Genomic DNA, 227500 nt, shown 5'->3' with positions numbered 1-227500 from the left:
AGTAAAGCTCACAATCTGTTTCCCTCTTTCAGCATTTGTCTCATGCTGTTTTCAGCCATTTACCTCCCTGCCTACGATCCACAGGTAACTATATATTTATATACTACACTAATATTAAAGACACGTGTCAATGACTGAGCACAAACGTTCACTTTCTAGTTTGACCTCAGCGGTTACATGTGGGCCCTCGCTCATCTCGTCTGTGTTGGTAAGTCTTCTTATGAGGTCACTTTAAAAAAGGACCCTCAGACGTGACCATGTTGCATTTTCCAGGCGCTTACGGGGCGTTTAAAGTCCGCAGCATACCCAGTAATTTGAGGTAAGCGTCAGCCAAATTTGGTCAGATTCAGGGGTGTCCAAACTCTTCCAATTGGCCCGCGAGATTGTCATGGGTTTTAATAACAGGCATGTGATTTGAACTTAATGAAAAAGACTGAAACTAAGCCAGGGTTCTGGGGGCCACAGGTCCCCAGCCAGGTCCAGGGCAGCGCCCTGGGTGGGGTGACAAGGGGGGCATTTTCCTTTTTGTTTCCGCTTTAGTGGATTCTGCCTTGGATTTCATAGTCAATTCCTGTCTTTTCGACTCCCTCTCCACTTCTAACTGCTCCAAATGCAAAAATCATAAAGAGTACAAATAATGTTTATTCTACAAAACCAGTGAAGTTGACACATCTTTTTAAATCGTAAATAAAAACAGAATACAATGATATTCAATTTAACACACTGAAAAAACAAGATACTTAACGTTCAAACTCCATCCATCCATCTTCTTCCGCTTATCCGAGATCGGGTCGCGGGGGCAGCAGCCTAAGCAGGGAAGCCCAGACTTCCCTCTCCCCAGCCACTTTGTCCAGCTCCTCCCGGGGGATCCCGAGGCGTTCCCAGGCCAGCCGGGAGAGATAGTCTTCCCAACGTGTCCTGGGTCTTCCCCATGGCCTCCTACCGGTCGGACGTGCCCGAAAAACCTCCCTCGGGAGGCGTTCGGGTGGCATCCTGACCAGATGCCCGAACCACCTCATCTGGCTCCTCTCCATGTGGAGGACCAACAGCTTTACTTTTAGCTCCTCCCGGATGGCAGAGCTTCTCACCCTATCTCTAAGGGAGAGCCCCGCCACCCGGCGGAGGAAACTTATTTCGGCCGCCTGTACCCATGATCTTGTCCTTTCGGTCATAACCCAAAGCTCATGACCATAGGTGACGATGGGAACGTAGATCGACCGGTAAATTGAGAGCTTTGCCTTCCGGCTCAGCTCCTTCTTCACCACAACGGATCGATACAGTGTCCGCATTACTGAAGACGCCGCACCGATCCGGCTGTCGATCTCACGATCCACTCTTCCCTCACTCGTGAACAAGACTCCGAGGTACTTGAAGTCCTCCACTTGGGGCAGGGTCTCCTCCCCAACCCGGAGATGGCACTCCACCCTTTTCCGGGCGAGAACCATGGACTCAAACTTGGAGGTGCTGATTCTCATCCCAGTCGCTTCACACTCGGCTGCGAACCGATCCAGTGAGAGCTGAAGATCCTGGCCAGATGAAGCCATCAGGACCACATCATCTGCAAAAAGCAGAGACCTAATCCTGCAGCCACCAAACCGGATCCCCTCAACGCCTTGACTGAGCCTAGAAATTCTGTCCATAAAAGTTATGAACAGAATGGGTGACAAAGGGCAGCCTTGGCGGAGTCCAACCCTCACTGGAAACGTGTCCGACTTACTGCCGGCAATGCGGACCAAGCTCTGACACTGATCGTACAGGGAGCGGACCGCCACAATCAGACAGTCCGATACCCCATACTCTCTGAGCACTCCCCACAGGACTTCCCGAGGGACACGGTCGAATGCCTTCTCCAAGTCCACAAAGCACATGTAGACTGGTTGGGCAAACTCCCAGGCACCCTCAAGGACCCTGCCGAGAGTATAGAGCTGGTCCACAGTTCCACGACCAGGACGAAAACTACACTGTTCGTCCTGAATCCGAGGTTCGACTATCCGGCGTAGCCTCCTCTCCAGTACACCTGAATAGACCTTACCGGGAAGGCTGAGGAGTGTGATTTCCCTTCCTGGTTCCATGACCCGCCCTATCTTGCCTCTGATTGGCCTGTCCGTAATGTTTTGCACTAATCTTAACCAATAGTGACTCATCATAGTAAACACCCAAACAATCACGGATGTTCCTATACGCAAACCAACCAATCGTCATTGATGTTTCCCGTATATTTTTAGTCCCCTGCCCGTGGAGTTGCTTCGCTACGTAGCTTCAATTTTTAAGTTGATAATTTTTAATGGAAAACTGTCGTTTTTACCACTGGATTATCAAAAACCGTACTCATTACGGGAAAACTGTAGTTGATGGCAGGTATGGCAAAGAGACGGATCAGGATTTTAACACACATTGTAGGTCAGAAAAAAGGAAAATATTTTTTTAATATTTTTACAGCGATAAAAAAGACAGATTTTCGACTATAGACGGAAAGATCACATGCCCTCATGGAGATTGCATTCATTTTAAGAGTTTAACGCCGCTAGTTTGTCACCATGTGATGGACAACAGTTTTTCCTGGTCAATGACCTTTTGTTATCCACTGAATCCACAGCATTTATTTATATGACCCAATGCAAACAACCTTCCCTAGTCATGGTATATAAAAAAAATCCAACCAACACAAAATGTCAACAGAAATGGTAACTGAACTTTGTGGATATTATATAAAAAAAAAGTTAATTCACTGTAAAAAAAAAAAATCTAAATTAAACCCATTACAAAGCATGATGGGAAAATGCAAAACACTGCATTTTCGCTGCTTGATAATTCTGATTGAATACAAAACTTTAACTTTTTTTTTAGCCCAATGCGGCCCCCCAAGTCAAAAAGTTTGGACACCCCTGGTCTAATTCGAGTAACATATCACCTAAAATGATCTTTTCTGTTGCAGCGACATTGAGCAGCAATGTGTTAACTACTTGTTCAGGTAAGAAAAAAATATTTTTAATACAACTTTTAATAACAACTAGAGACTAAAACAAGCATGTTTTAACAGCGTGCTGCTGCTGACAATGGCTGCTCACCCGACAGGTGAGAATAATCCTAAAGGGACCACACAGTAGGAATAAAACTTGGATCCACTTTAGATAGGAATGGGGCTTCGATATAGCCTAAAAAGTACATTGCGGTAAAAATTGCAGCCTTCTGCATTGACGATATATACCATGATGCATTTTTTGGCATATAAAAATTGATAGAACCATTTCAAAACAGGTTACAAAGGCTCCTAATTTGGCTGCTGACATACGCAGTAACATATTTTTCTGTTTTATTTGCTCAAAACTAATGTTAATGTACTTGCTGATTTACTGTTAATATTTCTGGTTCTGTCTACACTTCTGTTAAAAAGTAATAATCAATCCAACACCATGTAGTTACAGGCGCAGTATGTCATTCCAATGCTGATACTTTAAATGTTCAATGTCGAATGATTAAATCATAATTATAAATCAGACAAAAAGACAAGTATGGCCGTGTAAAAATATCAATAAAATATTTTAATTATTTGTTTTTTGTCCAGGGACTTTCTCCTGAGTTTGTAAACAACAACAAAAATTTTGATGATAAAAAAATATATCGACGTAAACACTGCAGTATCGACCATATACTGATCATTTAGATTGGTATCGTTACTGTCAATATTAGTATAATGTAATCAAATAGCTTGCGTTTAGCAGTTAGAATATCCTCCTACGGCAGACCTGGGCCAAATACGGCCCGGGGGCCACATGCGGCCCATTAAGATTTTCTATCCGGCCCAACGGACATTCCACAAAAAATGTTTCGACCATTAACATCAAAACTGTAGCCACCATTGTGATGTGCAGTGCTGTTTTTAAATGGCCGTAAGTCTTGAACTATAGAAAGTATTTCAATGGTTGAAATCTGCTCTTTTGGGTGTTATAGGAGTTATTAGGGTAATCTACGTCACAGCAGCTCAGATCAGGAACAAAGCAGAGTGGGCGGGGTTTGTTTTCAGAGCAGCCAGCCCCGAACGCTTGTGTCAGAAACAGATGCGGAAGCACATTTTTACGTGATAATATATCATATTGTAGGTGTTTATTACACTTTGCATTCATATTTTGCTGTTTGTTACATTTTTGTTGTGTTTTGCTTGATTGTAAAAGATACACAACAATGGAGGAGCTGGTCTGATGTTCATATGTTGTTAATATTCAGTCTTTTATTGTTCATACTTAATCTTGTAAATCCCACTTTATTTGAATGTACATTTTGGGTGTCCCATTCAGTAAAAAAACTGTTTAATTACATTCCGTTTTTTTGAGGTGGTCTGTGATAACTTTTTTTTAGAACTCTATCGGACATTGTGACTTTTGGTGTTAGTGTTCATGAAGAAAAGGGACCTCAACACACATACTGTACAGCAGATTTTTACAGCTAAATGTGTACATACCAAAGACTATAAAAAAAATAGCTGCTTGGCACTCAGCGTCAAGGGTTGGAATTGGGGGTTAAATCACCAAAAATGATTCCCGGGCGTGGCCACCGCTGCTGCTCACTGCTCCCCTTACCTCCCAGGGGGTGATCAAGGGTGATGGGTCAAATGCAGATAATCATTTCACCACACCTCGTGTGTGTGAGAGTCATTAGTACTTTATCTTTATATATCATTTATACACACATACACATTGGCCCCCCCCAGACATTTTTTCTCTCAATGTGGCCTCCCCGAGTCAAAATATTTGCCCAGCTCTGTCTTGCGGTGTGTCGTGTAGCATGTTTAGCTATTCCTAATCTTCTGCGGAATGACACTTGTAAGAAAATTACATTATTTGCCACTATGGAGACGAGGATTGGGGATTTAAAAGCGGCTTTACTGCACTCTGGAGGGACAGTCGCCGCATTGCGGTAAAGACGCGTTTGCTGGCTTGTTGCTGGCAAATTTGCAGGACACAGCTAGAATGTCATCAACATGCATTATATAGATATAGATAGTAGAGATGTCCGATAATGGCTTTTTTGTCGATATCCGATATTCCGATATTGCCCAACTCTTAATTATTGATTCCGATATCAACCGATACCGATATATACAGTCGTGGAATTAACACATTATTATGCCTAATTTTGCTGTGATGCCCCGCTGGATGCATTAAACAATGTAACAAGGTTTTCCAAAATAAATCAACTGAAGTTATGGAAAAAAAATGCCAACATGGCACTGCCATATTTATTATTGAAGTCACAAAGTGCATTATTTTTTTTAACATGTCTCAAAACAGCAGCTTGGAATTTGGGACATGCTCTCTTTGAGAGAGCATGAGGAGGTTGAGGTGGGGGGGGGGGGGGGGGGGGGTGTATATTGTAGCGTCCCGGAAGAGTTAGTGCTGCAAGGGGTTCTGGGTATTTGTTCTGTTGTGTTACGGTGCGGATGTTCTCCCGAAATGTGTTTGTCATTCTTGTTTGGTGTGGATTCACATTGTGGCGCATATTTGTAACAATGTTAAAGTTGTTTATACGGCCACCCTCAGTGTGACCTGTATGGATGTTGACCAAGTATGCATGGCATTCACTTGTGTGTTGTGTGAAAAGCTGTAGATATTATGTGACTGGGCCAGCACGCAAAGGCAGTGCCTTTAAGGTTTATTGGCGCTCTGTACTTCTCCCTACGTCCGTGTACACAGCGGCGTTTTAAAAAGTCATAAATTTTACTTTTTGAAACCGATACCGATAATTTTGAAACCGATACCGATAATTTCCGATATTACATTTTTAAAGCATTTATCGGCCGATAATATCGGCAATCCGATATTATCGGACATCCCTAATAGATAGTATTAAAAACTCTTATCGTCGGACAAATGTATATCATTTATATCATCTCTATCACGCAACCCTAACTTTAGAATAGATATAACAGTGTTTCCACACAGGACTGCAATCTTATTTTTGCATAGATTAGCAAAATATTTTTAAATAATATTTAAAAACAACTGTTTGGTAAAATGTTAGGACATCCTAACTTTTGTCAGGTATAGTTACATTGGCAATGTGAAGTTGTTTACTTTTACACTGACCGCACTGTTCCTCCATTAGGTGACCTCACAAGTGCCTTGGAGTTCCCCTCTCTTCAGTCCTATGCGTTCAGCTGTGGCTGCTGTGCCAGGTGAAGCACTAAGCACTATTTACACCTGCGATGTAATAGACACAAGAAGTTAGTGAAGTGACAGATTATTAGGAGAGTTAATGGTGCTTTTATAATGACTTGCTTATGTCACTCCGTAGTGCCTTGCTGGGCTTTATGCTGCTTTTAGCGACATTCAAACTCAAAAGTGGATTCTCGCTCCAGCACTTTGCACTGTGGATTTTTTTGTCCAAGGTAAATATTTCATTTGTACGCAGTGTAATAGTTCTGCACAACAGGTAATTATGTGCTGGTTTTCCCAACATGTCACAGATTACTGCCATGTTCGTTGCTCCTCTTATTTTCTACATGGACATGAACACTGCATCTATTATTTGGTGAGTGGACAATGTGTTTTTTATCATGTAATTAATATACAGCACAGGCCAAAAGTTTGGATACGCCTTCACATTTCAATGCGTTTTCTTTATTTTCATGACTATTTACATTGTAGATTGTCACTGAAGGCATTAAAACTATGAATGAACACATGTGGAGTTATGTGCTTAACAAAAAAAGGCGAAATAACTGAAAACATGTTTTATATTCTAGTTTTTTTCAAAATAGCCACCCTTTGCTCCGATTACTGCTTTGCACACTCTTGGCATTCTCTCAATGAGCTTCAAGAGGTAGTCACCTGAAAGGGTTTTCACTTCACAGGTGTTATAGTTTTGATGCCTTCAGTGACAATCTACAATGTAAATAGTCATGAAAATAAAGAAAACACATTGAAATGAGGTGTGTCCAAACTTTTGGCTTGCACTGTACCGGTATATGTTTTTTTATTTTTTTATTTTCCCCCTGTTTTTTAATTTGCCTACTAATTCTTGTCTGATTGCAGTGTGGCCGTCAGTCATGTGAGCGAAGCTGTGCTGGTGTATTCCGAGAGAGAAGCGCAGTAATACCAAAAAAAAAAAGACAACTCAACATATTGCACTTCCTAAACAAATGTACTAAATATGTATTTTCATTTTTTTTTTACATCAGAAACAGTGCTTTAATAGGCTACAGACCAAATAAAATGTGTACATGGGGTATATTTTGCACTTTTACTTATTCCAAATGATACAAGTTATGAATTAGCAAGCAGAAAACTTATTTCACTTATGTTTTATTTTGTCAGCATGATTCAATTCTATATGCAGAGTAAATGAGCAAAGGTGAAAAAAGTAGTGTGTATTTTCATATATTTTTTACTTCATAAACAGTGCTTTAATAAGCTACAGACCAAATAAAATGTTAACATGTGGCCTATTTTGCACCTTTAAAAGTTATGAATTCGCAGCAGAAAACTTAATTCACTTATGTTTTATTTTGTCAGCATGTCTCAATCTTATATGCAGAGTAAATGAGCAAAGGTGAAAAAAGTATTGTATTTTCATATTTTTTTACTTCATAAACAGTATTTAATAAGCTGAAGACCAATTAAAATATTTACATGTGGCCTATTTTGCACCTTTACTTATTCCAAATGGTACAAGTTAAGAATTAGCAACCAAAAAACTTAATTCACTTATGTTTTATTTTGTCAGCATGTCTCAATCTTACATGCAGAGTAATTGAGCAAAGGTGAAAAAAGTAGTGTGTATTTTCATATTTTTTTACTTCATAAACAGTGCTTTAATAAGCTACAGACCAAATAAAATGTTTACATGTGGCCTATTTTGCACCTTTACAAGTTATGAAGTAGCAAGCAGAAAACCTAATTCACTTATGTTTTATTTTATCAGCATGTCTCAATCTTATATGCAGAGTAATTGAGCAAAGGTGAAAAAAGTACTGTGTATTTTCACTTCTTTTTTTTTTTACATTATAAACAGTGCTTTAATAAGCTACAGAGCAAATACAATGTTTAACATGGGGCCTATTTTGCACCTTTACTTATTCTAAATGATACAATTTAAGAATTAGCAACCAGAAAAAACTTAATTCACTTATGTTTTATTTTATCAGCATGTCTCAATCTTATATGCAGAGTAAATGAGCAAAGGTGACAAAAGTAGTGTGTATTTTCATATTTTTTACTTCATAAACAGTGCTTTAATAAGCTACAGATAAAATAAAATGTGGCCTATTTTGCACCTTTACTTATACCTAATGATACAAGTTATGAATTAGCAACCAGAAAACTTAATTCACTTATGTTTTATTTATTGAGCACATCTCAATCTTATATGCCGAGTAAAGGAGCAAAGGTGAAAAAGTAGTGCGTGTACATAGAGTCAGTGCACAAAAAGAGCTTGATTGAGCTCCTTGGTGAACACACTAACTTGTTAGCTGTCCTTCTGGCTATTCTTTGGGGAGAAAAGCGCAGCAAAAGGTTGCTTTCTTCGTAAACGAGACGGCGGGATCTTCTCCTCCTTTATATAACCTACAACCAGATTTGTTATGGCAATGGGTTAGAATTTCACAGGAACAATAGATGGTCTCCAAAGTGTAAAGACAGAGTGACCTCTTTCAATGCACGTCTGAGTCGACGGGAATCCGACTTCCCAGAAATTTTCCGGAGTGTTGGGCGGAATAAAGCGATGGCGGTGCCGAGAGCATTCGGACAGCTTCTTCTGCTTCTCCTCCTCTGGGAGATGGGCGTAATACTGGAGGAGCGAGCATCTTGTTAGACTTGGATTGGCACACAAAAAAGCTGTGTGTGGAATATTGGACTTACAACTTCACATTCTTTGCAGGTGGTGCCCTTCAGCTTTCTTCTCTCGTCTTTCTTGCGCACCACTGCCACGTGTGCAAACGCCGGATGTCTAACCCACACAGAGAAACTTTGATTTAATAGGAGCTATTATACTGCTGTGGTCATAGCAGTGTTTGGGGTTAAATACATGTAACAGTGTTTCCCTTATATTTGTTGTGACCTCAGTTTACAATCCCTCATGTCAAAAATATACCTTCTCACTGAAAGTCCAAAGTCCTAATAAATACTCTACAAACACAACTAGTTCAATACCAGTGTTGGGTTAGTTACTGAAAACCAGTAACTAGTTACAGTTACTAGTTACTTTATTTCAAAAGTAGCTCAGTTACCAACTCAGTTACTTACACCAAAAAGTAATGCGTTACTGTGAAAAGTAACTAGTTACTTCTTTTTTTAAGGCTCCCATTAATGCCCTTTTAGCCTTCATTTCAGTACTGTTATTGCACTGGAGAATAATACAATCTGTTGATCAACTTGACATGCATTTGCACCACTGAACTCTGCTAAGCAATGTGGTCTACATACAACACACAAAAACAAAGATATGTTTCAAAGGGCCAATTTATTTTGGGCCAGAACAAATTGACAAAACTATTTTAAATAGCTGCAACATAACATACATAAGTAACAAACCGCATAATAACATGTCACAACATGTCACAACATAGCTGTAAACCTGGCTTCACCCAAGGAAGGCACACATGACATGATTATATGTCCTGTCACTATATACCGCACACACACTGCTATACACACGCCTCACCAGGCATTTTTTTCTCTCAAGGAATTGTGAAATAAAATCATGTCTTCAGTGAAGCCCAGAACACTCTACCCATTTCCCCAGTTTTAGTTTAGAGAAAAGGAAAGATTGGCCTGGCCCACTAGGATCCCTCTTTATGTTTGTGAACTTTATAGTCTATACATTTAGAGTGATGTGATAATCAAACACTCTAGAAGTCTAGAACGAAAGAGTATATAAGAGAATTGACAGAGTGTGTATCTTCAGTGCTGAATGATGAGCAGAGGCAGAGTTTGGAGCATCTTCTTTAGGTTGCTTTCCATGTTTATGTGCTCAGTGTCCACTATGTCCAGGAACTTGGAAAATGTTTTCGTGCCATTTTCCGTTTGACGCCGGTATCATGCTAATTAGCTGCCTGAAAGCGGGTGAATCTACTGTAGAAATAGCCTGCATGTGTTCTAGCACATACGCTGCAATGGCTCTATCAATGTTGTCCTGGCTAGCAGTCCCTCCGTTAAAATCCAGCCGCTGTGTGTCTCTCTTTACTAGCTTCGTCGAAGCATGTTGCTTTTGTAGCTGTTTCAGCAGATTTGAATTGCTGTTTTGGGCAGTAGATGGGATCAGTGATCCAAAACACAACTTACATTTAACTAAAATGTTCTTTTCTTCTTGCTCGACAAAAGAAAAGTAGTGAGAATTTCTCCATGTCAAGAAACTTGGCTTCGGCTCCGCCATGATGTCTTGTTAGTAAAAACACACGCACACGCACACGCACACACACACACACACACACACACACACACAGTTAGTCCAATACTGTTCAGAACCAATAGTGTTCGGAATATAATCATCCAAATATGATTAGCAGCAAGTAGACAGCCATATATGGTGTGGCTCGGAGAGCAAACGAAGGCAACAGCAAGTAAGCTCGCTAGATGGTTTGCAAACTAGCAAACTTGTTTTGGTGCTCTGAGATCATCTCCCCGTCCTGCAACTCAGTGCGGCGTTAAGGCACTGAGGCCAGCTTTCAACAAATTTTGTTAAGGTTGTATTTTTACTGATATTTCATTTAAAGAAGTGATATTTTGTTTTCGCAGACTTTTCACATGCCTGCATATTGTAGATGTGTGCTGCCTGTACAACAACACTGCAAAACAGCACAGGTTGGAGAGAATAACATTTATGTGGAAGAGAAATGAGTGTCTCCATGGGCACATAATGCCAGTAGTGCATGCAAAATCCTGTTATCTTGTTACTAGAGATGTCCGATAATATCGGACTGACGATACTATCGGCCGATAAATGCTTTTAAATGTAATATCGGAAATTATCGGTATCGGTTTGAAAAAGTAAAATGTACGACTTTTTTTAAAACGCCGCTGTACGGAGTGGTACACGGACGTAGAGAGAAGTGCAGAGCGCCAATAAACATTAAAGGCACTGCCTTTGCGTGCCGGCCCAATCACATAATATCTACGGCTTTTCACACACACAAGTGAATGCATGCATACTTGGTCAACAGCCATACAGGTCACACTGAGGGTGGCCGTATAAACAACTTTAACACTGTTACAAATATGCGCCACACTATGAACCCACACCAAACAAGAATGACAAACACATTTCGGAAGAAGATCCGCACCGTAACACAACATAAACACAACAGAACAAATACCCAGAACCCCTTGCAGCACTAACTCTTTCGGGACGCTACAGCCTCCTCTACCCCCTACCCCCCCACCTCAACCTCCTCATGCTCTCTCAGGTAGATCATGTCCCAAATTCCAAGCTGCTGTTTTGAGGCATGCTAAAAAAAAATAATGCACTTTGTGACTAATAATAAATATGGCAGTGCCATGTTGGCATTTTTTTCCATAACTTGAGTTGATTTATTTTGGAAAACCTTGTTACATTGTTTAATGCATCCAGCAATGCATCACAACAAAATTAGGCATTATAATGTGTTAATTCCACGACTGTATATATCAGTATCGGTTGATATCGGAATCGGTAATTAAGAGTTGGACAATATCGGAATATCGGATATCGGCAAAAAAGCCATCTCTACTTGCTACCAATTGTACACACAGTCTTATTAGATCACACACAACACGCCCACTAATAATACACACAATGTTATAACTTTGCTTACGCTATTTAGAATGTGTTGTTTGGATCGAAGTAGATCAGACTCTGAGTCCCTTAGATGTAACGATAGATGTATACAAACTCAGATTTTTTTGTACGCAGTCTTCAGTTTACTAAAGAGCCGTACCAAATTCTCACATAGTAAACAATAAAGTGAATGACAGGAAGTTGTTCTTGAGTCATGCATATACAAATACAAGCGGTCACAAAAGACAAACTATTCGTCGCGAGAGCGGAGATCCAGTAAGTAGAACAGGGAGTGTGCAAGACCTCCGTCGTGTAAGGCGAGGCGTGGAAGTTTGCCAAGTAACTCTACAAGCGTGCAGCTTAGCCTTTGACTAGCAGGAGCCATGACTAGCGATTGTGCTAAAAAGACAGCGCCTGGAGACACTTATTGTTTGTCTTTGGTACACTAATGTGTATAATTTAGGCCATTGGTTCTTTGTTTTATTTTTGCAAAAATATATATATCTATTGTTCTTTTTATCTAAACTCAAAGTTATTGGTTTTTTTGGTTCTTTGTTGTTGCTATTTTTGAATTACAACATTTTATTATTTGATCATGTTGTACTGCATTGTAATCTTTTGTTTTGGATTGTGTGATGTTTTTTGCCTGGACCCCAGGAAGAATAGTCTTCACTGCGGTGTAGACTAATGGGGATCCTTAATAAACTAAACTAAACTGTTCCGTTGTTTGGTAACACTTTGCTTTACCAGAGAAATGCATAAACCAGGTGTGTCTAAAGTGCGGCCTGGCGGCTATTTTCGTAACCTAGCTCATTTTTTGTGGGCCTGTGGCAGGCGTCAGGATTAAAAAACAAATAAATAAAAACCCAACAAAAATCCATAAAGAGCCAAAAGGCATAATGTAAGAAGAAAATAAAGATGCGTCTTTAAAAGTGTATAACATGTCATCTCGAGCATAATCACTTATACCTACTCAGTGGCCTAGTGGTTAGAGTGTCCACACTGAGATCGGTAGGTTGGGAGTTCAAACCCCGGCCGAGTCATACCAAAGACTATAAAAACGTGACCCATTACCTCCCTGCTTGGCACTCAGCATCAAGGGTTGGAATTGGGGGTTAAATCACCAAAAATTATTCCCGGGCGCAGCCACCGCTGCTGCTCACTGCTCCCCTCACCTCCCAAGGGGTGATCAAGGGTGATGGGTCAAATGCAGAGAATGATTTCGCCACACCTAGTGTGTGTGTGACAATCATTGGTACTTTAACTTTAACTTTAACTAATAGATTACAGTTCTGTTGCATTGTAAAGATATATCTATCACAGAGCTACTCTGTTGTACATTAAAAAGCACAATGTAATATGTCAAAGCAAAAACAAAAATGTAAGTAGGTTTACTCACTTTATTTTGTTCTTACGTGGGTAGTTTTCAGAAGACTCTTCTTCTTCTGGAAGGAGCAAAGACAATTTTAAATGTGTTGTCACGTACACAAACTGTGCACATTACCTGCAGAACTGAATCATAGAGGAGCTGTATAAACATTTGATATCAGTTTGAATCACATAATTGTAGTTCACTTTAGTACTACAATAATAATCCTATAAATCAAACCTTGGGCAAATTAAGGCCCGGGGGCCACATGCGGCCTGTTAAGCTTCCCAAATAATTTTTTTTAGATCTTTAAGATGGAAAGTGGGCAGCACGGTGGAAGAGGGGTTAGTGCGTCTGCCTCACAATACGAAGGTGCTGAGTAGTCTAGGGTTCAATCCCAGGCTCGGGATCTTTCTGTGTGGAGTTTGCATGTTCTCCCCGTGACTGCGTGGGTTCCCTCCGGGTACTTCCTCCCACCTCCAAAAACATGCACCTGGGGATAGGTTGATTGGCAACACTAAATTGGCCCTAGTGTGTGAATGTGAGCGTGATTGTTGTCTGTCTATCTGTGTTGGCCCTTCGATGAGGTGGCGACTTGTCCAGGGTGTACCCCGCCTTCCGCCCGATTGTAGCTGAGATAGGCTCCAGCGCCCCCCGCGACCCCGAAGGGAATAAGCGGTAGAAAATGGATGGACGGAAGATGGAAAGTGTAGCTGCCATTATGATGTGTAGTGACGTTTTCAAATGACCGTAAGTCTTCAACTATACAAAGTATTTCAATGGTTGGAATCTGCGCTTTTGCATGATGTACTAGTTTCGATGGTAATCCAATTAGTTACTATGGTAATCTAATTAGTTACTAAGGTAATCTAATGAGTTACTATGGTTTTTAAGTCACAGCAGCTCAGACGAGGCACCAAGCAGTGTGGGTGGGGAGCGTTTCCACAGAGTGTCAGCCTGAAATGTGGGTGTCAGGGACAGACGCGGAAGGAGATTTTTACAACAAAGTTCTAAAGCTTAGTGATGTATCAGATATATCAGATTGTAGGTGGGGTTTTTTTTTACCCTTCGCGTTCATATTTCGCTGTGTTTCTTGCATTTTTGTTGCGTTTCACTTGATTGTAAAATATGTCGATCGAGAGGGGGTGTGACGTTCATGTTGTCAATATTCAGTGTTTTATCCTTCGTAGATAATATTGTAAATCCCACATTCTTTATTTTCATGTACATTCTGGGTGTCTCATTCAGTAAAAAAAAAATTAAAGTTTCATTCTGTTTTTTAAGCCGATTTGTCATAACGTTTTTAGCATTCAGACATTATTGTGAGGCTTTGTATTAGTGTTTCTAAAAATAGATATACTGGCCCCGAGACACATTTTTTTCTCTAAATTTGGCCCCCCGAGGCAAAATAATTGCCCAGGCCTGCTATAAATAATGGTTCCACTTAAAACTTGACCTAATTAGATTGTCCAGGCATACTGAATATCCTCAAACAAATATACCATTGTCCTCCTCTTGCTCCATAGCCTCACATGGCTGACTGGCAACTTGTGAGCTGTTGTAAGATATGTACTCCTCATGGCCGGTGGCGTCAAACATTCCATCCAGACTGTCGTTGGCCTTTTCCCCGATTCCTTAGTATGCAAAAAAAAAAAAAGTCAGGTTTTAGCACAGCATGCTATCAATCAATCAATCAAACTTTATTTGACAGCAAACGTTGGAATGCGAGTGATTCACCGGAGACACTGTGTTCTTCTTCCTCGTCATTTGCACGTCGGCCTTGGAGCAAACTGTGACTGATCCAAGTGCAGTCACTGTCAGGCAGTTCTCCGTGTTCTTCATGCTTGAGTACAAACAAACGGCAAATGTATCATGTCATTGTAGCTACCAACAGCAACGAGCAAAATCGCACAGACTGGGTGAAATGGCCCGCAAACTAAGTCTAAGACATCAGGAACAAAAGACTGTACCTCAACGGCTCCTCGCTCACTGTCATACATTGAAAAGTTGAGCGCGGGGTCTATGCTCCACATGTTCTCCACTGTGTGCGTCTTCTCTGCTCAAAGAACAGATCCCATTAGAACAAACAGGTCACCCGGAGTCAAGAACAGCAAAGTGGTCTTACCTTGTCTGTGTGAAGAACCGTGGCCATGAAGGTGGTTTCGTCTCTGGTCCAGCAGTCTGGAATTAGGCTTCTTGAAAGCTGGACTCCCACAGTCAACACTTTGAACCTGTCAACATTGAGTCAAAAATAAACAGTTGAATTATGGAGAATTTGGGGGTAAAAATATATACTCTGAATTTTGTGGAGGGGTGGGGCATGGGCCAACAAAGATACAGATAAAAAGGGGCTTGTCCTTTCACATTTTCATTAATTTGTAGAAAAAGAACACTTGATGGCAAAGTTCCAGCACATGCAGGAAGTGGGTATTTTCAGTATACAAGTACCGGTAGCCCCTTTTATGCATAATTCTGTTCTACCCATGTTCCGTACAAACAGCACGTACACATAAAGGGTATTCACAAGCAAACAGTCGGGCGGGTCTAATCAGAGCTGTGAAACCAGTGGGACAAGGTTGATGATGCATATACTGTATGTTTTTTAAAACTGACTCCTTAACGTTACGAAATAGTTGTATATGTAAATTGGGACAACGTTGATGTCTAACGTTGGATCAACATTGTTGGTTTGGGAAATGACTAAAATTCAATGGTCAAATCAATGTCACAACCTGATTAAACGTTGACAAAAAGCATATTGTTTGAACGTTGTATTTGTGTTGTAGAATATTGGTTGGAAAAGGACTAATTTTAAATGGTCAAATCAACGTCATAACTTGACATTGAATAAAGCAGTATTTTTCAACCACTGTGCCGCGGCACACTAGTGTGCTGTGAGATACAGTCTGATGTGCCGTGGAAGATGATGTCATTTTACCTATTTGGGTTAAAAATATTATTTGCAAACCAGTAATTATAGTCTGCAAATTATGTGTTGTTGTTGAGTGTCGGTGCTGTCTAGAGCTCTGCAGAGTAACCGTGTAATACTCTTCCATATCAGTAGGTGGAAGCCGGAAAGCTAATTGCTTTGTAGATGTCTGAAACAGCGGGAGGCAGTGTGCAGGTAAAAAGATATCTAATGCTTAAACCAAAAGTTAACCAAAAGTGAGTGCCCCTACGAAAAGCCATTGAAGCTTAGGGAAGGTTATGTAAAACGAAACTAAAACTGAACTGGCTACAAAGTAAACAAAAACAGAATGCTGGACGACAGCAAAGACTTACTGTGGAGCAAAGATAGCGTCCACAAAGTACATCCGAACATGACATGACAATCAACAATGTCCACACAAAGAAGGATAAAAACAACTGAAATATTCTTGATTGCTAAAACAAAGTAGATGCGAGAAATATCGCTCAAAGGAAGACATGAAACTGCTACATGAAAATACCAAAAAAAGAGAAAAAGCCACCAAAATAGGAGCGTAAGACAAGAAGTAAAACACTACACAGGAAAACAGCAAAAAACTCTAAATAAGTCAGGGGGTGATGTGACAGGTGGTGACAGTACACCTACTTTGAGACAAGAGCTATATTGATGCATGCTTGGTTATGCTTTAAAGTCATACCCAACAATTGCGACAACGACTTTGTACTGTCAACTGAGTTTCGTTTTTGAATGATGTCTGCTGGTGGTGTGCCTCCGGATTTTTTCAACCCAAAAAATGTGCCTTGGCTCAAAAAAGGTTGCAAAACACTGGACTAAAAGGTGGTCAAAAGCATGTTGTTTCAACATTGTATTTGTGTTGTAGAATATTGGTTGGAAAATGACTAAATGTCAATGGTACAAACAGCACGTACACAGGAAGGGTGTTCACAGGCAACCGGTCGGGCGAGTCTAATTAGAGCTGTGACACAAGTGGGACAACGTTGAATATGCATGCACAGTACAGGCCAAAAGTTTAGACACACCTTATCATTTTAATGCTGTTTTAACATTTTTTTATGACTATTTACATTGTAGGCATCGAAACTATGACACCTGTGAAGTAAAAACCCTTTCAGGTGACTACATTTTGAAGCTCATTGAGAGAATGCCAGTGTGCAAAACAGTAATCAGAGCAAAGGGTGGCTATTTTGAAGAAACTAGAATATAAAACGGGCAGCACGGTGACAACAGGGGTTAATACTTTTGCCTCACAATATGAAGGTCCTGGGTTCGATCCTGGGCTCGGGATCTTTCTGTGTGGAGTTTGCATGTTCTCCCCGTGACTGCTCCGGGTACTCCGGCTTCCTCCCACCTCCAAAGACATGCCCCTGGGGATAGGTTGATTGGCAACACTAAATGGTCCCTAGTGTGTGAATGTGAGCGTGAATGTTGTCTGTCTATCTGTGTTGGCCCTGTGATGAGGTGGCGACTTGTCCAGGGTGTACCCCGCTTTCCTGTCCGAATGCAGCAGAGATAAGCTCCAGCACCCCCCCGTGACCCCGAAAGGGACAAGCGGTAGAAAATGGATGGATAGAATATAAAACATTGTTTTCAGTTATTTCACCTTTTTTTGTCAAGTACATAACTCCACATGTGTTCATTTGTAGTTTTGATGCCTTCAGTGACAATCTACAACATACTTGCCAACCCTCCCGGATTTTCCGGGAGACTCCCGAAATTCAGCGCCTCTCCCGAAAACCTCCCGGGACAAATTTTCTCCCGAAAATCTCCTGAAATTCAGGCGGAGCTGGACGCCACGTCCCCTCCAGCTCCATGCGGACCTGAGTGACGTGTTGACAGCCGGTTCACACGTCCGCTTTCCCACAATATAAACAGCTAATGATCGAGGGCGAGTTCTTGGTTTCTTATGTGGGTTTATTGTTAGGCAGTTTCATTAACGTCCTCCCAGCGCGGTAACAACACACAACAACAGCAGTCAAGTTTTCGTCTACCGTAAAGCAGTTCGTCTGCCGTAAACAGCAATGTTGTGACACTTTTAAACAGGACAATACTGCCATCTACTGTACATGCATATGTGACCCACCCATAATGTGTCACATTTTTGTGTTGATTTATTTATTTTATTTTGTGGTTTGAATTCGTTTTTGGAGCTGTCATTACACATTTATCAGTATTCACATTGGTCAGTAGGGGGCAGTAGGGCGTTTCTTCCTAATTGAATTCTATCACCTGCAGATCGGAAGTGTCTTGTCATTCTGATGAGAGTGACCAGTCTGTGAACAATTGAAACGTCCTGTGTGCTTTTTCCTCCTGTATAACAGGTTAGTTTTGGTTAATCAACTCACTGAATAATATCCATGTGATCTTTTATAAGTTTAAGTACACATTCTGATGGTGGAGCCTAACTCTAAAGTGTTTGTGAGTTGTAGTTTGTATTTGTGAATGAATCCAGTGCACAGCTGCAGTAATCAATACAAAAAGGCGACGTGAGTGCGCAATGTTTATATAGGAACTTCTGATCCTAATTCAGACTCCCAAATTAGAGCTCCCGTTTTCTTATTGATTTTATAATGTATATTTGTATAATGTGTGTGTTCTGAAATAGTGACAGAGAATAGAACAAGGATGGACAATTCAACCCTTAACTCAACAATGAGTAGATGAGTGTTATGTGTGTGTATATGTGTAAATAAATGAACACTGAAATTCAAGTATTTCTTTTATTTATATATATATATATATGTAATAAAATATATATATATATATATATATATATATATATAGCTAGAATTCACTGAAAGTCAAGTATTTCTTATATATATATCTTAACCACGCCCCCAACCGCGCCCCCCGCCCCACCCCCGACTACGCCCCCACCCCCCACCTCCCAAAATCGGAGGTCTCAAGGTTGGCAAGTATGATCTACAATGAAAATAGTCATGAAAATAAAGAAAACATATTGAATGAGAAGGTGTGTCCAAACTTTTGGCCTGTACTGTATGTTTTTTAAAACTGACTTAACGTTACGAAGTAGTTGTATTTGTAAATTGGGACGATGTTGATGTCTAACGTTGGATCCACATTGTTGGTTGGGAAGTGACCAAATTTCAATGATCAAATCAACGTCACAACCTGACATTGGATAAAAGTTGTCAAAAAGCACGTTGTTTCAACGTTGTATTTGTGTTGTAGAATATAGGTTGGAAAATGACTACATTTCAATGGTCAAATCAACATCACAAGCTGACATTGAATAAATGTCTCAGCTGAGTTTGCGGTAACAGCAGAAAAGGTAAGAAAGTAGTATTTTCATCTATTCTTTGTGTGCGCACAATAACACCGGCATACAACATACAGTGACAAAAACATTTTTTTTATGCAGCTCTGTATCCTAATGTTGTGGCCGGGTGACTCTATAGAATGTTTATGAAGTTTAGTAGGTGAAGTTTCTCTTCTGTACATAACTAGCAGTGTACATTTTCAGAAGATAAATGATGGTACTTTTGGAGGGGTGGGGCATGGTTTCATTTGCAATGTGGGAACGCCTCCACAAATATATTGCATACAGACTCAGAAAGCGGGTTATAATTGGGACTGTGGAGCCAAATGAAGTGAAGTGAAGTGAATTATATTTATAAAGCGCTTTTACATAGTGAAACCCAATATCTAAGTTACATTTAAACCAGTGTGGGTGGCACTGGGAGCAGGTGGGTAAAGTGTCTTGCCCAAGGACACAACGGCAGTGACTAGGATGGCAGAAGCGGGAATCGAACCTGGAACCCTCAAGTTGCTGGCACGGCCACTCTACCAACCGAGCTATGCCGCCCCAAAAGTACAACAAAGCATATCCAATACATAATATCTAGACCAGGGGTGTCAAAGTCAAGGCCCGTGGGCCGGATATGGCTGAATGAATGAATGATCTATGGACCCCTGGATGATATTTGATTACTATCAGAACCGGCCGGCAGATACATCCACGCACCAATACTCCATCAGTGTTGGCGCTAGGAATTTTCAAAATGGGGTCCCAGGGACTGCATTAAGTCAAAAAAATGGGGTCCCACAGTAAATTTTTGGAGTCCCACTTTTTTGTAAGCGTTTTGAAAACAAATGATAAATGTATGCATTATCCTGTTATATCTCACATCCTATATTGTGTTTTGGAAGAAGGCTGTCATAAATGTTACTTAATTCATTAAGAAAAAAATACAAAACAAAATATATAAATTTATTCAGTTATAAACATTCATTCACTTTCTTCTTTCTATGGCGTCACATTAGTGCCAAAAATCCGAGCGCATAAAAACTGTTATCGCGCGCTGATTACCCACTTCGTGCGCGCGGTACCTTTCTGCGCGCGCGTGGTGCCTTTCTGCGCGCGCGCCGTCTCGGTCTGTGCGCTGTCATGTTTCGTTTTGGCACTTTGGGGGCGGGTATGCTTAGACGGCCCCTTCTTTCTGATTGGTCAGGCGAAAAATGCTCAGAGCCAATCAGAAGTATAGCAGGGCGGGTCATCGTCAATATGTATCAAGATTTACGGAGGAAAAAGTGGATAAAAAAATGTCGCGCGCTCATGAAGGTTATTTCATACCACATAAACACAATACAGGGTAATACAAAATGTGACCCAAATAAATAATAAGACAACAAACACCATAATCACATCTTTCAGCCAGAACTGGTCCACCAGCAATAACATCCAACCATAACATTATTTTATATTTTCACTTCTTCTTGAACGTTTGTTTTCTAATTTATGGAATTTCTTTTGATTCAGCCATAAAATTAATGAAATAATCTTTGAATTTTGTTTTTAAAATGTTAAAAATAGCCTTTTAATAATGTGTCCTGAAACAGTTTAAAATAATCAGAGAACTGACTAACACTGACCCTACACAACTATGTTGCACAATTAAGTCACTTTTTTTTTTTAAAGCGAAAGAGGTAATTTCAACAGGTACAGCATCCTATGTCATATCTACATGTAATAAGATTTGTAACAAGGCAAACCGTTTGTAAATTGGTCGAAAATCGAGCAAGTTATGGTAATTTAATTAGTACATGTACCATTGACATCAATGTAATGATTGAGGCTAGATGTCCGAGGTAAGATGGCTACAACGTTGCTACGCTGGAGAATGATTGGTCATTTGAAAAATGCTCAGAGCCAATCAGAAAGGAGGGGCCGTCTAAGCATACCCGCCCCCAAAGTGCCAAAAAGAAACATGACAGCGCGAGGAGAGATGCCAGGAGTACACAGAGAGCGCACAGACCGAGAAAGGTACCGCGCGCGCGCGCAGAAAGGCACCACACACGCGCAAAAGGGTGTCGCGCGCACGAAGTGGAGAATCAGCGCGCGATAACAGTTTTTATGCGCTCGGATTTTTGGCACTAATGTGACACCATATCTTTCCTTCATGGATCTAAACTTTACCACTGCCGGTGTTCTTTTCTATATTTTTTTATTGTAATATTTTTAGAATGTGTTTGTTCTATTTTTGGCCAGAGTAAGACAAAAATCAATCTGAAGTTGTCTTTATTTTTTTAGTTTAGTTTAGTTATTTAGGATTTTTAATTGATGACCACTTGAGTTTTAAGGAGCACATTCAGTATGTTGTAAAAAAAAAAGAAACTTTTACTGGGATTTTATTATAGAAACAAGTCTTGCTTTTCTTTTACTGTGAAACAGAAATTGGTGGAAACAACCTTTTTACTATGGAGATGTGTTGTACATGAATGCTACTGCTGGTTGTCTCCACAAGCTGGATAGTGTGTACCACGGGGCCCTGAGGTTTATCACCAACTGCGCTCCCCCTACTCACCATTGTGTGTTATACTCAATGGTTAACTGGACATCTTTATGTGCTCGACGCCTCAATCATTGGTATGTTTTCATCTACAAAACCATCCTGGGTATCACTCCATCTTATCTGTCTTGTCTTTTAACAAAGAAACAAGGAAGTCACAATCTTCGTTCAATGAATGTTCTGCAATTTGTCGTCCCCAAAGTAAGAACTGAACTGGGCAAGAAAGCATTTAGGTTTTCAGCACCGAAGGCTTGGAATAACCTACAATCGAATATTAAACTTCAAACCTTTGTTACATTGAGTTTAAAGCTTCTGTGAAAGGACTGCAGTCTACCTTGTCTGTATGCACATGTGTCATGTGAGCAAGTTTTAATGTTGTAAATGTGATGTTTTATGTATTTGTTTACTGTTTTTAATGTAACCTTGCTGCTGCCCTCTTGGCCAGGTCTCCCTTGGAAAAGAGATCTTTGATCTCAATGGGATTTTACCTGGTTAAATAAAGGCTAATAAATAAATAAATAAATAAGTTTTAATGCCATGATTTCAATAGTCCGGCCTGCGTGTGCACAGATTTTCCTCAAGGCGGCCCCTGAGCTAAAATGAGTTTGACACCCCTCATCTAGACCAAGAGGAAGTATTTTAAATGTATATTCAATCATCATAGGCCCCTTTCCTATGTGCATCCCTAGGACCCCAAACCAGCATTACATGTGTTCCTTGCGTGATATGACCTGGACATTGCATTGCTGCAGTAACGACATAATCCCATCTGACTGTTTATACCGCCCCCATTCTCTTGTCCTACTTCAAAGCTATAAAAACTACTGTTATTGTACTGCCTGTATATGTACCAGGAAACTATTCAGTTGCAGTGACCAGCACCATCTCTGCACTTTTCTATGTGGCTGTATAATGTTCCAACAGAATTGTGTTGACATGTATAACTGATAATATGACAATGACGATAAAGGATTGATAGATTGAACGTTGAAGTAGTTTCCCCCCCGATGTCTAATAATCTGTTTAGTGAGGCTTGTACATTTGTGGTATGAAGGCAAACCTTGCTGTCAGGTGACTGCTTGAAGGTTTGAGTGTGAAAAGATCTGCAGGTTTGTTTCTTCTGCTCCACTTTGGGTATTCGCCCCTTTGGTTCATCATCTTCCTTTTTCTGTTTCTCTTTGCAGGTAAAGTCGTCAGTGGTCAACTTTTTACCAGGAGGGGAAAGAGATGACGACTTGTCCGTGGTGGAGTCTGGACTTTGGACGGATGTCGATGACGGGGAGATGCGACGAGGCCTTCACAAGGGGGCACATTATATTTTGAATTGTAAAAGTGGTTAAAAGGATGGTCTATGTGGTACAATGACGTCTGAATGTTTTGTCATCTTGTCCTTACTTCAGATGAACACCAGTCAACAGAGAAGATTTTGGGACATTTTGCTGTCCTGCGGCTTCCACAGTTTTCTAAGAAAAGAATATGAAAAACGTTAAATGTTAAAATATAAATGCTAACAGTTAGCATATTCACCAGATAGTGTCAAGTAACAAATATACAGTCACGATCAAAAGTTGACATACACTTGTAAAGAACACAATGTCATGGCTGTCTTGAGTTTGCAATACTTTCTACAACTCTTGTTTTTTTGTGATAGAGTGCTTGGAGCACATACTTGTTGGTCACAAAAAACATTCATGAAGTTTGGTTCTTTTATGAATTTATTATGGGTCTACTGAAAATGTGAGCAAATGTGCTGGGTCAAAAGTATACATACAGCAATGTAATATTTGCTTACATGTCCCTTGGCAAGTTTCAGTGCAATAAGGCGCTTTTGGTAGCCATCCACAAGCTTCTGCTTGAATTTTTGACCACTCCTCTTGACAAAATTGGTGCAGTTCAGCTAAATTTGTTGGTTTTCTGACATGGACTTGTTTTTTCAGCATTGTCCACACGTTTAAGTCAGGACTTTGGGAAGGCCATTTTAAAACCTTAATTCTAGCCTGATTTAGCCATTCCTTTACCACTTTTGATGTGTGTTTGGGGTCATTGTCCTGTTGCAACACCCAACTGTGCCCAAGACCCAACCTCCGGGCTGATGATTTTAGGTTGTCCTGAAGAATTTGGAGGTAATCCTTCTTTTTCATTGTCACATTTAAAGCACCAGTTCCATTGGCAGCAAAACAGGCCCAGAGCATAATACTACCACCACCATGCTTGACGGTAGGAATGGTGTTCCTGGGATTAAAGGCCTCACCTTTTCTCCTCCAAACATATTGCTGGGTATTGTGGCCGAACAACTCAATTTGTGTTTCATCTGACCACAGAACTTTCCTCCAGAAGGTCTTATCTTTGTCCATGTGATGTCAGATGAAACAAAAATTTAGCTGTTTGGCCACAATACCCAGTAATATGTTTGGAGGAGAAAAGGCGAGGCCTTTAATCCTAGGAACACCATGCCTACCGTCAAGCATGGTGGTGGTAATATTATGCTGTGGGCCTGTTTTGCTGCCAATGGAACTGGTGCCTTAAATGGGACAATGAAAAAGGAGGATTACCTCCAAATTCTTCAGGACAACCTAAAATCATCAGCCCGGAGGTTGGGTCTTGGGCACAGTTGGGTGTTCCAACAGGACAATGACCCCAAACACATGTCAAAAGTGGTAAAGGAATGGCTAAATCAGGCTAGAATGAAGGTTTTAGAATGGCCTTCCCAAAGTCCTGACTTAAATGTGTGGACAATGCTGAAAAAACAAGTCCATGTCAGAAAAGCAACAAATTTAGCTGAACTGCACCAATTTTGTCAAGAGGAGTGGTCAAAAATTCAAGCAGAAGCTTGTGGATGGCTACCAAAAGCACCTTATTGCAGTGAAACTTGCCAAGGGACATGTAACCAAATATTAACATTGCTGTATGTATACTTTTGACCCAGCAGATTTGCTCACATTTTCAGTAGACCCATAATAAATTCATAAAAGAACCAAACTTCATGAATGTTTTTTGTGACCAACAAGTATGTGCTCCAAGCACTCAATCACAAAAAAATAAGAGTTGTAGAAATTATTGAAAACTCAAGACAGCCATGACATTATGTTCTTTACAAGTGTATTTAAACTTTTGATCGCGACTGTATATGACTTTTAGGTGTTTATCTGCAAAATGAGTTTGAATTTGGAATTTTGCCTATCGTTCACAATCATTATGAAAGACATGACGACGGATGGATTTAAAAAAAAAAAAGCATTCTTACTTGTAAATAAAAGAAAAGTTCGCTCACAGCGGAGCCAATAGAAGCTCAATTTTTTGGCCCATTAAATCCAATAATTCAAAAACCGCCAACAATACTCTATTTACATTTTGTGATTTGACTATTAACCAGATATTAGTGATTTTGTTATTATAAGCTCTAACACAGACAAACTATTTATAGCAGCGCCGGAATCACTTTCGTGTGTCCCTATGTTTACATCATCGTGTGGTCCGCTGCTTCCTTGCTTCCCTGCTCCCTGTTAGTTTATCCTAGATCATAAATCATGCATCTCACCTGGACATGAGAGGTCTGAGAAGGTATTCCGACAAGTTGGTACACTTTGACAGCCATTTAGGACCCGGAACTGGCGAGGACGACATGAGAAGACGCTTGTCCCCCCTGCCCCCACACCACCCCCGTTTCTTCGCGAGGATTATCATTAAATCAAATCAAAATATAGAACTTGTTATGCACAAGCAAGTGGCAAACACAAAGTGCTGTACTAAACAAAACAAAACAAAAAAATTAAAATAGAGCAAGAGAAGAAAACACACACGCACATACACATACATACAGCACTATTGACAATAACAAAGCAAAAACTAAACATGGCATGGCACTGAGGATTTGAGGTAAAACGCCACACTGGAGAGTAACCAAAATTAACGCCATTTACAAAAAAATATATATACACAGTATAAAACATATGATAAAATATATGTAACATTTTTTATCTAAATATTAAATTAATAAGTTAATAAAAACATAATATTCAAAGGATAATGGTAGAAATATTAATGATTAAAAAAACAACAGTAAAATAAAGATGATTAATGACGTTCATCGAACTGGGAATATATGAACATCCTCGCATTCTGCATCCTAATGACAGCAGACCTTGTACAGTAAGTTATATTTTATTATGTTTGTTGGCCCTCACAAAGTCTGCAGTTAGTTATATTTAGTGATGAAGAAAAAAAAAAAAAAAGCAAAGGTGATGTGTTTTTAAAATTAATGCGCCGCGTATGCATAAAATTATCAAAATACGTAAATATTAAATGTTGTTATAAATGTGCCCGTTACTACATTACATATATATATATACTTACATCATATATAAAACCTCAATGGATGTTTTTTAAGGTTTCTGTAAGTGGAATTGCACGGCTCCCATAGGCTCCATTGTGAGCAAACTTTTGATCGCATTTATTCAATATTTAGAATGCAAAAAAAAACACAACATCCATCGTCGTGTCTCTTATAATGATTGTGAACGGTAGGCAAATTCCCCCAAAAAGTGCAGTTCCCCTTTAAATTGGATGGGATGAAAGGCGGACAAAAAAGGGCAAGACAATAATCTCTGTGAATGTTTTTCGGCATTCACGTGATGACTAAATAAAGGAGCATGAACTTATCTTACCACTTGACGTGTGTTGACAAGTTCAAGGACACAAGTTTCTGCTATCACTTCTCCCCCGTTCTCTTCCTCTGCTGACATCAGACAGACACCAGTTTCAGCATCGACACAGGTCACATTATTAAGTACATCCACGGTTTCAAATCAAAGCAAAACAAGGATCATCGTTTTCTGAGGGCAGACAATCCTTAGTGTCCTGCTCGGGGAATATCCCTTAAAACGAAACGAGTGTGTGATCAAATCTTAATTGCAATTACTTTTTGATTAATTAATAGCAGATTCAATCTTACCTAATAACTTCAGAGGAACGGCAAAGTATATACATGCTTTAGCACTTAGCACAAGGAAAAGTTTTTGTTTGGAACAGCCTGAGTGATGAGCTCAAACACTGTTCAAACATTGGGTATTTTAAGGAATTGTACAAATCTAATATTTTGGTTCGGTATAGTGAGGTCTAGGCTTGTTTTGAATGTGAGAATGAATGACTTATATGACTTACTTATGATGATATATTGAGGTAATTGTAAGCACATTGTTCTGGGCAAATCCAGTTCTGTGGATCCAGATAAATGTGATAAAATGTGGTTCAGAGGAAACTGGATATTATTTAAAGTTAACTATGTAAAAAAGGTGGGGAGGATTCAAAAAGCTCATACTTCTTCCTTGTTAGAATAATTGTATCAAAGTTATCACAAAAACTTTGTGTTTCAATGAGTTTGCGGCGAGAAGCCAAAACATGCCTTTGAACCTACCAAGAAGGCTTGTAAAACTCCACTGTGTAGGGGGGGAAGCAACATGAAGGTGTTCTGTTTCTTTCATGTATTGTAATCAACAGAAAGATATTGTCTTGACCCAGGAACTACAAAAGCGAAGATGAAGCCGGACCAGACCCCCTCCAGGCACCGCTTTTTTGAACTGTTTTACGAAACTCTTTTTTTAACTCTTTTACGACCTCTTTTTTGAACCGACCTTTTCTTTTGAACTGTTTTGTAATCAAAGGCGATGGCTGTTTACGACCCGTCCCTTTGGAAGCAGCTGTTGCCATGTGGTCATGGAAAGTCCAAATGAAAGAAGGAGGCGTACAATCTTTTGGCAGAGCGTGCTGAGGCACTGTGCAAGGGTACAGTGTCCAGGCGTCTCTCCTCAAATTGAGCCAAATTGAATTCTGTCTCTGTTTAATTCATTGCTTCTTGTCTCGTATAATAGATGTCATCGGTGTTTGAACCTGACATTCCCATTACCCTTTTGAGATGTGTTTAATTTAATTTTCTTTTTTTGTGAAATAATAATATTGCCATTGAGCACATGACTTTTCTCTGGAGATACATATGTATATTATGTACTACACGCATGATATGAAACTGACTATGACATACTCAAACAACACAAATCAGTACCTGCAATGTGGGATGTTTCCATTTCACACGTGTCAGGAACAAGTATGTCTGTTCTTTTGGCATTTTTTGGACCACCAACCAATTCGTTTATTGGATCTAAAAATGTAAAAAAAAAAAAAAAAAAAGGGGTCACAAATAAGATTTTACCTTATTTGTCCATCTCAGGTTCTTCAGAGACCATAGACATTATGATATATTGCAGTGTTTCCCATACCTTCATCTATTTATGGCGGCCAGCCAATAGTAACTTTGGACAGCTACAAACAGATTTGGCTCTCGCGAGTTAACACATCATCGTGGATCTTTAGAGTTGCATGGATTTCCGACTAAAAATTATGTATGCTCAAATCCATAAAACGTTGTACGCACAGTTTGAGATGCACTAAAGCAGGGGTCGGCAACCCAAAACGTTGAAAGAGCCATATTGCACCAAAAATACAAAAAACAAATCTGTCTGGAGCTGCAAAAAATGAAAAGCCGTATATAAGTCTTATACTGAATGCAACACATGACGTAAGTGTCTATATTAGCTATAATAGCCTACTATCAAAATGACTATGGCTAAAGCAATCTTCGTTGACTGAAATGTTGAAATTCAACATTTATTCTACACATTTTTACAACATTCGAAACCATTAGTAAATCACAGGCTACTCAAAAGGTGAGATAACTGGAAAGTACTGGCTTTTAATGCTCAAAGGTATAGATGTGTGTGTCCAAGTTAAAGAAAACGACAGGCTGTCTTCTTTTACTAGAGTTATTATTTTATCATCAGTTGTGTTAGAATAATTAAGTATAAGTTATCACACAACTCTTATGCTTAAAGGCTGTTGCTATGGTTATTATCTATTGTGCTCAAGTTGTACTTTTCTTTCTGTGCAAAGGCACATAACTTGTTATCTTCCACTGCAAGTTGCCTCGCAGCAGCAGTTTCTGTTTTCCAGCCTGCTAAATAGCCAAGGACCGACTTCAAGTACCTCAACGAAGATAAAACGACAACACGCAGACAAAGCAGAGCCAGGGCGAAATCTCGAGCTCAGCCCATTTGCATTCTGAATAATCACGTATTGTGTCTACTGGGGCTGCTTGCGTAATATGTGTCCCCTCCCTTTAGAAGCAGCCTCAGTGATGTTAACTAGGGAACTCCTGAATAAATAGAGGAGCGCGTGGGACTGTGCCTCAGAGCGTGGGGGGAGACTTTAACTGAGTGTGCAGCCCAATACGTTTCTCCTCATGAGCAAAATTTAACTCTGTCTCTGCCTGATTCCTTGCTTCTTGTCTTGTTTAATAGATAGTTTGGTATTTGAACCTGACAGTTATTAGGCCAAAATGCGTCCGTTCTCCCTTTTCTGTCCACAAACTGTTTCTGCTTGTAAATACTCTGTGATTGTGCGCTGCCGAACATGCTCCTCTGCTCGTAAAACCAGCAATGTCATGACGTGACGATGCGCCGCCATGCTCATTGGGACCCGGTACTTTTCAAACAGAGTATAGTACCGTTTTTTATTCATTATTACCGCAATACTAATAGTATATAGCAGTGGTTCTCAACCTTTTTTCAGTGATGATGAAAAATGTTCACCCCTTGTGAACATTTTTTTTTAATTCAAGTACCCCCTAATCAGAGCAAAGCATTTTTGGTTGAAAAAAAGAGATAAAAAGGTAAAATACAGCACTATGTCATCAGTTTCTGATTTATTAAATTGTATAACAGTGCAAAAATATTGCTCATTTGTTGTGGTCTTTCTTGAACTATTTGGAAAAAAAGATGTGAAAATAACTAAAAACTTGTTGAAAAATAAACAAGTGATTCAATTATAAATAAAGATTTCTACACATCAATTAAAGTGCCCTCTTTGGGGATTGTAATAGAGAGCCATCTGGATTCATGAACTTAATTCTAAACATTTCTTCACAAAAAAAGAAATCTTTAACATCAATATTTATGGAACATGTCCACAAAAAATCTAGCTGTCAACACTGAATATTGCATTGTTGCATTTCTTTTCACAGTTCTTTTTGACAGAGATTTAAAAAAAATCTCACGTACCCCTTGGCATACCTTCAAGTACCCCCATTTGAGAACCACTGGTATATAGTACCGGTATACCGGACAACCCTACACCCCACAAATAGATTGCAGTCATCTGGGGAAAAACTGTATTGAACTATACTGACCTTTGAAAAGTGACTTTAACTTGAATGAAGGCTCTTCTGCGTAGCGAACATGTCTTCTCTTCTCAGCGGTTTTACGTTTCTTCAGTTTGTTGGCCAAAGGAAGCGAGCTGGCCAGAACCGGTGAGTCTGGGATGATGCCATCTTCCTGTTCCTGGGGATCGGAGCTGATAATGGCATAAATATCACACATCTACCGTGTTTGATTAGAGAAGTGACAAGCCCAAAGGAGAACATGGCTTGGTCAACTAGGTTTGCCTACAAAATCATTCTCGTTGTCACTCACCAATTCTTAAACTTTTGCAGCTCAGTGTATAGTTTGCGATTTTCATCTTCAAGACATTTATTTTCATGCTCTGTACAGATACACAGAAATGTCATTAGTGTGAAAACAGCGTTAAAAATTTTTTTTATTAGTGACATATCCAGTATCCTACAAGTAATTTTACAATAATAGCAAGTACCGTATTTTTCGGACTATAAGGCGCACTTAAAATCCTTTCATTTTCTCAAAACTCGACAGTGCGCCTTATAATCTGGTGCGCCTAATTGGTACATGGTGAAATGATAAGTGTGACAAGTAGATGGCAGTAACACATAAGAGATACGTGTAGACTGCAATATGAGATACGTGTAGACTGCAATATGATTCAAGTAAACACCAAAACATTATGTTCCATTGAAAATGTAGAAAATTACACACGTCGCTCAAAAATCTATCAACATGTTTTAGTACGACTTTGGTAAGCTATGAAGCCACACCGCTTGATGGGTTGTACTGTGCGTCAACATACCAGTATTATTATTGTGTGTGTATAAGGTAAGACATTATCTGGCGTTTTGTTTTATGCAAAAGAGACTTTTCTTACCTTCTGGTACCTGCTGATGTGTATTTGGGATCTGCATAAGTCCTGAAAATTTGCGCGAGTCCGCCTTTGTAGTCCGTGCCGACTCTGTAGTCGAAAAGCTTCTACTTTTTCTCTATCTTCTTGTTATGGGACATTCATCCTCCACTGTTGCCATTTCTAATATAAAGTAGTGTAAAGTTCTTACTTATATCTGTCAGTAAACTCGCCATGAAAGCGCAAAAACATACCGGTGTAGTGAGTTTACATTATTCACCCAAGGAACTTTAGTTATTAGAGAGTTCTGGTCGGACGGTTTTTCACAGGACACATTTCCAGCCTTCTTGTTGTTTCCGGATGAGGAGATGCTGCTCCGTTATTGATTGAAGTAAAGTCTGAATGTCATTAAAACAGTTAGCTCCATCTTTTGACACTTCTTCCACGCTACACCGCTACAACAAAGATGACGGGGAGAAGACACTGTCGAAGGTGAGCCACATAAATAAGACCGCCCACTAAAAGGCGCATCCTGAAGCGACTGTCAGAAAGCGACTTGAAGATGATGTGTAAAACATCATCTATGCAACATTTTGACCAAAGAACCACCATTACATGTTATGTAGACCACAAGGGAAAAAAATGTTATAATATAACTCCTTTAAAGGGGAACATTATCACCAGACCTATGTAAGCGTCAATATATACCTTGATGTTGCAGAAAAAAGACCATATATTTTTTTAAACCGATTTCCGAACTCTAAATGGGTGAATTTTGGCGAATTAAACGCCTTTCTATTATTCGCTCTCGGAGCGATGACGTCACGTTGTGACGTCACATCGGGAAGCAATCCGCCATTTTCTCCGCACACTTTACCGACGAAAGCTATGCTACGACAGAGATGGCAAGAATGTGTGGATATCCTGCGACACTCAAAGCAGATGCATTTCCAACGATAAAGTCAAAGAAATCTGCCGCCAGACCCCCATTGAATCTTCCGGAGTGTGTGAGTTATTCAGGGACAAAGGACCTCGGTAGCACGGCAAGCAATGGCGGCAGTTTGTTCCCGCAGACGAGCGAGCTAAACCCCCTGGATGTCTTGGCTCACACCGCTTCTACGGTCCCTTATTCCACCGAAGATGATCAAGAGAAGAATATCGACCCTAGCTTCCCTGGCCTGCTGACATCAACTCCAAAACTGGACAGATCAGCTTTCAGGAAAAGAGAGCGGATGAGGGTATGTCTACAGAATATATTAATTGATGAAAACTTTATTCATTACTCGCGGTTTTACGTAAATTATTATACATAAACTGTGTTTACCAATAATTTAGCTTAAAAACATTTATTTTTTTCAATCAAAAACAGCACATTTAAAATGCTGAAATCGTGGAAAAATATATATTCTTAGCGCGCCTGAAATGGGCTGTCTGCACTCTCAAAGTGCATGTTGTTGCCAAATGTATTTCATATGCTGTAAACCTAGTTCATAGTTGTTAGTTTCCTTTAATGCCAAACAAACACATACCAATCGTTGGTTAGAAGGCGATCGCCGAATTCGTCCTCGCTTTCTCCCGTGTCGCTGGCTGTCGTGTCGTTTTCGTCGATTTCGCTTGCATACGGTTCAAACCGATATGACTCAATAGCTTCAGTTTCTTCTTCAATTTTGTTTTCGCTACCTGCCTCCACACTACAACCATCCGTTTCAATACATGCGTAATCTGTTGAATCGCTTAAGCCGCTGAAATCCGAGTCTGAATCCGAGCTAATGTCGCTATACCTTGCTGTTCTATCCGCCATGTTTGTTTGTATTGGCATTACTGTGTGACGTCACAGGAAAATGGACGGGTGTATATAACGATGGTTAAAATCAGGCACTTTGAAGCTTTTTTTAGGGATATTGCGTGATGGGTAAAGTTTTGAAAAAAACTTCGAAAAATAAAATAAGCCACTGGGAACTGATTTTTAATGGTTTTAACCCTTCTGAAGTTGTGATAATGTTCCCCTTTAATGCGCCCTATAATCCGGTGCGCCTTTTGAATGAAAATAAACCTGACCAGATCCGCTCATCGGCAGTACGCTTTATAATCCGGTGCATCTTATGATCCGGAAAATAGGCAACATTTTATGACTAATCCACACACTCACTCATCTTGGTGATAAGCCGCTCATTTTGCTCTTGACTACTCTTTAGGTTTCCCTCCAAGATTAAACAGCGATCACATTCTCCCGTTCGGAGTCTGAACACAGTAGAAAGAAAAAAGGCAAAAAATTATTATTGAGGTCAAGTGTCGATATCAGCATCTTTTAATATTCGTTACTGAGATAACTGTGGTGCAGTGCACTTATATACAGTATGTAACAACAGTGAATGCCACATTAAATCAAAAACGAAAAGTTTGTGTGTATTAAAACACATGCAAACTTGATAGAACATGCAAAGCTGATCAATTAATTTATTGAGTTAGAAATAAAAACATTAGACGTATCGTCTGTCTAGCACTTCCATTTTTGAGTTGATGACAGACTAAAGGGCTGATTTGGAGCTAGCAGAAAATGTGGTACACATCATATGTGTGTGCTTCATGTTTTACAAGCACACACATTGCAAAACGCAACAGGTTGGAGCATGAAAAAAAGTGGCTTATGCTTTTTTTTTTAAACTTGATTAATGGTCCTAACTTACTTAATGTTATGTGGAGGGCCCCAATGACTAGGTTTGCTTTAGGGCCCCAAATGACTAAATACGCACCTGGTTATCAATTGTGCATGCAGTCTTAGTAGATCACCCGCAACATGCTCACAAAGAGTACATGCAATTTTATAGTTTGTGCATGCTATTAAGCATTTGTTTTTTGCGATCTTATTAGTCTTTAGTTTGACTTTGTGGATTATTTTAAAGGTCACCAACCTGTGACTCAGCACTTTAAAAGAAAGCAAATTACCGGGTATAGCTTTTTGTGTTTCATTTATACAACTGGTAACATTTAAATTAGAGATGTCCGATAATATCGGCCTGCCAACATTATCGGCCGATAAATGCGTTAAAATGTAATATCGGAAATTATCGGTATCGTTTTTTTTATTATCGGTATCGTTGTTTTTTTTGTGTTTTTTTTAATTAAATCAACATAAAAAACACAAGATACATTTACAATTAGTGCACCATGTGACGATCTGTCACTTCATTTCGGTTTGTTTCCATGTTTTTGTATTTACTTCCTGTCAGTGCTCTTATTTTGTTATATTTCCTGTTTGTTCCGCTGAGCACTGTTTTCTCCTCACCTGCCGTTGATTGGCAGCCGGTCCACACCTGCTGCCAATCAGCATATGTCTATTTATGTTTTCTCTCGAGCACTCCTCAGTGCTCGATGATAGACTCTATGTTTGGAACTGTTGTATGCAAGAGTGCTACATTTCTCTGTTGTTTTATTATTAAAATCATCTTACCTGCTCATCCTCCTCCTGGTTCTTGCATCTTGGGGTCACACAAACGGCAGCCATGCGAGTTCCTCACACACCAACCCAAAAAGCCTTCCTCCCCCATTTACACTCATTCACACAAAAGGGTTGTTTCTTTCTGTTATTAATATTCTGGTTCCTACATTATATATCAATATATATCAATACAGTCTGCAAGGGATACAGTCCGTAAGCACACATGATTGTGCGTGCTGCTGGTCCACTAATAGTACTAACCTTTAACAGTTAACTTTACTAATTTTCATTAATTATTAGTTTCAATGTAACTGTTTTTATATTGTTTTACTTTTTTTTTTTTATTCAAGAAAATGTTTTTAATTTATTTATCTTATCTTATTTTTTTTTTTAAAGTACCTTATCTTCACCATACCTGGTTGTCCAAATTAGGCATAATAATGTGTTAATTCCACGACTGTATATATCGGTTGATATCGGTATCGGTAATTAAAGAGTTGGACAAAATCGGAATATCGGCAAAAAGCCATTATCGGACATCTCTAATTTAAATGGTACTTTATTTATGAAGCATGACCTCCACTCAAACAGTGTGAACACAATGCTATTTTGTGGGCATAATGTTTCAACTGAACAGTTATATAAATGCAAATATTATTTGGTCTAAATACGTAGTTACCTGTCCTCTAAAAGAATGATGGCATCCTGCAGAGTTTTGGTTTGCTCCTTCAGCTCCTGGTTACGAGTGTAAAACACCTCAAGTCTCTGTGCGTCTCTGTGACAAACAAATAGTCTGTTAGGGTGATATAAATTGGACGAGAGACTAATAAATCACACTTAGACATAGCTGGGGTGCAACGTTTATAGATTTTGACTCTACAATTATGGCCTGAGTAAAAATAACGGTTTCACAATAATCACAATTAGAGATGTCCGATAATATCGGACTGACGATAGTATCGGCCGATAAATGCTTTAAAATGTAATATCGGAAATTATCGGTATCAGTTTCAAAAAGTAAAATGTATGACTTTTTAAAACCCCGCTGGACGGAGTGGTACACGGACGTAGGGAGAAGTACAGAGCAGTTGCGTCTCCCAGTCATACTTGCCAACCCTCCCCATTTTCCCGGGAGACTCACGAATTTCAGTGCACCTCCTGAAAATCTACCGGGGCAACCATTCTCCCGAATTTCCACCCAGACAACAATATTGGGGGCGTGCCTTGAAGGCACTGCCTTTGCGTGCCGGCCCAGCCACACAATATCTACGGCTTTTCACACACACAAGTGAATGCCAGCATACTTGGTCAACAGCCATACAGGTCACACTGAGGGTGGCCGTATAAACAACTTTAACACTGTTACAAATATGCGCCACACTGTGAACCCACACCAAACAAGAATGACAAACACATTTCGGGAGAACATCCGCACCGTAACACAACATAATAAACACAGCAGAACAAATACCCAGAACCCCTTGCAGCACTAACTCTTCCGGGACGCTATAATATACACCCCCCGCTACCGCCTACCTCAACCCCGGCCCCTCCCCAACCCCGCCCACCTCAACCTCCTCATGCTCTCTCAGGGAGAGCATGTCCCAAATTCCAAGCTGCTGTTTTGAGGCATGTTAAAAAAAAAATTCACTTTTTGACAATATGGCAGTGCCATGTTGGCATTTTTTTCCATAACTTGAGTTGATTTATTTTAGAAAACCTTGTTACATTGTTTAATGCATCCAGCAGGGCATCACAACAAAATTAGGCATAATAATGTGTTATTTCCACGACTGTATATATCTGCATCGGTTGATATCGGAATCTGTAATTAAGAGTTGGACATTATCGGAATATCAGATATCGGCAAAAAAGCCATTATCGGACATCTCTAATCACAATTACTATGCTTTGATTATTTTCACGACAAAAAATGTATAGAATCAAATGTTCGTCATAGATTTATTAACTGTTTATTGAGGTCAGTAATAACTAATGAAATAAGATAATGATAACTGTACCAAATAATAAATATTACAAAAAGTATTAATAAATTAATTACTATACTATCCTTATAAGATTAAGATTAACTTTATTGATTCCCCCAGTGGGAAATGTTACTAATGTGGGTATTAAATTGTCATTAACTGTCATCCATGCCTATTTATTCATTTTACAATGACCTCAGGAATATCGTAGTACTTTGTGGTTCCTTGTCCTGAATTCACGTGATTTCTACAACCCCCCATTTCGCACAGAAATAACAATAGAGGCGTGCTTGGATAAAAGTGTTTGCATACACGCTTCGCTTAGTTTTGACATATAAGATGGCAGACGCCGTCATCGGAAACCTATCTATAGTTAATCGTTGCTAGATAGGAGCTCGACTACTCACAAGCACCGATCTTTTTTCAACTTGCTTACTTTCTCCTCCAGTTCTGCAAAAACAAACAAGTGCAAAATGATTAAGTGTCGAGCAGAACAAGCGTGATATGTATTGATCCTCATCCAGGTGTTTGTTAAATACAAACATGGCACAGTTGTCTTACCCTGCAGTGTTTTTTCATGGCACTCCCCAAGTTGTTTCCATAAAGTGTGAAAGAGGTCGGTGGGTTTGGGTGTGCTGGTGGGGCTGCTCATCCTGTCATTCAATGCCGGAGACGTCCTGCGTGCCAAAATGTTCCATCATTGGTGCAGGTACAGCCGGGGTCAAAGGTTTACGTACACTTGTAAAGAACATAATGTCATGGCTGTCTTGAGTTTCCAATCATTTCTACAACTCTTATTTTTTTGTGATAGAGTGATTGGAGCACATACTTGTTGGTCACAAAAAACATTCATGAAGTTTGGTTCTTTTATGAATTTATTATGGGTCTACTGAAAATGTGAGAAAATGTGCTGGGTCAAAAGTATACATACAGCAATGTTAATATTTGCTTACATGTCCCTTGGCAAGTTTCACTGCAATAAGGCGCTTTTGGTAGCCATCCACAAGCTTCTGCTTGAATTTTTGACCACACAAAATTGGCGCAGTTCAGCTACATTTGTTGGTTTTCTGACATGGACTTGTTTCTTCAGCATTGTCCACACGTTTAAGTCAAGACTTTGGGAAGGCCATTCTAAAACCTTCATTATAGCCTGATTTAGCCATTCCTTTACCACTTTTGACGTGTGTTTGGGGTAGAGATGTCCAATAACGTCTTTTTTACCGATATCCGACATTCCGATATTGTCCAACTCTTAATTATTGATACCGATATCAACCGATACCGATATATACAGTTGTGGAATTAACACACTATTATGCCTAATTTTGTTGTGATGCCCCGCTAGATGCATTTAACAATGTAACAAGGTTTTCCAAAATAAATCAACTCAAGTTATGGAAAAAAATGCCAACATGGCACTGCCATATTTATTATTGAAGTCACAAAGTGCATTATTTTTTTTACATGCCTCAAAATAGCAGCTTGGAATTTGGGACATGCTCTCCCTGAGTGAGCATGAGGAGGTTGAGGTGGGGTTGAGGTGGGGGTGTAGCGGGGGGTGTATATTGTAGTGTCCCGGAAGAGTTAGTGCTGCAAGGGGTTCTGGGTATTTGTTCTGTTGTGTTTATGTTGTATTACGGTGCGGATGTTCTCCCGGAATGTGTTTGTCATTCTTGTTTGGTGTGGGTTCACAGCGTGGCGCATATTTGTAACAGTGTTAAAGTTGTTTATACGGCCACCCTCAGTGTAACCTGTATGGCTGTTGACCAAGTATGTCTGCATTCACTTGTGTGTGTGTCAAAAGCGGTACATATTATGTGACTGGGCCGGCACGCAAAGGCAGTGCCTTCAAGGTTAATTAGCGCTCTGTACTTATCCCTACGTCCGTGTACACAGCGGCGTTTTAAAAAATCTTGAATTTTACTTTTTGAACCCGATACCGATCATTTTGAAACAGATACCGATAATTTCTGATATTACATTTTAAAGCATTTATCGACCCCAAACACACGTCAAAAGTGGTAAAGGAATGGCTAAATCAGGCTAGAATTAAGGTTTTTGACTGGCCTCCCTAAAGTCCTGACTTAAACGTGTGGACAATGCTGAAGAAACAAGTCCATGTCCGAAAACCAACACATGTAGCTGAACTGCACCAATTTTGTGAAGAGGAGTGGTCAAAAATTCAAGCAGAAGCTTGTGGATGGCTACCAAAAGCGCCTTATTGCAGTGAAACTTGCCAAGGGACATGTACGCAAATATTAACATTGCTGTATGTATACTTTTGACCCAGCACATTTGCTCACATTTTCAGTAGACCCATAATAAATTCATAAATGAACCAAACTTCATGAATGTTTTTTGTGACCAACAAGTATGTGCTCCAATCACTCTATCACAAAAAAATAAGAGTTGTAGAAATGATTGGAAACTCAAGACAGCCATGACATTATGTTCTTTACAAGTGTATGTACACTTTTGACCACGACTGTGTGTCAACAAAGGGACATGTTCGAAGTGGGCTTCTGCGCATGTCCGATTTTTCGAGGTCAAAGTTCGAGAAGGATAAACAAAGCCAAGCGACTGCATACTTTTCTTTTTTTTTTTAAGTAAACTTCGTCAGTTCGTGGTTTGTTTTTACTCTTTAGCGTGAATAGTAGTAAATGTATTTATGAATTATTGTTTATTCCTGCGTCGTGTATATTTGTCCGAAGACAACACTAAAATGAAACGTCCTTCCATAGCGTTCCTGTTTTAGAAAAGCACCGAGCTGCGACATTCAAATTGAATTATAAGCAAAATAAAATACTCACATAGACGACACAAAATGTTTTTTAAAATGTTCCGGCGTACAAAAACATGTTTGGAAGCAATGCTTCCTGGCGAGAAATAGACAGGAAAGAAGCGTAGAGGGAATTGCAAATTGCCGCGCCGCAATGCCTGCCGGGTAAATATTCTTCTTCGTATTTTAAACGTAGCTTATCTCGGGTTCATTAGCAGCATACTGCCATCTAGTGGAGGGAGTCGACCACCAGCTTTTTTACATGGTATAAGTATACTTTAGGCCAGCGTTTCTCAAAGTGTGGGGCGCGCCCCACTGGTGGGGAATAGAGACATGACAGGTGGGGCGCGAGGAACGGGAGGGAATTTCACTTTAATTTTTTATTTTATTTTATTTTTTTTAGATTATTTTTTTTTACTATGCTTTCATTTTCTATACACACTGTAAATCACTTTGTGATTCTGTCTGTGAAATCCGCTTTATAAATACATGTAAATTACTTATTTTTCCTGTAGGCTTTACATTTCTAGGTAGGAGCAAAAGTTTGACAGACATAGCAACAGTAACTAATGGGGGCGGGGCTAAGCGGAACAAACTTGACGAGACAAGCGCAGCAAAATGAAAAGCTGTCCCACTGTCAAACGACACAGTTGCGAGACGTATATGCGACATTGCAAGTGATCTTGAGGAACAACTCGGAGACAAATGAAAATAAAGTCGTTTTGCTTTACAAGTGGACGAAGCTACTGACAGCAATAAAGACTTCCTGTTCATCGCATACGTCCGCTTTGTGAATGGCGAGTCACTGTGCGAGGATTTGCTGTTTTGCAAATACATCAAAAATAGAGCCTCTGCTGATGAGCTGTTCAAGATAATGGACAGTTTCCTCAAAGAACACGACCTTAAATGGGAAAACTGTGTGGGCTTTTGCTCTGATGGCGCAATGACCATGGCAGGGTCAAGAAACAAGCTGCAGGCTCTAATAAAGAGGGTTGCGCCAAATGCGCATTGGACACACTGTGTCATTCACCGGGAAGCCCTCGCGTCAAGGCAGCTCAGCCCCGAACTCAATGAGGTTTTAACAGATGTGAGCGCGGTAAATTTGATCAAAACACGACCACTGAAAGCTCGACTATTCTCTGCACCGTGTGAGGAAATGGGAGCTGATCATACAGCCGTGCTGTTTCACCATACTTGCCAACCTTGAGACCTCCGATTTCGGGAGGTGGGGGTGGGGGGCGCGGTTGGGGGTGGGGGCGTGGTTAAGAGGGGAGGAGTATATTTACAGCTAGAATTCACCAAGTCAAGTATTTCACACACACACACACACACACATATATATATATATATATATATATATATATATATATATATATATATATATATATATATATATATATATATATATATATATAAAATAAATACTTGACTTTCAGTGAATTCTAGCTATATATATATATATATATATATATATATATATATATATATATATACATATATATATATATATATATATATATAAAATAAATACTTGACTTTCAGTGAATTCTAGCTATATATATATATATATATATATATGTATATATATATATATATATATATATATATATATATATATATATATATATATATATATATATATAAATAAGAGAAATACTTGAATTTCAGTGTTCATTTATTTACACATATACACACACATAACACTCATCTACTCATTGTTGAGTTAAGGGTTGAATTGTCCATCCTTGTTCTATTCTCTGTCATTATTTTTCTAACCATGCTGAACACCCTCTCTGATGATGAATTCTGCTTCGTCTCCTTGTTGTGTGCGCAGTTGTGCACTGCACTCTCTAAAAGCCCTAGATGTTAATGTCACATATGCATGTACATTAGATGGCAGTATTGCCCTGTTTAAGAGTGTCACAACATTGCTGTTTACGGCAGACGAACTGCTTTACGGTAGACGAAAACGTGACTGCTGTTGTTGTGTGTTGTTGCCGTGCTGGGAGGACGTTAATGAAACTGCCTAACAATAAACCCACATAAGAAACCAAGAACTCGCCCTCGATCATTCTACAGTTATAACGTGATTGGGCAGGCACGCTGTTTATATTGTGGGAAAGCGGACGTGAAAACATGTTGTCGACACGTCACTCAGGTACGCCTGAATTTCGGGAGATTTTCGGGAGAATATTTGTCCCGGGAGGTTTTCGGGAGAAGCGCTGAATTTCGGGAGTCTACCGGAAAATCCGGGAGGGTTGGCAAGTATGTGTTTCACAGTGAAGCAAGGTGGCTCTCCCGGGGCAAAGTGCTGTCACTTGCCCTGTCTTCCCAAATGCATAGCTCCTCCTTTTTTTTGCAAAGATTGCAAAGTGGCACTTTTATTTTATTTATTTTGAACTTGATGCAAGTTATATGATTTATTATTGAACTTGATACAAGTTATAACACTTTTATTTGATTTATTATTGAACTTGATGCAAGTTATAACACTTTTTTTGATTTATTATTGAACTTGATGCAAGTTATAACACTTTTGTTTTATTTATTATTGAACTTGATGCAAGTTATTTTATTTATTATTGAACTTGATGCAAGTTATACCAGGCAGCACGGTGGAAGAGGGGTTAGTGCATCTGCCTCACAATACGAAGGTCCTGAGTAGTCTTGGGTTCAATCCCGGGCTCGGGATCTTTCTGCGTGGAGTTTGTATGTTCTCCCCGTGACTGCGTGGGTTCCCTCCGGGTACTCCGGCTTCCTCCCACCTCCAAAGACATGCACCTGGGGATAAGTTGATTGGCAACACTAAATTGGCCCTCGTGTGTGGATGTGAGTGTGAATGTTGTCTGTCTATCTGTGTTGGCCCTGCGATGAGGTGGCGACTTGTCCAGGGTGTACCCCGCCTTCCGCCCGATTGTAGCTGAGATAGGCTCCAGCGCCCCCCGCGACCACAAAGGGAATAAGCGGTAGAAAATGGATGGATGGGCAAGTTATACCACAGCTGCACAGTTATTTTATTTATTATTGAACTTGATGTTATTTTATGTTATTGAGTTTGAATGTATACAACTTGATGTTACTTGATGTTCAATAAATTTGAAAATGTTAAGCTTGGCGTTAGCGTTCTGTTGGGGCGATGGGGGCAGGTGGGGCTTGAAAACTCGCCCTTGTCCAAAGTGGGGGATGACAAAAAAAGTTTGAGAACCACTGCTTTAGGCCAGTGGTCCCCAACCACCGGTCCGCGCAGAAACATTAATTACTTTATTTTATTTAATAATTTAATTGAATTAACGCATTTTTCTCCAACTTAACTTTCGCCTGTGCCACTAAACACAGCAATAAGCTTGTTTATAAATGTATATTACAACTCCTGACAGGAAGTCACCATTTGTATATATACAAATGATTATATATATATAATAGCCCATTAATGCACATTAATGAACATATAACATTTGAATGTGCCAGTTTGTAGCCAAAAGCTACAACTGCCGTTGTATATAGCAGGGGGTTCTTAACCTGTTTGACCTCAGGACCCAACTTTTCCACTACACAGGGTCCGGGGACCACTCCAATATTTACACTAAATTAGTAATCTTACTCTTGGTTTTAAACATATTCAATAAAAACTAAATATCTAACCTACTTAGAGTTTACTACCTTATAAAATGACATCATATCAAGATCATATAATTAATTTAACAAATAAACCTTAGGATTAGGTTAGGCTGATTGGACAAAATACATTTACAACATGTTGTGCTAAAATAAAAAAAATTAAATTAATAATAAATATGTTTCTTAAGTAAACTATCAATAAAATTAAAGTGCAAATGAAAATACAGCTCCACCACTTTAGTCGTAATTTTTGCGCTTGAGAATTTTCTCTATTACTTTAGCGCCATACTTTTTCTGTTTGTTTTATATTGTCATTGCTGCCACAAGTGGTGGAAAAGTGTATTACAACTGAGTCCCGCTGGAAAAAACAAGGTATATTACATTCTAGAGGGCGCTCGCGGGCCAACACTGGGACCCGGCCCTGTGGTTAAGAAACACTGGTATACAGTAAATGCCATCAACGTGTCTACTTTAGCGTTATAGTGAGTTGGATTTTCATGCTCATTTATTTTTATTTTTTGCTGTTTTTATCTGCCAGACGTGGAAAGCCGGTCCGTGAAAATAATTGCAGCTACTGTACACAACAGCTAAGCATACAATAGCTTACAAGCTAATCATACGTTATAAGTATCATTGATTGAACAATATTGCAGCCTGAAACATTTGTAAATAAATGTATTACTTACCTGTTAGAGTCTCCACGGCGAGAGGGCATTAGAAAGTATCCAGTAACAAACGTCGCCGCATAATTCTACTTACTGGGTCAAAATTTTTACGTGATTAATAATAATAATAATAATAATAATAGATTGTATTTGTAAAAAAAAAAAAAAAAAAAAAAAAAGCACTTTACATTGAGTAAACAACCTCAAAGTGCTACAGTGTATTAAATAAATAAATAAAAACTAGTATGGATATATCTAAAAAAATACAAAAATAAAACATTTAAAAAAATTAAAAAGGCTGATTAATTATTGTTTTGAGGAGGTGTTGCCAAAAAAAAAAAAAAAGACCACTCCACTTCAATTTAAAGAAAAATGTGGTTAATAAATGCGGTGTACGCCTACTTTAAGAAATGGGTGGTGCATTAGTGGCGTAATTGCGTCATATTTTGTCTTATTTGGTCAATATACGCTACTCAGTGTCATTTGTTAACATTTTCTGTAGTGGGATTAAAAAATAAATACAATAAAAGTGTCCTTGGCTCAAAAAGGTTGAAAAACACCGGTATAAGGCATTTTGGGGCGGTATAGCTCGGTCGGTAGAGGGGCCGTGCCAGCAACTTGAGGGTTCCAGGTTCGATCCCCGCTTCCGCCATCCTAGTCACTGTCGTTGTGTCCTTGGGCAAGACACTTTACCCACCTGCTCCCAGTGCCACCCACACTGGTTTAAATGTAACTTAGATATTGGGTTTCACTATGTAAAAGCGCTTTGAGTCACTAGAGAAAAGCGCTATATAAATATAATTCACTTTATGAATGCCATTAATATTGCGTTTAAAGGCTGCAAGCATCATTTTTTAATCAGGTTATTGCTGAACTTTTACTTTACTAACATTTAAAACTATTCTCGCGTTCTTAAATCTTATCATAATTGTATCTATTTTGTTTATCACCTCAAATGTGGCGTTTTTTCCTCCATCCTCAGTGCAAAGTTTTGTGTTATATTATGTTATGTTATGCCACTTGCCTGAGCATGAAAAGTACTATATTAATAAAAATAGATAGAAAATAACTATACATATTGTATAATATAGTATGCATGTTTTCCATAGCTTCTTTTGCTTTTAATACAGAAAAACCATAGGGTGTCAAACCCAAGGCCCGCGGGCCAGATCTGGCCCTCCACGTCATTTTATTTTATTTTTTTTATAAAAATGTTATTGACATACAGTATCAGACGTTCCTATTCATTACGTCATATTTGCATACATCATACATCTATTGTCTGCCCTAAATGTCAAAATATTTTTTTGTTTATATCCCAATGATGCCACCCGTCCCTCAAGACTATTTAAGTTGTGCGTACGCTATCCTCCTTTGTGTTGATTGTCATGTCATGTACGGATGTACTTTGTGGACGCCGTCTCCGCTCCACACGCTTGTAAGTTTTTGCTGTCGTCCAGCATTCTGTTTTGGTTTACTTTGTAGCCAGTTCAGTTTTACTTTTGTTTTGTATAGCCATCCCTATGTTTCAGTGCCTTTTCCGAGCGGGACTTGCCTTTTGTTCGTTTTTGGCGTTACATACCTTTTTACCTGCACGCTGTCTCCCGCTGTGCTCTGCATATTGGGATCACGACAAACCCTCCTCGACGCGTTCAGACTTCTACAAAGCAAGGAACTACCTGCCGCCACCTACTGCTATGGAGTATTACACGGTTACTCTGCCAAGCTCTACACAGCACAGGCACTAGACAACGGCACATTATTATGATTATTGATTTGCAAAAAAAAATTTTGGGCACCAATTAGGTGAAGTTGCATAATTTCCCTCGGCACACCAGACAATATCTCACGGCACAGTGGTTGAAAAACACTGCCTCAAACGTATCCTCGCTCATCCATGCGGACTGGACGCTGGCTGAGAGTTAGTGGGCGACCGAAGGAGGAGTCAGTTCTCTTGGTTGCTTTGTTGGGTCTGCTCCTGTCTCTGGCCGTGCTCCCCCCACCCCAGCAGACGATGGCGTGGAACACCGCAGAGACCACCACAGTGTATATGTTTTTTGTTGTTGTCTTTGTTTTACTTTTGTAGCTGTATGTAGAAATGGCTGGTTGCATCTTTTTAATGTCCTTTTGATGTTTTCCTCTTACACACATGTTTATGTGTGCTATGGCTATGAGGTTTTTTCCCCCTTGGCCTCAGTCTGGACCCCCCTCTCCAGGGGCCCAGTCTCAGACTGAATATTTTTTTTCTCACCTCCCCCGTCCCAGCGTTGACCTGTTTCTCACCTGTTTTGTAAGGGGCGCCGGAAGTCGCTAGACCCGTCAGCGATCCTGTTCTGTCTCCCTGTAATGTTTGATCCTGTTCTGTCTCCCTGTAATGTTTGATCCTGTTGTCTGCCTGTAATGTTTGATCCTGTTCTGTCTCCCTGTAATGTTTGATCCTGTTCCGTCTCCATGTAATGTTTGATCCTGTTCCGTCTCCCTGTAATGTTTGATCCTATTCTGTCTCCCTGTAATGTTTGATCCTGTTCGGTCTCCTTGTAATGTTTGATCCTATTCTGTCTCCCTGTAATGTTTGATCCTGTTCTGTCTCCCTGTAATGTTTAATCCTGTTCCGTCTCCGTGAAATGTTTGATCCTGTTCCGTCTCCCTGTAATGTTTGATCCTATTCTGTCTCCCTGTAATGTTTAATCTTGTTCTGTCTCCCTGTAATGTTTAATCCTGTTCTGTCTCCATGTAATGTTTGATCCTGTTCTGTCTCCCTGTAATGTTTGATCATGTTCTGTTTGATCATGTTGTCTGCCTGTAATGTTTGATCCTGTTCCGTCTCCATGTAATGTTTGATCCTATTCTGTCTCCCTGTAATGTTTAATCCTGTTCTGTCTCCCTGTAATGTTTAATCCTGTTCTGTCTCCCTGTAATGTTTGATCCTGTTCTGTCTCCCTGTAATGTTTGATCCTGTTCTGTTTGATCATGTTGTGTGCCTGTAATGTTTGATCCTGTTCTGTCTCCCTGTAATGTTTGATCCTGTTCCGTCTCCCTGTAATGTTTGATCCTATTCTGTCTCCCTGTAATGTTTAATCCGGTTCTGTCTCCCTGTAATGTTTGATCCTGTTCTGTCTCCCTGTAATGTTTGATCCTGTTCCGTCTCCCTGTAATGTTTGATCCTATTCTGTCTCCCTGTAATGTTTAATCCTGTTCTGTCTCCTTGTAATGTTTAATCCTGTTCTGTCTCCCTGTAATGTTTAATCCTGTTCCCTCTCCCTGTAATGTTTGATCCTATTCTGTCTCCCAGTAATGTTTAATCCTGTTCTGTCTCCCTGTAATGTTTGATCCTGTTCTGTCTCCCTGTAATGTTTGATCCTGTTCTGTCTCCCTGTAATGTTTGATCCTGTTCTGTCTCCCTGTAATGTTTGTCTGCTCTTGAATGGGATTGTGCTGAAAATCTTAAATTTCCCATCGGGGATTAATAAAATATTTCTGATTCTGATATGTTGAAAAATAATTCTAAAAAACGGCATAAAAACAGTGGTAAAATCCACAGATTTTTTTTTACTATAAGTACATTTTAAAAAATATATTTAAATTCATTATTTACTGCTACAAGCGGCCCTCTAATGACTGTGGTGTGGCCCTCAATGAAAACAAGTTTGACACCCCTCCCTGCCTTAGAACAATCATTGTGACTATTATTGATCACTATTTGGTATTTTACTTTCTTCTTTCATGTCCGTATGGTTCTTGTCAGTATACAACTATTAATTGTACAATTCAATTAAATGTATTTCTGCAAATATGAGAGAAAATGGCTTTGGGCTACAACAAAAAAAGCAACAACGGCGAATAATTTTTCGTCTTATATTTGTTTTTATTTTTGCTCTTTCTTTGAAATACAAAACAAGAACCAAAAAGCACAAAAAAATAACATGTACAAAACGGATTATTGTGACATCATCAAAGCAAGTCCGAGACGGTGATTCTGACGGGTCGGCCTAGAACCTGATGCTACAACTGCTGACAATGTCAACGCAAACGTTGCCGTAACTGCTTCCAATTAGTGCCTTGTCAGTAGTGCTTCAACACAAATAACATGAAACATTAAAGCAGTTCCCCTGCTCACTGCTTTAACGCGGTGCAGCCCACTGACTCCAGAACAAGGTCGATATTGAGACGATTACGACGTACTTTATGGCACCGTTCTTTATCTTTTCATAACTGGCTAAAACACATCAAGTCTGTTCCGAGCAGAAAAGCCAAAAATCTGCTCTTTTCCTTATTGATACTGAGCACTTTGAATTATTACGTGTTGGAATAGCCCCAATCTTTTCCTAAAATACGGGTAAAAACACTTGGCATACAATGGGCTTGCTGAGAGAAATAAAAGTCGAATGAACAAGCATCACTTGGTAAAACACAAAGCCTTGAAAACAGAACAGTTCTGCACGCCATGGTGCAGCTTTTTTTTTTTTCCTCCTTTTTTTTTTGCATGAACATCTTTCACAGTAGGTGAGTCAGCATTGGGAATTTTATTACTTTTGACTTCCTTTGGATGTGTTCGTTTAGAGATGGGCATTCCACTAAATTGACTTTTAAACGGTTAACTAATCAGATTTTTTTTTATAAGTATATTTAAAAAAATATAGATGTACAGCACTATCCAAAAGCCACCATTAGGAATACAGTCATCCTTCATTTATTAAGCGATAAATGGACTTCCACAATGTAGGAATTATTCATTATAAAGTAAATATTTTTAGAGTTAGAGCATACAAAAAACATGTTAGGACCTTAAGATAGCTCTCTAGAAATTAAATAACACAATTTCATTACTTATTTCAATATAAGGCTGAGCCAATCAGTGGCCACGATACTGAACAACGTGGTCTCCTCTAGTAGTGATATTTTAAGATTGTTTATTTAGCCATTTTTATGTTTAAAAATGCTTCATTTGGGACCCCCAAAAAAACAGTAACATATATTTTGTAGTTAGCAAATGTGTGTGTCTTAAACTGTAATACCTTTATTCAGATCCTCACCGATATGGATCTGCAACTTCCTTGGTGCGTGCGCCACCCCTCCGACTATTTTCTTTTACGGCGTCAAAATGATAGCTGTAAAAAAAGGGGATTTAAAACAAGAAAACTTGTGGCGGACTTTTGCATCGTGCTGCATATGGGTCAAAATAACGTTGCAAAGGAGTGGCTGTAGAGCAATATAGTCATATATATATATATATATATATATATATATATATATATATATATATATATATATATATATATATATATATATATAGTACAGGCAAATAGTTTGGACACACCTTCTCATTTCAATGAGTTTTCTTTATTTTCATGACTATTTACATTGTAGATTGTCACTGAAGGCATCAAAACTATGACAGTACATAACTCCACGTGTTCATTTATAAATCGATGCCTTCAATGACAATCTACAATGTAAATAAAAGAAAACGCATTGAATGAAGAGAAGGTGTTTAAACTATTTGCCTGTACTGTATATATATATATATATATATATATATATATATATATACACACACACACAGTACAAGCCAAAAGTTTGGACACACCTTCTCATTTCAATGCGTTTTCTTTATTTTCATGACTATTTACATTGTAGATTGTCACTGAAGGCATCAAAACTATGACACCTGTGAAATGAAAACCATTTCAGGTGAAGCTCTTGCAGCTCATCCAGAGAATGCCAAGAGTGTGCAAAGCAGTCATCAGAGCAAAGGGTGGCTATTTTGAAGAAACTAGAATATAAAACATGTTTTCCAGTTATTTCACCTTGTTTTGTTAAGTGCATAACTCCACATGTGTTCATTCATAGTTTTGATGTCTTCAGTGACAATCTACAATGTAAATAGTCATGAAAATAAATTTAACACATTGAAATGAGAAGGTGTGTCCAAACTTTTGGCCTGTACTGTATATATATATATATATGTATATGATCAATGGCTGTAGAGCCACGTTGTCGGAAATAGTGATCAACGGCGCCCCTGCTGGTTGCAGCCAAGTAGTGCAGCTGGTTAGTTCCAATGCCCATCTCTAGCTTATTTCGTAGGATTTTGCATCTATCGCAGCGAGTAGATTGAGATAGCATTACCTTCATATATCTACATATAGAACATGCATTCAACATCGGATGCGCCTCCAAAACGGAGAGGAGGGGAGGGGGGAAGGGGCGGTGAGGAAATAAACTAATCCGCACTCCGTTTTTCACCACGAGCTAGTTGAAGCTAGAAAAACCTGCATAAACAATTGCATGGAGGCCGAGGGCCGGTCAATGTGTGATACGCAGCAGGCATGTAGGGGAGCAGCGTGGAATGCGACCTAATTCCATCGAGACGTGGGGATGACTTCCCCCTCCTCCTCCCCCCCCGTCCAAATGGACCTACGTGGTTTGAGATTCACATTATGCTGGAAGAAGACAAACAGGCCGCTGGCAGAGCAGATCCACCACCGCGAGCAAGAAACACTGGAGTGTGAATGCATAACTATAGCGTCTCCCAACCGCGCCTGCAGGGGAGAAGAACAGAGAGGGTGAGGAAAGGGGGCGTGTGGGGATGTTGAGGCGTACTCACTGGGCCTGCTGTTCACCACTGCGAGGGCACGTAGCTGTAGCTGTGCGTGCCAGCTGGCCGGTATGTGGGCATGGTGACGGGGTGGGGGGCGAGGGCGGCTGGCGCTGGTGACGGAGTTGACAGCAAAGTTCCTGACAGGCAAATAAAACATTGACACTCAGTCTCTTGACTTTGCACAAAGCAGCCTATGGATATAAAACACTGTCCTTTCATACTTTTCACAGGTGGAGCAATCCATCGACCAGCGATCAATATGAATAGGCATGAGCCGATGTACTGTAGGTGGGCTGCAATCACGTGACCCAGGGGCAAGTGTCCAAACTTTTTGACTTGGGGGCCGCATTGTGCGAAAATATTTGGCTGGGGGCCGAAAGTCGACTGTATGTAATTTATATATATATATATATATCCTATATGTATATACTGTATATATACACACACACACAAACAACATACATCCATCCATTTTCTACCGCTTGTTGCATGCATGTGTGTGTGTGTGTGTGTGTGTAGCCAATATATACAAACCCCGTTTCCATATGAGTTGAGAAACTGTGTTAGATGTAAATATAAACGGAATACAATGATTTGCAAATCCTTTTCAACCCATATTCAGTTGAATATGCTACAAAGACAACATATTTGATGTTCAAACTCATAAACTTTTTTTTTTTTTTTTTTTGCAAATAATAATTAACTTAGAATTTCATGGCTGCAACATGTGCCAAAGTAGTTGGGAAAGGGCATGTTCACCACTGTGTTACATCACCTTTTCTTTTAACAACACTCAAACGATTGGGAACTGAGGAAACTAATTGTTGAAGCTTTGAAAGTGGGTTTCTTTCCCATTCTTGCTTGATGTACAGCTTAAGTTGTTCAACAGTCCGGGGGTCTTCGTTGTGGTATTTTAGGCTTCATAATGCGCCACACATTTTCAATTGGAGACAGGTCTGGACTATAGGCAGGCCAGTCTAGTACCCGCACTCTTTTACTATGAAGCCACGTTGATGTAACACGTGGCTTGGCATTGTATTGCTGAAATAAGCAGGGGCGTCCATGGTAACGTTGCTTGGATGGCAACATATGTTGCTCCAAAACCTTTATGTACCTTTCAGCATTAATGGCGCCTTCACAGATGTGTAAGTTACCCATGTCTTGGGCACTAATACACCCCCATACCATCACAGATGCTGGCTTTTCAACTTTGCGCCTAAAACAATCCGGATGGTTCTTTTCCTCTTTGGTCCGGAGGACACGACGTCCACAGTTTCCAAAAACAATTTGAAATGTGGACTCGTCAGACCACAGAACACTTTTCCACTTTGTATCAGTCCATCTTAGATGAGCTCAGGCCCAGCAAAGCCGACGGCGTTTCTGGGTGTTGTTGATAAACGGTTTTCGCCTTGCATAGGAGAGTTTTAACTTGCACTTACAGATGTAGCGACCAACTGTAGTTACTGACAGTGGGTTTCTGAAGTGTTCCTGAGCCCATGTGGTGATATCCTTTACACACTGATGTCACTTGTTGATGCAGTACAGCCTGAGGGATCGAAGGTCACAGGCTTACCTGCTTACCTGCAGTGATTTCTCCAGATTCTCTGAACCCTTTGATGATATTACGGACCGTAGATGGTAAAATCCCTAAATTCCTTGCAATAGCTGGTTGAGAAAGGTTCTTCTTAAACTGTTCAACAATTTGCTCACGTATTTGTTGACAAAGTGGTGACTCTTGCCCCATCCTTGTTTGTGAATGACTGAGCATTTCATGGAATCTACTTTTATACCCAATCATGGCACCCACCTGTTCCCAAGTTGCCTGTTCACCTGTGGGATGTTCCAAATAAGTGTTTGATGAGCATTCCTCAACTTTATCAGTATTTATTGCCACCTTTCCCAACTTCTTTGTCACGTGTTGCTGGCATCAAATTCTAAAGTTAATGATTATTTGCAAGTTTGCAAATAATGCACGTTATCAGTTTGAACATCAAATATGTTGTCTTTGTAGCATATTCAATTGAATATGGGTTGAAAAGGATTTGCAAATCATTGTATTCCGTTTATATTTACATCGAACACAATTTCCCAACTCATATGGAAACGGGGTTTGTACATACATATGTATATATATATATATACACATACATACATACATATGTATATATATATATATATATATATATATATATATATATATATATACACACACACACACACACACACACACATATACATATAAACACACGCACACACACACACATATATACATATAAACACACGCACGCGCACGCACACACACACACACACACACACACACACACACACACACTATTATTATTACTATTACTTATTAGGGGTGTAAAAAATAATTGGTACAAATAAACTGTAACTTTAGAGATATGATTACATCGTTTGGCGAGCAATCGATTTATATAAGATCGTGTCCGGGTGGTAAGTCATGACTGGAGATCTGTTATACAATATGGCCGTTCTAATCTTGCGAGACTTCTGTGATGACGTTTAACGAAAGTCACATCCTCTGTCCACGTCAACAGAGCGACATGGCAGCGAAAGAGTGTAACAATGCGGTATTTTAAATGCCACCTACCAGCTGACATGGCCATAGTGGTGCCGGCAACCATCCCCATGGCAACACCATTGTTGCGGGGAGCGGGAATGGGCGGAGCATACATGGCAGCGGGCATCCCGTTGGGCTGGACCACTGTTGTGTGATGGATCACGTGAGGCGGCGCTGCATACAGCGGCTGTGTGAAGTAAGTACCTTGCTGCTGTGACGGGATCAGCGCCTGCCAGCAAAACAAATACTTTTTTAATGATCAAAATATGTTGTTTTTTTAAATAAATGTCACTGACCTGTGCATAAGGGTTATGTTGGGGGTAGGTGCTCCTGACAGGGTAGACAGCAGCTTGGTATGGGTTGGTGGAGGAGGAGTATGGCGGTACAGTCCCCGTGTTGGGAGAACAGGACATTTTGAAGGGAGTCCCAGGAGCGTAACCTAGATCATACCAGAGAATGATGATACTACACTCCCTACATTCATGAATGATCACCATAAAGTTCAAGGAATTTTTCCTTCCCAGAAACAAAGAGCTACTCCTGTCGCTGACCAAACAGTCAAAGTCTGAGTCCATCAACGTGCTGTCTTGATAAGTCACCCACTAGATTTCTCAAGTCTGTGCTGAGCAGATTATCACAATTTTCTCACCCAGTTAACGTCGCACTTTAGACTTTAACATTTCCACAGGCCATTTTTGGCCAAAGTCCTACAAAAAGTTGTATACCAGAGATGTCCGATAGTATCGGACTGCCGATATTATCGGCCGATAAATGCTTTAAAACGTAATATCGGAAATTATCGGTATCGGTTTCAAAAAGTAAAATGCATGACTTTTTAAAACGCCGCTGTGTACACGGACGTAGGGAGAAGTACAGAGCGCCAATAAACCTTAAAGGCACGACCCAATCACATAATATCTACGGCTTTTCACACACACAAGTGAATGCAAGGCATACTTGATCAACAGCCATACAGGTCACACTGAGGGTGGCCGTGTAAACAACTTTAACACTGTTACAAATATGCGCCACACTGTGAACCCACACCAAACAAGAATGACAAACACATTTCGGGCCAACATCCGCACCGCAACACAACATAAACACAACAGAACAAATACCCAGAAGCCCTTGCAGCACCAACTCTTCCGGGACGCTACAATATACCCCCCCCCCCGCTGCCCCCCCAACTCAAACCTCCTCAAATTGAGCATCTCCCAAATTCCAAGCTGCTGTTTTGAGGCATGTTAAAAAAAATAATGCACATTGTGACTTCAATAATAAATATGGCAGTGCCATGTTGGCATTTTTTTTCCATAGCTTGAGTTGATTTATTTTGGAAAACCTTGTTACATTGTTTAATGCATCCAGCGGGGCATCACAAAAAATAACAAAATTAGGCATAATAATGTGTTCATTCCACAACTGTACATATCGGTATCGGTTGATATCGGAATCGGTAATTAAGAGTTGGACAATATCGGAATATCGGATATCGGCAAAAAATTCATAAACTATTTTACTTTCATTTATTGTCACAGAAAAAAAAATTCAATGTGGCGTCTGATTTTATTTTGTAGGAGTAGCAGCAATTTCCTTGTTCATTTAGGGAATGCAGGCAACTTCCTTTGTTTTCACTTTATCGAACTGCACATGCAGGTGACGTGGAGGCCACATTGGGGCCACAATGTGTGCGTTTACACTGTAGTCTGCTAAAGTTTACATTTTACTTGCACTTGTAAACAGTCAGCTGGGAAAAAATTGTATTTCACTGTTGGGGTTAACGCACTTTTTGTGTCTTTCAATTCGTTGAAATCAGAAAGGACACGCATTTCCGGAAGTCCGCGCGTCCGAGTAATAAATTAAATTTGTATAATTGTATCTAAGTTATCACAAAACTTTGTGTTTCAATGAGTTCCCGGCAAGCAGGCAAATGCTGTCTTTGATCTTACCAATCAAAAGGCTTGTAAAACTCCACTGTAGGATGGGAAGCGACATGAAGGTGTCGGTTTCTTTGATCTATTGTAATCCACAGGAAGATTTTGTCTTGCCCGAGATCTACAAAGCGGAGAGGAAGCAGGACCTGACTCCCCTCCAGGCACCTTTTCTTTGAACTGTTTTGTAACCAAAGGCGACGACTGTTTACGACCCCCCTTCCTTTAGAAACAGCTGTTGCCATGTAATCAGGGAAAGTCCAAATAAAAGAGGAGGCGTGCGACCTTTCGTCAGAGCGTGTTGGAAAACTATACGAAGAGTACAGCCCAGACGTTTCTCCTCAATGAGCTAAATTGAATTCTGACTCTGTTTAATTACTTGCTTCTAGTCTGATTAATAGATGTCATCAGTGTTTGAACCTGACAATGCACACGGTTATTATAATTTCATGACCTAAGCAAAAAACCTTTTACACTTTTATACTGAAATAAATAAAAATATAGAAAAAAATATTGGCAGCGGTAAAGTTTAGATCCATGAAGGAAAGAAGAAAGTGAATGAATGTTTATAACTGAATACATTTACATAAGCATTTTTTTTCATTTGTATTATTTTTTTTATGAATTAAGTAACGTTTATGACAACCTTTTTCCAAAACACAATATAGAATGTGAGATATAACAGGATAATGCATACATTTATCATTTGTTTTCAAAACTGTTACAAGAAAGTGGGACCCAAAAAATGGACCCCATTTTGAAAATTCCTAGGGCCAACACTGGATTTGGAAAAATTCGATTTGGGCCACTTTGGCCTGCGGTGTAATCATAGTCTTGTTGCAGTGAGTGGATGCTAAAACATTTTCTTCAGCGAAACTCGGGCTGAAAATCGTTGTCTGTGGCTCGCAGAAGCAAAGGGACATTTTATTAGGCACCTTCAGACCCTCTCTCTGAAACCTCATAATCCGGTTCAAAATATAGGAGTAATAATGGACTCAGACTTGACCTTTAACAGCCACATTAAATCAATAACATTTTAAACCTGCCTTGCCTTCCTTAGACGTAAAAATGCTGCCTCTACAAAGAAAGTAATGCGCAATTACAAATAAAACTCTCACAAATAATACATAATTTGCTATTATTACAGTAGGAGACCTTACCACTTGAGAAGGCTGGGTTGGCTCCTGTGTAAACACCCGGTGTGTATGCTGGGGCTGCTGCAGCGTAACCAACTGGGAATCCAGCTGACCAAATCAAATTCAAAATATTAATTCATACTTGCACAGGTTTTATTTTGCACCACCGACGCACACAAACATGCCTGGATAGCCGAGACCCTTCGTATTGGTGAAGGGGACCCCTGTTGGTGTAGGGCTGTAGACGGGATTCATTATGGCTGTCTGATCCCAAATGCTGCAATGACAGAAATCAGGGAAAATCCTGTCATTTTCCAGAAGTCTCAGGAGAAGAGATGTGAAGTATTAGTATAGCATATAATAATATCTATATTCACACACGTTAGGTCAGGAAAAAACAAAGGAAGCTATTTCATCCCTACAAGCCTGTTTCGCAGGTTTCCCTGCTCTTCACGGGAGGTTTTTTTGTACAAAAATGAACGACTATATTTACAGGTAATGTGTATATATATATATATATATATATATATATATATATATATATATGGAGTCAAGGTTTCTGTGGTTTATCCGTTATACAGTGCTCAATACCGGGGAGAGCGGAATATATGTTAGGTCAGGAAAAAACACTGAGGCTATTTCATCCCTACAAGCCTGTTTCGCAGGTTTCCCTGCTCTTCAGGGGAGGTTTTTTGCACTTTTTTGTACAAAAATGAACAATTTCCCTTGTTGATCAAAAAAGTTTGTCTAAGTAAATTTTTTTTCATAAAAAAAAAAAAAAACTCATCTGAAAAGCAGGGAAACCTGCGAAAAAGGCTTGTAGGGATGAAATAGCCTGTGTTTTTTCCTGACCTAACGTATATTCCGCTCGACCCCGGTATTGAGCACTGTATAACGGATAGACCACCAGTGTTTTAGTTCTTGTCTTGCGCTCCTATTCTGGTGGCTTTTCCTGTTTTGTTGGTATTTTCCTGTAGCAGTTTCATGTCTTCCCTGAGCGCTATTCCCCGCACCTGCTTTGTTTTAGCAATCAAGAATATTTAAGTTGTCACTATCCTTCTTTGCAGGGACATTGTTGATTGTCATGTCATGTTCGGATGTACTTTGTGGACGCCGTCTGCTCCACACACTGTAAGTCTTTGCTGTCGTCCAGCATTCTGTTTTTGTTTACTTTGCATCCAGTTCCGTTTTAGTTTCATTTTCCATAACCTTCCCTAAGCTTCGATGCTTTTTCTTAGCGGCACTCGCCTTTTGTTTATTTTTGGTTTAAGCATTAGACACCTTTTGACCTGCACGCCGTCGTCTGCAAATTGTGATCAGACAAACCAAGTTCCCGACATCTACAAAGCAATTAGCTACCGGCTGCCACCTACTGATATGGAAGAGTATTACACGGTTACTCTGCCGAGCTCTAAACAGCAACGACACATTTGCAGATTATTATTACTGGTTTGCAAAAAATATTTTTAACCCAAATAGTTAAAATTACATATTCACGGCACACTAGTGTGCCGCAGCAAAACACTGGTCTAAGGTATATCAAAATAAACATAATGGGAGGTGTAATGCCATTAAGTCAGGCTTCTGATTGGACAAAATGTGCATGATAGCAGGTGTATGTGTTTGTGTGTAGACATATGTAAGCGGTGTTCTTTTCCTCTGTGTTGTGTGGATTTTATGAAACACGACCGACACCATGGGTTGCTGCTCAGCTGCGCTTTACTGATAATACACAGAATACAATTGTTGTCAATAACTTTCTGCCATCGTCGAGCCCCCCTCTCCCGTTATCGTAGACAAAAGGGAAGTTGGAAGACAGGTGTCACAGTAGTTATTGCAGTAGGAGGGACAATGGTTCCAAAACATTGAACAACATTCAGGTATTTACATGTAACTTACACATTTTGTGTAATTATAACAATAATAAAACATTATAAAATACATTATTTACAAGACATAATTAACCCTGTTACACATAGACAGTATTGAAACTACACTTGTGTGGATGGAGATCGTTTTAACCCCAAATATGTGTTTTTGAAACTCTACGTGTTCGTGTGGACATGGCCTAAGTCGGGGGGGTCAGCAACCCGCGGCTGTAGAGCCGCATGCGGCTCTTTAGCGCCACCTAGTGGCTCCCTGGACCTCTTTCAGAGATGTGTGAAAATGGAAAAACATGACACAAACCTTCCTAATTGTTAGAAACCCCACTGTTTATATTAAACATGCTTCACTGATGAGAGTATTTGGCAAACACCATTTTGTCCTACTAATTTCAGCGATCCTTGAACTCATCGTAGTTTGTTTACCTGTACAACTTTCTCTGATGCTGCCACAGAAAGACGTGTTTTATGCCACTCCTCCTTTGTCTCATTTTGTCCACCAAACGTTTTATGCTGTGCGTGAATGCACAAAAAGGTGAGCTTTGTTGATGTTATTGACTTGTTGGAGTGCTAATCAGGCATATTTGGTCAATCCATGACTGCAAGCTAATCGATGCTAACATGCCTATTTAGGCTAGCTGTATGTACATACTGCATCATTTTGCCTCGTTTGTAGCTATATGTGAGCTCATTTAATTTCCTTTACTTATATCCTCTGTGTATTTAATTTATATTTGCATGCCTCATGAAACACTATCTGTATGTAATATTGGCTGCATTTCTCACAGTTGTTTGTGTGCCATGTTGTTCCAGACCACAGCTTGCAAAGATTGTATTCAATGCAATTAGAAGACAGCCTGCCGTTTCCTTAAACTTGGACACACACATCTATACCTTTGGTCATTTTGAGCCATTAATTTCCAGAAGTTATCTCATTCTGTAAGAAGCCTCCATTTTACTAATGATTTCCAATGTTGCAAATGTGTAGAATGACACTTAAAATATAGCATTTCTGTCAACAAAGATTTGCGTCAGCCTGCGACACAGTCATTTTGATTATTTGATTATTGTAGCTACTATAGACAATTACATCATGCGTTGCCTTTATTATAACACTTATATAAGGCTTTTAATTTTTTGCGGCTCCAGACAGATTTACTTTTGTATTTTTGGTCCTATATGGCTCTTTCAACATTTTGGGTTGCCGACCCCTGGCCTAAGTGAAACGTCAACGGTGTCGGCAATACGGTCCCCTGTATTTCATTGGTATCGGGTCGACACCAATCTTGGCAGTATCGCCTCAACCAACGAGAACGCGCTGACGTCACGTCCGCCCTCTAGCGGCAGCCGGGACACATTGCACACACCGTGTTGTCAGTCTAATTGTAAATAATGCAAACGAGGCGTGTTGGCTGAGTCCTCAACGTTTACTCACACAGCGTGCTCATAACCTCATCATTAACTGCCGGCATGGCGACATTTACCATGAATTGATTTACGTGGACCCCAACTTAAACAAGTTGAAAAACTTATTCAGATGTTTACCATTTCGTGGTCAATTGTACGGAATATGTACTGAACTGTGCAATCTACTAATAAAAGTTTCAATCAAATTCAATCAATCAAAACACATAACCACACTTCACAGGGCTACCGCGCATGCTCGTCACGACTGTTGCATGCTGGGTAGTGTAGTTCTTGTATCCCCATCTCATAACATCACACACACGGCTGAAACGGAAGATGGGCGTCCATCGTACGCAGCTGAAATGTACAAATGTACACTCTGTGCTATTTAAAATGACATTTTATGACTTGATTGATTTTTTTTTTTTTAACGCGGGTAGACATTTTACATCACGTCGACAGACTTGAAGACCATTTCTGAAAAGCGCTGTACCAATTAAAATGTATTATTATTGTGTGATTAAAATTATAGCAAGTTCATTTTTTTGCCCGGTCATTTCCGTGAAAGATGACGCGAGATTAAACGTGAAAAATGATATTATTATTATTATTATTATACATCAGATGCAAAGTGTTGCCTTCACGGAGTGGAGGAATGTTGGCGACGGCGCGCGAAGGTGAAACGACGAACGACGCTTTGTTATCATTAGCTAGCTCGAACCTATTTAGCTTGCTCGACAGGCAGCGTGTGAGTTTGCACGGAGTATATTCGAGCAGGTTCTAAGTCGCCATGTTTAAAAAAAAAAAGAGGAAGAAGAAGAAAAAAAAGAAAACAACAACCTCTGGACGTGATGGAGGCCGCAGCCTGGGAGACAGCTGTGTCCTCCCTTGCACCGACACCTTACAACACGGCTGACATCACAACACCGTCATAAACGTTGCAATTAAGCACAGTCACTCACCGCGAGGTGTTATTGCCTTCCGAAAGTCCGCTTGTCTGCTGAGAAAACGAAGCTAGCTGGTGTGTTTTTTTTTTTGGCTCCCAGATGCTGAACTCTTTTGAGTGCCGCGCGTCACTTCCGCATCACGTCACGTGACCGCCGACCGAATAATAAAAGACGAGGGGCTGGAAATCAACTTATTTAATTTTTAGTTTAATTTCCTTTTTTTAGTAGGAGGATACAAATGTGTTCTTATTTGTCTTATTAGTTTTTTGCGGCATAGTAATTTACAAACAGTCGCCATTTTAAATTAATAGTAAAGTAGTGCATACATGGACATGTTATAAGGGTACGCAGCATGGAGCGCTACTGCCTACTGGCGCTGACGAGACGCGGGGCCGCCATCTTGGAGTGGTGATCCGTGCGAATCATTTGGCAGGAGCAATGAACGGTCAGCGCATTTAATTCATTTTACCTCACCGAATACCACTGATTTTCACGCGCTTTTTTGTCATACGTATAGCTATGATAAAGGACACATGTTTTATCGTGTTTTATTATTCTTAGTTTGCTTAACAGTAATAGAATATTCTTATTTGCTATATATTTAATTTTTATTTTTTTATTATTGACATACAGCATCAGACATTCTATCCATTACATCATATTCACATAAATCATATTTTATGTGGGCTCTGTACCGAGGATGTCGTTGTGGCTTGTGCTGCCCTTTGAGACACTTGTGATTTAGGGCTAAATAAATAAACAATGATTGATTGATTGATTGATCTATTGTCTGCCCTAAATGTCAAAACATTTTTGTTTATATCCCATCCATACCACCCCCCCCTCCCAAAAAAAGAAAGAAAGAAAAACAAAAACAAAGTAATATCTACAAATACATCGATTAAATAAACAGACAAAATAAAAAATAAAAAAGGAAATAATAATACATTAATAATAATAATAATCAGAAATAAAATAAAATATAAACAGATACATATATACATATAAACACACACATACATACATATAAATATATATATACAGGTAAAAGCCAGTAAATTAGAATATTTTGAAAAACTTGATTTATTTCAGTAATTGCATTCAAAAGGTGTAACTTGTACATTATATTTATTCATTGCACACAGACTGATGCATTCAAATGTTTATTTCATTTAATTTTGATGATTTGAAGTGGCAACAAATGAAAATCCAAAATTCCGTGTGTCACAACATTAGAATATTACTTAAGGCTAATACAAAAAAGGGATTTTTAGAAATGTTGGCCAACTGAAAAGTATGAAAATGAAAAATATGAGCATGTACAATACTCAATACTTGGTTGAAGCTCCTTTTGCCTCAATTACTGCGTTAATGCGGCGTGGCATGGAGTCGATGAGTTTCTGGCACTGCTCAGGTGTTATGAGAGCCCAGGTTGCTCTGATAGTGGCCTTCAACTCTTCTGCGTTTTTGGGTCTGGCATTCTGCATCTTCCTTTTCACAATACCCCACAGATTTTCTATGGGGCTAAGGTCAGGGGAGTTGGCGGGCCAATTTAGAACAGAAATACCACGGTCCGTAAACCAGGCACGGGTAGATTTTGCGCTGTGTGCAGGCGCCAAGTCCTGTTGGAACTTGAAATCTCCATCTCCATAGAGCAGGTCAGCAGCAGGAAGCATGAAGTGCTCTAAAACTTGCTGGTAGACGGCTGCGTTGACCCTGGATCTCAGGAAACAGAGTGGACCAACACTAGCAGATGACATGGCACCCCAAACCATCACTGATGGTTTGGGTTGGTTTGGTTTGCATTTCCTTTGGAAATCGAGGTCCCAGAGTCTGGAGGAAGACAGGAGAGGCACAGGATCCACGTTGCCTGAAGTCTAGTGTAAAGTTTCCACCATCAGTGATGGTTTGGGGTGCCATGTCATCTGCTGGTGTCGGTCCACTCTGTTTCCTGAGATCCAGGGTCAACGCAGCCGTCTACCAGCAAGTTTTAGAGCACTTCATGCTTCCTGCTGCTGACCTCTCTATGGAGATGGAGATTTCAAGTTCCAACAGGACTTGGCGCCTGCACACAGCGCAAAATCTACCCGTGCCTGGTTTACGGACCGTGGTATTTCTGTTCTAAATTGGCCCGCCAACTCCCCTGACCTTAGCCCCATAGAAAATCTGTGGGGTATTGTGAAAAGGAAGATGCAGAATGCCAGACCCAAAAACGCAGAAGAGTTGAAGGCCACTATCAGAGCAACCTGGGCTCTCATAACACCTGAGCAGTGCCAGAAACTCATCGACTTCATGCCACGCCGCATTAACGCAGTAATTGAGGCAAAAGGAGCTCCAACCAAGTATTGAGTATTGTACATGCTCATATTTTTCATTTTCATACTTTTCAGTTGGCCAACATTTCTAAAAATCCCTTTTTTGTATAAGCCTTAAGTAATATTCTAATTTTGTGACACACGGAATTTTGGATTTTCATTTGTTGCCACTTCAAATCATCAAAATTAAATGAAATAAACATTTGAATGCATCAGTCTGTGTGCAATGAATAAATATAATGTACAAGTTACACCTTTTGAATGCAATTACTGAAATAAATCAAGTTTTTCAAAATATTCTAATTTACTGGCTTTTACCTGTACATACATACTAGGGCTGTGAATCTTTGGGTGTCCCACGATTCGATTGAATATCGATTCTCAAGGTCACGATTCGATTCAAAATTGATTTTTTTTTTCAGTTCAACACAATTCTCGATTCAAAAACGATTTTTTCCCGATTCAAAAGGATTCTCTATTCATTCAATACATAGATTTCAGCAGGATCTACCCCAGTCTGCTGACATGCAAGCAGAGTAGTAGATTTTTGTAAAAAGCTTTTATAATTGTAAAGGACAATGTTTTATCAACTGATGACAATAATGTAAATTTGTTTTAACTATTAAATGAACCAAAAATATGACTTATCTTTGTGAAAATATTGGACAGCTTATGAGATGCGATGCAAGTGTAAGCCACTGTGACACTATTGTTCATTTTTTTATATTTTTATAAATGTCTAATGATAATGTCAATGAGGGATTTTTAATCACTGCTATGTTGAAATTGTAACTAATATTGATACTGTGGTTGATAATATTCAGTTTTGTTTCACTTCTTTTGGTTTGTTCTGTGTCGTGTTTGTGTCTCCTCTCAATTGCTCTGTTTATTGCAGTTCTGAGTGTTGCTGGGTCGGGTTTGGTTTTGGAATTGGGTTGCATTGTTATGGTATTGCTGTGTATTGTTTTGTTGGATTGATTAATAAAAAAATAAAAATAAATAAATAAAAATAAATCGATTTTTTTTTAAATGAGAATTGATTCTGAATTGCACAACATGAGAATCGCGATTCAAATTCGAATCGATTTTTTCCCACACCCCTAATACATACATATACACATATAGGAAGTAATCTCTTTTTATTTATTTTTTATTTTTTTCAGTACAATCACTAATTCGAAAAATTAAAGTCAGGTTTATGGGGCGTGACATAGTTGACCCAATTTTCCCAGTATGAAGTACATTTCTCCAATTTCTAATTAATAAAGGCAGTTATCTTCTCCATTTTATATATGTGTGACGGTGTGGCGAAGTTGGTAGAGTGGCTGTGCCAGCAATCGGAGAGTTGCTGGTCCTGGGGTTCAATCCCCACCTTCTCCCATCCTAGTCACGTCCGTTGTGTCCTTGGGCAAGACACTTCACCCCTTGCTCCTGATGGCTGCTGGCTAGCGCCTTGCGTGGCAGCTCCCGCCATCAGTGTGTGTGAATGGGTGAATGTGGAAATACTGTCAAAGCACTTTGAGTACCTCGAAGGTAGAAAAGCGCCATACAAGTATAACCCATTTATCATTTATTTACGTCCGTTGTTGTTTCCATCCATTGCTTCAAAGTTGGGCTCCCCTGGGATATCCATTTCCTAGTAATGGTCTTTTTACAAGCCACCAGTAGGATATTCATTAAGTGTTTATTTTTCTTCAGCCAGTCCTGAGGTACACGTCCAAAAAACAAAGTTTTACTTTCGAGGGGTATTTCACATTTGAAAATATCCTGTAGAGCTTGATGTATCGCTTTCCAATAGTCCTTTATGGTGGAGCAGTCCCAGAAGACATGGTAGTGATTTGCATTTGAATTCCCACAATTTCTCCAGCAGGCAGGGGAGTTGTTATTATAGTGAGACTTCTGAGAAGGTGGAATAAAAGATCTGATCAAACTTTTCCAGCCAAACTCCCTCCACTTGGGTGAGCTGGTACAAGTCCATTGATATTTCCATATTATTGTCCATTCTTCCTCAGATATAGTTATCCCTCCTTCCTTCTCCCATTTTGTTTTAATATATAAAGTTGAATATGATTTCATATTCAACAGACCCTTATACAGGCATGAAACAGTTCTATCTATAATTTCTGAATTGTAGGCTTTTGTAAACAGTTCAATCAAACATATACTCGTCTCTGTGACATTTTTCACCTTCCTATTAACAAAATGCCGCAACTGCAAATATCAATAGAAGTCTTGGTTTTCTAATATGTCCTTTTAATAGTTTCAAAACTAGGCTTTTTTTTTCTTTCATTACACATTTCATTTTTTTTTAGTAGGAGGATACAAATGTGTTCTTATTTAACTTATTAGTTTTTTTGCGGCATAGTAATTTACAAACAGTCGCCATTTTAAATTAATAGTAAAGTAGTGCATACATAGACATGTTATAAGGGTACGCAGCATGGAGCGCTACTGCCTACTGGCGCTGACGAGACGCAGGGCCGCCATCTTGGAGTGGTGATCCGCTCCACTCGGTGCAATTCATTTGGCAGGAGCAATGAACTGTCAGCACATTTAATTCATTTTACCTCACTGAATACCACTGATTTTCACGCAATTTTTTGTCATACGTGTAGCTATGATAAAGGACACATGTTTTATTATTGATAGTTTGCTTAACAGTAATAGAATATTCTTATATGCTATAAGTGACCAGACGTCTGAGATCAAAACTGGGAATATAAACCAGAGAAGGGGGGAAAACATTTTTTTTTGGGAAATATTCGACATCGTGTCATCCGGACCAAAGGGGAAGCGAACCATCAAGACTGTCATCGACGCAAAGTTCAAAAGCCAGCGTCTGTGATGGTATGGGGGTGCATTAGTAACCAAGGCATGGGTAACTTACACATCTGTGAAGGCACCATTAATGCTGAAAGGTACATACAGGTTTTGGAGCAACATATGCTGCCATCTTTTTCATGGACGCACCTGCTTATTTCAGCAAGACAATGCCAAGCCACATTCAGCACGTGTTACAACAGCGTGGCTTCGTATAAAAAAAAGAGTGCGGGTACTTTCCTGGGTCCGCCTGCAGTCCAGACCTGTCTCCCATCGAAAATGTGTGGCGCATTATGAAGCGTAAAATACGACAGTGGAGACCCCGGACTGCTGAACGACTAAAGCTCTACATAAAACAAGAATGGGAAAGAATTCCACTTTTAAAGCTTCAACAATTAGTTTCCTCAGTTCCCAATCGTTTATCGAGTGTTGTTAAAAGAAAAGGCCATGTAACACAGTGGTGAACATGCCCTTTCCCAACTACTTTGGCACGTGTTGCAGCCATGAAATTCTAAGTTAATTATTATTTGCAAAAAATAAATAAAGTTTATGAGTTTGAACATCAAATATCTTGTCTTTGTAGTGCATTCAATTGAATATGGCTTGAAAAGGATTTGCAAATCATTGTATTCCGTTTATATTTACATCTAACACAGTTTCCCAACTCATATGGAAACGGGGTTTGTATATATCTTAGGGACCAATAGACTGTATCTCTGTTGCTGCAGCAGCAGAGAGTTTATTCTGTCTTGACACTTTTTATTGATATTTTGTATTACATTCTTCCCTTAAATGATCATGTTTACAGTGATTGTTTTATATATATTTTTTATGTATGTCGCTTTGGATAAAACGTCTGCCAAATACTTAAACATAAACATATATAAACACCTGAAAGTCTTTATATCAGCTAAAACCACTAATCTGTTTCACTGGATTCAGAATAAAACCAAATTCTGTCTTACAATCTTTATCTTCATCATTTATTTCAACTTTATGTTATTCAAGTATGACATTTTTAAATTTAATTAATTTAATTGACAAGCAATTCTATTATGGTCATACTCTTGTTTGCTAGTGGCTACGAGTTCAGTACTATTGAAGATCTTTGCTCCTTCTCAACTCTGTGGTAATATTATTTTCACAAAATACAACCAATAGTACGTTAATGTTAAATCTTACTTGTGAAAAGTAATCCCTTGATCCCTATTTTCAACAGTCCGCTCATTTGAGCAGGAAAACGCTGAACACCATCTTTGTTTTCTACCTGTCAACTGTCAGTTTAGGCTGCTCGCCGGCTCCTCATCACCACTTCAAGATGGCGGCCGAATTTCTCGCGTCACAGCAGCCAATGCTGCGTATAAGATGTCTATGAGAGCATAGGTCAGAGTAGTGCATGTTTTTTGTTTTGTTTGAATAGAGCTGGTCCTTTTTATTTACACTGTTATATATTATCATTAAAATTATTTAAAAAAAAAAAATGCATCATTAAGACCCTGATAACAGCAACATTGATTGTATTGTACCATATGTCCTGGCAAAAATCTGCGTTCAAAGAACTCCGCCTTATTAGTGATTCCCAGAGCCCCCAAAAAAGTATGTGGGCTATAGAGCGTTTTCTATTTGGGCTCCGGTACTATGGAATGTTCTACCGGTAACAGTTAGAGATGCTACCTCAGTAGAAGCATTTAAGTCCCATCTAAAAACTCATTTGTATACTCTAGCCTTTAAATAGACCCCCCTTTTAGACCAGTTGATCTGCTGTTTCTTTTCTGCTCTGCCCCCCTCTCCTTCGTGGGTACAGATTCGGTGACCACAGATGAGCCGCTAGCTGTCCAAAGTCGGGACCCAAGGTGGACCACTCATCTGTGCATCAGTTGGGGACGTCTTTGCTCTGCTGACCCGTCTCCACTCAAGATGATCTCCTGCTGGCCCCACTATGGACTTGACTCTCACTATTATGTTAGATCCACTATGGACTGGACTCTCTCACTATTATGTTAGATCCACTATGTACTGGACTCTCACACTATTATGTTAGACCCACTATGGACTGGACTCTCTCACTATTATGTTAGACCCACTATGGACTGGACTCCCACTATTATGTTAGATCCACTATGGACTGGACTCTCACTATTATGTTAGATCCACTATGGACTGGACTCTCACACTATTATGTTAGACCCACTATGGACTGGACTCTCACTATTATGTTAGATCCACTATGGACTGGACTCCCACTATTATGTTGGATCCAGTATGGACTGGACTCTCACTATTATGTTAGATCCACTATGGACTGGACTCTCACTATTATGTTAGATCCACTATGGACTGGACTCTCACTAATATGTTAGATCCACTATGGACTGGACTCTCACACTATGATGTTAGATCCACTATGGACTGGACTCTCACTATTATGTTAGATCCACTATGGACTGGACTCTCACACTATTATGTTAGATCCACTATGGACTGTCCATCCATCCATCCATCTTCTTTCGCTTATCCGAGGTCGGGTTGCGGGGGCAGCAGCCTAAGCAGGGAAGCCCAGACTTCCCTCTCCCCAGCCACTTCGTCCAGCTCTTCCCGAGGCGTTCCCAGGCCAGCCGGGAGACATAGTCTTCCCAACGTGTCCTGGGTCTTCCCCGTGGCCTCCTACCGGTTGGACGTGCCCTAAACACCTCCCTAGGGAGGCGTTCGGGTGGCATCCTGACCAGATGCCCAAACCACCTCATCTGGCTCCTCTCGATGTGGAGGAGCAGCGGCTTTACTTTGAGCTCCTCCCGGAAGACAGAGCTTCTCACCCTATCTCTAAGGGAGAGCCCCGCCACCCGGCGGAGGAAACTCATTTCGGCCGCTTGTACCCGTGATCTTATCCTTTCGGTCATAGCCCAAAGCGCATGACCATAGGTGAGGATGGGAACGTAGATCAACCGGTAAATTGAGAGCTTTGCCTTCCGGCTCAGCTCCTTCTTCACCACAACGGATCGATACAGCGTCCGCATTACTGAAGACGCCACACCGATCCGCCTGTCGATCTCACGATCCACTCTTCCCTCACTCGTGAACAAGACTCCGAGGTACTTGAACTCCTCCACTTGGGGCAAGATGTCCTCACCAACCCGGAGACGGCACTCCACCCTTTTCCGGGCGAGAACCATGGACTCTGACTTGGAGGTGCTGATTCTCATCCGAGTCGCTTCACACTCGGCTGCGAACCGATCCAGTGAGAGCTGAAGATCCTGGCCAGATGAAGCCATCAGGACCACATCATCTGCAAAAAGCAGAGACCTAATCCTGCAGCCACCAAACCGGATACCCTCAACGCCTTGACTGCGCCTAGAAATTCTGTCCGTAAAAGTTATGAACAGAATCGGTGACAAAGGGCAGCCTTGGCGGAGTCCAACCCTCACTGGAAACGTGTCCGACTTACTGCCGGCATTGCGGATCAAGCTCTGACACTGATCATACAGGGAGCGGACCGCCACAATAAGACAGTCCGATACCCCATACTCTCTGAGCACTCCCCACAGGACTTCCCGAGGGACACGGTCAAATGCCTTCTCCAAGTCCACAAAGCACATGTAGACTGGTTGGGCAAACTCCTATGCACCCTCAAGGACCCTGCTGAAAGTATAGAGCTGGTCCACAGTTCCACGACCAGGACGAAAACCACACTGTTCCTCCTGAATCCGAGGTTCGACTATCCGGCGTAGCCTCCTCTCCAGTACACCTGAATAGACCTTACCGGGAAGGCTGAGGAGTGTGATCCTACGATAGTTGAAACACACCCTCCGGTTTCCCTTCTTAAAGAGAGGAACCACCACCCCGGTCTGCCAATCCAGAGGTACCGCCCCCGATGTCCATGTGATGCTGCAGAGTCTATGGACTATCTACTACATCTACTACTACTGTACTCTCACTCTATTATGTTAGATCCACTATGGACTGGACTCTCACTATTATGTTAGATCCACTTTGGACTGGACTCTCACTATTATGTTAGATCCACTATGGACTGGACTCTCACAATATTATGTTAGATCCACTATGGACTGGACTCTCACTATTATGTTAGATCCACTATGGACTGGACTCTCACTATTATGTTAGATCCACTATGGACTGGACTCTCACTATTATGTTGGATCCACTATGGACTGGACTCTCACTATTATGTTAGATCCACTATGGACTGAACTCTCACTATTATGTTAGTTCCACTATGGACTGGAGTCTCACTATTATGTTAGATCCACTATGGACTGGACTCTCACTATTATGTTAGATCCACTATGGACTGGACTCTCACACTATTATGTTAGACCCACTATGGACTAGACTCTCACTATGATGTTAGATCCACTATGGACTGGACTCTCACAATATTATGCTAGATCCACTATGGACTGGACTCTCACTATTATGTTAGATCCACTATGGACTGGACTCTCACTATTATGTTAGATCCACTATTGACTGGACTCTCACTATTATGTTAGATCCACTATGGACTGAACTCTCACTATTATGTTAGATCCACTATGGACTGGACTCTCACTATTATGTTGGATCCACTATGGACTGGACTCTCACTATTATGTTAGATCCACTATGGACTGAACTCTCACTATTATGTTAGTTCCACTATGGACTGGAGTCTCACTATTATGTTAGATCCACTATGGACTGGACTCTCACTATTATGTTAGATCCACTATGGACTGGACTCTCACACTATTATGTTAGACCCACTATGGACTAGACTCTCACTATGATGTTAGATCTACTATGGACTGGACTCTCACAATATTATGCTAGATCCACTATGGACTGGACTCTCACTATTATGTTGGATCCACTATGGACTGGACTCTCACACTATTATGTTAGACCCACTATGGACTGGACCCTCACTATTATGTTAGATCCACTATGGACTGGACTCTCACTATTATGTTAGATCCACTATGGACTGGACTCTCACTATTATGTTAGATCCACTATTGACTGGACTCTCACTATTATGTAAGATCCACTATGGACTGAACTCTCACTATTATGTTAGATCCACTATGGACTGGACTCTCACTATTATGTTAGATCCACTATGGACTGGACTCTCACTATTATGTTGGATCCACTATGGACTGGACTCTCACTATTATGTTAGATCCACTATGGACTGAACTCTCACTATTATGTTAGTTCCACTATGGACTGGAGTCTCACTATTATGTTAGATCCACTATGGACTGGACTCTCACTATTATGTTAGATCCACTATGGACTGGACTCTCACACTATTATGTTAGACCCACTATGGACTAGACTCTCACTATGATGTTAGATCTACTATGGACTGGACTCTCACAATATTATGCTAGATCCACTATGGACTGGACTCTCACTATTATGTTGGATCCACTATGGACTGGACTCTCACACTATTATGTTAGACCCACTATGGACTGGACCCTCACTATTATGTTAGATCCACTATGGACTGGACTCTCACTATTATGTTAGATCCACTATGGACTGGACTCTCACTATTATGTTAGATCCACTATTGACTGGACTCTCACTATTATGTTAGATCCACTATGGACTGAACTCTCACTATTATGTTAGATCCACTATGGACTGGACTCTCACTATTATGTTAGATCCACTATGGACTGGACTCTCACTATTATGTTGGATCCACTATGGACTGGACTCTCACTATTATGTTAGATCCACTATGGACTGAACTCTCACTATTATGTTAGTTCCACTATGGACTGGAGTCTCACTATTATGTTAGATCCACTATGGACTGGACTCTCACTATTATGTTAGATCCACTATGGACTGGACTCTCACACTATTATGTTAGACCCACTATGGACTAGACTCTCACTATGATGTTAGATCTACTATGGACTGGACTCTCACAATATTATGCTAGATCCACTATGGACTGGACTCTCACTATTATGTTGGATCCACTATGGACTGGACTCTCACACTATTATGTTAGACCCACTATGGACTGGACCCTCACTATTATGTTAGATCCACTATGGACTGGACTCTCACTATTATGTTAGATCCACTATGGACTGGACTCTCACTATTATGTTAGATCCACTATTGACTGGACTCTCACTATTATGTTAGATCCACTATGGACTGGACTCTCACTATTATGTTAGATCCACTATGGACTGGACTCTCACTATTATGTTAGATCCACTATGGACTGGACTCTCACTATTATGTTAGATCCACTATGGACTGGACTCTCACACAATTTTTTTCTGTTACTCTTTTTGTTTTTTCTTTCTTTTTTTAGATATTTTACACTGTTGATTAGGTGGTTTCTACAATTGTGTGTAATAAAAGGTAGGTGTTGTATTTTTGTAGTCATCCATCCATCCATCCATTTTCTACTGCTTGTCCCTAATTACTTACACATTTTAGGTTACACAGTCTTGGGTCATTTTAAACAACAAATTGCATTAAAAATGCAAGAAAATACAAAAATTAATAAGGGAACTTAAACTTCAGTTGTTTTGCTGAAGAATTGTTTTGTTTTGTGGGGACAAAATTACAATGTGTCATTTGTTTCCATTTCGAATTCATGCGGCTTACTTCTATATGTTTGCATGTAAGGACAAAATGACAAAGAATCTTTAAAAAGTATCAGTCTAAAGTATAAATATAAGTCTAAAACGTATTTTAATATGGTTTAAAGATTTTGGCCAGGCTGCGCATAGATAGATAGATAGATAGATAGATAGATAGATAGATAGATAGATAGATAGATAGATAGATAGATAGATAGATAGATAGATAGATAGATAGATGGATAGATGGATAGATGGATAGATGGATAGATAGATAGTACTCTGATTCCTTCAGGAGAGTTCCCTCAGGAACATTTTAATTCCAGCAGCAGTGTACAAAATTGAGATAAAATTTAAAAAGTAAATAATGGAGGTATAAATGGAAATAAAATAGAAAATATAACAATAACAATGAAAAATAAAAAGTAACAGTAAGAATACAAATATAACAGTTAAAATAAGAATATAACAAGAGAAACTAGGCAGTCGTGACCATGTTGTGAAAATAAAAAAATAAAAAAATAAAGAAAAACGGCAATACTGTCGGTTAAATGAAATACGTGATGTGTATATTGCACTATTAAAATGTATTGCACTGTTATTGCTGTTTATTGCACTGTTAATTGCACAGTTTTCTTTTTAACTGTCATTTTAATTTTATTATTATAATTATCATCATTAAAACTATTTAAAAAAATACATGCATCGTTAACACTTGCAACACTTGACTGCGAAGGGCGGGCAGAGCAATCCAAACATCGATAATATCAATACTACGGTAGTAGCTATATAAATAAATAGAATCAATTTTTCTGTCTATTTTCACTCTTTTGCTTTTTTTATTTTATTTTATTTTTTTAGATATTTTACACTGTTGATTCGTTTTTTTGCTTAAACAATTGTGTGTAATAAAAGGTAGGTTTTGTATTTTTGTAGTTCAGTTACTTACAAATACAAATATTATTTTAGGTTACACAGTCTTGGGTCATTTTAAACAACAAATTGCATTAAAAATGTAAGAAAATACAAAAATCACAAAATGAATAAGGGAACTTGAACTTTAGTTGTTTTGCTGAAGAATTGTTTTGTTTTGTGGGGACAAATTATAATGTGTGATTTTTTTCCTTTTTGAATTCATGCGGCTCACTTCTATATGTTTGCATGTAAGGAAACAAACATTTACAAAGAATCTTTGAAAAGAATCAGTCCCGCATTAACTTAGTATCGTCTCGATACTACATTGTTTAGTATCGCCTACCCCATTGGCAGCGGTTGTTGTGACGTCACCCAAATGCTGAACTCTTTTTGAGTGCCGCGCGTCACTTCCGCATCACGTCACGTGACCGCCAACCGAAAAATAAAAGACTCGGCGCTGGAGATCAACTTATTTAATTTAAGTTTAATTTCCTTTTTCAGTGGGAGGATGCAAATGTGTTCTTATTTGCCTCATAATTTTTTTGCAGCATGGTAATTTACAAACAGTCGCCATTTTAAACGAATAGCAGTGGTCAGAGTAGTGCATGTTTTTTGTTTTATTTGATTAGAGCTGCCATTTTGTTATTTTATTTACATTATTATAATTATCACAAAAAAGCATCAATAAGAAGGTGATAACGGCAACACTTGACTGCGAAAGTCGGGCAGAGCAAACCAAACATCGATAACATCAATGTATCGAATCGATTTTTCAGTTGTTTTTTCTGTTACTCTTTTGTTTTTTTGGTCTTTTTTCTTTAAATATATATGTTATACTGTTGATTAGGTTGTTTTTGCTTAAACAATTGTGTGTAATAAAAGGTAGGTTTTGTATTTTTGTAGCCCATCCATTTTTTTTTACCGCTTTTCCCTTATAACTTACAAATATTATTTTAGGTTACACACTCTTAGGTCATTTTAAACGACAAATTGCATAAAAAATGCAATAAAATACAAAAATGAATGAGGTAACTCAAACTTTAGTTGTTTTGCTGAATGACAAAGAATCTTTAAAAAGTATCAGTCCCGCATTAACTTAGTATCGTCTCGACACTACATTGTTCAGTATCGCCTGCCCCAGTGACAGCGTTTGTTGTGACGTCACCTTCAAGGTCCTGGCAGGACGCAAACACTAATTTGACCTCGGCGGTGACTTAGTCTCATGTTACCACTTATTCCTCATAAATGAAGTATATAAACGTATTTTAATACGATTTAAAAGAGTTTGGCCAGGCTGCGCACTCGAGTTGTGTGGTATTAGTCGTTGTAGTTATTCTGCCTTCGAGGACCTCCACGCCCCCAGCCGTCGAAGTCGGAAGAGTGGGATCCAGACTGTTGTGGTTCCAGCGCCACCCACAAAATGTCGACCTTTTATTCATAAGCGGGACTTATTCTAACGCGTTAACTGCTCCCACTCCGCTACATACTGCTATGATGTCGGGGGCGGCCGGGGGAGGCTCCTCTAGTCTGGGCGCGGCGTCGGGAGCTGGTTGCAGCTCCGCCGGCCCTCTTCACGCCGGGGCAGGCGCAGGGGTGGCGGGGAGGCTGCCCGCGCGGGTCCTGGAGCACATCTTCTCCTACTTGGACATGCTGGATCTGACCCAGTGCGCCTTGGTGTGCTGGCACTGGAGCAACATGCTGGCGGATGAAAACAGCGAGGTGTGGCGGAGCCTGTGTGCCCGCTCGCTGAGCGACGAGGCGCTGCGGTCCGACATCCTGTGCAACCTCCCGTCATACAAGGCCAAGGTGGGTTTCACACACTTGGACCGGATCGGACATCTTATGCGCCGATAACGTCCACTGTGCACACCCACGAATTTTTCCATCCGTTTGTTGACATCTAATATCATAATAATATCACGTTGTGAATCTTTTTGCCGATATCTGATATTCCGATATTGTCCAACTCTTCAATTACCGATGTCAACCGATACCGCCATCAACCGATACCGCCATCAACCGATATCGATATATACAGTCGTGGAATTAACACATTATTATGCCTAATTTGGACAACCAGGTATGGTGAAGATAAGGTCCTTTTTTAAAATATTAATAAAATAAATAAGATAAATTAAAAACATTTTCTTGAATAAAAAAGAAAGTAAAACAATACAAAAACAGTTACATAGAAACTAGTAATTAATGAAAATTAGTCAAATTAATTGTTAAAGGTTAGTACTATTAGTGGACGCACAATCGTGTGCTTACGGACTGTATCCCTGCAGACTGTATTGATATATATTGATATATAATGTAGGAACCCGAATCCGATACCAATCATCCATGAGTGATATCAGCCAATACAATACCGATACCGATCGCATGTTTGAATTTTCCCGTCCGTTTGTTGACATCTAATATCATAATAATATCACGTTGTGATTAGGGATGTCCGATAATTTTTAAAACCTACTCAGTGGCCTAGTGGTTAGAGTGTCCGTCCTGAGATCGGTAGGTTGGGAGTTCAAATCCCGGCCGAGTCATACCAAAGACTATAAAAAAAATGGGACCCATTACCTCCCTGCTTGGCACTCAGCATCAAGGGTTGGAATTGGGGGTTAAATCACCAAAATGATTCCCGGGCGCAGCCACCGCTGCTGCCCACTGCTCCCCTCACCTCCCAGGGGGTGATCAAGGGTGATGGGTCAAATGCAGAGAATAATCTCGCCACACCTAGTGTGTGTGTGACAATCATTGGTACTTTAACTTTAACTTTAACTTTAATGGCTTTTTGCCGATATCCGATATTCCGATATTGTCCAATTCTTTAATGACCGATACCGATATCAACCGATACCGATATATACAGTTGTGGAATTAACACATTATTATGCCTAATTTGGACAACCATTTATGGTGAAGATAAGGTAGTTTTTAAAAAATAATAATAAAATATGATAAATAAATTAAAAACATTTTCTTGAATTAAAAAAAAAGTAAAACAATATAAAATCAGTTACATAGAAACTAGTAATTAATGAAAATGAGTAAAATTGACTGTTAAAGGTTAGTACTAGAGATGTCCGATATCCGATATTATGGGCCGAAAAATGCGTTAAAATGTAATATCGGAAATGATCGGTATCGGTTTTTTATTATCAGTATCGTTTTTAAAAAAACAAATGTTTATAAAAATCAACATAAAAAACACAAGATACACTTACAATTAGTGCACCAACCCAAAAAACTCCCTCCCCCATTTACACTCATTCACACAAAAGGGTTGTTTCTTTCTGTTATTAATATTCTGGTTCCTACATTATATATCAATATATATCAATACAGTCTGCAAGGGATACAGTCCGTAAGCACACATGATTGTGCATGCTGCTGCTCCACTAATAGTACTAACCTTTAACAGTTAACTTTACTCATTTTCATTAATTACTAGTTTCTATGTAACTGTTTTTATCTTGTTTTACTTTCTTTTTTATTCAAGAATATGTTTTTTATTTATTTATCTTATTTTATTAACTTTTTAAAAAGTACCTTATCTTCACCATACCTGGTTGTCCAAATTAGGCATAATAATGTGTTAAATCCCCGACTGTATATATCGGTTGATATCGGTATCAGTTGATATCGGTATCGGTAATTAAAGAGTTGGACAATATCCGAATATCGCATATCGACAAAAAGCCATTATCGGCCATCCCTAGTTAGTACTATTAGTGGACCATCATGTGTGCTTACGGACTGTATCCCTTGCAGACTGTATTGATATATATTGATATATAATGTAGGAACCAGAATATTAATAACAGAAAGAAACAACCCTTTTGTGTGAATGAGTGTAAATGGGGGAGGGAGGTTTTTTTTAATTTTACGTTAATTTATTCAGTTATAAACATTCATTCACTTTTTTCTTTCATGGATCTAAACTTTACCATTTATACGCCGATAATGTCTACTGTGCACGATCCGGGTTTATTTTACGGCCGAATCCGATACCGATCATCCATGAGTGATATCGGCCAATACAATACCGATACCGATCGCATGTTTGAATTTTTCCGTCCGTTTGTTGACATCTAATATCATAATAATATCACGTTGTGATTAGGGATGTCCGATAATGGCTTTTTGCCCATATCCGATATTCCGATATTGTCCAACTCTTTAATGACCGATACCGATATCAACCGATACGGACATCAACCGATACCGATATATACAGTCGTGGAATTAACACATTATTATGCCTAATTTGGACAACCATTTATGGTGAAGATAAGGTACTTTTTAAAAATAATAATAAAATAAAATAAGATAAATAACTTAAAAACATTTTCTTGAATTAAAAAAAGAAAGTAAAACAATATAAAATCGGTTACATAGAAACTAGTAATTAATGAAAATGAGTAAAATTTACTGTTAAAGGTTAGTACTAGAGCCTGCCGATATTATCGGCCGATAAATGCGTTAAAATGTAATATTGGAAATTATCTGTATCGTTTTTTTTTTGTTTTTGTTTTTTTAATTAAATCAACATAAAAAACACAAGATGCACTTACAATTAGTGCACCAACCCAAAAAACCTCCCTCCCCTCATTCACACAAAAGGGTTGTTTCTTTCTGTTATTAATATTCTGGTTCCTACATTATATATCAATATATATCAATACAGTCTGCAAGGGATACAGTCCGTAAGCACACATGATTTAGTGGACCAGCAGCACGCACATAGTACTAACATTAACAGTTAATTTTACTCATTTTCATTAATTACTAGTTTCTATGTAACTGTTTTTATATTGTTTTACTTTCTTTTTTATTCAAGAATATGTTTTTAATTTATTTATCTTATTTCATTTTATTAATTTTTTAAAAAAGTACCTTATCTTCACCATACCTGGTTGTCCAAATTAGGCATAATAATGTGTTAATTCCCCGACTGTATATATCGATTGATATCGGTATAGGTAATTAAAGAGTTGTACAATATCGGAATATCGGATATCGGCAAAAAGCCATTGTCAGACATCCCTAGTTAGTACTATTAGTGGACCAGCAGCAGGCACAATCATGTGTGCTTATGGACTGTATCCCTTGCAGACTGTATTGATATATATTGATATATAATGTAGGAACCAGAATATTAATAACAGAAAGAAACAACCCTTTTGTGTGAATGAGTGTAAATGGGGGAGTTTTTTTGGGGTTGGTGCACTAATTGTAAGTGTATTTTGTGTTTTTTATGTTGATTTAATTTAAAAAACAAAACAAAACAAAACAAAAAAACGATACTGATAATAAAAAAAAAACGATTCCGATAATTTCCGATTTTACATTTTAAAGCATTTGCCGATATTATCGGACATCTCTAGTTGTGATGATACGTTTACAGTATATGGTTTCGCAGTTACAAATAGCCTGTTGAAAGAAGCCGTAACCCAAACACCAACAACACCCGCCTCCCGAAAAGTTTGAAAAAAAAAACAAAACCAAGATTTTACTTATTAAAACAATGCAAAAATATAAATTTTGGGGTCCCACATTTTTTGTAAGCGTTTTGAAAATAAATGTATGCATTATTCTGTTATATATCATATTCTATATTGTGTTTTGGAAAAAGATTGTCGTAAACGTTGCTTAATTCACTAATTTTTATGTAAATTTATTCAGTTATAATCATTCATTCACTTTTTTCCTTCATGGGTCTAAACTTTACCGTTTATACGCCGATAACGTCTACTGTGCACACCCACGATTCTGACTTGAAATGGGCCTAACTGTACTAAAACAATGTCTGTGTAGCCGAGGCACGATCCGGGTTTATTTTACAGCCGAATCCAATACCGATCATCCATGAGTGATATCGGCCGATACAATACCGATACCGATCGCATGTTTGAATTTTTCCATCCGTTTGTTGACATCTAATATCATAATAATATCACGTTGTGATGATACGTTTACAGTATATGGTTTCGCAGTTACAAGTAGCCTGTTGAAAGGAGCCGTAACCCAAACACCAACAACACCCGTCTCCCGAAAAGTTTGAAAAACCCCCCAAAAAACAAGATTTTACTCATTAAAACAATGCAAAACTATCAATTTTAAAAATAATTGTGTTCATGAATACATCTCACATGCGCGAGTGTTAAGCCTGTGAAAACCAGTGAAAAATCAAACTATGAATTTTTAAAATGGGGTCCCACAGTAAATTTTTTGGGTCCCACATGGATCTAAACTTTACCGTTTATACGCCGATAATGTCTACTATGCACACCCACAGAGCAATAAATGCACGATTCTGATTTGAAATGGGCCTAACTGTACCAAAACAATGTCTGTGTGGTCGAGGTACGATCCGGGTTTATTTTACTGCCGAATCCGATACCGATCATCCATGAGCGAGATCGGCCGAACGGCATGTTTGAATTTCTTCATCAGTTTGTTGACATCTAATATCATAATAATATCATGTTGTAATGATACATTTACAGTATATGGTTTTGCAGTTACAAGTAGCTTGTTGAAAGAAGCCGTAACTCAAACACCAACAACACCCGCCTCCCGAAAAGTTTGAAATATATATGTTACTCATTAAAACAATGCAAAAATATACATTTTAAAAATAGTGTTCATACATCTCACATGCGCGGCTCATTAGTGCAACAACAACGCCGGAAATGTGTCCCGTGAAAAACAGTCCGACCGGAACTCTCTAATAACTAAAGTTCCTTGGGTGAATAATGTAAACTCACGACACCGGTATGTTTTAGCACTTTCATGGCGAGTTTACTGACAGATATAAGTAAGAACTTTACACTACTTTATATTAGAAATGGCAACAGCGGAGGATGAATGTCCCATAACAAGATGATAGAGAAAAAGTAGAAGCTACGGTGTTGGCACGGACTACAAAGGCGGGCGCGCGCACATTTTCAGGACTTATGCAGATCTCAGATACAGATCAGCAGGTACCAGAAGCTAAGAAAAGTTTGTTTTGCATATATTGCGAAACAAAAACGCCAGAAAATATGTCTTACCTTATACACACACCATAATAATACTCCTATGTTGAAGCACAGTACAATCCATCAAGCGGTGCGGCTTCATAGCTTACCAAAGTCCTACTAAAACATATTGATGGATTGAGCGCCGTGTGTAATGTTCTATATTTTCAATGGAACATTTAACATTTTGGAGTTGTTTACTTGAGTCATATTGCAGTCTACATGCACAGTATCTCTTATGTGTGACTGCCATCTACTGGTCACACTTATCATAACACCATGTACCAAATAAAATAGCTTCGAGGTCGGTAAGCAGAACCAAAATTATTCCGTACATTATGCGTAGGTTATAAGGCGCACTGTCGAGTTTTGAGAAAATGAAAGGATTTTAAGTGTGCCTTATAGTTCCTTGGGTGAATAATGTAAACTCACTACACCGGTATGTTTTAGCACTTTCATGGCGAGTTTACTGACAGATATAAGTAAGAACTTTACACTACTTTATATTAGAAATGGCAACAGCGGAGGATGAATGTCCCATAACAAGAAGATAGAGAAAAAGAAGAAGCTTATCGACTACGGTGTCAGCACGGACTACAAAGGCGGACGCGCGCGCATTTTCAGGACTTATGCAGATCTCAGATACAGATCAGCAGGTACCAGAAGCTAAGAAAAGTTCATTTTGCATAATATTGCAAAACAAAACGCCAGATAATATGTCTTACCTTATACACACAACATAATAATACTCCTATGTTGAAGCACAGTACAATCCATCAAGCGGTGCGGCTTCATAGCTTACCAAAGTCCTACTAAAACATATCGATCGATTTTTGAGCGCCGTTTGTAATGTTCTATATTTTCAATGGAACATTTAACATTGTGGTGTTGTTTACTTGAGTCATATTGCAGTCTACATGCACAGTATCTCTTATGTGTGACTGCCATCTACTGGTCACACTTATCATAACACCATGTACCAAATAAAATAGCTTCGAGATCGGTAAGCAGAACCAAAATTATTCCGTACATTATGCATAGGTTATAAGGCGCACTGTCGAGTTTTGAGAAAATGAAAGGATTTTAAGTGTGCCTTATAGTCCGAAAAATACGGTAACTCTTTTAGGTTTTGCTCAGTCTATATTTCTTACAAGTACAAATCAAAATTGGGGGTGAACAGGATGGCACGTACACAAAAGCAATCCCAGAGAAGTGACAATTTGCAGTCAAACCGTTGTTATGATAGGCTATGACAGTCATTAATTAGTAGCTAAAACGCTATTATGAGTGGACATTAAAAATAACTAAATAATAAATGATAAATGGGTTGTACTTGTATAGCGCTTTTCTACCTTCAAGGTACTCAATGCGCTTTGACACTACTTCCACATTTACCCATTCACACACACATTCACACACTGATGGAGGGAGCTGCCATGCAAGGCGCTAACCAGCACCCATCAGGAGCAAGGGTGAAGTGTCTTGCTCAGGACACAACGGACATGACGAGGTTGGTACTAGGTGGGGATTGAACCAGGGACCCTCGGGTTGCGCACGGCCACTCTTCCACTGCACCACGCCAAGCAGCGTTGGTCGGGCCCGCAAACTTGGCAGGTGCTAGTCCTAAGTGTCCCAATACATTTGTCCAGTGGTAGTCCTAAGTGTCCTAATACTTTTGTCCAGTTTTAGTCCTAAGTGTCCCAATACTTTTGTTAAGTGGTAGTCCGAAGTGTCCCAATACTTTTGTCCAGTTTTAGTCCTAAGTGTCCCAATACTTTTGTTAAGTGGTAGTCCGAAGTGTCCCAATACTTTTGTCAAGTTTAGGCGTAAGTGTCCCAATACGTTTGTCCAGTGTAAGTGTCCCAAGACTTTTGTCCAGTGGTAGTCCTAAGTGTTCCAATACTTTTGTCCAGTGTAAGTGTCCCAAAACTTTTGTCCAGTGGTAGTCCTAAGTGTCCCAATACTTTTGTCCAGTTTTAGTCCTAAGTGTCCCAATACTTTTGTTAAGTGGTAGTCCGAAGTGTCCCAATACTTTTGTCCAGTTTTAGTCCTAAGTGTCCCAATACTTTTGTTAAGTGGTAGTCCGAAGTGTCCCAATACTTTTGTCAAGTTTAGGCGTAAGTGTCCCAATACGTTTGTCCAGTGTAAGTGTCCCAAGACTTTTGTCCAGTGGTAGTCCTAAGTGTCCCAATACTTTTGTTAAGTGGTAGTCCGAAGTGTCCCAATACTTTTGTCAAGTTTAGGCGTAAGTGTCCCAATACGTTTGTCCAGTGTAAGTGTCCCAAGACTTTTGTCCAGTGGTAGTCCTAAGTGTCCCAATACTTTTGTCAAGTTGTAGTCCTAAGTGTTCCAATACTTTTGTCCAGTGTAAGTGTCCCAAAACTTTTTTCCAGTGGTAGTCCTAAGTGTCCCAATACTTTTGTCCAGTTTTAGTCCTAAGTGTCCCAATACTTTTGTTAAGTGGTAGTCCGAAGTGTCCCAATACTTTTGTCCAGTTTTAGTCCTAAGTGTCCCAATACTTTTGTTAAGTGGTAGTCCGAAGTGTCCCAATACTTTTGTCAAGTTTTAGTCCTAAGTGTCCCAATACTTTTGTTAAGTGGTAGTCCGAAGTGTCCCAATACTTTTGTCAAGTTTAGGCGTAAGTGTTCCAATACTTTTGTCCAGTGTAAGTGTCCCAAAACTTTTGTCCAGTGGTAGTCCTAAGTGTCCCAATACTTTTGTCTACTTTTAGTTCTGTTACGTTGCTCAGCACGTTTGAAAGTTGCAAACAACGTCACAACACATCTAATTGATATTTTCCCTCCCGGTCCCGACAGCTCAAATCTTACCAGCACGCTCTGAGCTCCCACGATTGCTCCCGCAACGTGTACGTGAAGAAGAACGGTTTCACCCTGCACCGCAACCCCATCGCCCAGAGCACCGACGGGGCGCGGGGCAAGATCGGCTTTTCGGAGGGGCGCCACGCCTGGGAGATCTGGTGGGAAGGGCCCCTGGGGACGGTGGCGGTGATCGGCCTGGCCACGAAGCGGGCGTCCATGCAGTGCCAGGGCTACGTGGCCCTGCTGGGCAGCGACGACCAGAGCTGGGGATGGAACCTGGTGGACAACAACCTGCTGCACAACGGGGAAGTGAGCGGGAACTTCCCGCAGTGCAACAACGCGCCCAAATATCAGGTAGGAGACTCCCGCTTTTCCTAAAAGATGCCAGCTCGTTTCCCCAACAATTAAAGGACCCATAGCTTCCAGACTACCCTCAAAAGTTCTCTTTATCAATTTATTGCTCCTGAAAATTAATCTGGCTGCCATTTCCCGTAATACCACTTAATTATCTACCCATTACTCAAAAAACTAACTGTACTTGAACGCCCCCTCTTGGTGTGATGTCATCTACAGAACCGGAGCCCATTTCCCCGCATAGGCTGTGTGGAGAAAACATGTCAACTATTATTTTCAGCACTTCATTGCCCGTTTTTTGTCACCCTGGTCAACGATGACCTCAAACACAAAAATATAAAATAATCGCCAGTTCCGGACTTTTCCATAGACACCATAGCTTGAGGAAACATCAGTAGAAGAGGACGCAAAATACAAACCCCGTTTCCATACGAGTTGGGAAATTGTGTTAGATGTAAATATAAACGGAATACAATGATTTGCAAATCCTTTTCAATCCATATTCAGACAACATATTTGATGTTCAAACTGATGTTCAAATAATCATTAACTTTAGAATTTGATGCCAGCAACATGTGACAAAGAAGTTGGGAAAGGTGGCAATAAATACTGATAAAGTTGAGGAATGCTCATCAAACACTTATTTGGAACATCCCACAGGTGTGCAGGCAAATTGGGAACAGGTGGGTGCCATGATTGGGTATAAAAGTAGATTCCATGAAATGCTCAGTCATTCACAAACAAGGATGGGGCGAGGGTCACCACTTTGTCAACAAATGCGTGAGCAAATTTTTGAACAGTTTAAGAAAAACATTTCTCAAGCAGCTATTGCAAGGAATTTAGGGATTTCACCATCTACGGTCCGTAATATCATCAAAGGGTTCGGAGAATCTGGAGAAATCACTGCACGTAAGCAGCTAAGCCCGTGACCTTCGATCCCTCAGGCTGTACTGCATCAACAAGCTACATCAGTGTGTAAAGGATATCACCACATGGGCTTAGGCAAACTTCAGAAAACCACTGTCAGTAACTACAGTTGGTCGCTACATCTGTAAGTGCAAGTTAAAACTCTCCTATGCAAGGCGAAAACAGTTTATCAACAACACCCAGAAACGCAGTCTGCTTCGCTGGGCCTGAGCTCATCTAAGATGGACTGATACAAAGTGGAAAAGTGTTCTGTGGTGTGACGAGTCCACATTTCAAATTGTTTTTGGAAACTGTGGACGTCGTGTCCTCCAGAACAAAGAGGAAAAGAACCATACGGATTGTTATAGGCGCAAAGTTGAAAAGCCAGCATGTGTGATGGTATGGGGGTGTATTAGTGCCCAAGACATGGGTAACTTACACATCTGTGAAGGTGCCATTAATGCTGAAAGGTACATACAGGTTTTGGAGCAACATATGTTGCCATCCAAGCAATGTCCCCATGGACGCCCCTGCTTATTTCAGCAAGACAATGCCAAGCCACGTGTTACATCAACGTGGCTTCATAGTAAAAGAGTGCGGGTACTAGACTGGCCTGCCTGTAGTCCAGACCTGTCTCCCATTGAAAATGTGTGGCGCATTATGAGGCCTAAAATACCACAACGGAGACCCCCGGACTGTTGAACAACTTAAGCTGTACATCAAGCAAGAATGGGAAATAATTCCACCTGAGAAGCTTAAAAAATGTGTCTCCTCAGTTCCCAAACGTTTACTGGCCATGTAACATAGTGGTGAACATGCCCTTTCCCAACTACTTTGGCACGTGTTGCAATCATGAAATTCTAAGTTAATTATCATTTGCAAAAAAAATAAATAAAGTTTATGAGTTTGAACATCAAATATGTTGTCTTTGTAGTGCATTCAATTGAATATGGCTTGAAAAGGATTTGCAAATCATTGTATTCCGTTTATATTTACATCTAACACAATTTCCCAACTCATATGGAAAGGGGGTTTGTACACTCTTATGCAACAGTTTTGACCCTGCTTTTGTGCATTCTAACACTGCTTTCTACAGATCGGAGAGCGAATACGAGTAATTCTCGACATGGATGACAAGACGTTAGCCTTCGAGAGGGGGTTTGAGTTTCTCGGGATCGCCTTCCGGGGGCTGCCCAAAGCCTGCCTGTTCCCCGCCGTCTCCGCGGTGTACGGCAACACCGAGGTCACCATGGTGTATTTGGGGAAACCGCTGGACGGCTGAAGGCCGCCGAGGCCCGGAAAAACCTTTTGCTCCCTCAAGGAACCGTCACCATGGGAGGACTGGTAGCATCTCTACTACAGCTTAGCATGGGTCCCCACTTGCACCGCGAGGAAGACTTTTTTTCCTCTTCTGTGTCAAAGACCAGGCACTATTTCCATCCGAGTCAGTGAAGTAAGTTATTTTTCAACGTGGCAAACACTAGTAAATATTCATTAAAAAAAAAAGCTCACTCTGATACCCCATGTGTATTATACACTGTGTGCCACATCCATGTCTATGTGTCATATTAACATGTGTCCCTTTTATTGTGCTACACAAAGTTACACTATACTATTTATTTGTCCATGGTACTACAACAGCTGCTGTACGGTTTACAAGCTGCAAAATAAAGTCATTACGTGGTGCCACTCTTAACACTCATGTGTTTCTTCCCAATTTGCACATATTGTGGTTACATGTCCTTAGAATGTCAGCACTGCACGTATTTGTGTCATCAGTTATATTTTCCACTCAGTGTCTTATGTTTCCACAAGAGGTCAGTACAGTGTTCTTCCTGTGCATGCTCTGGCCATTAGCTGCCGTACACATTGATTGTTTAAAGCAGGGGTGTCCAAACTTTCTTGCCTTGGGGGCCGCATTGGGCTAAACCAGGGGTCGGCAACCTTTACCACTCAAAGAGCCATTTTGACCCGTTTTACAAATTAAAGAAAACAATGGGAGCCACAAAACTCTTGAAATTTAAAATGAAATAACATTGCATATAAAGTTTTTTTTTTGCTTTGTGCTATGTATAAACAAACTATTATGGATTACATTTATGAAATCAATGAACGACTGCAGAGAAAATGAAATAAAATTTCTGCACGCAACAAAACGTTTTTAACTCCCATGAATTGATTTACGTGGACCCCGACTTAAACAAGTTGAAAAACGTATTCGGGTGTTACCATTTAGTGGTCAATTATACGGAATATGTACTGTACTGTGCAATCTACTAATAATTAGCCCGGAAGAGTTTGGGCTGCAAGGGATTCTGGGTATTTGTTCTGTTGTGTTTATGTTGTGTTACGGTGCGGATGTTCTCCCAAAATGTGTTTTTCATTCTTGTTTGGTGTGGGTTCACAATGTGGCGCATATTTGTAACAGTGTTAAAGTTGTTTATATCGCCACCCTCAGTGTGACCTGTATGAGTGTTGATCAAGTATGCCTTGCAGTCACTTACCTGTGTATGCAAAAGCCGCATACAACTTTTGACTAACGTAGTTAGTATGGTGAAAAAAGCGGACGCGACGACAGGTCGTAGAGGACGCTAAAGGCAGAGCCATCACGGCACGCCCTCAATATCGTTGTACGGGTGAAAATCTGAGAATGATCGCCCCGGGAGATTTCCGGGAGAGGCACTGAAATTCGGGAGTCTCCCGGAAAAATCGAGAGCGTTGGCAGGTATGCAGCTGAGCCGCATCAGACTGATCAAAGAGCCGCATGCGGCTCCGGAGCCGCGGGTTGCTGACCCCTGGGCTAAACAAATATGCATGTAAAGTAATAATTAATAAATAAACATACATATATACACATATATATACACACACATACATATATGTATACATATACACACATATATAGACATACATACATATATATAGGGATGATGTTTGATAAGAAATTATCGAGTTCGAGCCCATTATCGAATCCTCTTATCGAACCGATCCCTTATCGATTCTCTTATCAAACCCAGATAGGTTGTTGTATATGGAAATAAACACAATATTTGGTTTAACAAAAGCTCACTTTTATTTTATAAGAAAAAAATAAAATAAAATAAATAAATAAATATTGACTGTCACCGCCTAAAAAAGAAAAAGAAAAAAAAAAGACTGTTGTTACCCAAGTATATTAAGTGGGATTTTCCCCGAAAAACAAATATATACAGTAACACAAAAACAACCTGTTTCTGTGATCACTATAGGTGTATAAATGATAATATAGTGTTAAATAAAATCAGTCCCTTGGGCACAAAACTGAAAATAATACAGCTCTCCAAAAAGTGCACTTCTGCTGCTATTGGAACATACTAACTACACACACTATGACACTAAGAAGACCACAGTCATCAATCAACAATTCTTCACCCCTTACATGAGAGCGAAGCCTGGCAATAATTGCATATTGCCTGTTCTGCACTCACTATACGTGTTGAGGTTATACAGCTTGGCAGACAGCTAACAAACAATCCAAAGCAGATTAATCCATTTAGGCTCTTTATTGTTGTTGATCTTGCTTTGTCTTTTCCTATCTTTACTTTTGTCTTGCACTGGACTGTTTTTTTTTGTTTTTTTAACTGAAATACACACAATGACAAATGTATAAGCTACGTGATTCAGTTAACATACTGAAATGTAATACACAATATGTAAATATTAGCTCCACACAAATATACAGTACTATCATCAAACAAATACTTCTGAGTGTTGAAACTATTTCGATGGTGGAAATACACGACTGGCAGCCATTTTAAGTCCTCAAAATATCCATTGAAACAGTGCACAAAAATCGTTTTTCAATAAACATCTTAGTATCAACCTTAACCACTTTCCACCTTAATATTGAGTTACATAAACAAGTTAAACAGTTTACTTACAGACCTATCTTTTTCAAGGCTTGTAAGAGCTAACACAACTTGTCTACTTCTCAATTGTCTCATGAACTTCGCCAACCCGGAAGTGCCCAAACTAATGACGCGTAGTATTTTCATATCGCCACAAGGTGTCAGTAAGAGTCTATAATCAAATGGGCATTACATTGCCGTCCCACAGGGCATTTCCTGTACGTGGGAAGGGATTCGAATAAAGAACCAACTCTTTTTCTTTACTATAGTGGCCTTGATAACGGGAACCGGTTCTCAAAAAGGGATTCGAGTCCATGGAATCAGTTCTTTTCTTATCGAACAACCGGGAGAACCGATTTCGAACATCATCCCTACATATAGATGCATGCGTACATATTATAATAATATAATGGGTATTTAATTGATAATTATAATTGAATATTAAGAGTATGTGAAGGTTCAACTCTTGCCTTGTTTACATACGCAACGACCTCAGAGCTTTGAAATCAATCAGAAGTATCAAGCAGCTAAAATGCGGCAAACATGAATAAGTGTTTTTTTTTTGCATTTTTCCCATCATGCCTTGCAATGGATTAAAAAAAAATGGGTGTAATTTAGAATTTTTTGGTTGTTTTTTTATAATATCGCCAACATTCAGTTAGCAGGTTGTGTTGTGTGAAATGTTTGTTGACTTTTTGTGCTGGCTGAAGGTTTTTTTTTTTTCCTGCGCCATGACTAGAGAAGGTTGTTTGGATTGAGTCAGAGAAGTGAACAGAGGTGTCAAAGTCGTTTTCACTCAGGGCCACATCGTAGTCATCGCAGTCAAGTCCATGCTTCAGAGACTGCAAGCTGTTATAAAAGCCAGAGGTGGTGCAACAAGGTACTAGTTTTTGTCTGTTTGTTTTTCATGATTCCATACTTCTTTTCTCAGAATTAAGGTATATATTTTTACTGAGCTCGATTGAAAAATGTAACTGTTATTTTCTTGATTTCTTTTAGTGTCTCTTAAAGGGGAACTGCACTTTTATTTGGAATTTTGCCTATCATTGACCATCATTATTAAAGACATGACAAAATTTTTTTTTAATGCATTCTAAATATTAAATAAACGTAAATAAAAGCCCACTTACAGCGGAGACAATGGGAGGTCCTCTAGTCCACCCATAAAATCCGATAACCATTCAAAAAGTGCCACCAAAACTCCATTTACATTTCGTGACTTGAATATTAACCAAGCATTAGTGATATTGTTATTACGAGTGCTAACGCAGACAAACTATTTACAGCAGCGCTGTGATCCATTAATTTGACCATGAATTGATTTACGTGGACCCCGATTTAAACAAGTTGAAAAACTTATTCGGGTGTTACCATTTAGTGGTCAATTGTACGGAATATGTACTGTACTATGCAATCTACTAATACAAGTTTCAATCAATCAATCAATCCTGCGTCCCTATGTTTACATCGAGTGGTCTGCTCCTTCCTCGCTTCCTTGCTCCCTGTAAGTTTATTCTAGATCATAAATCATGCATCTCACCTGGACAGAAGAAGTCTGAGTAGGTATTCCGACAAGTTGGGACACACTTGACAGCCATTTTGGACCTGGAACTGGCGAAGACGATACAATTCTTCATCTAAATGGGAATATATGAACATCCTGGCAGTCGGCATCCTAATGACAGCTGACCTTGTGCAGTGAGTGATGTTTTATTATGTTTGTTGGCTCTCATAAAGTCTGCAGTGAGTAATGTTCAGTGATGAAGAACGCTGAGATGCATTTTTGCTTAAATTGATCAAAATACGTAAATATTATTGTTAATGTTAATGTGTAATGTTATTATAAATGTTACTATATACTTACATCATGTATATGAAACCATATTGGGGGCGTTTGGATGTTTTTTAGGGCCTCTATAGGGAGAATTGAACAGCTCCTGTAGGCTCTATTTTAAGCGGACTTTAGATCGCATTTATTTAATATTTAGAATGCATTTTTCAAAAACCCACCCGTCGTCATGTCTTTCATAACGATTGTGAACGATAGGCACAATTCAAGCTAAGTAAGTTGCCATTAGAAATTATTATAGTTTTGTGTCTGTTACGTGTTTTTGTCTACAAAATTGAACAACTGAATGAACATCCTCCAAAACTGGGGATTCCATCATTTATTCTAGGGGTTGTATGTTTGAGCCCGTGTTTGGATGTACTCGCCTTTGTAGAGGGCACCCATCTGACAAATATATCATGAGCACGAATAAGTAAAAAAAAATTCCCCCTCATTCTTGTGGCTTATAGCTAAAACCTCTAGAACACAGGTGTTTGGCCTGCAAACACCTGGAAATTATTTGTCAATAAAGTACTTTTCCCCCTAAATGCAATGGATTTTTTTCCAATTTGACAGAAAAATATATATATACTGCTTGAAATTGCGTACCTTTTAAACTTTAATAGTATCCAATATTGCAACAAATATTGCAGTATATTATCATACTTTCCAAACATGTTTTTGTCTAAATAAAAATAATATACTTAACTTTACAGCAAACTACTGTAGCGTCAGACCAGTCTTCCTCTTAGGGAATTGCAGTCACTGGTCAATCCCAAGTTCTTTCAGATGAAATATATGCTGAGTAAGAAGGACCATCAAGACAGAATAGGAATATTATCAAGTTTTACTAAAGCTTTAGGAGACCACTCTTACAGTGGGCTAATACCAGCATCTAGAAGCGGTCTGAAAATCAAACGGAAAGAGACAACTTATTGAATACAAAAACAGCCCCCACCCTGCCCAGAAAGGAATACAGTCTCTTTGTTCTAATACTGATAAGATGAAATTCCAACTCTTTCAAGGTAAGGCACAGAGTTTACTTGCGGACATAAGATACAAGCATAAAGAGTACCGTACACATGGGAAAATATTAGCTGCTTTAAACATGACTACGAATAAAGAAATAACTCTTAAAAATATATGCATTCTCCATACTACCCAGCAAATTAATAAAAATGACAATACATTTGACCTTTTTCTTTACTGTAAATTGAAAAAAACTATGTTTTTTTGCGTTAAAATTCTGTTGACTGAGCTGCCATTTTTTGACTGTAAAATCTACGGTTGTTGTTTTTAACGGTGTATTACTGGGAATGGAAAGACGGTACATTTGTTTTTACGGTAGAAAAACTGGCAGCTAAGTTGCCAGAATAAAAAAAACAAACTTGTACTGTTTTTCCATTCACAATATAATGTTGTAAAAAAACATTGTAAATTTAACACAAAAATTCTGGCAACTAAGTCGCCAGTTTTTTCCGTTCTCAAAACTCGACAGTGCGCCTTATAACCTGGTGCGCCTAATGTATGGAATCATTTTGGTTGAGCATACTCACCTCGAAGCTATTTTATTTGGTACATGGTGTAATGATAAGTGTGACCAGTAGATGGCAGTCACAAATAAGAGATACATGAAGACTGCAATACGATGGTAAGTAAACAACACCAACATTTTAAATGTTCCATTGAAAATATAGAACATTACACACGGCGCTCAAAAATCGATCAAAATGTTTTAGTAGGACTTTGGTGAGCTATGAAGCCACACCGCTTGATGGATTGTACTGTGCTTCAACATACGAGTATTATTATGGTGTGTGTATAAGGTAAGACATTATCTGGCGTTTTGTTTTGCAATATTATGCAAAAGCAATTTTTCTTACCCTCTGGTCCCTGCTGATCCGTATTTGGGATCTGCATAAATCCTGAAAAATTGGGCACGTCCGCTTTTGTAGTTTGTGCCGACACCGTAGTCGATAAGTTTCTTCTTTTTCTCTATCTTCTTGTTATGGGACATTCATCCTCCGCTGTTGCCATTTCTAATATAAAGTAGTGTAAAGTTCTTACTTATATCTGCCAGTAAACTCGCCATGAAAGCGCTAAAACATACCGGTGTAGTGAGTTTATATTATACACCCAAGGAACTTTAGTTATTATTTTTTTCACGGGACACATTTCTAGTGTGGTTGTTGTTTCCAGATGAGGAGATGCTGCTCCGTTATTGATTGAAGTAAAGTCTGAATGTCATTAAAACAGTTAGCGCCATCTTTTGACACTTCTTCCACTCCCATCCTTGCACGCTACACCGCTACAACAAAAATGACGGAGAGAAGACGCTGTCGAATGTGAGCCACGTAAATAAGACCGCCCACAAAACGGAGCATCCTGAAGCGACTGTCAGAAAGCGACTTGAAGATGATGTGTAAAACATCATCTATGCAACATTTTGACCAAAGAACCACCATTACATGTTATGTAGACCACAAGGAAGTCTTTTACATTTAGAAAAAAAATCATAATAATTAGGGATGTCCGATATTATCGGACATCCCTAATTATTATGATAAATGCTTTAAAATGTAATATCGGAAATTATCGGTATCGGTTTCAAAAAGTAAAATTCATGACTTTTTAAAACGCCGCTGTGTACACGGACGTAGGGAGAAGTACAGAGCGCCAATAAACCTGTGCCGGCCCAGTCACATAATATCTAAGGCTTTTCACACACACAAGTGAATGCAAGTCATACTTGGTCAGCGGCCATACAGGTCCCACTGAGGGTGGCCGTATAAACAACTTTAACACTGTTACAAATATGCGCCGCACTGTGAACCCACACCAAAGAAGAATGACAAACACATTTCGGGAGAACATCTGCACCGTAACACGACATAAACACAACAGAACAAATACCCAGAACCCCTTGCAGCACTAACTCTTCCGGGACGCTACAATATACACCAATATACAACCCCGCCCACCTCAACCTCCTCATGCTCTCTCAGGGAGAGCATGTCCCAAATTCCAAGCTGCTGTTTTGAGGCATGTTAAAAAAAAAAGAATGCACTTTGTGACTTCAATAATAAATATGGCAGTGCCATGTTGGCACTTTTTTCCATAACTGGAGTTGATTTATTTTGGAAAACCTTGTTACATTGTTTAATGCATCCAGCGGGGCATCACAACAAAATTAGGCATAATAATGTGTTCATTCCACGACTGTATATATCGGTTGATATCGGAATCAGTAATTAAGGGTTGGACAATATCGGATATCGGCAAAAAAGCCATTATCGGACATCTCTAATAATAATATGACTCCTTTAATGTGCCTTATAATCCGGTGCGCCTTATATATAAAAACAGATCAAATTCATCGGCAGTGCGCCCTATGGTCCGGAAAATAAAGAGTTTTGTGGGTTAATATCAATCAAGTTGCTAATTCCTCAAAGCCATACGAGCAAGATTGAAGACGTATTCTATTAGGATGTAAAATATATATGTTGGGCAGGAAGGGCGTGTTTGTTGACTGGTTTCCTCTCCAGTGAGTCTGCTGATCACAGAGGGCCAAGAGCGTGAAGGGAGTGTTTCGTCAGGGGTTTTTGCGGTGGCAGCTGTGCTCACAAGCGCTCTTTATCGATACGACGCATGTGCCATGGCGAAGGAGAAGAAGAAAAAGTTGAGCAACTTGCCTTCCTGTGCACCCCCCCACCCCTCGGGCTTGAGAACCTCTCTCTGATTGCAGCTCCGGTCCATGTGACTCGGCTTCCGTTGGCTGCCTGCTTCCGTGAAGAGTCGAACAACAACAAAAAAAAAGGTGTCAGTTCTTTAAGTCAGGACATTACTGGAGCATCACGCATGAGAACACACACTACGGCGGCGGCGACATGGTCATGGGAACAGGCGTCTGTGGCTTGGGGAATCCACACCTAACCACCACCGTGAGTTTATGCACCGGTCTAGATTGATTGATTGAAACTTTTATTAGTAGATTGCACAGTACAGTACATATTCCGTACAAATGACAACTAAATGGTAACACCCCAATACATTTTTCAACTTCTTTAAGTCGGGGTCCACGTTAATCAATTCATGATGCTTTTTAACCCGCACATTACATGATATTAGACTATACATGGTGCACAAGTTATTGGATTCCAAGAGAAAAGATCAACTTTGACAATTTTTCACATTGTATAATTTTAAATTGAATGGAATAGAATAGCCTTTGTCATTGTGCATTGTTATTTTCTTGATTTATTTTAGTGCGCGGGTGTCAAACTCGTTTTCATTGAGGGCCACATTGCAGTTACGGTCGCCCTCACAGGGCCGCGTTTAACAATGAGTAAAATATATATATATATATATATATATATATATATATATATATATATATATATATATATATATATATATATATATATATATATATATATATATAATACATTAACAATATTTTTTTTTTACATAAGCTGCAAAGAAATACTTAAAACTGGCAGCTTAGTTACGGTCGCGTTTAACAATGAGTAATATATATATATATATATATATATGAATATACTGTATATATGTATATATATATATATATATATATATATATATATATATATATATATATATATATATATATATATATGTATATATATATATATAATACATTAAAAATATTTTTTTTTACATAAGCTGCAAAGAAATACTTAAAACTGGCAGCTTAGTCACCAGAATTTTACAGTAAAAGCAAATTTTACAGCATATAAAAAAATGTAATAAATGTTCAAATACTACTGTTTTTAGCCGTAAAATTAAAGCAATAGAGCTGCCAGTTTTTTTTTATTTTTTTATTTTTTTTTACCGTAAATCCTTGTGTTAATGTTTTTTTTTGTTTGATTTTTAATGTTTTAGTGTCTTACCGTATATGGAAAAAAAAAAAAAAAAAAAACAGTACCAAAGTTGATTTTACGCAAAAAAAAACTGTAAACGTAAAATGTATTGTCAATTTTACAGTCTATAGTTTGATTGATAATTTGTTTTGAAATCATTAGTCAAGCTCATATTTAAGTACAGTATTTATGTTTATTTTAACAAAAATTATTTTTGGAATACATAATATAATATTTTGATAATATTGAATTGTAAAAGATATGCAATTGCATGCAGTACATGATTTTTAATGTCAAAAAGGGAAAGAACAAATAGATTTAGTAAGAAAAGATTAAGCATTTTATTAACGCATATTATTTCCAGGCTTTGGCGGGCCAGATTTGGCCCCCGGGCCTTGAGTTTGACACCTGTGTTTTAGTGTTTCTTAAAGGACTGCACTTTAAAAAAAAAATGTTGCCTATCATTCACAATCTTTATTTAAGACATGACGAATGTATTTTTTTTAATGCATTCTAAATATTAAATAAAATAAAAGTCCGCTTACAGCAGAGCCTCTATTCCGCCCATAAAAAGCCGATAAATAACCTTTCAAAAAGGGCCAACATTACTCCATTTACATTTAACTGTGATTTGAATATTAACCAAGTATTAGCGATAAACTTTGACAATTTTTCACATTGCATGATTTAAAATTGAATGGGATAGAGTAGCTTTGGAGCGAAATTGTTAAAACAGGGCAAAACACTGCAAAATGCAATCACGTAGGCAAAAGAAAATGTACACTACATTATATAAGTTGGGATGTCCACAATAACAAGTTAACTCATGTGGTTAATCACAAAAAAACATTAAATTCATCACGTTTAAACGCAGATTAATCATGCAGCCTTTTTTTTTTTTTTTACCTTAAAACGCCGATGGTTTCCTGAAAGGCGGCGGCGTGGGCTGTTATGTGGCAGCGATGGGGTCCGTGCAAAGATGACTGTGGGAAACTTCACTCTTACACATTCTAGATGAAAGAGACATATCATAGATTAATATTTGGAAAAATGCCAATAAGCCCTTTAGAAGCGTTAAAAATAAGTGGAGTCCATTTAATATATTGAATAGATTGTGTTCGACATCTTCTCATCTGTTTAAAATTGGTGCAGTAGATAGCAAGTTATGTATTAAGTGTGAGAGAACTCTTGTTCATTTATTGTGGGAATGTCGGAGAATAAAAGAGTTGTGGTTGAAAACAACAAAAGAAGCAATCACATTACTAAATATAAACATCCCCAATGACACTGCAAACGTGTATTCTTGGTGATCTGCATCAGTTTAGTAACGTGTCATCAAAGAGTGAACATGCATTTATTCATAACAAAAAGGGTAATGTTAAAAAAATGGTTAGATGTTGATAGTCCAACTCATACTGACTGGTATACACACATACCATATACTGACTGGTACACACACATACCACATACTGACTGGTACACACACACATACCACATACTAACTGGTATACACACATACCACATACTGACTGGTATACACACATATACCACATACTGACTGGTACACACACATACCACATACTGACTGGTATACACACATATACCACATACTGACTGGTATACACTTATACCACATACTGACTGGTACACACACATACCACATACTGACTGGTATACACAAGCTATGGAGATATCAGTAGAAAAAAACTGCATTTAGTTGAGATAATAATGAGTCATATATTGGAATATGGGATCCATTATTTGTGTGGCGCAGTGGAAGAGTGGCCCTGCGCAACCCGAGGGTCCCTGGTTCAATCCCCACCTAGTATCAACCTCGTCATGTCCGTTGTGTCCTGAGCAAGACACTTCACCCTTGCTCCTGATGGCTGCTGGTTAGCGCCTTGCATGGCAGCTCCCGCCATCAGTGTGTGAATGTGTGTGTGAATGGGTAAATGTGGAAGTAGTGTCAAAGCGCTTTGAGTACCTTGAAGGTAGAAAAGCGCTATACAATTACAACCCATTTATCATTTATATTTTTTTTAACTATTAAATGAACCAAAAGTATGACTTATTTTATCTTTGTGGAAAACATTGGACAGAATGTGTTGTCAAGCTTATGAGATGTGATGCAAGTGTAAGCCACTATGACACATGTTCATTTTTAAAATGTTTTTATCCTATTTTTTTTATAAATGGCTGTGATGATAATGTAAATGAGGGATTTCTAATCACTGCTGAGTTGGAATTGTTATTAATATTGATACTGTTGATATTATTCATTTTTGTTTGACTACTTTTGGATTGTTTTGTGTCTTCTCAATTGCTCTGTTGATTGCTGTTCTGAATGTTGCTGGGCCGGGTTTGGTTTTGGAATTGGGATTGTATTATTATAAATGATAAATGATAAATGGGTTGTACTTGTATAGCGCTTTTCTACCTTCAAGGTACTCAAAGCGCTTTGACACTACTTCCACATTTACCCATTCACACACACATTCACACACTGATGGAGGGAGCTGCCATGCAAGGCGCTAACCAGTTGAACTGATTAATTTAAAAAATAAATAAAACAATTTACTCCAAAACATACCCTCATGACAAAAGAGATGAGCAAACAAATGTGGTGCATTCAAGTAAGACCATTTAAAAAATTCTGACAATAAAATGGCATTTGTTGTCAAATATTGGGGTCTTTTTTAAGTTAGTTCAAATGATGCAAGTGATTAACCACCATTAATCCAAATTTTCGAAAGGTGAAAAAAAAGCAGTATCATTGATTTGTACATTTAATTGGTATATATTTGTGTTTAGACCATTTATTTTCATATTATTTTATATATAAAAAGTTAAATTTGTCTTCAGTTTGAGCATGTCACTTATTAGTGGTAATATTTAATAAACCTGCCCCGTCCAGCCACATGGGCGAATTATCGTCTTAATCGAGATGCCCTAATCTGCTTTTAGGGATAGTTCTGTTGCATTATTTGTGTTGAACTTTATCAAATGTTTGGACGCATTTCGTGTTTGGTGCGAACGTACCGGACCATAGAAAGATTAAAAAAGAAGCCATTAAAAGGAGCATCACATGCTTAGAATACAACATTTTCTTCAGGGAAAAAATCCCCTGAAGAGCAGGGAAACCTGCAAAACAGACTTTTAGGGATGAAATAGCCTCTGTGTTGTTTCCTGACCTAACGTTTGTATACATATATATGCGTGCATACATAATAATATAATGGATACATAATTAATAATTATAATTGAATATTAAGAGTATGTGAAGGTTCAACTCCTACATTGTTTGCTTACGTAGAGCTTTGAAATCAATCAGAAGTATCAAGCAGCTAAAATGCGTCAAACATGGTTAAGTGTTGGGTTTTTTTTACCCATTTTTCCCATCATGCCTTGCAATGTATTCCAAGGGGTGTCATTTTGAATTTCTTGGTATTTAAAAAAAAATAATATCACCAACATTCAGTGAGCAGGTTGTGTTATGTGTGAAATGTTTGTTGACGTTGTGTGCTGGCTTAAGTTTTTTTTTTCTTTCTAAGCCATGACTAGAGAAGGTTTTTTGGATTGGGTCATATAAGTGAATGCTGTGCAATGATTAATTATATATAATTAATAATTACTGTCCTTGAAATCTATGCAATGACTAGAGATTGGTATTTGGATTAGGTTATATAAGTGAATGCTGTGCAATCATTCATTATTTTATTAATTACATATAATTATTAAGTACTGTCCTTGATATCTGCGCCATGACTAGAGAAGGTTGTTCGGATTGGGTCATATAGGTGAATGCTGTGCAATGATTCATTATTTTATTAATTATATATTAAGTTAAAGTTAAAGTACCAATGATTGTCACACACACACCAGGTGTGGCGAAATTATTCTCTGCATTTGACCCATCACCCTTGATCACCCCCTGGGAGGTGAGGGGAGCAGTAGGCAGCAGCGGTGGCCGCGCCCGGGAATCATTTTGGTGATTTAACCCCCAATTCCAACCCTTGATGCTGAGTGCCAAGCATGGAGGTAATGGGTCCCATTTTTATAGTCTTTGGTATGACTCGGCCGGGGTTTGAACTCCCAACCTATCGATCTCAGGACGGACACTCTATAATTAATACTGTCCTTTATATCTGCGCGATGACTAGAGAAGGTTGTTTGGATTGGGTCATATCGGTGAATGCTGTGCAATGATACATTATTTTATTAATTACATATAATTAATAATTACTGTCCTTGATATCTGCGCCATGACTCGAGAAGGTTGTTTGGATTGGGTCATATAAGTGAATGCTGTGCAATTATTCATTATTTTATTAATTATATATAATTAATAATTACTGTCCTTGATATCTGCGCCATGACTAGAGAAGGTTGTTTGGATTGGGTCATATAGGTGAGTGCTGCACAATTATTAATTATTTTATTAATTATATATAATTAATAATTACTGTCCTTGATATCTGCACCATGACTAGAGAAGGTTGTTTGGATTGGGTCATATAGGTGAGCGCTGCACAATTATTAATTATTTTATTAATTATATATAATTAATAATTACTGTCCTTGATATCTGCGCCATGACTAGATAAGGTTGTTTGGATTGGGTCATATAACTGAATGCTGTGCAATGATTCATTATTTTATTAATTATACATAATTAATAATTACTGTCCTTGATATCTGCGCCATGACTAGAGAAGGTTGTTTGGATTAGGTGATATAAGTGAATTCTGTACAATCATTCATTATTTTATTAATTATATATAATTAATAATTACTGTCCTTGATATCTGCGCCATGACTAGAGAAGGTTGTTTGGATTGGGTCATATAAGTGAATTTTGTGCAATCATTCATTATTTTATTAATTACATATAATTATTAAGTACTGTCCTTGATATCAGCGCCATGACTAGAGAAGGTTGTTTGGATTGGGTCATATAAGTGAATGCTGTGCATGTAGACTCTAGAAAGCACACCTCATGGTCACTGGACAAAAAAGATGGACAAAAACAACAACATTACAGGCGCCATTGTTTGTTTTACTTCTAAATACAGTTTAAAAACAAGGCCAAAATCTGTGATCTGTGATACCAAAACAATTGGGTCATTTTGGATCACATGGTGGTATAAATGATTATTTTAATCCAGTTATTAATACATTAGTTTGCTCTTTTTGTGTTGTATTATTATGATTTTTGTATATTTATGTGAGATCTCATCTTTTCGTCTCTTTCCCCCAGTGAGGATGTTAAAATGTCAGTTCACGGCCCTTCGCTGTGTCGCTTACTATTATTCTTCATGTCCCTACGGAGCACCTTGACGCCGGCCTCAAGTCATCCACCACATCATCCGTGCCGCCTGGTAAGAGAGCTCTTTTTTTTTTTTTACACGTGAAAAGAAAACTGCCTTACAAATACTAATTGACAGCTGTGTTAATAATTCAATAGGAAATTGGTTGGATTTTTAACATGCAATAGTTAAAGCATATTTTATTGTTGTTTTAATTTAGGGCCACATCGCAGGTATGGTAACATTGAATAATATATTAATCATGATATTACACCAGAGCTGGGCAAATATTTTGACTCAGGGGCCACATTGAGAGAAAAAATGTGTCTGGGGGGGGGGGGGGGGCAGTGTATATGTGTGTTTAAATGATTTATACACATTTAGATGTAAAAATCTGCTGTACAGTATGTGTGTTTGGCTCCCTTTTTCAGGAACACTAATACGTCACAATGTCTGATACAATTCTAAAAACTAGAGATGTCCGATAATATCGGCAGTCCAATATTATCGGACGATAAATGCTTTAACATGTAATATCGGGAATTATTGGTATCAAAAAGTAAAATATATGACTTTTTAAAACGCCGCTGTGTACACGGACGTAGGGAGAAGTACAGAGCGTCAATAAACCTTAAAGGCACTGCCTTTGCGTGCCGGCCCAATCACATAATATCTACGGCTTTTCACACCCACAAGTGAATGCACTCCATACTTGGTCAACAGCCATACAGGTCACACTGAGGGTGGCAATATAAACAACTTTAACACTGTTACAAATATGCGCCACACTGTGAACCCACACCAAACAAGAATGACAAACACATTTCGGGAGAACATCCGCACCGTAACACAACATAAACACAACAGAACAAATACCCAGAATCCCTTGCAGCACTAACTCTTCCGGGACGCTACAATATACACCCCCCGCTACCCCCTACATCCCCCGCCAACCTCAATTCCAAGCTGCTGTTTTGAGGCATGTTAAAAAAAATAATGCACTTTGTGACTTCAATAATAAATATGGCAATGCCATGTTGGCATTTTTTTTTCCATAACTTGAGTTGATTTATTTTGGAAAACCTTGTTACATTGTTTAATGCATCCAGCGGGGCATCACAACAAAATTAGGCATAATAATGTGTTCATTCCACGAAGAGTTGGACGATATTGGAATATCGGATATCGGCAAAAAAGACATTATTGGACATCTCTACTAAAGCGGAATTTTACAGTTTTTTTACTGAATGGGACATCCAAAATGTTCATTAAAATAAAGAAAGTGGGATTTACAATATTAACTACGAACAATAAAACACTGAATATTAACAACATATGAACATCCCTCCTCTATAGATATATTTCATAATCAAGCTAAACACAACAAAAATGTAACAAACAGCAACATATGAATACAACGTGTAATAAACACCTACAATATGATATATTATCACTTTTATGCAGAAATTTGTTGTAAAAGTCTGCTTCCGTATCTGTTTCTGACACATGCGTTTGGGGCTGGCTGCTCTGAAAACAAACCCCGCCCATTCTGCTTTGTTCCTGGTCTGAGCTGCTGTGACGTAGATTACCGTAATTACTCCTATATCACCCAAAAGTGCAGATTTCAACCATTGAAATAATGTATATAGTTCAAGACATACAGTCATTTAAAAACAGCACTGCACATCATAATGGCGGCTACAGTTTTAATGTTAAATGTCGGAAAATGTCAAAAATGATGTAGAACGTCTGGTCTGTATTACACAGTTGCCTATTTGATTAAGTCCATCTTTTACTGTTGAAATAAATCAATAGAGATAGACGTAGATTTAGCTGGCAGATCAGTCATCTGAATTTTACTGTAAAATGTACGGTAGTTTTTACAGCATGTACCGTAAAAGTAAAATTCTGGTGAAAGATCTGCCAGTTTTTTTTTTAACCATAAAATATATTGTCATTTTTACAACGTACAATTTGATTGATAACTTGTTTTAAAATCATAATGCAAGAACATTTACAAACAAATTAGACTGAATGATAATATAATCATTACACTATTACATAATATCTAGATTGAAAAAAATATGCAATTGTATGAAGTACATGTGGTTTTTTCCCCCCCGTTACGTTTACCAGGCTTTTGCAGGCCACATAAAATGATGTGGCCCCCCCGGTCCTTAAGTTTGACACCTTGTGTTTTAGAGTGAACATTAATTGTGCAGGCAAAAAACTGATATGTAACAAACTTTAAAAAAATATAACTGATCTTGTGATATGTGGGTCGTACATATATTCTAGATTAGGTACCACACGTCAAATAACGCATTAGGACACAGGTGTCAAATTCAAGGCCCAGGGGCCAAATCTGGCCCGCCACATTATTTTATGTGGCCCGCGAAAGCCTGGAAATAATATGCCTTAATAAAACATGTTCTTACTAAATATGTTCATCCTTTCCCTTTTGACATTAAAAATCATGTACTGCATGCAATTGCATATCAATTTTACCAAAATCAAAATATTATATTTTCATCTATTCCCAAAAATGTTTTTGTTAAAATAAACATAAATACTGTGCTTAAATATCTGCTTTACTTATGATTTCAAAACAAATTATCCATCAAATTGTAGAGTGTAAAATTGACAATAGATTTTACAGTTAAATTCCGCCGACTGAGTTTTTTTTAACCAAAAAATCAACTTTGTTACTGTTTTTATCTAAAACATTAAAAAACAAACATTAAAACAACAAGAATTTACAGTAAAAACAAAACAAAACTGGCTCTGATGCTTGAATTTTACAGCTAAAAACAGTGGTATTGTTTCTCCATTCCATTCCATTATTTTTTATATGCTGTAAAAAAAAAAAACACTGCTTTTACTGTAAAATTCTGGTGACTGAGCTGCCAGATTCTAAAGTATTTTTTTTTTTTTTTTTTTGCAGCTTATGTAAAAAAATATATTGTTAATGTATTATATATATACACATGTATACTCATATATTACTCATTGTTAAAAGAGTCCCTCTGAGGTCAACCATAACTACGATGTGGCCCTCAATGAAAACAAGTTTGACACCCCTGCATTAGGATGTAATTGTAAGGTAATGAAGTAGTAATTATATGGATCACCCCCAAAATATGATTTGCGGCGTCATGCTTGTAAAAAAAAAACGGTACTTTTCAAACAGAGTATAGTACTGTTTTTGATTCATTAGTACTACGATGCTATACTAGTACCGGTATACCATACAACCCTAAAACGCGGTGTTCTGTGCCACATTTTGAGGACATTAGAGTCAACAGAAGCACTAGTAAAAGTATTGTTTTTTCTCTCTACAGACACAAAGGACAGCTCTCTGCAACAATAGCAACCTAACGTCTGTTCCTGCGGGACTACCAGGTAGCACCGAGGAGCTTCAGCTCAATTTTAATCTCATTAAGACACTACAGGGCAATTGTCTTCAATACCCCTCACTCACTACCCTCAGTTTAGCCTGCAATAATCTGGAGACATTAAAGCGGAACACTTTTCAGCACTCCAAATTGTTAAAAAGTCTCAATTTTGCTAATAATAATCTGTACGTCAGCTACGAAGAAACCAGCAATGCTCTAAAGATGCTACCCGAGCTCAAATCTTTAGATCTATCAGAGAATAAGATGGATGAAGAAATGGCTGCAGTTCTTCTTCAAAATCTGACGTCTTTGGAGTACCTAAATCTTTCTGGAAACCTCTTGCAACGCATCGATGAGACCACGTTTAGGGATCTTCACCTACTCAAAGAGCTGGACCTGCAGAGGAACCTCCTGTTTGAGATCGACAATGCCTTTGACAACACTCCCAAACTACAGCGGCTCAATTTGGCCATCAATCACCTGCCCTGCCTGACTGACTTCCACATGACCCAGCTGGTGGTTCTCAACGCCAGCCACAACTTCATCGAGTGGTTCATCTCCAGGCAGGACGTCAATGACACCTTCCAAATAGAGACGCTCGATCTGTCCGATAACAAACTGCTATTTTTTCCTTTCTTACCCAACGTGAGCCGCTTGAGAAATCTTTACCTGTCCTACAACAGCGTGAGTTTCTACGAGCACCTGGAGGACAACGTCACGTACCCAAACCTGACCACTACGGTGGAATTCTACAACACGATGAGGAACACTACGAACATAACAGCTAGGCTGTGGGATGACAACCTTCACGGGGACATCTCCTCGGTCGAGATGTTAGACCTGCGAGGAAATCAGTTGCAGTACTTCCCACAGGGATTCATCCGGAAAATGCCATTCCTGTCTCGACTCCGGTTGTGTGGAAACTGTCTGGAAAGTTTGAATCTGACTTTGGAGCAGTTCTCTGGGAGCTTGTTTGAGTTGGATGTTAGCAACAACCGCCTAAAGGAGATTGTGACCAATGACGTTACACTGGGAACTCTTAGCAATCTCACATACCTCAACCTCAGCCTCAATGACCTTGACTGCGGATCTTCTGGACTGTTCTTTGCATTGTCAAGCCTTGGATCAGTGGACCTGAGTTACAACAACATCGGCACGTGTCTTCCTGACGAAGCTGAGGCCAGCTCAGGCTCGAACACAGCGTCTGTGGACTGGAAAACAACCGTGTCCTTAAGGCGGCTTTACTTAAAGGGATGCAATCTCGGAAAAATTCCTCCGTCTGCATTCTCTGGCATGTCTCTCACACATTTAGACCTGTCTGACAACCCTGAGCTAAGTGGCCAACCGTCCATACAAAGTTTGAGCAGCACATTACAGCACTTAGGTTTGGGAAACACACACATCGGGGACTTTGACTTCTCAGATTTTCTAAATCTGAAATCTCTGAATATTTCTTACAATTCCCTCTCACATATTCCCGCGTCGGTCGTAAAGCTGGACGTAAAATTGCTTGACTTAAGGGACAACAAGCTGTCTACTATCCCCTCAGCTCAGGCGAAGACTTTAGCTTCAAAACTTCACACTGTTTTCCTCACAGGAAATCCATTCAACTGCTGCCAAACAGAATGGTTTCGGACATTTGAAAGAACAAAGACAATCCATGTGGTGGGACAGTCAGACATGGAGTGTACAGATCTCTTACGAATCCACAGCATCCTACATTCCCGGTTGTTTCTGTGTCAAGAGGAAACCGGGGAATCTATGTTTTGGTATATTGTCCTTTTTGTTCCCATCTGTATTTCTTTGGTGGGCATTTTATTGATTGTGTTCCTTACTATGAAGCCCAAAGTAATACACAAGTCGATCAAAAAGAAATGTTTTAAGCCAACATCCTATTGATGCTCGAAAACAAACCACAGTTCTGTGAGCACTGACTGAGGGGTCGCTCCTTTGCATCTTAAAGTTGTTTTTGTTACTACACCACAATAAGGCGAAACCATTCTTGTTCAGAGTAAAACTAAACAAGACTCGCTTCACAACATTTCTAAATAGGATTGGGGCTCAACTCAAAACAGAAAAAGGTTAGCATATACTTAGCATGTTGTATAAGATTGTAGGAGTGCTCATAAAAATCGATTCAAATTTGAAGCGCACTTCTTAGTTCTAAATTGGTTCCTAATGTTCAAGAAACACACAGTCTACATGTGCTTTGTGGACTTGGAGAAGGCATTCGACCGTGTCCCTCGGGAAGTCCCATCGGACTGTCTGATTTTGGCGGTCCGCTCCCTGTATGATCAGTGTCAGAGCTTGGTCCGCATTGCCGGCAGTAAGTCGGACACGTTTCCAGTGAGGGTTGGACTCCGCCAAGGCCGCCCTTTGTCACCGATTCTGTTCATAACTTTTATGGACAGAATTTCTAGGCGCAGTCAAGGCGTTGAGGGGATCCGGTTTGGTGGCTGCAGGATTAGGTCTCTGCTTTTTGCAGATGATGTGGTCCTGATGGCTTCATCTGGCCAGGATCTTCAGCTCTCGCTGGATCGGTTCGCAGCCGAGTGTGAAGCAACTGGGATGAGAATCAGCACCTCCAAGTCCGAGTCCATGGTTCTCGCCCGGAAAAGGATGGAGTGCCATCTCCGGGTTGGGGAGGAGACCCTGCCCCAAGTGGAGGAGTTCAAGTACCTAGGAGTCTTGTTCACGAGTGAGGGAAGAGTGGATCGGGAGATCGACAGGCGGATCGGTGCGGCATCTTCAGTAATGCGGACGCTGTATCGATCCGTTGTGGTGAAGAAGGAGCTGAGCCGGATGTCAAAGCTCTCAATTTACCGGTCGATCTACGTTCCCATCCTCACCTATGGTCATGAGCTTTGGGTTATGACCGAAAGGACAAGATCACGGGTACAAGCGGCCGAAATGAGTTTCCTCCGCCGGGTGGCGGGGCTCTCCCTTAGAGATAGGGTGAGAAGCTCTGTCATCCGGGGGGAGCTCAAAGTAAAGCCGCTGCTCCTCCACATCGAGAGGAGCCAGATGAGGTGGTTCGGGCATCTGGTCAGGATGCCACCCGATCGCCTCCCTCGGGAGGTGTTTAGGGCACGTCCGACCGGTAGGAGGCCACGGGGAAGACCCAGGACACGTTGGGAAGACTATGTCTGCCGGCTGGCCTAGGAACACCTCGGGATCCCCCGGGAAGAGCTGGACGAAGTGGCTGGGGAGAGGGAAGTCTGGGCTTCCCTGCTTAGGCTGCTTCCCCCGCGACCCGACCTCGGATAAGCGGAAGAAGATGGATGGATGGATGTTCAAGAAACAATAAAAAAAATGCATAAATACAATATACGGTACAGTACAGGCCAAAAGTTTGGACACACCTCATTCAATGAGTTTTCTTTATTTTCATGACTATTTACATTGTAGATTGTCACTGAAGGCATCAAAACTATGAATGAACACATGTGGAGTTATGTACTTAATAAAAAAAGGTAAAATAACTGAAAATATGTTTTATATTCTAGTTTCTTCGAAATAGCCACCCTTTGCTCTGATTACGGTTTTGCACACTCTCGGCATTCTCTTGATGAGCTTCAAAAGGTAGTCACCTGAAATGGTTTTCACTTCACAGGTGTCATAGTTTTGATGCCTTCAGTGACAACCTACAATGTAAATAGTCTTGAAAATAAAGAAAACACATTGGAATGTACTGTATGTTTAGGAATGCATTTTCAAAACAATGTTTTCAGGCCACCTCAGCGCTTGTTTTGTGTAGACGTCAGCAGTCAAGAGGAGCTTTTGTAACCTGTAAGGTTTTATCATTTTTATCCAAAACAATTAAGAATTGTGTTGAATCGAATCATTACCCCAAGAATCGGAATCCAATCGTGAGCTGTAGGAAGATTCCCGTCACTTTTGGATTGGTTTTATAAACAAATCCTTACATTTTTCTGGATGCGGTCCTGGGTTGAAAAATGTTGATATTTTGGATACTGACAAATACATCTGTGACTGTCAAGAATAAAATCAACATTTTGTGGAACTTTCTTGTTTCTTTAAAAGTTCTTGTTGTGAATGCTGAGTTAAGTGAACTTTTCTTGTCGAGCAACCCAAACAAAGTCTATAATGTTCAAATCTTAGTCACTTCGTAAGATTATACTTCCGATAGTAACTAATTACGACAAGGGTCAACTTAGTGCTCACGGCTGCAAGGAGGCACATCTGGGGTTTGCTAAAATACGCTATGATATACAAAACCCAAAACCAGTGAAGTTGGCACGTTGAATACAACGATTGGCAAATTCTTTTCGACTAATATTCAATTGAATAGACTGCAAAGACAAGATACTTAACGTTCGAACTGGAAAACCAAATTTTTTGCAAATATTAGCTCATTTGGAATATGATGCCTGCAACATGTTTCAAGAAAGCTGGCACAAGTGGCAAAAAAAGTTGAGGAATGCTCATCAAACACTTATTTGGAACATCCCACAGGTGAACAGGCTAATTGAGAAAAGGTGGGTGCCATGATTGGGTGTAAAAGCAGCTTCCGTGAAATGCTCAGTCATTCACAAACAAGGATGGGGCGAGGGTCACCACTTTGTCAACAAATGCGTGAGCAAATTGTTTAAGAACAACATTTCTCATCCAGCTATTGCAAGGAATTTAGGGATTTTACCATCCGCAATATCGTCAAAAGGTTCAGAGAATCTGGAGAAATCACTGCACGTAAGCGATGATATTACAGACCTTCGATCCCTCAGGCGGTACTGCATGAAAAAGCGACATCAGTGTGTAAAGGATATCACTACATGGGCTCAGGAACACTTCAGAAAACAACTATCAGTAACTACAGTTGGTCGTTAAATCTGTAAGGGAAAGTTAAAACTCTACTATGCAAAGCCAAAGCCATTTATCAACAACACCCAGAAACGCCACCGGCTTTGCTGGGCCCGAGCTCATCTAAGATGGACTGATGCAAAGTGGAAAAGTGTTCTGTGGTCTGACGAGTCCACATTTCAAATTGTTTATGTAAACTGTGGACGTCGTGTCCTCTGGAACAAAGAGGAAAAGAACCATCCGGATTGTTATAGGCGCAAAGTTCAAAAGCCAGCATGTGTGATGGTATGGGCGTGAATTAGTGCCCAAGGCATGGGTAACTTACACATCTGTGAAGGCACCATTAATGCTGAAAGGTACATACAGGTTTTGGAATAACATGTGTTGCCATTCAAGCAACGTTATCATGGACGCCCCTGCTTATTTCAGCAAGACAATGCCAAGCCACGTGTTACAACAGAGTGGCTTCATAGTAAAAGAGTGCGGGTACTAGACTGGCCTGCTTGTAGTCCAGACCTGTCTCCCATTGAAAATGTGTGGCGCATTATGAAGCCTAAAATAGCACAACGGAGACCCCCGGACTGTTGAACAACTTAAGCTGTACATCAAGCAAGAATGGGAAAGAATTCCACCTGCGAAGCTTAAAAAATGTGTCTCCTCAGTTCCAAAACGTTTACTGAGTGTTGTTAAAAGGAAAGGCCATGTAACACAGTGGTAAAAATGCCCCTGTGGCAACTTTTTTGCAATGTGTTGCTGCCATTAAATTCTAAGTTAAACAAAAATGAAATTTCTCAGTTGGAACATTAAATATTTTGTCTTTGCAGTCTATTCAATTGAATATAAGTTGAAAAGGATTTGCAAATCATTGTATTCTCTTTTTATTTACTATTTACACAACATGACAACTTCACTGGTTTTGGGCTTTGTACATTTTCGCATTGACACACAACGTCATTGCACTGCAGTTCTTGGAACCTGGATGTGGTTACGTGAACACGTGCGGTTGAGTGCCTTTATATGTGTGAACATACAGTATGCAGAAGTGAATGAGATGCAAGCTGTTGCTATAAGCAGCAGAGGAAACATGAAATTTCCTGTTTTGCTGAAATGTGAAGCAACCGCCCAGTTCCGTATCTCAAGAGGAGCGTTTCCTTCCTTCTGGATGAAGTACAAATGGAGCAATGGGTCACTACACTTTTTTTTCTCTCTCTCGATGCTTATCATTGTTTGGCACGTCTTTTGTGGAGACCAGAGTGCAAAAACCCTAACCAGAGGGTAACCAATATACCACTGTGGTGATGCTTTGGGTCATGGCGGTTGAAATTATATAAATAGAAACCGGAGAGACGGCTCATAATCGCAAATGTCACATTTACGTCTATCAGTAGCACATTCATGTCATCCTGTAGGCCTGTAGTATCACAACTGGAAATAAGTGATGCAAGTTTAAACCTTTTTTGTCCTTTGAGGTAAAGTTTTGCTCTATTTTTGGCCATACGTTGTGCTCATAAGTTTACATATCCTGGGAGAATTTAAGATTTCTTGGCCATTCTTCAGAGAATATGAATGATAACACAAAAACCTTTCTTCCACTCATGCTTAATGGTTGTGTGAAGCTATTTATTGGCAAACAACTGTGTTTACTCTTTTTAAATCAAAATGACAAAAGAAAGTACCCAAATGACCCTGATCAAAAGTTTACATACCCCAATGACTTTGATCTGATAACATGCACAAAAGTTGACACAAACAGGTTTGAATGGCTAATCAAGGTTCCAATCCTCACCTGTGACCTGTTTGTTTGTAATTAATGTGTGTATAAAAGGTCAGTGAGTTTCTGGGCTTCTGACAGACCATTGCATCTTTCATCCAGATGTTTCTGGATTCTGAGTCATGGGGAAGGCAAAATAATTGTCAAAGGATCTGCGAGAAAATGTAATTGAACTGCATAAAACAGGAAAGGGGTATAAAAAGATATCCAAGGAATTGAGAATGCCAATCAGCAGTGTCCAAACGCTGATTAAGAAGTGGAAAATGAGGGATTCAGGTAGACCAGCAAAGATTTCAGCCATAACTGCCAGGAAAATTGTTCGAGATGCAAAGAAAAATCCCCAAATAACTTCAGCTGAAATACAGGACTCTCTGAAAAATTGTGGTGTGGCTGTTTGAAGATGCACAATAAGGAGGCACTTGAAGAAAAATGGGCTGCATGGTCGAGTCGCCAGAAGAAAGCCATTTCTGCGCAAATGTCACAAAGTATCCCGCTTACATTACGCCAAACAGCCTTTTTTGAGACAAGCCTCAAAACTTCTGGAACAAAGTAATTTGGAGTGATGAGACCAAAATTTAACTTTTTGGCCACTCGACCATCATCATCATCATAATTTTTCTTCAAGTGCCTCCTTATTGTGCATCTTGAAAGAGTCACACCACAATTTTTCAGAGAGTCCTTTATTTCAACTGAAGTTATTTGTATTTCTTTGCATCTCGAACAATTTTCCTGGCAGTTGTGGCTGAAATCTCTGCTGGTCTACCTGAATCCCTCATTTTCCACTTCTTAATCAGCGTTTGAACACTGCTGATTGGCATTCTCAATTCCTTGGATATCTTTTTATACCCCTTTCCTGTTTTATGAGTTCAATGACCTTTTCTCGCAGATCCTTTGACAATTCTTCTGCCTTCCTCATGACTCAGAATCCAGAAACATCTGGACTAAAGATGCAATGGTCTGTCAGAAGCCCAGAAACTCACTGATCTTTTATACACACACATTAATTACAAACACAGGTGAGGATTGGAACCTTGATTAGCCATTCAAACCTGTTTGTGTCAACTTTTGTGCATGTTATCAGATCAAAGTCACTGGGGTATGTAAACTTTTGATCAGGGTCATTTGGGTACTTTCTTTTGTCATTTTGATTTAAAAAGAGTAAACACAGTTTGCCAATAAATAGCTTCACACAACCATTAAGCATGAGTGGAAGAAAGGTTTTTGTGTTATCATTCATATTCTCTGAAGAATGGCCAAGAAATCCTAAATTCTCCCAGAGTATGTAAACTTATGAGCACGACTGTAACTTTGGTTGTGTTACTCCGAATGGATTCATCGTTTATTTTCATATTTTCCATTTCATGTATGAATGATACACTGGGAAATTGTTTAATCCCAAAAGAGAATCTAAAGGACGAAAAAGAAAACTCAGGAGTTAGGAGTGTATACAAACATTTTGATATATATTTTATATAGTGGCCTAGTGGTTAGAGTGTCCGCCCTGAGATCGGTAGGTTGTGAGTTCAAACCCCGGCCGAGTCATACCAAAGACTATAAAAATGGGAGCCATTACCTCCCTGCTTGGCACTCAGCATCAAGGGTTGGAATTGGGGGTTAAATCACCAAAAATGATTCCCGGGCGCGGCAACCGCTGCTGCCCACTGCTCCCCTCACCTCCCAGGGGGTGTTCAAGGGTGATGGGTCAAATGCAGAGAATAATCTCGCCACACCTAGAGTGTGTGTGTGACAATCATTGGTACTTTAACTTTTTTAACTTTAACTTTATCTCATGAACTGGACTCTCACATGATTAACCGTATCCACTCGACATCCACATCCAAGGTTTCACATTGTTCTCATTGGGTTGAGTTTTTGCTCGCCCAAAGGATGTCGTTGTGGCTTGTGCAGCCCTTTGAGACATTTGTGAATTAGGGCAAGTAAACTTTGATTGATTGACCGTTTTTTTTTTTGTTTTTTTTTTGCTCAAATCTCTTTTTCAACTTCAGTCCTAAACAACAATAGCAAACATGTCATGTTATTTTTAATTTTAACATGGTTTAAAACATGTTAACTTTGGTATTTTCACCAAATTTTAACTGTGGTTAATGTAATTATAATGGTAGCCAAATGGGACCTTTTTTTTTTTAATCCTCATTATACTCAACCGCTAAATTAAATATAGTAGAAAAAAATGTTTTTATACACTCTTAACTCCCGAAGGACTTTTTCCATCCTTCTTTAGCTACTCTGTTGCTCATAAAATAAGTGTTCCCCGCGGGATTAGACCATTTTTCCTTCTAATCCAACACAAGATTTATATCCGAAAAAATACTGCATTTACAAAGAAAATAACACTCCCTTTTACAGCAATAGGTGCCTAAATGTGTTTGTAGACAAGCAATGTCAAGATGCAGTGTTCTTTCAAGGGGAACTGCACTTTTAAAAAAAAATGTTGCCTATCGTTTACAATCATTATGAAAGACATGACGGATGGATTAAAAAAAAAAAAAAAAAATGCATTCTAAGTTTTAAATAATCGTAAATAAAAGTCTGCTTACAGCAGAGCCAATGGAAGCTCCTCTATTTCGCCCATTAAATCCAATGAATAACCACTCAAAAATACCCCATTTACATTTTGTGATTTGAATATTAACAAGTATTAGTGATATTGTTATTATAAGTGCTAACACAGACAAACTATTTATAGTGGCGCCGTGATCACGACCGTTTGTCCCTATGTTTACATCATCGAGTGAGTGGTCTGCTGCTTCTTTGCTCCCTGTAAGTTTATTCTAGATCATAAATCATGACTCTCACCTGGACAGAAGAAGTCTGATTAGGTATTCCGATAAGTTGATACACTTTGGCAGCCATCAAAGACCCAACAATGGCCAGAACGACACGAAAAAAACGCTTCTTTGCGAGGATTGTGAGACATTCTTCATCTAAATGGGAATATATGAACATCCTGGCAGTCGACATCCTAATGACAGCAGACCTCGTACAGTAAGTGTTGTTTTATTATGTTCGTTGGCTCTCAAAGTCTGTAGTGAGTAATAATCGGTGATCGAAAAAAAAAAAGCATTCTAAGTATTAAATAATCGTAAATAAAAGTCTGCTTACAGCGGAGCCAATGGAAGCTCCTCTATTTTGCCCATTAAATCCAATGAATAACCACTCAAAAATACTCCTTTTACATTTTGTGATTTGAATATTAACAAGTATTAGTGATATTGTTATTATAAGTGCTAACACAGACAAACTATTTATAGTGGCGCCGTGATCACGACCGTTTGTCCCTATGTTTACATCATCGAGTGAGTGGTCTGCTGCTTCTTTGCTCCCTGTAAGTTTATTCTCGATCATAAATCATGCCTCTCACCTGGACAGAAGAAGTCTGAGTAGGTATTCCGACAAGTTGATACACTTTGGCAGCCATCTAGGACCCGCAAAATGGCCAGAACGACACGAAAAAAAAAACGCTTCTTTGCGAGGATTGTGAGACATTCTTCATCTAAATGGGAATATATGAACATCCTAACAGTCGACGTCCTAATGACAGCAGACCTCGTACAGTAAGGGTTGTTTTATTATGTTCGTTGGGTCTCAAAGTCTGTAGTGAGTAATAATCAGTGATGAACAAAAAAAGCTTAAAATGATCAAAATACGTAAATATTACATATTATAAATGTTACTACATTACTGTAGAGGTTGCCCTCTAGTGGGTTCTTCAGACCACCACACACTGCCAGGAATTCAGGGTACCACACGGTTTTATTTTGTTCTCACAAGGTGCGAGACTTTTGCTTCCCAGCATCAAGACTTTTCTGCGTCTGCCCAGCAGCACCTCCAACTCCCACTACTCGTCTCATCACGGCTGCTGCTAATACAGGCGACAGGTGATTAGATAACAAGGCCCACCTGGGCCATCTACGCACCTGTCGCTGTCTTCGAGGCCGGTCCTGGCACACCCCGTTCTGCGGCAGGCCCGCAGGCCACGCCACCCTCCACAATTACATACATACTTACATAATGTATATAAAACCTCAATGGAGGTGTTTCAATGTTTTTTTTAAGGGATTTGTAGGCGGAATTACGCGGCTCCAAAAAAAATACAAAGAATCATCAAATTAATAAATACCGATAAACATAAATGAGCATTTTTTTTCTGAGGTAAAGCTCTTGTATTGGAAGTCACTATAAGAAAGTTTGAGGAATGAAGTGTTTTTCTGTTCAAATAAAAATAGTTTGGAAAAGTGTGCCTAAGGGCGGACATGAACAGAACATCGTTTGCGGAACTTATTTCGACACAAACGTTGCCATCCTGAAGTGCTAGAAAGCATGTCAAATATAACAATAACGTGCTCCTTTTGTCAATGCTATCCAAAGTCCTATAACATGGTCAATAACAAAATAAACCAATCATGTTTTCATAATGTCCCTCGACACCTTATATAATTATGGTTGTGATTTTTAAAGAAAACAATACAACCCACATGCGTAATCATCTCCATTATAAAGCGTTTTTTGTGGAAAGAGGAACTGACTGATGCAAAGTTGCTGACTGGACAAAACGAGATTGTGCAAACCATGAAGTGTTCAATTTAGACCCTTTTCTAATCGCTTTCAGTTTGAACACAAAAATGGAGTTGGTACCTCTCATAATTGCTTCGATTTCATTGGCTCGAGTTTCTGCAAGATTTTGAAGTGTGTATGAGGGTAAATTGTGTCAATGTCAGGTCAGAGGTCACTGATGTTTGACCTGAGGGTTATTCCAAAGGTGGGTCGAGGGATTGAGGTCAGGGCTCGTTAGGGATGGGTGCCGAATCCAATACTTTTATAGGTATCGACCAACTTTCATCGATAATACCGGACATCGATTCACGTAAAATCAAATGTGACATCATGTCCGGTTGCAAACTCGGCACTGGCTTAAACACTTAGCGGGCAAACAAGCATATTCGTAGTAGACTGCCTTTAAGGTAATGTTGCCATTTTTCGTCCCAACAAAGCAAGCATGCATGATAGAAAGTCTTTAAAATGAAGACTACACTTTTTAAAATCAGCTAGCGCGATGCTAATTGCTATGCCACTGGTTTCAAACCCAAGGCCCGCATTTTATTTGGCCCTCGAAATCCTGGAAATAATATCAAAAAAGTACTGTAACTTGTCTCACTAAATGTATTTTCTTTTGTATTTTGGCAGAAAAAAAAATACACGTACTCCATGCAATCGCAAATGTTGTTAACTTAAATATTGTCTAATTATGCAAAAATATATTATCAAACATTCAACCCATTTTTTTAAATGGAAATCAATACTAATAATAATAATAATTTCAAAGCAATTTGTCCATCAAATTGTGCAATGTAAAAAGTAGCAATAGATTCAATGGTATAATTGTGAGATTTACTGTGTTTTTTACAGCATTTTTCTCTAAATGAAAAAAACAGTACTTTTTTTTACTGTAATTAACTGTGGTGCCGTTTTGGCATTTACAGTAATACACCGAAAAATCTACAGTTGTTGATTTGCGGTAAAAACAAAAAAACCTGGCAGCTCAGGTGCCAACATTTTACTGTAAAAATGCAGTTTTTTTTTAATTTACAGTAAAAAAAAAAAAAAAAAGTAAATTTTACAGTACAATTCTGTCAACTGAGCTGTCTTTTTACCATAAAAACAGCAGCACTTTTTTTCCATTTACAGTAAAATACACACAATTTTAAGGTCAAATTATTGCAACTTACCATATTTTTATTTACATTTTAGTTTAAAATAATCTAATAAAATGCATAAAGAATGTTGTAATAATAGTGTTCACTGTTAAACGCGGCCCTCTGGGGCCAAACATAACTGCCATGTGGCCTTCAGTGAAAACCACTTTGACACCTCTGGGCTATGCAATATACATACTACTCACTAGCATTAGCAATTTTACATGGCGATTTTGACACCTCCAAATTTGGTAATCAAAAATCCAACAACTGATTAGAAGGGATGATCGTCCGATAATACCGATCACATGATTAAACTGCTGTTGAGAGTTCAACAATATCAACACAATATTTTAACTACTTCATTTTCTTTAATTCATACAATCGTGTGGCCAAAACAAAGTCAACATTCTGCTACACAATAACTAAAGAAAATCAAAAACTAATATAATTGAAAAATAGTATCAACCTAATCACTGGTATCATAAACTGCTACTACCCTAAGTATTGACGCCACCATTTTATGGATCGATCTGCCATCCTCGGAGTGTGACAATGCTAACACGTCAATAATTGTTGTATTATCCTCTCCCTAACTCTTATTAATATACTTGTTAATTTCATGTCAATCGCTACTTACTTTCTGCCATAACATGGTCCCGTCTACATTCTTAACCTTTACTCAGAACTTATTTCTTGGTGTTGTTTCAAGCTAACTTAGCCATTAGCTTAGCAATTAGCATTTCGGCTTCTTACTTGCTCTCTGTGTGTAACATGTTTAGCCTCGTCCTTAAAGTGCTAGCTTTCTGAGCTAATCTTGCCACCGTTTACCCTAGAGTCATATAACTTGGTATGTGACACTTAACTGTTAGCGTGCTAGCACGCTAACATTAAAGTGCTAACTTTTTAACTAACTACGTTTTTTTCTCTAATTACACAGCTATACACCTTACAGTCATATAACTTGGTATGTGACTCATGCTAGCCGTTAGCATGTTTATGTTAGCATGCTAACATTAAAGCGCTAGCTTTTTTAGCTAATTTTGCAACCATTTAACCTAGATTTATATATCTTGGTATGTGACACTTAACTGTTAGCGTGCTAACTTAAGCATGCTAGCACGCTAACATTAAAGTGCTAATGTTTTAGCCAACTTTACGTTTGTTCCTCTAATTACACAGCTATACACCTTACAAATAACTTGGTATGTGACTCATGCTAACCGTTAGCTTGTTTATGTTAGCATGCTAACATTAAAGTGCAAGCTTTTTGAGCAAATTTTGCAACCATTTAACCGAGAGTCATATTCACACCGATGTCCCACTGGGTTGTGAGTTTTTCCTTGCCCTTATGTGGTCTCTGTACCGCGGATGTCGTCGTGGCTTGTGCAGCCCTTTGAGACACTTGTGATTTAGGGCTATATAAATAAACATTGATTGATTGATTGATATAACTTGGTATGTGACAACTGTTAACTGTCAGTGTGCTAACATGCTAGCAAGCTAACTGAAGCATGCTAACTTTTTCATCTAATTTTACACTTTTTCTTTTATTTCCGCAGCCATACACCTTACAGCCATGTCACTTGAAATGTGAAACATTTAGCATGTGTGCTAACGATAGCATGCTAACAGTCAGCATGCTAAAGTTTTAGGCTTAACTAAAACTGAACTGGCTACAAAGTAAACAAAAACAGAATGCTGGACAACAGCAAAGACTTACTGGGGAGCAAAGACGGCGTCCACAAAGTACATCCAAACATGACATGACAATCAACAATGTCCCCACGAAGAAGGATAAAAACAACTAAAATATTCTTGGTTGCTAAAACAAAGTAGATGCGGGAAATATCGCTCAAAGGAAGACATGAAACGGCTACAGGAAAATACCAAAAAAAGAGAAAAAGCCACCAAAATAGGAGCGCAAGGCAAGAACTAAAACACTTCGCACAGGAAAACAGCAAAAAACTCCATATAAGTCAGGGGGTGATGTGACAGGTGGTGACAGTACACCTACTTTGAGACAAGAGTTATAGTGATGCATGCTTGGTTATGCTTTAAAGTCATATCCAACAATTGCGACAATGACTTTTTACTGTCAACCGAGTTCGTTTTTTAATGATTTCTACTGGTGGTGTGCCTCCGGATTTTTTCAACGCAAAAAATGTGCCTTGGCTCAAAAAAGGTTAAAAAAACACTGGAGTATGGAGACACATAATTGACAGTCGGGGGACTAAAAATGAATACGTCAGCCAGAGTAGATCAGGGTTTGTTATCGGCATAAAAAAGCATTAATCGGCATTGGCAATGTCGTACTTTTTTTTTTACGTAAATCGTCCGATGTCGATCGATCGGCACATCCCTTGAAATTAGTGCAATACTTACTTATATAAACAATTGTAGGGCACAACAAAATAGAAAACTGGCACATTCAACTTAATGGCAAAGACGACGGCAACACACCGTTTTTACAAACCCCGTTTCCATTATGAGTTAGGAAATTGTGTTAGATGTAAATATAAACAGAATACAATGATTTGCAAATCATTTTCAACCCATATTCAGTTGAATATGCTACAAAGACAACATATTTGATGTTCAAACTGATAAACATTTTGTTGCAAATAATCATTAACTTTAGAATTTGATGCCAGCAACACGTGACAAAGAAGTTGGGAAAGGTGGCAATAAATACTGATAAAGTTGAGGAATGCTCATCAAACACTTATTTGGAACATCCCACAGGTGTGCAGGCTAATTGGGAACAGGTGGGTGCCATGATTGGGTATAAAAGTAGATTCCATGAAATGCTCAGTCATTCACAAACAAGGATGGGGCGAGGGTCTCCACTTCGTCAACAAATGCGTGAGCAAATTGTTGAACAGTTTAAGAAAAACCTTTCTCAACCAGCTATTGCAAGGAATTTAGGGATTTCACCATCTCCGGTCCGTAATATCATCAAAGGGTTCAGAGAATCTGGAGAAATCACTGCACTTAAGCAGCTAAGTCCGTGACCTTCGATCCCTCAGGCTGTACTGCATCAACAAGCGACATCAGTGTGTAAAGGATATCACCACATGGGCTCAGAAACACTTCAGAAACCCACTGTCAGTAACTACAGTTGGTCGCTACATCTGTAAGTGCAAGTTAAAACTCTTCTATGCAAGGCGAAAACCGTTTATCAACAACACCCAGAAACGCCGTCAGCTTCGCTGGGCCTGAACTCATCTAAGATGGACTGATACAAAGTGAAAAAGTGTTCTGTGGTCTGACGAGTCCACATTTCAAATTGTTTTTGGAAACTGTGGACGTCGTGTCCTCCGGACCAAAGAGGAAAAGAACCATCCGGATTGTTATAGGCGCAAAGTTGAAAAGCCAGCATCTGTGATGGTATGGGGGTGTATTAGTGCCCAAGACATGGGTAACTTACACATCTGTGAAGGCGCCATTAATACTGAAAGGTACATACAGGTTTTGGAGCAACATATGTTGCCATCCAAGCAACGTTACCATGGACGCCCCTGCTTATTTCAGCAAGACAATGCCAAGCCACGTGTTAAATCAACGTGGCTTCATAGTAAAAGAGTGCGGGTACTAGACTGGCCTGCCTGTAGTCCAGACCTGTCTCCCATTGAAAATGTGTGGCGCATTATGAAGCCTAAAATAGCACAACGGAGACCCCCGGACTGTTGAACAACTTAAGCTGTACATCAAGCAAGAATGGGAAAGAATTCCACCTGAGAAGCTTCAAAAATGTGTCTCCTCAGTTCCCAAACGTTTACTGAGTGTTGTTAAAAGGAACGGCCTTGTAATACAGTGGTGAACATGCCCTTTCCCAACTACTTTGGCACGTGTTGCAGCCATGAAATTCTAAGTTAATTATTATTTGCAAAAAAAAAATAAAGTTGAGTTTGAACGTCAAATATCTTGTCTTTGTAGTGCATTCAATTGAATATGGGTTGAAAAGGATTTGCAAATCATTGTATTCCGTTTATATTTACATCTAACACAATTTCCCAACTCATATGGAAACGGGGTTTGTATTTAAATAAAAACAAGTCGTTTTATTATTAAACAATTACCACTAGCACATGAACACACAAAAATAACAAGCGCTTAATACCAGCATCAATTCTCTAGTATCGGTTCAAGACCGGAAAAGGGCGTTCCCTGAACTGTTCCTACAAAGTCAGACGCATACAATTGTCCAAAATGTGCTGACATGGCAAATAACTTTTAAAACGCACCTTTTCCCCCCCCAATATTCGACAACTTCCAACGCCTGGGAGCGTAGATACCAACACATGCAAGTCAAAGGTGATGAGGTTTTCTCCATTGTTAGGACGCACGATCATGTATTAAGTGTCCTTCATAGGAAGCCAATGCGCCGTTTGCAAAGCCTCACTTCCTCTTCACTCTTCCTGCTAAACATGACCGGTGACGGCCGGACACGCACTGTGAAGCAAGCCTGAGGCGTTCCTAGGATGACACCATCCTTTCATTGGGAGCTGCTGCTGAGGCACGATCAAGACACGTGTGTTATTTTATTCCCAATGTGCCTTGAAGGTTTTTTTGGCTGCGATTAAACGGGTCTTTCGAACTGGGTCAGTGTTTTGAATGGTTTTCGGGGGCCTGCGCGCGTGTGTGTGTGTGTGTGTGTGTGTGTGTGTGTGTGTGTGTGTGTGTGCGTTTGTACTCACAGCTGTGGGCATGGAATGCACGGCGCTCCGAAGGGAGTAGTGGGAGGCGCACATTACGAGGCTGAAACACAAGAGGGGAGCTACAATATCTCCTCAGGATGTGAGCACATGCTTCAGGAAGACTGACTTGAACGTTACCTTGAATGTACAACACAAGTAAATGAGGAATATTCTTAAAGAAGGCAATGTCCCAGACCCTTTTTTTTAGCTCTAAATTGGAACAAAGTGATGTAAATGTGTACTTTTTTGTAAACACTTTAAACATAAACTCATTTTACAAAACCCAAAAGCAGTGAAGTTGGCACGTTGTGAAAATGGTAAATAAAAACAGAATACAATGATTTGCAAATCCTTTTCAACCTATATTCAATTGAATAGACTTCAAAGACAAGATACTTAAAGTTAGAACTAAGAAACTGTGTTATTTTTTGCAAATATTAACTCATTTGAAATTTGATGCATGCAACATGTTTCAAAAAAGCTGGCACAAGTGGCAAACAAGAATGAAAAAGTTGAGGAATGCTCATGAAAAACTTATTTGGAACATCCCACAGGTGAACAGGCTAAATGGGAACAGGTGGGTGCCATGATTGGGTATAAAAGCAGCTTCCATGAAATGCTCAGTCATTCACAAACAAGGATGGGGCGAGGGTCACCACTTTGTGGAAAAAAAAATGCGTGAGCAAATTGTGGAACAGTTTAAGAACAACATTTCTCAACGAGCTGTTGCAAGGAATTTAGGGATTTCACCATCAAAAGGTTCAGAGAATCTGGAGAAATCACTGCACGTAAGCGGCAAGCCTGCGACTTTCGATCCCCCAGGTTGTACTGCATCAAAAAGCGACATCAGTGTGTAAAGGATATCACCACATGGGCTCAGGAACACGTCAGAAAACAACTGTCAGTAACTACAGTTTGTCTCTACATCTGTAAGTGCAAGTTAAAACTCTACTATGCAAAGCCAAAGCCATTTATCAACAACACCCAGAAACGCCGCCGGCTTAGCTGGGCCCGAGCTCATCTAAGATGGACTGATGCAAAGTGTAAAAGTGTTCTGTGGTCTGATGAGTCCACATTTCAATTTGTTTTTGGAAACTGTGGACGTTGTGGAAAATAACTCTGCGGACTGTTATAGGCGCAAAGTTTAAAAGCCAGTATCTGTGATGGTATGGGAGTGCATGCAAGAATGGGAAAGAATTCCACCTGAAAAGCTTCAAAAGTTGGTCTCCTCAGTTCCCAAACGTTTACTGAGTGTTAAAAGGAAAGTCCATGTAACACAGTGGTAATGATGACCCTGTGACAACTTTTTTGCAATATGTATTTAAGTCTAAAATAATGATTATTTGCAAAAAAAAATTAGTTTCTCAGTTGGAACATTAAATATCTTGTCTTTGCAGTTTATTCAATTGAATATAAGTTGAAAAGGATTTGTAAATCAATGTATTCTGTTAATTATTTACACAACGTGCCAACTCCAGTGGTTTTGTAGATGTGAAAGGATATTTTTTTAGCTTCCTACTCATAGATGGTCTGTATTAATACAAAGGTTAACTTGACACTTACAGGCAAAACTAAAAAAAATTAAATATCGTGCAACGGTTTGTTTATTCCAGCAATTAGATTTATAAGGTGACACTAATATATAGCAAAGGCTCATAACATGCAACTCAATACATTTCAAGCCTTCTTTTGATATAACTTGGATGATGGCTGACAGCTTATGAAAACCCCAAATCTCAGGAAATGTGTGTTTTCAAAAACTGTATGCCACGATCATCAAAATTATAACAAATAAAAGCTTGACATATCTCACTTTGCATGTTTATATTTATTAAGTTAGTTTCACATTTGAAGTTGAACGCACGATATTCTATTTGTTTTAGTTTCACTTGTATACATAATAACTATGTTCATTATTGTGGTTGCCAATATTGTTTAGTTCAACAATAACACACCCACAAGTAGTATTACTGTATGTTTTAGATTATCTTTGGAGAAGTTGATAGTACATTTTGCAGTGTTCTTCTGCCACCTGCTGGCTTCTTAGGCTAGCATCACAAAAAGAGCAACAACCTTTGAACTGTAAAGTGTTAGTATAAATAAAATCTAAAGTAAGGGTTTTTATTTTTTTTTATTTTTTAATATTTCCATGTCACCAATCATAAAGCAAGGAGTGTTAAGATATACTTGAGGCTCCAACATTGTAAAGACAGCATTTTTATTTGTACATTGGGATGCAAGGTAAACTAATGAGTGAAAGTCAATAAACAGGTCATATGATATATACTGATATAAGTATTTGCCAAGAACACACCCAGGAATAACTTATTCTTATAAAAGAAGCTTTTGGTTGACAATTTCCTACAAATATGTAAATTCGAGGTTTCCAATTAGCAATAACTTAAACATAAAATAACAGTATTCCATACAAAAAAAGGAATACGAGTTGACCATCTTAATACTGTTGGTGTATTTAGTAATTTAATGTCTTCAAGTGCTTACATGATCTCCTCGGTCATCAAAACGTTTTTTTTATCACTGTGGTAAAAACCTATTTATGCTTAGGTTATCCATTGTGCCAAAAGGTAATCAGATATCAAGAAAACTTAAAATAATCAGCATCAATGTACACTTTAAGATGAAGATGGATTGCAGAAAAAAAGTAAACCAATATACTTTCCCCTAGCAGAAAAAAACCTTAACTTCTAAGGTGTTTAAGGCAATGTAAACAAAAACAAAGGTACGAAAAAGTCTGGGAGATGTTCTGGCACGTCACATCAAAATTACAAAAAGGTAAGGCATGTTTGTGAAATGTAAGGCGGTTGCAACCAGCTATATTTCCTCTCCAGTCCATCAAATGCAACCTTCTTGTTCAAACTGACACAACTGAATCATAGAGAAAGCGATGACATGAGATCACACCTGGAGGTGTTATTTGTGGGGTTCAGTTAAGTAGCTCCAGGTAGGTGATTGGCACTTTACCCTTTTGGTTGGCTCGCTCCCCCATCAGCCAGTCTGAATCCATGCCTGAGACACTACTGACTGTGATCACCTGCGAACACAAAGACTGTTTATTGCACACACACTCAACCAGTCCATTCGGATTCTTGGGGTGACGATTTGATTGAGAATCAATTCTCCATCCATTTAACTTTGACAAATTGTACACCAACCACCTGATTATACACAAATGTGTCATTAAGATGACCCAAACTGCGAAATTTGTCTAAGAATGCCATCTCACAAATTGAATATGCACCAGAATTTACTATATTCTTATTTGGCATAAGTTCCGAAAGTAGTTTTTGTGTACCGTATTTTCTATAAGGCGCACTTAAAATCCTTTCATTTTCTCAAAAATCGACAGTGCGCCTTATAACCCGGTGCACCTAAAGTATGGAATAATTCTGGTCGTGCTTAGGAGAAGTCATTTTATTTGGTACATGGTGTAATGATAAGTGTGACCAGTAGATGGCAGTCACACATAAGAGATACGTGTAGACTGCAATATGACGCCAGTAAACAACACCAAAACTTTAAAGGGGAACATTATCACCAGACCTATGTAAGCGGCAATATATACCTTGATGTTGCAGAAAAAAGACCATATATTTTTTTAACCGATTTCCGAACTCTAAATGGGTGAATTTTGGCGAAATAAACGCCTTTCTAATATTCGCTCTCGGAGCGATGACGTCACAATGTGACGTCGCATCGGGAAGCAATTCGCCATTTTCTCAAACACTGAGTCAAATCAGCTCTGTTATTTTCCGTTTTTTCGACTGTTTTCCGTACCTTGGAGACATCATGTCTCGTTGGTGTGTTGTCGGAGGGTGTAACAACACAAACAGGGATGGATTCAAGTTGCACCAGTGGCCCAAAGATGCGAAAGTGGCAAGAAATTGGACATTTGTTCCGCACACTTTACCGGCGAAAGCTATGCTACGACAGAGATGGCAAGAATGTGTGGATATCCTGCGACACTCAAAGCAGATGCATTTCCAACGATAAAGTCAAAGAAATCTGCCGCCAGACCCCCATTGAATCTGCCGGAGTGTGTGAGCAATTCAGGGACAAAGGACCTCGGTAGCACGGCAAGCGATGGCGGCAGTTTGTTCCCGCAGACGAGCGAGCTATACCCCCTGGATGTCTTGGCTCACACCGTCCCGAAGATGATCAAGAGAAGAATATCGACCCTAGCTTCCCTGGCCTGCTGACATGAAGGTATGTCTCCAGAATATATTATTTGATGAAAATTGGGCTGTCTGCACTCTCAAAGTGCATGTTGTTGCCAAATGTATTTCATATGCTGTAAACCTAGTTCATAGTTGTTAGTTTCCTTTAATGCCAAACAAACACATACCAATCGTTGGTTAGAAGGCGATCGCCGAATTCGTCCTCGCTTTCTCCTGTGTCTCTGGCTGTCGTGTCGTTTTCGTCGGTTTCGCTTGCATACGGTTCAAACCGATATGGCTCAATAGCTTCAGTTTCTTCTTCAATTTCGTTTTCGCTACCTGCCTCCACACTACAACCATCCGTTTCAATACATTCGTAATCTGTTGAATCGCTTAAGCCGCTGAAATCCGAGTCTGAATCCGAGCTAATGTCGCTATAGCTTGCTGTTCTTTCCGCCATGTTTGTTTGTGTTGGCTTCACTATGTGACGTCACAGGAAAATGGACGGGTGGTTAAAATCAGGCACTTTGAAGCTTGTTTTAGGGATATTGCGTGATGGGTAAAATTTTGAAAAAAACTTCAAAAAATATAATAAGCCACTGGGAACTGATTTTTAATGGTTTTAACAATTCTGAAATTGTGATAATGTTCCCCTTTAAATGTTCCATTGAGATTATAGAACATTACACACGGCGCTCAAAAATCTGTCAAAATGTTTTAGTACAACTTTGGTAAACTTTGAAGCTGCGCCGCTTGATGGATTGTCGAAGCATTACGGCTATCGAAGTCAGACGTATGGCACCCATGAGCAGACATATTAACCGGCGTTTTGTTTCGAAATATTATGTAAAACCAACTTTTCTTAACTACTGGTACCTGCTGATGTGTATTTGGGATCTGCATAAATCCTGAAAATTTGTGCACGTCCGCCTTTGTAGTTGATAAGCTTCTTCTTGTTTTCTATCTTCACTGCAAAAACTGAAATCTAAATAAAATTAAATATCTCACATAAGGGTGATATTTGCTTATTTTCTGTCTGATAAGATAATTCTTCTCACTAAGCAGATTTTATGTTAGAGTGTTTTACTTGTTTTAAGGGGTTTTGGTCCTAAATGATCTCAGTAAGATATTACAGATTGTTGCTGAGATTTGATGACCTATATTGAGTAAAACATGCTTGAAACTAGAATATCAACTGTTGCAAAGCTGTGTCATCAACACTCACAAGTATAAAACTACTTTTTTTAAAGTAATAATTTCTTACTTCAAGGATGAAATAAAAAAATCATGATGCCGAGATAATGGCACTAGCATTCACTTAATTTAAGAATACTTTTCAACATATTGAGCAAAAACGTCTTTTTTTCTACCAAGAAAAGTACAGTTGTTATTAGTGAGAATATACTTATTTTAGGGTATTTTTGGGTTCATTGAGGTTAGCTTATTTTACTTGTTTTGGAAAGTCTTGACAAGCCGAATTTTCTTGTTCTATTGGCAGATAATTTTGCTTAGTTCAAATAAAATACCCCTCATTTTTGTATTTTTTTTTCTTGTTGTTGAACACTGACTTTTTGCAGTGTTCTTGTTATGGGGCTTAAAGTTCTAACTTCAAATGTCAGTAGACTCACTATGAAAGTGCTAAAACTACCAATGTAGTGGGTTTCCATAATTCAAGGAACTTTAGTTATTAGAAAGTTCCGGTCGGATGGTTTTTCTCGAGACACATTTCCGGCGATGTTGCACTAGTGAGCCACGGATGAGGAGATGCTGCTTCGTTATTGATTGAAGTAAAGTCTGAATGTCATTAAAACAGTTAGCTCCATCTTTTGACACTTCTTCCACTCCCGTCCTTGCACGCTACACCGCTACAACTAAGATGACGGGGAGAAGACGCTGCCGAAGGTGAGCCACGTAAATAAGACCGCCCACAAAACGGCGCATCCTGAAGCGACTGTCAGAAAGCGACTTGAAGATGTTCTGCAACATTTTGACCAAAGAACCACCATTACATGTTATGTAGACCACAAGGAAGTTTTTTACATTTAGAAAAAAAATCATAATATGACTCCTTTGATGCGCCTTATAATACGATGCACCTTTTGTATGAAACTAGACCTGAATAGACCCGCTCAACGGCAGAGCGCCTTACAACCCGGTGTGCCCTATGGTCCGGAAAATACGTTAATCCTGTGAACTACCTGGGCCTCCAAAACTCCCATTGGGCAATTAGCTCCTCAGCATGGGCAAAGAAATTGCAAATAACTGTTTCACAACAAGCTACAACAATAGCTCACCTCATCAGCCAGCAGGGAAAGTTCACTGCTGCTCGCGGCGTCGTAGTCGTACAGGACTCTCGCTTTGCGGCTGCCGCTGGAGCTTCGCAATTCGCTGAAGCCGCCTGACGTGGCTGAGCCCCCACGGCTTGACGGGCTGGGCAGGGAGGCCGACACCGCTATGGTGGGCACTGAGATGCTGGCCCCTTCTGACACAGACGACTGGTTGTTGTTGGAGAACGATGAAGGAAAACTGAAGGGAGTTAAAGAAAGAGGTGCAGGATGAAGAAGCTGCCAACATTTGGAGTTTGCAATCTGGTAGTTTAGTTTTACTCCGCCAATGTAAATTGAGATTTGTTTCCAACACCAGCGGGGTGTCTTGATACAACTGTTTCACTTAGCCTTGAGTATGGGCTGACGCCGATACTGAACCCATATGATATCAACACTAATCAAATGCATACCTTTACATTTTGTAGTGTGGAATGCTAGAAAAGGGTTGATCAAGTGAAATTACTCAGGTCTTGCTCCAGAGGAAACTTTTTGGTACGTTTCGAAAAAGTGTGTTTGGGCAACCCTCATTTCCTTATTGAACACAATACCTGCAAATATTATTAACAACGCAGGCATCATTTAATAAGAACTTGAAAAAAACGGCCTTAAAAATGGAAATCATAGTTTATAGGCGACTGGTATAAATAAAATGGATGTGTTAAAGGGGAACATTATCACAATTTCAGAAGGGTTAAAACCATTAAAAATCAGTTCCCAGGGGCTTATTTTATTTTTCGAAGTTTTTTTTCAAAATTTTACCCATCACGCAATATCCCTAAAAAAAGCTTCAAAGTGCCCGATTTTAACCATCGTTATATACACCCGTCCATTTTCCTGTGACGTCACATAGTGATGCCAATACAAACAAACATGGCGGATAGAACAGCAAGTTTATAGCGACATTAGCTCGGATTCAGACTCGGATTTCAGCGGCTTAAGCGATTCAACAGATTACGCATGTATTGAAACGGATGGTTGTAGTGTGGAGGCAGGTAGCGAAAACGAAATTGAAGAAGAAACTGAAGCTATTGAGCCATATCGGTTTGAACCGTATGCAAGCGAAACCGACGAAAACGACACCACAGCCAGCGACACGGGAGAAAGCGAGGACGAATTCGGCGATCGCCTTCTAACCAACGATTGGTATGTGTTTGTTTGGCATTAAAGGAAACTAACAACTATGAACTAGGTTTACAGCATATGAAATACATTTGGCAACAACATGCACTTTGAGAGTGCAGACAGCCCAGTTTTCATCAATTAATATATTCTGTAGACATACCCTCATCCGCTCTCTTTTCCTGAAAGCTGATCTGTCCAGTCCAGTTGGAAATACATCTGCTTTGAGTGTCGCAGGATATCCACACATTCTTGCCATCTCTGTCGTAGCATAGCTTTTGTCGGTAAAGTGTGCGGAACAAACGTCCAATTTCTTGCCACTTTTGCATCTTTGGGCCACTGGTGCAACTTGAATCCGTCCCTGTTCGTGTTGTTACACCCTCCGACAACACACCGACGAGGCATGATGTCTCCAAGGTACGGAAAACAGTTGAAAAAACGGAAAATAACAGAGCTGATTTGACTCGGTGTTTGTAATGTGTTTGAGAAAATGGCGGATTGCTTCCCGATGTGACGTCACAATCGAGAGCGAATAATAGAAAGGCGTTTAATTCGCCAAAATTCACCCATTTAGAGTTCGGAAATCGGTTAAAAAAATATATGGTCTTTTTTCTGCAACATCAAGGTATATATTGACGCTTACATAGGTCTGGTGATAATGTCCCCCTTTAAAAGTGTATATTTTTAAATATATATTTCATCAATGGTTTGATGTATTTGTGTAACGTACAAGGTACATTTGGATGAGCGAAGTAGCAGCAGTACCTTTGGCACTGAAACATTGTTAATCTGTGCGCTATGTTTTCAGTATGTTTGTAATAATAACAATTTGCCGAAGGATTGGAGATGGAAATTAGCAATTGTCAATAATCCCACATATTTACATGTCAAATGTAAATATGTGAGATGTAAATATGAATTGTCCCATTTTTTAAATCAACTAAATCTACAAATCTACCCAAACAGAGAAATGATATTGGTAGGAAAACACTAACCTATTTATCATTAACCATCTGGAATGCCGTATTTAATTTGAAGTGGAGAGGTAATTTTATTCTGGCGACACTAGTGGTCCCAATAAATATTCTAATTAAGCTCAGCAATTTGAATGATGCAGACATGTTTGTTATTGGATACTTTGTAATACGCGGCTGTCTTGGAAATTTTGTATCTGTAATATTTGATACTTGACAAATGTGTCTATGAATGTTCTCATTCATCCAGGTCAGTGTCCATCCATCCATCCATTTTCTACCGCTTATTCCCTTTGGGGTCGCTGGAGCCTATCTCAGCTACAAGCGGGCGGAAGGCGGCGTACACCCTGGACAAATCGCCACCTCATCGCAGGGCCAACCAGGTCAGTGTCATCTCAGGGCATTCCATCGATGGCAACTGGACAGTTTGGTTTGTCTTGGAAGACGTTTCATCAGTTCATGCTCCTAGACCAGGGGTCGGCAACCCAAAATGTTGAAAGAGCCATATTGGACCAAAAATACAAAAACAAATCTGTCTGGAGCCGCAAAAAATTAAAAGCCATATTACATACAGATAGTGTGTCATGAGATATAAATTGAATTAAGAGGACTTAAAGGAAACTAAATGACCTCAAATATAGCTACAAATGAGGCATTATGATGCAATATGTACATATAGCTAGCCTAAATAGCATGTTAGCATCGATTAGCTTGCAGTCATGCAGTGACCAAATATGCCTGATTAGCACTCCAAGTCAATAACATCAACAAAACTCACCTTTCATGCACAACCTTAAAAGTTTGGTGGACAAAATGAGACAGAAAAAGAAGTGGCATAAAACACGTCCTAGAAAGTTATACATGTAAACAAACTACGGTGAGTTCAAGGACCGCCAAAATTAGTTGGACAAAACGGCGCTCGCCAAATACTCGAATCAGTGAAGCATGTTTATTATAAACAGTGTGCTTTATAACAATTAGGGAGGTTTGTGTCATGTTTGTCCTCCTACAGAAACCATATTAAAACAAAAAATAGATTGTTTTCCCCTCATCTTTTTCCATTTTTCATACATTTCTGAAAAAGCTCCAGAGAGCCACTAGGGCGGCGCTAAAGAGCCGCATGCGGCTCTAGAGTCGCGGGTTGCCGACCCCTGTCCTAGACGTAGATTGGTCCGATCTAGTCCTAGACTTAGATTGGTCCGATCTAGTCCTAGCTTTAGATTGGTCCGATCTAGTCCTAGCCTTAGTTGGTCCGATCTAGTCCTAGCCTTAGATTGGTCCGAGTTAGTCCTAGTCTTAGATTGGTCCGATCTAGTCGTATACTTAGTTTGGTACGATCTAGTCTAGTGCCAAAACCCCAAATATCTTTACTGCAAAACCAGGAGGGTGTACCTGGGCAAGGATGCTTTAATGCAAACAAGACAATCCTACTGTCAAAACTAATGACAGTCGTTGAAGTGTAATTTCCCCTCGTTAGCATTGAGGTACTGTGTGGCAGAACAAACGCTGTGGATTGACTACCACCAGTACAAAATAGTCGGAATCCCCCGCGTAAGTATTCCATTCAATTGTAAACAAATAATAATACAAATGGCATACTGGTCACCTTCTGTGACCAAAATGTTTTTAAACTCCTGTTATTTGTCGGAAGCTAAATTGCAGAGTTTTGGCACCAGCCGCTAATCTAAGTCTATGATCATTAACTGATGAAGACTACTTGGATGAGAGGCGAAACGTCGTCTAAGACAAACCAAACAGCCCAGGTGCGATCGATTGAATGCCCTGAGATGACAAATGTTGTATTTTAGACTTGATCAATGAAGGACACTTATTACGTATGTCTACCTTGTGTGCTGTTGTGTGCTTAGCTGTTGTGTAGCTCCTAGCAGCCTATAGCCTACCATGTTTACCTTTTGTAAAGAACTTCACTAAAATAATGTGCTTATTGGAGGACATTTAACTGTTCACTGGCTGTCATCAAGCTTTGCACAAGTAAACGCACTGCTTATGTTGGAGAGCTTATATCGGAGATTTTGGACGCACGCCAATACAACCCGATACTTGTTTTCTTTGTTAATATCAACACCGGATCGAGACACCCCTAAGCACCAGAACGGGTGATGTTTGCGTTTTTCAAAATAGCCGTGTTTGTATAGATATGGCCTGAAAAGAATGTGTAGAGGCTGAGTCCTGACAGCTGATTGGATGAGTGGGTAAAGGAAAGGCAAAGTGTGGGTGCGCGTGAGAGAGAAGGCAGCATATTGAGAAATGCGCAAATGTTATTCTGGCGTCGTTGCAGCCGGCAGCCACCTGTTTGTTTCAATAAAAAGGTATTGTTGATCGACAACCTCCTTGTCATCCTTTCAATGTCCAGACAAAAATTACAGTATTTTACATCTACAAAATATGCACAGTCTCCTGCAGAATCCAGTATAATTGCATGACTTTACCTGCCCAGCTGCTTCTGTAGATCTACCATGTACTGGTAACATTGTGCGTAGTACGTGGTCTGAGCCTCCACAAAGTCATTCAAGCAGCGTAGGTGGTGTGCCTGGTGCCATACAAAGAACAAATGTGAGACTATCTTTAAGTGATGCAAAAACAATTCTCTTGTGGGAGCTAGGGATTAAAAACAAGAAGTATGTTGCGTGACTAAGCTTGAGTTTGACACATTGTGTATCTGCAAGCTGGGGTACACACATGGGTGCTGCTGACGCCTTCCAGCAGCAGTCGGGTGATCTCAGCCTGCCGGTCGAATTCGCTCTGAGTCATCCTCAACTCCTGTTCCGCCTGTGGGAAAGAGAAAGAGAGAGAGAGAGAGAGCGTAAAAGTGATTTTTAGAGGATTGTAATATGCAGCTTCAGAAAGGCCTCCTAATGGTAATGGCACTGCAAGCCAAAAGGACACAGTTGTTAACGCATGGAAAAAAGAAAAACAATTGAGTTTGCTGCAAGGTAGGAAATGATCACAACAGACTGTCATGATCATGCATATGTGAATATGGGATACCACAAGCTAAAATGTAAAAAACAAAACAAATGAAAGGAATCCACACAGACTTGTGACTTGTAAAGTACAACAAAGAGTGCTGTGTAGTCCCAGACTGACAGTTCCTATCCTGATAGTACACACATGGAGTGACATCTGTGTTTACAGATTGGACTTTATCGATGTGGGTCCAAGTGTGACTGCACATATCACCACTTGGGGACCTTTGGTGCGTGTGTTATTATTTTTTTAAATTCAAACATGGCTCCAACATTCCACTCACCTTGGTCACTTCCTCTGCTCACATCTGCTGCTTTGCGATTTAAAAACAGTGGCAGAAGTTAGAGTTACAGCTGTTGTGTACTCACTTTGTGTGCGCCTGTGCCATATCCTAAGTTATAATAAGTTGTCAAATTCCTATTCTTTTCTTTCTATTCTTCTTTTTTATTATATACATTTTAGGCAATTGCGAATTAGCCTTAGGCTAAAAATACAAAGGATTTATATGTGTACATAATGTTTATTATCTGTGCCTATTAAACATCATACTATTGACAGTTTAACATTATCAACACAATATTTAAACTAGTTCTTTACTCTTTCATTACATACAATTGTTGGATCAAAACAAAGTCTATAGTACACAATAACCATCTCCTACTAATTTAAATCCTTTGGTTTTTACCCTAAAAAAACCTTCCTGTGTCCTTGGAATTATTCACACAGTTTGTAAACAGTAACAAAATTAGGAAAAATATTTTGAGAAAGTGCAAATATCGACCTAATCACTCTAGTGTGGGTTACATAGTGATACTACCCTAGGGACGGCGTGGCGCAGTGGAAGAATGGCCGTGCGCGACCCGAGGGTCCCTGGTTCAATCCCCACCTAGTACCAACCTCGTCATGTCCGTTGTATCCTGAGCAAGACACTTCACCCTTGCTCCTGATGGGTGCTGGTTAGCGCCTTGCATGGCAGCTCCCTCCATCAGTGTGTGAATGTGTGTGTGAATGGGTAAATGTGGAAGTAGTGTCAAAGCGCTTTGAGTACCTTGAAGGTAGAAAAGCGCTATACAAGTACAACCCATTTATCACTATTATCGACATAACCAATTTATGAAAGAATCCGACTCCTCTGACTAACGTGTCGTGTACTTACTGCGACGATGCTGACACACCGACATCTGTTATGTTATCCTCTCTCTAGACCACCCCTGTCAAACTCAAGGCCCAGGGGCCAGATGCGGCCCGACACGTCATTTAATGTGGCCTGTGAAAGCCTTGAAATAATGTGCATACTTCATCTTTCTTACTAAATGTTTTCATTGTTTCCATTTTGACAGAAAAAAAATTATGTAATACAGTTCATGAAATTGTATATGTTTTAAACTTTGATATATATACAAATATTCAATTGTTATTGTTGTGAATCTTTGGGAACCTCGCCATTCGATTCTTGGGGTGAGGATTTGATTCATAATCGATACTCGATTCAACACGATTCGATTCAAACTGATTTTTGCAATGTATTATAATAACACCTTCATGTACATAGTGTATACAACCCCCCCGCCTTCCATTTTTTTGTTTATATTGTTTTTCAAATCACCTGACATGTATACTGTGTACATATACATTTTTTTGAAGTAATTTTTAATGTACATGTTACAGGTTATATATATTTTATTATTGAATGTATCAAATGTGATGAATATTTAATGGACCACAAAGGAGACAAGCCTTTTGGCTTTTTGTGCCATGCATTTGCCTATTTAAAGCATTACATGGATTCAATTATTTAAGATGTCAATAAACTTCTCAATCAATCAATCAACAAAACAGCTTACAGGTTTCAACCTCCTTTTGGTTGCTGGCGTATGAAACATACGCGCACCAAGTGCAAGCATAGAGATGGCCCAAAAAATGTTTTTTTAAATTAATTCGTCCAAAAATAAATAAAAAAATAGATTTTTGAAAATTACTCCAAAAAAAATCGGAAATTTTTAGCACCCCTAATTATATACCGTATGATAGTTTGTAAAAATAACAATAAATACTTAAATATCTGCTTGTCACCTTGACTTACGATTTCAAAGCAAGTTATCCATCAATTTGTATATACACAAATCAAATAACCAAATGCAAAGGCAATAATATAATGAAGCGATTATACTTTTATATTCTTACATTCACTGTGACAAGCGGCCCTCATGACTGCGATGTGGCCCTCGATGAAAAGAAGTTCGACACCCCTGCTCTATCAATCAATCAATGTTTATTTATATAGCCCTAAATCACAAGTGTCTCAAAGGGCTGCACAAGCCACAACGACATCCTCGGTACAGAGCCCACATAAGGGCAAGGAAAAACTCACCCCAGTGGGACGTCGATGTGAATGACTATGAGAAACCTTGGAGAGGACCGCATATGTGGGTACCCCCCCCTCTAGGGGAGACCGAATGCATTGGATGTCGAGTGGGTCTGACAGAATATTGTGAGAGTCCAGTCCATAGTAGATCCAACATAATAGTAAGAGTCCAGTCCATAGTGGGGCCAGCAGGACATCATCCCGAGCGGAGACGAGTCAGCAGTGCAGAGATGTTCCCAACCGACTCTTATTAATCTACTTGCTAAATTTCCTGTTAATATCTGCTTATTTTCTGCTGTAACATGCTACCATTTACACTTCTTAAAATGTACAAAGCACTTATTTCTTGGTGTTGTTTAAAGGTAGCTTATCGGTTAGCTTTTCTTTTGGCGTGCCTGCTCCCTCTGTCAGAAGGGATTGGCGTGTGTGATCGACATTAAATCGGCAACGGCGGTCAAATACTTTTTCACGAAAATCTGTTGATACTGATCGGTAGCGGATTGATCGGCACAGCTCTACTTTTTATACTTAGTATTTGTACAAATTTTGTCATGTTATTTTCACACTAAGCACATTTACATCAACTTAACATGTAAATAGGTTGCTGCTGAAAACATTTGCATTGACCAATCATATTGTATGGGTTGGATCACATGACAAAATAAACAACAGTGCAGAAAAGGGAAGTCAAAATGTGCCATATTTGTTCACTGGCAACCATGTGACTTTATACAGAAGCACAGGCTTGTGTAGCTTTCCTTCCTTAAAAAAGAATATTGCCTCACTTTTTAGAGAAGCAGAATTTCAGTTGGCTGACGGGTAGACACGCACATGTCAAAATAAAACAGTCAGGCATGAGAGAGTATATACATACCACAGCTCTCGCATCAGCCATGCGGGCCTTCTTGAACCTCGTTTTGGCTGCATCCAGATCCAAGCGCTTGACCTGCAGCAACTTCCGTTCTTTCTGGTTACAAATAAATGAAAACGGAAAATAAGCCCACAGGCTTCAGTTTTCATTCACTGCAGCTGGGAAGAGGGCCACATTTTGTTTTTTTCCCCCCAGTTGTAAAGCAGTAAGACGACAGTTTCAAACAGAAGTTCCAGGCACTGCCTGCGATCCAGATTTGATCACATGTTAGTAGTTACACTCAAACAAAGCACGAGATTATCATTCTTTTCTAATCAAATTAATCGATTGATCTTTGCAGCCCGAATTGCAATCGTGTAAAATTGCACTGCATCATATAATATTTTGGCCCTGGTTAGCTCACTAGAATAACCCTAACAAAAGGAATCTTCAAACCAAAACGCCCTAAAAAAAAGGTACAAAAAATATACCTTTAAAACTGGCTAAGGCTAAACTACGGAAATGTATAGATCTTGTACACTTTTGGACCGCAAAATCATGTACAAAAACAACAGGCTACCCGAAAATATACAACAATTCTTCTCAAAAAGAGAGATGAAATACAATCTCAGGAATAAAATAAATTTTGAGCATTTGTATGCACGCACAGCATTGAAAGCATTTAGTGCAGCTGTATATGGAATTAAACAGCGCAAGGGATTAGGTAAGGAACTTAAACGATTTATAACCTTGGGAGGTATTTGAAGCATATATTTGAATGAATTAATGAAATAAGTTTATTTCGGTCATATAATCAACCATCAATCATTTTGTGTGACCAGTTTAACAGTACAGATTAGACATATTTAACAATCATACACATTTACACACAAAAATAAAATAAAATAAAAAGAATGACTGAAAAAGGAATAGGCTGAAGCCAAAGCTTATATTTGCCTATCCTATACATTCACTGAAAATTAGATTGCCTGGAACATCAACGTTAATAAAAATCAATGGGATGAAAGTACCGTATTTTTCGGACTAAGTCGCAGGTTTTTTCATAGTTTGGCCGGGGGTGCGACATATACTTAGGAGCGATTTATGTGTGAAATTATTAAAACATTAGTAAAATATCAAATAATATTATTTAGCTCATTCACGTAAGAGACTAGACGTATAAGATTTCATGGGATTTAGCGATTAGGAGTGACAGATTGTTTGGTAAACGTATAGCATGTTCTATATGTTATAGTTATTTGAATGACTCTTACCATATGTTACGTAAACATACCAGGCACGTTCTGTGTTGGTTATTTATGCCTCATATAACGTACACTTATTCAGCCTGTTGTTCACTATTCTTTATTTATTTTAAATTGTCTTTCAAATGTCTATTCTTGGTGTTGGCTTTTATCAAAAAAAGTCCCCCAAAAATGCGAGTTATACTCCAGTGTAACATATATGTTTTTTCCTTCTTTATTATGCATTTTGGGTCGGTGCGACTTATACTCCGGAGCGACTTATACTCCGAAAAATACGGTAATTGTTACTATATTTTATAATTTTCAATTATTTCACCTTTCAAGGTTTTCTTAAACCTTAACAAAGAACTGCATGTCTTCAGCTCATCACTGAGCTTGTTCCATTTAACTCTTAAAACTGAAATACATTTGTATTTTATATTCGTTCTTACTTTACCTATTTCAAAAATCAATATCCCCCGTAAATGATAGTTTTCTCCTCTTAATTGAAATAACCTAACAATACAAGCTGGAAGGTTGTTTTTTCCTTGAAACATAATTTCCATTGTTTTTAAAAACACAATATCTGAACATTTTAACACATTAGAACTTATAAATAATGGATTGGTATGTTCATAGTAGCACGCTTTGTGTATTATTCTAATGACCCTTTTGTGAAGTGAATTATATTTATATAGAACTTTTCTCTAGTGACTCAAAGCGCTTTACATAGTGAAACCCAATATCTAAGTTACATTTAAACCAGTGTGGGTGGCACTGGGAGCAAGTGGGTAAAGCGTCTTGCCCAAGGACACAACAGCAGTGACTAGGATGGTGGAAGCGGGGATCGAACCTGCAACCCTCAAGTTGCTGGCACGGCCGCTCTACCAATCGAGCTATACCGGCCCTTTTTTTTTTTATGAAGGGTCATTAGAATTAGAAAGTATAACAAACAATGGGGCAAGGGTGGATTAAGATCAGCTTTGCTTCTTCCTACTCCTTTTTTGGACTTGTTGAATTGTTAAATGCAAGTGTGATTGTTTGTTATGCTGTGCATTTTTCTAACATCACCCTAATAAATAAATTGATTGGAAAAAAAATATAAAAACCTCAAGTTTGTCATACAGTCATAGGTTTTTTAATATTTACTCTATTTTTACACTTGTATGTCAATTAAGATTAAGAATGTATTGCTGTCAATCAAATTCATCACAAGGTTGCTGGGGATTACATTTGATTAACCCCAATTTAGTCTTGATTTTCAATACAGCGGAAGATGAATGACGGAGAAAAAGAAGAAGCTTATGACTACGGCGTCGACACGGACTACAATTGCGGACGCACGCACCTTTTCAGGACTTATGCAGATCCCAAATACACATCAGCAGGTACCAGAAAGTAAGAAAAGTTGCTTTTGCATAATATTGTGAAACAAAACGCCAGATAATACGTCTGCTAATAGGTGCCATTTTGCGGTCCTTAAACACACACCATAACAATACTTGTTCTCAGCTTGACGAGTAAAGAGGAGACTCACTTCAGCATGTTAAAAAAAAAAGACGCGACCGCTGATCTGTTTGCACATTATTCTGACATTGAGGATGTCGTTCACAACAACACAAGCCGATGAGTTGTGTTGTTGACGACATTTCACTTACATTTATGTAAATTTCCCTGATATTCTGTGTTTAACAGCGGGTTCAGTTTTATTGGCAAATTATTAAAGTTAAAGTACCTTGCTTGCTTAGGCGGTCCATCGTAGTCGAAGATGACGTAGCTTCCATTTTGTTGCTCTGGTCGGTGGCTATCGTTGCTGGCGACGATGCCACTCCATATGACTATGAAGTCCGATCCTGGAACCACACGTCCTGCCACAGTGGGGACATGTCAGGCCTGGATCAGGGGGCTGGGATGGTTCTGGAACTGCAGGGTGGTGTCTTCGCCTCCGCTGATCCCTCCGGTGTTGGTTCCGACACTCCTCCAGATACATGACCCCGTCATGGCACAGCAAACGCCACAGCGATCGATTGGCTGCAGCTGTCTCAAGTTCGTGGGGTTTGATGTTGCACCTCTTCAATATCCCTTTCAGTTGGTCTTTGTACCTCAGCTTTTGTCCTCCGGGCTTTCTGCTGGCTGAAAGGAGCTGACCATAAAGCATCTGACGAGGCAATCGGTGTCCTGGCATCCGGATGGTGTGACCAACCCACCGGAGTTGTCGCTTTGCCAGGGTGGCCTCTATGCTTATGGACTCAGTGCGCTGCAAGATGTCCGTATGAGGAACTCGGTCCTGCCATGTGATGCCAAGAATGCGTTGGAGACATCTGATGTTAAATGCATCAAGGCAGCGGATGTGTCTGCGGTATATTGTCCAGGCTTCTGACCCATACAGCAGAGTTGAAACACACACCGCCCTGTAGACTGACACTTTCGTTGAGATTCGAAGGTGATTGTTTTCAAACACCCGGGAGCGCAGTCTTCCAAAGGCAGAGGAGGCTGAGTTGATACGAGCCTGGATGTCATCATCAATCTGGCATGTTGGGGTCAGAATACTGCCGAGGTAGCAAAACTGCTCAACGAGCTTGAGGGGTGTGCCGCTGATGGTAAAGACAGGGGGTGTAGGGGATGGGGTCCTCTCCTGAATGAGAACCTCTGTTTTCTGAATGTTGATCACCAGACCTAGTGAGCGGTAGACTGATGACATGGTGTCTAGTGCATGCTGCATGGCATCAGGAGTGTGAGCGAGGAGTGCGCAGTCGTCTGCATATTGCAGCTCCTGGATGTTGGTGCCTGCCATCTTCGTCTTTGCCTGTAGGCGCCGGATGTTGAATAGGCTCCCATCCAGGCGAAACTCGATGGAGACACCACTATCCTTCGTGATGGACTGCCGGAATAGGAGTGTGGCTGCTGCCAGGAAAAGATTGAAGATCGCTGGGGCCAGTACGCACCCCTGCTTCACCCCTACTTTCACGGGGAAAGAGGAGGACTGCTCACTGCCTACAAGTACACAGGCCTGCATACCATCATGAAACTGTTTTAGTATGTTGAGAAACTTGGGGGGGACACCAAATTTCTTGAGGATGCTCCAGAGCAAATCACGGTCAACTGTGTCAAAGGCCTTGGTGAGGTCAATAAAGGTAATGTAGAGGTCCTTGTTTTGTTCCCTGCATTTCTCCTGGATTTGACGGGCAGCGAAGATCATGTCTAGTGTACTTCGGTTCTTTCTGAAGCCACACTGTGTCTCTGGGAGGATGCCCTCTGTTAGAAATGTAAGGCGAGAAAGCATAATCTTTGCAAGTACCTTGCCGGCCACTGAGAGAAGGGAGATGCCACGACTATTTCCAAAAGATGATTTATCACCTTTCCTCTTGTAGATGGTGACGATGTTGCTGTCTTTCCATTCTTGAGGCAGGACCTCCCTGTGCCAGATGGCTAGTATGAAGTGAAACAGCTTCCGCTTCAGTAGATAGCCTCCCTTCTTTAGGATTTCAGCCGGAATTCCGTCAGGGCCAGGGCTCTTGTTGTTTTTGAGGCTCCTGATTGCAGTAAGAACCTCACTGAACATGGGAGGGTCATCAAGGAAGGGAGAAAGCGGGAGATCTGGGAGTGCATTGAGCACTAATGGATCAGAGGGGTTTATTTTATTGAGCAGTGAGTCGAAGTGCTCAGCCCAACGCTCAAGAATTTGTTGTTTATCCTTGAATAACACGTGTCCGTCTGCGGATCTTACTGGAGCGATGCTTCGCTTTTGTAGGCCATAGATGGATTTTGCAGCAGCGTAGAATGCGTAGGTATTATTAGCATCTGCATATCCCTGGATCTCCTGGGCTTTTTTGAGCCACCACTCATTTTCCATGAGCCGCAGTTGTTTCTGTGTCTCAGCTCTGGTTGTTTTATAATGGTGGAGGAGTGATGGAGAGTGAGGGTTGGAGAGCAGGGCAGCATGGGCTTTGCGCTTGGCGTCCAGCAGCTCCTGTATTTCTACCGAGCTGTTGTCGAACCAGTCTTGATGGTGCTTCTGAGTAAAGCCGATGGTTTCAGAGGCAGCTTGATGTAATGTTGACCTCAGTTTTGCCCACTCACTGTCCATGTCACAGGTGGTGCCGTAGTCCTCCAAGGTGGAAAGCCCCGTAGCCAGCTTGCTGCGGTAGTGAGATGTACACTCTGGAGAATCCAGGGCCCTGCAGTTCAGTCGCTTTCTTGGCTGCTGTTTCTTGTGTGGGCGTCGGATTTTCATCCTCAGCTTGGATCTGATCAGCCGGTGGTCAGTCCAGCATTCAGCCCCACGTAAGGCCCTGGTTATGCAGACGTCTTGTCGATCTTGTTGCCGTGTAATTATATAGTCCAGCAGGTGCCAATGTTTGGACCGTGGGTGCATCCAAGATGTTATGTATTTCTTTTTTAACTGAAAAATTGTGTTAGTGATGAGAAGTTGGTGCTCAGAGCACAGAGAGAGGAGTCGAATGCCGTTGTTGTTTATTTTCCCAGATCCATGAAGCCCGATTATTTTAGTCCAGAGCTGGGCATCTGTGCCAACTCGGGCATTGAAGTCACCCATGAGGACAAGCTTATCGGACTTAGGGACTCTGGATAGGGCAGCCGCAAGAGACTCGTAGAAGGCATCTTTGATGTTACTATCAGCATCCAAGGTAGGGGCATACGCACTGAGTAGCGTAGCAAACCGGCCTTTCACCAGGGGGATACGCCAGGTCATGAGCCGCTCACTGATGCCTTGGGGGGATTCTGGGATGTTATTGAGTAGTTTGCTTTTTACAGCAAAACCAACTCCATGGAGCCTACGTTCGCCTTCCGGGAGACCCTTCCAGAAGAAGGTATAGCCTTCACCGACTTCTGTCAGGGAGTCTTCACCCGACAACCGAGTTTCAATGAGTGCTGCGATGTCGACATTGTATCTCTTGAGCTCATGTGCAATGAGCGCCGTCCGTCTATGAGGTCTCTCCGTCCCATCCTGCGTGTCGAGGAGGGTGCGAACATTCCAGGTAGCCAGGTGTATAGTCATATACTTTCCTTTGTTATGTTTTCGACCGCAGTAGGGGATGCCTTGGTGGCTTCGGTTTGCCACCCAGGTGTGAGGAACAAACAATTTTTGGGTCACCTTTTCTAGACCCTTCCCCAATTTGGGGTGAGCAGTGCGGACCCTAAATAGGGCTGCTCAGTCACATGGGCAGCTGCCGAAGGAAGATCATGTTCCTGATCCCAATCTTCACAACGACCATCACACCCATGCCGCCTCTGTGCAGGATTCAAGCTAGGAGCTTCCAGTCACATCCTTGACCTGCCCCCGTCGCTTTATCCTGTCGCCAGAAGACTTTTCGGAAGAAGCTGAAGCCTGCGCAAAGAGTGTATTTGTGTGAGGGATGGTGCGCGCAGTTCCTTCCCCCACAATCTTGGCCACATCCACCATATTCCAGTGGCACGAGAGAAACTCGAGACGACCTTCAGGTGAGTGCAGTTGCAGGGGACTGCCAGAGATCCAGTCAGCCAGAGATCCGGTCTGCTGGAAACCTGCCCATGTGTGTGTCCCCGGAGCACAGATTTTTCATTTGGGGTTTACTCCCGTAGCCATACTGCCTCCCGGTTTAACCCACATGGTTGTGGGGCGCCTTCTTCCGCCTTTGCAGCCGTTGTGGTGGTTCTCACACCCACCGCCCTCCGCCTGCTCTGCCGTTGAGGTCTTGTGGTTTGGGATCACTCTTAGTCTGGTCTCTACCCTTCGACCTGTTCGGCTTGGGTGACCCTGCCAGGAGTGCGAGACTCCAGCCGACGTAGCTCTAGGGGTCATGGAGACACGCAAAGTGCCTCACCACGATAAGGTGGTGATCCCGTCGAGACACAATGATTGTCACACACACACACTAGGTGTGGCGAAATTATTCTCTGCATTTGACCCATCACCCTTGATCACCCCCTGGGAGGTGAGGGGAGCAGTGGGCAGCAGCAATGGCCACGCCCGGGAATCATTTTTGGTGATTTAACCCCCCATTTCCAACAGTGCCAAACAGGGAGGTAACGGGTCATATTTTTTATAGTCTTTGGTATGACTCGGCCGGGGTTTGAACTCACAACCTACCGATCTCAGGGCGGACACTCTAACCACTATGTGACTCTGTCCGCGGTTACGTAAACGTGGAAATCTTACGGCCTTCGTTTTTTTGTTGAGTTCAGTGATTATTGATAAGGCATACTCGCGCTGTGTCAAATAAAAAGTAGCAACCATGGTGACATTCCAAACTTGAAGTAGATGTGCTCTTTTATCACTCATTCGCTCCCCGTCAGGAAATTGCTTGCCCGTTGCGCGACACATGAATCTTTTTTTTTTACTATTATATTTTCATAATCGTGAGAAGCCATAATCGAAATCGAATCATTGTCCAGCCCTACCCTGTTTGTCATTAGTCTTTATTATGGTTCCTAAACTTCTCTCCTCCCCTGCAGTTAGGTTGCATATTTGTGATGTCATCATGTCATTGTATGTGCATTATAAAGTATCCATCCATCCATCTTCTACCGCTTATTCCGTTCAGGGTACACCCTGTACACCCTGGACAAGTCGCCACCTCATCGCAGGGTCTGATAATTACCGTATTTTCCGGACTATAAGGCGCACTGAAAATTCTTTTTTTTCCCATCAAAACTCGACAGTGCACCTTATAACCCGGTGCGCCTAATGTATGGAATAATTCTGGTTTTGCTTACCGACCTCGAAGCAATTTTATTTGGTCCATGGTATAATGATAAGTGTGACCAGTAGATGGCAGTCAAACATAAGAGATGTGTAGACTGCAATATGACTCAAGTAAACACCAACATATAATATGCTCCATTGAAAATATAGAACATTACACACGGCGCTCAAAAATCCATCAAAATATTTTAGTAGGACTTTGGTAAGCTATGAAGCCGCACCGCTTGATGGATTGTCGGCGCATTAAACATAGGAGTATTATTATGGTGTGTGTATAACATAAGACATTATCTGGCATTTTGTTTCGCAATATTATGCAAAAGCAAACTTTTCTTACCTTCTGGTACCTGCTGATCTGTATTTGGGATCTGCATAAATCCTGAAAAATTGCGCACCTCCGCCTTTGTAGTCCGTGAAACGCCATAGTCGATAAGCTTCTTCTTTTTCTCTATCTTGTTATGGGACATTCATCCTCCGCTGCTGCCATTTCTAATATAAAGTAGTGTAAAATTCTAACTTATATCTGTCAGTAAACTCGCCATGAAGGCGCTAAAACATACCGGTGTAGTGAGTTTACATTATTCACCCAAGGAACTTTAGTTATTAGAGAGTTCCGGTCGGACGGTTTTTCACAGGACACATTTCTGGCCTTCTTGTTGTTTCCGGATGAGGAGATGCTGCTCCGTAATTGATTGAAGGCGGCATGGCGTAGTGGGTAGAGCAACCGTGCCAAGAACCTGAGGGTTGCAGGTTTGCTCCCCGCCTCTTACCATCCAAAAATCACTGCCGTTGTGTCCTTGGGCGGGACACTTCACCCTTTGCCCCCGGTGCCACTCACACCGGTGAACTGAATGATGAATGATAGGTGGTGGTTGGAGGGGCCGTTGGCGCAAATTGCAGCCACGCTTCAGTCAGTCTACCCCAGGGCAGCTGTGGCTATGAAAGTAGCTTACCACCACTAGGGGTGAATGAATGATGGGTTCTACATGTAAAGCGACTTTGGGTACTTAGAAAAGCGCTATATAAATCCCAGTTATTATTATTCTTCTTATTATTAAAGTCTGAATGTCATTAAAACAGTTAGCTCCATCTTTTGACACTTCTTCCACTCCCGTCCTTGCACGCTACACCGCTACAACAAAGATGACGGGGAGAAGACGCTGTCGAAGGTGAGCCACGTAAATAAGACTGCCCACAAAACGGCACATCCTGAAGCGACTGTCAGAAAGCGACTTGAAGATGATCTGTAAAACATCATCTATGCAACATTTTGACCAAAGAACCACGATTACATGTTATGTAGACCACAAGGAAGTCTTTTACATTTAGAAAAAAAATAATAATAATTTGACTCCTTTAATGCGCCCTATAATCCAGTGCGCTTTATATATGAAAAAAGGTCGAAAATAGACCATCGGTAGTGCCCCTTATAATCCGGTGTGCCCTATGGTCCGGAAAATACGGTAATTATATCAAATATTTCGGAGGAAAAGAGAAACAAAATCGGGAGTCAGGGGCGTCGGATAAGACCAACTCACCAGGATCGTTTTGAAGTCCCCCTCCAGAAAGTTCCTGAAAGGGGTCAGGAAATTGATGGCAGAACTTTGAATCAACTCCCGCTCCGCCCCGCCAATCTGCTTCTGAGTCTCGCCGCATTTTATCAAAGCATTTCCTGCAATAGCGAGCAGCACAAACAACACATCAGTCCCATTGTCGCACCGGACAGGTGACGGTACAATCTAGAAAGCTCAAGCCCGACCATAGAAAAATACACGTCAAATAGATACGCACCATAAGCGGTTCCAGGACCAAATTCACTTCCTGAGTCGATCATGGACTCGCCTAGCAGTTCATGGTTGTTCATGCGCGTCGGGGCCTTTTTTTCCAGTTTCTCATACACAAATTCCTCCAGTCGCACATCTGGAAATTACAGAAAACTCAATTACAAAGTCACGAGGGAAGAGTCCGGGAAGTAAATTCAATACAGTGAAGACCAAAAAAAAAAGCGCCAAACCCATGACTTAGACCGTCAATGCAACTTCAGGACAAATAATGTTTGAAGATCAATGCTTCATGGGAACATTGGCAAAAGTAGAGCAAATCAATTTAGGCTATGTCTATACGAAGCCGGATAACCCTTTAAACTGATTGATTGATTGAGACTTTTATTAGTAGGTTGCACAGTGAAGTACATACTCCGTACAATTGACCACTAAATGGTAACACCCGATTAAGTTTTTCAACTTGTTTAAGTCGGGGTCCACTTAAATTGATTCATGATACAGATATATATACTATCATCATAATACAGTCATCACACAAGATCATCACATTGAATTATTTACAATCCGGGTTGGGTTTGGTTGTTATCATCAGTCATCAACAATTGATATTGGAACAGTGTAGGTCTGACTTGGTAGGATATGGACAGCAAGTAGTGGGCACACACACGCCTGGAGGTGAACTTTTATTGCGGTTTTGAAGGAGGATAGAGATGCCCTTTCTTTTATACCTGTTGGGAGCACATTCCACATTGATGTGGCATAAAATGAGAATGAGTTAAGACCTTTGTTAGTTCGGAAACTAATAATTATTTAGCCTAAGCCCCGTTTCAGCCACACTAAACTATCGTTTAAGGTAACCCTCCTCGGACAACTTTTTACACGGGTAAGTGCGCCGTGTATTTCTTGAATCGCCGGCTCTTAGCTTTGTATGGACTCATCGATCGTTTACACACTGAGTTCGGAGAGGAAGTGACGCCAGAAAGACCGCGCCCCACACAAGAAGTGACGTCAGAAAGAATGCGCCACAGCCAGCTTCATAACAAGCGGTTTCGTAACTCGGAGCTAACCACTGGAAATATAGAGGCGAGTCATCCAGACATGCCCGTGTGTCTCCTTTTTCTTGTGGAAATCATACATGAATACCTTAAGAGAAAGTGATTGCAGCTATTTGGGATACAACACTTCTCAGACGGAAACAGAACTTTCGAATGTCCAGGTCAACTGGTATTCTACTAACCGAAAAACGTCATCACTTTGTCGAAGGAGAGTCAACGAGAATGAGGGCTCCAGTGGATGTGATAAAAAAAGGTAGCGTGTGCTTTGTATTACCTGGCCGTCGAGGGAACATTACAGAGAACGGTGAATGCTTTTGGACTGGCAAAGCAGACTGCATCAGTTATTGTACGTCGCGGACTCAACGTCTAGGTCCAGAGTATATAAAGTCACCAAAAAAGAATGGACAATGAAGGGGAAGGCAAAAGAGTGAGGGGGGGTCCTGACCAGAGATCGAGATCCCTCGATTGATTGTTGTAAAATGTTCTTTGCCACTTTGTGTACTTTCACGTGTTTATTAAAGATTTGATTTATGTTGTCTCAGGTGTGATTCACTACAATAGGGCCCCACAGCACACTGGATTCCAGTTCATTGAAATACCACAACACTGGATATTGTTCAGATAAGTTAAAATTAAGAACTTGCACACAAAGCAACACTGGAGGTGACTATGACATGTGCATTTTTCGCGCATGCGTATTAGGTCTCGTTGCGCTGGCGGATGGAGGGGGAGGGGGTCTTAAACGGTTGCATTGTTGTGTGTGGACACGGATAAGGTTAGGTGGGATTTACCCTGGATAACCTTATCCGGCTTAGGCCCCGTTTACACTAAGCCGGATAACACAACCATGCTACCGTTTGAGACCCCCTCCTCCCGCCGGCGCAACGCGCCCTAATAGGCATGCGCGGAAAATGCGCATGGAGAATGCACACGTCATAGTCACCTCCAGTGTTGCTTAGCCTGCAAGTTCTTACATTTAACTTATCTGAACAATATCCAGTGTCGTGTTCCGTCCATACAAAGCTAAGAGCCGGATATTCAAGAAATACACGGCGCACTTACCCCTGTAAAAAATTATCCGAGGAGGGTTACCTTAAACCAGGGGTGCTCATTACGTCGATCGCGAGCTACCGGTCGATCGTGGAGGGTGTGTCAGTCGATCACCAGCCAGGCATTAAAAAAATAGTCCTAAAAATGAGCGATCATAAATCTTCATGATGACGTCAATTTCGTCACTTAATTGACATTCACGGCACCCGAGGGTCTTCTGAGATGACGCTGGCTGCTGCCAGCTCATTAAAATTACCGACAGGAAGGCGAGAAACACTTTATTTCAACAGACTCTGGCGCCGTACCTGTCGTCAAAACTCCAAAGACCGACTGCACAGTTGCACAATAAAAGCGCTTCTTCATCCTGCCTGCGCTACCAAAATAAGAGTCTCAGAAAGCTGGCGTGCACAAGCTAGCAAGCTACGGAGTTTGCCAACAATGTATTTCTTGTTAAGTGTATACAAAGGAGTACGGAAGCTGGACAAATAAGATGCCAAAAACCAACCACTTTCATGTTGTATTGGACAGAAAGGAGGACTTTTTATCTCCTCCATTCGAAAATGCGGACCTTATCAGCACCACTGTCTGATTCCAATCAATGCAAGTCATCAGAATCAGGTAATACCGGTACACCAACTTATATTCTTGTCTTCATGAAAGAAAGGAATCTATATGTGCTAAACATGCTTGTATTATCTTTAAACACTTTTAACTTATTTAACAATATTAACTATATGTGTTAAACATGATTGTATTATCATTAAACACCTTTAACTTAACACTATTAATTATATGTGTTAAACATGCTTGTATTATCTTTAAACACCTTTAACTTATTACCAATATTGACTATAAGTGTTAAACATGCTTGTATTATCTTTAAACACCTTTAACTTGTTAACAATATTAACTATGTGTTAAACATTCTTGTATTATCATTAAACACCTTTAATTTATTAACAATATTAACTATATGTGTTAAACATGCTTGCATTATCATAAAACATCTTTAACTTGTTAACAATATTAACTATATGTGTTAAACATGCTTTTATTATCATTAAACACCTTTAACTTGTTAACAATATTAACTATATGTATTAAACATACTTGTATTTTCATTAAACACCTTTAATGTATTAACAATATTAACTATATGTGTTAAACATACTTGTATTATCATTAAACACCTTTAACTTGTGAACAAAAACATATGTTTCATAAATAAGTAAATATAAATTATATATATGAATGAGGTAGATCCCCACGACTTGATCAAATGAAAAGTAGCTCGCCTGCAGAAAAAGGGTGAGCACCCCTGCCTTAAACGATGGGTTAGTGTGGCTGAAATGGGGCTTAGGCTAAATAATTATTTGTTTAAAGGTGTTATCCGGCTTAGTGTAGACCAGTGGTTCTTAACCTTGTTGGAGGTACCGAACCCCACCAGTTTCATATGAGCATTCCGCAACCCTTCTTTAGTGAAAAATAAAATGTTTTTTTTTCAAATTCAAGACAAAGTTATGTTTTTTTTTTACTGGTGCACAAAATGAACCGTGCATGAACATCACCCTGTTCAAAGAACAAAACCAAGACAGTGCATGGACTCACAACAAATGACACACCTGCTAATCAGTGTGACTTCTGCTGTTGCCTTCGAGAGACCAGTTCAGATATGCGTGGCTTCACCTTGGCAAGTGCCACTCATGTCATTTTCACAGCAAAATCTATTCCTTTTCCTTTTTTTTATGTCCAGCATCCTCGAAAAGGATTGCTCGCCAAGATATGTTGTAACGAATGGTATAAAAAATTCCAGGGATTTCTTAGCAATAACCGGATACTTTTCCATTTGTCGACACCAAAACGTTGAGAGCATTGTTGTTCTGAAGAGTTGCTGTTGAACCTCAGTGCATGTGCACGTCTGACGTCGCTCACATGTGCTCCACTTAGGGCTGGGCGATATGGCCTTTTATTAATATCTCGATATTTTTAGGCCATGTCACGATACACCATATATATCTCCATATTTTGCCTTAGCCTTGAATGAACACTTGATGCATATAATCACAGCAGTATGATGATTCTATGTGTCTACATTAAAACATTCTTCTTCATACTGCATTAATATATGCTACTTTTAAACTTTTATGCAGAGAGGGAAATCACAACTAAGTCAATTTAGCAAAAGTGTATTTATTAAACAGTTATCAAGCAGTGGCACAAACATTCATGTCATTTCCAAACAGAAAGTGCAAGATTGTCAGAGACATTTTAAAACAAGCTATTAGTGCACTTTTGTGCATGATGTCACTAAGATGACATATCAAAACAACACTAAATTAAAGTGCACTTTTTGTACAGAACGCCACTACAATAGTTTAAAACAAATAAAGTGCACTTTTGTGCATGATGTCACACAAGATATTTCAATAACTGTCAAATAAAAATGAGCTGCATAATAGGAAATCAAATAGTGTATGTCCTTCGCTATGTGGTAGGTTCTTGCGGACGTTATCTCCTTCTATTGTTGACTATTTCTTTTTCATACGGTGTTGATGTGGAAATGGTTGCTTGGCAATTTTGTGGGTGTGGCACCGAACGCAGATGTTGACATGCGGAGTTTCAAGCACTCTTCATTCTCTAGCGGGTGACTTTTCAAATGATGCTACACATTAGCAGTGCTGCTACTATTTGTAGCAACGCTTTTGCTGCATACTTGACATATTACGATTGTCTGTTCAACATCTTTCCGCTTGAAGCCAAACCACCGCCAAACGATGGATCCCCTGCTGTTTTTTTTGGAATGAATTATTCCTTCATTTGTTACTAGATTGGCACCTTCTTTCTCTCGTATTATCACTCGCACCACTCCGCTAGCACCACAGCTAACGTACCCATGCCGCTCCCTCTCTGCTCCGCGAGGGCGTATGACGTTGCACGCGCGACAGTATGTAAGGTGCGCTTGTTTTATGTCTCTGTGAGAAGGAGAGACAAGAAAGAATGAGAAACGCCTGTAGTGTAATGCCCGCAGCTAAAAGCAACTGCGTGAGAACGTATACTCGAATGTCACGATATAGTCATTTTCTATATCGCACAGAGACAAACCCGCGATATATTGAGTATATTCGATATATCGCCCAGCCCTAAGTACAAGTAAAAGCATATAATTAGAACTACACAATACAGAAACAAATAGAAATCATCAACCAACAAACTAATTTACAGACTCAGAATATTAATTACCTTATCAATTAGCGATGTCCGATAATGGCTTTTTTACAGATATCCGATATTGTCCAACTCTTAATTACCGATACCAATATCAAGCGATACCGATATCAACCGATACCGATAAATACAGTCGTGGAATTAACAATGCCCCGCTGGATACATTAAACAATGTAACAAGGTTTTCCAAAATAAATCAACTCAAGTTATGGAAAAAAATGCCAACATGGCACTGCCATATTTATTATTGAAGTCACAAAGTGCTTTTTTTTTTTTAACATGCCTAAAAACAATAACAGTGCAATACTTTTTCATAACATGGTCACTACCGCCTAGTTTCTCTTGTTATATTCTTATTTTACTGTTATATTTTTATTGTCATTGTTGCTTTTTATTTTTCTATTCTGTTTCCATTTATAACCCCATTATTTAATTTGTACTTTTTAAATTAGATCTCATTTCTGTACACTGCTGCTGGAATTTAAATTTTCCTGAGGGAACTCTCCTGAAGGAATCAATAAAGTACTATCTATCTATCTATCTATCCAAACAGCAGCTTGGAATTTGGGACATGTTCTCCCTGAGAGAGACTAGAGGTTGAGGTGGGCGGGGTAGGGGTGGGTGGGGTTTATATTGTAGCGTCCCGGAAGAGTTAGTACTGCAAGGGATTTTGGGTATTTGTTCTGTTGTGTTTATGTTGCGTTACGGTGCGGATGTTCTCCCGAAATGTGTTTGTCATTCCTGTTTGGTGTGGGTTCACAGTGTGGCGCATAATTGTAACAGTGTTAAAGTTGTTTATACGGCCACCCTCAGTGTGACCTGTATGGCTGTTGACCAAGTATGCATTCCATTAATTCGTGATGAGAACAGCCGGTAGATATTATGTGACTCGGATGGCACGCACGCAAAGGAAATGCCTTTAAGGTTTATTGGCACTCTGTATCTCTCCCTGCGTCCGTGTACACAGCGGCGTTTTAAAACGTCATACATTTTACTTTTAGAAACCGATACCGATAATTATGAAACTGATACCGATAATTTCCAACATTACATTTTAAAGCATTTATCGGCCGATAATATAGGCAGCCCAATATTATCGGACATCCCTAATATCAATATAACTCCACAATACAAAACCAAACAACAAAAATCATCAACAAGCAAACTAATTTACAGACTCAGATAAAATATTAGTTTCCTTTTAAAAACCGGTTTACTTTCAATGCCAGTGAGAATTCGAGGCAGGTTATTCCGCCGAACCACCGAACCCCTAGGGTTCGATCGAACCCAGGTTAAGAACCACTGGTGTAGACATAGCCTAAGACAGTCAATGCAACTTCAGGACAAATAATGTTTGAAGATCAATGCTTCATGGGAACTTTGGCAAGAGTAGAGCAAATCAATTTGATTTGGTGTTTTCGACAAGACCGGTCAGCGTCCAGATGTCACACACCAATCCTGCATATGGAAGTTTATGACACCGACTTGGAGGTGTCCTTTCTGCATACAAACTCTACATGCGTTTCTAAGGATTTCATACGCCCTTTGACTTGAAGACGGTCTTACTTGGGTTGGGCTGTAGAAGGACTTCCGTCTGCTTCATGATCTTCTCGGTCCATTGCTTGGTGTTCTCGGCTCTGATCAACAGATTCTCCAAGTGGGCATCCAACTCGGTCTTCTCCGCCTGGCCAAGCTTCTCCTCTGTGAACTTTAACCCACACGAAATGGTAAATGGGTTATACTTGTATAGCGCTTTTCTACCTTCAAAGTACTTTGACACTATTTCCACATTCACACATTGATGGCGGGAGCCTAACCACGACCCATCAGGAGCAAGGGTGAAGTGTCTTGCTCAAGGACACAACGGACGTGACTAGGTTGGTAGATTGGGGATCGAACCAGGAACCCTCAGGTTGCTGGCACGGCCACTCTTCCAACCGCGCCAAACCGAAGAAGTTATTATCCATCCATCCATTTCCTACCGCTTGTCCCTTTGGGGTGGCTGGTATTATGACACGCATATTAGCAAGAAAGTATAGCAAATGACAATGTCGGCCTGCATTGATGCTTACAGTAGCCAACTACTGACTAATGGACGTCCTCTGACTTTTTGACACACACAGCCGTGATACACATTAATTAATATTAATACATTATTGTTCGAAGTAAGAAAATAAATAAAAACCTGTTTCGCTATGAGGGTTAAGCTAGCGGCTAATTAGCACGCTAAACTAGTAAGACAGTTGAGAACTTACTTGCACGGCACGACTCAGGAAGGTGCCGGCGTCTGCGGCAAAGCGCTTGACATTAAAATCCATGACACGACGCGGGGTGATAAACTTTCTAAATACGACGACGGGGCTTATTTCACAACCCGACTTCCATGCCTTTGGAAAACGTCACACAAGCAAGTTATTGAGTCCCAGTTCCACCCAGCTGTTGGACGTCACGAAGATGACACGGTGACAAGATGGTACACCGCCGCCTAGGTGGCTTTTGCGCATGCGTTCATCCGGGGACTCGGACTATTGAGTACGTTACGGATTACTCTCTTGACTCACTTGTTCTGCTTTGCGAAGCATTGGGGGTGGGCGATACCGCACGTTACATAGCCATGTAACGATACCAGGTATTGATTATGTCATTAAAAAAAAAAGTCTTCCTATAATTACTTTTTTGTGACTATAATCAGAATAAAACAAACAAAACAAACAAACATAGAAAATAAAATATATACACATACATACTCATACACACACATATATACATACATATAACACCCTACCCGGATTGTTAATAATCAAACGTAAATAATCAAATATTTTCTCTCTCTCTCTCTCTCTCTCTCGCTCTCTATTATATAATATATACTCATATAAATACATATACACATATACATATACATATATACACATACATACACATATATATATATGTGTATGTATGTATATATATACATATACACATACATACTGTATACATACATACATATATACACATAAATACATATACACATACATACATACATACATATATACACATACATACATATACACATAAACATATACATATATATTTACATATACATATTTACACATATACATATATACACATATACATATGTACAGATACATACATTTATATATTCATATTGTGTGTTATAATTATAACTATAGCCCCCTTTGTCCAAGTTTGTAAACAGTGTAGCATTATATAAATATAAAAACAAAAAAACCAACCAAATCCACAAATACTTGTAAAATAAATTGGGAAAAATGTCCTCACCATGTTTATTTTATTAATTGAGTTTATTTGATAGTGACAAGTATGTTTTATGAGCACATACAACAACACAGTATTGTAGATTTTACACGGATACTAACTTTGGTATCGGCACAATGGATTTTTATCATTGTATTATTTAGCCATTTAAAAAAATATATTTTTCCTACATTTATTCATTGTTTTATTATTATAATTATTTATTTTTGGCATAGGCAGCACAGTAGAACATTTATTTTTGGCACAATTGATATTTGGATAGACCTGAGCACCCCTACTAACCATGTCACATGAAGAGGAAGCCTTTGAAGATTGAAACAAAATCTAATTATTCATAATGTTTTATGTACTGTAGTGGACATTTAGAAGAAGAACTGATTGGCACATCAACACATTATATAAGATATTGGGCCTCCCTCTGTTTCTTAGAAAATCCTCCCCGTGGAAGCTTGGACTTTGGTAGGAAAAAAGCAGACCTTTGAGGTCTGGATGTAATTATGCCAGACATGCACGGCTACCTGCTGTGGGAGAGGAAGTAAGACAGAGGGAGAAATCAAATGACTTCCCTTCTATTTTAGTTACCTCTGCACTCTTGCCATTTACACAGCTAAACAATGGCTTGGACGTTGTTCTGTGGCCAGGCAGTTGTGACTATTTGCCCATATATATATATATATATATATATAAATATATTATATATATAAATATATTATATATATATATATATATATATATATATACATATATATATATATATATATATATACATATATATATATACATATATATATATATACATATATATATATACATATATTTATACATATATATATATATATATATATACATATATATATACATACATATATATATTTATATATATGTATGTATATATATATATGTGTGTGTGTGTGTATGTATACATATATGTATCTGCATATATGTATCTGTATATATATATATATATATATATATATATATATATATATATATATACACACATATACATATATATATACACATATACATATATTATATACATACATATATGTATATACATACATATATACATACATCCATACATATATATGTGTGTGTATATACATATACACACACACACACACATATATATATACACATACATATATATCCATCCATCCATCCATCTTCTTCCGCTTATCCGAGGTCGGGTCGCGGGGGCAGCAGCCTAAGCAGGGAAGCCCAGACTTCCCTCTCCCCAGCCACTTCGTCCAGCTCCTCCCGGGGGATCCCGAGGCGTTCCCAGGCCAGCCGGGAGACATAGTCTTCCCAACGTGTCCTGGGTCTTCCCCGTGGCCTCCTACCGGTCGGACATGCCCTAAACACCTCCTTAGGGAGGCGCTCAGGTGGCATCCTGACCAGATGACCGAACCACCTCATCTGGCTCCTCTCGATGCGGAGGAGCAGCGGCTTTACTTTGAGCTCCCCCCGGATGACAGAGCTTCTCACCCTATCTCTAAGGGAGAGCCCCGCCACCCGGCGGAGGAAACTCATTTCGGCCGCTTGTACCCGTGATCTTGTCCTTTCGGTCATGAAGCTCATGACCATAGGTGAGGATGGGAACGTAGATCGACCGGTAAATTGAGAGCTTTGCCTTCCGGCTCAGCTCCTTCTTCACCACAACGGATCGATACAGCGTCCGCATTACTGAAGACGCCACACCGATCCGCCTGTCGATCTCACGATCCACTCTTCCCTCACTCGTGAACAAGACTCCGAGGTACTTGAACTCCTCCACTTGGGGCAAGATCTCCTCCCCAACCCGGAGATGGCACTCCACCCTTTTCCGGGCGAGAACCATGGACTCGGACTTGGAGGTGCTGATTCTCATCCCAGTCGCTTCACACTCAGCTGCGAACCGATCCAGTGAGAGCTGAAGATCCTGGCCAGATGAAGCCATCAGGACCAAATCATCTGCAAAAAGCAGAGACCTAATCCTGCAGCCACCAAACCGGATCCCCTCAACGCCTTGACTGCGCCTATAAATTCTGTCCATAAAAGTTATGAACAGAATCGGTGACAAAGGGCAGCCTTGGCGGAGTCCAACCCTCACCGGAAACATGTCCGACTTACTGCCGGCAATGCGAACCAAGCTCTGACACTGATCATACAGGGAGCGGACCGCCACAATCAGACAGTCCGAAACCCCATACTCTCTGAGCACTCCCCACAGGACTTCCCGAGGGACACGGTCGAATGCCTTCTCCAAGTCCACAAAGCACATGTAGACTGGTTGGGCAAACTCCCATGCACCCTCAAGGACCCTGCCGAGAGTATAGAGCTGGTCCACAATTCCACGACCAGGACGAAAACCACACTGTTCCTCCTGAATCCGAGGTTCGACTATCCGGCGTAGCCTCCTCTCCAGTACACCTGAATAGACCTTACCGGGAAGGCTGAGGAGTGTGATCCCACGATAGTTAGAACACACCCTCCGGTTCCCCTTTTTAAAGAGAGGAACCACCACCCCGGTCTGCCAATCCAGAGGTACTGCCCCCGATGTCCACGCGATGCTGCAGAGTCTTGTCAACCAAGACAGCCCTACAGCATCCAGAGCCTTAAGGAACTCCGGGCGGATCTCATCCACCCCCGGGGCCTTGCCACCGAGGAGCTTTTTAACTACCTCAGCAACCTCAGCCCCAGAAATAGGAGAGCCCACCACAGATTCCTCAGGCACTGCTTCCTCATAGGAAGACGTGTTGGTGGGATTGAGGAGGTCTTCGAAGTATTCCCTCCACCGATCCACAACTTCCGCAGTCGAGGTCAGCAGAACACCATCCGCACCATACACGCTGTTGGTAGTGCACTGCTTCCCCTTCCTGAGGCGGTGGATGGTGGTCCAGAATCGCTTCGAAGCCGTCCGGAAGTCGTTTTCCATGGCTTCCCCGAACTCCTCCCATGTCCGAGTTTTTGCCTCCGCGACCGCTGAAGCCGCACACCGCTTGGCCTGTCGGTACCTGTCCGCTGCCTCAGGAGTCCCATGAGCCAAAAGAACCCGATAGGACTCCTTCTTCAGCTTGACGGCATCCCTCACCGCCGGTGTCCACCAACGGGTTCTAGGATTACCGCCACGACAGGCACCAACTACCTTGCGGCCACAGCTCCAATCAGCCGCCTCGACAATAGAGGTGCGGAACATGGTCCACTCGGACTCAATGTCCAGCACCTCCCTCGTGACATGTTCAAAGTTCTTCCGGAGGTGGGAATTGAAACTCTCTCTGACAGGAGACTCTGCCAGACGTTCCCAGCAAACCCTCACAATGCGTTTGGGCCTGCCAGGTCTGTCCGGCATCCTCCCCCACCATCGCAGCCAACTCACCACCAGGTGGTGATCGGTAGAAAGCTCCGCCCCTCTCTTCACCCGAGTGTCCAAAACATGAGGCCGCAAATCCGATGACACAACTACAAAGTCGATCATAGAACTGCGGCCTAGGGTGTCCTGGTGCCAAGTGCACATATGGACACCCTTATGCTTGAACATGGTGTTCGTTATGGACAATCCGTGACGGGCACAAAAGTCCAATAACAAAACACCACTTGGGTTCAGATCCGGGCGGCCATTCTTCCCAATCACGCCTCTCCAGGTTTCACTGTCGTTGCCAATATGAGCGTTGAAGTCCCCCAGTAGAACGAGGGAATCACCCGGGGGAGCACTCTCAAGTACTCCCTCGAGTGAATCCAAAAAGGGTGGGTACTCTGAGCTGCTGTTTGGCGCGTAAGCGCAAACAACAGTCAGGACCCGTCCCCCCACCCGAAGGCGGAGGGAAGCTACCCTCTCGTCCACCGGGTTGAACTCCAACATGCAGGCTCTGAGCCGGGGGGCAACAAGAATTGCCACCCCAGCCCGTCGCCTCTCACTGCTGGCAACGCCAGAGTGGAAGAGAGTCCAGCCCCTCTCGAGAGAACTGGTTCCAGAGCCCTTGCTGTGCGTCGAGGTGAGTCCGACTATATCCAACCGGAACTTCTCTACCTCGCGCACTAGCTCAGGCTCCTTCCCCCCCAGCGAGGTGACGTTCCACGTCCCAAGAGCTAGCTTCTGTAGCCGAGGATCGGACCGCCAAGTGCCCTGCCTTCGGCTACCGCCCAGCTCACATTGCACCCGACCTCTATGGCCCCTGCTATGGGTGGTGAGCCCATTGGAGGGGGGACCCACGTTGCCTCTTCGGGCTGTGCCCGGCCGGGCCCCATGGGGACAGGCCCGGCCACCAGGCGCTCGCCATCGTGCCCCAACTCCGGGCCTGGCTCCGGAGGGGGGCCCCGGTGACCCGCATCCGGGCGAGGGAAATCTGAGTCTCGGTTCTTGCATTTCCATAGAAGTCTTCGAGCTGCTCTTTGTCTGATCCCTCACCTAGGACCTGTTTGTCTTGGGAGACCCTACCAGGGGGCATGGAAGCCCCCGGACAACATAGCTCCTAGGATCATTGGGACACGCAAACTCCTCTACCACGTTAAGGTGGCAGCTCAGAGAGGAGCCACCTTACATACATATATATATATATATATATATATATATAAGGAGCCACCTTACATACATACATATATATATATATATATATATATATATATATATATATATATATATATATGTGTAAGGAGCCACCTTACATACATACATATATATATATATATATATATATATATATATATATATATATATATATATATGTAAGGAGCCACCTTACATACATACATATATATATATATATATATATATATATATATATACATCCATCCATCCATACATACATGCACATATACATACACCCATACATACATACATACACATATAGATATATATATGTGTGTGTATATACATATACACGTATACTGTATATGTGAGTGTATATACATATATCATTGGCGATCACTCGACGCGAGTATGATAGTCCTCCTGTTGGTGAGTCTAGTCATCTGTGGGTCCTCAGGTGGCTGTGGAGGCCAATCCGTGATCAACAGACTCTATTGCAGTGGGGGCATATGTGCGTGATTGTCGTGGTAGTAGTGGTGGTTGTGGTGGTGGTCTGAGGAGCTGTTTTGGTAGTGGATCTCTCCTTTCTTTGTTGCCTCTTGGTTTCCGCGGCACGGTGGAGGTCCTTTTCTAACCGTGCTGTGCCTTCATGGACCATCCTTCTCCACAAAACCCTCTGGTGGGCAGTCTCCTCCCAGGTGTTGAGGTTGAAGCAGCATTTCCTCAGATGGATTTTGAGGTTATCTTTATACCGCTTCTTCTGCCCCCCTTGGGTGCGTTGTCCTTCCGTCAGTTGTCCGTACAACATCTGTTTTGGAAGGCGACTGTCTGGCATGCGAATTACATGGCCTGTCCATCGCAGCTGGTGCCGACTGACAGTTGTAGTGATACTGGGCATGTTAGCTTCCTTCAGAACACTAATGTTGGTACGCCTATCTTCCCAGCTGATCCTGAGGATCTTGCGGAGACATCGCTGGTGGTACTGCTCCAGAGCCTTCAGGTGTCTGCTGTAGGTGGTCCAACTATCAGCCCCATAGAGCAGAGTGGGCAGAACTACAGCTTGATATACAAGAAGCTTGATGTTGGTCTGGATGACCCGATTCTCAAAAACTATTTTCTTGAGCTTAGCAAAAGCTGCGCTGGCACAACCAATGCGGTGGTGGATCTCGGCATCGATGACAGCTCTCTTTGAAAGAAGACTGCCAAGATAAGCGAAATACTCCACGTTTTCCAAGATGTTGTTGTCCACATAAATTGTGGGGGGTTGGGAGGGTGTGTCAGGGGCCGGTTGGTACAGGATCTGAGTCTTCTTTATGTTGATGTCAAGTCCCAGGAGTCGGTACGCTCTGGCAAAAGCATCCATGATGTTCTGGAGGTCCAACTCAGAATGAGCAACTAGAGCATTGTCATCTGCGTACTGAAGCTCTGTAATGGAGGATATAAGCACCTTGCTTTTTGACCTTAACCTCCTCAGGTTGAAGAGCCCGCCGTCTGTCCGGTATATGAACTCAGGCAGGTTTTGACTGGTGAGGTGAAGTATGGCTGAGATGTAGATAGCAAACAGGGTTGGTGCGATGATGCAGCCCTGCTTGACACCAGTGTCAACTTTGAAGGGAGCCGTTTCAGAGCCGCCATTTCCAACTACCACTGCGGTCATGTCGTCATGCAACAGACGCAAGACCTTCAAATACTTGTCTGGGCATCCGATCTTGGAGAGGGCACCCCAGAGGGCAGTTCTGTTCACAGAATCAAAGGCCTTTGTAAGGTCAATGAAAGCCATGTATAGTGGCAGGTGTTGTTCCCGACATTTCTCTTGCAGTTGACGAACTGCAAAAATCATGTCCGATGTTCCCCTAGCTGGACGAAAGCCACACTGGGACTCTGGGAGGATCTCTTCTGACAGCGGCAATAACCGGTTTGCCAAAATACGGGCCAGTATTTTTCCTGTTGTGGACAGGAGAGAGATGCCTCTGTAGTTGCCACAGTCCGCCTTATCTCCCTTCTTGAAGATGGTGACAATCAGGGCGTCCCTGAGTTCGGCTGGGATTTCCTCCTTATCCCAGATTTTACCAATGAGGCTATGGATGTGGCAAAGGAGTTTTGGTCCGCCTTGCTTTAATATTTCTGCTGGTATCCCATCTGGTCCGGAAGCCTTGTTATTACCCAGTTTTCTGATGGCATCCTGGACCTCATTTTCGGTGGGAGGATCACCCAAATGCTCCATTATGGGTCGCTGAGGAATCTGGTTGATGGTTTCCATCTCCACTGTGGAGTTCCGATTCAGGAGCTCTTGAAAGTGTTCACGCCATACATATAGATATATATATGTGTGTGTATATACATATACACGTATACTGTATATGTGAGTGTATATACATATATATACACACACACACACACACACACACACACACACACACACACACACACACACACACACACACACACACACACACACACACACACACACACACACACACACACACACACACACACACACACACACACATATATATATATATTGCTTATATGTAAGCAAACAAAGGCTCCTAATTTAGTCTGCTGACATATGCAGTAAAGTATTGTGTCATTTATACACCTATTATTTTGTCTACATTATTAAGGACAAGTGGTAGAAAAATTATTAATCTACTTGTTCATTTACTGTTAATATCTGCTTACTTTCTCTTTTAACATGTTCTACCTACACTTCTGTTAAAATGTAATAATCACTTATTCTTCTCTTGTTTGATACTTTACATTTGTTTTGAATGATACTACACATTTGGGTATCGATCCGATACCAAGTAGTTACAGGATCATACAATCGTCATAATGTAAGTCCTCATGTGTCCAGGGACGTATTTCCCGAGTTTGTAAAAACGGAAAAAGATTGGTGATGCTAAAAAATATCGATGTAATCAAAGTAGTATCGACTAGATACGCTCCTGTACTTGGTATCATTACAGTGGATGTCAGGTGTAGATCCACCCAAGGCATTTGTTTACATTGAGAAGCGCTAGCCTGTTAACAGTGAGCTATTGTATCCTCCTACGGTGTGTAGTGAAGCATGTTTATCTATTCCTCGTCCTCCAGTGATAATGGTATGTGTAAGAAACTTACTTTATTTGTCGCCATGGAGGCAAGGATTAGTGATTTAGAAGTAGCTAAAACACTGCAGAAGTTAGTCGCTAGCTAGCTAGCCATATCTTAAAGCTCCTCTTCCTGAAGGCGTTTCAGTGTTATAACTTCACCTTTATCGTTACTTTTTAAGCCAAAATGTGTCCATGGAGGGGGGTGTGGTTCGTCCAATTTCTTGCCACTTTCGCATCTTTGGGCCACTGGTGCAACTTGAATCCGTCCCTGTTCGTGTTGTTACACCCTCCGACAACACACCGACGAAAGTGAGAAAATGGCGGATTGCTTCCCGATGTGACGTCACACTGTGACGTCATCGCTCCGAGAACGAATAATAGAAAGGCGTTTAATTCGCCAAAATTCACCCATTTAGAGTTCGGAAATCGGTTAAAAAAATATATGGTCTTTTTTCTGCAACATCAAGGTATATATTGACGCTTACATAGGTCTGGTGATAATGTTCCCCTTTAATACACGCAACCATAACTCAAAATGCCGGACATTTGAGGCATTTAAGAAACTCCGCCCATACGTCCTCTTTTCACCGGACATGTCCTCTTTTGCGGGGCTGTCAGGGCGGAGTTTCTTAAATGCCTCAAATGTCCGGCATTTTGAGTATTGTTTACACCAGTGTTTGTCAACCTTTTTTCAACCAAGGCACATTTTTGGCGTTGAAAAAAATGCAGAGACACACCACCAGCACAAATCATTAAAAAACAAAACTCAGTTGATAGTAAAAAGTTGTTGTCGCAATTGTGGGATGTGACCATCCAACAATTAATAATCATCACCAAGCATGCATGACTATAGCTTTTGTCTCAAAGTAGGTTTACTGTCACCACCTGTCACATCACACCCTGACTTATGTGTAGTGTTTTACTTCTTGTCTTGCGCTCTTATTTTGGTGGCTTTTTCTCTTTTTTTGGTATTTTCCTGGAGCAGTTTCATGTCTTCCTTTGAGTGACATTTCCCGCATCTACTTTGTTTTAGCAATCAAGAATATTTCAGTTGTTTTCATCCTTCTTTGTGGGGACATTGTTGATTGTCATGTCATGTTCGGATGTACATTGTGGACGCCGTCTTTGCTCCACAGTAAGTCTTTGCTGTCGTCCAGCATTCTGTTTTTGTTTACTTTGTAGCCAGTTCAGTTTTATTTTTGTTCTGCATAGCCTTCACTAAGCTTCAATGCCTTTTCTTAGGGGCACTCACCTTTTGTTTATTTTTGGTTCAAGTATTAGACACCTTTTTACCTGCACCCTGCCTCCCGCTGTTTCCAACATCTATAAAGCAATTAGCTACTGGCTGCCACCTACTGATATGGAAGAGTATTACACGGTTACTCTGCCGAGCTCTAGACAGCACCGACACTCAACAACAACACATCATTTGCAGACTATAATTACTGGTTTGCAAAAAATATTTTTAACCCAAATAGGTGAAATTGGATCATCTTCCACGGCACACCAGACTGTATCTCACGGCACACTAGTGTGCCCCGGCACAGTGGTTGAAAAACACTGGTTTACACAACGTGCAGTACGCTACTTAATATGTCCGTGTGGAAACTCGTTCGGTACACCTATGCACCGAACCGACACCCCCGTACCGCATACTTGCCAACCCTCCCGAATTTTCCGGGAGACTCCCGAAATTCAGCGCCTCTCCCGAAAACCTCCCGGGACAAATATTCTCCCGAAAATCTCCCGATTTTCAGCCGGAGCTGGAGGCCACGCCCCCTCCAGCTCCATGCGACCTGAGTGAGGACAGCCTTTTTTTATGACGGGAGGACAACAGGGCAGAGGTGTGGACTCGAGTCACATGACTTGGACTCGAGTCAGACTCGAGTCATGAATTTGATGACTTTAGACTCGACTTGACAAAATGTAAAGAGACTTGCAACTCGACTTAGACTTTAACATCAATGACTTGTGACTTCACTTGGACTTGAGCCTTTTGACTTGACATGACTTGCCACTTTCCCCAAAATCCAAAGCTTAAAAAGTTATTTGGGAGCGCTCCGTTTTTTTCATTTTCTTCGTCTGTCTATCAGCGTGTTATTCCTGTCAGCTGGTGTGCTGTCAGTACAACAGCCAATCAAATTAGAACTACGTTGTTTTCATCACACAGCATTCATCCAATCAAATTGCAGGACAACCAATGAACAAGAGTTGGTCCAACAATGTGCCAGTGATAAACAATTATGTTAAAGTTGGTTTCGTTCGGGTATAAAAACTACGACTTGGTCAACAAAAAACGAATTGCCGTATGCAAATCACGCAGTTCGAATATTACAGACGGAGACGCAACAACTTCCAACTTCGTTCGACATTTGAAGTTGCACAAAGAAGGGTAAGTTTTGAATGTAAGATAACGTTTATTGGCTAAGTAACGTGACTTTTATTTGCTGTGTAGTTAAATCAGTGAGGCTGCAAACTCACTGCTAACGTTATAACCATAGACATCTTATAAGTAGACGCAGCATAGAGCGCTACTGCCTACTGGCGCAGACGAGGCGCGGGGCCGCCATCTTGGAGTGGTGATCCGCTCCACTCAGTGCAATTCATTTGGCAGGAGCAATGAACTGTCAGCGCATTTAATTCATTTTACCTCACTGAATACCACTGATTTTCACGCGCTTTTTTGTCGTACGTGTGTAACAGACACATGATTTGGCGTGTTTTATTATTCATAGTTTGCTTAACAGTAATATAATATTCTTATACGCTATAAGTGACCAGACGTCCGAGATCAAAACTGGGAATATAATCCCAGAGAAGGGGGAAAAAAACGGTAAGCTATTTTTAAGTTGAAGAAACAATATGATTAGGTTATATATACATATGCGTGTATCCTACATAAACAATGTATGAATACATTAGATATCTATATATCTTAGGGACCTATAGACTGTATCTCTGTTGCTGCAGCAGCAGAGAGTTTATTCTGTCTTGACACTTTGTATTGATATTTTCTATTACATTCTTCCCTTAAATGATAATGTTTGCAGTGATTGTTTTATATGTATTATTTTATGTAAGTCGCTTTGGATAAAAGCGTCTGCCAAATACTTAAACATATATAAACACCTGAAAGTCTTCATATCAGCTAAAACCACCAATCTGTTTCACTGGATTCAGAATAAAACCAAATTCTGTTTAACCCAACAATGTTAGTATTTGAATATTGTTACTTGAAGACTGATTCCTGTTTACAATTATACTGTTAAGAAAGTATTGTCTTATACTTTGCCTAAAATGAGAATGCATCATAATCAGTAGTGGCTGGTGAATTTTGTTTTAGGTGGGGCTGAAAGTTTGTAAACCAAACCCCTGTAGGGGCGTCATCCTCCCACAGAAGATTTATTTGTGATTTTCACATACAAATATTGAAGATCTTTGATCCTTCTCAACTCTGTGGTAATATTATTTTCATAAAATACAACCAATAGTACGTTAATGTTAAATCTTACTTGTGAAAAGTAATCCCCCGATTCCTATTTTCAACAGTCCGCTCATTTGAGCAGGAAAACGCTGAACACCATCTTTGTTTTCTACCTTTCAACTGTCAGTTTAGGCTGCTCGCCGGCTCCTCATCACCACTTCAAGATGGCGGGCAAATTGCTCACGTCACAGCAACCAATGCTGCGTCTACTTATAAGATGTCTATGGTTACAACGTCATTGCAAACACGGCAATCTGTTGCGTCCACTGCAGTTTGCTACCTTATTCATACTTTTTGTCAAGTGATTTTTTTTTAAGCAGGGTTTCATGAGGTACCTATACATAACGTTACGTTAGTCAATGTATCACACACAGTAACGTAACGTTAGTCAATGTATCACACACAGTAACGTAACGTTAGTCAATGTATCACACACAGTAACATTACGTTAGTCAATGTATCACACACAGTAACGTAACGTTAGTCAATGTATCACACACAGTAACATTACGTTAGTCAATGTATCACACACAGTAACATTACGTTAGTCAATGTATCACACACAGTAACGTAACGTTAGACGGCAGTCAGCAGCACCGCCTATTTTAGCCACCTACAAAAAGACAAACATAGTCAAATAAAGGTCAGTTAAAATGTATACTATATTAAGAATATGTGTACATATTGCATAGGGTCCTGACATCTAAAAAGTACAACTCTGTTCATTGTTATGTTCATATATTTGTTATGTTTTTCATGTGTACGCACACATAAACACACATACAGTATGAGATGAGATCAATGAGATAAGGTAAGAACAGGATAGAAACTGCTGTGGAACTAGTTACAATGCAATATGCCATGGAAATACAATGTTAACACTTTTGTGCAAATAAGTACAGTTGCACTTGTTTTTTTCAAATGTGTTTATTCTGTAAAGGAATGAGTTAAATGTTTAAAATGACTGGTTAATAGTGCTATTTTGAAGTGCAATGTCAGCACTATCTTTTTCCCTGCAATTTCAAATGCACTTGTTTTAATAAATAAATACAGCGTTTTAAAAGCATACACAATCTGTGTAAATATATTAGTCTGTGGTTAAATGACTTGAAAGGACTCGAAACTCAAAATGCAGGACTTGGGACTTGACTTGAGACTTTCCAGTCTTGACATTGGACTTGACTCGGACTTGCCCTGTCTTGACTCGGGACTTGACTCGAGACTTGAGGGTAAAGACTTGAGACTTACTTGTGACTTGCAAAGCAATGACTTGGTCCCACCTCTGCAACAGGGTGACAAGAACTAAATCATCCAGACTAGAGATACATTGTATTATGTTTATCTTACCTAAAAATAAATATATTGATTAATTTAAAAAAAAAAAACTAAATACATTTTTACTATATTTTGCTAAAAACATCAAAATTAATTGTATTTTTATTTGTATTTTTTCTGACTCCTTATTACATCCAGCCATAGAATTATACATTAAAATAAACATATTGGAAATAATTAATTTTAAATGATCATAATAATTCATTTAAAATGACCATATTTAATTATTAAAATAATTGCTTGTTTATCAACAACTTTAGCATTTTATTCATTACATTTTGAAGCTCTCAGAAGCCAAGTTATGTTATATTCCTCAAGATTTATTTATGCAAGTTTGAAGTATCAATTATCTAAACACAGTTTTGTTTGCATATTTTCAGGATGTAGATATATATATATATATATATATATATATATATGTATATGTATGTATGTATATATATATATATGTATGAAATACTTGACTTGGTGAATTCTAGCTGTCAATATACTCCTCCCCTCTTAACCACGCCCCCGCCCTCAACCATGCCCCCCACCGCCCCCACCTCCCGAAATCGGAGGTCTCAAGGTTGGCAAGTATGCCGTACCGAAACGATTCAATACAAATACACGTACCGTTACACCCCTAGGTAGATCCTGCTGAAATCCTATGTATTGAATAAATAGAGAATTGTTTTGAATCGGAAAAATATCGTTTTTGAATCGAGAATCGCGTTGAATCGGAAAAAAAAATCGATTTATAATCAAATCGTGACCCCAAGAATCGATATTGACTCGAATCGTGGGACTCCCAAAGATTCGCAGCCCTACTAAAAATGCCCAAATAAAGAAGTCAGCACTTTCGGCAAGACAGAACAGCTCCTTTGAGGGAGTCTCCGCTTGTTCCAGTAGTAAATCTGCTCCCTCACTTCCCAATAACGTGGAGTGGGAAGACGGAAAACCAGACAAATTCCTCCCTTCAGCAAAAAAAAAAAAGAAGAAAAAAAAAGCATGTTTCCAGACTTTAAGAAACCTCAGCAATCCATCTCCCGCCTCAGAAGTTCAATTAAAACAACATGCGAGTAATGTTATCTTTTATTGGCATGTCCCGACTTATTACATAACACCTTTAACACCACAAAAATATTCAAGTCTCGTTCTGTCCAGGACTTTTAAACGAGACTGTCATGAATTGCCTATTTAAAGTACATTTGCAACAGGAGGGGACATTTTCATGTACAGCCACACTTACTGTCAATAGGGGATTACGTAACACGAGGCCAACACAAAGACGACATGCAAAGTTAGGCGGTTTTCTGGAACATATTCTCAACCAGCTCCAGAAGCTGAGGATATCGGAGTGTCCTTTCCTTCCAAGACTCCGGGATTCCTCGGAGGCCAGTCTGGAAGCACATGATAAAAAAGACATTTGCATCGTCATCGCAACAAACTTATACTGGCAGTTGCGGAGTACGGAAAGACTCCAAAGAGGAATTAAAACGCAACATTTTTTTTAACCACACGGAGAGTTTTATTCTACGTTGTCGTCAGGTCCGGCCGACTCTCTCGTGTTTTTAATTTTATTAAATTACATACCATGCAACTCGCATGCGACCCCAACTGGATTTCCTGGCAAAAATGGGAAGGTTGGCAGGTACACTCTAAAAAAGGTAGTTTTTAATAATAATAATAATAATAATAGATTTTATTTGTAAAAAGCACTTTACATTGAGTAAACAACCTCAAAGTGCTACAGTGTATTAAAAAAATAAAAATAAATAAAAAGATAACAAAAAATAAAAAAAAATAAAAACTACAACAGCCAAATAGCTCAAACTAGTATGCATATATCTAAAAAAAATATTTTTTAAAAAGAAGGGTTTTTAAGCCTTTTTTAAAAGCATTCACAGTCTGTGGTGCCCTCAGGTGGTCAGGGAGAGCGTTCCACAGACTGGAACTACCGTATTTTCCGGACTATAAGGCGCACTGAAAATATATATTTTTTTCTCAAAACTCAACAGTGCGCCTTATAACCATCCATCCATCCATCTTCTTCCGCTTATCCGAGGTCGGGTCGCGGGGGCAGCAGCTTAAGCAGGGAAGCCCAAACTTTCCTCTCCCCAGCCACTTCGTCCAGCTCCTCCCGGGGGATCCCGAGGCGTTCCCAGGCCAGCCGGGAGACATAGTCTTCCCAACGTGTCCTGGGTCTTCCCCGTGGCCTCCTACCGGTCGGACGTGCCCTAAACACCTCCCCGAGGGAGGCGTTCGGGTGGCATCCTGACCAGATGCCCGAACCACCTCATCTGGCTCCTCTCGATGTGGAGGAGCAGCGGCTTTACTTTGAGCTCCCCCCGGATGGCAGAGCTTCTCACCCTGTCTCTAAGGGAGAGCCCTGCCACCCGGCGGAGGAAACCCATTTCGGCCGCTTGTACCCGTGATCTTGTCCTTTCGGTCATAACCCAAAGCTCATGACCATAGGTAAGGATGGGAACGTAGATCGACCGGTAAATTGAGAGCTTTGCCTTCCGGCTCAGCTCCTTCTTCACCACAACGGATTGATACAGCGTCCGCATTACTGAAGACGCCGCACCGATCCGCCTGTCGATCTCACGATCCACTTTTCCCTCACTCGTGAACAAGACTCCAAGGTACTTGAACTCCTCCACTTGGGGCAGGGTCTCCTCCCCAACCCGGAGATGGCACTCCACCCTTTTCCGGGCGAGAACCATGGACTCGGACTTGGAGGTGCTGATTCTCATCCCAGTCACTTCACACTCGGCTGCGAACCGATCCGCCTTATAACCCGGTGCGCCTAAAGTACGGTGTTAGAATAATTGTATCTAAGTTATCACAAAACTTTGTGTTACGTTGTGTTAAGCTGTCTTTGATCCTACCAAACAAAAGGCTTGTAAAACTCCACTGTGTAGGATGGGAAGCGACATGAAGGTGTTCTGTTTCTTTGAAGTATTGTAATCAACAAAAAGATATTGTCTTGACCCAAGATCTACAAAGCGAAGAGGAAGCAGGACCTGACTCCCTTCAGGATGCAGGTACGCCCCTACTAATAGAAAGGCCAAAAACAACAGATACATAAGATACTTTGTTCCCTCAGCTGTTGCCTTTATAAATGAGCTTCTTAAACAAGCTTAGCTGCTATGCAGTCACTTTAGTGGGAAGCGACGTGTGATCATTAGTTTTTATTGTTTTACAAATGTTTTTAGTTTTTAGCTCAATGCTTTCATGATGGTTTGCATGTTGTATGTATTTTATGTATTTGTACCTTGTTTTATCGTTGTACCTTGTTTTTACTGTTGTACTTCGTTTTTACTGTTGCACCTTGTTTTTTACTGTGGTACCTCGTTTTACTGTTGAACCTTGTTTTTTAATGACGACTGCTGCAAACCAAATTGCCCCTCGGGGACAATAAAGATTTTCTAAGTCCAAGTCTAAGGGACCTCTTCTTTGAACTGTTTTACGACCTTTTCTGTGAACTGTTTGCAGCCTTTTCTTTGAACCGACCTTTTCTTTGAACTGTTTTGTAACCAAAGGCAACAGCTGTTTATGACCCCCCTTCCTTTAGAAACAGCTGTTGCCATGTAGTCAGGGAAAGTCCAAATAAAAGAGGCGGCGTGCAATCTTTCGTCAGAGCGTGGTGAGACTGTACAAAGAGTACAGTCCAGACGTCTCTCCTCAAATTTAATTCTGTCTCTGTTTAATTCCTTGCTTCTTGTCTTGTTTAATAGATGTCATCAGTGTTTGAACCCTTCATACGGAATAATTCTGGTTGTGCTTACCGACCTCGAAGCTATTTTATTTGGTGCATGGTGTAATGATAAGTGTGACCAGTAGATGGCGGTCAAACATAAGAGATACGGGTCATTTTAACTGCAATGCTGCAATTTTTGTGTTTTTTGATGATTAATACACTCAAAAATCCATGAGGACTTTTTTTGTCCTTTAGCTACTCTACGATTATAAAATTCAATATACTTCAAAGGCTGTTTGAACCAAGTCTGAAATGAAACTGGACTGCTTTACCTGTGCCCCGAAGCAGGCTCCGACGAAGGAGGCTCGGCTGGCGGTGCATCCCCCGCGGCGCATGGTGTCCCTGACAGCTTCATCTAACTGCTTCAACGTCAGGACGCCGTGCAGCGCTCCTTGGAACGCACCAGGCACGACTGAACATCGAAACACAGCGTCAATGCAGAAACCGGAAAATAGGTTTGTGTTTCCCGACATCAGTGCTTTTTTGCAACACAGTCTGCACCTTTTAGCCTTGTAAAATGTGAGACAGTTAACTCAGTAGGGAGAGGAAAATAAAAGTTGGCGGGAGATCATTAGTGTGGAGATGAAAGGCTGGTGGACCTACGGAGCGACAGCAGGGGCGTGCAATATTTGCCATGTCAGCAGACTTTCCGACTTTAGCTTACCTCAAGTGTTGGTGAACACGTCGGGTATGAGCTGCTGAGATGTCTTGGTCAGGTTGTCTTTCACCTGGTGGAGTTGTGCTTCCACAAAAAACATGCATCATTTTACAGGGATTATATTACATTTTCATGACACATGATGAATTAATCACAATGTACTTTTTCAGGGCTGTGAAGACATTAAAACAACATTGAGAACTTGTTGAATTAGGTCCTGACGTCCAGCAATTTAAATACAACGTTGAAACAACATGCTTTTTGACAACGTTTAATCAATGTTGGGTTCTGACGTTGATTTGACCAATTTCCCAACCAAAATTCTACAAGTTAAAATATATTGAAACAACATGCTTTTTGACAAATTTATTCAATGTCATGTTGTGACGTTGATTTGACCATTGAATTTTGGTCATTTCCCAACCAAAATTCTACATGTTAAAATACAACGTTGAAACAACATGCTTTTTGACAAATGTATTCAATGTCTGGTAGTGACGTTGATTTGATCATTGAATTTTGGTCACTTCCCGACCAAAATTCTACAACACAAATACAACGTTGAAACAACATGCTTTTTGACGACGTTTAATCAATGTCGGGTTGTGACGTTGATTTGACCAATGAATTTTGGTCATTTCCCAACCAAAATTCTACAACACAAATACAACGTTGAAACAACATGCTTTTTGACAACGTTTAATCAATGTTGGATTCTGGCACTGTTAGGACCATTGAATTCTGGTTATTTCCAAACCTAAATTCGACAACACAAATACAGTACAACGTTGAAACAACATGCTTTTTCACAAAGTTTAATCAATGTTGGGTTCTGGCGTTGATTTGACCATTGAATTTTGGTCATTTCCCAACCAAAATTCGACAAGTTAAAATACAACGTTGAAACAACATGCTTTTTGACAAATGTATTCAATGTCTGGTAGTGACGTTGATTTGATCATTGAATTTTGGTCACTTCCCAACCAAAATTCTACAACACAAATACAACGTTGAAACAACATGCTTTTGAACGTAGTTTAATCAATGTTGGATTCTGGCACTGATTGGACCATTGAATTCTGGTCACTTCCCAACCAAAATGCTACAAGTTCAAATACAACGTTGAAACAACATGCTTTTTGACGACGTTTAATCAATATTGGGTTCTGACGTTGATTTGACCATCGAATTTTGGTCATTCTCCAACCAAAATTCGACAAGTTAAAATACAACGTTGAAACAACATGCTTTTTGACGACGTTTAATCAATGTCAGGTTGTGACGTTGATTTGACCATTGAATTTTAGTCATTTCCCAACAAATATTCTACAACACAAATACAATGTTGAAACAACATGTTTTTTGACGACGTTTAATCAATATTAGGTTCTGACGTTAAGTTCACGATTGAATTTTGGTCATTTCCCAACCAAAATTCTACAACAGAAATACAACGTTGAAACAACATGCTTTTTGACGACGTTGAATCAATGTTGGGTTCTGACGTAGATGTGACCATTGAATTTGGTCATTTCCCAACAAACATTCTTCAACACATAGACAAGTTTGAAACAACATGCTTTTTGATGACGTTTAATCAATGTCGGGTTGTGACGTTGATTTGACCATTGAATTTTGGTCATTTCCCAACCAATATTCTACAACACAAACACGACGTTCAAACAACATGCTTTTTGACGACGTTTAATCAATGTTGGGTTCTGATGCAAATTTAACTATTGAATTTTGGTCATTTCCCAAACAAACTTCGACGAGTTAAAATACAACGTTGAAACATGTTTTTTGACAACGTTTAATCAATGTTGGGTTTTGATGTAAATTTGACCATTGAATTTTGGTCACTTCCCAACCAAAATTCTTCAACACAAATATAATGTTGAAACAACATGCTCTTTGATGATGTTAAATCAATGTTGGGTTCTGGACTGATTGGTCATTTCCCAACCAAAATTCAACAAATAAAATACTTTGAAACAACATGCTTTTTGACAAATGTATTCAATGTCAGGTTGTGAAGTTGATTTGACCATTGAATTTTGGTCACTTCCCAACCAAAATTCTACAAGTTAAAGTACAACGTTGAAACAACATGCTTTTTGACGGCATTTATTCAATGTCAGGTTGTGACATTGATTTGACTGATGAATTTTGGTCAGTTCCCCACCAATATTCTACAACACAAATACAACGTTGAAAAAACATGCTTTTTGACGACGCTTAATCAATATTGGATTCTGACGTTAATTTCACGATTGAATTTTGGTCATTTCCCAACCAAAATTCTACAAGTTAAAATACAACGATGAAACAACATGCTTTGTGACGACGTTTAATCAATGTTGGGTTCAGACGTTGATGTGACCATTGAATTTTGGTCATTTCCCAACTAACATTCTTCAACACATAGACAAGTTTGAAACAACATGCTTTTTGACGACATTTTATCAATGTTGGGTTCTGGTGTTGATTTGACCATTGAATTTTGGTCATTTCCCAACCAAAATTTTACAACACAAATACGAGGTTGAAACAACATGCTTTTTGACAACGTTTAATCAATGTTGGGTTCTAACGTGAATTTGACCATTGAATTTTGGTCATTTCCCAAACAAAATTCTACAAGTTAAAATACGTTGAAACAACATGCTTTTTGACAAAATTATTTAATATCAGGTTTTTACGTTGATTGGACCATTGAATTTTGGTAATTTCTCAATCAAAATTCTACAACACAAATACAACATTGAAACAACATGCTTTTTGATAACGTTTAATCAATGTTGGATTCTGGCACTGATTGGACCATTGAATTCTGGTTATTTCTCAACCAAAATTCTACAACACAAATACAGTATAACGTTGAAACAATATGCTTTTTGACGACGTTCAGTCAATGTTGGGTTCTGACGTTAATTTGGCCATTGAATTTTGGTCATTTCCCAACCAGTATTCTTTCTACAAGTTAAAATACATTGAAACATGCTTTTTGACAAATGTATTCAATGTCATGTTGTGACGTTGATTTGACCATTGAAATTTGGTCAGTTCCCCACCAATATTCTACAACACAAATACAACGTTGAAAAAACATGCTTTTTGACAATGTCTAATCAATATTGGGTTCTGACGTTAATTTCACGTGTAAATTTTGGTCATTTCCCAACCAAAATTCTACATGTTAAAATACAACGTTGAAACAACATGCTTTTTGACGACGTTTAATCAATGTTGGGTTCTGACAATGATTTGACCATTGAAATTCGGTCATTTCCCAAGTAAAATTCTTCAACACATATACAACGTTGAAACAACATGCTTTTTGACAACATTTAATCAATGTTGGGTTCTGACGTTAATTTGACCACTGAATTTTGGTCATTTCTCAACCAAAATTCTTCAACACATATACAACGTTGAAACAACATGCTTTTTGACAACGTTTAATCAATGTTGGGTTCTGACAATGATTTGACCATTGAATTTTGGTCATTTCCCAAGTAAAATTCTTCAACACATATACAACGTTGAAACAACATGCTTTTTGACAACATTTAATCAATGTTGGGTTCTGACGTTAATTCGACCATTGAATTTTGGTCATTTCCCAACCAAAATTCTACAAGTTAAAATACGTTGAAAGAACATGCTTTTTGACAAACTTATTCAATATAAGGTTCTGACGTTGATTGGACCATTGAATTTTGGTAATTTCTCAATCAAAATTCTACAACACAAATACAACATTGAAACAACATGCTTTTTGATGATGTTTAATCAATGTTGGATTCTGGCACTGATTGGACCATTGAATTCTGGTCATTTCCCAACCAAAATTCTACAACACAAATACAACGTTGAAACAACATGCTTTTTGATGACGTTCAGTCAATGTTGGGTTCTGACGTTAATTTGACCATTGAATTTTGGTCATTTCCCAACCAGTATTCTTTCTACAAGTTAAAATACATTGAAACATGCTTTTTGACAAATTTATTCAATGTCAGGTTGTGACGTTGATTTGACCATTGAATTTTGGTCATTTCCCGACCAAAATTCTACAACACAAATACAACGTTGAAACAACATGCTTTTTGAAGACGTTTAATCAATGTTGGGTTCTGACGTTAATTTCACGATTGAATTTTGGTCATTTCCCAACCAAACTTCGACAAGTTAAAATGCAATGCTGAAACATGTTTTTTGACAGCGTTTAATCAATGTTGGGTTCTGACGTTAATTTGACCAATTTTGGTCATTTCCCAACCAAAATTGTACAAGTTAAAATACGTTGAAACAACATGCTTTTTGACAAAATTATTCAATATCAGGTTGTGACGTTGATTCAACCATTGAATTTTGGTCATTTCCAAATCAAAATTCTACAACACAAATACAACATTGAAACAACATGCTTTTTAATGACGTTTAATCAATGTTGGGTTCTGACGTTGATTTGACTATTGAATTTTGGTCATTTCCCAACCAAAATTCGACAAGTTAAAATACAACGTTGAAACAACATGCTTTTTGACAAATGTATTCAATGGCAGGTTGTGTTGTTGATTTGACCATTGAACACTCAAAGCGCTTCACAGAGAAGTGAGAACCCATCTGTGGAGGAGGGCATGGTCGGTGCGCCTCCTACAGGAATGGGGTGTGTATGGCCCGGCCTCGAAGCCAGCAGCAGGTGAGTGGATTGCCCAGCTGGGGCTGATTATCTAATCACCTGTCGCCCTTATTAGCAGCAGTCGGAACGAGACAAGTGTTGGAGTTGGAGTTGCAGCTAGATTCGAAGTTGCTGGCACGGCTGCTCTACCGTACTCACTTAACTCATGTGATTCATCACAAAAACATTGCATTAATCATGTATGCACGAGATCAATCGCAACGTTTATTTTGGCCGCACACGTTTCCACATGTGATCAGGTCAATATATGAGCGAGGGCAAAAATTAGTGAAATTTCACTCTAAAAGAAACCTGACTGAAATAAAACTGTTACCATGTTTTGAGCAAATAAATGATGTACATTCAAGTACAACTTAAAAATGTTTTCCTGTATCCCAGAAACATCTGCGATCCAGATTTATATAAAGGACTTCGCCCTTCACTATCATTCCTATGTTGTGTATTCCCCAGACACAACATCCTCTATCTTTGATTTGGGTTATTTATTTTGTCAGAGTTGCAGGAGCGCGTTTAAGAAACATCTGCAAAAAAGATAGAAATCATCTCTGTACAGCACTGTAGTGTTTTTAAGACTCTGCTGCAAAAATGTGAGTCTCTCACAAGTTTTTGTGAACTAAACTCCGGGGGCAACAAGTTGAATAGTCTAAGATTTTGACTCCTCAACTGGTTGAATAGTCTAAAACCAGTTGAATAGTCTAGAATTTAGACTATTCAACTGGTTGCCCCTGGAGGTTGTGACGTTGATTTGACCATTGAATTTTGGTCATTTCCCAACCAATATTCTACAACACAAATACAAGTTTGAAACAAGCTTTTTGACGACGCTTAATCAATGTTGGGTTCTGGCGTTAATTTGACCTTTGAATTTTGGTCATTTTCCAACCAAAATTCCACAAGTTGAAATACAACGTTGAAACAACATGCTCTTTGATGATGTTTAATCAATGTTGGGTTCTGGACTGATTGGTCATTTCCCAACCAAAATTCGACAAGTTAAAATAATGTTGAAACAACACGCTTTTTGATGAATTTATTCAACGTCGGGTAGTGACGTTGATTTGACCATTGAAATTTGGTCATTTCCCAAACAAAATTCTACAACACAAACACAAGGTTGAAACAACATGCTTTTTGACAACGTTTAATCAATGTTGGGTTGTGATGTTAATTTGACCATTGAATTTTGGTCATTTCCCAACCAAAATTGTACAAGTTAAAATACATTGAAACAACATGCTTTTTGACAAGGTTTATTCAATGTCAGGTTGTGACGTTGATTTGACCATTGAAATTTGGTCATTTCCCAACCAAAATTCTACAAGTTAAAACCTAACGTTGAAACAACATGCTTTTTGACGACGTTTAATCAATGTTGGGTTCTGACGTTGATTTGACCATTGAATTTTGGTCATTTGCCAATCAAAATTCTACAACACAAATACAACGTTGAAACAAGCTTTCTGACGTTGTTTAATCAATGTTGGATTCTGTCATTGATTTGACCATTGAATTTTGGTCATTTCCCAACCATAATTCTACAACACAAATACAACATTGAAACAACATGCCTTTTTGACAAATTTATTCAATGTCAGGATGTGACGTGAATTTGACCATTGAATTTGTCATTTGCCAATCAAAATTCTACAACACAAATACAACGTTGAAACAACATGCTTTTTGACGTTGTTTAATCAATGTTGAGTTCTGACGTTAATTTGACCATTGAATTTTGGTCATTTCCCAACCAAAATTCTGCAACATAAATACAACGTTGAAACAACATGCTTTTTCACAACGTTTAATCAATGTTGGTATCTGACGTTAATTTGACCATTGAATTTTGGTCATTTCCCAACCGAAATTCCACAAGTTAAAATACAACGTTGAAACAACATGCTTTTTGATTAATGTATTCAATGTTAGGTTGTAAAGTCGATTTGACCATTGAATTTTGGTCATTTGCCAATCAAAATTCTACAACACAAATACAACGTTGAAACAACATGCTTTTTGACGACGTTTAATCAATGTTGTGTTCTGACGTTGATTTGACCATTGAATTCTGGTCATTTGCCAATCAAAATTCTGCAACATAAAAACAACGTTGAAACAACATGCTTTTTGACGTTGTTTAATCAATGTTGGGTTCTGACGTTAATTTAACCATTGAATTTTGGTCATTTACCAACCAAAATTCCACAAGTTGAAATACAACGTTGAAACAACATGCTTTTTGACGACGTTTAATCAATGTCAGGCTGTGACGTTGATTTGACCATTGAAATTTGGTCATTTCCCAACCAAAATTCTACAACACATATACAACTTTGAAACAACATGCTTTTTGACGTTGTTTAATCAATGTTGGGTTCTGACGTTAATTTGACCATTGAAATTTGGTCATTTTCCAACCATAATTCTCCAAGTTAAAATACAAAGTTGAAACAACGTGCTTTTTGACAAATTTATTCAATGTCAGGTTGTAATGTCGATTTGACCCATACTTGCCAACCTTGAGACCTCCGATTTCGGGAGGTGGGGTGAATTCTAGCTATATATATATATATATATATATATATATATATATATGTATTTTATTATATATATATATATATATATATATATATATATATATATATATATATATATACAGTATATATATATATATATATATATATATATATATATATATATATATATATATATATAAATTATATATATATATATATATATATATATATATATATATATATATATATATATGTTTTTTTTTTTATATATACAAATAAGAGAAATACTTGAATTTCAGTGTTCATTTATTTACACATATACACAAACATAACACTCATCTACTCATTGTTCAGTTAAGGGTTGAATTGTCCATCCTTGTTCTATTCTCTGTCACTATTTTTCTAACCATGCTGAACACCCTCTCTGATGATGCATTCTGCTTCGTCTCCTTGTTGTGTGCGCAGTTGTGCACTCTCTAAAAGCCCTAGATGTTATTGTCACATATGCATGTACAGTAGATGGCAGTATTGTCCTGTTTAAGAGTGTCACAACATTGCTGTTTACGGCAGACGAACTGCTTTACAGTAGACGAAAACGTGACTGCTGTTGTTGTGTGTTGTTACCGCGCTGGGAGGACTTTAATGAAACTGCCTAACAATAAACCCACATAAGAAACCAAGAACTCGCCCTCGATCATTCTACGGTTATAACGTGATTGGGCAGGTACGCTGTTTATATTGTGGGAAAGTGGACGTGAAAACAGGCTGTCGACACGTCACTCAGGTCCGCCTGAATTTCGGGAGAAAATTTGTCTTCGGAGGTTTTCGGGAGAGGCGCTGAATTTCGGGACTCTCCCGGAAAATCCGGGAGGGTTGGCAAGTATGATTTGACCATTGAATTATAGTCACTTCCCAACCAAAATTCTACAACACAAATACAACATTGAAACAACATGCTTGAATGAACGCATTTAGTAAGAAAAGTTACAGTACTTTATTGATACATATTATTTCCAGGCTTTCGAGGGCCATATAAAATGACTTTGACACCTGTGCTGTACTACATCAGGCCCATCATGGAGAATAAAGTCAAGCCACGATATTTGAAGTGTGTCGTAGCGTGTTGTATTTCTATAGCATAACTGGCTGGGAGACTAGAAACATTTAAAGACTCTTACCAATGACGGCATTGTCAAGATCTTGAGGGTTCTGCCGTTGTGGATCTTTCAGTTGTGCCAAAACAGCATCCATGGCTTCGGAACTTGGACCATTCAGAATAAAATGCTCCAAAAACCTGTCCAAAGCCATAAAACAGCAACAATTCACCGTAATATTCTAGAATAATTATATATAAGTTATCACACAACTCTTATGCTTAAAGGCCTACTGAAATGCGATTTTCTTTTTTAAACGGGGATAGCAGGTCCATTCTATGTGTCATACTTGATCATTTCGCGATATTGCCATATTTTTGCTGAAAGGATTTAGTAGAGAACATCGACGATAAAGTTCGCAACTTTTGGTCGCTGATAAAAAAGCCTTGCCTGTACCGGAAGTAGCAGACGAGTAGCGTGACGTCACAGGTTGTGGAGCTCCTCACATCTGCACATTGTTTACAATCATGGCCACCAGCAGCGAGAGCGATTCGGACCGAGAAAGCGACGATTTCCCCATTAATTTGAGCCAGGATGAAAGATTTGTGGATGAGGAAAGTGAGAGTGAAGGACTAGAGGGCAGTGGGAGCGATTCAGATAGGGAAGATGCCGTGAGAGGCGGGTGGGACCTGATATTCAGCTGGGAATGACTAAAACAGTAAATAAACACAAGACATATATATACTCTATTAGCCACAACACAACCAGGCTTATATTTAATATGCCACAAATTAATCCCGCATAACAAACACCTCCCCCCTCCCGTCCATATAACCCGCCAATACAACTCAAACACCTGCACAACACACTCAAACCCACAGCCCAAAGTACCGTTCACCTCCCCAAAGTTCATACAGCACATATATTTCCCCAAAGTTACGTACGTGACATGCACATAGCGGCACGCACGTACGGGCAAGCGATCAAATGTTTGGAAGCCGCAGCTGCATGCGTACTCACGGTACCGCGTCTGCGCATCCAACTCAAAGTCCTCCTGGTAAGAGTCTCTGTTGTCCCAGTTCTCCACAGGCCAATGGTAAAGCTTGACTGTCATCTTCCGGGAATGTAAACAATGAAACACCGGCCATGTTTGTGTTGCTGCAGTCGGCCGCAATACACCGCTTCCCACCTACAGCTTTCTTCTTTGCTGTCTCCATTGTTCATTGAACAAATTGCAAAAGATTCACCAACACAGATGTCCAGAATACTGTGGAATTTTGCGATGAAAACAGACGACTTAATAGCTGGCCACCATGCTGTCCCAAAATGTCCTCTACAATCCGTGACGTCACGCGCTGACGTCATCATACCCAGACGTTTTCAGCAGGATTTTTCGCGCAAAATTTAAAATTGCACTTTAGTAAGCTAACCCGGCCGTATTGGCATGTGTTGCAATGTTAAGATTTCATCATTGATATATAAACTATCAGACTGCGTGGTCGGTAGTAGTGGGTTTCAGTAGGCCTTTAAAGGCCGTTGCTATAGTTATTATCTATTGTGCTCTTTTCTGCTTCGTGCAAGGGCACACAACTTGTTATCTTCCACGGTATATGAGGGGTGGTCTCGCTGCAGATGTTTTCTGTTTTTTAACCCACTAACAGCAAAGGACGTACCAGGACCTCAACGAAGATAAGGCGACTGCACGCAGACAAAGCAGAGACAAAGCGAAATCACAAGGCCCCCGGCACATTCCGTTCTGAATAACCACGTATTGTGCATGCTGAGCTGTTGGCATGATATGTGTGAGCCCTCCCTTTAGAAGCAGCCTCTGCGATGTTACTGGGGAACTCTCAAACTGAATAAATAGAGGAGCGCGTGGGACTGTTCCTCAGAGCATAGGGTGAGACTGTAACTGAGTGTGCAGCTCCATGCGTTCTCCTCATGAGCAAAATTTAACTCTGTCTCTTCCTTGCTTCTTGTTCTGTTTAATAGATGGTTCGGTGCTTAAACCTGACAAATGTCGTCAGCTTTTTCGAACCCACCTTGCAGCAGCCAGCGTCACAGCCACGCACATGTCGTCGTTTTGGGTCACCCTGATCGCCCGCTCCACTTTCTCCAGCATGTCAGGACGGCCGGCGTAGAGCGCCACCACTGGAGCAAGCTTGGTGACGCCGTCCATTTGACAGTCCACGTCACACCCTAAAAAAGTAGAAGCGTGGAGAAAAAAATTGAACATCAGAGCTGCAGAGCTATTTTTTATTTATCTATATATACTGTATATATATATATATTTTTTTTTTACCAGTTTCTTCTTTTCCAGCATCCACATTTCTAAAGAAAGCTTTCAGGCTCCCATTCCTCCAAGGACCATCAATGGGAAGGATGGCTTTGGGACCTGGAAGTTGAAAACCGTTTCATTTGACAGATCTATTATTGAATGCAGTTTTTGAATATCAGTAAAAGTCAGTGAGGGAGGCGATGATAGTCGGTCAGTATTGTTAAAAGCAACAAGAAAAGAAAAGTCTGACTTATAGCAAGATCATATGTTTGGATGTACAAACCCCAAAACCAGTGAAGTTGGCACGTTGTGTAAATGATAAATAAAAACAGAATACAATGATTTGTACGGAGCCCCTAAAGGGATATGGGGAAATATTTTTTTTAATACATTTAAAAAAAAAATTGTTTAGACATGTATCTTGAGCGCACGAGAAAGTTACTTTTTATAACTTTTTATAAAATTATAAAAAAAAAAATGTTTAAATTATAATTTTTTTATTTTTTATTTGTATTTTTTTAGACATGTATCTCGTGCGCACAAGATACATGTCTAAAAAAAAAATTATATAAAAAAAATAAAATTATCCCATGTCCCTTTAGGGCAGGGGTCCCCAAACTACGGCCCGCGGGCCGAATGCGGCCCCCCAACATCCAAAATCCGTCCCACAGGAAGTCCCAAGTAAAATTTTAAAATTTTAATTAATTTATTTATTTTTTAATCTTTCCTTTCTAATCCATTTTCTACTGCTTGTTACTCTTGGTCTCTCCTAGCCGCTCAGGCAAATCATATTGTCTAAAAATGAATTTTCCCATCCGTAAATGATGAAATCTTAACATTGCAACACATGCCAATTTACTAAAGTGCAATTTTTAGATTTCGTGCAAAATATCCTGCTGAAAACGTCTCGGTATGATGACGTCAGCGCGTGACGTCGCGGATTGTAGAGGACATTTTGGGACAGCATGGTGGCCAGCTATTAAGTCGTCTGTTTTCATCGCAAAATTCCATAGTATTCTGGACATCTGTGTTGGTGAATCTTTTGCAATTTGTTCAATGAACAATGGAGACAGCAAAGAAGAAAACTGTAGGTGGGAAGCGGTGTATTGCGGCCGACTGCAGCAACACAAACACAGCCGGTGTTTCATTGTTTACATTTCCGAAAGATGACAGTCAAGCTGTGGAGAACTGGGACAACAGAGACTCTTACCAGGAGGACTTTGAGTTGGATGCGCAGACGCAATATCGTGAGTACGCATGCAGCTGCGGCTTCCAAACATTTGATCGCTTGCCCGTACGTGCGTGCCGCTATGTGCATGTCACGTACGTAACTTTGGGGAAATACAGGTAAAAGCCAGTAAATTAGAATATTTTGAAAAACTTGATTTATTTCAGTAATTGCATTCAAAAGGTGTAACTTGTACATTATATTTATTCATTGCACACAGACTGATGAATTCAAATGCATCTTCCTTTTCACAATACCCCACAGATTTTCTATGGGGCTAAGGTCAGGGGAGTTGGCGGGCCAATTTAGAACAGAAATACCATGGTCCGTAAACCAGGCACGGGTAGATTTTGCGCTGTGTGCAGGCGCCAAGTCCTGTTGGAACTTGAAATCTCCATCTCCATAGAGCAGGTCAGCAGCAGGAAGCATGAAGTGCTCTAAAACTTGCTGGTAGACGGCTGCGTTGACCCTGGATCTCAGGAAACAGAGTGGACCGACACCAGCAGATGACATGGCACCCCAAACCATCACTGATGGTGGAAACTTTACACTAGACTTCAGGCAACGTGGATCCTGTGCCTCTCCTGTCTTCCTCCAGACTCTGGGACCTCGATTTCCAAAGGAAATGCAAAATTTGCATGGTTGGGTGATGGTTTGGGGTGCCATGTCATCTGCTGGTGTCGGTCCACTCTGTTTCCTGAGATCCAGGGTCAACGCAGCCGTCTACCAGCAAGTTTTAGAGCACTTCATGCTTCCTGCTGCTGACCTGCTCTATGGAGATGGAGATTTCAAGTTCCAACAGGACTTGGCGCCTGCACACAGCGCAAAATCTACCCGTGCCTGGTTTACGGACCATGGTATTTCTGTTCTAAATTGGCCCGCCAACTCCCCTGACCTTAGCCCCATAGAAAATCTGTGGGGTATTGTGAAAAGGAAGATGCAGAATGCCAGACCCAAAAACGCAGAAGAGTTGAAGGCCACTATCAGAGCAACCTGGGCTCTCATAACACCTGAGCAGTGCCAGAAACTCATCGACTCCATGCCACGCCGCATTAACGCAGTAATTGAGGCAAAAGGAGCTCCAACCAAGTATTGAGTATTGTACATGCTCATATTTTTCATTTTCATACTTTTCAGTTGGCCAACATTTCTAAAAATCCCTTTTTTGTATTAGCCTTAAGTAATATTCTAATTTTGTGACACACGGAATTTTGGATTTTCATTTGTTGCCACTTCAAATCATCAAAATTAAATGAAATAAACATTTGAATGCATCAGTCTGTGTGCAATGAATAAATATAATGTACAAGTTACACCTTTTGAATGCAATTACTGAAATAAATCAAGTTTTTCAAATTATTCTAATTTACTGGCTTTTACCTGTATATGTGCTGTATGAACTTTGGGGAGGTGAACGGTACTTTGGGCTGTGGGATTGAGTGTGTTGTGCAGGTGTTTGAGTTGTATTGGCATGTTATATGGACGGGAGGGGGGAGGTGTTTGTTATGCGGGATTTATTTGTGGCATATTAAATATAAGCCTGGTTGTGTTGTGGCTAATAGAGTATATATATGTCTTGTGTTTATTTACTGTTTTAGTCATTCCCAGCTGAATATCAGGTCCCACCCGCCTCTCACAGCATCTTCCCTATCTGAATCGCTCCCACTGCCCTCTAGTCCTTCACTCTCACTTTCCTCATCCACGAATCTTTCATCCTCGCTCAAATTAATGGGGAAATCGTCGCTTTCTCGGTCCGAATCGCTCTCGCTGCTGGTGGCCATGATTGTAAACAATGTGCAGATGTGAGGAGCTCCACAACCTGTGACGTCACGCTACTCGTCTGCTACTTCCGGTACAGGCAAGGCTTTTTTATCAGCGACCAAAAGTTGCGAACTTTATCGTCGATGTTCTCTACTAAATCCTTTCAGCAAAAATATGGCAATATCGCGAAATGATCAAGTATGACGCATAGAATGGACCTGCTATCCCCGTTTAAATAAGAAAATCGCATTTCAGTAGGCCTTTAACTGTGATTTAGAAAAAGTTGCAATGTTGACTAATAAAACAAAGCAGTCATTGCTCAAAACATAATATTGAATCAAAATCAATGTTATTATGAATTATTGACCTATCCAAGGTTCCCATTACGTCACATCAAATATTCCACTCAGAAAAATATTTTTGGTGGAATATTTTGCAAATGTTGTGTGTTTGCCATTAAAAACATAGTTTTGTTTGACAAAAAAGGCGAAAAACAAACAAACAAAAAAACAACATAAAAAAAACTAAAACATTTTGAAATGAAGAATAGATGTGAAGTTGATGCAGACTCCAGAGATTTAAGCGTTAAATATAAAATCTATGTATGCTCTGGCCCACCATTATCATCATTTCATCACCCAAGCAAAACACTTTTTTACACTTTTATACTGAAATAAATACACCTACACTGCAAAAAGTCAGTGTTAAAAAAAAAAGAAAAAAAATACAAAAATTATGGGTATATTATATGAACTAAGCAAAATTATCTGCCAATAGAACAAGAAAATTTGGCTTGTCAAGACTTTCCAAAACAAGTGAAATTAGCTAACCTCAATGAACCCAAAATACCTTAAAATAAGTATATTCTCACTAATAACAAGTGCATTTTTCTCGGTATGAAAAAGAGACCTTTTTGCTCAATATGTTGCAAAATATTCTTAAATAAAGTAAATGCTAGTGCCATTATCTTGACATAATGATATGCATACATCATGATTTTTTTTTTCATGCTTGACATAAGAAATGATTACTTTAAAAAAGTAGTTTTATACTTGTGAGTGTTGATGACACAGCTTTGCAACAGTTGCTATTCTAGTTTCAAGCATGTTTTACTCAATATAGGTCATCAAATCTCAGCAACAAGCTGTAATATCTTACTGAGATCATTTAGGACCAAAACACTTAAAACAAGTAAAACACTCTAACATAAAATCTGCTTAGTGACAAGAATTATCTTATCAGACATAAAAATAAGCAAATATCTTCCTTATTTGATATATTTCATCTTACTTAGATTTCAGTTTTTGCAGTGTAGAACTTTTTAAATAAAAACATAGACAAAACTATCAGCAGCGGTAAAGTTTAGATCCATGTAGGAAAGAAGAAAGTGAATGAATGTTTATAACTGAATACATTTACATATGCAGACACATTTGTTTTCTTTTGTATTATTTTTTTTAATGAATTAAGTAACGTTTATGACAACCTTTTTCCAAAACACAATGTGAGATTTATGAATTGTTTTCTAAACGCTTACAAAAAAGTGGGACCCCATAAATTTACTGTGGGACCCTTTTTGAAAATTCCTAGCACCAACACTGCTGTCAACAGAATAGAAAAAATGCTTTATTTAAATAAATATATTATTCATAAAGCAAGTTGGAGCATCATTGGCAAATTTTCACCTAGTCCCGGACTTGGCGTGCTAATTGACTGAAAGAGCACGCATTTGGCGCGATGATGTCATGTTATCCATGGAAAAATGCATTTTTAGACAATATGATTTGCCTGAGCGGTTAGGAGACCCCGAGAGTAACAAGCGGTTGCCTTGTTGCCTTTCCATTCTTCTTTTCGTGTCTTTGAAGCATGTGGTTGTATGACAGTTTCCCATTTCTTTACACAGTCTTTTGCATTGTTGTTGAACTCTGCGAGATCTTTTAAGCTGCACTGGTTGAGTAGCCCTCACTCGTGAACCAGACTCCGAGGTATTTGAACTCCTCCACTTGGGGCAAGATCTCCTCCCCAACCCGGAGATGGCACTCCACCCTTTTCCGGGCGAGAACCATGGACTCGGACTTGGAGGTGCTGATTCTCATCCCAGTCGCTTCACACTCGGCTGCGAACCGATCCAGTGAGAGCTGAAGATCCTGGCCAGATGAAGCCATCAGAACCACATCATCTGCAAAAAGCAGAGACCTAATCCTGCAGCCACCAAACCAGATCCCCTCAACGCCTTGACTGCGCCTAGAAATTCTGTCCATAAAAGTTATGAACAGAATGGGTGACAAAGGGCAGCCTTGGCGGAGTCCAACCCTCACTGGAAACTTGTCCGACTTACTGCCGGCAATGCGGACCAAGCTCTGGCACTGAGCATACAGGGAGCGGACCGCCACAATCAGAGTGGATCATGAGATCGACACGTGGATCGGTGCGGCGTCTTCAGTAATGCGGACGCTGTATCGATCCGTTGTGGTGAAGAAGGAGCTGAGCCGGAAGGCAAAGCTCTCAATTTACCGGTCGATCTACGTTCCCATCCTCACCTATGGTCATGAGTTTTGGGTTATGACCGAAAGGACAAGATCACGGGTACAAGCGGCCGAAATGAGTTACCTCCGCCGGGTGGCGGGGCTCTCCCTTAGAGATAGGGTGAGAAGCTCTGCCATCCGGGGGGAGCTCAAAGTAAAGCCGCTGCTCCTCCACATCGAGAGGAGCCAGATGAGGTGGTTCGGGCATCTGGTCAGGATGCCACCCAAACGCCTCCCTAGGGAGGTGTTTAGGGCACGTCCGACCGGTAGGAGGCCGCGGGGAAGACCCAGGACACGTTGGGAAGACTATGTCTCCCGGCTGGCCTGGGAACGCCGCGGGGTCCCACAGGAAGAGCTGGACGAAGTGGCTAGGGAGATGGAAGTCTGGGCTTCCCTGCTTAGGCTGCTGCCAATTCAGAATAAAACCAAATTCTGTATTCAAGTATGACATTTTTAAATTGAATTAATTTCATTGACGACCCGACCTCGGATAAGCGGAAGAAGATGAATGGATGGATGGATGGATGGTTGAGTAGCAGAGGACAGACAAGGCAGTGCTGCATCGTGTGGTCCTCTTCTCCGCATTCGCAAGTGGTTGGGCCGGTTTTGTAGCCCCATCTGGCCATAGCGGCTTTTGATCGCCCTGTTCATGTTCTCAGGCGATTTAGTGTCTTCCACTGGACCCATGGTGTTTCTGACCCGGGGGGCAGGTCTTCAAAAGGGGCGATTCCCATGTCAATAGGAGGGGGGTCTTTCTCTAATTTTTGTGTCCATAGCTGGAGTCTGGTTTCTTCCCGAGATGTTGTTAGGGGCTGGACATTTCCTTGACTTCAGACGTTGGGCTGAGGGTTCACGTCCATAGAGGAGGTGGCGTTCATCACTGGTAGCTTTTGTGAACTCTACTCGGCTGGCAACTTCCCGTCTCACGTCTGCAGGGGCGATACCAGCGAGGAGATGTAGGTTGTTCAGGTTGGTAGGCTTCAAGGAACCAGTGATCAAGCGGCAGGTATTGTTCAGTGCTGTCCTCCCAGACAGGACATGCATACTCCGCCGAGGAATAGCCCAGGGCCAAAGCAGTACATCTTAGTGTGTGTGCTGTGGCTCCCCATTTGGAATTTGTCAGTTTCTGTAAGATGTTGTTTCGGGAGCTGACTTTCAGTTTGGTGTTTTTGATGTGTTCCTTGAAGGAGAGGGTACGGTCCAGGGTTACGCCAAGGTAGACAGGGTTGGTACAATTCTCAAGTGGTGTTCCAGACCATTTGATGTTAAGAGGTCAGTTCGCATCCCGGTTCCTGAGATGGAACGAGCAGACTTGGTTCTTCGCAGGGTTTGCGTGTAGATGGTTTTGCTCGTAGTAGAGGAGTAGCTCATCTAGAGCTGAGGTGAGGTTTGCTTCAACTGCTTCAAACGTACTCTTGAGATGCTACACAGAGGTCGTCAGCGTATATGAATCGTGCAGTGTTCTGGTCCATTGGCTGGTCGTTGGTATAGATGTTATACAGTAGTGGAGCCAGCACACTACCTTGAGGTAGGTCGTTCTTCTGTCGTCGCCAGCGACTTTGCTTGTTGTTTAAAGAAACATAGAAGCGCCTGTCTTTCAAGAGGACTCCAATGAGGCCTGTGGGTGCCAGATCTTTTGTCATCTCCAGGGTCTTTTTTAGGAAGAGGCGGTGGTTCACAGTGTCGTACGCGGCAGACAGATCAACGAAGACGGCACCTGTTACCAGACCATTTGATGTTAAGAGGTCAGTTCGCATCCCGGTTCCTGAGATGGAACGAGCAGACTTAGGTCTTCGCAGGGTTTGCGTGTAGATGGTTTTGCTCGTAGTAGAAGAGTAGCTCATCTAGAGCTGAGGTGAGGTTTGCTTCAACTGCTTCAAATGTACTCTCTTGAGATGCTACACAGAGGTCGTCAGCGTATATGAATCGTGCAGTGTTCTGGTCCATTGGCTGGTCTTTGGTATAGATGTTATACAGTAGTGGAGCCAGCACACTACCTTGAGGTAGGCCGTTCTTCTGTCGTCGCCAACGACTTTGCTTGTTGTTTAAAGAAACATAGAAGCGCCTGTCTTTCAAGAGGACTCCAATGAGGTCTGTGGGTGCCAGATCTTTTGTCATCTCCAGGGTCTTTTTTAGGAGGAGGCGGTGGTTCACAGTGTCGTACGCGGCACACAGATCGACGAAGACGGCACCTGTTACCAGTCCATTCTGAAACCCATCCTCAATATGTTGGGTGAGATTCAGAAGTTGGCTTGTTGTGGATTTGCCAGGTCGGAATCCAGCTTGTTGGGGGATGATGGCAGGTTCAGCAACTGGGGCCAGCCTGTTGAGGATCAGGCGCTCAAAGAGTTTATATGGGTGACATAGCAGGGAGATTGGGCGGAAACTTTTTGCATGGGATGGATCTTTACCCGGTTTGAGAAGAGCTATGATTCCATTAAGAACAATAAACTCGTTTTTAGTATAAGTTTGCTGGTTTCAAGAAATGTAATGCCGAGCGCATATCATTATGTCAAGATAATGGCACTAGCATTTACTTCATTTAAGAATATTTTTCAACATATTGAGCAAAAAGGTCTCATATTTTTTTATACCAAGAAAAGTGCACTTGTTATTAGTGAGAATATACTTATTTTAAGGTATTTTTGGGGTTCATTGAGGTTAGCTAATTAGGGACCGAGGACCCTATTGTATTTATAGCGTTTTATTATTATACCGCCGCCTCTTTGAGCTGTAATTTGACCCCCTTAACATGCTTCAAAACTCACCAAATTGGACACACACATCAGGACTGGCAAAAATTGCGATCTAATCAAAAACTCAAACCCCAAAACTCAAAATTACGCTCTAGCGCTCCCTAGGAAGAAAACACAGACAAAACTGCCTGTAACTCCCAGTAGGAATGTCGTAGAGACATGAAACCTCTATGTAGGTCTCACTTAGACCTATATTTCATACACTGACAACCCCCAGCAAAAATCAACAGGAAGTTTGCAATTCCCCTTTCAAAACAAAAGTTGTGTAAAAACAGTCACCTTTTTTCAAACATTATCTCCTCTGAGCGTGTTTGTCATGTCGGATTCAAATTAGCACAGGAGAGAGATTGAACTCTTCTGATTAACAGTTGATGAAAGAGTTTTAATTACTGCTCCGGTTTGGATTTTATGAGCCCTCAAAGTCGGTCCCGTCCATCGCTGCTTGCAGCTTTAATTTTACTTGTTTTGGAAAGTCTTGACAAGCCAAATAATCTTGTTCTATTGGCAGATAATTTTGCTTAGTTCAAATAAAATACCTGTCAGAATAATTGTATCTAAGTTATCACAAAACTTTGTGTTTCAATGAGTTCCCGGCGAGCAGACAAAAGCTGTCTTTGATCTTACCAATCAAAAGGCTTGTAAAACTCCACTGTGTAGGATGGGGAGCAACATGAAGGCGTCGGTTTCTTTGATGTTGTCATGTCTGTGTGATCAGGCTTTATTTTTGGACTTTTTGTGCAGTTTTGTTTTGTCACCATAGTTACCCATTAGTTTCACCTGTCATGTCACGCACCTGTTGTTAATCATGTCCATAAGTATTTAAGTTAATTAATTTTCTGTTGTTCGGCCTGACGACCTCGCACCCCATATATGCTTCTGCACACCCTTATGATCCTTGCTGCTCCTTTTTCATGCCGGTTCCATGCCAAGTAAGTTTTTGTTTCTCAAGCCACAGTTAATGTTTTGTTTAATTGTTCATAGTTTCCGCCACTGTGCGTGCTTTTCATTTGTAATTTTTTTCTATAGTCTTTTGGTTTCATAGCTTATTCTCCGCCATTGTGCGCGCTTTTTGTTTGATCTTTTTTTAATAAATAAATCATGTACCTTGGTTCCCGTCTCGCCCGTGCCAACTTTCCGTTGCATCCCGGAAAAGCAAACTCCAAAGATCAAGTCATGACAGATGTATTGTAATCCACAGGAAGATTTTTGACCCGAGATCTACAAAGGGCCTGACCCCCCTCAAGGCGACCTTTTCTTTGAACTGTTTTGTGACCGAGGGCAACGGCTGTTTACGACCTTTTCTTTGAACCATTTTGTAACCAAAGGCGATGGCTGTTTACCACCCCCCGTACCATTAGAAACAGCTGTTGCCATGTAATCAGGGAAAGTCCAAATAAAAGAGGAGGCGTACAATCTTTCGTCAGAGCGTGGTGGACACTGTACAAGAGTACAGCCCAGACGTTTCTCCTCAATTGAGCCAAATTTAATTCTGTCTCTGTTTGATTCCTTGCTTCTTGTCTTGTTTAATAGATGTCATCAATGTTTGAACCTGACAATACCCCTAATTTTTGTATTTTTTTTCTTGTTTTTGAACACTGACTTTTTACAGTGTTGTAGTTTAACTAACGACATATTCCGAGTAGCTCGAGCATTATTGACTGTACCTCCTTTCTTGCGGTAAGGATCGTTGAGCGGCAGGTCGTAGGCGGTTCCCGGGCCAAAGAACTTGTAGATACGTCGAGTCAGATCCTCCACGTCGACATCTGCCGACACACGATAGAAGGAAGTTAGAATAATTTTATCTAAGTTATCACAAAAACTTTGTGTTGAAATGAGTTCCCAGCGAGAAGACCAAAAGCTGTCTTTGAACCTACCAAGAAGGCTTGTAAAACTCTACTGTGTAGGATGGAAGCAACATGAAGGTGTTCTATTTCTTTCATGTATTGTAATCAACATAAATATATTGTTTTAACACCAAGGACTACAAAGCGGATAGAAAGCAGGATCTGCCCAAGTTCCAGACGACCTCTTTTTTTAACTGTTTTGCGAACCTCTTTTTGAACTCTTTTACGACCTCTTTTTTGAACCGACCTTTTCTGTGAACTGTTTACGACCCTCGTCCCTTAGAAACAGCTGTGGCCATGTGGTCAGGGAAGGTCCAAATAAAAGGAGGCGTGCAATATTTTGGGAGAGTGTAATGACACTGTGCTGGGTACAGTGTCCAGGCGACTCTCCTCAAATTGAGCCAAACTGAATTCTGTCTCTGTTTAATTATTTGCTTCTTGTCTTGTTTAATAGATGTCATCAGTGTTTGAACCTGACAGAATTCACTTAAAATGTCTATTTTTGAAGCGAGGTTAGCGAGGTTTGAACGACTCTTATGTAGTATTAGTAGTATTAAACCAACATTTGGAAGAAAAAAATATGAATTTATGAATATTCTACCATTTATAATAATATGAATGCACAAAAACATAGTAATGACCAGACAAGAGATCAGCAAATCTTGTTAAATTAAACGGATTAACCAAATAAGTCTTTTTTTTTGTACTTAACAATTTTTAGAAAGCAAAATGTATCAAATTGATATTTTATACAACACAGTGGTACCTCGGTTATTGTTTGTCGGTTGAAGGCCCGACCCCGGGTTACAGACACGGAAAAGAAACGTGCAGGTAAAATAATTAAATTCTTTACCAAGAGGGCTAAAACCGCATCAAAAGGACCGGTTCAAGGCATGTAGCGGCAGACACAAAGGCAATAATCCAGCACTGGCCAGCAGCTACGGGAGAAGCTAAATAGATTTGAAATGGAAAACGGGTGTGCTGGCAAACAAAGTGGAGGTGCAGCAAAACAAGGAGTGCAATAGGAAATAGGACCAAAATAAAAAACACACCGGGACAGGAAATGACACAAAATACAGGAAAATCCCCAACACAGTCCAAACTGTCACGACAGGCAAGACAAAAAACAAATCGTACAAAAACCGAAGCAGTTTCTCCAATAATAAATAATGTAGATCGAACTACAAAACCCAAAAGCAGTGAAGTTGTCACGTTGTGTAAATGGTAAATAAAAACAGAATACAATGATTTGCAAATCCTTTTCAACTTATATTCAATTGAATAGACCGCAAAGACAAGATATTTAACGTTCAAACTGTAAAACTGTTTTTTTTTTTGCAAATATTAGCTAATTTGAAATTCGATGCCTGCAACATGTTTCAAAAAAGCTGACACGAGTGGCAAAAAAGACTGATAAAGTTGAGGGATGCTCATCAAACACTTATTTGGAACATCCCACAGATGAACAGGCTAATTGGGAACAGGTGGGTGCCATGATTGGGTATAAAAGCAGCTTCCATGAAATGCTCAGTCATTCATAAACAAGGATGGGGCGAGGGTCACCACTTTGTGAACACATGCATGAGCAAATTGTTTAAGAACAACATTTCTCAACCAGCTATTGCAAGGAATTTAGGGAATGTCACCATCTACATTCTGTAATATCATCAAAAGGTTCAGAGAATCTGGAGAAATCACTCCACGTAAGCAGTAAGGCCGAAAACCAACATTGAATGCCCGTGACCTTCAATCCCTCAGGCGGTACTGCATCAAAAAGCGACATCAGTGTGTAAAGGATATCACCACACGGGCTCAGGAACACTTCAGAAAACAACTGTCAGTAACTACAGTTCGTTGCTACATCTGTAAGTGCAACTTAAAACTCTCCTATGCAAAGCGATAGCCATTTATCAACAACACCCAGAAACTCCGCCAGCTTCGCTGGGCCTGAGCTCATCTAAGATGGACTGATGCAAAGTGGAAAAGTGTTCTGTGGTCTGACGAGTCCACATTTCAAATTTTTGGAAACTGTGGACGTCGTGTCCTTCGGAACAAAGAGGGAAAAGAACCATCCGGATTGTTTTAGGCGCAAAGTTGAAAAGCCAGCATGTGTGATGGTATGGGGGTGTATTAGTGCCCAAGGCATGGGTAACTTACACATCTGTGAAGGCACCATTAATGCTGAAAGGTACATACTGGACAGGTTTTGGAGCAACATATGTTGCCATCTAGGCAACGTTATCATGGAAGCCCCTGCTTATTTCAGCAAGACAATGCCAAGCCACGTGTTACAACAGCGTGGCTTCATAGTAAAAGAGTGCGGGTACTAGACTGGCCTGCCTGTAGTCCAGACCTGTCTCCCATTGAAAATGTGTGGCGCATTATGAAGCCTAAAATACCACAACGGAGACCCCCGGACTGTTGAACAACTTAAGCTGTACATCAAGCAATAATGGGAAAGAATTCCACCTGAAAAGCTTCAAAAATGTGTCTCCTCAGTTCCCAAACGTTTACTGAGTGTTGTTAAAAGGAAAGGCCATGTAACACAGTGGTAAAAATGCCCCTGTGACAACTTTTTTGCAATGTACTGCTGCTATTAAATTCAAAGTTAATGATTATTCGCCAAAATAAATGAAGTTTTCTTAGTTCAAACGTTAGGTATCTTGTCTTTGCAGTCTGTTCAATTGAATATAGGTTGAAAAGGATTTGCAAATCATTGTATTCTGTTTTTATTTACGAATTACACAACGTGCCAACTTCACTGGTTTCGGGGTTTGTACAAAACCAAATTAGAGTGCAGCAGGGAAATGCACAGAAAAGAATAATGTATAGTAAAGCACAAATCTTGGTAACAACAAACCGTGCTAGTAACGCCTATAATGATTCCACAACCGGCCAAGTCCTTATAAAGTCCTCAGCTTCACATACAGAACAGGAAGTCGGAACAAAATAAGAGCGCAAACCACGAAGTGACAGGTCATGACACTTAGTGGTTTAACGGAACATTTAAAAAGAAAAAAGAAAAAATCTATTTTTTCACTTACTAAGGTAGTTTCCGTACTATATAGTGCACCTAAGTAGAAGCCGCACCCACCTAATTTTTTTGGTGCATTTTATTTTGATCATATACGTCTATAGGTCACTGGTGTGCACATTGAAATGCGACATATTCACACTAAATGGTTTATTTGTGGTGCTTCATGTTTATGCACATTAACGCTAGAAACTTCCACGTGATGAAGTATGAGACTCAGTTGGGTACAGCACCTCCACGCTGACTCAGCGATTCCAACAGGACATAAGCCTGGTCGCCGTAGCAGGTCTGCTCGCCTGTCTTCCTGCGGTAGAAAGGATTTGCAGAGTCGGCACGAAACTCCGGTGTGGGCTCCAGACCTGCCAGCACTTCTTTGAGTCTTTCTGGATTATAAATCCAATGCATGGGCTGAGCTGAGTCGGAGAACAAAGCATGAACACAAGAGAAGGCACAAGTTATAAGTAAAATACTAATTGTTATAAATACACCTCTACAGAAAACTGTATCCCTAACATTAAATAAACCAAAAAAGAAAGAAATACGGATTAACACACCACATACAATAACTATATTAACATTGCTTTTAATCTGTAACAGAAATTTAAATTACATTTTTGTATCCTTGTTTAAATTGTAAAAATTTTTGACCGACTCGAACCATTTGACAGTGAAAAATACAATAAACTCATTGAATACTAAAACGTTCAAATTGTTCAACAACATTAACACAGTAGCAAAATATATAAAACACTTTAATATACAAAATAAAAATACATAAAACAATTTGTACTGATGGTCGTGCTTCATTTATAATACACAAAAATACACAAAAACCTTTAAAACACTTTTTTTTAAAGTACATTATTAATAGGTCATTTGGGTCAATGCCATGAAATACATATTTATGTATCATCATTTACTTTTTAAATAATGTTATCAATTCATGGTTTACTATTTACTAGGGCTGGGCGGCATGGACCAAAACTAATATTTGACTTCATTGGATAAATGTGAAATAAAGTAGGGAGTACACGAGTGGATTGAAGGTAAATAACATCAGATATTAACTATTTACTTTATTACATCTTGTAAAAGTAGTCCGTGACACTCCATTTGTGTAGTTATTAGCCTCAACCCCAGTGAACAGAATGCTAATGCTAACAAGCTAACGCTAAAGCCGATGTTTGTTGTCGGCGTGTGATAAACACCAACGTTTATTATTTATATATTGTTATTTACAGATAAGCACTAACGTTTATTATTTATAGATTGTTATTCACAGATAAACACTGACATGTATTTTTTATATATTGTTATTTACAGATAGACACTGACATGTATTTTTTATATATTGTTATTTACAGATAAACACTGACATTTATTATTTATATATTGTTATTTACAGTAAAACACTGGCATGTATTATTTATATATTGTTATTTACAGTTAAACACTGACATTTATTATTTATATATTGTTATTTACAGTAAAACACTGACATGTATTATTTATATATTGTTATTGACAGTTAAACACTGACAGTTATTATTTGCATATTGTTATTTACAGATAAACACTGACTTTTATTATTTATATACTGTTATTTTCAGATAAAGACTGACATTTATTATTTATATTTTGTTATTTACAGTTAAACACTGACATGTATTATTTAGATATTGTTATTGACAGCTAAACACTGACAGTTATTATTTTTATATTGTTATTTACATATAAACACTGACTTGTATAATTTATATATTTTTATTTACAGTTAAACACTGACTTTTGTTATTTATGTATTATTATTTACAGGTAATGCTGACATGTATAATTTATATATTTTTATTTACAGTTAAACATTGACTTTTGTTATTTATATATTATTATTTACAGATAACACTGACATGTATTATTTATATATTGTTATTTAAAGATAAACACTGACATGTGTATTTATATATTGGTATTTACAGTTAAACACTGACATTTATTATTTATATATTGTTATTTAAAGATAAACCGTGACATTTATTATTTATATATTGTTATTTACAGTTAAACACTGACATTTATTATTTATATATTGTTATTTACAGTAAAACACTGGCATGCATTATTTATATATTGTTATTTACAGTTAAACACTGACATTTATTATTTATATATTGTTATTTACAGTAAAACACTGACATGTATTATTTATATATTGTTATTGACAGTTAAACACTGACAGTTATTATTTGCATATTGTTATTTACAGATAAACACTGACTTTTATTATTTATATACTGTTATTTGCAGATAAAGACTGACATTTATTATTTATATTTTGTTATTTACAGTTAAACACTGACATGTATTATTTAGATATTGTTATTGACAGCTAAACACTGACAGTTATTATTTTTATATTGTTATTTACATATAAACACTGACTTGTATAATTTATATATTTTTATTAACAGTTAAACACTGACTTTTGTTATTTATGTATTATTATTTACATGTAACGCTGACATGTATAATTTATATATTTTTATTTAAAGATAAACACTGACATGTGTATTTATATATTGGTATTTACAGTTAAACACTGACATTTATTATTTATATATTGTTATTTAAAGATAAACCGTGACATTTATTATTTATATATTGTTATTTACAGTTAAACACTGACATGTATTATTTATATATTGTTATTAATGTTAAACACTGACATGTATTATTTATACATTGTTATTTACAGTTAACTACTGACATGTATAATTTATATATTGCATTTACAGATAAACACTGACTTTTGTTATTTATATATTATTATTTACAGGCAAACACTGACCTTTATTATTTATATATTGTTATTTACAGATAAACACTGACAGTTATTAGTCATATATTGTTATTTACAGTTAAATACTGACATGTATAATTTATATATTTTTATTTACAGATAAACACGGACTTGTTATTTATATATTATTTACAGGTAAACACTGACATGTATTATTTATATATTGTTATTTAAAGATAAACACTGACATGTATTGTTTATATATTATTTACAGTTAAACACTGACTTGTTATTTTTTATATTATTATTTACAGGTAAACACTGACATTATTTGTATATTGTTATTAACAGATAAACCCTGACATTTATTATTTATATATTGTTATCAACAGACAAACACTGACATTTATTATTTATATATTGTTATTTACAGTTAACTACTGACATTTATTATTCATATATTGTTATTTACAGTTAAATACTGACATGTATAATTTATCTATTTTTATTTACAGATAAACACTGACTTTTATTATTTATATATTATTATTTACAGGTAAACACTGACATTTATTATTTAGGTATTGTTATTTACAGAAAAACACTGACATAATTCATATATTGTTATTTACAGTTAAATACTGACATGTATAATTTATATATTTTTATTTACAGATAAACACTGACTTTTATTAATTATATATTATCATTTACAGGTAAACACTGACATGTATTATTTATATATTGTTATTTAAAGATAAACACTGACATGTATTGTTTATATATTATTTACAGTTAAACACTGACATGTATTATTTATATAATGCTATTTAAAGATAAACACTGAAATGTATTATTTATATATTGTTATTTACAGCTGAAATGGACCAAAAGGAACTGGCTGACCCTCATGAATTCATCATTTACTGAGAGGACGACTTTCTGACTGTTGGACATTGTGGACAAAAGCCTGACTTTTTATGAACAATCCAATACACTTTATTTTTGAAAATCATATTTTGTATATTATTGCTTTGTATTTCAATTACTTACTTTTTAGTTAAAAAAAAAAAAAAAAAAAAAAAAAAAGACCCAATACTGTCCGTTTATTTACTTTGTACCAGTGTAGAAATATACTCCTCCACACGTCATACTGATTTGTTTAAACGATCTGAGCCGTGAAATGGGGTGGAAACACAAACCACACACTTCTACAGAGGTTCCAGGAACCTAAAGTTCCTGAACTTTGGGTGGAAAAGTGCCATATGTTAAAAAAACAAACCTTCACAATTATGTTTGAAGTGTTTTTAGATGGCGCAAGTGTCAAGTGAGGCAAAACCGGCACACACATTTCAGAAGATTGTCTGACCTATTATTACAGAAAGTCCTTCATGTAAATAACGCCATCTGTTCCACAAGTTTTATCTCACCTGCTGCATCTGCCACTGCTGCCCCGATAATGGCCCCTATGGCTCTGTCTTTCACGCTCAGGGCCATCTGCTTCCCACAGATAGAACATGAGCAACTCAAGTGAAATACTGGAACGTTTCATGCTGTACAAAAGACATTTTGGAAAAATACCTGCACATAATAATGGATCATGTTCCGTATTGTATTCAATTACGTGTTTCGTGTACGGATGCTCCGATTTTTTTTTAACCTTTAAGTCTCCCGTCAAGTTTGGTCTGAGTCATAAAAATGTGAAAAATAAGTCACAAAGTATTATTATTATTATTCTCTATTATTCAACGTTTAAGTCTCTTGATCAACTTCCGGTCTGTCGATACGACGTAAAACTTTTTTTTTTAATTTTTATGCCTTTAGGTCAAACAAAACCTGTTTTTTTAAATGGCAAAAACACAAAATATGCAATATTTTCCCCCTAAAAAAATTCAGAGGGGAATATTTGATGTGAAGTAACTGGAGTCTTGAATAGGTAAATAACTCAAAACAACATTGATTTTCATTTATTCATATTTTTTTGAGCGATGACAGTTTTTTTTTTTTTTCAAATCCCACTAAAATTCCTGGGGATTGAAAAGTGTCTCACTTAAGTGTTAAAAAATAAGTCATACATTTATTTTTAACTTTCAACACGCGGATCAACTTCAGATCTATCTGTGGATTATAAGTTTTTATAATTTTTTTTTCTGTTTTTTTTTCTTTTCTTTTTGTAAAGGAAAACTTTTTTTTTTTTTTTTTTTAAATTGCAAACAAAACATGCAAGATTTTACCCCCAAAATATTCCAAAGTAGAATATTTGATGTGAAGTAATTGAAGCCTTAAATAGGTCAACGATTCATAACAACATTGATTTTAATTTATTCATTTTTTTTTTGAGCGATGACAGTTTTTTTTAAAATTTTATTTAAAAAAAAATTCCTGGGGTCTCACTTAAGTGTTAAAAAAATAAGTTGTACATTTCTTTTTAACTTTCAACACTTGATCAACCTCAGATCTATCTGTGGATTGTACGTTTTTATAATTTTTTTTCTGTTTTTTTCTTTGCTTTTTGTAACGGAAAACTGTGTTTTTTGTAATCGCAAACAAACAAAACTTGCAATCTTTTACCCCCAAAATATTCCAAAGTAGAATATTTGATGTGAAGTAATTGAAGCCTTAAATAGGTCAATAATTCATAACAACATTGATTTTGTTAGAATATTTTTTAAACAAAGCAGAGACAGCATTAAAGTAAAAAAGTTATCAGTCAACATTGCGACTTTTTACTGTTTAATTCCACTTTTGTTGTTGGTATTTTTAGAATGTTGCCCAAATACTTTGGACACCACTGCTCCAAACTCTCATTAAATTGTTAATTTCCTGTTAACAAAGGCTTATTTTCTTCTGTGGTTCCATCGACACATAAAGCTTAAACTCGGTTATCTTAGCTATCAACATCCCTGCTCCTGGCTTTTTCTCTCGTTGTGTAACATGTTTAGCGCTGTTCTCCAGTGATAACGATACCTAGAATGCAGTTGATTTGCCGTATCGGAGGTGACACTTATTAGTGTACCAGAGACACATTGCTGCTAGCCACTTGTCAGCTGGGGAGAATTGGCATTAAAAGGAACACAACACATTGGAGTTTGACAAACAACATAATGTGAAGAAACCATTTAAAAGAAAGGAAGTGTGCATGTGCTTACCTTGGAGCCTCTTTGTGACATGTTGCAAAAACATCTCCCCCTCAAACTTGGGGGGCGTGTGCCACTCGGCTGCTGATAAGGAAGTCAGGAGGTCTAACACAGTGTTGTCTCTTAATACTATTCAAAAATGCCATTTTTAAACCCGTCAGATGGCAGCTGTGCCCTTTCACTCAACTCCACCGCATTCGTCACTCTCTCCGTGCACTTTCCGCTCCGTCGCCTCCACCCTGATGCCTTCCCAGCTGATGCCCATCAGCGGTTCGACTGGGATGAGACCCCCGCCAGGCCCGGCCAGGCTACGTTTGTCCCAGATCTCTCTCGGGGGGATCGCAGGCTATTCATTTCGAAGCGAGCGATATAGACTCGTCCAATCAATTCCAGTTAACGACCGTGAGAAGAAAAAATCACTGATGGGCTCAGTTTTTCTACTAATTGTAGTTTGCGGTGTTTGTATAAACTGTTCACTTAGTTCAAGAAGGGCCAGATTGGACCGAAAACACGAAAAACGAATCTGTCTGGAGCCGCAAAAAATTAAAAGTCTTATATAAGTGTTATAATGAAGGCAACACATGCTGTAAGTGTCGATATTAGATATAATAGCCTACTATCAAAATGACTTTAAAAGTCTTATATAAGTGGTATAATGAAGGCAACACATGATGTAAGTGTCTATATTAGCTATATTAGCCTACTATCAAAATTAATTGAAAAGTCTTATATAAGTGTTATAATGAAGGCAACACATGATGTAAGTGTCTGTATTAGCTATATTAGCCTACTATCAAAATGACTTTAAAAGTCTTATATAAGTGTTATAATGAAGGCAACACATGATGTAAGTGTCTATATTAGCCTACTATCAAAATGAATTTAAAAGTCTTATATAAGTGTTATAATGAAGGCAACACATGGTGTAAGTGTCTATATTAGCCTACTATCAAAATGACTTTAAAAGTCTTATATAAGTGTTATAATGAAGATGATATATTGGCCTACTATCTAAATGACTTTAAAAGTCTTATATAAATGTTATAATGAAGGCAACACATGATGTAAGTGTCTAAATTAGCCTACTATCAAAATGACTTTAAAGGTATTGTATAAGTGTTATAATGAAGGCAACACATGATGTAAGTGTCAATATTAGCCTACTATCAAAATGACTTTAAAAGTCTTATATAAGTGTTATAATGAAGATGATAAAAGTGTCCATATTAGCTACATTGGCCTACTATCAAAATGACTTTAAAAGTCTTATATAAGTGTTATAATGAAGATGATATATTGGCCTACTATCAACATGACTTTAAAAGTCTTATATAAGTGTTATAATGAAGGCAACACATGATGTAAGTGTCTATACTAGCTATATTGGCCTACTATCAAAATGACTTTCAAAGTCTTATATAAGTGTTATAATAAAGGCAACACATGATGTAAGTGTCTATATTAGCCTACTATCAAAATTAATTTAAAAGTCTTATATAAGTGTTACAATGAAGGCAACACATGGCGTAAGTGTCTATATTAGCTATATTAGCCTACTATCAAAATGACTTTAAAAGTCTCATATAAGTGTTATAATGAAGGCAACACATGATGTAAGTGTCTATATTAGCTATATTAGCCTACTATCAAAATGACTTTAAAAGTATTATATAAGTGTTATAATGAAGGCAACACATGATGTAAGTGTCTATATTAGCCTACAATCAAAATGACTTTAACAGTCTTATACAAGTGTTATAATGAAGGCAACACATGATGTAAGTGTCTATATTAGCCTACTATCAAAATGACTTTAAAAGTATTGTATAAGTGTTATAATGAAGGCAACACATGATGGAAGTGTCTATATTAGCCTACTATCGAAATGACTTTAAAAGTATTATATAAGTGTTATACTGAAGGCAACACATGATGTAAGTGTCTATATTAGCTATATGAGCCTACTATCAAAATGATTTTAAAAGTCTCATATAAGTGTTTTAATGAAGGCAACACATGATGTAAGTGTCTATATTAGCTATATTAGCCTACTATCAAAATGACTTTAAAAGTCTTATATAAGTGTTATAATGAAGGCAACACATGATGTAAGTGTCTATATTAGCTATATTAGCCTACAATCAAAATTACTTTAACAGTCTTATACAAGTGTTATAATGAAGGCAACACATGATGTAAGTGTCTATATTAGCCTACTATCAAAATGACTTTAAAAGTATTGTATAAGTGTTATAATGAAGGCAACACATGATGGAAGTGTCTATATTAGCCTACTATCGAAATGACTTTAAAAGTATTATATAAGTGTTAAAATGAAGGCAACACATGATGTAAGTGTCTATATTAGCTATATTAGCCTACTATCAAAATGACTTTAAAAGTATTATATAAGTGTTATAATGAAGGCAACACATGATGTAAGTGTCTATATTAGCTATATTAGCCTACTATCAAAACGACTTTAAAAGTCTTATATAAGTGTTATAATGAAGGCAACACATGATGTAAGTGTCTATATTAGCTATATTAGCCTACAATCAAAATTACTTTAACAGTCTTATACAAGTGTTATAATGAAGGCAACACATGATGTAAGTGTCTATATTAGCTATATGAGCCTACTATCAAAATGATTTTAAAAGTCTCATATAAGTGTTATAATGAAGGCAACACATGATGTAAGTGTCTATATTAGCTATATTAGCCTACTATCAAAATGACTTTAAAAGTCTTATATAAGTGTTATAATGAAGATGATAAAAGTGTCCATATTAGCTACATTGGCCTACTATCAAAATCACTTGAAAAGTCTTATATAAGTGTTATAATGAAGATGATATATTGGCCTACTATCAAAATGACTTTAAAAGTCTTGTATAAGTGTTATAATAAAGGCAACACATGATGTAAGTGTCTATATTAGCCTACTATCACAATGAATTTAAAAGTCTTATATAAGTGTTATAATGAAGGCAACACATGATGTAAGTGTCTATATTAGCTATATTAGCCTACTATCAAAATGACTTTAAAAGTCTTATATAAGTGTTATAATGAAGGCAACACATGATGTAAGTGTCTATATTAGCTACATTACCCTACGATCAAAATGACTTTAAAAGTCTTACATAAGTGTGTGGAGGGGGGCGTGGCCTGCGGGCCTGCCGCGGAACGGGGTGTGCAAGGACCGGCCTCGAAGACAGCGACAGGTGAGTAGATGGCCCAGGTGGGCCTTGTTATCTAATCACCTGTCGCCTTTATTAGCAGCAGCCGGTACGAGACAAGTGGTTGGAGTTGGAGGTGCTAATGAGCGGACGCAGGAGGAAAAAGACACTTTGCTGGAAAGCAGAAGCCTATAGATATATGCAAATAAACCAGTGTTATACCCTGAATTACGGGCTCTCCTGGCAGTGTGTGGTGGTCCGAAGAACCCACTAGAGGGCAACCTCTACAAAGTGTTATAATGAAAGTGTATTTATTAGCTATATTGGCCTACAATCAAAATGAATTTAAAAGTCTTATAATGAAGGCAACACATGATGTAAGTGTCTATATTAGCTATATGAGCCTACTATCAAAATGACTGTAAAAGTCTTATATAAGTATTATAATGAAGGCAACACATGATGTAAGTGTCTATATTAGCTATATCAGCCTACTATCAAAATGACATTAAAAGTCTTATATAAGTGTTATAATGAAGACAACACATTATCTAAGTTTCCATATTAGCTATATTAGCCTACTATCAAAATTACGTTAAAAGTCTTATATAAGTGTTATAATGAAGACAACACATGATGTAAGTGTCTATATTAGCTATGTTAGCCTACTATCAAAATGACTTTAACAGTCTTATATAAGTGTTATAATGAAGGCAACACATGATGTAAGTGTCTATATTAGCTATATTAGCCTACTATCAAAATATCATAATATTGAGGCATATTTTTCCATTTTCATACTTTTAGAATAATTATGTTTATATTATCACACAACTCTTATTCTTAAGGGCCTACTAAAATGCGATAGCAGGTCCATTCTATGTGTCATACTTGATCATTTCGCGATATTGCCATATTTTTGCTGAAAGGATTTAGTGGAGAACATTGACGATAAAGTTCACAACTTTTGGTCGCTGATAAAAAAAAGCCTTGCCTGTACCAGAAGTAGCAGACGAGTAGCGTGACGTCACAGGTTGTGGAGCTCCTCACATCTGCACATTGTTTACAATCATGGCCACCAGCAGCGAGAAAGCGACGATTTCCCCAATAATTTGAGCGAGGATGAAAGATTTGTGGATGAGGAAAGTGAGAGTGAAGGACTAGAGGGCAGTGGGAGCGATTCAGATAGGGAAGATGCTGTGAGAGGCGGGTGGGACCTGATATTCAGCTGGGAATGACGAAAACAGTAAATAAACACAAGACATTCTATTAGCCACAACACAACCAGGCTTATATTTAATATGCCACAAATTAATCCCGCATAACAAACACCTCCCCCCTCCCGTCCATATAACCCGCCAATGCAACTCAAACACCTGCACAACACACTCAATCCCACAGCCCAAAGTACCGTTCACCTCCCCAAAGTTCATACAGCACATATATTTCCCCAAAGTTACGTACGTGACATGCACATAGCGGCACGCACGTACGGGCTAGCGATCAAATGTTTGGAAGCCGCAGCTGCATGCGTACTCCCGGTACCGCGTCTGCGTATCCAACTCAAAGTCCTCCTGGTAAGAGTCTCTGTTGTCCCAGTTCTCCACAGGCCAATGGTAAAGCTTGACTGTCATCTTCCGGGAATGTAAACAATGAAACACCGGCTGTGTTTGTGTTGCTGCAGTTGGCCGCAATACACCGCTTCCCACCTACAGTTTTCTTCTTTCCTGTCTCCATTTTTCATTGAACAAATTGCAAAAGATTCACCAACACAGATGTCCAGAATACTGTGGAAATTTGCAATGAAAACAGACGACTTAATAGCTGGCCACCATGCTGTCCCAAAATGTCCTCTACAATCCGTGACGTCACGCGCTGACGTCATCATACCGAGACATTTTCAGCAGGATATTTCGCGCGAAATTTAAAATTGCACTTTAGTAAGCTAACCCGGCCGTATTGGCATGTGTTTCAATGTTAAGATTTCATCATTGATACATAAACTATCAGACTGCGTGGTCGGTAGTAGTGGGTTTCAGTAGGCCTTTAAGGGCCGTTGCTATGGTTATTATCAATTGTGCTGACGTTGTACTTTTTCTATCTATGCAAAGCCAGTCGTCTCGTATCAGTGTTTGTTTCCAGCATCGGCCTGCTGACTGCCAAGGGCGAACATCGAGTACCGTGACGCAGACAAAGCAATTTGAGCCAAATTGAACTCTGTCTCTGCATGATTCCTTGCTTCTTGTCTGTTTAATAGATGTCATCAGTGTTTGAACCTGACACATACATTTTTAAAAAGCTCCAGGGAGCCACTAGGGCGGCGCTAAAGATGCGGCTCTCGTGCCATGGGTTGCCGACCCCTGACTTAGTCAGAAGATGCATTAATTCAGGTAAATGGTGGACAATGTCGGGTTAGGAGACTGATTGGGCCTTGGGGGTGGAAATAGATTCTCTTCTCTCTTCAGACAAAGAGCAGGTTGACCATCGATCAATGACTAGAAGGAGATGCATGGGGGATGTTGACATTTTGCAATGAGCATCTGGTTAGACCAGGGGAAGGATGTTGATATTTTTCACTTTCTATATCGACACAGTGTACTTTAAAAGGGAAAAAAACAAAAAACAGCCTCAGATCCCAAGCTAATATTGATATGAGGGGGAAAAAAATCAATATCAATCAATCAGTATCGACTTCATGTAAACTTTCCGATACAAGGCTCCAATACTATTTTGTACTAGGTCTCGTTGCGCTGGCGGACGGAGGAGGGGGGGCGGGGTCTTAAACGGTGGCATTGTTGTGTGTGGACACGGATAAGGTTAGGTGGGATTTACCCTGGATAACATTATCAGTGTAAACAGAGCCTTAAATGTATTCCTTTTAAAGTTCAAGGTTAAAGTGCTAAGCAGGGGAGGTAACGGGTCCCATTTTTTATAGTCTTTGGTATGACTCGGCCGGGGTTTTGAACTCACAACCTACCGATCTCAGGGCGGACACTCTATCCCAGTGGTTCTTAACCTTGTTGGAGGTACTGAACCCCGCTAGTTTCTTATGCGCATTCACCGAACCCGTCTTTAGTGAAAAATAAAATGTTTTTTTTCTTCATTTAATCTTAATTGATAAATATTAATAATAAAATGATGTTATTATATTAAAGAAGGACTAATAAAGATATATTTTATAGGGATGTCCGATAATATCGGCCTGCCGATATTATTGGCCGATAAATGCGTTAAAATGTAATATCGGAAATTATCGGTATCGTTTTTGTATTATCAGTATCGTTTTTTTAATTTTTTTTAAATTATTTTTTATTTTTTATTAAATCAACATAAAAACACAAGATACACTTACAATTAGTGTGTCATGTCTGTGTGATCATGTTTTGTTTTAGTCATGTTTTGTTTAGTTATTGGACTCTTTAGTTTCTGGCTTTTCACTCCCTTGTCTTGTTTCCATGATTACCCATTAGTTTCACCTGTTCCACGTTTGGACTCATTGTGCACTCTTGTTTGTCACCATAGCAACCCATTAGTTTTCACCTGTCACGTCACGCACCTGTTTCACGTTTTGAGTCACGCACCTGTTTTCGTTAATCATGTCTGTAGTATTTAAGTTCATTGTTTTCAGTTTGTCTTTCTGGTGACATCCCACATTTATGCTCTGCACATTTCTGACACTTTTTTCATGTCCATCGTTCACGCTGCTCCTTTTGTCCATGCCAAGTAAGTTTTGTTTATTAATGCCACAGTTAGTGTTTTTTTTGTTGTTCATAGTTTCTGCCTTTGTGCAAGTATTTGTTTTCATAGCCAAGTTGTTTCTCCGCCACTGTGCACGCTTTTCGTTTGTACTTTTTTTGATAAGTTTAAATAAATATGTTCTCACATTCCCGTCTCGCCCGAGCCAACTTTCCGTTGCCTTCTAGAAAAACTAAACCCCAGGACCAAGTCATGACATAGTGCACCAACCCAAAAAACCTCACTCCCCCATTTACACTCATTCACACAAAAGGGTTGTTTCTTTCTGTTATTAATATTCTGGTTCCTACATTATATATCAATATATATCAATACAGTCTGCAAGGGATACAGTCCGTAAGCACACATGATTGTGCGTGCTGCTGGTCCACTAATAGTACTAACCTTTAACAATTAATTTGACTAATTTTCATTAATTACTAGTTTCTATGGAACTGTTTTTATATTGTTTTACTTTCTTTTTTATTCAAGAAAATGTTTTTAATTTATTAATCTTATTTTATTAATTTTAAAAAAAAGTACCTTATCTACACCATACCTGGTTGTCCAAATTAGGCATAATAATGTGTTAATTCCACGACTGCATATATCGGTTGATATCGGTATCGGTTGATATCCGTATCGGTAATTAAAGAGTTGGACAATATCGGAATATCGGCAAAAAGCCATTATCGGACATCCCTAATATTTTACAAACAGAACGTTACAGGAATGTACACATGATCCCATGTTTACATCTCATTGTGCAACATGTGAATGTTTTAGTGGGAACTAAATGCGATATCGGAAAGGGGTACAAAATTGTCAGAAAGTGTTTTAGTGTTATCTTATTCTGACGCAGTTTTGAGATGTTCGATTTCCTGTGCTCTTAATTTGGCGATCTAGTCTGAGACGTCATTTCCTGTTTGTAGCGTTTCTGCGTAATATGGGCTCTTGGGTGATTGTGTAAACAGCATTGTGTGCGTTCCTGACTAAAATACCACACACACACACACACACACACACACACACACACACACACACACACACACACACACACACACACACACACACACACACACACACCTATACTACAATTGTTCAACTTCATCATTAAAGAGTGCCTGAAAGCCTCTCTGTGCCCTACTCTCTGACCTGTCCTTGTCCTAAGAAGATATCAGACCAGCATTCCGCATCCAGAGTAACCTACTCTATCACAAAATTATTTCCAAAGCAGGACCCCCACCCAGACATACAATACTAGTACACAGCTCATGAAAAACAATATGTTGTGTTACTGTCATTGTAAGTGGGCCAAAACACTTATTTTAGAAAATAATCCAATTGGAAATGACTTCTGTCATTTGATTATAATAATAAAACATTTAACTTGGTATTTAGTCAGGTTTGGGACAGGTGTGCTGCTGGTGTGGCCACAGTGTGCACATCTAAGTTAAAGTACCAATGATTGTCACACACTAGGTGTGGTGAAATTTGTCCTCTGCATTTGACCCGTCCCCTTGTTCACCCCCTGGGAGGTGAGGGGAGCAGTGAGCAGCAGAGGTGGCCGCGCCCGGGAATCATTTTTGGTGATTTAAGCCCCCAATTCCAACCCTTGATGCTGAGTGCCAAGCAGGGGAGGTACTGGGTCCCATTTTTATAGACTTTGGTATGACTCGGCCGGGGTTTGAACTCACAACCTACCGATCTCAGGGCGGACACTCTAACCACTAGGCCACTGTTAGAATAATTTTATCTAAGTTATCACAAAAACTTTGTGTTGACATGAGTTCCCAGTGAGAAGACCAAAAGCTGTCTTTGAACCTACCAAGAAGGCTTGTAAAACTCCACTGTGTAGGATGGGAAGCAACATGAAGGTGTTTGTTTCGTTCATGTATTGTAATCAACAGAAAGATATTGTTTTAACCCAAGGACTACAAAGTGGAGAGAAGGCAGGATCAGCCCAAGTTCCAGACGACCTCTTTTTGAACTGTTTTACAAACCTCTTTTTGAACTCTTTTACGACCTTTTCTGTGAACTGTTCTACGATTCTCGTCCCTTAGAAACAGCTGTTGCCATGTGGTCAGAGTAAGTCCAAATAAAGGAGGAGGCGTACAATCTCTCGCCAGAGCGCTGAGACATTGTGCAAGGGTACAGTGTCCATGCATCTCTCCTCAAATTGAGCCAAATTTAATTCTGTCTCTGTTTAATTCTTTGCTTCTTGTCTTGTTTAATAGATGTCATCAGCGTTTGAACCTGACAGCCACTGAGTAGGTTAAGTAGCACTTAAATTCACGTGTTACCTTTCAGTCCCTGCACTAATCCCATGAATGCTGATAATTCTCCTAGTCCAAGGCCCATCTTCCAGTCTGGTACAGATAGTTGAAACCGGTGCCGGTCACCCTGGTACCAATGGCATCTGGTGGAAGACATGCCCAACATGGAACCAAAACCAAGTGCGTCTTGTTCTGATGCATCTTCCAGTCTGGTACAGATAGTTGGAACAGGTGCCGGTCACCCTGGTACCAATGGCATCCGGTGGAAGACATACCCGACATTAAACCAAAACCAAGTGCGTCTTGTTCTGATCCATCTTCCAGTCTGGTACAGATAGTTGGAACTGGTGCCGGTCACCCTGGTATCAATGGCATCCGGTGGAAGACATGCCCGACATTGAACCAAAACCAAGTGTGTCTTGTTCTGATCCATCTTCCAGTCTGGTACAGATAGTTGGAACAGGTGCCGGTCACCCTGGTATCAATGGCATCCGGTGGAAGACATGCCCGACATTGAACCAAAACCAAGTGTGTCTTGTTCTGATCCATCTTCCAGTCTGGTACAGATAGTTGGAACAGGTGCCGGTCACCCTGGTACCAATGGCATCCGGTGGAAGACATACCCGACATTAAACCAAAACCAAGTGCGTCTTGTTCTGATCCATCTTCCAGTCTGGTACAGATAGTTGGAACTGGTGCCGGTCACCCTGGTACCAATGGCATCCGGTGGAAGACATACCCGACATTAAACCAAAACCAAGTGCGTCTTGTTCTGATCCATCTTCCAGTCTGGTACAGATAGTTGGAACTGGTGCCGGTCACCCTGGTATCAATGGCATCCGGTGGAAGACATGCCCGGCATTGAACCAAAACCAAGTGCGTCTTGTTCTGATCCATCTTCCAGTCTGGTACAGATAGTTGAAACCGGTGCCGGTCACCCTGGTACCAATGGCATCCGGTGGAAGACATGCCTGACATTGAACCAAAACCAAGTGCGTCTTGTTCTGATGCATCTTCCAGTCTGGTACAGATAGTTGGAACCGGTGCCGGTCATCCTGGTATCATTGGCATCCGGTGGAAGACATGCCCGACATTGAACCAAAACCAAGTGCGTCTTGTTCTGATGCATATTCCAGTCTGGTACAGATAGTTGGAACAGGTGCCGGTCACCCTGGTACCAATGGCATCCGGTGGAAGACATACCCGACATTAAACCAAAACCAAGTGCGTCTTGTTCTGATCCATCTTCCAGTCTGGTACAGATAGTTGGAACTGGTGCCGGTCACCCTGGTACCAATGGCATCCGGTGGAAGACATACCCGACATTAAACCAAAACCAAGTGCGTCTTGTTCTGATCCATCTTCCAGTCTGGTACAGATAGTTGGAACTGGTGCCGGTCACCCTGGTATCAATGGCATCCGGTGGAAGACATGCCCGACATTGAACCAAAACCAAGTGTGTCTTGTTCTGATCCATCTTCCAGTCTGGTACAGATAGTTGGAACAGGTGCCGGTCACCCTGGTATCAATGGCATCCGGTGGAAGACATGCCCGACATTGAACCAAAACCAAGTGCGTCTTGTTCTGATCCATCTTCCAGTCTGGTACAGATAGTTGAAACCGGTGCCGGTCACCCTGGTACCAATGGCATCCGGTGGAAGACATGCCTGACATTGAACCAAAACCAAGTGCGTCTTGTTCTGATGCATCTTCCAGTCTGGTACAGATAGTTGGAACCGGTGCCGGTCACCCTGGTATCATTGGCATCCGGTGGAAGACATGCCCGACATTGAACCAAAACCAAGTGCGTCTTGTTCTGATGCATATTCCAGTCTGGTACAGATATTTGGAACCGGTGCTGGTCAACCTGGTACCAATGGCATCCGGTGAAAGACATGCCCGGAATTGAACCAAAACCAAGTGCGTCTTGTTCTGATCCATCTTCCAGTCTGGTAGTTGGAACCGGTGCCGGTCACCCTGGTACCAATGGCATCCGGTGAAAGACAAGCCCGACATTGAACCAAAACCAAGTGCGTCTTGTTCTGATCTATCTTCCAGTCTGGTACAGATAGTTGGAACCGGTGCCAGACACACTGGTACCAATGGCATCCGGTGGAAGACATGCCCGACATTGAACCAAAACCAAGTGCGTCTTGTTCTGATGCATCTTCCAGTCTGGTACAGATATTTGGAACCGGTGCTGGTCAGCCTGGTACCAATGGCATCCGGTGGAAGACATGCTCGACATTGAACCAAAACCAAGTGCATGTTGTTCTGATCCACACTTGGGAGCAGTTGGATTGTTAGAAAAGCCTTCGTGCAAACACGATGACTCGGGGATGCAAGAAAATGGAGCAAGGATGAGAATTATAGTGCCTGAATGCATAATCTGGAGGCTAATTTAGCACATGCATTGTTTCCACAAGCCTGTGTGCTCAACTGTTGTTTAGAAATGCGTTTATGGAGATTCATCGTCACATTTTACTTGGTACTCTTATTCAGATGGTTTGGTTTTTGTAAAGTACAAATACCGTAGTTTATTTGTGTTTATTGCCTTAACAAAACATCCAAACATCTCCATTAAGGTGTTAATATATAGTATATATGTGTGTGGGGGGAGATGTAGCCAGCGCTGCCTGCAGGAGCAAAAGTCACCGCCGCTGTCCATGGTGCTGAGGACGAGCACCATCGGGCAGGGGCGGGGCATGTGCTAACGGCGAGACACAGCTGGCAGGTGATTAGATTTCTCAGGTGGTACGTGTTAATCTAATCATCTGTTGTCTTTAACAGTGAGCGGCCGGGTGCAGGAGGGGGAGGAAGTTTGGAGAGAGACTGGAAAGTACTGGAAGAAAGCGTGTCATTTGATGGTTGTGTTGAAAAACATTAAATCTATTGTCAAACTCTTTTCACTTGGATACTTTGACGTGCACATCCGTGGAAGCGCAAGACAGCGACTTCTACAATATGTATCGTAGTAACAGACACATTTATAACAACATGTAATATTGATGTATTTGGATTATTTTAAGTAATACGCGACGCATTCATTTCAAAAACGCATCACGTTTTCAGTTTTTTTTTTTCTTCATCACTGATTATTACTCACTGCAGACTTTATGAGAGCCAACAAACATTATAAAACATCACTTACTGTACAATGTCTGCTGTCATTAGGATGGCGACTGCTCATATATTCCCAATTAGATTAAAAAATGACTCATAATCCTGGCGAAGAAAAGTGGGGTCGAACTAAGCATCCTTTCGCCATTTCCGAGGCTAAAGGCTGTCAAAATGTACCAACAGGTCGGATTACATTCTCATCCTTCTACTACCCAGGTGCGAGGCATGATTTATGATGCAGAAGGCAAGGAAACGAGGAAGCAGCTCATTAGTCAATCATGTAATCGTGTAAATTGTTTGCCTGTGTTAGTGCTTATTATAACAATATCACTAAAACTTGGTTAATATCTAAGTCACGAAATGTATACATAAATATGTATTGGTTCCTATAAATACAGTATAATTGGCTATTTTTGGATGATTATTTATTGGGTTTTATGGGCGGACTACAGGACCAACAATTGGCTACGACTTCTATTTACGTTTATTTACAAAAAAAAACATACATTTTCAAGTCTTTCACAATGATTGTGAACGATAGACAAAATGTAAAACCAAAGTGCTGTTCCCCCTTTAAGGTCATGATGCAGTAAAAAGACTTAATTAGAGCCAACAATCATAATAAAACACCACTTACTGTACAAGGTCTGCTGTCATTAGGATGCAGACTGTTCATATATTCCCATTTACCTGAAGAATGACTTATAATCTTCGCAAAGAAACGTGTTCTCGCCAATTTCGGGTCCTAAATAGCTGCCAAAGTGTGCCAACTTGTCGGAGTACCTACTCAGACGTCTTCTGTCCAGGTGAGATGCATGACGAGGACGAGGCTAAACATACAGCACACACCGAAATGCTAATTGCTAGATAAGCTAGCTTTTAACAACACCAATAAATAAATGCTTAGTAAATGTTAAAAGGGAACTGCACTGGAATGTTCCCTATTGTTCACAATCATTGTGAGAGACAAGAAAACACATCATTTTTTGAGTGGGGGTTTTGTGTGACCATGTCAATGGGAAGTCTAGTGGAAGGGCAAAACGTGGCAGGGGAAGAAGAAGAGCTGACCGTGGGCTTCAGAGAAGATTCCTGAATCTGGCGGAGAAGTAAATGGTGATTTCTTCACAGTATTCTCATTTTTTGAAATCCTGTTTCCGTGGCTTTTACGATCTGGAAGCCAACATTATGTACAAATAAACAACTAAATACTTGAAATCGTTTAAGTTGTGGGCCCTGAATCTATAATAATCTATACAAATTCAACGTTTGGAATGGAATTATGGAAATAAATACACTTTTCCATGATATTCTAATTTTTTGGAAAGGGTCTATATAGGAGGGTTGTCCCGATACCAATATTTTAGCACCGGTACCAAAACGTATTTCGATACTTTGCTACGTTTCTAAATAAAGGGGAACCACAAAAAATTGCATTATTGGCTTTATTTTACCAAAAAATCTTAGGGTACATTAAACATGTTTATTATTGCAATTTAATCCTGAAATAAAATAGTGAACATACTAGACAACTTGTCTTTTAGTAGTAAGTAAACAAACAAAGACTCCTAATTCGTCTGCTGATGTATGCAGTAACATATTGTGTCATTTATCTACCTATTATTTTGTCTAAATTATGAGGGACAAACTGTAAAAAATGATTATTAACTTATTCATTTACTGTTAATATCTGCTTATTTTCTCTTTTAACATGTTTTATCTACACTTCTGTTAAAATGTAATAATCACTTATTCTTCTGTTTGGATACTTTACATTAGTTTTGGATGATACCACACATGTAGAGATCGATCCGATACCAAGTAGTTACAGGATCATACATTGGTCATATTCAAAGTCCTCATGTGTCCAGGGACGTATTTCCTGAGTTTATAAATATAAAATGAATTTAAAAAAAGGAAAAAAGGTTTTGTAGTATTGACTAGATACGCTCTTATACTTGGTATCATTACAGTGGATGTCAGGTGTAGATCCACCCATGGCATTTGTTTACATTGAGACGCCGGTGAGCTATTGTGTCCTCCTACGGTGTGTAGTGAAGCATGTTTAGCTATTCCTCGTCCTGCAGTGATAATGATACTTGTAAGAAACTTACTTTATTTGTCGCCATGGAGGCGAGGATTAGTGGTTTAGAAGTAGCTAAAACACTGCCCACTGTGGATGGATGTTAGCCGCTAGCGAGCTAGCCATGTCTTAAAGCACCTCTTCCTGAGGGTGTTTCAGTATTATAACTTCACCTTTATCTTTACTTTTTACACCAAAATGCGTCCATTCTCCCTTTTCTGTCTACACACCAGTGACGTGCAGTCACTAGAGGAAGGTGAGGCGGGGCCTCACCTGCCATCATGGAAAGAAAAAAAATGTAAAAAGAAAAAAATATATATTAAATTGTTAAATGTATCCAGTGATTATACTATAAAGTTATTTTCCATTTAACTTCACCAGTTATATTATTTTTATTCAAAATCGCTGAATTTTCACATTTGCCGTTCAAATACTGAGAAGAGACGGTGCTGTGAACAGCAGCCAGTCGAGGCACATCACTCAGTGCCTCAACATGGATTGTGGACTCGGCTAACTGCTGGCCTGCTGTGCAGTGAGACCGTATTGCTATATGAACTATATTATACATTTCCATAGTTTAGTTAGCTGAGGTATATAATGTACAGTGTATTTTGTCAACAACTGTATGTGTGTAACGTATTTCTTGTGCTGAGCGATCATAAAACGGCTGCAAAAGACGCACTGGCTGAGGCTCCAGTAATCCCGCCTCCTGCACCCCCGCCATAGAATTTGCACTCCCTGATGGGAGTGTTATATCAACTAAAGCCCACACTTAAACTTTCCACGTGCAAGATTGAATCTATTTAAAAAAGTTATTTCATAAGAAACCAAAAAGTGCAAAAACAATAATGTTGGTGTTGGAGGAGTTGTGAATGACTGCAGGGCCACAACATTAGGTACACCTGCAGACTGCAGACTGCAGGTGTACCTAATTCACAACTCCTCCAACACGAACATTATTGTTTTTGCACTTTTTGGCTTCTTATTAAATAACTTTTGTAACCTATTTTTATGGGCTTTCCTCTTTGTGATGTTAAGTTCCTGTTATGCGCGGTTATACAGTATATGCCTTGAGCTCTTATTTTGAAGGCGCTAAGAGCGGAAGTGATGACACGTTGAAGTGGAGCGGAAGTTTTTGAAAGAAGGTAAATAAAGTGGTCCTCGTGTAAACTGGAGCCTCCGTGTTTGTTATTTTGTAGTTTCATACAGTATAGGCGACATTTATAAACCCTCGGTTACACTTTTTTTAAATAGATTCAATCTTGCACGTGGAAAGTTTAAGTGAGGGCTTTAGTTGATATAACACTCCCGTCAGGGAGCACAACAGCGGCGCATTTATAAGTAAAGGTAAGACCATAATAACGTTTTTTTATTAAATGTGCTTTTTTGTGTGCTACAGTTTGTATGTGTAAAGTTAAAGTTAAGTTAAAGTACCAATGATTGTCACACACACACTAGGTGTGGTGAAATGTGTCCTCTGCATTTGACCCATCCCCTTGATCACCCCCTGGGAGGTGAGGGGAGCAGTGGGCAGCAGCGGTGCCGCACCCGGGAATCATTTTTGGTGATTTAACCCCCAATTCCAACCCTTGATGCTGAGTGCCAAGCAGGGAAGAATGCTGGTATGAGCGTTTAAACATAACCCGTTAACTGCTGCCAATCAAATGGTGAATAAGATACTCTTTAGGGTTCGTATGTTTGTAAATCTGACTGTGATGAAGTCAGTGCCTCACCAGCCATCAACCTCACCGCACGTCACTGCTACACACTGTGTCTGCTTGTAAGTACTCTGTGTGTGTGCGCTGCCGAACATGCTCCTCTGCTCGTAAAACCAACGCGCCGTCATATATATACTTTTCAAACAGAGTATAGTACTCTTTTTGATTCATTAGTACAGCGTTACTATACCAGTATCGGTATACCGTACAACCTTCGTCTGTAGTATAGATTCCCAATGGGGAACCTCTGTGAAAAAACCCCGATTGTCACTATAATTTAGGTCATTATACTATTTATTGAACAACATTTATAGTAAGTTTCCTAAAGAATACAAGGATGTGGTCATCTTTTCCGAGGATGTCGTTGTGACTTGTGCAGCCCTTTGAGACACTCGTGATTTAGGGCTATATAAGTAAACATTGATTGATTTGATCAGCTTTAATTAGATTAATTTACCTTATAGTACACTCAGAAGCTCAACTGGTGAAAAAGTTCACCTTAAAGAATGGGTTGGAACTTAAAAGTGGTAGTGCCTTTGAATGCTTCCTCAGCCGTCATTAATATGGACTGGAAAAGCTTCCTCCCAAGCCACGTGACTGTATTCGTTTTGTCATCATGCTAATGAGCTTGGTCGTGGACAAATTGTGAATGACCTTTCTGTCACGGCGCGGTACCCAACACAGCCGCCGCTGTGTGCGCTCCCAGCCGGCACAATGGCGTCATCAGATTGTTAATTGACACTGGTAAGGGGCGCATTAGACGCAGTAAATGGGTTTCGTTGTAAAAAAGACACAATGCGTATGGGGGGGGGCCGTGACTCTTTATGAGATGGTGGATTGAATCAGGAAGGAGGGAATTATAAAGCCGCCATTCAGAGTCAGTGCCTAACTAAAAGGACATGTATACACTAAATCATAGTAGATACTGTATAGGGCATGGATGCTACACTGAAAGGTTTCGGGGGCCACATTTCCAGAAAGCACACTCACTTTGAGTCCTATTTGAACGTGTCACCTTCCAGGTCGCGTCACCTAAGATGCGGCAGGAAAGGAAGGCGAGCGAGTCTTTTATTCCATTCGACCACAAACAAAACCATGTGCAGCTCGCAGGTGCACAGAAAAAGCGTGTTGAACAAACTTAAACTGGCTGAGTCAGCAGAAAGACATATCTGTGAGGATAGGCAGGGGGACGATAGCGTTTGAAGCTCTCTGATAAGCGATCAAGAGCAGGTGATTCCCCTGATCACTAATCAGAGGCAGATGAGATGAATTAGCACCCTGGTAACCAGAATGTGAACCAGGGGTGTCCAAACTTTTAGACTTGGGGCCCGCTTTGGGCTGAAAAAATGTGGTCGAGGGCGGAAAGCTGACTGCATGTAAAGTAACTATATATATATATATATATATATATATATATATATATATATATATATATATATATATATATATATATATATATATATATATACAAATATATATGTATGTGTGGGGGAAAAAATCACAAGACTATTTCATCTCTACAGGCCTGTTTCATGAGGGGGGGTACCCTCAATCATCAGGAGATTTTAATGGGAGCATTCGCATACCATGGTTTATATAGGGCACAGAGTGGGTGGGTACAGGCTGGTGTAGGGGCGTGGTGATTGGCTCATGTGTTACCTAGGAGGTGTTTCCGTCTATGGCAGCATGCTGTTACAATTTCGCTGCGCTTGTTGAGGGATGACAGGTCTGGACGGTAAATAATAAACAGTTTCTCTTATAAGCATAGGTTGCATCTTTTATTACCACTATTGTAAGGTGTGCTGGATGCAAGAATTTGCCATGTTATTGAATATTCAACATTATTGTCTTTGAGGTCCCAAATGTGTTTGCTGAGTTCTGTGGTATTTCGCAGGTTTTGGTTCCTGAAAGAAGCCTTGTGGTTGTTCCATCTGGTTTTGAATCCTCCCTCGGTTAATCCTACATATGTGTCGGATGTGTTAATGTCCTTGCGTATTACCTTAGATTGGTAGACAACTGATGTTTGTAAGCACCCCCCGTTGAGAGGGCAATCAGGTTTCTTTCGACAGTTACAGCCTTTGTTGGTTTTGGAGTCGCTCTGTCCGGGGGCCGACGGCTCATTTGCAATTGTTTTGTTGTGGTTTGAGATGATTTGTCGTATATTGTTCATGCAGCTGTAGCTCAATTTAATGTTGTTCTTGTTGAATACTTTTCTTAGGGTGTTGTCTTTGGGAAAGTGTTTGTTAATCAGATTGAGGAATTTGTGTCCAATGTTAGTTGAGACGTTTTTGCTGTATGGGGGGTTGTACCAGATGATGTCGTTTCGTTTTCTGTTCTTTTTTGGCTGGTTTCCTGGCGTGGGTTCATAGGTGAGGGTGAAATTGTATCCGCTTTCATCAAGGGCTTTTTGGTACGGGGGGGTTGCTTGGTCAAATTCAGCTTTGCTAGATGACAGCATCGATAGCCTTTTATTGATTCCGGTAGGTATTCTTTTCGTGGTGGTGGGTGGATGGTTGCTGTCATGGTGCACGTATTGGAGTGTTGTGTTGGGTTTCGTGAATGGTTGGTAGCTGTTATTTCTCAGGTTGAAAGTGAAAGCGGATACAATTTCACCCTCACCTATGAACCCACGCCAGGAAACCAGCCAAAAAAGAACAGAAAACGAAACGACATCATCTGGTACAACCCCCCATACAGCAAAATTGTCTCAACTAACATTGGACACAAATTCCTCAATCTGATTGACAAACACTTTCCCAAAGACAACACCCTAAGAAAAGTATTCAACAAGAACAACATTAAATTGAGCTACAGCTGCATGAACAATATACGACAAATCATCTCAAACCACAACAAAACAATTGCAAATGAGCCGTCGGCCCCCGGACAGAGCGACTCCAAAACCAACAAAGGCTGTAACTGTCGAAAGAAACCTGATTGCCCTCTCAACGGGGGGTGCTTACAAACATCAGTTGTCTACCAATCTAAGGTAATACGCAAGGACATTAACACATCCGACACATATGTAGGATTAACCGAGGGAGAATTCAAAACCAGATGGAACAACCACAAGGCTTCTTTCAGGAACCAAAACCTGCGAAATACCACAGAACTCAGCAAACACATTTGGGACCTCAAAGACAATAATGTTGAATATTCAATAACATGGCAAATTCTTGCATCCAGCACACCTTACAATAGTGGTAATAAAAGATGCAACCTATGCTTGAAAGAGAAACTGTTTATTATTTACCGTCCAGACCTGTCATCCCTCAACAAGCGCAGCGAAATTGTAACAGCATGCCGCCATAGACGGAAACACCTCCTAGGTAACACATGAGCCAATCACCACGCCCCTACACCAGCCTGTACCCACCCACTCTGTGCCCTATATAAACCATGGTATGCGAATGCTCCCATTAAAATCTCCTGATGATTGAGGGTACCCCCCCTCATGAAACAGGCCTGTAGAGATGAAATAGTCTTGTGATTTTTTTTCCCCCACACATACATATATTGCGCTCTACTACGGTATCGAGCACTATTTTTTGGATAACCTTATTAAGACATATATACAAATATATGTATAAGTGTAATATATATATATATATATATATATATATATATATATATATATATACACACATATATATACACACTCATATATATATACATATATATACACACCAGCCTGTACCCACCCACTCTGTGCCCTATATAAACCATGGTATGTGAATGCTCCCATTAAAATCTCCTGATGATTGAGGGAACCCCCTCATGAAACAGGCCTGTAGAGATGAAATAGTCTTGTGATTTTTTTTCCCACACATACATATATTGCGCTCTACTACGGTATCGAGCACTATTTTTTGGATAACCTTATTAAGACATATATATACACACACATATGTATACATATACACATATATATACACACATATACATATATACACACACCAGTGACGGGCGGTGAGGTTGATGGCTGGTGAGGCACTGACTTCATCACAGTCAGATTTACAAACATATGAACCCTAAAGAGTATCTTATTCACCATTTGATTGGCAGCAGTTAACGGGTTATGTTTAAAAGCTCATACCAGCATTCTTCCCTGCTTGGCACTCAGCATCAAGGGTTGGAATTGGAGGTTATTAAATCACCAAAAATTATTCCCGGGCGCGGCGCCGCTGCTGCCCACTGCTCCCCTCACCTCCCAGGGGGTGAACAAGGGGATGGGTCAAATGCAGAGGACAAATTTCATTACACCTAGTGTGTGTGTGACAATCATTGGTACTTTAACTTAACTTTAACTTTACACATACAAACTGTAGCACACAAAAAAGCACATTTAATTAAAAAAAACGTTATTATGGTCTTACCTTTACTTATAAAATAAGTCCATTAATGCAACCCCTGACGAGAGTGTTATATCAACTAAAGCCCTCACTTAAACTTTCCACGTGCAAGATTGAATCTATTTAAAAAAAGTGTAACCGAGGGTTTATAAATGTCGCCTATACTGTATGAAACTACAAAATAACAAACACGGAGGCTCCAGTTTACACGAGGACCACTTTATTTACCTTCTTTCAAAAACCTCCGCAACGTGACATCACTTCCGCTCTTAGCGCCTTCAAAATAAGAGCTCAAGGCATATACTGTATAACAGCGCATAACAGGAACTTAACATCACAAAGAGGAAAGCCCATGAAAATAGGTTACAAAAGTTATTTAATAAGAAGCCAAAAAGTGCAAAAACAATAATGTTCGTGTTGGAGGAGTTGTGAATTAGGTACACCTGCAGTCTGCAGGTGTATCTAATGTTGTGTCCCTGCAGTCATTCACAACTCCTCCAACACCAACATTATTGTTTTTGCACTTTTTGGCTTCTTATGAAATAATTTTTTTAAATAGATTCAATCTTGCACGTGGAAAGTTTAAGTGTGGGCTTTAGTTGATATAACAATTCTACGGCGGGGGTGCAGGAGGCGAGCCTCAGCCAGTGCGTCTTTTGCAGCCGTTTTATGATCGCTCAGCACAATAAATACTTTACACACATACAGTTGTTGACAAAATACACTGTACATTATATACCTCAGCTAACTAAACTATGGAAATGTATAATATAGTTCATATAGCAATACAGTCTCACTGCACAGCAGGCCAGCAGTTAGCCGAGTCATTGCGCAATCCATGTTGCGGCACTGAGTGACGTGCCTCAACTGGCTGCTGTTCACCGCACCGTGTCTTCTCAGTATTTGAACGGCAAATGTGAAAATTCAGCGATTTTGAATAAAAATAATCTAAAACTGGTGAAGTTAAATGGAAAATAACTTTATAGTATAATCACTGGATACATATAACAATTTACTTTTTTTTTTTCTTTTTACTTTTTTTTTTCTTTCCATGATGGCAGGTGAGGCGGGGCCTCACCTGCCTCTAGTGACTGCACGTCACTGACATATACATATATACACACACATATATATATATATATATATATATATATATATATATATATATATATATATATATATATATATATATATACATATATACACACACATATATATAAATATATACACATATACATATACGTATATACACACACACACACACACACACACACATATACACATTTATACACATACACATTTACAAACATATACACGTTTACACACATTTATATACACAAATATACACACATTTACATACACACATATATACATACATATATACATATATATACACACATGTATATATATATACACATATATACATATATATACACACATGTATATATATACACACATGTATATATATATACATATATGTATATATATACACACACATGCAGTGTTGGGACTAACGCGTTACAAAGTAACGCGTTACTGTAACGGCGTAAGTTTCGGCGGTAACTAGTAATCTAACGCGTTATTTTTTTATATTCAATAACTCAGTTACCGTTACTACATGATGCGTTACTGCGTTATTTTACGTTACTTTTTATGTAGTATCGGCTAGAAACTGAGGATCTGAGTGTGTTTAATTCCAGCGAAGCAGAGACGTGCTTCTGATTCTTCCTCTGCGCTCTCTGTGTGTGCGTGTGACTGTGTGTCTGAGTGGGAAGGGGAGGGGAGGGGAGGGCAGGGGAGGGGGGGGAGGGGGTACGCAATACAACCGTTGGCCAACAAAAAAGTAACCACAGAACACTATACGCCTATACGGTATAGTGTTCTGTGGTTACTTTTTGGTTGGCCAAGCGGACGTGACGACAGGCTGTCCCCACTCAGATCCGCACAGACCGGGAGGGGGCATGCCTTAAGTCCGGCTGGAAATCGGCAGAAATTTGGAGAATGGTTGTCCCAGGGAGAGGCAGTGAAATTCGGGAGGGTTGGCAAGTATGAGATATTCTCACTTCTTTTCTTTTGTCGAGCACAAAGAAAAGAACATTTTAGTTAAATGTAAGTTGTGTCTTGGATCAAAGATCCCGTCTACTGCCCAAAACAACAATTCAAATCTGCCTGGTTAGGCTCTGTGTATGTCACGTGTGCCTTCCTTAGGTGAAGCCAGCTTTACAGCTATGTTGTTGATTGATTGATTGATTGATTGAAACTTTTATTAGTAGATTGCACAGTACAGTACATATTCCGTACAATTGACCACTAAATGGTAACACCCAAATACGTTTTTTAACTTGTTTAAGTCGGGGTCCAGATACAGATATATACTATCAAATATATACTAACATCATAATACAGTCATCACACAAGATAATCATCAGGGTATATACATTGAATTATTTACATTATTTACAATCCGGGGTGTGGGATATGGAGGGGGGGGGGGGGGGGGGGGTTAGGTTTGGTTGGTATCAACACTTCAGTCATCAACAATTGCATCATCAGAGAAATGGACATTGGAACAGTGTAGGACTGACTTGGTAGGATATGTACAGCAAGTAGTGGACACAGAGAGAGAGATCAGAAAGTATAAGAAAAAGTGTCTACATTTGATTATTTACAATCCGAAGAGGTATTATGTGGAAGGGAGGGTGTTAGTTTAGGGTTGTAGTTGCCTGGAGATGTTCTTTTAGTGCGGTTTTGAAGGAGGATAGAGATGCCCTTTCTTTTACACCTGTTGGGAGTGCATTCCATATTGAAGTGGCATAGAAAGAGAATGAGTTAAGACCTTTATTAGTTCGGAATCTGGGTTTAACGTGGTTAGTGTTAGTGTTAGTGTTAGTGTTATTATGCTGTTTGTTACTTATGTATGTTATGTTGCAGCTATTTAAAATAGTTTTGTCAATTTGTTCTGGCCTGAAATAAATTGGCCCTTTGAAACATATCTTTGTCTTTGTGTGTTGTATGTAGAGCACATTGCTTAGCAGAGTTCAGTGATGCAAATGTATGTCAAGTTGATCAACAGATTGTATTATTCTCCAGTGCAATAACAGTACTAAAATGAAGGCTAAAAGGGCATTAATGGGAGCTTTAAAAAAAAAAAGTAGAAGAAGTAACTAGATAGTTACTTTTCACAGTAACGCATTACTTTTTGGTGTAAGTAACTGAGTTAGTAACTGAGTTACTTTTGAAATAAAGTAACTAGTAACTGTAACTAGTTACTGTTTTTCAGTAACTAACCCAACACTGCACACATGTATATATATACACACATATGTATATATATACATACATATATATACACACATGTATATATATACATACATATATATACATACATATATATATATATATACATATACATATATATACATATATATATATATATATGTCTTAATAAGGTTATCCAAAAAATAGTGCTCGATACCGTAGTAGAGCGCAATATATGTATGTGTGGGAAAAAAAATCACAAGACTATTTCATCTCTACAGGCCTGTTTCATGAGGGGGGGTACCCTCAATCGTCAGGAGATTTTAATGGGAGCATTCGCATACCATGGTTTATATAGGGCACAGAGTGGGTGGGTACAGGCTGGCCTAGGGGCGTGGTGATTGGCTCATGTGTTACCTAGGAGGTGTTTCCGTCTATGGCGGCATGTTGTTACAATTTCGCTGCGCTTGTTGAGGGATGACAGGTCTGGACGGTAAATAATAAACAGTTTCTCTTTCAAGCATAGGTTGCATCTTTTATTACCACTATTGTAAGGTGTGCTGGATGCAAGAATTTGCCATGTTATTGAATATTCAACATTATTGTCTTTGAGGTCCCAAACACATATATATATATATATATATATATATATATATACATATATATATATATATATATATATACATACATATATATATATATATATATATATATATATATATATACATATATATATATATACATATATATATATATATATATACATATATATATATATATATATGGTTCAATCCCCACCTAGTACCAACCTCGTCATGTCCGTTGTGTCCTGAGCAAGACACTTCACCCTTGCTCCTGATGGGTGCTGGTTAGCGCCTTGCATGGCAGCTCCCTCCATCAGTGTGTGAATGTGTGTGTGAATGGGTAAATGTGGAAGTAGTGTCAAAGCGCTTTGAGTACCTTGAAGGTAGAAAAGCGCTATACAAGTACAACCCATTTATCATTTATTTATCATTTATATACACACACACATACGTATATATACATATATACACACATGTATGTACTTAAATACACAGATATATACATACATAATTACACACATACACATATATACACGTATATACACATATATACACGTATATACACATATATACATTTAGACATAGACATAGACATATACATACATACATACATATATATACACAAATACATACACATATACACACACATGTATAAACATATATTCACATAATAACATATACACACATATATACACATATGTATACATATATACATACATATACATACTGTATATACATATATGCACATATACATACTGTATATACATATATACACATATACATACTGTATATACATATATACACATACATACTGTATATACATATATACACATATATACATAATATATAGCCTATACATATGTGTACATATATCAATATAATGGATATGTAATTAATAATTATTTTAATTGCATATTAAGAATTTGTTAAAGTTAGAACACTACCTTGTTTACTTTCGTGACGACCTCCTTAAATATTAGTAATCAATCAGCTAAAATGCGCCAAACATGGAAAAGTGTGGAGAGAGTTTTGCATTTCCCCCATCATGCTTTGTAATGGATTTAAAATGAATTATTTTTATGGTGCATAGACGTTTTTATATGTCTGTTGACATTTTGTGTTGGTTGCATTTTTTTTTTTGCACCATAACTAGGGAAGGTTGTTTACATTGGGTCATATAAGTATACGTACTTATATGTAAGTACATGTAATTTACCTGAACGATCACATCTATGTGTTTTTAAGAATCTGCGGAAAAACTGTTGTCTCTCAAGTTTTTTTTACTGAACTCCCGGGCCGCCAGTTGATTAGCCCTAATATAGACCGACAACAGCAAGGTAAAGTGTGGACTATATATAGTTCAAACCCGGGGCTTTCAAAGCCTGGCACAGTCAGAGGAATAATACGATTAAGGCCTCCCACTACTCCTTGCAAAACTGATTTTTTTGGAGCAAAAACACGGTTCAATCTCCCAGTGTCGGCGCTAAAAATGTATTCATTTTGCCTTCAAACATTAACTGAAGCTGGCTTAGCTGGTTTGAAATAGACATATTTCTTTATTTTCCTCAAGCTGCTGTGCCTACCCTGAACTGCTGCACACTTTGAAAACTGCTGGATCAAACCGCTATTGTATTATCTTCTTTTATGGTACTGTTGTCTGCAGGGGTATATAGGCTTGCCAACTCCCTGGAAAAAAAAAAATAGGGCACAGCCTGTTGGCAGGACCGGTGTTCCGAAAAATGTGCTGCGTAATCTGGTAGTTAGCAACATAACTAACGGACGGATTTGGGTGAAATTTCAGAAAATGTCCGAAATAGGTCCTGGAACAAGTGTTGTTGTAGTTTTTGTTATTCATATATGGACTTTAATGTATAATAGACTGTATTTATGTTATTCACATGTGAATAATGCTGTATAATGGACTGTATTTATGTTATTCACATGTGAATAATGCTGTATAATGGACTGTATTTACATTATTCACATGTGAATAATGCTGTATAATAGACTGTATTTACATTATTCACATGTGAATAATGCTGTATAATAGACTGTATTTATATTATTCACATGTGAATAATGCTGTATAACAGACTGTATTTATGTTATTCACATGTGAATAATGCTGTATAATAGACTGTATTTATAGTATTCACATGTGAATAATGCTGTATAATAGACTGTATTTTTATTATTCACATGCGAATCATGCTGTATAATAGACTGCATTTTTATTATTCACATGCAAATCATGCTGTATAATAGACTTTATTTATGTTATTCACATGTGAATAATGCTGTATAATAGACTGTATTTATATTATTCACATGTGAATAATGCTGTATAATAGACTGTATTTATATTATTCACATGTGAATAATGCTGTATAATAGACTGTATTTATATTATTCACATGTGAATAATGCTGTATAATAGACTGTATTTATGTTATTTACATGTGAATAATGCTGTATAATAGACTGTATTTATGTTATTCACATGTGAATAATGCTGTATAATAGACTGTATTTATATTATTCACATGTGAATAATGCTGTATAATAAACTGTATTTATGTTATTCACATGTGAATAATGCTGTATAATAGACTAAAGTATTCACATGTGAATAATGCTGTATAGTATACTGTATTTATATTATTCACATGTGAATAATGCTGTATAATATACTGTATTTATGTTATTCACATGTGAATAATGCTGTATAATATACTGTATTTATAGTATTCACATGTGAATAATGCTGTATAATAGACTGTATTTATATTATTCACATGTAAACATACCGAAATGTTTGTCTATTGTGAGCGAACTTTGGTGCTGAATTTCCCCCAGGGATTAATAAAGTACTTTCCATTCTATTCTATTCTATTTCATTATGTCACCATACAGTAGCGACAAACAACTAATCATGCATTTTAGGTTAATCAAGGTTTATACCATTTTTGTTTTGGTTTGTTTCCTGGTGTGTCAAATAATGCTAAAAACAACCACAATATAGCAACGTATTTTTTTTACCTTAATTGCTGTGGTTATTTTGGTTGAGGAAACCACCGCAGGACTGCCCAGCACGGGGCCACGGGAACCACCCCACCCCACCTGCAGGGACCTCAACGATTAGATGGAACATCCAGTAACTGCGCTGGCGAATCCTCCCCCTGAGGAAAGAAAAAAAAAAAAAAAAAAAAAATTAAAATTAAATAAAAAAATAAAATAAAAAAAGAAGAGATCACATACACGCTGACACACAAGGTCACTACCACAGCAGCTGGCTGACTTGCAGCACTGCAGAATACTTTGCAGCGCACCGAGCTGCCTTCATAGACGCTGGGGACTAACCCATCAGGCCCCAACCAAAACGGGCATCCGTAAGGGGTGGACGGTGGGATCCAGGGGCCCAAGACACACAGCCCGGCCGCAGTGTAGCCTGTGACACTGACCCCCACCGGACAAGCAGGCCCCGAGAGTGCACCACAATATATTATATATGTGCACCCCAATATGTATATATATATATATGTATAT

At 39.5% G+C, this 227500-nt stretch overlaps 7 protein-coding genes and 2 long non-coding RNA genes across 11 annotated transcripts in view; 3 read left to right on the top strand and 6 right to left on the bottom strand.

The window, feature by feature from the left end:
- The window catches only part of tmem241 (transmembrane protein 241), a 17871-nt gene extending 10584 nt beyond the window's left edge, over positions 1-7287 (top strand). The window contains exons 8-16 of one of the 2 annotated variants that reach the window (XM_061964786.2): positions 33-84; positions 160-208; positions 274-319; positions 2936-2971; positions 3041-3075; positions 6103-6172; positions 6292-6385; positions 6464-6528; positions 7032-7287. In XM_061964786.2, coding sequence (XP_061820770.1) covers positions 33-84; positions 160-208; positions 274-319; positions 2936-2971; positions 3041-3075; positions 6103-6172; positions 6292-6385; positions 6464-6528; positions 7032-7092 — 508 coding nt within the window. In that variant the 3' untranslated portion in view covers positions 7093-7287. The remainder of the gene's footprint in view (positions 1-32; positions 85-159; positions 209-273; positions 320-2935; positions 2972-3040; positions 3076-6102; positions 6173-6291; positions 6386-6463; positions 6529-7031) is intronic. The other variant, XM_061964787.1, reaches the window with a different exon arrangement.
- Positions 7288-8196: 909 nt separating this feature from the next.
- Positions 8197-8948, bottom strand: LOC133609279 (uncharacterized). Its single transcript, XR_009815694.2, has 3 exons — positions 8856-8948; positions 8643-8784; positions 8197-8561 (listed from the first exon to the last, which is right to left on the bottom strand). It is a non-coding gene; the product is annotated as an uncharacterized lncRNA (long non-coding RNA).
- A 4195-nt stretch (positions 8949-13143) lies between these two features.
- rbbp8 (retinoblastoma binding protein 8) lies at positions 13144-39331 on the bottom strand. The gene is made up of 16 exons (XM_061964639.1): positions 39187-39331; positions 36938-37053; positions 36784-36826; positions 35068-35163; positions 33099-33190; positions 30394-30463; positions 30111-30274; positions 27933-28028; positions 26539-26609; positions 23270-23337; positions 22935-23169; positions 15243-15348; positions 15088-15173; positions 14855-14960; positions 14620-14751; positions 13144-13190 (listed from the first exon to the last, which is right to left on the bottom strand). Coding segments are annotated over exons 1-16 (1530 nt in total). The 5' UTR covers positions 39189-39331.
- A 7948-nt stretch (positions 39332-47279) lies between these two features.
- On the bottom strand, positions 47280-60100 carry fam168b (family with sequence similarity 168 member B). Of its 2 annotated transcripts, XM_061965855.1 has the most exons (8): positions 59943-60100; positions 55876-55967; positions 55715-55798; positions 52917-53059; positions 52825-52849; positions 52651-52764; positions 50046-50176; positions 47280-49980 (listed from the first exon to the last, which is right to left on the bottom strand). In XM_061965855.1, the coding sequence occupies exons 2-7, from the start codon at positions 55943-55945 to the stop codon at positions 50058-50060; spliced, it is 555 nt and encodes a 184-aa protein (XP_061821839.1). In that variant the 5' UTR covers positions 55946-55967; positions 59943-60100; the 3' UTR covers positions 47280-49980; positions 50046-50057. The 2 variants fall into 2 exon arrangements, with proteins under 2 accessions (XP_061821839.1, XP_061821838.1); XM_061965854.1 differs by having other exon boundaries at positions 52651-52849.
- A 13668-nt stretch (positions 60101-73768) lies between these two features.
- On the top strand, positions 73769-85400 carry fbxo45 (F-box protein 45). The gene is made up of 3 exons (XM_061965856.2): positions 73769-74406; positions 82442-82798; positions 84801-85400. Exons 1-3 carry the CDS (start codon positions 74092-74094, stop codon positions 84984-84986), a joined length of 858 nt encoding a protein of 285 aa, XP_061821840.1. The 5' UTR covers positions 73769-74091; the 3' UTR covers positions 84987-85400.
- Positions 85401-92410: 7010 nt separating this feature from the next.
- On the bottom strand, positions 92411-120353 carry LOC133609847 (uncharacterized). Its single transcript, XR_009815780.2, has 3 exons — positions 120007-120353; positions 95206-95309; positions 92411-93198 (listed from the first exon to the last, which is right to left on the bottom strand). It is a non-coding gene; the product is annotated as an uncharacterized lncRNA (long non-coding RNA).
- nrros (negative regulator of reactive oxygen species) lies at positions 93245-107024 on the top strand. Its single transcript, XM_061965857.1, has 3 exons — positions 93245-93360; positions 99557-99677; positions 102947-107024. Exons 2-3 carry the CDS (start codon positions 99570-99572, stop codon positions 104897-104899), a joined length of 2061 nt encoding a protein of 686 aa, XP_061821841.1. The 5' UTR covers positions 93245-93360; positions 99557-99569; the 3' UTR covers positions 104900-107024.
- A 1765-nt stretch (positions 120354-122118) lies between the features above and the next one.
- Positions 122119-152328, bottom strand: sh3glb1a (SH3-domain GRB2-like endophilin B1a). Its single transcript, XM_061965859.2, has 9 exons — positions 152121-152328; positions 151432-151573; positions 144543-144671; positions 144290-144423; positions 134829-134921; positions 131302-131391; positions 131052-131152; positions 126476-126707; positions 122119-123058 (listed from the first exon to the last, which is right to left on the bottom strand). Exons 1-9 carry the CDS (start codon positions 152181-152183, stop codon positions 122951-122953), a joined length of 1092 nt encoding a protein of 363 aa, XP_061821843.1. The 5' UTR covers positions 152184-152328; the 3' UTR covers positions 122119-122950.
- A 14296-nt stretch (positions 152329-166624) lies between these two features.
- LOC133609281 (crystallin J1B-like) lies at positions 166625-200065 on the bottom strand. Its single transcript, XM_072913418.1, has 10 exons — positions 199659-200065; positions 197940-198006; positions 193946-194125; positions 190499-190597; positions 180589-180681; positions 180329-180485; positions 178371-178486; positions 169978-170055; positions 169586-169725; positions 166625-166950 (listed from the first exon to the last, which is right to left on the bottom strand). The coding sequence occupies exons 1-10, from the start codon at positions 199677-199679 to the stop codon at positions 166852-166854; spliced, it is 1050 nt and encodes a 349-aa protein (XP_072769519.1). The 5' UTR covers positions 199680-200065; the 3' UTR covers positions 166625-166851.
- Between the last annotated feature and the right edge of the window lie 27435 nt (positions 200066-227500).

The sequence above is a fragment of the Nerophis lumbriciformis genome, linkage group LG07 (assembly GCF_033978685.3).
Source record: "Nerophis lumbriciformis linkage group LG07, RoL_Nlum_v2.1, whole genome shotgun sequence".
Taxonomy (NCBI): domain Eukaryota; kingdom Metazoa; phylum Chordata; class Actinopteri; order Syngnathiformes; family Syngnathidae; genus Nerophis; species Nerophis lumbriciformis.
This window is presented reverse-complemented; position numbering and strand designations above follow the sequence as displayed.

Coding starts and splice junctions, on each gene's coding strand:
- rbbp8 (XM_061964639.1), bottom strand. Junction 28,029..30,110: donor GTTAAAGTCACTTTTCAAAG/GTCAGTATAGTT, acceptor TTACATTTTTAG/ATCCAATAAACGAATTGGTT. Junction 14,752..14,854: donor AGAAGAACACAGTGTCTCCG/GTGAATCACTCG, acceptor TTGCATACTAAG/GAATCGGGGAAAAGGCCAAC.
- fam168b (XM_061965854.1), bottom strand. CDS start 55,945: ATGAATCCCGTCTACAGCCCTACACCAACAGGGGTCCCCTTCACCAAT. Junction 55,799..55,875: donor GAAGGGTCTCGGCTATCCAG/GCATGTTTGTGT, acceptor TGATTTGGTCAG/CTGGATTCCCAGTTGGTTAC. Junction 52,850..52,916: donor AACATAACCCTTATGCACAG/GTCAGTGACATT, acceptor TTTTGCTGGCAG/GCGCTGATCCCGTCACAGCA.
- fbxo45 (XM_061965856.2), top strand. CDS start 74,092: ATGATGTCGGGGGCGGCCGGGGGAGGCTCCTCTAGTCTGGGCGCGGCG. Junction 74,407..82,441: donor TCCCGTCATACAAGGCCAAG/GTGGGTTTCACA, acceptor CGGTCCCGACAG/CTCAAATCTTACCAGCACGC. Junction 82,799..84,800: donor ACAACGCGCCCAAATATCAG/GTAGGAGACTCC, acceptor TGCTTTCTACAG/ATCGGAGAGCGAATACGAGT.
- nrros (XM_061965857.1), top strand. CDS start 99,570: ATGTCAGTTCACGGCCCTTCGCTGTGTCGCTTACTATTATTCTTCATG. Junction 99,678..102,946: donor CACATCATCCGTGCCGCCTG/GTAAGAGAGCTC, acceptor TTCTCTCTACAG/ACACAAAGGACAGCTCTCTG.
- sh3glb1a (XM_061965859.2), bottom strand. CDS start 152,183: ATGGATTTTAATGTCAAGCGCTTTGCCGCAGACGCCGGCACCTTCCTG. Junction 144,672..151,431: donor CCTTCTACAGCCCAACCCAA/GTAAGACCGTCT, acceptor TGTAATTTCCAG/ATGTGCGACTGGAGGAATTT. Junction 126,708..131,051: donor CTACAGAAGCAGCTGGGCAG/GTAAAGTCATGC, acceptor AACTCCCTTCAG/TTTTCCTTCATCGTTCTCCA.